Here is a 288,358-nt window from a genome sequence, read left to right as displayed (position 1 = left end):
AATCACAAAAATTCAATAATTGAAATTAATCCAAAGTAAAAATTAAAAACAATTTTTGTACTAGGACAATTTAAAGGATTTTTAATTTGTTTTACTTAAAACTGTAATGTGATACTGAACACAAGTACAGGATCCCACCACTGCACACCAAAAAATGTTGGAAAATGGGTTATTGGTAAGGGCAGGTAAATACCTACACTTAGCAATAGGCCACTAACCTCCACCTAGGTCCAAATAGATCTCAGTAAATTAAACCCAGCTCAAACCTTGGTAGCTTGGCAACGAGCGACAAGGCTTAATTTAGGAGACAGAGTGGAAAGCATTCAAATATCACAAAACAGTAATCAAATGAAACACAGGAAACACAAGAAACAGTTTAAACATCCAAAACCAATTCGTAAAAATAGATTATATTTTTATCTTTAAAATGAAACAAAAACGAATGAAATCGGATAAGGGGGAACCGGAGATATGAATTTTTAAAGAATGATTGTTTTCTAGCGCCTAGAAACAAAAAGCGCCAATCTGGTCATCTGGTCGCACCTCGACAGGGGCAAAGTTTGAGGCCGACCGCGATGGAGCCCGGCTCGGCTACAGGCCGCGGGAGGCCTCGCTCAAAAGTTTACCTTCGCACTTAGTAGTTTTTCTGAAGATTTTCTTCAACGGGACGAACCTGCCAGTTTAATCTGACCTCCTGGAACTCTTCTCCGGATATGCATCGCGGGAGCCCTCGGTGGAGATTATTACCTTTGGACTTAGTCATTTTTTCGAGGTGAAAATCCTTCAACTGGGGTAAACCTGGATCTTGATCAGACGTCCTTGGAGCCCTCCTCGGATATGCCGGCTGGGAGGTCCCGGTCAACTTTCTACGTTCGGACTTAGGGGGTCATTACAACATTGCCGGTAAAAGCCGCTTACCGCCGTGCAGAAGACCACCAACACACCGCCACGGCTGGGGAAATCCACCACAGCTATTATGACCCACAGCTCGGAATCCCCTAAAATTCAGACACCCACACAAGTCCGCCACACCAAAGTTCAGTGATAAACTGGTGAAAACAAAACCTCCACCGTCACGCCAACAGAAATACGTCCACATTATCACGACCTACGAATCCACGCGGTGGTCTTTCAACCACGGTATTCCATTGGCGGTACCCACCACCGCGCTCAAAATACACACACATTTACAAAACACAGCCACATTGGACAATTCGAAATACACACACCTGATACACATACACACACCACTCCCACACACCCAATACAATATAAAACACACACCCACATCACCCACAAACCCCTATGACCAAAATCCCGAAAGAAGGCCAGAGAGAAACACCACAATCTATAACTAGGCATCCACAGGCACACAACACCATCACCCACATAACATCCACGCACCCCACACAACACACCACTAAATATCACCCCACATATCATAACACACACCACCGCACACATCACCCACACCACCCCATGGCACGGCAAAGACACCCCAGGTTCTCTGAGGAGGAGCTCAGGGTCATGGTGGAGGAAATCATCCGGGCACAGCTATTCGGATCACAGGTGCAGCACACCTCCATAGCTAGGAAGGTGGAGCTATGGCGCAGAATAGTGGCCAGGGTCAACGCAGTGGGACAGCACCCAAGAAATAGGGATGACATCAGGAAGAGGTGGAACGACCTACGGGGGAAGGTGCATTACGTGGTATCCAGACACCACCTTGCGGTACAGAGGACTGGCGGCTGACCCCCACCTCCTCCTCCACAACTGACAACATGGGAGGAGCAAGTCTTGGCGATTCTGCATCCTGAGGGCCTCGAAGGAGTAGCTAGAGGAATGGACTCTGGTAAGTCAAACTTTAACTATTACAACCCCCACCCTACCTGCATGCCATCACATACCCCCACCTTCGCCCTCACCCCCATCACTCCAACTCCTCACACATGTCCCACTATCACAAACCACACATCCCAACACAAAGCCCTGCATGCAACACCAAAGCATGGACACCCATCCCCAATGCATGGCCAGTGCACATACCCATACACTCCCCTAAACCATTACACAAGGTCCCACACAGGAATGCAAGCACTGGGGTACACAGTCACCCACCCATTGCACACCATGGTACACACAGATGCAATAATCATGCTTTTACACCCCTGCAGGACCCCTACCCAACGTCACCGCCCAGGAGGGTCCACACATGTCCACACCACCAACAGAAGAGGCCCACAGTGATGACAGCAGCTCTGTCCAACTGGATCTAAATGACCAGCCCGGCCCATCTGGGACCTCGGGACAGTCGGTTCCCCTCACACAGTCACAGGCCACCACAGAGCTTCCCCCCTCTGGAAACACCAGCACAGCACCCACCCAGGGGGCCCATACCTCTGTCCCCAGGACACATCAATCAGCAGTGTGTCCACCACTACAGGGAACCCAGGCTAACCCACCACCCTAACAACAACAGGGACCTGGGGCAGTGGCAGTGGGCACACCGTTCAGGGGACAGAGGCCCAGGGAAACAGGGGAACTGGGAGGGCTGCTGTGCGACAGGGGGAGGACAGGCCCAGGGAACCCACTTTCCACAAGGCCCTCTCCAACACCATGGGAGCGTACCACCATTCCCAGGAGACGATGGCAACGGTACTGGCCAAGTTTCAGGAGACCCAGCAGCTACAGGAGGAACAGTATTTGGGCTTCAGGGAGGAACTCAGATCCATCAACTCCACCATGGAAACCATTGTAGGGGTGCTGAAGGAAGTCTTCAACACCAGGAGGGACACTGTGCCACAACAAGGTGCCCCTGACACTAGCCTGGACAATGAACTGCCCACCACCTCGCCGGCGCTAGTGGATAGGAGGCACTGCCACAGGACCACCACACCAGCACCCCAACCCCTGCAGATGGAGAATTACCGTACAAACGGTCCCTGAGATCCAGGACAAAGACAGAGAACGATGCCAAGACCCCCGCCAAGAAATGAGACCAACCTGAATGTCATCCTTTTGTCCCACCTTGTCACCCTGTCCATCCTCAAACTGCCCCAGCTCCACTTCCTATGCCCCTTTGGACAATGCACCTGTGAGACTGATGGACTGGACTCTGCCATAGACACTCCTCCACCATCACCCCTCCCCATTTTACAGCACCCTCCAATATTGAGCACTTAAATAAACACCCTTATGGCACAAAACAATCTGGACTCTGTCTGTGATTTCGAAATAGTGTGTTAGCAATTTCAGTGACAAAATGCTCTTACAATTGTAATGTCAACATACCGATGTCACACAGCTCTAGTCCATGAGGAAACAAAGCAGATGTCACACAGTGGGACCAACATCTGTGAAATCGTAAGGGAAAGAGAAAACTCAGTGACCATACACTGGGTGAAAAGGACCGACAGTAGAGAGGTAGTAGTGTTCCATTACATGTAGTAGGCAGGTTTGTCTTCTTACCTGTGTCTCACTGGAAGTATTGCAGGATAACCGAGTTCCTGTTGTCGATGTCCTCTTCTTCTGCTTCCTCGTCTTCACTGTCCACAGGCTCCAAAGCTGCCACAACACCTCCATCTGGACCATCCTCCTGCAGAAAAGGCACCTGTCGTCGCAAAGCTAAGTTGTGAAGCATACAGCAGTCCACAATGATCTGGCACACCTTCTTTGGTGAGTAGAATAGGGAACCACCTGTCATATGGAGGCACCGGAACCTGGCCTTCAGGAGGCCGAAGGTCCGCTCTATAATCCTCCTAGTTCGCCTCATTGTAGCGTTCCTCTGCCCTTGTCCTGGGATTCCTCACTGGGGTCAGTAGCCATGACAGGTTGGGGTAACCAGAGTCACCTGCAAATTTCTGAGGACAACTGTTAGACACACACTAACCTGTAGGGATATCCCCACACAACTATTCCCACTGATTTGGTTCCATGGGCTCACCTTATAGCCACACCCGGTGCCCCTGGAGTTGCCCCATCACATAAGGGATGCTGCTATTCCGCAGGATGTAAGCGTCATGCACTGAGCCAGGGAATTTGGCATTCACATGGGAGATGTACTCGTTGGCCAAACACACCATCTGCACATTCATCGAATGATAACTCTTCCGGTTTCTGTACACCTGTTCACTCCTGCGGGGGGACCAAGGCCACATGTTTCCCATCAATGGCACCTATGATGTTGGGGATATGTCCCAGGGCATAGAAGTCACCTTTCACTGTAGGCAAACTCCCCCACCTGAGGGAAAACGATGTAGCTCCGCATGTGTTTCAGCAGGGCAGACAACACTCTGGACAACACGTTGGATAACATAGGCTGGGACATCCCTGATGCTAATGCCACTGTTGTTTGAAATGACCCACTTGCAAGGAAATGGAGTACTGACAGCACCTGCACTTGAGGGGGGATTCCTGTGGGATGGCGGATAGCTGACATCAGGTCTGGCTCCAACTGGGCACACAGTTCCAGGATTGTGGCACGATCTAGCCTGTATGTGATGATTACATGTCTTTCCTCCATTGTCGACAGGTCCACCAGCGGTCTGTACACCGGAGGATGCCGCCATCTCCTCACAAGAGACCGCAGCGCAATTCTGCATTGGTTAACATTGGACCCTATGGGTCCCAGGAGCCAATGACGATGTACGCCGGTGGTGACGGTACACACCGCCGCGGACTTGACCGCCATTTTCTATCTTTACAATCACTCGATACCTGATCTTCGACAGGAGAGGACCTACACTGCAAGTGCTGCTGTGACCTCAGTCTGGAAGAGACAATGGCTCGTGCGTCTGGGGAAACGGCCCCTGCCTTCACATCGGAGGAGTTGGAGAAACTGGTGGATTGGGTCCTCCCCCAGTACATGCTACTCTACGGTCCTCCAGACAAACAGGTAAGCACGCTGGGAGAATGCTGTATGGGCTATGCCTGTGTGGAGTGGGGTGGATGAAAGATCGGGGTGGAGAATGAGGCGTGCATGAAACTATGCTGAGTGCATGTGCCACATGGCAAGGGTAGGGATGTGGGCCAATGACTGTGACGGTGCAGTTGGAAATAACTTCTCTTTTTCCCCTGTACAATTCCTGTAGGTCAGCGCCCACCAGAAGAAGGATATTTGGCGTGCCATCGCCAAGTACGTCCGGACCCTGGGGTCTATCAGAGACGGACACCCACTGCCGTAAGAGATGGGAGGACATTTGCCGCTGGAGCAAGAAGACGGCAGATGCCCAGCTGGGGATGGCCCCCCAACGTGGGAGTGGTGCCCGTCGCACCATGACCCCCCTGATGTTCAGGATCCTGGTGGTGGCATAACCGGAGTTGGATGGGCGCTTGAGGGCATCACAGCAGCAACAAGGGGGTGAGTACACTCTCATTCTGCTGATTGCTAAGTGGATGCTAGCAATTATGTATTGGGAGCCACTTTGCTGCAGAGAGTGAAATCTGAGGAGGATGTGGTATTGTATGCTCCTCATACATTAAAAGAGTCTGAAAGAAATAGAGAAAGAGTTATTTGCATGCACTTGGGCAGCAGACCATTTAAGGCAGTTCTTGTGGAGAACAAGAGTTGTATTAGGAACAGATCATAAACCAATAGTTTACATCCTTTCTTCAGGAGGGGGCAAAAATTTGACTGTAGACTGGCATGATTGGCTGCTAAGATGGAATCATAACAATATAGTATTGAACATGTACCTGGAAGATTGAATGTTCACATAGATTTCCTTTTACAATTACCTTTAGATGTGAAATCAGATGACGTGGATAAAGGAGATGATTGTGAAGTAGCATATACCATGGAAGACATCAATGGGTGGGATCACTTAAGTGAAGAATTAGAAGTGATTTCGAAAGAGATATGGGAAGAACAATTTAAAAAAGATGTTGAAATGATTCTGGTTTGTGAATGCATGGAAAAGGGCTGGCCAGAAGAACAAAAGTTGAGTGGGAAAGCAGCAGTATTTTTCAAAATACAGAATGAATTAATGTATGGTGGGTTTTGTTTGTTTTGTGGAGATAAAGTTGCTTCACCACTGGGATTGAGGAAGAAAGTCTTTCAGATGGGACATGAACACTTAAGTATGTCTACAACTAGTAAGCGCATTCAGGAATTTTATTGGTGGCCTAGAATGGACGGCTTGGTGGAAGAGTTGATAAGAGAGTGTAATTTGTGTAGTTCATGTGCAAAAAGTGATAATAGGGAAACCATATGTTACTGAATTTTCCCCTTTTGAATGTGCCCCAGGTCCATGGAGAACGTTGGGGGTGGACATTTTAGGTCTATTCTGTGCAGTTCCCAGGAAGGAAGCATTTGCCATAGTCTTAACTGATTATTTTCCAAAATGGGCAGAAGTGAAAATGACTGAGAAAGAAACTTCAGAGGTTATTATTAAGTTTGTTCTGCAGGGAGCGATTTCCAGAAGAGCTGGTCTCCAACAATGGACCACAATTTGTTCGTACACTTTTGAGAACTATCTATTAAGACATGGAGTGAAGCATATAATTACTATCCCCTATCTAATAGTCAAACTGAAAGGTTCAACTGCATAGTTAGGGAATCCATTCAATTAGCTTGCAAAGGGGATTTGCTGGAGAAGGAAGCTTTGCAAGCAACTTTATTTTCATATCGCACCATGTCTAATTCGGTTACAGGGTATTCTCCATTTGAGCTACTGCGTGGTCAAAAGTCAGGTTCTAAGCTTAATCCATGGTGGTTGAAAAAAATAGTGGAGATTTGGAGAAGAGTATTGTCTACAGAGAAATCAGGGAGCATATGGAAAGGTATCAAAGTAAAATGAAAAACGTTGTGAATAAAGCCAGAAGAAAAATCATCTACCATCAAGGTTTTGTCTGGTGACTGGGTGTGGATTAGAAAACCCTTAGTAAGTGGAAAGGAATTACCTAAGTTGTCAGATCTCATTAGGGTATGACAAAACTATAAACATTCAAGGAGGGAAAATTTGGAATTTCAATCAGGTTTCTGTCCCTGGTGAGCAAGGATGGAAAGCATTAAGCAGATGCCTAGTGATTAGGATGAAAGTAATGTTTTCATGGATGTGAAAATTAGTGAAGTAACACCATGTGAAGTGCCATGTGAAGTGGGCAATGCTCCTGGGAATGGAGAGAATAATAAAAGAGTTGAGGACGTATTAAGAAGTTAAAGAAACATATTCCATTCAAATTTTCTGAAGATGTTAACTATTAGTTACTAGTACCTTGAGCACTCCTCACTTGTCGACATTCTAGAGGATGCTCTAGATATGTATATACATTTTCTTTATAAGCAGTATATGAATTTAATCCAAATGTTGTTTTACTTTTGCTGTTCCTCAAGGTTACAGTGTTATTACTAGTACATTGTATTAAAGTTACAGTGTTATTAGTACATTGTTTTATTTGTTAAAGAGGTAAGGTGTGTTGTATTTACATTTCGTGTCTTGGATCCTGGTGTGGGTTGAATGTGTGGCGGTAATAGATTGCAGAATGTTGCAGGGTTCGGAGAGGTATAGTTGAAAGAGAGGGAATTGAAGTGAAAATGTTTGTGGTTTCTCCTGCATAAATAAAATGTATCTTTTACTTTAATCATACCATTCAGTTGGAGAAGCATTACTATAGTAACCATGCCCTAGTCTCCACAACGTATGAAATGCTCAACACAATTGCTTTATCTAAAGCCATAAGCAATAATTCACGGGCTTCTTTAAACACAGAGAACAACAATGCTCTCATCCTTAAAAATATCTTCTACATGACAATATATTTCTCACATCAATTTATGTTTTGGAGAGACCATATGATATATTAACCCACCTACGTTTTTCAAAAATATTAGATCATTTCAAGAAATTGCAGTAAATAAATTCAAATGGCCTATTAAGCATTTCAATTATATAAAAGATTCTAAAAAAGAAAAAGCTGTATGTTATGGTATACAGGAACAAAGGTTGAAAAAATCAGGGCAATAAAAGTAGATCTTGTGTCTTGGGATATCAAGATTAAGACGCCTGCTAAATCCAGGTACCCCTATATGTTATAGACTAAATTACAGAAACAAACCAAAGTTAAAGTGTCTATGTCAAATATACCTCACTTCAAGGGTCCTCCTAATTAAAAAAAATATATTGTTTGTCACGTTAAAATCTCAAACCACAACTTAACAGGACATATTTCTACAGTTCCAGGTTCTCACTGCCTCACTCCATACTTAGTAAAAGGTTGACAGAGAATAATGATATATATGAAGAAGTAATACTATTTTCATAGAACATTGCGGCTATAGCACAGCAATTGAAAACATCTGGAAATACTTTATTGACCTTCCTAGAAAACTTTCAAATCATCTGCTTGCAAGAATATTAGAATCTGCAATCATTCACCCTGGAAAACTGTTATGTATATCTAATCATTGCCAAAAAGAACACCATGAGCCACTTAAGTGGCAGCCTAATAACAATGATTCACAATAGCATGCCTGTAAAAACCTATACTATCCCCTCAAACTCTTTTTTAAAACGTATTTTTATTGAACAAAGAGGGTACAAAATCATCGTGGAACAATTAATTGCATACAGTACACTTCATCTCATAGACCCTTAGGCAGGTGTCACCATTTCCTACCCACCGGTCGCAGTGGCGCTTGTACGGCCAAGGCACTATACATAATAACCCTACAAGCCTGGCCTTCTTCCCCTCCCCTCCCATACCATCATGATGTGTCCACCAAGTCCGAGCCTCTGTAGGCCATCCATGCCCCCCAAATCTTTAGTGCAACCCATCTCTTTATATATCACCCATTCTGCCCTCTGGCACCAATCTAAATCCCCTACTCAATCCGACAGTCCAGGAACCTCCTGCTTGCCCTAGCCTTTGCGATATTATGCTTTGCAATTCCCAAGGCTAGTTTCAACCAAATTCCTCAATACCTTGGCCACAGGAGATCCCCCTGAACCCTCAACAGTGATGTCTTACCTTCTAGGGGAAATCTCTAATACCACGACCCAGGTCATCACCTGCATTAGTTTGGACCAGTATCCTTGTATTAAGGGGCAGTTTGAAAAAAATGCCCCCTTCAGCACAGACCCTCAGGCACAATGATGAGTCTGCTCTCCCTATTTTATGTAGAAGGGTCCGAGTATAGTATGATCTATGGAGTATTCAAAGTTGTATCAGTCGAAAGTGCCCCTTATTGCAATTTCCAAGGTTCCCCTAAAAGGGTCTTCCCATTCCTCATCTTCTAGAGCCCCCAGATCTGCGGACCATGCCTCCCTCAAACCCCCAGTAAGTCTGGACATTGTGGACCAATTTCTTATAGATCACTGAGATCTCCTTTTCCAGGATGGACTCTGTGAGCACCCTGTCTTCCAGCGGTGAAAATTCCGGCAATTGATCAGATTCTGCCATATGTTTCTGAAATGCATGGCCGAACAGAAGATACTTAAAGTGTTCAGTCTCCCTGAGGCCAAAATCCCTATGGAGCTCCTCAAATGTAGCAATGGCAGATCCCCGTCACACTTCTCCCAGGTGCTCAATACCTATCAGTTCCCACTGTTTGAACCCCGTCAGGGCCCTCATTTCTAACCACAAATCAAAGTGCCAAAGTGAGGTAAGCGCAGTTAGCTTCCCCCCTCCAGCCTAGAAATGCATTTGCCTCTTCCACATTTGGACCACTACCAATGTGTGTAGCGGGAGGAGTCTCTCTCGCAGTGCATCGCACAGCAGGGCCTTACGTCCACCCCTACCTATTGTACTCCTGTCCAATCAGTAGGCTGGATCTCGTTGATCCACAAAAATCCAGTCATTAATTATCAAAAGGTTTGCAGTCAAATAGTATTTTCTAACGTCCGGAATCTCTAAGCCTCTATCACAAACACTGTTTTGTAGCTTAGCCAGGGAATCCTAGGTGATCCCCATTCCAAAGAAGGCAGAGGACCTTTTTTTCTCTATGCTCCAAAAGACCTCTCTAGAGACCTTGTAGGGCTTATTCTACAAAACATACAGGAGCCTGGGCAGACTAATTATTTTGTACAGCACAGCTCTCCCCATTAATGTTAAGGGGAGTCCCCGCTAGTGAGTCACATCATTCTGAAGTCTCTCTACCTGGGGAGTATATTTTTGCACTGGAATTCCCTGGAGTCTCGCATTATATATTCTCACATACTTGAAACCCTTAGTGGACACCCGCTCCGCACATTCCCGAGGCATTGTGGGTCCTTCCCCCGAAAGAGGATACACAACAGATTTGGACCAGTTGATGGTGTATCCAGAATGACCCCCAAAAATCTCAAAAATCTGCATAAGCCTGTCAATTGTTATGGAGGACTGCATCACATACAGAAGAAAATTATCAGCATATAGGGATATGCGCTCCTCCCAACCATCTGGGTCCCGAATCCCCTGCACCAGTGGATCACAACGAATGCTGCTAACGGCTTCAGTGCTATGGCAAAGAGCATCAGGGACAGCGGATAGCCTTTCTGGGTCCCTCTCTGCAGCCTGAATTCCTGGGATACTACTCCATTCACCCGTACTCTCCCAGAATCTGGGACCAAACCCTAGCCGCTTCAGTGTGGTCAACAGATAGTTCCACTCAAGGGAATCAAAGGCCATTCTGGCATCTAGCGCCATTAAGACCGCCTGATCCACAGATGAGTCTGCTGTCATATGGAGCACAATGTAGAGGTGGCGAAGATTGAGCCTAGTGCTTCTATGGGGCATAAAGCCCCCCTGGCCGGTGTGGACAAGCGTGGTAATCACCCCTCTGAGTCTGGACACCAGTGCCCTAGCCAAAACTTTGACCTCCAGATTCAACAGGGAGATCGGTCTGTAGGAGCCACACTCCATCGGCGGCTTAACCTCCTTGTGCAGCACTACTATCATTCTTTGATCATCTGACAGGCTTCCTTTATCATAAGATTCTCTCAACATGTCCAACATTGGCTTAACAATAACACTGGCTAACCCCTTGTACATCTCAATCATGAGACCGTTAGGACCTGGAACTTTTCCTGATTGTATGCCTTGCAGGGCCCCTAGCAATTCCTCTTCTATTAGGTTGTCCACTAGCATGTCCCTTTCCTCCTCAGTGAGCTGCCGTAAAGGAACGTCTTTTAGAAAGTCTGCACAGTCCTGTCCCGACATTCTCATATTGGATGCATCTATGCCCTCGTAATATGTTGCAAATGTTTCTGCAATATCCACGCTCGTTGTCTGCAGTGCCCCATCCTCCGAGTGCACACTGAGCACCCAAGACCACTCCCTGTCCCTCTGTTCCAGCCAGGTCAATAATTTGTTAGCCTTCTCCCCCACATCATATAGCCTACGTTGCGTCGCAAGGGCATGTTTGAAACTCCTGATTCTCTGCTACCGCTCTCAACTCCTGCTGATGCAACCTTAATTTATGGTGTTCTGCCGGCTTCCCTGAATCTCAGAACTCCTCCTCCAGTCGGGCTACATCCCTTTCTAAGACAGTACAATATAGATGAGTTTCTTTTCTTCATGCTCCAATTACAGCTTGTGTCTGCCCCCTTATAACTGACTTAAAGGCCTCTCATACAACTGCTAATGAGGAGACTGAGCCCAGATTTTCTTTAAAATAAAGTTATGTTCTTCCCTAAGTTTTCCCTGAACCTCCCTGTCTCTCAGGCTCCGCGCATCCAATCGAGGGGGCAACCTGATGGACCCCTTAGCTAGACTTCAACCGGGGAATGATCAGAAATCCCCCTCGCATGATGGGTTGCTGGTCCAAACCGCAAAGCCTGGGCACCCTGGGTAAAAATATAATCAATGCGAGAGAAACTTCCATGTGCCGCTGAATAGTAAGTATAATAATGCATTTGAGGGTTGCATTCTCTCCATAGGTCCACCTGTACAAAGACTCTTGCAAAGTTGAGTAACAGACCCTCCCCCTTTCTTCCATTAGGTCACCCGGATGTATCAAGCACCACGTCCATAAGTGAATTCATGTCACCTCCAATACCAGAGTGCCTGTAGGGAAGCTCACCAGAAGATCCCCACATCTGGAAAAATGACATCCAGGAGTTGTGGTGGGACATACAATGAGCAGAGGTTCAGTGTTGTGCCCTTCCAAGAGCTGGACAGTGCCACATAGCGCCCTGCTATATTCTGCCAAACCTGATTCGGGGTAAAGGCCACCGATTTCTTAATAAGGATTCCCACCCCCCTCGAGTCCGTAGTGTAGCCAGCATGTGCTCTTAATATGTAACCAAACCTATCTAAGGCCTTATTATAGTTCCTTTTGAGATGGGTTTCCTGCATGAGTATAATGTCTGGGCCGTGATGCTTCTAGTATTGTAGGACCAGTGTGCGCTACACTGCGCTATCAAGGCTTTTGGCATTCCATGACCAGATAGTTAGGTTTGTGTTCATGGTCAAAGGCACTCATTTTGGTCCATGCCCGTGACAGGATATCTGGTTCATTGTGTGGCTCCTCTCACCCCACTGCGGCCTAATGTGCTGAGTCTCAATGCCATGCAATTCCTGTCCAATCTCAAAAATATGCAAAGCAAAAACATAAAAGCATTAAACCAGCTTGAAAAAACAGTTCCCCAAACCGCCCCCCTCCCTGCTACCTTGCTGGGTGAGTTAAAACATTCCCACCCCCCAAACTTGCAGAGATCCTGTCGCCCCAAAATAACCATTATATATTGAGAGTGAGACATCACCTGCTCAATACACAACGGATATTAGAGCGTATAATATTAAAGTCTATTCCCCTTGAAATCAAGAACACCATCCTCTTCACATTTGATCACTGGGCCCATTATCTCTGGCCCATCTGGCCCATCTGTCTCTCAGTCTGGAGGCATGTCCCCAGTGCACACTGTCCACTTTTCCTCTGGAACCAAGTCGCCCCTCACGGGTCCCTTGTGTTGTGTTTTATCTGGTGCTTCCACAGGAGGGCAGTGGGATCCCCATTCACCCTTTCAGCAGGCCCAGGTCGAATGCTTTCTCCATTTTGTTCCTGCCCTCAATCCTCCACCTCACAAGCCAGTCCCATGCCTCCTCTTGTGACGCAAAATGCCACGTCTTCCTACCTGCCACCACTCGCAACCTTGCTGGTGTGTATTGCCATGACGTGTTCATACTGGTTGCCATCTTACAATAGGATAACCCACTCTATAAAATAATAACTCGCTTGGCTTGTATGCCAGCGGAAAACAAACACTACCTCCATAAGGGTCAAAAAAGAAAGGAAACAAAGTTTGGAGGTAAAAAATATATATATATTCCTTAAAAGGTTATGGAATATAGAGTCATTATGCTCGTCTCGCGGAGCGATATCATTATGAGATTAATGGAGGCCTAAAAAAAGAGAGGGAGAACGAACAAAAGCAAACAGTCGCCATCTTGGAAGGGAGCTTGGACCCTACTCCTGATATGTAACAGATAGGGCCATAAGGTGCAAATCGACACCGAATGAAAGTGGACCTGGCGAACCAATTACCAATAAGGAAAGATATAGAAGGAACCAACAAGGTCCCCAACCTCTAGGCTAAGGAAATACAACTGGGACTCCATAAGGGCAAAGGTAAGACATACACAACCATTGTGCTAGGTTGAAGGCATATTAAGTAAAAATACCTTCTTCATTCTACAGATGATTTTAGATTCTCATACCTTCTAGATGTTATTTTCGTTCAGCCAATCGCATTTTCCCATGGGATTTATTCATTAAGACCCCTTTTAGACCTATGTGTCTAGAGTAAAAATCCAGTATACCTCTCGATTTTTCCTGACTTTGCTTTCTTCAATTCCCCAAGGCTTCCTAATCTTTTCCAAGATTGTCCATGTCACTTCCTCTATTTTATGTCCCATATTTTGCCGATGTTGAACCAAGGGAGCTCCCTCCCTATTGTTACGTATATTGGACACATGTTCCAAAATTCTCACTCTCAGTCTCGTCCCATTTCTCCTACATATCCCAAAGGACAGGGGCAACAAATCAAATACACACAATTCACTGTTCTGCAATTGGTCATATCTGTGAGTCTAAATTCTTTCTGTTTTAATTGTAATATATCACCTACAATCACTGTGGGACAGGCTTTACATGTTCCACATTTATGATTACCTTTAATCTGTTGCTGTCCCATAATCGACTTTTGACAAAAGCCTCTATCTTTAGGTATACTTGATCTAACCAGTCTATTACAGATGTTCTGATTTTTCCTAAAAGCGAGGAGAAGTTGTTCAAGGGGAGATAATTATTTTTCAGATTTTCTCATTCAAATTGGAATGCTGTATGACACACACCATTTGTTGCTTAGTGTCTTTATTTTGCTTTTCAAACAAACTCTCCCTATTGTGTTACTTTGCTCTCTTGTTGGACACAACAGGCTGACCGTGATGAAGCACGGGCCTGCTACAAGGTTCTACTTGGGCCCGCTGAAGACAGCACCTTAAATCCTGGGGCACCGTTTATGGGGTGTTGCTTTGCGAGTCTTTGCGTTGTCTGGTGTCGGTTCTGAGAAGCTGTGCAGCGAGGCTTTGCAGGGCTTGGTGTCACTCTGAATTGGTCCTGGGGAGGTGTGTGGAGAGGCTTTGTGGGGTTTGGCATCACTTTGCATCGATCCTGGGGAGGTATGTGGAGAGGATTTGCAGGGCTTGGCAACACTGTGCGTCAGTTCCGATGGACTAGCACCTGCGCGGCGAAGCTTTGCAGGGTTTCATGCCGCCCACTGTTGAGTCTGTTGAGGCTGCCAGCTGCACAAAAGGCTTTGTGTTGCTTCCCGGCAGTTTTGATGAACACCATAGAAGGTAGAGCACGTTACGCCCACTTCCAAGGAAGGGCAGACTCACAGCTTATGGAGCCCAGGTGCAAATGGTTCAAGTCTTCGTTGTCTCTGAGTCTTGGGAACAGCAGGAAAGCTAACAAGCTCTTGGAGATCACTTCTGGTGGGAAGGCAGCAGGGCACAAGCAGAAAAGCAGTCCTTCCAGAAAAGCAGTCCAGCTGAGTCCTTCAAGCAGCATCGCAGTCCTTCTGACAGAGGCCAGTTGTAGGTCCAGAAGTGCCTGATTTTAGGGGGTCAGAGACCCAGTACTTATACCCAAATGTGCCTTTGAAGTGGGAAGACTTCAATGAGTGGTTTTGAAGGGCACCAGGTCCCCTTTCAGCCCAGAGAAATGTCTACTTTCTAAAAGTGGCAGTTCTAAAATGGTAATGTTAAAACCAACTTTACCAGTAAGCAGGATTTCTCACTATCATTTCAAACATATCAAACACGACCACGCCACGCCACTCCTTTCAGAACAGAAATTACCACTTAAATGTATATAATGGAATTCCGAATGCTGGCCTGTGAGAGGAGCAGGCTTCACAATTGTGAAAACAACTTTGGAAGTTTTTCATTACTAGGACATGTAAAACTTACAAGTACATGTCCTGCCTTTTAGATACAGTGAACCCTGCCCTGTGAGTCACACAGGGCCTACCTTAGGAGTGACTGATATGAAATAAAAGGGGAGTTTAAGGCTTGGTATAGTTGAGGTGGCAGTAAAACTACACACACATGCCTTGAAATGAAAGGCTTGAGACATGGTTAAGGGGCTATTTATGTGGGTGGCACAAGCAGTGCTGCAGGCCTACTAGTAGCATTTAATTTATAGGCCCTGAGCATACATAGTGCATTGCACTAGGGACGTACAGGTAAATTAAATATGCCAACTGGGTCGGAGCAAATGCAACAATGTTTAGGGGAGAGAGCACAATCACTTTAGCACTGGTCAGCAATAGTAAAGTGAGAAGAGTCCTAAAACCAGTGAAAACAAGATCAGAAAAATGGAGGGAGGCAGGTAAAAAGTTGAGGAAGGATTACACTAAGGCTGTCAGGTCTAACAATCTTCTATCCACAGTACATCAGCGATCCATAAAATGGAACAGAAATTACCCACTGAAAATATATCAGTTGGGTTGGCAAGACTTTACTGTAAGATCTAAAAATCTATCCCTCAATGAAGGCTACTTCTCTGGCATTTTGAATGAATAGGAACAACCGTTAAGGTAGACTTTTAATTTTATTTTCACTAAAATCACCAAAATGGTCTCTCTCATACTCAATTGTAAAGAAAGCTTGATAAGATCAACAAAAGCTAAATACTTAAGGTAATTAAGATCTCTCCTGAAAAGGGTATAGTCTTACCGTCAGAACGTTTTAATCAAAAATGAAAAAAAGAAAAAAAAAAACTAAAAGAAATATGATGGAATACACAGGAAACAATTTAGATTGAACTGTACACTGCAGTCGGGGAAAGTAACTCTAAGATATTTTGCCACCTAATGGGCCATGGCACAGGGTCTTATAGGAGTGCAACTGACCGTTTTATACAATTTGAATCATGGCATACACATCTTAGCTATCTTTATGGAAAAAAATGTTTCTCCACCTTTGTTCTTCTGGATTATATTAACACGTCATTTCAAATTACAGAAGATGAAATTGAGGGCCTGATTTAGAGTTTGGTAGACGGTTACTCCATTACAATCATGACGGCTATGTCGTCCTCCATATTACGATCTCCATAGGCTATAATGGGATTGTAATATGGGGGATGGGATATCTGTCACATGTGTGACAGAGTAACAACCTCTTCCAAAGTCTAAATCAGTCCCTGTGTTATTAATTAAACAATTTCACTCTTCAAAGGCAGGCAGGCCCCAACAGAATCCCGACTGATGAAATAAAGTCAAACATTGACTTATGGACTTCTCTTCTGCATAACACATTTGGAACTGGCTGAATACCTTCATCTTTCAGAAAATCTACAAAAAGGGGACAAAGTAATGCAAAGAACTATTGAATCATAGCCTTGAAAGACTCTGAGGGCAAACTATTTGGAAAGTAATTGAATGTTTCACACAAGTGGATGATGGAAGCTAATCTTCTGCTATTACATCAGTCAGGATAGAGATCAAATAATTACACAATAGATTACATCATCAGACCACTCAATTCAATAGTGATAATGCAGAAAATGAGGACAAACTATTGATGCATAGACCATTTTATCCAAAATCCTAACCCTAATATTGTGTGGGTTCAGAAACGTAGTCAGTATGACATAACTTCTGGAGAAGTTCTCATCAGGAGAGTTGTGGTGCCATGGAGCCACATAGAAGTTAGAGTTCAAGAGAGGTATCTAAGTAAGGTCTGCTCTCAGCTAAGGGAAGATGGAATCTGAAGCTTACCGCTAATTAAATCACATTTAAATCCTGATTCTTCCAAGAGTGATCTCACAGGTAAATACCTTTCCCAGTTGAAAAACATAGTCACAAATTATAAGTTGCTAGCCATCTGACGTTTTGGCGTCAACCTTGGTACACCCGCGTGCTTTGAAATGTCACAAGAGTACAGCTGCCAGCCTAGGATACTCCACGTCCTCGACAAGCATGCCACCTGGCTTTTCTTATCATCTCAAACAATAGGCTCCCTATTAACTTGGTCTCATGAAACCTGCCACTTTAGAAAAACATTTAAAAAGCAGACTTCACATTTAGGTTAGAACATAAGAAAAATATATGGGTCTTTACTCTGGCCAAATTAATTAAGCACAAATACACTTTCAGGTTAAATAAATTCTATGCATCGTATGTGAAGTACATCATGATTATAAAGAATAATATTTCTAAAACACTGTAACGTAAACAGCCTTTCAGATGATGATAAAATATGGCATACATGAGACATTGCATTCATCTGTGCACTTTGCTCATATATTTCACCCTGTTCCATGTTTAAATGAAAGCATTTCTTTTGTTGAGCAGAAGAACACCCATCCTTTCTTTTTATGTGTTAAGAGGCATAACCGCCAAGCCAGGTTACGCTTTCTCAACTTTCCCTCTATTGACTTTTAGAGTCATCATAAATCCCTTTCAGCCTTGAATGAGACTCTCTAGAACCTGGTTGACTCCTCCAAACACTTTATATCATCATAATATTTACTCTGACTATCTTCCAATTCAACCTCTGCTCTCTGTCTTTTCTGACCTCTCCGGACCTTCCTTTTCTGGAAAATTTTGTATCCAACCAACAAAACTATTCCCACAATTGAAGTAATCAACAATTGTCTCAACACAAATCCTACAATTCCACTTCTCAAATTCCCAAACCACTCGTCTATAGCAAAAGATCCATCTCCAATTGCTTCCCATGCACCAGTCACTTCCAACTCCTTCAAAACCTTTGTCACCCCTCAAATGTTCCGAATATGCTTCTCGAAATCATTACTTTTTATCCGGAATAAAGGTACAACATTGTTGAACCTTCATTATCTGACAGACTCTGCCCACTTTTGCGAGCAACAAAACTAGCACAAGACAATTTTTTAAACCATTGAACTTATCACAATCATCTCAACGTTTACCAACAACAATGGATTCGCTGTGCTGGTAGCCAGTTTATCCACTATGGTTGACAGCATTTTAATCTTCAAATTGTTCAAAATCACTCCCACTGATGGAATCCATGCACCAAAGATATCTCCCACTATTTCTGCAGCACTCCTCGTCTAATACTGGGTTTCACCTTCCACACAGAAACTTCAAGATGTTCCACATGATAGATCTTTGGAAATACTATTGCTAGACAACACGTACCATCCCATCCTTTTGGCAACTTGAAATATTGTTACTGTCCACAAACAAAATGCACTCCAGGAATAACAGGATCCTTTCCATCCAAAAAGAATTCACTCTTTCCTCTGACATCAAACACATGCTTACAATCACTGTTCCCTATGAACAACGGATCTATATAGCTCTTATCAATGTGTATGCACAATCTCCCTTTATGTTGCCAGTCTAATGTTAGAGCCGGTAAATTCTCTTGCACTTGGTGTTCTATTCCATTCTTCTTTCATCTGTGTTGTGTTGCAAGATTTTTATTTAGTTTCAATTTAGTTTCTAATTCCTTTCTTCATTCTTCCACTTAATTCAAAAATGTGTTTTCTATTTCAGTCATTGAACAGGTCAAATTGTGTCAATGTGCATAAGCAGTGTCCAAAGGGTTTAATGATCCAAAATAATTTCCTGCAATCTCTGCACCTTTGAAATATGGGTTCTTATTCAGGTGTTTAAACAAAGGAACTTCTAACAACACTAATGCCTGTTTTAGATATTGGTGGATGGGTATCTCGGACACAACAGTGACGGATATCCCTCCGCTGAAATCTAAATCTCATTGGATATAATGTGATTTAGATTTTATTGGACAGGATTTCCTTCACAATTGTGAAGGAGTAACCCGTCCACCAATATCTAAATCAGACCCTAAGTCATGATTAGAAAAGGGATATTGATAGCTCTCTTATTGTAAAATATACTCAATAGCAAACTATAAGAGAAACCATATGTCAATGCAATGTGATGATATCTGGTGCCTTCTGGCACAGAAGGAGGTAACTACATACAGACATAGCAGTCTCTAGCATTCATTGTATTTCCATACTCACAACAGCTTAAAATATATGTTATCTGAATAATCTTCTCTAGACTCTTTTAAGTGTAATGATTTATTATCTAATATATAAACATTATTATCCTTGGGACTAAGAATTTGTTGGAGAACACTAGGAAATAGCGTCTTCTTTTCAAAATGTGTTAAGGAAAACACTTTGATTAGCAACATTACTAATACTACAAGGGAAATGAACAATGAGGCACCTATTATGTGTCTACTCTTATTTTTCTTATTTGGCTCCATAACGTCTTTAGAATCAGATATATTATCAAAGTAAATACTGCAGCAGCAAAATATATCTTTGGTGGTTTCACCAATGTGAACAGCAACAGAGTTCTAAGTTCATTGAGCAACAAAGTGTACATCTTTGTGAGGCTTCCCTAACCCTACTCTGTGTTCTTCTAAATGACAACCCTCCTTCTTCTACTGGTGTCTAGGAACAAGTCAGGTTCATTGAGGGCAGCAAAAATTCAAAATACAATTCAACCAAAATGTTCAGTTAATGGAAGTTCAGCCGAACCAGTATGTTTATTCCAACATTCCCAGAACTCTTTATCTGTGACTGTGCCATTTGCGAAGTCCACTCTGGCAAAGAATACTTACGGCTATGTACTCTTGTTCTCTTTAATCTTCTTAGTGCCACACATTTGTCGTCACTCACTCAGATTGGAACTTTCAGTTTCTGATTTGCTCTTTCTGGTTCAGTTTAGTCACCGATAACCTGTCTTTCCTGCTCTTGTCGTCGTTCTCGCACCACTGATTCTTCTGAAACAGGCACTGTTGTGTTAAGGGGACACTCAACTCTGTGAGTGTGGGAAGTATGTATCCAGTGGGGGAGACCTCCACACTTTACAGCAGTCGTCATCGCTAGGATCACCTAGTAAGGCCCACGCCAGTGAGGCTCTAAACACTTCTTTCTGACATTTTTCTTCAACAGGATCCAATCGGCTGGATTAAGGTCATGGTATTGTTCTTGATGCAGGAGTGTTGTAGCAGCTTCAACCTGAAGAGACACAGAGCACACATTAATTAGTCCTTTGCAATACTTGAGGACCATATCATTAGTAATATTCACAAGTGCATTTGCAGGAATCACTGCCAGTCTCATGACTCTCCCCATTATGATCTCATGGGGCGATAGTCCAGTTTTTCGATCGGGTGCACTTTGTAAACTCATTAGCATAAGAGGCAGAGCATCAAGACATTGAAACACAAACTTTTGCCAGTCTGGATTTCAGCATGCCATTCACCTGCTACACAAGACCCAAAGCCTCAGGTCTGAAACTGCAATTTAATTGATGCTCCATTTGCAAAGCTGCACGCAACAATTTAAAGACCTCATTGTTGAAATAAGCTCATTAATCTAATTCCAAAGGGGTTGGGATACCAAACCTAGGAATGAGTTCCCTCAGTAAGTTTGTCTACAGTGAGACTATCATTTCACCCAGTTGGGTAAGCCACGACCCAAAGGGAAACGACACACCCTAAAACCAAATCACATCTCAATCCATTGCACATAGGAATCACAATGAAAACCGTTTGTATCCTGTTAAAATGCCCCCTTGACCTTCCTATGTGGCTCCTTGTAACTGGAGTTATTTTCAAAACATTGTTCTGTTGACATACAACACATCTGTGACACAACACTTCAGCCATCAACCTGAATTTAGGGTTGAACCCGGTCTGTCTAAACAATCTCACCATGGCATTCTTTCCAATATGAGCTGGACCATGGAACTATCTAGCCATAGGAGATAACCCACTATTTGGCAAGACCTGTCATCCATTCACTAAAACCCAAATGTCATCATTTCTCTTGATACAACCTGCTCTGACCCAGCTTTGCTGTTCCTCCTCAGACACTTCCTCCTGAAACCTCTTCACTTAATCAACTATTGTCAGCAAGAGGTTAAAGTTAGTCTCATTCCTTCATTTGTGAATTCACCATTGAAAGTACAAATATTGTGTGCACAGCATTTGGCAAACTCGTCAGTGCACCTATTGCCCAAAGTCACATAATCATCCCCAGAACGATATGCAGAGCACTTAGCCACTGCCTTTTGCGTGGGCAATTTTAGTGTGTTGAGGAGGGTTCTCACTTGCTCACTGTTTCGGATCTAAGATCTATAAAATGTCATAATGGTTTGCGGGGACCAGAATTGTCTGAAGTCATTAATAACACTAAGGCCGTGCCAACTATTGGTAAAGACTGTCACTTTCAGTTGATCAGAAATACAACATGCTCAAGTAAGAGCAATCAATTTGGCTACTTGGGCAGAGAATATTTCTTGAAGCCAGGAAGCTTCAATAAATTTAGAAGGTCTACACACAGTATAAGCGGTCCTCAGACTTCCTCCACTGTCTCTAAAGCATTACCCATCAATACAAAGGACATAATCAGATTCATGTAATGATTTATCTTGGATGTCTGGTCTTGGTATGGTCACAGCTCAATAATATCAAGAGAGTTGTGGTCTCCTTCACAGTCTTTAGCAATTTCCTGCTTTGATATTGGCAACAAAGTGACAGGATTTAAAATCCCACAACGTTAGATAGTGACATTTTCTGTAGCTAATATCACTTGCTCATATTATCTTGTTCTAGTGAACCAAAGCTCTACGGAGTGTGGGACGTTCACTGTTAATGGGTGACCCGCAACAATATTTTCACACCTCTCTATACTTGTGCTGACTGCGGCTACCAATTTAAGGCAGCCGGTTAAAGCAGAAGCAACAGGATCTAATGTGGCAAAAAATAGGCCACAGGTCTCTTAGCATTTCCATGCATTTGAGTTATCACTGAGAGAGCACAGCCCTCCCTCTCACTTCAGAAAAGTGCAACAGATATGTTATAATCGGGCATCCCCGGAGCCGAGGCATGACAGAAACATTCTCTCAGCTGTAGAAATGCCACAAGACAGTTGTTATCCAATGGAACAGCATCAGACACATCCTTGTGTGTCAGCCTCAGTAATGGCTTAGCCAACAGGGAAAAGTTGGATATCCACTATCTACAGTAGCCCACTATTCCCAAAAACATTGTGATTTTCCTCTGAGTAGTTGGCGTTCTCCTTTTCAGTATGACTGAAATCCTCCCTTGTGACACTTTCCTCACTCCCTTTTAAATGGGGTATACAAGCTATGTGAATGTTTTTTGACAATTTTGTAACATTCTTAGTGACACCTTAGGTCCATTCTCAGCTAGGTGGTTTAGCAATGCAATAGTGTGTTGTTTACAAGCTTCTTGGGTATTTGATGCCACCATTAGGTCATTGATGTATTTGATCAAGACCGAGTTAAAAGGCATGACCAAATATTCCAAATTTTTCTTTAAAATCTTGTTAAAAATAGATGGATATTCAGTATACCCTTTTGGGTCACGACACCACATTAAAACCTTGTTTCCGAACTGTATTGCAAAAAGGAACTGACTGTCCTCGTGCCCCAGTATCGAAAAGAAGGCCTGATACAAATCAATTACAGTGAACCACTCAGCCTCACTTGGATTCAGGAACACTATTACAGCTGGATTTGGTACCATGGGGCAAAAAGGAACTGCAACATTACTTTTTTTCTTCAGGTGCTGTACAATCCTATATTTGCCACTTGGTTTCTGAAGACCCATAATGGGAGAGTTGCAATTACTTTCTATTATCTCTTTTAGAATTCCCTGTTGTATCACGGATTCAATCACAAGAGTTACCCCCGCAATCGTTTTGGTGTCAAATGGAATTGTTGGGTTCTTGGGAATTCAGCACTAGGCTTAACAGAAATCAACAGAAACAAGCTAGCCTGCCTGTTGAGGGGTGAAACCCCGAAACCGGTCCCAGGATGCTTGTTTCCAGTCCAGGGAAGACCTGGCCTAGCAGTTTGGGCTGGACTGTTCCCATGGGGAACAGGGTCAAGACTGATTTGCATATGGCTGGGTCCAAACTGGAATGGCATGGGCAGCAAAAAAAACGATGAATTTAGGCCCAGATCAATGTACTGGGGGAGAATGTTTGTCAATGTTCAGCATTCCGTCCATCACTTGTTGTTTTTGCAATTGTCGCCCTAAGTGGGAAGGATATGCCCACACGTGGGTCCTGTGCTTCCCATGCCACTGGATTCAAGCTAGCCTGGCTGATGAGGGGTGAAACCCTGAAACCGCTCCCAGGATGCTTGTTTCCAGTCCAGGGAAGACCTGGCCTATCAGTTCGGGCTGGACTGTTTCCATGGGGAACAGGGTCAAGACTGATTTGCACATGGCTGGGTCCAAACTGGAATGGCATGGGCAGCAAAAAAACGATTGATTTTGGCCCAGATCACTGTACTGGGGGTGAATGTTTGACAATGTTCAGCATTCCGTCCATCACTTGTTGTTTTTGAATTTGTCACCCTAAGTGGGAAGGGTATGCCCAGACGTGGGTCCCGTGCTTCCCGTGCCACTGGATTCAAGCTAGCCTGGCTGATGAGGGGTGAAACCCCGAAACCGGTCCCAGGATGCTTGTTTCCAGTCCAGGGAAGACCTGGCCTAGCAGTTCAGGCTGGACTGTTCCCATGGGGAACAGGGTCAAGACTGATTTGCATGTGGCTGGGTCCAAACTGGAATGGCATGGGCAGCAAAAAAACAATGGATTTAGGCCCAGATCACTGTACTGGGGGTGAATGTTTGACAATGTTCGGCATTCCGTCCATCACTTGTTGTTTTTGCATTTGTCGCCCTAAGTGGGAAGGATATGCCCAGACGTTGGTCCCGTGCTTCCCATGCCACTGGATTCAAGCTTGCCTGGCTGATGAGGGGTGAAACCCTGAAACCGCTCCCAGGATGCTTGTTTCCAGTCCAGGGAAGACCTGGCCTAGCAGTTCGGGCTGGACTGTTTCCATGGGGAACAGGGTCAAGACTGATTTGCACATGGCTAGGTCCAAACTGGAATGGCATGGGCAGCAAAAAAACGATTGATTTAGGCCCAGATCACTGTACTGGGGGTGAATCTTTGACAATGTTCAGCATTCCGTCCATCACTTGTTGTTTTTGCAATTAACAGAAATCCAGACAGGTTCTACACTTTTAATCAGTCCGATACCCTTCCCCATAAAATCCCACACCCCATTTCAGTTTCTCTCCAATCTGAGGGCAAATCATAAAGTGTTAGCAATGTCAGCACCATGCAGCACAGTTAATTTTTCATTAGCTTAAAGACAGCATCCTTATCGTGGGTTTGCAATTCTATTCCTGGTGGAGTGCAAAACATAACCCAATTTAGTTTTGTAAGTACATCTCTTCCCAAGAGATTTATTGGACTGCAATCACATATTATAAACTTGTGTTTATCCTCAAAAGATCCTATTTTCACTTTAACTGGGGAAGCTTTTTGCACAGTCATTTGTTTATTCTCTACACCAACAACTTGAATTGTTTTTCTGGAGAGGGGTAGGTGTGGAACTTCTAATGTTCTCAAAGGAGAATGAGTATATAAGTATCGACCAAGAATGACACAGGACGGCCATCCACTTCACTGTCTATAAATGGCCCACTCTGGTCCACCTCTAAGGCTGTGCCAAGTACGTAGTCTTCCTCCCCCTCAGGCAAGGTCAGGCTGACTGATCGGAGCCATTTCCTTCATTCAAATTTGAACAGGGAAAATTGTTGAAATGGATTTTTATCCTGCGTTGGATTCGTATTCATTCTCAAAATCTGATTTATACTTTGACGTGACCCAACAATGTTTTGCTCTAGCATCGGTAGTTGAGGAACTTGTATGATTTGAGCTTGGGGAACATTAAAAGTTCTGGGTCTTTGCACACCCTGTATCTGATTGGAATTATTACTCTGAGAAAGTACAAATCTGGCATTTTGGATTTGATTAGCTGGATTTAAACAGCATTCCTGCTTCTAATGTCCCACTCTATTGCAGATGCAGCACAGTGTTGATCTTTTTAGACTATTTACATCCATACCTGCATCCGGATCTGTAGGAACTACTTGACCTTTACCTTGCATGGGATCTTGTGGTTGATGAGATACACCTTGAATTGTGCCCACATTATTTACAGCCAGAGGCGTCTGGCTAGTTCTTTGAGCAGCTTTCATTTGAACAACCATCACTTTTTCCGTAAGCTTTTTCTGCTTCATCTCTACCTCATCATGGCAGTATTTTGTATAACACAAAATTTCATCAATGGACTTATTCTGCCAGCAAATCGAATGTTGCTGGATCATCATACTTATTTCTGGCCTCAACCCTGTCACAAACCTTAACACAAAATGTCCCATATCCTTTGATTATAACATTTCCATACCACTGTATTGTTTGAATGCCTGCAACAACCTCTCATGGTAAGCATGAATCGACTCCTTTGGTTCTTGAGTTGCTCTGTCAATTTTGACCTAATCAACTTCCTGAGAAGGCACTTTCCTTTTCAGGAATGTCATGACCACCTGTTATGTTTTCATTACCAATGGTGAAGGACCCTTTGTCAATGTATTTCTAGTCGGTTCTACCTCAAGCCATCGAACAGATATCTGTCAGCGAGACCGGATCCTCGGGGTTTGCACCTGTTCCAAATATGTCCACCTCTTGGCAGCTCCAAACTCTACTAGCCGTTATAGCACAGAGTTAAAGAATGGCCAAGCGGGGATGGGGTTTAGGCTGGGAACAGTGGGGAAGGAGACCTGTGGAAGCAAGAGTTAAGAACACAATAGCAAGGTCATTTACATTAATCTTCATGAACTTTGTTTTAAGTCTTTATGCTCGAATAACTTGAGAGTTCTAGAACTTTTCAATAACGTGACCTTTTTATAATCATATACTCTGAACATTGAACTTTCACAAGTTAATCCTTAGAATAAAAATTAGATCACAACAAGAGTCAATGAGTACATTCCTTCCCAAAGAATTAACTGCTATAGGATTCATGAATTATACTGTGGAATAGGCAAACTGACTTAACTTGTTTTGTCTAGAAAGATCACACTCTTTTTGATCTAAGTTTCAAGATTCAATTGCCCAGAAATTATTGCGCACCTTATTGCCAGACTGCGCATCAAGACTCAAGTATCTGGAATGATCGCGAGCTCTGCCGATCTGAACTGCAAGGGCTAATTGCCAAGAATGATTCAAACACACTGTTGTCAATTCAATCATCAAGATTCAAATGCCTTGAAATGATCGCGCACTCTGCCGATCTGAACTGCAAGGGTTAATTGCCAAAAATGAATCGCGCTCACTGTTGCAGATTTAACCATCAAGATTCAAATGCCTTGAAATGATCGCGCACTCTGCTGATCCGAACTGCAAGGGTTAAGTGCCAAGAGTAAATCGCACATGCAGTAAATCACAAAGCCAAAAAAGTCAAATGTTTCTAGAAAACGGAGTTGAGGTCTATTCCGAACTCTGCCTTACCGCCCTGCTTGAAGATCAGCAAGATAATGAGGACAGGGCCAGGAAATGTCCAAGTAGGCCTCTGGAACAGGAGCCCTGGAAAATGCTGCTGCTCTGCACCGGGACCTCTGAATAATGAGCACGTGGAGCTGGGCTGTGTTCCTTAAATAAACCCAAGCCCCGCCCACCTGCCACACCCAGCCACACCCAGCCAGGCTGCAGGAAAGGCTTGAAAATGAACAATACATTGCAAACCGTATTAAAGACAAATCAAGATAAATACCTGCAATGCAAAAAGTTTCTCTTGCAATTTCAACAAATCATTGTTTATTACAAGATCACTCCTGCTCCATGTCACCTGCACATAACCTCCACCAGACACTCCTCTCAAAGGGAAGTTTGCAACAACACCCTCTGCTACTACCAGAGGTTGTTTACCTGAAGGTTTCTTTACCTCCTTTTTTGCCCATTAAGTCTCCCATTTATCCAATGAATTCCATTTCCTAATATTCTGAATAGTTCTTTAATCTGAGTTTTCAAATCTGAAGTTCTCATATCAGCAATGTCTTTTTCACTGAAGCACACTCAATAGCTCCTCTGCAAAGCCTTAGTTTATAAATCAATCTCATATTTCTGAGCCAATTCGATCAATTTATCATGAACTTGACCCGCTCGCTTAGTGATGTCCCTACACATAAATGCAAGCTTATCCTCTTGGTAAGTCACCAATTGTTCTAAGCGAAGATTTCCAACAATCATTATGGTCAATTTTCCTGTCAATTTTGCTACATCCAGTCTACTTTCTCTCTGTGTCGATGGAATTGTTCTCTGACTTACTTCGGTACTTATGCTCTTTTCAGATGGAGTACCTCTGTTAAAATACTGCACCCATTCGTCTACCTCCTTTGCACTAATAGATCGAGTTACTACAGGAATCTTAGTTGTGGAATTGTTTCCCTGAGCACAAATCCACAGATTCAAAGGCGGTTCCCATCCAGGAGCAGTATGAGGGGGCCTTATCTGATATTAGCCTATTGAAGTGCATTGTGACATATTTAAAGGTGTATCTGCACCTGCTGCACATGGAGTGCTTGTATGTGTAGGAATCAAAGGATTAAATTTACTAGTACCTGAATTATTTGGAATATTCGTTGATCCCGCAAAAACTATTGGGAACTGTTAGATTGTACGTGTTTCTCCCAGAGCCTTCTGATTTATACATAGGAACTACTGGGTCAATAGTAACTGCTGCTGTGAGAGCATCAATGATACAGTAGTGTTAGAAATGGGGTCTTTGGTTGGCAGTCAGTTTACCCCCTGTCCAAGCAAGGACCCTTACTCTAGTCATGGTAAAAGAGAATCACCCTCAGCTAACCCCTGCCTGCCTCCTTGGTAGCTTGGAACAGCAGTAGGCTTAACTTCAGAGTGCTATGTGTAAAGTATTTGTACCAACACACACAGTGACTTAATGAAAACACTACAAAATGATACAACACATGTTTAGAAAAATAGAGAATATTTATCTAAACAAAACAAGACAAAAATGACAAAAATCCACAATACACAAGTCAAGTTAACAATTAAAAAGCAAAAAGAGTCTTCATGTAGTTTTAAACAAACACTAACACTGTTAGCGTGAAAATGTACCCTGGGTGCGTCAAAAATTACCTCGCACGGGAAAGTCTGCGTCAAAAAGGGCTTGTGATGCGTTGATTTCTCTCATGAGCGAGACCTTGCGTTGTTTCTCCTTTCGTCGGGTCGGGGCGCGTTGTTTCTTCACTCTGCAGGAGAGCGATGCGTCGATCCAGTCTGCACTCTCGGGTCCGGGCAGGCCTTGCGTTGTTTTTACATGCCCAGCGGTACTTGCATCGGAAATCCAGCCACACGATGAGCTGAAAACCTCGTTTCTCCAGCTCCATGTGTCAATTTTCCGGTTGCGTTGCAGACGAGCGTCGATTTTCAGCCACAAAGCCGGCAGTGTGTCGATTTTTCAGCTGCAAATCGGAGTTGCGTCAATCTTTTCCCCACATGGCATTCTGTGCGTGGATTTCTTCCACTTAGCCTTCCAGATTCTTCTTTCAGGATCCCAGGAACTGGATGGGCACCACTTGGCAGAGTAGGAGTCTCTCCAGAGCCTTTGCTGTCCCTGAGACTTCAAAAAACAGGAGGCAAGCTCTAAATCAAGCCATCGGAGATCTTCACAAGATGGAAGGCACACAAAGTCCAGTCTTTGCCCTCTTACTCTGGCAGAAGTAGCAACTGCAGGATAGCTCCACAAAGCACAGTCACAGGCAGGGCAGCTCTTCTTCCTCAGCTCTTCAGCTCTTCTCCAGGCAGAGGTTCCTCTTGGTTTCCAGAAGTGTTTTAAAGTCTGTGGTTTTGGGTGCCCCTCTTATACCCAATTTCTCCTTTGAAGTAGGCCTGAAATCCTGCCTTGCCCAGGCCAGGCCCCAGATACTCACCAGGGGGTTGGAGACTGCATTGTGTAAGGATAGGCACAGCCCTTTCAGGTGTAAGTGGCCACTTCTCCCCTCCCTCCTAGCACAGATGCCTCATCAGAAAATGTAGACTACACCCCAGATCCCTTTGTGTCACTGTCTAGTGTGAGATGCAACCAGCCCAACTGTCAAACTGACCCAGAAAGGGAATCCACAAACAGGCAGAGTCACTGAAATGGTATAAGCAAGAAAATGGGCACTTTCTAAAAGGGGCATTTTTCAAACCCACAATCTTAAAATCAACTTTACTAAAAGATGTATTTTTTAATTGTGAGCTCAGAGACCCCAAACTCCACATGTCCATCCGCTCCCAAAGAGAATCTACACTTTATTCAGATTTAAAGGTAGCCCCCATGTTAACCTATGAGAGGGACAGGCCTTGCAACAGTGAAAAATGAATTTAGCAATATTTCACTGTAAGGACGTATTAACCATATGTTCTACCTTAACCATACACTGCACCCTGTCCTTGGGGCTATCTAGGGCCTACCTTAGGGGTGTCTGACATGTGAGAAAAGGGAAGGTTTAGGCCTGGCAAATGGGTCCACTTGCCAAGTCGAATTTATAGTTAAAACTGCAAACACAGACACTGCAGTGGCAGGTCTGACACATGATTACAGAGCTACTTATGTGGGTGGCACAACCAGTGCTGCAGGCCCAGTAGTAGCATTTGATTTACAGGCCCTGGGAACCTCTAGTGCACTGTACTAGGAACTTACTAATAAATCAAATATGCCAATCAGGGATAAGCCAATTACATACACATTTTGTAAAGGAGCACTTGCACTTTAGCACTGGTTAGCAGTGGTAAGGTGCCCAGAGTAACAAAAACAGCAAAATCAGAGTCCAACACACATCAACAACCCGGGAAACAGAGGCAAGAAGTTAAGAGAGACCAAGCCAAGGATGAGAAGTCTAGCAGGTGAGGTCAACTGGGACAGATTTTCTCAGACCCTCACTTCTCCCTGAACTTCTCACTTCACATGGAACGCTAGTAGAAATAGGTCCCACAGCACCAAAATCCTTCCTATCAATGGAAGTGGGAAAGATAAGTAGGCCACTGCCTCCAGTACCATTGTTCCTAACCTCACCTCTAGCTTCATTATACGGGGGTGGACGTTCAGATAATATCACATCCAAAAGACTATCTCCAGAATCGTCATCACTGTCTATGCTCATGTCATCGTGCTCTTTTTGCTTTCTCTCCTTTCGTTTTCTGACCGTCTTTCTTTTCTCTTCTTCCTCAGTCACATCTGTGGTCAAAGCCAGATACAGCTTAACCCCTTCTAGCATGTTTGTTCTCCACTTTTTCTGCGTGGCATCCCATCTCGTGTCTGCATAAGAACGCATAGCTTTCTGTGCTCTGCCTTGATATCTCGCCCTTTCCTTCACATGAGCAGAGTCCCAACCATTAAGTGCTTCATATTGTGCAGGTCTATGAGGTGGCTTCATTTCGTACAGCGCTCTCCTCAAATTTTCAATACTTGTCAAATTAAGTGTCCCGAACTGTAGGAATCTCAAGGGCCATTGTTTTCTGTGATCTTGTACTACTGACCATTCCAAACACGTGCGAAGCCCTACATTAATCGCCATATAATGACCACAAGCACCTTCAGGAGGGACCATATCACCCTCTCTTCTAGGAATATAAGAATCATCTCTGAACAGGTCTCGCAAAACTTTAACACGTTTCATTTGTCAACAATTTTCACAAGACTTCAATTCAATAAGACAATATTGTATCCACAGTTCCTTGCTTCAATGCAACCACCATTCGCAGCGCATCACTACACCAACTGACCTATACCAGCACATTACATTGTGATGTAGACCTCGCTCCTTATGGCAGTCCCCTCCTTTACAATCTGCACACATGCTCGCTCTGCAATATCACAGTCACACAGAAAATTAAAAACTTTTGTCTGTTCTGCTAAAATGAATAGTTTCAAACACACAATACATTTTACAATCACTTCTGATGAACCCTTGACCTTCGGGGCATCATCGGGACCAGTGTAGCTTCACTCTGCACATCAAGATCCACTATACCAATTGTCTCACATGCACGCAAAGTAAGTCCCTATCTTAACTATGCCATTGACATCATCTCACAATTATACAACCCCTGAGAAGACAATTCAATGTGGTGTCTTCTACACTTTTAAACTCTCCAACGATCTCAGGCCACGTCAGGCCAATGTCTTAATAAATCATCGCACTCACAGAACATGCAAAAACATATCTGCAAGACACCATCATCACAACTAAATGCAAGTGCTGCAGTCTGCAACCCCATTAATACTCATCCACTGCCAGTTCAACTGTCTTCCAAATCACCATGAATCCGCCAATCTTCCAAGTCTGGATTCAAGCATCTAAATTGGACACTGGGCACTAACTGTTCCAGATCCTAATTCCGTTTTCCTTCATTCCAGACAGAGAACGATCCTCGTCGCTACCATCTGTCCCAAAAGTGGGCCCCATTTCTAAATTTTGGGGTCTGATGTTTTTTAATTCTCTGTACCAAATGGTGAGGAGACTGCATCAAATTATTCAAATTTAATTACAGTGTAACTCAATGGTCACACATTCAATTCCAGAGACCGACTTATAGTTCAAATGGATTAATTTAGACTCAAAGTCAAACTTACATATATGGATCTCACAATCATAGCATACATGTACAGAGTAACCAAAGGTGAATCAAAACGTCGTCCAATATGAAATTTAACTAACACTTAAAAGAGCACTAATTCAACAGTGATAATGCAGAAAATGAGAAAAAACAATTGATGCATAGAGTTAAAATCCAAGTTTTCTTAACTAACCATTTGATCTAAAATCCTAACTATGTTTATATTCAATGGGTTCAGGAAAATAGACAGCACAATAGAACTTCTGGAGAAGTTCTCATCAAGAGAGGTATACAGTCATGAAGCCACATAGAAGTTAGAGTTCAAGAGAGGTATCTAAGTAGGGTGCGCTCTCAGCTAAAGGCAGAGGAAATCTGAAGCTTACCGGTAACTAAACAACATTTAAATCTTGATTCTTCCAAGGATGATCTCATAGGAAAATACTTTTCTCAGTTCAAAAACATAGTCACAATTATAAGTTGCTAATTGACACTTTAGCGTTCTGAGGTTTCAGTGTCAACCTTGGAACACCCTCACACTTTGGAATTTCACAAGAGTTACAGCTGCCAACCCAGGACACTCCTCACGTCTTCGATAATCATTCGACTGGGCTTTTCTTATCATCTCAAATAATGAGCTCCCTATTAACTCAATCTCCTGATACCTGCAGCTTTAGAAAAACATTCAGAAAACAAACCTCACATTGAAGGTTTGACCACAAGAAAAATATATGGGCCTTCACTCAGGCCAAACTAATTAAGCGTGAATACACTTTCAGTGTAAACGTCTCATGTCAAATATATATTAATTATAAAGAATAATATTTCTAAAGTACTGTAACATAAACATTCTTTCAAAGGATGATAAAATATGGCATACAAGAAACATTGCATCCATCTGTGCACTTTGCTTGTATATTTCACTATTAAAATGAAAACATTCCGTAAGCAGAAAAACAATCACCCTTTCATTTAATGTTTAAAGAGTGGCATTGGCATAGCCAGGTTCGCCCTCTCTCAACATTATCTTGCTCTCCATAATAACAGCTGGACTACAAAACCACTGAACAAATCTGGCAGAATTTAATTTTTAGAACGATTTATGGATAAACTTGGAGACAACAAAAGTAATGACATTTGGGAAGACCAGGAATGGTCTGAAATGGTTCATTGATGATTGTCCATATAGAAGAAGTGAAGTCACATGGGTATTTGGGGGTAATTGTTAAAAATAATCTAATCTGGTCTCACCATATAGCAAAAAGAAAGCAAATACCATCACCAGATCAGTAAAGATATTTTACAGTATATAGGGAGAGCATGAATTCCTCATTCACTTGAAATAATTAATTTAAAACTGGTACCAACCTTTTTATACGATCTGTTATCTTCAAGGATCATACTATAAACAAACTAAATAAAATATATATCAACAAGATAAAATCCCTGCAAATTCTACATAGCTTGAGCCCTGAGGTGAAACTGTGATTTGAAATAACATTACTGTCACTGATCTAGTTGCATCACATGGCTCAATGAAATTATATATGTTACTGTATTTCGGCCATATTTGAGTCCTTAAAATGGCTAATTGGAAAAACACTCAGAACCACAGGAAGTCCAAATTCTATACTGACCTTCAATCACAAAAACAAGCATTTGCAATGCAGTGGATCTCGCATTTGCTTGAGTTAGAGCTTTTAGTGTTGTAAACTCCTAACCGGACTTTTCTCGAACACATAAACTGAAAATGAAAACAGTTTCACATAAGCGAGCCGACAGCCGCCATGAGCGTGAAGAAGACACACAAACGAAAGAGAAGTTCGCTTGCAGTCAAACGTATCTGCAAATGTGCAATTGTCCATGTAACCAGCAAAAGTGCAACTATCCATGTAACAGGGTCGATGTCATGCAAAGCGTCGACTACTGCCAAGCGAGAACGTGTTACATAGGGGAAAAAAAAGAAAAAGTCATCCAGAAGCCATTTGGAAAACATGGAGACTTGTATAATTTTTGTAGTTTACCGGTGCGCTCGAGGAGGGCTAAACACTGGAAAAGGCTTAACGTATGCATGCCTTTCACTAATGAAATCAAGTGAATTTTAAAAGACATCCCATGAACCAGCCAAACTTATGGGCGTGACATGGTGGTGATTAAAAGCCCACAGAAAGATAACAGGGACAAAGCGCTTCCGCGCTCAACTCTAATTATACCAAAAATGAATCTACAGTCTTTAGCAATTTTAGCAAATAACCTAGTCAGCAGATGATTCTAAAAATGTTGACAACTCACACAAGACTGCCCAATTCGAACACTTTAGTAAAATGTAAACATGTAAATTGGAACAAAGATGTAAAGTCTCATAACACTCAAGGATAAATATCTTCCACTCTGCTGCGTGCCTGTGAAAATAAGTATTTGCGATTTCGTCTTTTTTACATTCCATCTGCACGGTTTCGAAGGTGCCTGGAACATTAAGGGCCAGATGTACCAAAGGATTTTACCCATTCTGTGTCTATGGGAAAAAGCTTTCATACATATGGCCCTAACTGTATATCTTCAAAAGCCTGCGACTCTGAGGATTCACGGAGGAACACACTGAACTCGTCATATGTATATGTCGTGCCCCTCTGGATATGAGGAAAAATATTTGAAGATGATATTGCAGCAAACCCGTGTAAAATTAAAGAATCAGTGACATACAGCTTCACCGCATAATATTGGCAACTTATAGGAAGATTACCTAAATGTCAGATCTACTTTTCTCTGTTTTCAAACAGGATGCTAGTGTTAGTGATGGATAGCCGTGTTAACCGTGATTTTTTTAAATTTCATTGTAAGATTTATTGTACTGATATGTTATTATTTCTTATACAATAAACTTTCAATTGTAACTAGTTTCTGCCTACCTATGCACCTGAATCTGTTGCTCTCTGCAATGTGTCATGTTAATGACTTTTTACCATCAAGCAAGATATTTCCGTTTCTTTTGGGTGAACCTTTTTCTGAAAGTGTAACTATCATTCACTATTTTGTGGCACTATTCATGCTTGAAATATTAGAAAGTGTTAAGAAAATTCAAAGTAGTACAGAACAAGGGCCCCAATGGTGTAAGGTATCTAGGCAGCACACAGTGTGTCAGCAAAAAATGAGGACAGGAATGCACAGTATAATGTTGAATATGGCGCATTCACATCTTCTCGCTGTCATAAAATGCAGCTCAGCTAGGTGTCTTGCTGCTCTGAGTGACATTTTGATAAATCTGCCCCTGAGTGTAAGGCATTCCTGAGGGCAGTGAAACTTCAATGTGCTTTCTTTCTGTTTCCACACGTGTGTGGTTTACCTGACTCTGCTTTTCATGTGTCACCACAAGAATATGTAAGGCTTCTTCAGAACATTTGTCGAAGCCAGATGTCGAAGCCAAGTCGGAGTATTTCAGATTCAGACAATTCAGGAAACAAACCGAGACCAGCCGCTCTTCCTTAGATTACTTTTAATAAGAACTAATAAGACACAATAAGAAATACATGTGCATGGAGACTGAGCGGGCAAAATCCAGCTTGAACAGTCTGCCCAAGGAAGTAATGCATGATCTTTTATAGCATTAAACCGCAGACACATTAACACATTTCATTGGTTCTTGATATTGTCGTATGATTAACTTTTTTCTATATAGCACACGTGATGCTCCATATAAGGGTTAGAATCATGGACAAGAAGCTTGCACAATGTCCTCTGAATCAAATGTCTTGTGATACATCTATATGTGGAGAAAGAGGAACCATAAGTGCATACGTTAGTACTTTTAGCAGTGAGGATTTCGCAAGCTAGCATGCGGTGGTGTCTTGTGATGGCCATCAGTTTAGCAAGCCTTGCAACATAATGCGTTTCAAGCACAATAGACATTTCTTCAAGGCATAGTTAATTCAACATTGTAATGTGTTCAACAGAAACAGGCCTGTATTTTCATTGTGTATCACAGGGTCTACTAGGTCCAAATGGATCCAGGAGAACGTGATTCCACATTCCGCCCTCTGATACCCAATGAAAACACTCATTGACAGTTTAATCATCCTGATGGACAGGTGTCATTTCAATAGCATCATCTTCCCTGGCCTCATCCTCATGCCTTCTCTTACGATGGTGCTCAGTGTCCTTATGACACATTTTCTTCATTAACATGTTCAAACAGGAAGGACACACCCTTATCAACACACATAATGTTATAAATCCTACTATTCCCACCACCAGTACTTCTATCAGCCAGGATCCCCAACCACGGAACCATGCTGCAATGTCCTTTAGTATTCCTCCTATTTCCGTCACATCCGCCACTTTCCTTGCTCCTTCTTCTACCACCTCTATTTTCCCTATTGCCATCCTCACATTTCCACTGTTGTCCGGTATAAAAACACAGCATTCCTGATGGATCACGTTACATACACCACCGGCTCTTGCTAAAATGATGTCTAATGCAACTCTGTTCTGTATTACAACAGCTCTTAAGTCTGTAAGTTCTTCAGTAATGTTACCTAAGGCTGCTGCAGTAGAACTTGCTAATGTTTCTACCAATACTGCCAATCTGTGTATTTGATATTCTGAATGCGCTATCCCTAATGGCATCACAAATATTCCTTCCACTCCTATGAACCTATCCAACCCTCTAGGTGCCCTTCTTCTTCGTACCCTATCGGGTGCCCCTTGTGTTTGATTGGTCAAATTTGTTATTTGCAACATTCGGGGTAGTACGAACGCCAGGTAGCAGGAGCCCTGCCACCCTGCAGGCAGTCTAAAATATGCAGATGTCCTGCATACTATGTATATTCCCCTTGGAGCTGAGAGACCTATAGACAAACCTTCTGGGCCCTTCCGTATGTTATCCAAATCAGAGTATTTGGAGCAGGTGCTTTCTCCTACCTTTATGCTGCTATTATTATGTATAGAAAGGGACATTTGTGATATATCTATGTTCTTCTCCCCCTGTACATAACCCTCATCTCTTCCTATGTTGAATGCTTCCAGCAGCTCTGTTTCACCTTTTTCCGGTACGAGTTGTCCACACACACCCATCCTACCTCCTCCTTTACTTTCTCTCCCCCCCCACTGTTTCCCTGCTTTAATCTCCCTTTTCCAACCTTCCTCTTTCTTTTAGGTGGCCTTCTCTTTATAGTCCCATTTACTTCCTTTGCAAACATGCTGTTTAGTATGTGACATGAGGCATACTGAGGAAGAGGAATCTGGGCGTAATCTGTCCTTCCCTGGGCAGTTGTGGGTAAATGTGTACAAATATAGCAATCAGACACATTTGCCAATTCCTTATAAAATTTCACCATTTGCACAAATGCATTATCCCTGTAATTGTTCCCATCTTCCTTCCATTTGGTATATTTTATCCACTGTGTCCTGTTACCCACCCTTTCCACCACACTAGAGTTCTCCCCTTGTTCTTGTTTCACTGCAATGGCAATCCCTATTTTATTTACACTGTTATTTATATACTGTTCTTGGTCCAGATATGGGATTCATATTTCTTCATGATATATAATAATCATTATGGTGATAATTATTGCTGGAACAGGGGTACATATGGCAGTTAGTACCATAGGCCACTTTTCTCCTTTCTTCTTCTTCTAGGCATTATTCTACTCCAGGTGTCACAAATTGCACTGTTTAGTCCTTGTCTGTTAATCTCTTATTCTCTGTATCTTCTTGTTGGCACATCACAGAGTGGTGTCAGAGGTGACTAGCACTTGAAACCACTTGCATGATATACGTAGACTCGCTTGCACCCATCCCTCTCCTGAGGTGTGCAGCACGAGCAGTCTATGAAGAACTCTTTGATGGACCCGCTTGCGTCTCCTGACTCCTGTAGGAGCGCAGCACGAGCAGCCCTGTAGTCTCACCGCAGGACCCGCTTGCACCTCCTGACTCCTCTAGGAGTGCAATACGAGCAGCCCTGTAGTCTCACCGCAGGACCCGCTTGCACCTCCTTACTCCTGTAGGAGTGCAGCACGAGCAGCCCTGTCAGTGTTGTCTGGTGTTGCTTGTTGATCGAAGGTTGTACCCCTGCGGTGCAGGTGTGATCTTTATGGGTACCGCAGGTGGGGGCTGGATGACCTCAGGTTCAATTGCTCTCTTGGTGTGTGAGCTCTGGATCCAATATTTTAGACCCTCACACTTGACCGCTGTGGCTGTTGTCAGTAGGACTTGGTAAGGCCCTTTCCACCATGGTTGAAGGCAATGGCGTCTAGTGTGGGCCTTGACCCAAACCCAGTTGCCAGGCAGTAGTCCGTGTTCTGGTGGCATTCCTCCTTCTGGCAGGGCCTGCAGTACCTGGCAGTGAAGACAGCGTAACGTCTCTGTTATCTTCCTGCAATATTGTAACAAAACATCATCTGTTATTGCCAATGGGGCAACTGACATGTAGCCTGGAATATTCATGGGGCGCCCAAATAGCACCTCATGGGGACTTAATTTTGTGACTCTATCATGGGTACTTCTCATAGCGAGGAGCGCTAATGGTAATGCATCAATCCAAGATAGTTCAGTCACTGCGCATATCTTCCCTATTCTGTTTTTCAACACCCCATTTTTTCTCTCTAATGCCCCTGCTGCAGGTGGATGGTATGCGCAATGCAACTTTTGTGTTATTCCCAGCCCTTTGCAAAGGCCCTGAATAACATGTGAAATTAATCCTGGTCCATTGTCTGAACTTAAAAGAATCGGCACCCCAAAACGTGGTATTAACTCTTTTAAAAGGCACTTAGCCACAGTTTGTGCATCACAGTTCCTGGTGGGGTATGCCTCAGTCCATTTGCTGAACATACAAACTATTACCAAAACATATTTTAGCTTGTATACCGGGGCATCTCAAATGAAGTCCATTTGGAGGCTTTCAAAGGGTCCATGTGGCGGTGGGAAATGGCCTGAAGCGGTTGGTGTACCTTTTCCCGTGTTGTACTGTGCACAAACCGTGCATCTCTTACATAAATGTTCTGCATATTGCCGAAATTTGGTATTAAACCAACATTGTGAAAACATTCGTATCATTCCATCCCTACCCACATGTGAGGGGCCATGGAAAAGGCGTGCCATAGAGTACAGTAACTGCTGCCTGGGCACTTTTAATCTTTGGTAGCCTTCCTCCTTCAAGTAGTCTTTTGGCCGTCCCCACAGCATAGGCTGCTTGTAGCATCCCTGTGTGGTCCCTAATGCATGAACCATCCACAAACAAATCACCCTCGGCCTCAGGGAATGGGGTGTCTCCGAGATCTGGCCTCACCTTGGTGTGTGTGTCGACTGCCATAATACAATCGTGGAAAGAATTATCTATGGTGGGATCATCGTGATCCATTTCGTAGGCAACAGGCAGGAGGGATTCAATGTTGTGCATCTCTTTATCCTTATATGTGGTGCCAATAGTGTCAACTCATAGCATTTGTCAGGTGCTGGGTCTTAGTGGTTTTTAGTAATGTGTCAATTGCGTGTGGGACATGTAACACCAAAGTATGAGCCAGGACAATGTTTTCTGATTGTTCCACTGCTAAGGCGGCCGCTGCAGCTGCCTTCAGACACGGGGGAAGACCTGCTGCTACTGGGTCCAGGGTAACCGAATAGTAAGCCACCGGGCGGTAGAAGGTGCTGTGTTTTTGTGCCAAAACCCTTAAGGAGCAACCACCTTTTTCATGGCAAAATAAATAGAAATCTTTGGTGTAATCTGGGAGGCCTAATGCTGGTGCCGCACACAATGCGAACTTTCATTTCTGAAAAAGCCTCTTCCCAGTTTTCTGACCATGGTACTTTGTCTGGCACATCCTTGTGTGTTAAATTCAAAAGTGGTCGTGCAATCAGGGAGAAATTCGGTATCCAATGCCTGCAGTAACCTGCCACCCCAAGGAAAGCCCTCACCTCCTTCTGTGTTTGTGGTCTGGGGTGCTGAGTTATTGTTGCTATCCTATCTGGCAACAATCTCCTGGACCCTGGTGACAGTTCGTGCCCTAGGTACTTCACCTTTGATTGGCAAAACTGCAACTTCTTTGGGGAGACCTTATGTCCTTTTATGGCAAGGTGACAGAGTAGGGCCACGGTGTCCTGGACACACTCTTCCCGTGATGGGGAGGCTAGCAACAAATCATCAATATATTGTATCAAAGTTGATCCTCCCGCAAAGTGCAATGATGCCAAGTCTGCTCTTAAAGCGTCTGAGAATAATGTTGGACTGTCTACAAACCCCTGAGGGAGACAAGTATATGTTAACTTTCTATTTTTGTAGGTAAAACAGAATAGACCCTGAGACTCCCTATGAAGAGGCACTGAAAAAAATGCATTACTGTGATCCAGGACTGTGAAGTGCGTAGCTGTACTGGGAATGTTTGATGTGATGGTGGCTGGGTTGGGAACCACAGGGAATGATGGTATAACTGCCTTGTTCAGTTCCCAAAGATCTTGAGTAAATCGGTATACTGGGGACCCATCTGGTCCTTTCGCTGCCTTTTTCACGGGGAAAATAGGAGTGTTGCATGGGCTGTGTCGTACCTCCCGCAGTATCCCCTTCTTTAGAAGCTCTTCTTTTACTGGAGCTATCCCCTCCTCTCCCTCTTTGGCTATTTTGTATTGTGGCACCTGTGGCAGAGGGGCTCCAGGGAGCAGTGTCACTCGCACTGGGGGGCAATCTAATATTCTTCCCACATCATTTGGCCTCTTTGCCCACACTTCACTGGGGACCAAGTCTTGTAACTCTTGTGGGAGACTTTGTTCTTGTCCCTTGCCTCCGGAGTCCCATCCCATGAAAGCCTTTAATGCTATCCCATTCTCCTTGCTTTCCAGGAAGATCCCTTCAGGTGAGCAGCTGATGGTGCACTGTAATTTACATAGGAGATCCCTTCCTAGCAAATTTACTGGACAGTGTCTCCCAAAAATAAATTGGTGATTTACAGTAATAGGGCCTACTTTGAATTTCAATGGTTGTGTTAAGTATTCACTCATAGGTTGTCCTGTCAAACCTACGGCTGTTATTTGAGTTGCTGATAATGGTGCGTTGGGTACATCAGAGGCCTTTAGCATTGACATAGTGGCCCCAGTGTCAACTAAAAAGGGTACAGTTCTGCTTAGCACTGTTCCATCTACATATGGACCTTCTTGATCAACTGACAGTACTGGGCCTGTGAAATGTGTCTCCACAGGAGGTGGGTATAGAAACCCATGTCCCCCCTGAGGTGCCTGTGGTATGTCTTGATATGTACTCCACCCCGCACAAGCCGGTTCATTTACAGTGGTAGCATCATATGCATTGTTAGTATAAGGTGGGGGTAGTAACTGTTGTGTCCCGTGTTGTATACTGCCCTGTTGTTGTCTCTGCTGACCTCTACCTCTTTGTCCCCTGGCTAAAAAAGGGCAATCTGCCTTCCAGTGTCCCTGTTGGTTACAGTGGAAACAGGTGGTACCTGGCGGGGCGTGAAAGGTACCCGTTCACCCTGTCCTCTGCCCCTGCCCCTTCCCCTACCCCTGCTTTGATTATTATTGTAAAATCGTTCTTGTGCCACCATTAGTTTTACCTTATCCTTTTTCAATTACTCATCATCTGCCCTTTGGATATTTGTTTGATAGTCTGCGCAATACCTGGCTGCAGCTAACACTTTGTCAATGGGTTCTTGTTACCAACACACAAAAGACGTTTGTAAATGAGTTTGTGTAGGCTGCTGTAATCCATATACAAAGTTGGTCACAAACGCAGGCATCGCCTCACCCAGTGGGTTCCTCATTCCACTACTCTTCTGGTAGACCTGTAGAAGGCGGTCATAGTAACTTGTCACACTTTCATTCTTCTCCTGTTTTGTATGTATTATTTTAGACCAATCAACCTTTTCCTCTGGTACTTTTTCTCGTATGTATTTCATCACCTTGTCTCTTGCTGTCTCTAACTCTTGTCCCGGTGCCCCCCCTTTTCCCCTCACCGGTTCCTCTGCCGGCCATCCTACCACCTTCTTACAATCCTCCCATAAATCTTGTGGTATTGTTATACTGAATAACATGTTCAAATCCTTCCACAGCATTTCTCCCATTCCCACTATTCTATTCAATTCTGTGTACCATTTGTGTGGTTGATCGCGTAATTTTGGTAAGTCTTTGGTGAAGGAAAACAGGTCAGCTCTATGCCAAGGTACATAGACATATGTTGGGGTATGGCCATCCTCCCCTAAGGAGGACGGAGGTACTTCTCTCAGAGGTATCATCTTTGTCTGTACCTGTTCTGTCCCTTCCTTATTTTTCTCTAGGCTCTGGAGGACCTGAGCTGCTTTTAACCCTTCTTTCAATTCTTTCCATTTCTGTAATTTTAATATAGCGTATTCCAGTTTTTCAGACAATTTGTCGTTACTCCAGGATGGCACGTCTGCATCTGTGAAACTCATTTGAGAAGTGTCCCAACTGTATTCTGTTGGCAGGGGACTTGTGCTGTTAGTGTAGCGAGCATATATCTGGTGTATCTCAGGGCCTAGGGCCATCAGTTCTGATCGCGCCATGGCCAAAAGTTCCTCTCTGTATTCCCTATTGTTATCTCTTTCTACCTCCGCAAATGTCTGTCTTCTATCAATGAGATCTGTGAGTATGGCACGACAATTTTTTCTGTCTGATTTCATGAATTTAGGGGGTCATTCTGACCCTGGCGGCCGGTGACCGCCAGGGTCACCGACCACGGGAGCACCGCCAACAGGCTGGCGGTGCTCCCGAGGGCATTCTGACCGCGGCGGTTCAGCCGCGTTCAGAAAGGGTAAACCGGCGGTCTCCCGCCGGTTTACCACTGCCCCAGTGAATCCTCCATGGCGGCGGAGCGCGCTCCGCCGCCATGAGGATTCAGACACCCCCTACCGCCATCCTGTTCATGGCGGGAAACCCGCCATGAACAGGATGGCGGTAGGGGGTGCCGCGGGGCCCCCGTAAGAGGGCCCCAAAAAGTATTTCAGTGTATGCTTTGCAGACACTGAAATACGCGATGGGTGCAACTGCACCCGTCGCACCCCTGCAACTACGCCGGCTCAATTCTGAGCCGGCGTCCTCGTTGCAGGGGCATTTCCTCTGGGCCGGCGGGCGCTCTTTTGGAGAGCGCCCGCCGGCCCAGAGGAAATGTTTGAATGGCCGCCGCGGTCTTTTGACCGCGGTGCGGTCATTTGGCGGCGGTACCTTGGCGGACAGCCTCTGCCGTCCGCCAAGGTTAAAATCACCCCCTTAGTCTTTCTTAGTGTGCTGGGAGAAGGACTCGGTGTACCGTATGGTGAATTTCCTTTCGTCTGTGTTCCTGTGAAGCTGTTCCTCCTTTCAAATAGACTTCCGTCTAAAAACCTTGTCAAAATATCAATGTTATGCTTCGTGTGGTGTATGAAAATACATATCTCCCATATTATCTCATGCAATCCCTTTGTCCCTTCACTACTGTCCCTGGGCGCGTCTTGGAACTGCTGTTTCCAATGTGTATTCAACAATTTTGGTCCATTTACTTTCTTTGTAGCCTGCGCCAACAAACTGTCACTTTCCTTGTTCGTTTTCTGAGCATTGTGGGCCACTTCCTCTCTGACTTCCTGCAGCATTTTAAAGTCTTTCAATCGTTCATAGTTCATTTTTGTTAGTTCCTCTTTTATTAAAACATGTGCGAGCTCACGGGCTGCAGTTTTCTGAGCCAGAGATAGCTCAGGAGGCTCTGTGCCTGTCACTAAGTGCTCAACGTGCACTTTTTCCTCCGAACTCACTGTTTTGTTCTCATTACCTAACCTCCCCATCAGTATGTCTTCTATGAGTGCGTCCTCAGTCTCTTCCTTTGTCGTTCCCTGCATACTGTGTTCCTGTGATGGTGCACCTACCACAGGAAGACATGGGAATGTTCCTACCATATCGAGCATTTTATCCCTCCACTCCTCCCTCTTCTCATTCCTCTGTCTTTCAGAATAAAATCCGTCTTTCAACACCACCAATTCCTTGCACACTTTATCTTTTATGTCGTTGGTATGTCTGAGGTCTCATGGGCAATAGTCCCATGAGTAGAAAGAGTCCCATTCAAGGTTATGAATCTTACGTCCCTATAGAATCAGCATTTGTCTCAAGTATGACAACTTGCTCATGTCATATGTGCCATTACTTGGAAACTGTAAGTCGGGTCGCCTTGCCGTCATCCTGTGCCATTTGTCAAGAAACATTAATGCATGTAGTCCTTGCTTAACGGCTACTTGGTAGGCAGGACTATCCCTAGGGGGTGTGATTTGATGTGTGTTCAAATGTTCCTTGCTAAAGGGGTTCCCCATAGCTAAATAAAAGGTCACCGCTTTCCCTTACCACTTCACGTAAACAGTTCGGTAACACCAGGAAACACCAGGGAGTTGGCTATTTCTGCCGGTCATATCAAATGACACATGAGGAAAACCCGCACTCAAATCAGCACTGCCAACTGCATTTGTTATTAGTGAAGCGGAGAGTTTGTCTGCAATCACACAACAGTACACGCAGCCTTGTTCACCGCAAGCATGCACAAGTTTGGAATGAAATAAACAGTGCCAAGGTGCTGGTGACGGCGTACACTGGCGTCCTTTTAGCGAATAAAAGATGACAGGAAGGTCAAGAGAGAAAAGCAAAGATCCCACACCCTTGCTTTCCTGCCCTGAGGCAGGGTGCAGCTGTATGGGATTAGAACTCGGACCAGATCCGCGGCAGGTGACACACAGGTAATGCAACAATGGTGAACAGTGCACTCAATCACACATAGGACAATACGATAACAATATAACAAAAACAGGTACTTGCCCTACGTGATGGTCATGCCTCCCACCCTTTGTGCTGGTGCGTGGTGACAGTAGAGTGTGGTGCACAGAAGGACCCTGTCAGTTGTAGTAATCAGTCACTGTAACGGTATTGGCGGGCGTAATGCTCCTGAGTTCTGGTACAATCGCAGCTTGAGTCAGTCAGTTAATACACATGTCCTTCCTCACTATATTCTCACTACTATCCTAACACATCATTCATCCACCCGTCTATCTCTCCAACACCTTTTTCCTACACCTCATTTTCCTCTCACTCAACGCTCCATTTAACCAGCAGGAGAGAGAGAAAGAGGAGAAAGAAGAAAGAAAAAAAAAATCTATACGACCCCCACAGAGCACAAAACTGCAACGCCATCAGCGCAGAGAGAAAATAAATAAATAAATATGCGAGAACACGGCACTGCCTGCCTCCTCCACTGGAGTGGACAACTACCACTCGATAAATCACCGGGCACAACCTGCCCTTCCTGCTGGGGTGGACAATCACCACCCCCTCCGGCCAGAGTATTCCTCCCCAGCCCCTCCGGCTGGGAAATGCTGCACCAACCCTTTCCGGTTGGGAGCTGTGGCCACACAGCGCCTCCCACTGTGTACCGAGACCATACCATTAACAGTCTCACACATGTAGCATCGCTGGATAAACAGAAACCCTTGGCTAATATTTACAGCAACTACTGAACCATGAATTCGTTAGGCACTGAGAACAAAAGAGGGAAGGAAATGGCGCAATAAGGCAGAAATGACAATATCAACACAAAACTCCAGCACGCGGCCATCTGACGGCCATCATCTGAATGCCTGAACGAGGTACTCTAGAAGAGCCTGGAATAATGAGGACAGGAACATCCGCATGCCACTGTAAACAAAGAACAAACATAACAAGAAAGAACAGTCGGAATAGCTTATAGTACAATTATCCACAACTCCATTTAGAAATGCGAACATAAATCACCCCGCCACCTCCCCCCTATACAACACCCTCTGCTAACAGAGGGAGAGAGAGAGAGAGGAGAAGAGAAAAAAAAAAATTAAAACATAAACAGATGGGACCGAGGAAATGACAGATACTCACGACAGCACCAGCACCCTGCCCCGGAGGGGACCCGACCAGCCCAAAACGCCGTTGCCCCCCTCCGCAGAGAGACAGGAGCTGTGCCGGCGAAATCGTAAATCCAACCGCAATCCTCCACCAGATGTCGAAGCCAGATATCGAAGCCAAGTCGGAGTATTTCAGATCCAGACAATTCAGGAAACAAACCGAGACCAGCCGCTCTTCCTTAGATTACTTTTAATAAGAACTAATAAGACACAATAAGAAATACATGTACATGGAGACTGAGCGGGCAAAATCCAGCTCGAGCAGTCTGCACAAGGAAGTAATGCATGATCTTTTATAGCATTAAACCGCAGACACATGAACACATTTCATTGGTTCTTGATATTGCCGTATGATTAACTTTTTTCTATATAGCACACGTGATGCTCCATATAAGGGTTAGAATCATGGACAAGAAGCTTGCACAATGTCCTCTGAATCAAATGTCTTGTGATACATCTATATGTGGAGAAAGAGGAACCATAAGTGCATACGTTAGTACTTTTAGCAGTGAGGATTTCGCAAGCTAGCATGCAGTGGTGTCTTGTGATGGCCGTCAGTTTAGCAAGCCTTGAAACATAATGCGTTTCAAGCACAATAGACATTTCTTCAAGGCCTAGTTAATTCAACATTGTAATGTGTTCAACAGAAACAGGCCTGTATTTTCATTGTGTATCACAGGGTCTACTAGGTCCAAATGGATCCAGGAGAACGTGATTCCACACATTTGTCTTCTAACACTTACATCATGGCCCTTCCTCCTACACGTATTAGAGTCAAACCCAATCTGTAGACAACACCTAACACTGGAAGGTGTGCTGCACTACCACACTTATAACATTCACTCAAGTTCTTCTTCTGAACCATTTATTTCCCATCTTTTATCTTAAAGAAACGATTGTCACTTTTGCCATCTCAAATTTGTTGTTATTTTGGTTAAGCCAGATATGCCTTGATCCATTCAATGACATTATCTGAGGTAGTCATCTTTTCGAATGTGGCGCCTCAATAAATTATAGACTCCTTTGAATTTTACGAGTAGGGCTTTGCTCCATTATTTGACCCTATAAAATGTCTGTTAGAAGGTTTTCAAAATTGCACGAAACAGTTCGCTTTTGTAACACTTATACAAATTCATCTATTGCTTCCAATTACTTTTGTTTTCTAAAATAAAATGGTTGTTTCTCTAACACTACAATTATTGTTTGTTTGCCTTCTAGCCTAGGCAGCGTTGTTTCAGAATCTCTACAGTCCTCTTCTACCAACCTAGCTTTTAACTTTAGCTTTTATGGGGCAAGAAAATGTAGCAAAAATAAAAAATTCCTCTCCACAATTAATATAAAGACATAATTTAAGTATGTGCATTATAGATTCCTCCTTGTGTATCTTCAATGGAACAAGCAGCTCACAAATGTCTTGGGGTCCCACTATTGTATTTTTTAACTACTCTGGACTCAAAAACTGTGACTGCGGTCCGGAAAGTTTGTGGCACAACTCAGCAGTGTTCACTGAACTTGCTTCGTTTTCATCCAATTTGTTGCTGAAGAAAGCCCAGTCATTGAACACAGCAATCTCATAGAAGGTAGGTCAATTGTATAACCCATCAGCATTCACCTACACTTGGCACATGGCTTGTCACTATATCCACAATATGATACTCATTTAATACTTTACTATTTTGCAGGCTGCCTCGTACTTTCACAAATCTTACACCGTAGATGCAGTGTCTCACTGGATTTCCTGAATACCCATTGTCACCTACATCCTCATTTGCATGGTCCTGGATGATGTACATATCACCCCTTGTACATACCCCCAGCTTGCCTTTCCTGTGCATGAATTCTCAGTCTGCATCACTCATATGCAACCAGCACAGTCTCTCCAGTCAGCATGTTCAAGAATCTGTGGTGATCCCTGTCCTACAATCAGTAATAAAAGTAGTGTAGGAAGGCCAGATTAATGCTAGATTAGTGAGCCTAGTTATGACACAGTGCTGGAACAACTATTTTGGTGTAAAAATTATGAAATTAAATGCAGCTGGCCAGACAAGTATTGACAAAGAAAATAGTTTCCACCTACTCGAGATATTGGCTTTACAAATCTTTTAAGTCATGTTGCTCAGCAGTGCGGCTACTGTGCAGCATGGCTGAAACTTTTTAAAAAAGTATTATGACTTGGCAGCATCATAACACGTTTTCTTTTATTGTGGCTGGTGGGAGAAAGGCAACATGGAGATCCGAGTGTGTGTGGGGAAAAACACTGTGATGCGATTAGCGGTGTCTGTGTCATAGAGCTTTTTTGTGTTATGGCAGGTATGGGGGCCAACACAGATAATGGTGTGAGGGAAAGTCAGGGCAGGATGGACAGTTAACTGAAGGAGGGAGGTTAAGATGGAGGAAGGCAAGCCAACACAGACAACAAATGGGGGAGGTAGGTTGGGAACAAGCCAACACAGACAACAAATTGAGGGAGGGGAGCAAGCCAATATGGGCAATGAACGAATGTGGGAGAGCTAACATAGACAACAAACAGAGGGGGGTTGCTGGGGGCTACCCAAAAAGGACAAGAAATGGAGGGAAGGTGAGAGCAAGCCAACAAGGACAAGAATCGGAGAGAGGGACAAGGGATAGGGGCAAGCCAAGATGAAGAAGAGAGGGCAGGAGGGGGCATCCACATGAACAGGGGAAGAACATGAAGAAGGGAGAGGTGGATCAGGGAGCCACCTGAAAAAGACACACTGTGGTAGAGCACATTAATCTACAAAAAAGTAAGGCCTAACATAATTAGCAGTTTCAGCACACAAATAATGCATCCATGCTCCAGGCGAGAAACAAACACACGGAGAGGATGGAAGCCTATGGCAGCTGACAAATAAGAAGCAAGCAAATGAGAGTGACAATTAGGTCAACCAATGGTAAGTATGGGCAGTTCACTAATAGAAAACAAAGGGGCATATTTAGGAAAAATGGCGCTGTACACACTGCAGCACCACTTTTCTTGTGCCCCTTAGTGCCCCCCTAACGCCACCATGTGTGCGCCATATTTAAAATACGTCTCACCATGGTGGTAGTAAGGGGACTAGCATTAAAATGTTTGATGCTGGTCTGGCGCTTTGCAGGATTAGCATCAAAAATTCTGTTGCTAATCCCGCAAAGCACCGAGAGGCCCATTGTAAGCAATGGAAGCCTCATTTTAACGCCTGCTCTGAACAGGCGTTAAAAGTGCCACACAAATGGCACAAGGAAATCTCTTTTATTTCCTTGTGCCATTTTTTTGGCCCCCTAACGGAGGTACTCCCCCTTAGCATTATGCCTGGCGCAGGCATAATGTAGCACAAAGAGTTACAAGGTGATGCAATGCATGCATTTTGCCACTTTGTAAATAGTGCGCAGTGTTTTTGGCCTAACGCCACATTAGCATCATAAAGATTACGCTAATGTGGCATTAGAATGACGCTAGGGGCTTTTAAATATGCCCCATAATGTTTTGTAGAGGCAGCTCTTGAGCTGTGTAGGCAATACCTAAAAAAGCCAAACAATTTTCAAGCAGTGGATTCCCTTTGAATGCATTCATATAAGAAGTGAATTGAAAACTCAATAATAATTCACATCTCACGAACGGCCATCAGCTTTCAAGATTTGTAATGGTAGCCTGTCAATGCTCTTAACAGCTCAAATCAGGTAAGATGTCAAATCTTTAAATGAGGGTTGAATGCTGATTTTAATATTATGCTGGCTGGCTATAGGTGCACATGAATGAACTTTTTACAGTAACCGAGACTTTATATATATTGGAGAGCAGGCATGAGATGAAACTGTATTCAAGCAATAACATAACTAAAATACATCACTTCTCAAAAGTTGGTGCCTAGCTGCTTTTCGCTTAGCATTCTACTTAAACTACCAGGCCTTCAGAGACCTTCATAAAAGTGCGATGAAGCAGCCTTGCAATTAAGTGGAGTGATCCACTTAGGGATGAAACAGTGAAAGCACTTTGTAATTGTAAACAGATTTGATTGAAAGCCAGACTAGACTACTTAAAATAGCTTAAATTGATTTTTGCTTAACCTTTCTAACGTAAAGAGGATACATTGAGTGTACTCTACATGTTTTGGTATTAAAGCTTAAACCTCTGCATTTAGAAATTCAACCTAACTTGAATCCACCAACGTAGTAAAAAGGCATTTTCTTGACATTTAAAATTAAGGTCTGCAACTTGAACTTGTGTAATAACGCAGGTGTCCTACATTGGAATAATTGTGAAAGGTTGAACTAAACGGCCTCATTGAGCGTGTGTAGTTATTTGTGGTTAGTGTAAATATAAGCGCAAATACAATTATCGCATGTAAGTATCGCATTCTCTAATTGTGAGAAATAGCAAATAAAGCATGCGGTATTGGTGCTTACCTTAGTTGCCCTTGCCTTGTTAGTTCATGCGGCGAGAGACCTCTGGCAGCACAACATACCAGCATAAACAACATCATCTGATTGTATCAAGGGGAAGGCATTAAAAACATACGGAAATCGCCCCCAAAAACACCTCCACCCAAAACCTGGATCAAACTCATGATCAGTGTCAGCAAATTCTAAGAAAACCCTGTTGATTGCATTCGAATGGCCCACGCAGCATCCAAGTATAACATAATGTAAAAAGAGCTTTATTTTTCCACATTCTTTTTTTAAAACTTTTTCTTAAGGTTTATTTATTGTACAAGAAATGTAATAATCGATGTAATCATATAGTGTACAATTCAAGCAGAGTATACCCCAGCATGGACTCATTAACGACCATCATTTGAGTGGAGACTTCATGTAATGGAGAGACCTCGACCCACCACATGTAAAGTACATAGGTATTAGGTTCCACCCCCTATGCCCACCCCTGCAGTCTCAGTAGCTTCGGTAAGTATGCCAACTACTCATTTCTGTGGGCAATCCCTGCTCTAGTAGACACCCTTTTATGCCTGCTGGCAGCAATCCATGTCAGACTCCCAGTCTGTTATCTGGGGGCTCCACTGTGCCCCAGGTGCGCGTTATTTTACATTTAGCCACCCCCGTGTTCACCACCTGCCAGATTTTCTGGCATCTAGGCGATGTGACCTGTGATGTTTAGTAGGAGCCATTTCTCATCTACAAGAATCACTAGGGTGAGCACCCAAACCATTACTTGTACCACTCCTATCAAACAGCGCTGTATGATCGGGCAGTCCCAGATTATATAGAATAGGGTGCCCACCTGTCCACAACCCCTCAAACAGAGTGCAGAGTTACCCCTTCCCATACTGTGCAGCAGCACTTGAGAATAGTATGATCTTTGCAAGATCCCTAATTGTTCCAGTCTGAAGCGGGCCCGTATTGCCACCTCCCTCAGGCTTTGTAACGCATTCTCCCTCTCATCATCCTGCTATCCCTTTGCCAGGCTTCTCTCAAAGATTTCAGCGGATCTGGGGAGCTATTCATTATTTTTTATATATCATGGAAATGGCCTTGACTGTCAGTGGGTCGAGGAGGAGGTGGTCCTCCAATGGCGCTGCCTCAGGTATATGTTACCGATCAATAATGTGCTGCCTGAGGCATGTCTGATCTGTAGGTACCTAAAGTGCTCATTCACCTCAAATTCCAGTTATAGGACATCACATGTCACCAGTGACTGTCTCCTACACAGGTCACCCAGTTGCTTTATACCAATCACGGCCCATCGCGAGAAACCTTCCAGACCTGCCACCTCCTTCAGTGGGTCATTATCCCAGGGTGGTATTGCTCTATCCTAAATACGATCCTTTCACATTTTTGTACACCCTTCTAATCATCATGGAACACATCACCTCAGTGTACTAGGGTCATGGCATATTTTTTACAGCTATTCTTTTCTTGCCAAATTACATATTTTAAAGAGAAATGCACAGAGAAGGTTTTAGCATATGCAAAATGACCACATCTGGCATGGTTAGACCAAATACATGTGATATACCCCTATGGAAATCTGTCAAGATATGGGAATTTGCTCTCGCATGGTGGTGCTGATGGCAAACGTCCATTGAGCAGTTATTCTTTTGAAAAAAATGAATAGAATGAATTACAAAGGAGATCCGTGGTAGTGCTATTTTTCAGTCTCTGGTATTTCGTTTACTGATGTCTGGCTCTGTACCTTTGCTCCATTTCATTTATTAATGATAAATACTGTTTCATGGCAAACAATGTTCATAATGTTCAATGTAGATTTCATTTTTTCTGTCTCAAAAGAGAAGTGTACAACCTGCTAACTCACAATGCGTCACTCTGTTTGACTTGATGTTGGCTTTCTTCATATGTCCAGTGCTTTAAATGGGCCGGTACTCGCCTGTACTAACATTCACTGTCTTCTCCTCCTGAGTACTGGAAGTTCTCCTTTGCCAAGGAGAGTATCAGTACTCATAGTGGAAGCCAAGCAGGCTTTAATATTTTAATATGCACATTGAAAGTGCAACTGATGTTGAGGCTGTGGGAGAGGAGAATGCCTGCGCTTCATGCCATCCTGTACTTTATCTTTTGGACTTCTTTCCTTCTACAGGGTCATCTCCAATATTTTTGCCTCCTGCCTCTTATTTTTCTGACCTGTTGTTGTTGTCTATTTAAGTCTGAGCACTTTACCACTGCTAACCAGTGCTAAAGTGCATAGGCTCTCTGTGCAAATGTTATTGTTGATTGGTTTATCCATGATTGGCATATTTGATTTACTAGTAAGTCCCTATTAAAGTGCACTAGAGGTGCCCAGGGCCTGTAAATCAAATGTACTAGTGGGCCTGCAGCACTGGTTGTGACATCCACCTTAGTAGCCCTGTAAACATGGCTCAGACCTGCCACTGCAGTGTCTGTGTGTGAAGTCTTAAATTGCCAATTCGACTTGGCAAGTGTACCCACTTGCCAGGCCTAAACCTTCCCTTTTCTTACATGTAAGACACCCCTAAGGTAGGCCCTAGGTAGCCCCATGGGCAGGGTGCAGTGTATGTTTAAGGTAGGACATGTACTAATGTGTTTTATATGTCCTGACAGTGAAATACTGCCAAATTAGTTTTTTTCTGTTGCAAGGCCTATTTATCTTAAAGGTTAACATTGGGGCTGCCTTTAAATAAGATTAAAATGTAGATTTCCTTTGGGAGCAGATAGACAAGTGGAGTTTGGGGTCTCTGAGCTCACAATTTAAAAACACATCTTTTAATAAAGTTAGTTTTGAGATTGTGCGTTTGAAAATGCCAATTTTAGAAAATAGGCATTTCCTTGCTTAAACAATTCTGTGACTCTGCCTGTTTGTGGATTCCCTATCTGGGTTAGTTTGAAAGTTGGGCTGTTTGCACCTCTCTCTAGACAGTGACACAAAGGGAGCTGGGGTGTAACCTGCATATCCTGATGAGCCATCTGTGCTGGGAGGGAGGGGATGAGTGGTCACTTACACCTGAAAGGGCAATGCCTGCCCTCACACAATGCAGTCCCCAACACCCTGGTGTGTGTCTGGGGCCTGGCCTGGTAAAGGCAGTATTTCACAAACAAGAGAGACTTTTCTTTGAAGTAGGCCTACTTCAAAGGCCAAAATGGGTATAAGAAGAGTACCCAAACCCCTGGAAAATTAGATCACTTCTGGAAATCAAGAGGAACCTCTGCCTGGAGAAGAGCTGAAAAGCTGAGAAGTGCTGCCCTGCCTGTGACTGTGCTTTGTGGAGCTATCCTGCAGTTGCTGCTTCTGCCTGTGCAAGGGGACCAAGAATGGACTTTGTCGTGCCTTCCTGCTTTTGAAGAAATCTCCAAGGACTTGTCCTGAGTTTGTCTCCTGTTGTTGAAGTCTCAGGGCCATCAAACACTTTCACTGCCAGCACCTAGACTCTCTGCTGAGACTCCTGCCCTACCAAGTGGTGCCCTATCCAGTTCCTGGGGCCTTGAAGGGTGAAGCTGGCAGATCAAGACTGAAAATCCACGCACAGACCACTGTGAAGGGAAATTTTGGACGCACCTTCCGAGACGCGGCTGACAAACGACGCGCCGCCGGCTTTGCGGCTGAAATCTACGCTCCACCTGCATCGCGGCTGGAAGATCGATGCACACGGCTGGAGAAACTACGCGCAACACCCGCTGATGGAGGCTGATAACGTCGAAACCCACATAGCGTGGTTTTTCTGATACCGTGCTGCAGGATTTTCAATGCAAACCTCACTGGGTGCCAAAAAACAACGCAAAGCCTGCCCGGATCCGAGGTGCTTGTCCAGATCGACACATCGCTCTCCTGCAGAGAGAAGAAACAACGCACGCCGACCGGAGGAGGAACGATGCATGGTCTCGCTTATGGGTGAGAAATCTCTGCCCTTTTTCAACACACACTTCTCCTGTGCGGTGTTATTTTGATGGTACCCAGGTACTTTTGAATGCTAACAGTGTTATTACTGTTTTCTAAGGATTTAAGACTCTTTTTGCTTTTTAGTTCATAACTTGACTTGAGTATGGTGGTCGTTTTGGTCTTGTTTTGTTTAGATAAATATTTCCTATTGTTCTCAACCTGTATTGTGTCATTGTGTAGTGTTTTCACTGAGTTACTGTGTGTGTGTGTGTGTTGATACAAATACTTTACACCTACACTCTGAAGTTAAGCCTGCCTGCTAGTGCCAAGCTACCAAAGTGGTGAGCGGGGTTTGCTGAAGGTGATTCTCCTTTACCCTGACAAGAGTGAGGGTCCTTGCTTGGAGAGGGGGTAACCTGACTGCCAACCAAAAACCCTATTTCTAACATTATCCATGTGCTGAGATGTTGCATAAAGGTACTGATGTGCATTATCTCATGTCTAGGGCGGTGGTGGGGGAGTTAGGGGCTGGAAGGGTTAGACATGCACTCTAATCAACCACACAGGTTCCAATTCTCGCATGATACACTGAGAATCGAAATCATTATTCTGTAGTTCCAATAGCCATTATTGCTAGCAAGAAAGCTTAGGTGGTTTGTGCACCTGCTGAGCAGAGTTTGCAGTTAGCCATTTGGTTGGAGTTCTGAGAGGGTATTTCTAATTTGTCAGAATTTGGTAAGATTTTCATCATTAAGATTACTTGTAATAAACTGTTAGGCCATTAACAGTGCTGCAGAGCTGCAGGAAGCTCTTTTGTTACACAGTGGTTGTCAGATACTTTATGATGTGGTTTGCTATAACTGAGGAAAATGTTTTTTTAAGAAAAGAAAAAGTTCTTTAAAATACAAATGGAAATTGGTGATGTCTTTCTCTCTAATCACAGTGTGTGGACTGGATACATGTGCACATCAATTTTCAGAGTATTGATATTGTTTCTGTATAGCATTCTGGCTAGAAAGACTGCTACTTCTCAGCATGTTAATAAGAGATGTTAGTTGCCATTAAACAAGTCAGTTAATATTTATCAGCCTTAAGAGGATGAAAGGCTCAATCTCTTATTCCATCTACTACAGATTGTACACAAAATCTCTGGAACATGTAGTCTGCTTAAGCTGCCCTTCCTCAGAAGCCTAATGCTGTAAAGCACCACAGTCAAGGTTTCAGATATGGTTGTGGTGCATTCATTGCAACATTTACCAAATTATGGGTGTCCAGCTCTCAGTTAATTGTCAGTAATGTATCTACACCATCATGAAAACTTTTTGTGCAGACTTGCAGCTCGCTTGCCACTCTGCAGTGCAGGGCGGGCTTTAGGGCGGGGTGACTGGTTCAGCCGCACCTTGAACTTACTTTGTTGGGTGCCTTTTTGTTTAAATATAAATTAGCTTAAAAGCACTTGAACGTCCTTGTGCATCCAGCAGTTTTCAAGCAACAATAAAAATGTCAAGATAACTCTGGTGATTAATGTTCTTACAGGTTAGAGATCTGAATTTTGTCTAGTGACAGTTTACTTTCATCATAAACTAGCACTTAGGGTTAATGTGCCTACTGCAAAGAATGAGTGCCATGCAGATCACAGAACTTAGTGTGAGTGAACTATGAGTAGCGCTATAAAAAATTTATATTTGTCAGAGAGAGGCTATAGAGGGATAAGGTGCACTGTTGGAGAAGGAGGTCTTGAGGGAGCACCAAAAAAGACTAACGCACTGGGAGCAATCAGTGCTAAAGCCTGCCTTGCTGCAGTGATTTGCTCCACCCCAATTGTCATGAAGAGCACTAAATGTGGTTTCACTATGTTAACTAGAACACATTATTTTGATTTATTTAAAAAACAATGCGATCTAAGTCTTCAAAGCTATTAATTGGAGCACTTGCATTTACTGTGGGGGACCCTGGACTACCTCTACTTCTCTCAGTAGTGAACCAGAATGGGGTATAGAAATATATCTTAGTATAAAAGCATACAATATCAATCATGCAGCTTTAGCAAATACAAAAAACATAAAAAAGCACTCTAAATGCAACAGCCAAGGTACATTTTAAACATACATAAGCGGCAGTTACTCATAAAGTAGTAGCATTGGCAGAGAGCTGGTGGGTGTACTAAGAGGCTGACATGCCATTGACCATGTGACTCTTAGGGGCATATTTATACTCTGTTTGCACCAAATTATTGTCATTTTTTAAGCTCTAATTCGGTGCAAAACTAACTCCATATGTATACTTTGGCGCTAGACCTATGTAGCGCCAAATTTATGGAGTTAAAGTAATTTTTGGGACATGGAAACCTATCTTCCCCTAATGAGATGCAAGGTAGGCGTTCCCGTGCAAAAAATGACTCTGTGGCCTTAACGCCATATTTATACTTTCGTGCAAAAATGGTGCAAGGGAGGGAGGAGGGGTCAAAAAATGGAGCAAAGCTTGCTTTGCCCCATTTTTTAACACCTTGGTCAGGGCAGGCGTTAGGGGATCTGTGGGCCTATTTCCATGGTAGAACACCATGGAATAAGACCACAGGTGCCGTCCCCAGGCCCCAGGGACACCTCCACCCACACCAGAGGGACAGCGGAGGATGGGGGACCCCATCCCAGGTAAGTACAGGTAAGTATTTTATTTTTTAAAATGGGCCCCATACATGGCCCCAGGTAAGTACTTTATTTTTTAAAATGCCATAGGGGAGCCTGAAATGGGCCCCCATTCATGGCACAGGGTGCAATGGGCATTCTCAGGGGACCCTGGTCCCCTGTGCTGGCCACTGGAGTGGTGGGCATGACTCCTGTCTTTTCTAAGACAGGAGTCATGAGGTATGGATGGTTTTGCATCAGAAAATGACTCTAGGCAGGTTAGAGTCATTATTTTTACTCTAACCTGCCTAACGTCATTTTTTGGTGCAAAACCACATTCTCCCATACCGCCAGCCCCACCCGACTAACGTCATTTATTTTTTTACACTAGCCTATCCTTTGCACCGGCTTGCACCCTTCCATAAATATGGTGCCCTGCTGGTGCACAGAAATGGTGCAAGCTGGTGCTAAACTTGGTGCGTTAGTGCAGTTTTGCACCAAAAAGTAAAAATCAGGGCCTTAGTACTTAATGCAGTCTACTTCCTACCAACATCAGTTGAGGCAGACAAGGGAGCTAGCATAGTAGGAGATAACATGACTTGGCTAGCAGCACAAATATTGGTACAGTGAGACAACAGGGATGAGAATGTGGGTTTGCTAGTTAAACAGATTACATGTTATCCACAAAAATAAATTCACATTCCCAGCGCAATGCTACATCTTTCACATTTTGTTGTGCTATAAAGTATTTATATGATTCCCTTTCAGAACGAATGGTTTCTTTGCAAATTTATGAGAAAATTATGTTGGGAAATGCACTATTAAGCTTTAAGATCACCAGCTTCTGGTGGATAGCAAGATTCTTCTGATGTTAATAAATGCCTAAGTCGTGGCCAAGCCCCTACCCACCTCTTACTCAATTTAGTGAGTACCTGCACTTCTTTTTTCCCATTAAAAGCACTGCATATACCCTGTGGGGAAAAAACAAAGGTAAGCCCAATCATCTAGGAAAGGGACATGGGGCAGTAGTGTATATCAAACAACAATGGTTCACTGTAGGCCTAAACAACTGGTGGATGTACATACTATCCAGTAATAAAATGTAAGTCAAGATTAAGTATTAAAATAATGTCAACCAGAATTCAGACCAGCCATTGTAAAACAGTATACAATACAGTTTATTCACAAGATAAATTATATAGTGCAACTAAAGCGCTCAAATGGTAAGGAAGGTGTGGAATGAGTAGAAAACGACATGCTGTCTTAATAATTAACTTATATTTATCAACCAGGTCTGCAGGACAAGATTGTCTTTCCTGCCCTCATGCATTTTGTGCTGCTCCTTGAATTACATCCTATGAGTTAATGCTTATAGTTATGGAACCAGGGGCGTGTCTAGGAAGCCACCTAGGATGGCCACCTAGACGCAGTGCACCGTGCCTCACTGGAACTTTGCGAGGTTTCTGCTGCATTCCTTCATTATGTAACATCGCTCCAACGAGTGGTTATTAAGGAGGAAGGTGCCTGGAGCGGATTATGATAATTTTAAAGTCTTTCTAAGGTACTTCTAAGCATAAATACTGCAACTTTGCTGACTGGATTACTGCGGCCGCCATTTTGGTTTTTTTTCATCGCTCTGCTTCTTCCTCTTTCAGCGCCTCATGGACCAGCATTTCACTCATATAAGTCAGCTTTTTTGATCCTCCTCCTATATTTTCTGTATTAGCAATGACATTTGAAGGCTGGATATTTGTTTTTTTAGATTTTTCCTAATTTTACATTGTTAATTCTATGAAGACCCATTATTTTCTGTGAACTTCAGTTATTTTCTCTAAGAGCTGAGTTTGCGGCCTTGTTATCTTGTTTCACACACCACTTTATTCAGATTTTTCTTCAAATTTGGCATATATAGGAAAAAGCAGGAAACCTTTACAGTCTACTAAAGCTTCTTCAAATATCATCTTTGATCCTGATCAGTCTTTCGTGATTCCTTTGATGGAAGCTTCACTTTCTTCTTTCAACAAGGCTCAAACTAGTTCCTCTTGTCCAACGACTGCTACGCTTCCACCCAAGAAGCCGCCATTATCATCCTTGGCAAATAAAAGACATAAACAGGACCTTCGTTCTCCTTAAATCTACATCTCCTATTCCTCTGGAAACTGTAATATAGGAGATTAGAGCCATGAGACCATTTATTGAAGAAACTAACACCTGTATTCAAAATCTTGATGATCAATAATCCTCTATGGAATCTAAAATGACTTTTGTTTAACAAAATGTCAGTATCAAACAGGAGCCTTGCCCTAAAATCTCAGTTTTGGGGAAGGACGTTTTAATGCTGAAGAAACAAGCTGAAGATCTTTAAAACAGGCAGGGACGCAATAACCAGAATTTATATTGTCTTCTAGAGGGCATTGAGGGAGGAGATCTGGTTTTTTTCATCACGTCTTTTGTATCAAAATTGTTGGATTTGCCTTTAACCTATAACTTAAATATTTAATGAGCCCATAGATTGGGACCCTGACTTACTTAATCATCTGCGCCAACAAAACCCTGTGGTGTAATTATTTTCTCTAAAGTTCATGGCTGTTTTACAAGTTTTAAATGCAGCCAAAACCAAAAAACAACTTATATGGTCTGGTGCCAAACTGCTCTTGACACAAGATGTTTCTACAGTTACTGCTAAACGAAGAAAGGACTTCCTTGAGATTCATCCTGTATTAGGTTCTCTAGGTGCAAAATATGGTTTGTTTCATCGATGCTCATTTAAAGTTACATTTCAGAACAACACATCTTCTTTTGAAGATCCTGCAGACCCCTGAAAATGTATCCAATCCGATTCGACGGATTTGATGGACATTGCTGGCCCTTCCTCTTCAGGATGAATTAATACTGATTCCAAATGTCTTTACTTTTGTTCGTTCGTCATAGATTGGTAATTATAAAATGTTTATTGCTTGTTTAACCCACATCTCTTTAATCGTTTTAAAAAACATCGTAACCTCCCATGTACCTGTTTCCCATTTGTTCTCATATGGAGCTCCAGTGTGGCATGTTCCTTCCTGTTGGTTGTACTGTCTCCTGTGTGTTGCCATTCCCTGTTTCTCCCCTATTCCCTTAAAAGGTATATTGATCAGTCATCGTTTGACATGTACTGCCATCTCTAACTGCATTTGATTTATTGTGTTTTTCATTTTCCCTTTTTTCTTTTATTCTTGTCTCTTCTGTTTTTCTTTTTTTCTTTCCAGTTTTTATCTGTTTATCCTCTTGCTTTTACTTTCAATTTTGACATTATTGTTGATCATGTAGTTTTCTATTCATTTATTGTTGATTACATTCAGGTTAATTTCTTGGAATATCAAAGGTTTTGTCAAAAGAGAAACAATATTATCTCATCTTGCCTCATATAATCCAGGTTTAGTACTCTAACAAGAAACTCATCTCAGAATGACAGAGGCATTAAAATTTAAATGAAATTGGGTGGGATCAGTTTCTGTTTCTCCTCCCTCTACTAAGAAAAATTGAGTTGTTGTTCTTTGTCATAAAAAATTGAATTGAATTGTATTGTATCTCAAGAAAATGATTCTGAAGGTAAATGGTTTATGGTAAAGTTACTTATAGATGAGGTTCTGTTAACTGTTTTTAATGTATATGATCTGACTCAACCAGATTTGTTTATAGTGGCCTAATATTACTAAGTAATGACTTCAATATAAAGATGAGTTCTTTATTTTAGGGCGTGATTGTAATGAGATTATGGATCCTTTTATTGATTGACAATCTCACAAGCAATTTCACTCCACTATTTCCCAAAATCCTTTGGTGATATTATGTAATCTCACTGCTAAAGAATATTCTTTCTATTACCCTCCACACGGTTTGCTCTCACGCTTAGATCATATTTTTCTCAGTAAATCGCCAACACAAAACCTTATCTCTTCCACTATTAAGCCCATTGTTATATCTGATCATGCCCCATTTGTTGTAGATTCGGATCTGGTCCTGTCACATCCCAAATCAGCTAGATGGAGAATTTATAATACTCTTTTGTTGGATCAAAACTTTTCCACCTCCTTTACCTCTTTTATTAATGAATTCTTCTTGTTCAATACTACTTCAGCTACAACTCCCCAATTGTTATGGGACTCATTTAAGGCTTCAGCACGTGGCTTCATTATAGATTTTGTTTCTAAAAAGAAGAAATATTTTTTCTCATCGGCAGAAACTCTTGTTATCTAATCTCAAATGTTTAGAACATACATTTTACTCCTCATCGTCAGACTCCTCTCTACATGAACTTGTAAAAGCCAAATTACATTTTAATAAAAAATCAACTGATCGAGCCTCCTCCATATTATTATAGGAGTGCTCGTTACTATGGTGGTCGTAAGAAATCAAGGAAATTCTTAGCCAATCGTTTAAAAATCTGAAAAGAGGGCTCTCTTATTGATTCCATTCATTCATCTGACGGAAAACATGTATTTAAAGATAGTGTTATTTTGGATACATTTATGAAATTTTATGAAAATGTATATACTCTGAAACATCCAATTTACTCTAGTCTTATTGAGACGTACCTTAATACTATTATGCCTCCTGTTCGTAATTCATTAGATTTCAATCCTCTTGAATGTGATTTAATGATTACAGAGTTAATCAAAGCACTTAATACACTTAAAAAAGGGAAATCATAGGGTCCAGATGGTTTTACAGTAGAATTTGTTTTACATTTCTCCAATATTTTGCTCTCTAAACTCCTGCATTTCTTTGTTATCTGAAAGGTTGGAGGTACTTTTCAAGAAGCTACTTTTTGCCTAATTTATAAAGATGGGCGGGATTCTACACAATGTAAAAATTATTGTCTCATGTCCCTTGTAAGTGTAGATTCTACGTCTTGAACCGCTTTTACCCAAATTAATAGGTAAAGAGCAATGTAGATTTGTTAAAGGTATATTACCATCAGATAACTCTAGACTATTTTTTAATGTATTAAATAAAGCTTCTTCTTTTTCTTATCCCCGAGAAGCTATTCCCATAGATACTGAAAAAGCCTTTGACAGAGTGAGTTGGTCTTTATTTTTTTTCCAAGTGCTGAACTGGTATGGGTTTGATCTCAAAATTATTTCACTCATTTCTCTGCTCTATAAAGAACCGCAAGTTGCAATATTAGTTAATGGACATATTTCCCACTACTTTTCCTTGCAGGAAGGTGTTTGTCAAGGTTGTCAGGTTGTCCTTTATCCCCTCTTTTATTTGCCTCAGCTCTTAAACCCCTCCTTTCTCGTATATGTAAAAATAATCTTATATCAGGCTTTCAATATGGTGATAAACATTTAAAATTATCTACCAATGCGGATGATGTGTTTTTTTTCTCCCCAATCCTGATATATCCCTCCCCGCTATGCTTAAGGAGATTACAGATTTTTCATCTGTCTCTGGTTATAAAGTCAATTCAGAGAAAACAGAAATTTTACCTCTTACTAGATTTTGCACCAAACATTAATTTGACTCTTCTGGATTTCATTGGCATAATTCTAAAATCAAATACTTAGGCATTTGGTTTACTAATTCAGTTATAGAGTCAGTTAAAATTAATATGAAGGAATGTTTCAATAGAACGCCCATTTTATTATACATTCTGTCCATGATCCCAGTTAATATACCTGATATGTACTTTAAAAAAATTGATTCACTTCCTTCCAAATTTCTTGGGAATAAGAAAAAGTCATGAATTTCCCTCTCACTTCTTAAGAAACCTAAGGCTAGTGGAGGTTCAAATTTTCCAGATTTTTGAATGTATCATAAAGCTTTTGCCTGAAACAGGCTGCCAGATGGTTATCTTCTATCCTTTCCCTCTTTGCACCCTGGTGTCTCGATATTGAACTTTCCTTACTTGCACCTTTCTCTACTAAAGAAGCTTTAACATTATTCTAAAAAAATAATATAATTTCTTCCCCGCTCTTTAATCATATTTGTTTTTGTTGAAACCTTATTACCAAATACAAATTTCATCTAGAGCCTCTTTTTTACACTCCATCCTTTGGAATAACCATCTTATCACTATGAAAAATAGAACCTTATATTGGAGAACTTGGAGACACAGCGGGGTTGTTTGGATTCAAGATCTATTTGATGACCTAAACCCTCTCTCCTTTCCTCAATTTCAAGCTGTTTATGATCGCCCTTGATCTTTTTGGAACAATTTTTTTATTCTTATGGAGACTATTTTGGATATTTTTTGTTAGTTTGCACCAGATTCCATGCCTCATTTCCCTTCTTCCATCGATTCACTTTTAAAATTATTGTCATTGAATCATAAAGCTTCTTCTGTATACAAATATGTTTGAGCTCCAGATGCTTCTCGACCTAAAACCAAGGTAGAACTTACTTGGGAAATGGATTTGGGATGTGATTGGACAATTTCTTTCTGAAACAAAATATGGTCTAGAATGCTTAAAATTTTAAGAACAGCCACTACACCTCAATCTGTGAATTCTCTTTGTCACAGATTGTATCATACACCAGCATCCCTGGTCATATTTGGTAATACGACTAGCCCTGCTTGTTGATCATGTGGATGTTCGCATGGAAATTTACTTCATGTTCTCTTTTTATGCCCCCCCCTACTGCTGCTTTTTGGCAGAAAATGTGGTCCCAACTTACTTGCTATACTATTGCATTACAAGCTTATGAAAAAGGGTTGTTTGGTCTCATGTTGGCCTTAGCTTTTCAGCAAGTTACAATTACCTGGAAATCTTCCTCTACCATATTATGTACAGCTTGGTGGAATAATGTATGCCATTATCATTGATTAGATACTATTTTTGCTTCTACATGCAGACCACTTGTTAATAGAGATTTATATGGGTCTCCATTAATGTCAGTCAGTCAAGTCAGTCAGTCAAAATAACTTTATTCGGCGTTTTGCCATAAAAGTGCACATGCATACATAAAAATCATCATAAAATACAGTACTTATTGCATACGTCAAAAGCAAATCTATTAAATCTAAGTTTACAGCCCAAGCTTACTAAAACAGTATAAGATAATAAATACTTATAAAAACATATATAATAATAGGACAATATAGTAATAAGACAATGCCTGGTTTCTCTTAATAAATGGTCACATTACCAGTTCATATCGGTTTCTAACAGTGATAGAAGATTTAATAAAACTAAGAATAGAAATGCACATTTGTTTGGATGAGAGGCTTTGGATGCCAATCAATCCGTCTTTGTAGGAAAAAGTGTGCAAGTTACGCAAAATGGGTAATAGAAAGGATTTCCTGGGAACTGAGTAAAGTTTACAAAATAAAATAAAATGGCAAGTACTTTGTTTCGAAAAATTATCGCAAGGGCATGGCGGTAGTGTTTTTTCCCACGCGCATTTTATCGGGAACGCCACTCTAAAATGAATCATATTAAATCTAAAAAGTACGAGTAAAGAGTATAAATAAGGGGTCGGGAACCAAACAAAATAAGGTTCTAACAAGTCTGATGATAGAATTTGTATGTATGAATTAAAAGAACTCAATTTCTCTGCCACTTGGTATCTAAGATTCATAACATGCTCCTTATGTCGAAGTTTAACAATTTCTTTCGCATTGGCTGGCAGGAGCTCTGGTTTAAAATACATGTACTCCAAGTCCAAGTTTCGGAAGCCATTGTGAACAAAATTTAGCCATGGAATTTTGTTACAGTTTGTTAATGAAATACAGTCTTTTACGCAATCGTGTGTTAAAGTAGCCGCCGGATTTTACCATACTTTTATCCATAGCAAAAGTGGGGCAATATCTATCAAATCTGTAATGTAGCGGATTCCCAGTTCCTCATGGCATAAAATGTTTGCTATGTTCTTAGGTACCATAAGTAACCGATGAAGGAATTTGTTCTCTGCAAGCTGTAGAATGCTTGGACTGATATATCCCCAAAGGCCACCCCCATATATCGCTGCCGAAACACATTTGGAGTTGTAGAGCGTGATGATCTGGTGGACCGGTCTGTGCCCTAATCTGCGGGCAAAATGAAAGATTGCCTCAACATTTCTTGCCAGTTGTTGGAACTTAAAATTCAAATGGAATTTCCAAGACAAAGTGGAACTTAGATACAGACCTAGGTAGCAAAAGTCTTTAACCTTTGTCAAGGTGTTCCCCCCCATTCTAAAACATTTGGTGCGAGTGAATTTAGAACCGCAGGTCATAACGTATGATTTTTTAAAATTGACTTTCAAATCGAGCTCTTGTGTATGTGTTAAAAAAAGATCCAGGAGGGTCTGTAGACTATTGGCCGTGCGGGCAATTAAAACAGCATCATCGGCATATAATAAAATTGGCAATTGTCTAAAACTCATCCTGGGGAAATCCTTACCATTTTGGACCAAACAATTGTACAAGCCGTTTATGTACAGTAGAAACAGAAAAGGTGCCAGTGTGCAGCCCTGTCTAACACCTCGATTGGAAGCAAGGGGATGAGACCTTTCACCATGTTGTCCAAACTGAATTAAAATAGAGAGGTCAGAGTATAAACGTTTGATCAAATCCAGCAAATCCTGCTCGATCCCCATTGTATCCATTATGTCCCACAGTTTTGCTCTGTTCACCATATCAAATGCACTGGACAGGTCTATAAATGCTAAGTGGATAGGTTCCTTTTTGGCAATAACATATTTACTGAGGATAAGATGTAAATTTAGGGCCTGATCCACTGTGCCTAATCCAGGCCTAAACCCATATTGAATTGGCGATAAAATGTTTGTCCTTGCAACCCAATCCTCAAGCCGGGACAGAATAACACTCCCCAATATCTTTGCCGTGGAGTCTATTAAAGAGATGGGTCTGTAGCAAGAAGGGTCAAGCCTATTACCCTTTTTGAAGATCGGGACGATTATTGCCATTAACCATGAGGAGGGGATAGTACTTTGAATAGCGTTGTTCAGAACATTTGTGATTAATGGAACCCACAGATCAGGTAAAGATTTAAATAGGTCCTCCGGTATCCCATCGTTGCCAGGGGCTTTCCTTAATTTCATTTTAGTTATTGCTGTACTGACCTCGTGTGCCTCAAATAAAATGCCGCTCTTAAATGGAATTAGAGTATCCGAACATGGGAGGTCACGTACCTCCCCTCCATCATTAGGATTATTCGCAGATTGAAATACAGTAGAAAAATGGTCTACCCAAACCCCCTCTGGTATCAGACAGTCATCATCCCTATTTTCCTTTCCTGAGAAATATGGGTGATTAACCACCTTCCAAAATTGAGAGGGATCCCGTAGTTCTGTCGCTGCCATAAGGTCTCCCCAAGCGCTAGTGCGTATTTCGTTCTTTCTTTCTTCAAGGGCTGATTTGTATCGCCCCTGGTCTGTTTAACTAAATCCCGATTACAAGGAATAGTTTTAATCGCTGACTTTAGATCTCTATGAGCGGCCGTACAGGCAGAATTGAACCACCATTGAGGTTTTTCGCCTTTGGGATATTGGGCACACGTCAGAGCCTCAGAAATAGCACAGCTTAAAGATTCAAAGGCAGTTATAAGGTGGAATGGAGTGGATTGCAGGGACAAGCAGGTATTGATGTCAGCCTTATTATGAGTTATAAGGTTCATGTGAAGAGTGTTAGGGTTTACTCTCTCCCACCTCATGCGAGGGCCAGAATTTCTTTTAAGCACCTCTTTCCCTTTATTTACAATCCTAGGTAAGATTACTCTAGTTTTAAAAGATAATTTTATACTCAAAGGGTTATGGTCACTGGCACAGTGAGATTTAATTTTAAAATCCACTATTGAACTTGAAAGTGAGGAATTAATAAGAATAAAGTCAATAATGCTACCATTAGTACTCCCTGTATAGGTGGGTATTTCTCTTATCCGACTGGTTGCCATATCCCTTGCAAAGGCAAGATCAAATTTATAAATGAGGGTATTCAAGGCATTTCCTAAATTAGAGTGAATGAAATGAGTAAGTGATTCTCTGGCTTCTGTAGCAACACCACATAAGTGGGGTAATTCATACTTGCATGACTGAACATTAAAATCTCCAACCCAGATCATATCAAATTCCCTGTACTGGAGTTTCCCGGCAGAGTCTAGCAGGTCTGTAAGCTCTTCGAGACTTCCTAGCAGGGCACCACTTGGAATGTTATTGTAAAAGTTTAAGAGTAGAATATCTTTCCGTCCAGATATTGATAATAAAACTACCAAAAAAAAAGCAGAAGACCAAATCAATGAAACCTCAATTTTGGGGAGTAGTAATGACACAAGTACCAGAAGACCTCCACTTGCTCTGCCTGCTCTAGATGGGGTAGCTGGCTGAGACACGGAGAAGTAGCCATTTAAATGGAAGGGTGCTGTAAGCCAAGTTTCTTGAAAACAAATGATATCAAATGTGGAAATAAACTCCAGCCATTCTGAATTTTCAGCTTTAGAATGAAGCCCAGCAATATTCCAACTAATTAAAGATAACAATGCATTACTTTGCTGGGGCATTTTCCCAGATTACTCAATTATGGCTGTATCTGTTATAAGATGTGGAAAGCTAGCTAGCTCATCAGACCCTATGGATGTTTCCAAAAGTGTATGCACTCCCATCAGCTCTAATTCCTGTAAACAATCATTTGGGAGCCCCAAACTCTCCAATTGTCAATCAATTGCATCAAGGGAAGAGTAATTTTGGGTACCCCCAGGGTCAAGGGTGGGATTCTGTAAAGGTGCCTTTGTCAAAAAGATTTTACCATGGGAGGCCCTCTTAGAAGGAAGTGATGAAGTGGGCGGCCTGTAGAAGAAGCTTGATGGATAGACTTTGATCCCACCTTCCCCTTTTGGACTCGATGGTAGAGACGCCAACAAATAATTAACACAATGAGAATTTGCAAAATTGATCACTATACAATCGCCTTCATATACTTTTTTAGACAAACCTAACCACTTCACCATTCTAGCCATAATTATTCTTTTATTTAGATCATCTTGATGTCTACGTTTTTGGCTCATCCAATGTGCACATTTCCTTATTAACGCATGAGTATCTTCCTTCTGGGTACAATCAAGAGGAGGAACATTTGCTAAGACTAAAACATGTGGCAAGCTATCCGGAGGAAGCTGTAGAACCTCCTTTGTACTAGTGGAAGATCTAGGTTTAAGAGCAGTTTCAGGCTTCAGTAAGGCAGTCGCACCACCGGCCAAAGTAGACAGAGGATCAGTTAATGAATCATCATGGGAATTGCGGGTAAGCATGCGATGGGACGGGAATTGGTTACAATTCGTCAAACAGTTAGCCTGCTGAGAGGCATTAGGATCAGACACCAGTTTCGGAGTAGAGGAAGGGGAATTTGTACTAGTTTTTAAAGTGGACTGCTGAGGCAGATATTTAAGAATAGTTTCTTGTAGATGCTCAAATTTGGAGTTAATAAGTAATGTTAGCTTCTCCTCTAAAGCCGAAAAAAGAGGTTTAAGGATTGAGTCTAAGTTGGTCAAATGATTGTCTTTTAGAATCCTGCAATCTGAGCCTGGATCACCCAATGATGGAGTTTTTTTTGGAAAAGTGTCGGGCAGGGTATCCAGTGGTGTAGAAATACATTCCTTGGCCTTCGTTGGATATTTAGGTAACTTATTACACTTACGGAGTCCTCCAGCTTTCCTTTTTTGGGGGGAGGGGGAGTGTCAACTGAATGATCGGTGTTGGCTGCATTAAAGAGCTGTAAGGAATGCAGGGCATTAACGTCATCTTCAGGCAGAGGCGAATTGAGCTTGCGGGGAGTAATTGAAGAGGCTGCAGACTGTATGTAAGTCGTGGGTTCTAAAGAGATTCTTTGAGTCAAGTTATTTGCCACCCCAATTCTTTCTTCTACTTGGACAATTTCAGTTTCAATGGCCCCAATAACTGAAGATAAGTAGCTGGTTATTGATGATTGGACGGGCATGGCGTGTGCTCCATCGGCCCCAAGTGTGGTGATCTTTCTTTTACCCATCGTCTTACAAATGATAGTGGGGCAGAACACCAATCTAAGCAGATATGAGTGATATGCAGGGAAGCTGTGGCAGTGTGAGAATAGAAAATAAATAAGTGGAACTGCTCTATTAGCAGATCTTACTTAGATGCCAGTTACTTAGGACCTCCTAAGCCGTGAAACCCAAAGGGGGCTTATGGAAGAACAAACACAGGAGAGAAAAATGTAGTACCTCTTAGAAGTCCAATGAGCCTGATCCTGAGTTCCCAAGGAAGTTCTCAGGGGGATGGCCCAGCCCAACCTCTTCCGGGCGCTGACGGGCGAAGGACGGGCCCGCCCTTGGCCCGGGCTTTGCCCGGGCGCCGCCCGCGCGCATCCCGCGACAGCAGTAGCGCGAAGTATAGTTAAAGGGCTCCTGCCCTATGGACTGCCTCCTGCTGCTGCCGCCGCCTCCAATGCGCTTCCCGCGACAGCGGGAGCGCAAAGTATAGTTAAAGGGCTCCTGCCCTATGGACTGCCTCCTGCTGCTGCCGCCGCCTCCAATGCGCTTCCCATTAATGAATTTTCTAAATAACAATGCTAATCTCACTATTTACCTGTTATTTATGTATTACTGAATCTTTCTATCTGATCTCCAAATTGAGATTTTTATTTTTCCTCCCCTTTTTCTTTTTGGTTTCTCTCTTTGAATGCTCCCGTTCTTTTACCGTTTGCATCCTAACATTTTAAACTGCTTTTATTATGTATAACTATTAACGGTTCTGTAGTTTTATTGCATATATTTGTTAAGTTGATTATTGATTACATCTTATCTATTCTACAATAAAGCTGATTAAACCTTAAAAAATAGTTATGGAACCAGATTGTCATGCAATCCTACTTTCTCCAACTTTATGAGAATTCAAAAACTACATGAAAAAGTATTCTCTTGGTCAAGCTTTCCTACATTCTTAATATAATTTTTCTTTTAATTAAAATCATACATATTCAAATAGGTAAATGTGATAGCCTTGATGCTTACTCTTGTTCAGTCATCTAACAACATGACCTCCAAGTTATTCCTTCATTCGTTCTCATGGAGCAGAGTCTGGTAACAATGAGTCCTTTGATTAATTATAGACTGATTTATGCATACACTTTGTGTGCAGGTTCCCAAGGCTACTAGCTAAAACAGTTGCAAACTAGTCAAATGCAGCTGTTAGAATGATTTTGGTTTCTTTAATCATATGCTGCTATTGTGACATTTATTCTATACATAGATCTTGACAGGTTGTCCATGTTAAATATACGTCATACATACCTCGAGGGATCCTGGCGGTTTTACTACACATGTGCCTGCCCCCTTGGCAGACAAATGCCTGACAGGTGCCCAGGCACCTAAGACAGGCAAAAGCCAAGGAACAAAAACCATGGCTGAAAGCTTTCGGTTTCTGCTTCAGATTTCTGCAGAAACCCATCTGAGAGAGCAATGGGTTTCCCTTACCCTGTTTGAGCCTTTAATTTCGGTTAGACACTGACAGTGAGAGCAGAGATCTGCTGCTTTCTGAAATAGATTGTGTGGGGCCAAGGAAGGAGCCAAAATTGTTTTTAAAAATAGTGGGGCAGATAGATAGAGAATCTGACATATTTAGTTGCATAGGGAAAGATAAATATAAAAAAAGAAAAAAACACGTTGGAGCAATGAAGGAGCCAGAAATGTTTTTAAAAAAGTGGTGGTAGAACAAATAGATAAGGGAATCTGACATATTTAGTTGGGTAGGAACTGAGAAAAAAAGAAAAAAAGATTGAGGGGGGAAAAAGGGGGTCTGCGTGAGATAGGGACAGTTAAGCAGCAGCTGTGACACACTTTCTCTTTCTCTACATTTGACACACTTTCTCTTTCTATCCATTTCTCTCTCACTCTGTTTTCTCTCTATCCCCCTCTAGAGATGGGCAAGCCACTGAAACCTCAAGCCTGAATCTTGGCTCCAGCTCAGCTTGAGGCTCTTTTGGAAACAAAACCGAACCAAGCTTTCATGTGGCTTCTGCCTGCCTCCCTCCCTCTGCCTAGGAGGTGCTGCTAGGGCCAGAGCTGCAGATTGTGGAATTGGGGAACCAGGTTCAAGTCTCGACATCCAATCATCATCCTGTAATTATGGGCAAATCAATTAATTTCCCCATGGCTATATACAATGCATGTCACCTTGTGTGATGTAACTGGTGTGCATTTTAGGCGAATAAATACCATTGAGTCGAGTTTGCGCTAAATTAAATAAGAGGTAAAAACAAAACCTTAACATAAGGGAAGATTAATAGATGCCCATTCACTGGCTGATATGTGCAAAAAGAAACCAGAAAACCTGGGTAAATTGCAGCTTCCCGCTTACATCATATGATTTTAGGATTTCGCCAAAATTATTTTTTCTTCATTATCACATATCAAAACGCCCTTTCAAATGTGTGAGCTCAGACTACCGGTTGTACAAAACTGTCATTTTCAATAAGGCCTTCTCACTGCAGTGCCATAATGTGCCCTAATAATGTGAAAGTTTCCACATAATAATGAAAATGCATTTATTTTTAATTTTTAAGAGACTTTATCGTATCCTATGTGATGTTTTTTGTATGATTTACATAGGAAATAGTTTCAGGGCTCAACTCTTCAACAGGCTCGAAGGTGACAGCCAGACCCTTGGCTCAGCTCTGGCTTAGCTCTCCCTGTTAATTTGTTGGCTCTCCCACCTCTAATACACGTTCCTCTTTATGCAGCCAGGCGGAGCCTTAGAACAGCCAGCCTCAATGTCAGACCAACCAGTTTGGGACTTGTTCATCTTCCAACATCACTACATATCTTAACCCCCTACCAGATTAACAAAGGACTACATACATTAAAGCCCATCATTCCTCCATTCAATACAGCTATTGTGCATTACTCAAAGTACAACATTTTAAATCAATCTTATTCTTTCAAGCGATTTCGGTGACACTCTTCATGAGTAAACAGTAACCCAGACAAATGTGTATGCAGAAAAAAATTTCCACCAACATTCTGGTTTATGTGTATGATCATACTCATGGTTCTCACTAATGTGGATGAAATAAAAACAATGGAGTATCAAGCAACTCATACTGGTCAAATCACTCTGTCCTTTCCAATCCTTTGTTTCATTGTGTAATCAGTAGGAATCAGTATCAATTTCTCCTGTGATTCCTTCATTTCAATGACAACATCAAGTCCCTTCCAAAAGAATATCCTGAAAATGATTGGTTGCACAAATTAGACCTCTAGTTGACCATCTGACCACACATTTCCCTGAGCTGAATACTGAGAGCATCCTAGTGGATGTCTCCCTTGACCTACAATAGTAGGCTTCCATTCAAGCAATATATGCCTCTGAAACCATGTCTGTATAGCGTGAAGATACACAAACTTTGTGACTCTACAAATGATTATACTAGTTATACATAATACTTTAAAGTATACGCCCAGGAAGGATAACAAGTTGGTCACTACACAGAGTCCCTCTTCACAGAACCTCATAGAGAAAATTTGTTGACCCTGAAATACCCTAAGATATACCCTCAGTTGGTCCCTATACAATGTCTCCCATTACTGAAGGTGCTGGCAAAAATGTTGGGAACTTCTTGCACCCATATTACATTGGGGCAACCGTTTTCGAGTGAACAATATTTATAGTGGCCTGTCATCATTCAAGGCGCTTTATGCAAACAGCACTTTGTACCAGACTCAGGGTTCAATTACAGAGGTTGTCAGGATTTTAATATTGCTCCACTTTATCCACCTTGTTCTCTCAGAAAGCTAGTATAAGCCAATCCAAGCACATGGGGAAAAATAATTAGGAAAAGACACATATGCTGTGTAGCACCCTTGTCTCGAACTGGTATGTATGTGTCTCTTATCCAGTGGTTTAAATATAGCTGGTCTTACAAGAATTGAACAAAGGCAATATTAACCTAGCAATTTTACGGTATCAACTATCTTTAGAATGTTGAATTATGATACACTTTTAGAGTTGGACAATTCTGTTGTAATATGTTAAATATCATTACCATATATCCACTGACAGCTCCTCCAGAGGGGCTGCCAGGGTGTTGACCCAACACCCTTCTTTGCCACTAATTGCTTTACCTTTTACATCTTTAACATAAAAACAGATGATGACATGGATCTCTTTTTTGTGACAGCTATAATATCTGGTAGGCAGCAGAAGAGGGCTCCACTGACTGTAGTGTGCATGTGTCAGATTAGGGCAGTTACAGCCCAGCCTCATACAGTCACAGTACCTATATGACATGGTGCACTAACATCAGGCTTCAGCATGTCAGAAAATGGAGATTCAGGGCTTGCCAATCATGTGTCTTTTATCCTTATCAGAAGCTGTAATAGAGAAAAAGGCTCTACCTCTAGCTTTAGCCTTACTTTGGATAGGTTAGAAGCTTGTGGAATTGGCTCTGGTAAGCTCCTGGAGGTGGGAAACAGGAGAAGTGGGAATCCTAAGGCTTGCAATTAAAGAGTATGCAAGCTTTTATCGAAGAGGGCTGCCCCAATACAATTTATTTTCTCCACCTATTAGACCTGTCATCTTTAGGAAGGTCATCCACCAAACATTTTGCCTGCTTCCCTAATATTGATGCTGATTCTTTTTGTTGGCCTTAGAACTCTGAGCATTTTATCACTGATGACCAGTGCTAAAGTGCATGTGCTTCTTCCTTGAGCAAGGTAATATTTTTGTATACACAATTGGCACGTTTAATTTACCTGTAAGTACCTTGTAAAGTGGTATCCCATATACCCAGGGCCTGAAACTTAAAACCCAGAGTGACTTCAAGGGTTTGTTGGCATGCCCCTTGTTCTTCAGCAGTCTCAGGAACAGCAAAGACTGCCAGAAACCAGAACCTAGACTTTGTTTGCTGTGAGTCCTACTCTGCCAAGTGGTGCCAATCTAGTCCTGAGCCCTTGGAGGAGAGTATCTGTGCTGCAAATCAGGAAAAAACAATACATCAATGACGTTGTGCTGATTGGAACTGGAATATTTCCACTCAACACCAACACATCACCACTGCCCCCTGAGTCACGGACACCGCATTGCAGACTGCATGACACATCTTCCCCAGACTCTGATGCATCTTCAACTTAGGGTGGCTCAGCACTGGTGCATCACTTCATGTTGAATGCATCGTCTCCAGCCCAGCAGTTCAATGACAATGCATCGCCTCAATGCCCATCACTACCTGATCTTCGACCCATTCTTGATGGTGCACAGCTCTGAACTGAAGCATCGCCTACATCTCTTTGATTGACAGTGACGCCTATCCTCCTCTGCTCCACCCACGGAGTCCTCGTCATTGCCCCTTCTTCCATCTAAGGTACTTTTTCAGTGGGTCCTGAGTGGGTCCTGTAGGCGGCCTGCCCTCCACCATGAGCGGCCTGAACTTTGGATATGCCCCGATCTAGCACAACCTCAAGTCACCCCTAAGGGATATTGACTTCTAAGCCTTGCTTTTGATTTATTATTCTAAAATTCATACCTCCGGGTCTACTTATTGGGTTTTGCATTTTCATGCTGTTTTACTCTAAAAAGTATAATCTATTGTTCTAACCCTGTGTAAAGTATTGTTGTGATGTTTTCATTGTGTTAGTGTGTGTATGTGTGTTGCACAACTACATTACACATTGCCTGTTTAGATAAGCCTGTCTGCTCTGTGCCACGCTACCGGAGAGTGAGCACAGGTTATCTCTAAGTGTGTATCTAGCCCACCCTGACTAGAGTGGTGGTTCATGCTTGTAAAGGGTACAAATTGTGACAACCAGAAACCCTAGTTCTAACATTGGTGATCAGCGGTTAAGATAGGGCTTGGATTTGTGCAATACCATGCAGTAACGGAGGGCCCAATTCAAAAAGGTAAAGTTAGACCAAAGGTTTAACTTAGACTAAAAGTCTAACTTGCAGAGCTTAAGGCTCTAATATTGGTACTGGAACACATGGATATGGAACTTTCTACTTTAGTTGTGTGCGATGTGTACTACTGTGTCCAGTCCTTCAATGAATACTTATACTACTGGTACTACTAAGTACTTCAGAGACTCAAAAGGAACACCATTAAACACAAATTCTTGTGGGGGAAGGTAGCAGATCTGAAAGACAAGCTACCAAGTGCTCATGTGGTACATACGTTGGGTCATCAGCGTGTTGGAATACATGTTGTACGAAACAATTTGGCTGACAAAGCTGCCAAATCTGCAGTAGTTACTCGGATTGGATTTGTCATTGTTTTCTTTCTGCTGATTCATGGTCATTATCTTACTGAAAGCTCTTCTGTGTAATTGGTGGATGCGGTTTTGAAACCTTACCTATCCTCACATAAGGACCAAAGAGACTTGTCCCTTGTGATCATTTCAGCTGTACCAGTTCCTGATGGGATTGTTTGGGATAAAGTACCTTTCGATATCTTTGTCCCTATTGAAGTGATTCAAATTCCATATGTATTTAAAGTATCTATGAATGATATTATTACACTGGGGGTTGTTTCTGATGACTGGGATGTAAAAACAGTTGATTCTATGCTTTCTGAGCTTGAATATCATACTGTACTTGAAAGTGAAGATGTTTATATGACAACAGAAGATTATGGAGAAATGTTTTGTTATCACCATTGTGGACATCATTTTCTGCAGCGAGCTAGTACCCAAAGAATAGTTTATAAATATATACAATGGGAACATTGTCCAACTCTACCCGTCGGGAGTTCAAAAACATATGTAGAAACATTTTCTTGTTTTACTGGCATGATGTTAAAAATGCTCAGTCTTATTATTTTATATTGCCACCCTCAAAAGCAAGAAAAATATTGCTAAGAGACAATTCAGATTTCTTTGTTTCCGACTTGGCTTCAGAAGGCTATGAAGATAGGATGAAGTTGATTGACTTAAAGAGTGTTTGGGGAACAACAGATTAACACATACAGGGTAGGGAAGCTTTAATTAGAACATGCTTTATTCCATTACAAATTGTATTTATTAATGACACCATACAACAAATGAGTTGTTTAGGTTTGGCAAAAATAAAAGAAATGAATGTGCCCATTATTCCCTCACCAGCTAAATTTGATATTTGGCAGATGATGTTAAATATTACTAAAGAACAGTTCAATGGTTGGGTTCAGAATGGCACCTTTAATTCAACACTCTCAGGTCTCATAGGGTGGGGTTTGTGGCCAGTAGAAACAAATGGTTGTCATGTGTGTTTTGTTAACTCCACACAGGGTTTTAAAGTAAGCAGACCCGACCCTCACAACACATACAGTGTGGACAAACTTTGTCAACTATGGTTTAAATCTTCTACATTAACAGCTGTCAAAGAACACCTCAATCTCCTTTCAGAAGATGTAGACTTACAAGATTTCTTGTTAGATCCCAGAAAACCACACTCAAGGTGTTTGTTACATACAATATATATTGACATTTTGAAGCTTTCCCAAAAGGACGCTGCAACTCAGTTAAGACAAAAAGATCAGGTTAATTTGGAGAAAGCTCTATCCATTGTTGACAATGGTATGAACACATTGTCCAAATGTATTTACACACTAAACAACATTGTGCCTTCTGCAATTAACATTAATCAAAATGCAATGTCACTTTTACATCATGGACAGAGTCAACTTAGCTCCATTATGCAGTTGATTGGATGTTAAAAGTTCTTAAAAATGGCCCATGCCCTGGGAGCACGTTAACTACAAAGAGTTGTTTGCTGCATTTAGTTTGACCAGGAAACAACAGTGATGGCTAAGAAAGAAGCTTGTTACATCATGCTTAACATTGAAAAGTTAGAAACATTGCCCTTTACATTGGCAGAATTTTGATCGTCAGTGTGGTTAATACATGGAGTGATTAATCTGACCATTTCAACATTCAAATGCACTTTGTGTTAAAAACATTTGCCTTTAGGCAGATTTGAACAGCTAGAGGGCAGTTACATCCATGAGGTGTGGGTGCTACCCTATGATTGCCGATGTTTCAATGGCATGGAAGAGGTCTTCCTTAGTGGTAGTGAATGTGAGACTTCTGTAAGCCATTTGATGATGTGTAAACAGATGTCCTTGCACAGAGCATGCAAAGCTTCGATTATGAAGTTGTTTTCCATTGGGAGTTACTTGATTCTGAGCAATCAAAGCTGAAATGAGACCAGGCGTTCCCTATGTAACTTACTTCGGTCTCTCAAATTGTGACTTGTTGCGGTAACATGCTTCCCCCCCCACACAAGAGATACAAGTAGCAGCCATATGGTCTCATATTAATACTTATAATGTAAATTTTGACAAACTGAGGGGAATGAAAGCTCTTTTGTTTAAAAAACAGGTTGCTCTTATATCAACCCGAGAAATGTATGACCTCCAATTAGTAAGTAGTATCGCCTGTAGAGATACAGTCCATGTTAAATACCAACTTTCCTAAACATTTCGGTGAATTAATAAATCACATCCTGAATGCGTCTAACACCTCTGGGATTGTACACTTTGTGTTAAGGCTGTTGGTTCTGGGTTTGCAGCACTTTCAATACTGTATTTGGAGCTATACCTTCAGCCATTCATTCTCACTTTTCGAGTGTTTTGGGGGGATTCCAAATAACTTTGACATCAGGTGGTGTATCCTGCTATTGCTATTTTTGATTCACAATGGCTGCACCATCTCAAAAACGAGAAATGATGGAGCACCCACCAGCCAACCTGTGTCCTGATTGCATGATGCAGTACTTTGGAGCATCACTCTTGGAAGAACTGGATATGAACTGCTCACTGTTATTTCGACCAGTTCGTCATTGTGTGCAGCCTGTCTTTCGCTGCTTGTGGTGCCCTTTTGAAACTACATTAGCGGTTTGTCTTGCCTTACAACATGTACCAGATATGGACGTAAATCTGATAAGGTTCTCAATGAGGGCTCATTGCCAGACTTGTCCACTGAGAATGCGGTTGTTGCGGGATGCCTTCTATCAGCCACCCTTTGTAGATTTAGTGGCTCTTGGTTCTACGACACCTGGCACTGCATGAAATGCTGCCTCCTCGACCGACCTGTGGTTAAGGCACCAGAACATGTATGCTCCTTCCATCTTTTGTCTGATGTGCTGGTCAACTTATTGCCTGCCGAAGTGGGATGTTTCCTTGACTCCATCACTATTGATGACATCAGAAATTTCCTGTGGGACCACATTTATTGTTAGATAAGGCATGTGGCATTTGTATTCAAATTCTAAATTGCCCCTTCAACTTGGCAAGTCTTTAAATAGTAGTTTTAGTATAGGTTTTGTTAGGTCTTGGACCCTGCATTCTTTTAATGACTATGGGGAGGGTGTTGTGGGTTTATTTTAGCACCTAGATTGGGTACATTTAGTGTAGCTCCCGGCCTTGCAACCTGTGCCCTTTTACCCAGATACATACTTTGCTTCATTTATTCATTTTATTACAATTTTCACATGGCTTGCTTTTAGCAGGGATGTTTAATTTCTTAATCCGCTGCTTTTGTGCGAAAGCATTGTTGTTAGTTCCTTTGCACAACATTTCGCTCTCTGCCTCTGCTCTAGGATGTACATTATATTTTACTTACTATTGCTGACCCAAAAGTACAGAGCCAACTTCCAGATCCAGACATATTATCATGTCAGGTCTGCTATCAGAACACAACATGTTTTCTTATAAAAACACCACACACAGGCTGAAATAGGTTAGAGGCACAGTCCAACCAACCATGCTGTGTGCCACTTTGTTGCACCTTTGATGATCGTGGCCCTGTCTCCAGCCAACCAAGTAGACTGCCAGGCAGACACTTGTGTTCAGATATGGGGTGGGTCTCCTTAATGGACTAGTCCGGGAAGAAGGGCTATCACTGTTATGCTCTCACGCTAGATGCTGGTAGTGTAGGTAGGAATTTAAGACTAATGATTATTCCAGAATGCTGGGACTGGTATATGTTTCACTCTAAAGGTCACAATCATTGTTATTGTATTAATTGCAGCTCATGCCTTTTATCATAGAATGAAGTCCTTTTGACAACTGTATTAAAACTCATCTTGCATTCCTTGTCTGTCTTCGCATGTAAGAGGCTTGTGCAAATAAGAGAAAAAGTTAAGATCTGTTCCACCATGCTTCCCTGCGAAGTCAGAGTGTCATGTGTCAGGCTGCCACAAATCACCTTTACTTTCTAGGTTTGGGAGAGGTGCTGCTAGCTAGCAGAGAAGGTTAGGTCATCAGCTTCCAGTCGGCGTGTGACTTACTCGGTCACCCCCAATGGTGGTGCTGCTGCCCAAAACCAAGCAGTCTTACCACAATGCTAAGAGTCCTATGACAGCACCACAGTGTCCAAGAAGGCATGGGGGGACTCGTAAACGGTGGTTAGGGTTCCCACCAGAAGAAGGAGGTGGAGATAAAAGACAAAGGGCCTAATTTAGAGTTTGGCAGAGGGATTATTCTATCACTATTGGGACTGATATCCCATCCGCCAAAAGATAAATCCCATTATATCCTATGGGATCTATATTTTGGTGGACGGGATATCCATTACCGTTGTGATGGAGTAATCCCTCTGCCAAACTCAAAATCAGGCCCAGTGTTCTCTAACAGCCTCATTCTTATTCCCAACATGGCCACCAGAAGAAAAACTACCCTGACAAGGGTAGCAGCCTAAAACTCCCAAGTGCTGTGAGTGCTTCGGGTATGGACACTACAAAGGACTTATCGAGGATCCAAAAAGAACACCGCTTCCCACTGGAAGAAAGACTACAGGGGTGGCTAGTTTAGTGCTGGGAAAGTAGTTTGTCCTAGTTAATAGGGGAAGTTTAGTAGGGTTACCTTAGTGTCCCTGGGTGACAGTGAGATGGTGCCTTAGATTCATATTACCTCAAATACTGCACAGTATAGGCAATGCATCAACATCAGTGGGAATGGTGTTGAGCCTCTGATCGATACAGATGCCAGCACAACTATGGTAAGGAGTCAGTTGGTGTGGTGTCCCCAGAGCAGGTGATTCCTAATGCATTCCATCAGGTTTGGTGGCTGACAACAAAGAGGGTCACTATCCTGTGGCCCTTGTTCCATTTGAGTGAGGGGGCTTTAAGGACTTCTGAAGGTTGATGTAAGCCCTGCCATGCCTGTCGACTGCTTGTTTGGCAATGACCTTGATCATACTAACTGGAATGAAGTGGAACCCAAGGCTCATGTGGAGATGTTGGGGTTACCTTATTGGATCTGTGCTACGACAAGGTCCATGGCTGCCTGGGAGGGAAGTAAGAAAGGGCTGGAGCCTGGAACAATGACGTAGCCAGCTGCTTAGAAGGGGAAAGGCAGAGGCATGAGAAACCAGCCCCGGAATGTACCCTGAATGAGATAGATGGGGCACTTGCAGAGGCTGCCCTGGAGTACACTGAGGAGGACATTGCTTCTTTTAGTGATCTGTCCACACTTGCTGGATGTCATGAAGGAGGCCCCTCCAAGGAAGAGTTCTGTAGGGCACAAAGGGAGTGCCCAACCATTAATGGCATGAGGCAACAGGCTGAAGCCCAAGCAATAGGTGATGTGTCTGGGAGCTATCACATTTACTGGGAAGGCAACCTCCTTTACAGTGAGCCTAAGTCTCCTGTGCATGGTACAACAAGGGCCCAGGTGGTCCCCCAATGCTACAGGGCCTTCCTACCGGAGCTAGTGCGTGAACTTCCCCTGGCAGGACACTCGGGCCCAGACAAGATGTTTGCAAAGCTTGCCCCCCACTTTTATTGATCCAAGATCAAGACATCCTTAGATGCATTCTATGGGACTTGTAGCACCTGCCAGGCTAGTGAGAAAACAGGGCAGCAGCTGAAATCCCCCCCTTGTCTCCTTGCCTGTCATTGGCACACCCTTTGAGCGTGTGTGTATTGACATTGCTAGGCCTATGGATCCCCAGACGACATCAGGCAACTGGTTTACCCTGGTTCTGTTGGACAATGCCACTAGGTACCCAGATGCCATCACTCTGAGGACAATGACTGCACCTGCAGTGGCAAAGGCCCTGAAGGGGGATTTTTAGCCGAGTGGGTTTCCCCAAGGAAGTTGTGTCTGACAGGGGCACAAACATAAACCCATATTTATACTTTTTTAGCTCTGCATTTTCTCCACTTTTTGACGCAAAAGCGGCGCAAAGTTACAGAATGCAATCGTATTTTATAACTTTGCGCCTCTTTTGCGTAAAAAAATGACGCAAATGTGGTGCTAAAAAGTATAAATATGGGCCATAATGTCTGGGTACATGCAGTAAATGTGGAAGGAGTGTGGGGAAACCTACAAGTTCTCCACTTCTTAACACCCACAAAGGGACTTGTTGAGAGATTTAACAAGACCCGGAAAGGCATGATCGGAGGCCTACCTAAAGTCTTGAGGAAAAAGTGGGACATCCTCTTGCCATGCCTGCTGTCTGCCTACAGGGAGGTACCACAGAAGGGAGTGGGCTTCAGCCCCTTTTAGTTTCTGTATGGGCACTCTGTCAGAGGACCCCTGAGTTTGGTTAAGGAAGGATGGGCGCAACCTTCCAGGAAGATTCCCCAGGGTGTAGTGAGCTACATGCTGGCCTTCAGGAGTCAAATGGCTAAGTTGTGGAAGCAAGCTTCCGAGAATCTACAAGCCAGCCAGGCTATTATGAAAGAGTGGTATGACCAAAAGGCTACCACTGTGGAATAACAGCCCAGGCAGAAAGTGTGGATTATGAAACCTATGGAACCTACAGCCCTCCAAGACCGTTGAACTGGGCCCTATGACGTGATTGAGAAAAAGGGTAAGGACACCTACCCAGTGGACCTTAAGTCTCCTAGTAACCCACAAGGTGCTCCACATCAATAGCCTCAAACCCCACTTTGCGAGGTCTGGGTTCACCAAGCTGTTGGGGACAGTTGGAGAGAGGAGGAGAAGAGTGACCCTCTCCCTGGCCTCTTAGAGTCCAATGAGAAAGATAAGTCTGTGGATTGTAGAGGGCTAAACTCAGTGACAAAAACAGATGCTCATCCCATTCCACGGGCTGATGAGCTGGTTGAATGGTGAGGAGCTGCCCAATACTTTGGTACCTTTGATCTTGCATCAGAGTGCTGGCAAGATGCCCTAACAGAAGGTACCAAGGAGAGGTCAGCCTTCTCCACTCCAGAGTGCCACTACCAATTTTGTGTGATGCCCTTTGGACTCAAGAATGCCTCTGCCACCTTCCAGAGATTGGTGAACTAAGTCCTTGCTGGTATCAAGACCTTGTCAGCTGCCCATCTGGATTACATAGCTGTCTTCAGCAGCAGCTGGAAGTACCACATTTGTCACCTCAAGAAAGTGCTTCAGGCTCTGCAGCAGGCATGCTTGACTATCAAGGCCAGTAAGTGTCAGATAGGGCAGGGGTCTGTGGTGTACTTGGGACAACTGGTGGGCACGGGTAAGGTGTAGCCATCCAGGCCAAGATACAGATTATCATGGCCTGGAAGCCTCCCAAAATCCAGACTGAGGTCAGAGCATTCTTGGGCCTCACTGGGTACTACAGGAGGTTTGTCAAGGGATATGGCACCATTGTTGCCACTTTGACAGAGCTCATTTCTTAGAAGCAACCCAGAAATGTAATTTGGACAGTGGCTTGACAAAAGGAATTTGATTCCCTGAAGCAGGGCATGTGCACAGCACCTGTGCTCAGGGTCCCTGACTTCTTCAAAGAGTTTGCCGTTCAAACAGATACCTCAGAACATGGTAAAGGGGCAGTTTCATAACAGCTAAATGAAGAGGCCTGGACCAACCTGTAGCCTTCATCTCCAGGAGATTACTCCCCAGGGAATAGAGGTGGAGTGCTATAGAGAGAGAAGCTTTTGCTGTGGTTTGGGCACTGAAGTTGGGACCATACCTGTTTGCCACTTGCTTCCTGATTCAGACTGACCACAGTCCCCTCTGGTACCTCATGCACAAGAGGAGTGAGAATCCAAAACTGTTAAGGCGCCTACAGAGTATGGGCTTCAGGGTACACCGCGCCAGTGCTAATGGTCTATCCAGGTTCTTCGACCTTAGTGATGAGAACTCCCTAGAGGATTGGTAGATCTCCCCACTTTCAGCTGGGTGTAACCCTATCATACTTAGGGTGATCTTCCTCCAAACTGTTTGCCTGCTTGCCTCATATTTTTGCTGATTCTTTTCGTTGGCCTTAGGACTCTGAGCACTTTACCACTGCTTACCAGTGCTAACTTTCATGTCCTTGACCCTAAACATGGTAACACTAGTGTATACATAATTGACATTTTATATTTACTTGTAAGTCCCTTGTAAAGTGGTATACTATATATTCAGAGCCTGTAAATTAAATGCTATTAGTATGCATGCAGAACTGACTGTGCCACCCACTTAAGTAGCCCTTTGAAGTAAACCTTTCAGGCCTGCCACTGCAGAGTCGGTGTGTGCAGTTTTTCTGCCACTTCGACTTGACATTTAAAACCCCTTGCCCAGCCTTGAACTGCCTGTTACATAATTCACCCCTAAGGTAAGCCCTAGGTTGCCCATAGGGCAGGGTGTTATGTAAGTGAAAGGTAGGACATGTACATTTTAGTTTTACATGTCCTGGTAATGAAAAACTCCCAAAGTCATTTTTCACTACTGTGAGGCCCACTCCTGATCGGAAAGGAGTAGCTGCATCTTGTTTCATATCTTTGTAATGGTAATTGTTGAAAAATGGGCTATTGGTATGGGCGGTAGGTACCTACACTTAGCAATAGGCCACTAACCTCAACTTAGGTCCAGTTAGGTCTCAGTAAATTAAACCCAGCTCAACCCTTGGTAGCTTGGCAACGAGCGACAAGGCTTAACTTAGGAGACAGAGGGGGTCATTCTGACCCCGGCGGTCAGAGACCGCCGGGGCCAGGGTCGGCGGGAGCACCGCGGTCAGAATGCGGAAAACCGGCGGTCTCCCGCCGGTTTTCCGCTACCCTTGTGAATCCCCCATGGCGGCGGAGCGCGCTCTGCCGCCATGGGGATTCTGACACCCCCTACCGCCATCCTGTTGCGGTAGGGGGTGCCGCGGGGCCCCTGGGGGCCCCGGCAGTGCCCATGCCAATGGCATGGGCACTGCTGGGGCCCCCGTAAGAGGGCCCCACTTTGTATTTCAGTGTCTGCTTTGCAGACACTGAAATACGCGACGGGTGCCACTGCACCCGTCGCACCTTCCCACTCCGCCGGCTCAATTCTGAGCCGGCGTCCTCGTGGGAAGGTTGATTTGCCCTGGGCTGGCGGGCGGCCTTTTGGCTGTCGCCCGCCAGCCCAGGGCAAATCCCAAAATACCCTCAGCGGTCTTTCGACCGCGGAGCGGTATTTTGGTGGGGCAAGTCTGGCGGGCGGCCTCCGCCGCCCGCCAGACTCAGAATCACCCCCAGAGTGTAAAGCATTCAAATATCACAAAACAGTAATCAAATTAAACACAGGAAACAATTTAAAAATCCAATTCATAGACATAGATCATATTTTTATCTTTACAAAGACACAAAAACTAATAAAATCGGATAAGGGGAACCGGAGATATGAATTTGTAAAGAATGAATGCTTTCTAGCGCATAGAAGCAACTAGCTCTCAAAGAGTTAAAAAAGGTCACACTGGAAAGGAACAAAGTCCAGAGTTCAGGCCACCCACGAGGTAACACTGTCACACTTACTTTCAGAAGTGTTTGATTCAGGAAAGTGGTCCACAGCACCAGCCAAAGGTTCAGAGGCTCTGGTGTCTGGGACTACAACTCCCACAATGCACCTCTTCAACTCATGGAGTTGCTCCAAACATCTCCAAACTTCTGGATGTTCTTTCCTTTCGTGTTGCAGACTGCATGTATATGTTTTTGTAAGTGTGCTTGGAACTGTGGTTTGTGTGTTTGTATGTATGGGAGCATCTTTAGGAGTATGCTTGTGTAAGTATGGTGGCATCCTTGTTGTGTTGGCTCTTGCATCTCTGTAGAACTATATCTAGTTTTGCAGACTGCTAGCTGTTGTGCCAGGTTGCCACCTTTCCCACATAAAAGCTACCAGCCATTTGCTTTAAAATTCTGCAAAGGCATGGTCATGAATCATTAATGTACCTTCATGTAAAGTTGACTGTTTTCATATTTAATGTGGCATTTTTGTTCTTGTTTCATTTTCAAGAGGCAGGTCTAGAACAAATTTTAAACGGCTTCCTTCTTATATTTCCTGTTTTACATGTGTACTGTTAAGGGGAATCAATACCCTTTCTGGGTGATTTTACTATTTGTTGTACCGACTGTGACATTCAAATTTTGGTCATGCTGGAACAAAACCCACAAGATGTCAAAACCTATGTGAGTATAGGATCCACGTCAGAGTAGGCAGTAAGTGCTTAATGGAAAAAGTTGCTGCTTACAGACTGTATCGTTATGACCCCCTCTTGCATCCCCTGTACTGTGGGTTTGGAGCATAGGGCTCAGGTTGTGTTTCCTTTGTGGCACTTCATGGCATGCTACGACAACAGGACATACATCTCCTAGGGCTCATGGTTCCACTCCACTTAACCCCTTTGCAGGCTTCCTCCCAGAGCACAGGAACCCATTGAACCCCATCTACTGCTGTTAATATAGTTGTTTCGATCTGCACACTTGTGAAGAAGAGCCACGTGTTTCCAGGTTTATTGGCTTCAACTGCCATGGCAACCAGATAATGTTAATTGATTCCACCTGCTAATGCTTATTGGTTCCACCTGCCATGGTTTATTGGCCCCAACTGCCTTGACCTATTGACTGCACTTATTAATGCTTATTGGTTCCAAACATCATTTGCACCTACCTTCAGTAAAGGTTAAAACAAAAATGCTGACCTGTTCTCTCCCAGGGTTCATTTGGAACTTTCCTGTCTCCCATGTCAGCCATGTGCCTTTCAGGAATCAGTCTCGCCCATCGAGTATTTAAACTGTGCTCATACCGGAGCATATGCTTGGCTTTGTTTTTGCTCTGAACAAGCATCATCCCTGCACTCACCTCCTGAATCGGTATCCTCCAGTGATCTATGCTTCCTCAGCCCAAGTCTCCCTGGTGATCCCGTGATCCTGATGCATTCAATGTTTCCTTTGTCTTCATGTTCAGTGTGACATTTCCACTTCCTCTTTGGCTCCATGCACTACAGCCACAAAGTCTTCCTCTGGATTCCAGTTGAAGGATTAAAGACAGGTCTAAGACCTTGATCACAGGTTAGTATGCACTGATATATAGATTAAGCATAAGACTGAAGACAATATTGAGTTCTTTGAAAGAGAAAAAATCTTTCAGGAATCAGACATTATTTTTGTTCTCAACGTTTCTATGGTGTTTGTGCTCCCAACACATTTACAGAGTCGGCGCTTTGAACTTTAATTGCATCCGAATTGAAAACTCTAACATCAGTATTTCTTGACAAGTTGTCGTAACAAGTGAGGACTTTATAGCTATATATTTATTCGAAATTCAACTGAAACCTAAATGTTAACCGGTTCTTAGGAGTGCCAAAAACTCCAGCTTTACTTTTGAATTGTACCTGCTCTCATGCACTGTATGTGGTGAAACCTGTATGTGTATACTACTATAAATAACTACTTAGCCACTATATGCTGAGAATTGTCTGTAAACTATTCTTCTTGTTTTTCCCAGTGCACTTCATTCGCACCAATCCCAAAAGGTCCAGGGAATGTAGACCCTCTTACGCAGTGTTGCATTGCAGAAGAGCAGACCCTGTGCCGTAAGTCCATCTTTTCTTATTTACCCCATCCCTTCTTCCCCTCAGAGGCAATGTGTGAATTAAAGGTTTGGATACGTGTTTCATTCACTGCCCCAGGGGGGATAAGAGGTCCAACATCGTCTCTTCAGTCAGAACCTGGTGAGTGCGTGACAGAAGGCCAAGCCTCATACGTCTCCACCCCTTGGACGATATGGATAACCAATTACATGTTCAAGATCTAGCTCAGGCCCTGTCAGAGGACATTTCACGTGTGTTGGAATTAGCAAGGGCACTATCTGATGTACAGAAGAAGTTCAATCCTTGGAACAGGAAAATCGCTCTGTCTGAAGTAGTTCGATATTGCCCCGCCATTCACCCTGGTTACCTGATGTAGGGGCAAGGACGACTCCCAAGGGTACACTTCCCTTTCTCCAACCTGCATCTATTGGTGATATAGAAAACCCGAGTACTTCCTCCATTGAAACTGTTAATCTGGGTCGTATCACTATAACCACTCCAGCCCTTGTGCCCCTGGCTCTTTTTGAAGTTTCTTTGTGGATAGTAATACATTTGATTGATTCTGGAGTCAGTGACAGTTGCAATTTCTTGTAAAACTAGGAGCCTTTCCTTCAGATACAGCTAAAATTTCCTTTATCATATCCTATCACTGGGGCACAGATGCTAATTGGGTTATTCCACTCACTGTAAATATTGACGTGGTCTAACATGATTTAGTGAGGCTTAAAGAGGTGATGCCCTATCTTTTCTGCTAACCACAACTTTGTACACACTAGAGATAATCAGTTATTACACTTACAACAAAGCAATAAGGATCTCCTGACATAAACCCAGTGGCCAGAAGAGAATAAAACCTCTATCTTTTATAGAGGGCTAAAGGATGACTAAAAAGATTCCTTGACATATATTAGAATCTGGGTCTCTAGTTGTCAGAGGTGTGCACCCTGTCCAAGCAGAGATACAATCTTTGTCAGGGTAAGCCAGATACACACTTTAAATTAACCTGTGCTCAGTCAATGGTAGCTTGGCACAAAGCAGCCAGGCTTAACTTAACCCCTTCGCTGCCAGGCCTTTTCCCCTCCTGTGCCGAGCCTTTTTTTGGCTATTTGGGGCAGTTCACGTTTAGGCCCTCTTGACTTTTTCTCCACATAAGCTACCCTTGCCAAATTTGCGTCCTTTTTTTCCAACATCCTAGGGATTCTAGAGGTACCCAGACTTTGTGGGTTCCCCTAAAGGAGACCAAGAAATTAGCCAAAATACAGCAAAAAATTTGTTTTTTTTAAAGAAATGGGAAAAAGGGCTGCAGAAGAAGGTTTATGTTTTTTTCCCTCTAAATGGCATCCACAAAAGGTTTGCGGTGGTAAAATCACCATCTTCCCAGCTTTCAGGAACAGGCAGACTTGAATTGGTAAACCCCATTGTGCAACACAATTTTGACATTTTACTGGGACATACCCCATTTGTACTATTTTTTGTGCTTTCAGCCTCCTTCCAGTTAGTGACAGGAATGGGTGAGAAACCAATGCTGGATCCCAAAATGCTAAACATTTCTGGAAAGTTGGCACAATTCTGAATTCAGCAAGGGGTAACTTGTGTAGATCCTGCAAGTGTTTCCTACAGAAAATAACAGCTGAAATAATGAATATTGAAATTGAGGTGAAAAAAACAGCAATTTTTCTCCACTTTTTCCTGCGATGTCAGATTTTTTAAAGCAACATAGCGTTACGTCTGCTGGACTCTTCTGGTTAAGGAGATATGGGGCTTGTAGGGTCATCAAGAACCCTAGGTACCCAGAGCCAATAAATGAGCTGCACCTTGCAATAGGTTTTCATTCTATACCGGGTATACAGCAATTAATTTGCTGAAATATAAAAAAGTGAAAAATGGGTATCAAGAAAACCTTTGCATTTCCAAAATGGCCACAAGTTAAGGTGTTGAAAAGCAGTGGTTATTTGCACATCTCTGAATTCCGAGGTGCCCATACTAGCATGTGAATTACAGGGCATTTCTCAAATAGATGTCTTTTTTACACACTGTCTTACATTTGGATGAAAAAAATGTAGAGAAAGACAAGGGGCAATAACACATGTTTTGCTATTCTGTGTTTCCCTAAGTCTCCCAATAAAAATGGTACCTCACTTGTGTGGGTAGGCCCAGGAGGACAGGAAACACAAAATGGACACATCACATTTTTACATTGAAATCTGCCATGTTCTTTGCAAAGTGCCTAGCTGTAGATTTTAGCCTCTAGCTCAGCCGGCACCTAGGGAAACCTAGCAGATTGCTCTGAATTACTTGACTTAGTTGCCTGGCTCGATCATATGTTAATTAGATGCAAGGGAGAACATCCTGGGGGGCACAACATTTTAGTAGTACATCCCGAGCGAAAAGATATAGAATTCGAGAATCAGGATCAACAGAGCCTCTGACGCGGTCCTCTGACTGCCAAGGAAAAGGAACGTCGAAAAAAGTTAAACCTATGTTGTATTGTGGTATGACAGGGCACTTTGATCGAGAGTGTACCTTCAAACCAAAAGGAATTCAAAAGAATGTTGCTGTGATGTCTGATTCAGTGCAGAAAAATATTGAGAATCTGGCTGACACAGGGGTATGGGGTATGGTCCTAGAACAAATCCCACAATACAACCTTACATAAGATTCCACAACAGTATACAATACTAGCACCCTTTTACTTTAGTCCCAACAGCGGAAGGTTTTACTTATACTCCTAGACCCTGGGGCTTCTGAGACCTAGCCTTGACCAGTTCCTTACATATTCCATGTGTTAATAAAAGTGATCCTGAACAGGTTAATGCTGTAAATGGCTCTGAGCTCTCTTCCTGGATGATCACATATCAAACTGCCCGAATACTCTTCTATGTGAGAATGGGCATAGTTAGACCTTCACTTTTGATCTCAATGATACACCCACCTTTGGCCCAATATTAGGAGTCCCTTTGCTTCAGCTTAACAATCTTATCATTGATTGGCCCCTCCGCCTTGTCACCCTGGGTTCCCACAACTGTTGAACCCATTGTTATAAAGAGCCACCGGAAGTTCGATCTCCCTTGACATTTGTGGCCCCAAAACAAGAATCTATCATGCAACTTCCTTGCCAATATTAGGATTTTTGAGACATCTTTGATGATAAAAAAACTACAAAATGACATCCCCATAGGGAATAAGATTGCCACTTTGACCTAATTCTTGGCACAGCACTCCCTTGCAGTTGTGTCTACACTTTCCCTGAATCTGAGACAAACACCTAAAGACACACCTAAATGAGCTGCTATCCCTAGGGTTCATTCATCACTCCACCTTCCATGCATTATCGTCACTCTTCTTCATTCGGAAGAAGAATGACGAGTTATGGGCATGTATTGACTATAGGGCGTTAAAGTTAGTATGAAGAACAGATATCCATTTCCTCTAGTCCTGGTCATGCTCAATTGGGTTCAGAAGTCCACTGTGTACACTAAATTAGACCTGCGTGAGGTTTCCCATCTCATTTATGCAAAAGAGGGTGTCAACTGGAAAAACGGTCTTCCGAACTAGGGGTCTCATTTACAAGCGGTCTGGGGCACCAGGTGTCACTTTTCTTGATGTACTGGTGGTGCAGGCTGCAGGGCCATATCTACAAGACCATGCAAAGCCACTTTGCGTAACTTTACATGGCCTTGTAGAAATGCCCCCCTTTTATACATTACTTTACATGAAACAAGTTTCATGGAGGTTGCCATGGAATCTGACCCATTCCCAAATTTACAAGGTTCGTAAACCTGGGAATGCATCAGTTTCCTACACCACCACAGGGGTGGAGTAAGGGTGGTGCAACAGGGAGAAGTAACATTATTTCTCCCCGTTATGTGTGCTGCATTCTGCACCACACATAGAAGGAGAAAATCACCTCTAGTAATTGTTTTTGTGCTGGAAAGTGTCCCTTCCTGAATGAAAAATCATTCCCGCCACACAGGCATTCTTGCACCATAGTGCAAGAGTGCCTTTGTTGCCGCACAGCAGCAATTTGTGTGCCAGCACAGGAGACAAGGACATATATATTCAGCGCATTCCTGTCCTTTTGTTTTCACAGCAGAAAGTCTTGTGACACTGCCCTGCACCAAAACTTTGTAAATGAGGCCCTAAGTTTGAACTATTTGAATACACACTCATGCCATTTGGGTTTTGTAATGCCCCTGCAGTATTCCAGTACTTTATAAATTATGTTCTGTGAGATCTACTGGAAGTTTACGTTTTTCTATACATTGATGCCAACCTTATTTATTCACAAGCCATGACAGAACAGATAGGTCATGTCTGGAAAGTCTTACAAAGACTCTGGGAACATGCTGTTTTGCTAAATTTAATAAAATGAATGTTTCAAACTCAATCTGTTCAATTCCTAGAGTACATTTTGTCTCCAGAGGGCGTAGCCAGGGATCAGAAAAAGGTTCAGGTGATATTAAATTGGCCAGCACCAACTACAGTGAAAGAGGTACACAGTTTCGTGGGATTTTCAAACTTTACCAGAGGATTTATCACTCATTTTTCTGACATTGTAAGTCCAATTACTAGACTTTTATGAAAGAGGGTACCTTTGGTTTGATCCTAGAAAGCCAATGATGGCTTTAATATACTTAAGAAAAGATTTTCCATGGCCCCTGTACTCAGACATCCAGTCCCCAAGCAACCTTACTTTATGGAGGCAGGCACTTATCAGGTAGCAGTGGGAGGCATTCTGTTGCAACGCCACAGCCCCATTGGACACATGCACCCAGTTGTCTTATTTTCCAAGAAATTATTGCCAGCTGAGCAGAACTATACAGTTGCCAAACAAGAATTATTGGAAATTAAATTATGGTGGTCATTACAACCCTGGCGGCCGGTGTTAAAGCGGCGGTAAAACCGCCTACAGGCCGGCGGTAAAACAAATTCAATCACAACTGTGGCGGAAACCACCAACATAGACAGCCACTTTAACACTCCGACTGCCAAGGCGGTACAAACAAACACCGCGGCGGTAACTGCCAACAGACAGGCGGAGGACAATGTACCACCCACAGAATTACAACAGGCCAATCCGCCACCTTTACCGGGGCGGATTCACCGCAAACAAAAACACGTCGGAAACAGGACTTGGAAGGGAAAACGCTCACCTTTACACACCCCACGAGAAACCAGGATGCCATGGAACCGGCCTTTAACTTCCTGCTCCTCTACCAGGAGCATGAACACCGGCAGCGAAGACCACTGTGAGTACTGCACCTACTCACACAGGGTAGGGGGGAGGGAAAAGAGAGTGACACACACACTCAACACCCCCACCCACGACAACACACACACTAATACATCATCATACATTACAGTTACACCCCCCAATGCCCCCTGGAAGAATGCAAGGACAAAAGAAAATGAGTCGAATGATTGTAATATATTCAAATACATGAATCAAAAATATATAAATATATATAAAGATGTTCACACTATAAACAAATATATACACCAAGAATACAAGTCTAAGGGATTCCACCATCATAGTCCGCGGACCACTAGGCCCAAAATGCATGGGCGAGGCCCACACTAAATACCCGAACAAGACGGAGAGAATACCGCTGGGGCATCAGATAGAAATAAAACAGGCACCTCAGGGGGAAGGGAAGGGTGGGCACCTCAGCTGGATGAGTGAACGACGACAGATCCACGATGGGGCTCCATGCCCACTGCCTTATCCTGTGGAGTGCAAAGCCACAGTCTCTCAAGTCTCTCCAGTGGCTGGTTTGCCCACTGCTTTATCCTGGGGAGTGCAAAGTCACAGTCTCTCAAGTATCTCCAATGGGTGGGTTGCCCACTGCTTTATCCTTGGGAGTGCAAAGCCACAGTCTCTCAAGTCTCTCCAGTGGGTGGTTTGCTCACTGCTTTATCCTGGGGAGTGCAAAGCCACAGTCTCTCAAGTCTCTCCAGTGGCTGGTTTGCCCACTGCTTTATCCTGGAGAGTGCAAAGTCACAGTCTCTCAAGTATCTCCAATGGGTGGGTTGCCCACTCCTTTATCCTTGGGAGTGCAAAGCCACAGTCTCTCAAGTCTCTCCGGTGGGTGTGTTGCCCACTGCTTTAGCCTGGGGAGTGCAAAGCCACAGTCTCTCAAGCCTCTCCAGTGGGTGGGTTGCCCACTGTTTAATCCTGGGGAGTACAAAGCCACAGTCTCTCAAGTGGATAACAGTCTCCACTGGTTCTGGAGGGGGCTTTGGGCCAGATGTAGCAAAGGTTTTTACCCATTCTGTGTCTATGGGAAAAAGTGTTCGTACATATGGCCCTTTGTGCCCAGAGTGCTTCATCCTGCCAAGGACAAAGGTAGTGGATGTCATTCTCCACTGGTTGTGGAGGGGGCTTTGTGCCCAGAGTGCTTCATCCTGCCAAGGGCAGAGGTAGTGGATGTCATTCTCCACTGGTTCTGGAGGGGGTTTTGTGCCCAGAGTGCTTCATCCTGCCAAGGACAGAGGTGGTGGATGTCATTTTCCACTTGTTCTGGATGGGGCTTTGTGCCCAGAGTGCTTCATCCTGCTCGTGGTGGCCTCAGTATCGTCAGAATCTTTGGCTCTCACTGGCCTGCGGTGCTGGTGGTGGCGGTGTCCTGGGCAGCAGTGCTGGTGGGGGCGGTGTCCTGGGCAGCGGTGCTGGTGGCGGCGGTGTCCTGGGCAGGGGTTCTGGTGGCAGCGGTATCCTTGGCAGCAGTGCTGGTGGCGGTGGTGTCCTGGGCAGTGGTGCTGGTGGTGTCCTGGGCAGCAGTGCTGGTGGCGGCGGTGTCCTTGGCAGCGGTGCTGGTGGCGGCGGTGTCCTGGACAGCGGTGCTGGTGGCGGGGGTATCCTGGGCAGCAGTGCTGGTGGTGGCAGTGTCCTTGGCAGTGGTGCTGGTGGCGGTCTTGTCCGCTGTGCAGGTTTTCCCAGACTTGATGGTTTTACTGTGCCCCTTCCCCACCTTGGATGGTGTCGCAGCTGTCTCCACACTCCCAACTGTACCCCTGGGAGCGGCTTTGGTGGCAGATTTATTTCCTCTCTCCCGCCGGGCACTGGCCAACTTTTTGTGTTTTTGAGGTGGGGGACTGTCCGTGCTCTGGCTCCTTGCCACACTGGCTGCCCTGCTGCCTGGCGCACTCCAGAAGCCAGTTACTGCTGGCACCACTGTTCCCGCAAATGTTGTGGCTGAGGTACTGGGTTGGGACCTGGAGAGGCGGGCCCGAGGAGACTGAAGGAGTGGGGGAGGTGAGGGAAAGAGGTAAAGGTTGGACAGGAAAAGTTTGAGGGGCACACCGGGATGGGTAGATGGAGGGGGTTTGGGAGTGGAGGAAGAGGTAGTGATTGTAGGAGGTGTATGTTTGCTGACTTTGGATGAAGGTGCATGGGCTGGAGGCTGTCGTGTGGTGGATGGCTGGTGGGTGGGTGCGTGGCTGCGTTTGTGTACTTTGGGAGGAGGGCTCACAAACACACTGGGAGAGGACACAGGTGATGTGTGAATGGTAGTGGGGGTGGTGACTGCACGTGAGCAGGGTGTGATGGTGGGTGTGCTGGTGATGGAGGTAGTGGCTGAGGATGTAGTGCATGCAGGAGTGAGTGGAGACGAGACTGGGGGGAGGAGAGAGACGAGGAGGAGGGGGATACAGTGGAGGCAGTGGCTGTTGCTATGTCTGCATGTGTGTGATGCTTGCGTGAGTGCCTGTGGGATGTGTGGTGCTTATGTTTGCCTGAGCTTCCCTTGTGTGTTGAGGTGTGTGCATTCTGGTCTGATGGTGTGCTTGGGATAGGCTGAGGTAAAGGGGTTTAGGTCTGGGTGGAGGAAGTTGGAGGGGAGAGGCTAGAGACAGTGACAATGGCTGCCATCAGTGCTGAGGCCAGAGTCTGAAAAGCTTGGTGTTGGGCTTCCTGACCAGAATGAATGCCCTCAAGGTATGCATTGTTTTGTTGTAACTGCCTCTCTACACCCTGGATGGCATTCAAAATGGTAGACTGGCCAACAGTGAGGGACCTGAGAACGTCAATGGCCTCCTCACTGAGGGCAGCAGGGGTGACAGGGGCCGGGGCTGAGGTGCCTGGGGCAAAGGAGATGCCCACACTCCTGGGTGAGCGGGCACGGGGCAAACGCTGAGGTGCTGCTGGGAGGGCGGTGCTGGTAGGGGGGTAGTGGCTGTACCTGTAGATGCGGGGGGCACAGAGGGGCCCGCCACCGCAAGGGAGCTCCCATCAGAGGAGGAGTCCGTATCGCTGATCTCAGCTCCTGTCCCGGCCGTGGAGCTCCCCTCGCCCTTCGTCCCACTGGTGAATTCAGACTCCGTAGTGTCGCCCTCAAGGGCCATGGGGGATGCAGCTCCCTCCTGCTCCGGTGCCACTGCTCCTCCGCCTGATGATGCTAATGCACACAAGAACAGGGAGACCACAAAAAGGGAGGGGAGACAGAAGAAGGACATGTTCAGTGCATGTAATACCACTTCTGTTGGCGGGCACTACAGACAAAGGGGGTTATTCTAACTTTGGAGGAGTGTTAATCCGTCCCAAAAGTGACGGTAAAGTGACGCATATACCACCACCCGTATTACGAGTTCCATAGGATATAATGGACTCGTAATACTGCTGGTGGTAAATCCGTCACTTTTCCGTCACTTTTGGGACGGATTAACACCTCCTCCAAAGTTAGGATAACCCCCAAAGAAGCCCTCTGCACTACGCCGTGCACTTGGATTTCCCAATCAATCACAGGGACATGGGTTACAAGGCTATGCCCAATTGCTGCACACATGGATGTCACAGGAGGCAGGCTAGGGGTAGTTGGCTCTGTACACAGGTAGGGTGGGGTGCCACAGGACCTGCCTTAAGAAGGGTCCTTGCCTACTGAACTCACCCCCCCTGGCCTAGGGGAACCCACAGCCCACCTCCTCCACCCAGACACCTACAATGCATGCTGAATCAGCTGAATGAGAGTGTACTCACCCCCTTGTGGCTGCTGTGATGCCCTCAAGCGCCCATCCAACTCCGGGTATGCCACCGCCAGGATCCGGAACATCAGGGGGGTCATGGTGCGGCTGGCACCCCTCCCACGTTGGGAGGCCATCCCCAGCTGGGCCTCCGCCGTCTTCTTGCTCCAGCGGCGAATGTCCTCCTATCTTTTCCGGCAGTGGGTGCTCCGTCTGTGGTAGACCCCCAGGGTCAGGACTTTCTTGGCAATGGCATGCCAAATATCCTTCTTCTGGTGGGCGCTGACCTACAGGAATAGTACAGGAGGAAAGGAGAATATATAACCATCTGCACCGTCACTGTCATTGGCCCGCATCCCTACCCTTGCCATGACGCACATGCACTCACCGTCGTTTCATGCACGCCTCATTCTCCCCCCCTATCTTTCATCCAAACCACTCCAAACAGGCATTTCTCATACAGCATGCTCACAGTGTACTTACCTGTTTGTCTGGAGGACCGCAGAGTAGCGTGTACTGGGGGAGGACCCCATCCACTAGTTTCTCCAACTCCTCCATGCTGAAGGCAGGGGCCCTTTCCCCAGACACACAAGCAATTGTCTCTTCCAGACTGAGGTCACAGCAGCACTTGCAGTGTAGGTCCTCTCCTGTCGAAGATCAGGTATCAAGTGAGTGAACAGAGAGAAAATGGCAGTCACGTCCGCAGCGGTGCGTACCGTCAACGCCGGCGTACATCGTCATTGGCTCCTGGGACCCATAGGGTCCAATGTGAACCAATGCAGGATTGCGCCGCGGTCTTCGACCGCCTACCGCGACGGTGTACAGCGCCAGCGCAGTTACCTCACATCCCCTTGTCCCACTTTACAGGTCAGGCAGCTGCCATTTCAGGGGGCCACATGGCATTATTTTGAACTGCGTCACACATATCTAGGCCTTGCTTAAACACTCATACAGCCATATGTCGATTTGCAAATATTTTCCGATTAAGTTGTGTTTACGTACCTCAGAGTTGGTTGACTCTCTGCTCGCTGTTCTCCTCCATAGGCAATGTCCGCTGGGGCAGGTAAGGAGATGGCGGCATCCTCCGGTGTACAGACCGCTGGTGGACCTGTCAACAATGGAGGAGCAACATGTGATCATCACCTACAGACTTGATCGTACCACAATCCTGGAACTGTGTGTCCAGTTGGAGCCAGACCTGATGTCAGCTATCCACCATCCCACAGGAATCCCCCCTCAAGTGCAAGTGCTGTCAGTACTCCATTTCCTAGCAAGTGTGTCTTTTCAAACAACAGTGGCCATAGCATCAGGGATGTCTCAGCCTATTTTTTCCCTATGAGTTAGTGTGTGTCTAACAGTTGTCCCTCGCCATTTGCAGGTGACTCTGGTTACCCCAACTTGTCATGGCTACTGACCCCTGTGAGGAATCCCAGGACAAGGACAGAGGAACGCTACAATGAGGCCCATGGGCGAACTAGGAGGATTATAGAAAGAACCTTTGGCCTCCTGAAGGCCAGGTTCCGGTGCCTCCATATGACAGGTGGTTCCCTATTCTACTCACCAAAGAAGGTGTGCCAGATCATCGTGGCCTGCTGTATGCTTCACAACTTGGCTTTGCGATGACAGGTGCCTTTTCTGCAGGAGGATGGTCCAGATGGAGGTCTTGTGGCAGCTGTGGAGCCTGTGGACAGTGAAGACAAGGAAGCAGAAGAAGAGGACATAGACAACAGGAACACAGTGATCCAGCAATACTTCCAGTGAGACACATGTAAGAAGACAACACTGCCTGCTACATCTGATTTAATTCTACTACCTCTCATCTGTCTGTCATTTTCACCCAGTGTATGGTCACTGAGTTGTCACTTTCCCTTTCGATTTCACAGATGTGGGTCCAACTGTGTGACATCTGCTTTGTTTCCGCATGGACTAGAGCTGTGTGACATAGGTATGTTGACATTACATTGGATATAGCATTTTGCCACTGTCATTGCTAATACACATTTTCGTAAGCACAGACTGACTCCAGATTGTTCTGTGATTTAAGGGTGTTTATTTAAATGCTAAATAGTGGAGGGGGTTGTAAAATGGTCTGGGGTGATGGTGGAGGAATGTCCATGGCAGAGTCCAGTCTATTAGTCTCACAGGTGCATTGTCCAAAGGGGCATAGGTAGTGGACCTGGGGCAGTTTAAGGATGGACAGGGTGACAAAGTGGACAGAAGGATGACAATCAGGGTGGTCTAATTTTTGGGCGGGGTCTTGGCATTGTTCTCTGTCTTTGTACTGGATCTCAGGGACCGCTTGCGGGGTGGTTCTCCATCTGTAGGGGGTGGGGTGCTGGTGTTGTGGTCCTGTGGCGGTGCCTCCTGTCCACTAGCGCCGGCCGAGTTGGTGGGCAGTTCATCGTCCAGGCTAGTGTCAGGGGCTCCTTGTTGTGCCACAGTGTCCCTCCTGGTGTTGACGAGTTCCTTTAGCACCTCTACAATGTTGCCCAGGGTGGAATTGATGGATTTGAGTTCCTCCCTGAACCCCAAATACTGTTCCTCCTGCAGCCGCTGGGTCTCCTGAAACTTGGCCAGTACCGTTGCCATAGTCTCCTGGAAATGGTGGTAGGCTCCCATGATGTTAGAGAGGGCCTCGTGGAGAGTGGGTTCCCTGGACCTGTCCTCCCCCTGTCGCACAGCCGTCCTCCCAGTTCCCCTGTGTTCCTGTGCCTCTGTCCCCTGAACTGTGTGCCCACTGCCACTGCCCCCAGGTCCCTGGTGTTGTTGGGGTGGTGGGTTAGTCTGGGTTCCCTGTAGTGGTGGACACACTGCTGCTTGATGTGTCCTGGGGACATAGGTATGGGCTCGCTGGGTGGGTGCTGTGCTGGTGTTTCCAGAAGGGGGAAGCTCTGTAGTTGCCTGTGCCAGTGTGAGGGGAACCCACTGTCCCAAGGTCCCAGATGGGCTGGGCTCGTCATCTAGATCTAGTTGGACAGAGCTGCTGTCATCACTGTGGGCCTCTTCTGTGGGTGGAGTGGACATGTCTGGACTCTACTGTCTGGTGGCGTTGGGTAGGGGTCCTGCAGAGGTGTAAAGGCATGATTATTGCATCTGTGTGTGCCATGGTGTGCAATGGGTAGGTGACCCTGTACCCCAGTGCTTGCATTCCTATGTAGGACCTTTTGTAATAATGGTTTAGGGGGGTGTATGGGTATGTGCAGTGGACATGCTTTGGTGATGGGTGTCCATGCTTTGGTGTTACATGCAGGGCTTGGGTTTGGGATGTGTGGTTTGTGATATTGGGACATACGTGAGGAGTTGGAGTGATGGGGGTGAGGGCGAAGGTGAGGGTGGGGGTATGTGATGGCATGCAGGTAGGGTGGGGGATATAATAGTTAAGACTTGAGTTACCAGAGTCCATTCCTCCTGCTACTTCTGCAAGGCTCTCAGGATGCAGTATAGCCAAGACTTGTTCCTCCCATGTTGTTAGTTGTGGGGGAGGAGCTGGGTGTCTGCCGCCAGTCCGCTGTACCACGATGTGGTGTCTTGAGACCACGGAACGCACCTTCCCCCGTAGGTCGTTCCACCTCTTCCTGATGTCATCCCTAGTTCTTTGGTGCTGTCTCACTGCGTTGACCCTGTCCACTATTCTGCACCATAGCTCCATCTTCCTAGCCATGGTTGTGTGCTGCACCTGTGATCCAAATAGCTGTGGCTCTTCCCGGATGATTTCCTCCACCATGACCCTGAGCTCCTCCTCAGAGAACCTGGGGTGTCTTTGTGGTGCCATGGGGTGGTGTGGGTGATGTGTGGGGTGGTGTGTGTTGTGATGTGTGGGGTGATATTTAGAGGTGTGTTGTGTGAGGTGCTTGGATGTTGTGTGAGTCATGGTGTAGGGTGTCTGTGAATGCTATTGTTCTTTCTGGTGGTGTCTCTCTCTGGCCTTCTGTCGCAATTGTTGACATATGGGTTTGTGGGTGATGTGGGTGTGTGTTTTATATTGTATTGGATGTGTGGGAATGGTGTGTGTATGTGTATCAGGTGTGTGTATTTGGAATTGTCCAATGTAGTTGTGTTTTGTAAGTGTGTGTGTATTTTGAGCGCAGCGGTGTGTACCGCCAATGGAATACCGTGGTTGAAAGACTGCCAAGTGGATTCGTGGGTCGTGATATTGTGGGCGTGTTCCTGTTGGAGTGACGGTGGAGGTTTTGTTATCGCCAGTTTATCACTGACCTTTGGTGTGGCGGGCTTGTGGGGTGTCCAGATTTTTAGCGGATTCCGAGCTGTGGGTCATAGTGACCGTGGCGGAATTCCGCGGCCGCAGCAGTGTGTTGGCGGTCTTCTGCATGGCGGTAAGCGGCTTTTACCGCCAGTGTTGTAATGAGGGCCTATGTTTCCAAGATTGGCAGCAATATCTACTAGGGGCTCAGCACATCATAACTATTTACACTGATCATAACAATCTCTAGTTCTTACTGTCATTAAAAGCACTGATACCGAAACAAGTAAGGTGGCCATTGTTTTTCAGTGAACACAATTTCATCATCACCTATCATCCAGGCATACAACAGACTAAGGCTGATATGTAATCTAAGACGGGTCACACAAGTCAGGACTCTCAGGAAAAGACACCTCCAAATATCATAGCTCCAGCACATATTGTAGGTTTTGGAGACCAAGAATCATTCCTAAACAGAGTTAGGCAGAGCAGAGTCAAGAAGACATGGCCTCTTGGGAGACTGGCAAGGATAACCATACACATAACAGTCTTCCTTACTATGTAACTACCTTATATGTCCCCACAAAGGAACTGAGACAAGAAGCATTAGCCTGGAGTCATGATACCCCACTAGCTGGGCACCCTGTAATTCACAAAACTCTAGCTAACTGCCAGCACTGTCCAAGGATGTGTATGATTACATCCAGACCTGCCTCATATGTCCACAAAACAAGGCATCTCATACTGCCCCTGTGGGTTACTTACGAACCTTGCCTTTACCCCCTCATCCCTGGCATACTATCAGTATGAACATTATCACAGACCTACCCAACTCCAATAGCTATAATACTGTTTGGGTAGTAGTTGACCTTATTTCCAAAATGGCACATTTTTGTGCCTTTAAATAGATACTTCCCAAGACTCCACATATTATTTGTCCAACAAATAATGCAATTACATGGCCTTCCTTCAGTCATCATTTTATACAAAGGCCTGCAATTCATTTCCCGGTTTTGGCATTGTTTTTGCACATCCTTGAACATTGATGACCAACTCTTGTCCGCTTATCACCCACAAACTGATGGCCAGACAGAACATGTGAATCAGCTATTGAAACAGACGCTGCAATGCCTTCTAACATCTACTCCAAAAGGGCGGGAGTCCTTGTTACCTTTTGCTAAATTTGTGTACAATAACTCACAGCATTTGGCCACTGTGGTATCCCCTTTCTATTGTGTAACAGGCACATAGCCACGTATGTTACCAGAAAATGGTGTCATCCCTTCTGAAGATGTACCTGCAAACTCACAGCAACAGGTGTTAACACACTTACATCAAGCTCAATCAAGTATGGAGAAAAATGCTAACAGATACCGACAACAACCGCCGGCCTACAAAATTGGAGATCAGGTTTGGCTGGTCACTAAACAAATGCATCTACAGGGTCCACGTAAATTACAACCCAGATATTCAGGGCCTTTATTAACAGAAAATATCATTAACCTAGTAGCAGTGAAGTTACAGCTGCCAGAAGATTTGTCCATTCGCCCAATGTTTTGTGTATCCCTACTAAAACCCTATGATGCCCAAACCTGATTACGCTCCACCTCCACCTCCACCACTTATAACACAGGATGGTCATTTGAAATTTGAGGTACAAAGAATTCATGACTCAAAATGTGTTAATAGTAGTTTGTTTTATTTCATGAATTGGAACGGATGTGGTTTAGATGAACAGTCTTGGGAACCAGCCAGCATCATTCATGCCCCTTGCATGGTTCATTCCTTCCATGCTTCCATGCTCATCACCCAGACAAACCACATCCCACAGGTGGTTCCTTGCGGGGGCGGAACAACCCCCTCTTGTGCCCTCTGTACTGTGGGATACATACCTCAGAGCCCATGTTCACACTTTACTTAACCCCTTTGCAGGCTTCCTCCCAGAGCACATGAACCCATTTAACCTCAGGTATCATTGTTCACATAGTTGTTTTGATTTGCACACTTGTGAAGGAAAGACACATGTTTACTGGCTCCAACTGACATGGCCTATTGACTCCACCATTTAATGTTAATTGATTGCACCTGCTAATACTTATAGGTTCCACCTGCCATAGTTTATTGGCTCCAAGTGGCATGACATATTAACTCCACTTGTTAATGTTTATTGGTGCCCATTGTCATTTGCATCTGCCTTCAGTAAATGTAAAAACTATTTTGCTGACGTGTTTTGTGGGCTCCTTTAAAACTTTCCTGTCCCCCATGTGAGCCACGTGCCTTTCAGGAATCAGCCTCAACCATCAAGTATTTAAACCATGCCCAAACCTGAGTCGGTGCTTGGCCTCGTTCCTGTCCTGAGAAAGCATTATCTTTGCACTCACCTTCTGAGTCGGACTCCTCCGGTGCTCTGGTTTTCTTCAGCCCAAGTCTCCCTGCTGATCCTGTGATCCTGATGCCGTTGACGTTTCCTTTGTCTTTATGATCAGTGCAATAATTCCTCTTCCTCTTTGGCTCCCTGCACTACAGCCACACAATCTACCTGTGGATTCCAGTTGCAAGATAAAAGAAATGCTAAGTACTTGATCATAGGTTATCTATAGATTAAGCTTGAGAATAAACACAATACTGAGTTCTTTGAAAGAGAACCCATCTTTCGAAAATCAGACATTATTTTTGTTCTCAAAGTTTCTATAGTCTTAGCGCTCTGGACACATTTACAGAGTGGGTACTCCAAACTTTAATTGCATCAGAACTGAAAACCCTCACATCAGTATTTCTTGACAAGTTTTTGTAACAAGAACAAGAGAAGACTTTAGAGCGCACTATATATGTATTCGATATGCAACTGAAAACTGAATGTTAACCCATTCTAGAAATTCAAGCTTTATGTGTGAATTGCACCTGCTCTCATGAAGTGTTTGTGATGAAGCCTGAAAGTTTATACTATTGTAAATAACTATTTGGTCACTATTTGCTGAGAATTGTTGGTGAACTATTTTTCTTGTTGTTCCCAGTGCACTGCTTCCACACCAACACCAAAGGGTCCAGGGAGTGCTGTGTTACAAGGCAGCAGAGCAGCCACTCTGCAGCAGGTCTATCTTTTCTTATTTTATCCCAACCCCCATTCCCCTTGGGGGAGTGTGTGAAGTAAGGTTTTGGTTACTTATTTCTTTCAATACCCCAGGCCGGATACGAGGCCCAGCATAGTATTCACGGCCAGGTCTAGGAGAGTGCATGACTCATATGGCCCTGTCCAGTTCCTACCTTGGTGATTGTAGTGCATGCAAAATAAACAATACATCATGCACTTCTAAGATGCATTGGCCTGCTTTGATTACATAACCTGACTATGTAGAAGTACATCTGGCAGGCAAGGGCACATTCTAACAGCAATAGCAGTTGGGCTAAGACCAAGAATAAATGGCACCAACTGTAACAATTCGTATTTTCAGTCCTCGTGTTCATGCTATAGGCTGGCCATGATTATTGTGTGTGGTTCCTCTCTGCAGGGACTATATGTAGCTTGTGCCTGCACAGGACATCCATTGTATGGTACTGCTCACTGATACATGAAGAAAGTCTTATGAGCATATTTATAAGCCCCTTGCATCCCCTTGTGCCACACTAGTGTAATTTTTTCTGCTAATGTGGCATTAAGTAGGCAATTTCCCGGTGCCATATTTACAAAGTGGCGCAATGTATGCATGATGATGATGTGATAAAATAAAGCTGAAACTTTCTGTTCACATGCAAATGCAAATACTTTGTAGTTAGCCATTTGGCGTCCCCTGGCTGATAAACCATGTTGTTTATTTTATCAGCGTACTTTTTGTACAATTGAATAATATTAACTAACATTGTTTTAACTTTCTTATGTTGATAAGTAAATGCATGGAGACACTCTTCCACTGAAGGCACAGATGTCGTACCTTGGTCAAGATAGAAAAGGAATTAAGAATGATAATCCTGATGACCGTATAATGGGCTATAACCATTGAAGCATGGACTGAATCCTTATGATAGAACACTGCTAACCAAAGATGTTCTACCCAAGATGCTTGTTCTTATAAATCTTAAATCATTTGCTCAGTTTCACCATCAGACTGTGGATAATATGCAGATGAAATTCAAACTTGTGTAATGAAATTAAATCCTCAATCTGAGATTATTAATGGAGGTAATCCATGTATTCAAATTACATTTTAAAAGAACAATTTACTAGTTTCTGTGGGATCTCTCTCTTGACAGGAATAACATGTGCCATTCTGGTTAATGAATCAGCTGCGACCATGATAGTAGTGAATCACTGTCAGCTTGTAATTCTACAATTAAATCAGTTTATACAATATACCAAGGATATGATGAATGTGAATATGCCATTGATTTAATTTTCTCATTACTTGCATTTATATAGGTTTCACCAAGTACTTATATACTGTGTACATCCTTTCTTAAATCTCCCCACAAGAAATATATTTCAGTCATTTTTTATTGATAACATAATGGCCAGCAAGGGGTGAGTCGTGAAGTTCATGACGGGTTTGTTTCGAAATTCAACTGTAGTTATATACACTTCCTGCTTGATCAAGTTAACATCATCAAGTCTCTTTGTACATCTTCTGATTACCACCAATTAATTAATTAAGCTGCCAATTTTCTTTATTTGATATATGATGTTTGCATTTATGTCTGTGCTATTTGCTCCAATTATCTTGCCAGTTGGAATGCAGAAGGTTCAACCTATGTGAAAAAAAACAAGAACCTGATTTCTCGATAATGCATCTGCTTTATATTTCGAATATCATATTCTGGAAACTATGGGCCTAATCTACAGCTTGGTATGTTTGTTACTCCATCAGAAATGTGACAAGCATCCCAGCCGCCATAGCACAAGTGCATTATATCCTATGGCACTTTCAATAATGTGTACAGGATATTTGTGACATGGTGATAGATTAAGCCATTCACCACACTGTAAATCATGCCTCGTAACACAATCATACTTAGCAAAGACCATCCCAACTGGTGCACAATAAACGCTTTAGGAGACTTAAGAAATGTAAGATTTTGATGCTGTGTATATACTCAGTGACTGAAGCTGTTGCTCCTAAAACATAATGCACCCATTCATCAAAAGCTGTTGTAATACCTAAGAGTTCCTTATTTGAAATTGTGTTATTTATTTTTGCTGGTGTAAATTTTCTGGACTAAAAGGATGTAACTGGCTTGATTTTAAATGATGTTGTCACAGGATTCCTCCAATACTGAATCTGAAGTGTCAGCTTCTGCAAAATATGGTTGTTGCAATAGAGGTGCTGTTGTGAAGCATTCTTCAAGAGCCTGAACGGCTTCGTTGGCCTTTTCGGACCACTGAACCTGAATCCCTCTTTTTAATAAACTGTCTAATGGAGTAATACATTTTGGTGAAGCAAGGAAGAAAACAATGATAGAAATTGACAAATCCCAAGAGGCACTGAGGTGCTGGCCAATACCAACTTTAAGGTGGTACAATACAAGGAACATCTCTCAAATTTGCCACACAGGTAATATTCACTCCATTTCTGTAAAACTAGTCAAACATGATGGATAAGATTGTGCTTATTACCAGAGAATATATGGTATTTTTAATGTACACTATTACAGAAATGTTGATGTAGTCCTGAAGGATTTCATTGGCAAATTATTGAAACACAGCAAGAGCATTGCAGAATACAAATGGCGTGAACTGGTATTCAAAGAGCTCATATTTTTCATGAAAGGCGTCTTCCAGTCATCGCCTTCCGTTACTAAAATCAGATGGTATCAATTTTAGTGCAACTGTTCTCTTTCTTGATTTTATCAAGCATAACAGAAATTAAAGGCAAAGGATACCTATTCTTGATATTGATTCGATTCAATGCCCTATAGTCTATGCAAGTGTATAATTCTCCTTTCTACGGCATGAAGGATTGAAAGAAATCTTTGGGGCATTGTGATAGAATAATGAACCATTTTGGCAAATATTCACTGGATTTTCTGCATATGTGTTCTGTCTCTTGTTCTTTTTTTGCATAGCTTCTACTGCATTGTATAGCAGCCCCCGATTCAAATTCAGTGCAGCAATCAAAAGGATGATGTGGTGGTAGTCTTACATCCTTTTTGTGCTAAACATTCACAAATTGCACAACTAACAAGGTGATGTTTGTTCTCGTTAAAGATGTAAAATCTCCCACCGATTCAGCCACCACCGTGGATTAGTAAAATGGCTTTAAACATAGCATCCTCCATCCTGGTTGGAAACATAGAATGGTATTCTTGCTGCATTCAGAAGTAGAAACATTAATTCAAGACAAACATTAAAGATGGAAATATTCTAGGAAGGCATGGTATTGAGGATGCATATATTATTCCATGACATCAACCTAATGTGCATTTTGCCACATCTACTTTTACAGGCCGCTGCAGTAAGTCCCCTCATGTGATGACAGCAGATGAGACACTCTGTTTAATGTTCTTGACACACTCTGGCATGCACCAAAGCACAAAACAACAATATAGAAAGGGTTTTTCAGTTCAGTTGGAGCCTTGAGAAAAAGGATGGGATGACTCTGTTTAATGTTCTTGACACACTCTGGCATGTTCCAACGCACAAAACAACAACATAGAAAGTTTTTTTTTCAGTTCAGTTGAAAGCATGAAAAAAAGAATGGGGTGACACTTTGGTAATGAGATTTATAGTTCGCCTAGCTGTGAAGGTCACTATTAAAAGGATGTGGATCTGTTGACTGCCATCAATGATAATCAACAATGGAAGTTACTGTGTGCTTTCAGGTTCATGGGTGGAGGTGACAGATCAAATGACACATTCATACACTATCACAAGAAATTCTATAGCATGGTATGAGAACTGCCCCTGTAGCACGTGCATATAAGTCTGCACAATTCATTTGCAAGAGTGCATCAACGAGACACAATATGACATTTTTCAAGTTCCACTTTGCTATTGTCTCTGGTCTGCTTTTTGGCCAGCTTATTGTTACAGAAGCAGAAAGGTGCAAGAATGTCATATGCCATTCACAGAGACGTCAGTATTATGTCTTCTACTTCAAAGAAGGCAATCATACAAAAATGCTACACGGTGTGCTGGAAGAAGGGAGTTAGTAAAGGCTTCTGATTCTGTCCTTCTCATTGCTCGTCAAAGCCTGACATCTGTATTGACATATATTTTGACTTATATTGTACAAAACTGGAGTACTTGGTGGAAAATTACATTTTATAAGAGATGGTCATGTTAGACATTCATATCAATATATGCAATACCGTTTATAAAAAAAATTAAAGTCATTCAAACAATTCAGGCCGTTACATTAGGTTTTCAGATTTAGCAACCATGATTGTCTAGTGTTGTATGACTATTGTGTTCAAGTACCAAAGCCAGGCTTAGACCCATAACCATACACCAGATCAAAATACCTTAACCTTGTGAGAGAAGCCAAGAAACAGTTGCTTTACAGCAATAGCAAAAAACACAGGCTCTGCCTATTCAAAATGGCTTTACATGATTGTGGTTTGTGTATCAGGATCATATACGCCCAACTAAACATGTTAACTATTTTGCCACTCAGGTCACCCAGTGGAAAGAAAGTATGCATACACCATACTAACATACCTCAACATGGGCAAAGGAAGCCCAAGAGAAACAATCAGTTTATAGAAGTCATGGTAACAATCACAGAACCCATATGTGGCTTCCCGGCCAGTCAGACAGGGCAAAGGATGTCTTGACTCCAAGAGTTCAAAACCTTAGGATGTGTAGATGTGAAAAACATTTTGTTGTGATATGTTTCCATTGAGAGCAGAGGTGATACTTGTGTCCAAAAGACTAGTAGCCAAAAGAAGCATTTCACTTGCACTTGGTTTCCAAATTTCCAAAATGCACTTCACCCAGTTTATCTCCCATAGGCATCCTGAAAATGGGAACCCCATACATGTCTGGTACTCCCTTGCTCAGGAAACCAGTGCAACAAAGCTGTGTGCCACTCTTTGCCATGTATGTGTTCTTACTCGAGGAAGACTGAAGGAAATTACCATGTTTTGGAAAACAATGCAGATCTGACAAACATAATGTTCTGAAGTACTGGGTTTTTCAGAACCCAGTGGTGCCAGGGAACACACCCTAAGACTTCGAGTCCTTCCTGTTTCAGACTACAGAAACACAGAGTCTTCTTGGTGAAGTCAAAGATCTTGTTTATTGGCTGCAGCCAGTAACAGGTATCCTAGAAGTACAACACGGTGTATATTCTCAGGAGACTGCTCTTCTTGCAAAGCTAACCTTCTCTTTTATACAAAATATTATGCTTTGGGCAAACATTCCTTATTTTACAGTTGACCATTCACATATTTTCACTACAAAGAAATAGCAGGGTTATGATGACAAGCCCATATTTCAGTTTGTCCAGCCCTCAATCAATTACCCGGCAAGGCTCAGTACTTTCATCAGATATCAACGGACCCCCAATATAAACAGGCACCTCCTCCTTGTAAAGCAAGTCATAAAGAAAGAAACAGGGACAGGTGTGTGTAAGATTAGGCATGGTTTGTGTGTGATGAAAGGTTTTATGATGTGTTGTGCCTGGATACTAATCTCATTCGGCCACTGGGAAAGAAACTGGCCGAACAGGTTTGGCTTCAGGCAGTGGAGTCAGCTTGCCCAGGTCACAGAGGAGTCAGCAAAGATGTACGTGTCCTTCAGACTCGTTTACAGCATTAGTCATTGGCCTGTGTGAGGGCAATCACAAAATGGCTGTCGTTTAAATGGAACACGAGGGTTCAGGACGGAAACTCTGATATTCGGGTGATTTCGTCACCCGAATATGAATACAATGCTTGTGCATACTATTCTAATCATTCTCGGTCTGCTGATACCAAAATCGTTGTGATACGACGATGTTTATAACACGGGTCCAGAATTTTCAGTACCACAGACCCTCCTTTTGCCCTTACATAGGCAATAACCTGTACTCACGCTAATCTGAGTCCAGGTCTATATTCATAAAGTCGTTGAGATGTTGCTGTAGCATCATCCTATTACCTAGCTCGTCCCTTGATACAGGTTTCATTACACACGATGTAGCACAGAGGCCACATATTGCAGGAGCACACTGTACACACAGACAGGACAGGAAAAGAATGGCTAAGATCATCCAACCAGCCAGCCAGGGCAAGAGAGTGATGGTTTACATCTATAGATTCCTTATGTCATACAGAATTACAAAACATATATTTTACATTGGTTGACTCCAGGATTCCAGGACACGATTTCCTTTCTTAGTGTTCTGGGTTTTATGTTTGTTTATTTATGTTTGTCTATCTAAGAAATGCAGTCAAATGTTGAAGACATTTGCAATATTAAATGAAAATATTTCCACGTTTTTCATTACCTTTTCAGGCTGCAAGGGTATATTAATGCAGGGATTTCACCAATACTTTGCCCTGAATGTGTTGGAAAAAGACATTTAGTTTGAATTGTTCCATAGAGACCAAAGGTATACATGTGTTTGAAGAGCTAACATCGAATTTTTGAAAACGTCTCCACCACAAAGCTGTGCAAACATTCCGGTAGTGAAAGGGTTACGTGCACAGTCTCCGTCCTATGCAGCGACTTCCTATAAAGCAAACAATAGTTTGTGCCTGGCTTATAAATGCCATGCAGGTTTTAAAATAGCTTACAGATAAAGTCATGCACTACAACCCTACAAGAAAAACTCTGCCCTCTAGCTGTAAATGAAGGGGTGTTAGACCTTTTCCATGTCTCAAAGTGTAGTTTTTGTAGTTTATTATTGGCTTATTGCAATAAGCTTGTGTTACTTATTACATGTGTATGTATATTATAGAATTCCATGTTACAGCCTAATGTTGACCAGGAAACAACCTTTGTTGGAAACAATGAAAGGCATGAAGAAAACCTTATTGGCTAAATCAAAACTTAACACTAAACAATAACATGCATACATGAACATAACAACTCAAGCAAAACATAACAAGGCAACAGAAAAAAAAGAGACCAAACGGATTGTAAAACAACCATCACTGTGGAGCACAACAACACATTGCAATAAGGTAGCACAAAGCACAACAATTCGAAAAAAACAAACCATATCACCAACACAACACAGTGCCACATAACATATATGAAGAAACATTCTTTCTATAAATTAGCCCCTCCAAAAACCTGATTTCATAATAAGTACTGTGTTAGCACCATGCACCTCAAGGTCAAATGGGCCTATAGGGCAATCAGGATGTGATGAGGGACTGGTGTGGCAGGTCAGTGGCAGGGTTGGTGTTTTGTCTGTTTATGGGCCTCCTTTATGATCTTGTGGGCTGTTGTTTAGTGTTCATTTCCCTGAAAATAAAACAAACATTGCCTATAGCAAGCTCAAATCAATTCAATCTTGCAAAGCACTTATACAGCGTTTCTTTACATGTTCAAAACTGACCCAATTTGCAAACAGGGGCCCGTGTTTTTTTTAAACTATCTGATTTCCTAATTTAGGCCATTTTTTTATTTTGGTGCACAGTCTTATTTTTTTGTCCCAGTCCGATCATGATGCACGTCCTAAAATTACCAGACATGAAATAGCATCATTCAAAAATGATTTGCAATAATACCGGTGCAAATTAGCACCTCAGTTTATGTGAAAGTGCCCGTATGTGTCCTATGTCTGCTATTTTAAATTCCAGGGGTGTTTGCGCCCACTTTGAGTGCACCCGGTGCACTTTGGTATTACAGAAAGGGCCGCAGACGCTTGTGTGTCCCCTTTTGTAATACCGATAGCGCTGGCGCACATAAAGCGCCAGCGCTATCTTCAGAAGGCGTTATCTCATTTGCATGGGGGCTGGGCCCCATGCAAATGAGGGAATCGCTTGTAGGCTCAGAGGTAAAGAAGCTGTCAGGAGATGCACTGACAGAGATGGCAGCCCTCTGGAAAGGGAAGGTGGTCCATGGACCCCTCAGATAACCTCTTGCAGGCGGGTGCAATCACTCACTTCACCTGCCTGCAAGGGGATTTCTAATCCCCCCTAAAAATGCAGGCGGACTGTAAAACATGGAGCGCCTTTAAAGTAGACGCTCCGTTTTCCACATGAATGCTCTCCGTTTTCCACATGAATTCGCTGTCCCAAGCGCAGCGCGAGCTCGTGCCTGTCGTGGGGGCAGCACATTCATCATAATACAACGCATTTTCCTAGTTAGAACCTTGTAAAAGGTGCATCCGACTCAAACAAGAAAAATGTGCTGTGTCTGTGATACGGCCCCAGATGTGTGCTGCTTCCAGCTACCGTTCTGTTAACAATCACAAAAAACCAAGGTAACAAACATTTAGTAAATTTATTTTCCCCAGCTTACTTCAGATTTTCACGGTACTTCATTAAAAGGTCACTAGTAAAGGTCAGAATCAGTGAATAAGCAGTCTGTGACTCATATGTGTGTCCTTGCCCACAGGAACCAGAAAACATTGCACGCAGTTGTCACACAGATTCTGCAGGTACAGTATGAAGTGTTCTTTTTACAACGAAGCAGCGCTGAAAACATTCATTGCATTTATTCATATTTATTTCACCCTCTTTCTTAAATTCAGGGACAGGATTTGCATAAATGACAGAATAACGCAAGGTGAAAATTAAAAGAAAATGTCCTTTACATCGCTTTAAAGTAAAGGTACTTTAGCAACCCAATCTGCTTCCTTGCCCAATCGTGTGGGCCGGAATTCAGTTAAAGAATCCTACGTCATTTGTTCCAGATTCGATATGAGTGGCTGAATGAAGGCAACTGAGTTCTGTTGTTTTGTGTGTTCCTATGGATGTATGCTTTATTATCGCAATATGATTTTTTGTGCTGTGCTGCTGTTGTGCTGCAGTTGTTAGGCTGTTCTCTGTTTTGAGTGGCTGGCTCTTATTTACAATAGGGGTTCGGAAGGGGGAGACAGTAACCCCTTCGCTGCCAGGCCTTTTCCCCCTCCTGTGCCGAGCCTTTTTTTGGCTATTTGGGGCAGTTCTTGCTTAGGTCCTCATAACTTTTTGTTCACATAAACTATCCACGCCAAATTTGCGTCCTTTTTTTCCAACATCCTAGGGATTCTAGAGGTAACCAGACTTTGTGGGTTCCCCAGAAGGAGGCCAAGAAATTAGCCAAAATACGGTGAAAATTTCGTTTTTTAAAAACAAAATTGGAAAAAGGGGCTGCAGAAGAGGCTTGTGGTTTTTTCCCTGAAAATGGCATCAACAAGGGGTTTGCTGTGCTAAAATCACCAGCTTCCCAGCTTTCAGGAACAGGCAGACTTGAATCAGACAACCCAATTTTTCAACACAATTTTGCCATTTTACTGGGACATACCCCATTTTTATGATTTTTTGTGCTTTCAGCCTCCTTCCAGTCAGAGACAGAAATGTGCATGAAACCAATGCTGGATCCCAGAAACCGAAACATTTCTGAAAAGTAGACAACATTCTGAATTCAGCAAGGGGTAATTTGTGTAAATCCTACAAGGGTTTCCTACAGAAAATAACAACTGAAAAAAAAAATTGAAATTGAGGTGAAAAAATCTGCAATTCTTCTCTACGTTTTACTCTGTAACTTTTTCCTGCAATGTCAGATTTTTTAAAGCAATATACCGTTACGTCTGCTGGACTCTTCTGGTTGCAGGGATATATAGGGCTTGTAGGTTCATCAAGAACTCTAGGTACCCAGAGCCAATAAATGACCTGCACCCTGCCTTGGGTTTTCATTCTATACCGGGTATACAGCAATTAATTTGCTGAAATATAAAGAGTAAAAAATAGCTACCAAGAAGACCTTTGTATTTCCAAAATGGGCACAAGATAAGGTGTTGAGCAGCAGTGGTTATTTGCACATCTCTGTATTCAGGGGTGCCCATACTAGCATGTGAATTACAGTGCATTTCTCTAATAGACGTCTTTTTTACACACTCTCTTATATTTGGAAGGTAAAAATGTAGAGAAAGACAAGGGGCAATAATACTTGTTTTGCTATTCTATGTTCCCCCAAGTCTCCTGATAAAAATGATACCTCACTTGTGTGGGTAGGCCTAGCGCCCGCGACAGGAAATGCCCCAAAACACAACGTGGACACATCCCATTTTTTGTCAGAAAACAGAGGTGTTTTTTGCAAAGTGCTTACCTGTAGATTTTGGCCTCTAGCTCAGCCGGAACCAAGGGAAACCTACCAAACCTGTGCATTTCTGAAAACTAGAGACCTAGAGGAATCCAAGATGGGGTGACTTGTGGGGCTCTGACCAGGTTCTGTTACCCAGACTCCTTTGCAAACCTCAAAATTTGGCAAAAAAACACATTTTCTCACATTTCGGTGACAGAAAGTTCTGGAATCTGAAAGGAGCCACAAATTTTCTTCTGCCCAACCTTCCCCCAAGTCTCCCGATAAAAATGGTACCTCACTTGTGTGGGTAGGCCATTGCGCCCACGAAAGGAAATGGCCCAAAACACAACGTGGACACATCCCATTTTTTGACAGAAAACAGAGGTGGTTTTTGCAAAGTGCCTACCTGTAGATTTTGGCCTCTAGCTCAGCCGGCACCAAGGGAAACCTACCAAACTTGTGCATTTTTGAAAACTAGAGACCTAGGGGAATCCAAGATGGGGTGACTTGTGGGGCTCTGACCAGGTTCTGTTACCCAGAATCCTTTGCAAACCTCAAAATTTGGTTAAAAAAAAACACATTTTCCTCACATTTCGCTGACAGAAAGTTCTGGAATCTGAAAGGAGCCACAAATGTCCTTCCACCCAGCGTTCCCCCAAGTCCCCAGATAAAAATGGTACCTCACTTGTGTCGGTGGGCCTAGCCCCCACGAAAGGAAATGGCCCAAAACACAACGTGGACACATCACATTTTTTTCACAGAAAACAGAGGTGTTTTTTGTAAAGTGCCTACCTGTGGATTTTGGCCTCTAGCTCAGCCGGCCCCGGGGGGGCAGAAATGGCCTAAAACAAATTCCCACCCCCACCCTCTCCCTGGGGCGCAAAAAAAAAGATCCCCAGTGCCTAGTGGTTTCTGCCCCCCCTTGGGGGCAAATTCACCTAAAATCGGCCGATTTGCCCCAAAGGGGGGCAGAAATGGCCTAAATACAATTTGCCCCTCCAGGGGAGCGACCCTTGCCTAAGGGGACGCTCCCCATCTGTAAAACAACAACAACAACAAAAATCCCCGGTGCCTAGTGGTTTCTGTCCCCCTTGGGGGCCGATCGGCCTAATTAAAATAGGCTGATCTGCCCCTCTGGGGGGCAGAAATGGCCTAAAATAAATTTGCCCCCCAGGGGAACGACCCTTGCCTTACGTGAAATTCACAAACAAAAAAAAACCTCCCTGTTGTCTAGTGGTTTCTGTCCCCCTTGGGGGCAGATTGGGCTCATAAAAATATGCCAATCTGCCCCCAAGGGGGGCAGAAATGGCCTAAATATAATTTGCCCCCTATGGGAGCGACCCTTGCCTAAGGGGTCGCTCCCCACCTCTAAAACAAAAAAACAAAACAAAAAAAAATTTTTTTTTTTTTATCCCTGGTGCCCAGAGGTTTCTTCCCCCGGGGGGGGCAGAAAAGGCCTTAAAAAAAATGCCCCCCCCGGGAGCGACCCTTGCCCAAGAGGTCGCTCCCTTATGTCAATTTCATTTTTAAAAAGACATCCCTGGTGTCTAGTGGGCGTTTTGACAGCCAGATTGCTTTCAATCCGGCTGCCAAAACGCAGAGAGAGACTTCGAAGGGAAGGAAATAACTTTCCTTCCCTTTGAAGCCTCTCTCGGCCTCCCCCACGTGATCGGAAGAGAAATGCTTTGCATTTCTCTTCCGACCGCGCTGGAAGCTGAGCTTCCAGCGCGATGGGGGAGGCTCTCTAACAATCAGCGTGCGCTCGCGTGCTGACGTCACGGGGGTGGGGGGGTCAGGGGTGGAAGGGCTTCACTTCCATTCCTGACTTGGTGGGGTGGGGGGGAACCCTACAGATGGAGAGCTAGCGCTCCCTCTGGGCTGTGTGCCCAGGGCGTAATGGTTACATCCTGGGCACAGCAGCACTGTGCCGCAGGACGTAACCATTACGTCCGCGGCACAGAAGGGGTTAATAGTAAAAGAAGAAAGGGAAAAAACGGCACTAACCTTAGGATGGACGTCCTCTTCTGGACGTCTCTTTCTCTCCTGTGTCCAACGTGCGACAGGACCCAGGAAACTGCACTTGCCAAAGCTGGCACTCCTTTCATGCTGCTAACCAGCATGAAAGCAGCTTTAGGACTAGTGGTAGTGGGTTCTCTCAGTGCTCACCAGAGTGCTGGTGCCTTCTCTAACCCAGCTGTCTTGAGACAACTGGGTTAGAGAAGTTTAAAGTATGCATGTCAGGCTGGCCGTTGCAAGCTGGCCAAAGGGACATGCGCACTTCAAATACGTGCACAGCTCCCTAATGCCACTCGGCAGCAATTGCCCTGTCCCATCCTGACACACGGTTAAAGACAGGATGCTGAAAAATAAAATGGTAATAGACAAAGTTTATTACCATTTTATTTTTCTGTACTGGGGCCATTTTTCTTAGCGGGCAATGCTCCTCTGCTGTCATGGAGGGGCTGCCCCTGGATGTGCCCTGAAAAGTTTTATTAGTTTTGTTATGTCATTTAGTGTATGCTACGGGGTTATGTTCTGTTGTTTACTTTAGAAATGTCAACAAATGCTGCAACATTTTCAACTAAAAACAGCACATGCCTTGCAAGATCTCATACAATGAATGATTTACTACTGTCAAAGTTAGTAAAATTGTACTGCTCCTGCTCTTTAACTACTTAAGACACCAGCCATCCCATAGCTGTAACAGAGACTCAAGGCATATTTATCAAAGTGTTGCATCACCATTGCACGCGAAACCTATAATGATATTTACCAATCCACACAAGGCCACCTTGCATGGCCCTGCATGGCTTGGTAAATCTGGAGTAACGCAAGGAAGCACAAGTCACTGCCTTGCATTACTCTGCCCCAGGGTGGCACTCCATGGGTGTTGCCACATTGGTGTTGCCACATTTTCAGTTTTACTAAGACTGGTAAACCTGTGAATGCATCAAAATGCCACACCTTGGCAGGAGGACATAACAAGAGATATATCATTATTTCTATTCTTTATTTCCTCTTTCTGTGTGCTGCATTTTGCAGCACACATAGAAAGAAGAAAAAGCAACAGAGGATTGTTTCTGTGCAGGAAGGTCTCCCTTCCTGCACAAGAACAATCCTGTCTGAAACACAGGCATCATTGCAAGGGTGTCTACGTTGGTAATAGGCAGCGGTTTGTGCACCAACACAGGCATAGAGCAGGAATGAGCCATATCCTGATAGATATGACTCATTCTGCCCTCCCCTTTTCATGCAGTGCAGCAAGGTGTCTTGCTGTGTTGCAGAAATAATGATAAATATGGCCCTGAGTTGAATAAATAATGATAAATATTGTCCTCAGTCTGAACTCAGAGCCTGCTATGCACAACCAAATGCTCTGTTCAATGGGTTTGCAGAGTAATCTGGGCCCTACACCCTTTGGCCACTGAACACTGCTGAAAACAAGTTACAGTGGGACTTGGGCATAAGTGAACAAAATCTAGGTTAAATGCAGGGCCTGGCCAATTGCACGTGGTCCAGCAGCCATCTTCTGAAGTGGTCTCTTTCCTCGGTGCTCCTTCTCTTTCCCTTCATCAATGCTGAATTTCACTCCCTAAACCAACTGTCAGTTGTGTCCATTCTTAGATTCTACCTAACGGACTGTTTGCACAATGTCCCTGATTGAATTAATTGATGCCAGTAATAATGTTAGTAGTGATATGATTTGTGACGTCACAGAAAGGCCATTGGCAGTACATGGGGGGATTTGTGATTAGGTTGTATAGCTAACTTAACTGGTTAATTTCCATGTTTGTTAGCTATGTATCATAGACATAGTTATATACCAGACTATCCTTGACAAAAATATTGTCTGACATGCATACTGTGTCCTAAATATATGATACAAAGCTGTTGACCCATGCAATGCAGATTTTCTATTGTTAACTCAAATGGGATGATATATGTGCAAATGCTATTTAGGACACAATATTTCTGTCATCTGATAGTGATGGTTTTTAAGCCATGATATGTTGGTGCCATATTACATACATTACACCACAACAACTCAGACTTTGTTAGATAATGTCATCAGCTGCTTCTAACACAACCTTAACTTAGTCATGTCACGTAGGCTCTCATTATTCTAATGAGACTACTGGATTTTGAGCAGCAGAATCGTCTGCGGTGTGTGAGTCTAACCCACTGCGGGAGACACCTGTCGCTCTAATCCGGGTTTTGCTCCGGCCAACTAGCAGTGCCTCATCCCTACCACAGGATAGTGATGATTGGGCAGCTGAGCGCATGACAATACTAGACTTCTCAGGGAAGTTGTGGTCACTCAGGTCGCATCCGGTTCTCTCTCATTTACAACTTAGTCTCATATATAAATGACAAACAGAAGCAGTGTATGTTTCAATTATTAGTTTAATAAAATGACTGCATCTTAGATAGCAAAGCATGAGCTGCAATAACCAGGACGACACAACATAACAATATTAAAACTGTGACGAGAAGAGTGAAGCATAAAAACAACGCTATCATATTGGCACTATAATCGAAGGACTATTTCTTATCTAAGTTATAATTTGAGCACAGCATGTTAAGCTCTAATTCTGCCTTTCAGGTCCCCCTGAGAAGACATCAACCCCCATACCTGACCAAAGGTCTGTGGTCTGCATCAGCAATCAGCATACAGTCGTGGTTCCCTGGCTGGAATCTCCCCCTAACATGTAAGGGACAAGGAAGTGTTTATATTATAACACAGCTGATGTTCTGAGAAAATGTCCCTCCGTAAGGATGTGTATTTTCTACGAATGTTGGAGACTAAGGGGGTCATTACGACCTCGGCGGTCTTTCCAAAAGACCGCAGAGGCCGCGGGAGATAGAATACCGCCATTGCCGGCGGTATTTCTGTCTCCCTATTATGACATTTCCGCTGGGCCAGCGGACGGTAACAGTGTTACCGTCCACTGGCCCAGCAGAAATGTCACATCAACATTGCAGCCGGCTCGTAATAGAGCCGGCGGCAATGCTGATGTGCAGCGGGTGCAGTAGCACCCGTCGCGCATTTCACTGCTCGAAATGCACAATGGGGCTATGCCTGGGGGCCCCTGCACCGCCCATGCCAAGTGCATGGGCAGTGCAGGGGCCCCCAGGGGCACCCCAAGTCCCCTTACCGCCGGCCACACCGCCATGGACAGGCCGGCGGTCGGGGACTCATAATCCCCAGGGCAGCGGTGCATGCACCGCTGCCCTGGGGATTATGACCGCCAGGCGGAATCCTGGCGGCAAAGTGGAGGGGCCGGCGGTATGGCCGTGGCTTTTCCGCCACGGTCATAATTGCTGTCGGAACACCGCCAGCCTGTTGGCGGTGTTACCGCCAACATACCGCCGGCCGCCAGGGTCGTAATGACCCCCTAAGTTTTTACCACGTTCATCGGCAATGTACTGAACTGCAACCTTAAATGAAGCACAGAGTGATCAAGAATGTCTTGTTTAAGAAGAGTGCTGGTCTAGGCAAAAACAGTTAGATAGGTGAAAATAAACAAGACTGTAAAAATGGTTATTGTAATAATAATAAAGCGAAGCTGAATGAAATATATCTAGGTTAAAGTGCACAGCGGCCTAGTGTGTTAAAATAACATGCATGGAGCTATAACTAAAATGGCTTCACAACACCCTCCCCTTGTCGGTTGAAAGTGGTTCAAAGCCAAAGCTAAAATCCTATCGCTAGAGGCCAACCTAAGATATATGTATAAAAGCAAAGCCAATTCGGACAAGTTGAAGGGACACATAAGCATCCTACATGACAATTTAAAACAAGAGCATGTGGCATAAAACCAAATTCGAAGGGCATGTCAATTTAGAAAGTTCCAATCTAATTCTAAGTTATGGAGAATAGGAGATGTTCCTCTTCGGCCGATGTTAAAATCTGAAAGTCCTCGCCACGAAGGATCAAGGAGCAGATGTGTTCCGTAGCCCCAGTCTCAACCAAGGCAGCATCCTGTGGTGTGCCCAGTGAAGAGTCGTGAACAACTTCTTCCAGGAAGGGTAACTCATAAGTAGCTTCACGCAGCAAACGCAACCTTAATGCGCATGTTCGGTAATGCACCCTCAGTGAGAACATCAACAGATCAGCGTCCACTGCAGGCAAGCGCTGCTGCGAAAGACAGATTTCCAGTGCATGTTGGAAAGAGCACCAGAGGCACCAAAACACGTGCTGCACACAACGCAAAACCGGTCTGAATGACAAAGACCAGCCACACTCCAATTGCTCCAGGAGTGTTGCTCCAAAATACTGCATCATAATTTCACGACACAACTGCGCTGATGGGAGCGCTGTCATTTCTCCTCGTTGTGGTGGGACAGCCATTGCGCATAACAAACAGCAACAGCAGGTTGCCAGCTAACAAAGCCAAAGTTATCGGAAATCCCCCGAAAATACTAGAGAAAGTTGAGTGGATAGCTGAAGGTATCAAACCGAATACAGAGGAGAAGGTGTGAATGAAACCAGAACCAACAGCTTTGAAAAAATGTGCGATTCCAGTTGTACTGGACGCATTAAATATTCGTCCCACGAGTTCACCAAAGTGTCTCAGAAAGTTTGTAATTAACAGGGACTGTATTTCTGCCGATGACCTTGCCACCTGAAGTGCCTAGGTCCTGCATGCAGATGTAAGGGCCACATGCTTTTGAAACAGTAAAGCCTTGAGTCTGCTTTACGTGTCAAAATTCACGTTTGAAGTAGCAATGTGAGGCCAAATATCAGCTACCTCCTTAATTTTAGTGGGGGGAAACAGTACTTTCCCGCAGCATGTAACGACCTCAGAGAACGAAACAACGTAAACTATTCCGGCCCTGCATGCCACAACAATCTTCATCATTGAGGAGGACGTAGCTGCTGTTTGAAAGCACCTGGAACGTAGGTCTAATCAAGGGGACTTGAACTCCCTTCAGATATCAAGCCAAGTTCGCAGCAAAGGCGTTACACGCCCCATACAAGGACAGCTGTTTCCAAACCATTGAATGGCTGACTGAAGTCTCGCATTCTCTACCGCTAAGAACGACTTCTTTCATGCCATTGAAGCATTTGCATGAGAAGGGGAGCTCCCACACCTCATGGATGTAACTATCTCCTAGCTTTTCATATCTGCCTACCGAAATGTGTTTAAGACAGGAGGTGAATTGAAGTGTTGAAATAGGCAAATTAATGATCCCATGTATTAACCATTCAGCAGATGGTATTTCGGACAGAGTAAAAGGCAACTTTTCTAATTTCTCGATGTTAAGCATGACATAAGTTGCTTCCTTCTTAGCCATTAGTTGTTGTTGTCGCGTTAGCTTAAAGGGAAAAAAACTTCCCTTGCACTGACATACTTCCAGGGAACGCGACCCGCCTTCAATGTTTGAAGCGTCCAGCCCAACTGCATAATGGACCTGATCTGACTCTGTCCATGGTGTAAAGAAGACATATCTGATTGTATAATGTCTATAGCAGAAGAGACAATATTAATTATGGTATATATCCGGTCGGACAAGGTGTTAATCCCATTATTCCAAATTTCATGATATACTGCATATAAGAAACGCTTCCTACGTGGTGTTCTGGGGCCTAACAGGAAGTCTTGTAAATCAGTGGTGTTAGACAGGAGACTCAGGTGTTCTTTAATGCATTTAGTGAGGATGATTTTAACCATTGTCGTCCTAAAGCCCCCCGAGGAGTTAATAAAACGTGATGACACCCATTTGTATCTATTGGCCACAATAACCACCCGCCAGAACGGGTCAGTGATGCATTAAACGTACCATTCTGGACCCATTCATCGAGCTGATTTTCAGTTGCATTTATATATTTTTGCCATTTATAAAACTTTGCGGGGGAAGGTATATTGGGCATGTTTAATTCCTTAATTCTAGCTAATCCCAAACAACTTGTCTGTTGTACTGTTTCATTTAAAAAGATCATTTGTACAGGAATAAGGCATGCTTTAAACAAAGCTTCCTTTCCCTTAATTTGCCAATTTCTTGTTCCCCACACACTTTTCAGATCAATCGTTTTCAGCCAATATTCATAGAGTTCTATAGATAACCAGGAAACAAAGGATTCTGAATATATAAATTTCGTATTGGTCATTAATATATGTGTATCCTTAGTAGGTGGTACTTTAAAATAGTATGACTCAGCATTTTTCACATTGTGCCCAGAAAAATGTGCGGAGTCGGGCAATGTTCCCATTGAGTGTAATTTAAAACAGTTCTTGGGCTGCCCGCTCTATGTATGAAATAGTGCCCATAATAATTATAGCAAAACATATCACCATAATTTTCTTTAAATTGGTAAACATCTTGGTTTTCAAAGACATTATAATATTGCAATTCAGTCATCATAGAATCAACAATTTTCACATCCCAATCATCAGAAACAATGCCTGATATTACTATATAATTCATTGATAGTTTAAACACATACGGTATTTGAATAACTTCTGTGGTACCATACATATCAAACATTGCTTTGTCCCAAACAATCCCATCAGGAATTGATACTGTGGAAATGTTCACAAAGGATAAGTCTCTTCAGACTTTATGTGATGAAAGATGTGGCTTTAAAACCTCCTCCACCAGTTCAACTGTTGATCTTTCAGGAAGAAAGTGACCATGTATTAATAAGAAAAAGGTGATGACAAAACCAATCCAAAGTAGAAAGGCTGAGACAGTCAAAGAGAGCCATAGATAGTTCCAGGGAGAGATAAAATATGTTTCTTTAAGCCAGTTTTTTAGCTTACGTGCACTTGACAAGTCAGCTGTCGAAGAGGCAAATGAGTCTGAGAAGTCATCGTTGAAGTCAGCAAAATATCCAGAGGCAGTTTGTGCAAATGGTGGAGCCGTTGTCAGTGGTGGAGTTGGTGTTTCCTGTGGTGGCACACTATAGATAGCACCATCCGTCTGTGTTGGAGTTGAGTCAACTTGGTCAAAGATTTCTAAATTATTTGACGTTAGTGGAACTAATGCAAGACCATCTTCCACCCTCCCCAAGCTCGGAGAGGTGTCAGTGTTAGTGTATACAACTTGTAGAGGAACTACTTTGCCAGTAGTGCGAGGGATTCGGGAACTACTGGATGTTCCTCTTAGTCGGCTGTGCAGAATCAGCCACATGGTGTAGTTTGACATTGTCGATGGAGACAAAACGATTTTCTTTGGCACCTGCCAATAGTGGTAGAATTACAGTTTTGGTACCGTGTATCCCTAGTACTGGGACTGGTGATCGATAAGAAGGGCCAAATTACTTTTTCACATCAACTTTCTCACGTACAAGATCCCCAAGTTTGGGAATCTAGCCGGTAGATGTTACAGGCACATCCTTAATTCCTGTGGAGGCGGCACTGTTAGAAGAATTATCATCACAGAACTGTTGCAATTCCTGTAAGACAGTGACACGTTCATTTATGTCAAAAAGGTGTTTCTGCTGCCTCCACGCCAGGACCATCAAGAGCCGAAACATACATTTGAGTTCCGTACAGGCACTCATATGAAATACGACCACCAAGGGACCTTCTCGGCAAATTATTTAGTGCTCTCTGGACTCCATATAGGTGATTAAGCCAACTACAACCCGTACCTAAGACTCTGGCTGTTAAGGATTGCTTTAAATCACGGTTTAATCACTCCACAACACTATTTCCCTCGGGATGAAATGGAGACGAGTACTGGAGTTGGACCCCCCAACGAAGCCATGGCATCCCTGAATGCCCATGAGGCTAAAGCAGGGCCCTGGTCTTATGTCTTTGTTGGGAATGTCCCTTATGCCTACACCTGGTATTCTAACTTCAGCGTTCATACGATCTCCCACTCGGTAGGAATATTTATTAGGAAATCCTTTAGGATAGGGCTTACCATCAGCCGTAGCTATCACGGCAGCCCAAATGTCTGCGTCCGGTTTGGAACTCAAACAAGTCACTGCAGCTACAGTGGCCACTGCCACTGCTGACTTTGCTGCTTCATCAGCCAATGTATTTCCAGCAACGTGTATCCCAACACGCTGGTGTCCAAGTGTGTGTACAACATGGACATTTGGTAGCGTCTCTTTCAGATCTGCTACTTTCCCCCACAGGAGTCTGTGTTTAATGGTGTTGCCTTTGGAATCTCTGAACCCATTCTGGTCCCAATAATGCAGGTATTCATTAAAGGATTGGACACAATAATACAAACCACAAACAATCAACGTAAGCTGTGCAGGATCCGTGTGTTCCAGTGCCATCAGCAGAGCTTTTAGTTTTGCCAATTGTGCTGTGCAATCCCCTAGGGTTTGCATAAAGGTATGTAGAAGACAAAATCTATCGCCCTCCATGTAGCCACTTACGACTGGGCAAGCAGCAGAATGTTGATGCTTAGTTCCAATTGCAGGTTGTGCTGAGCCATCAGTGTACATGACTCTATGATATTGTTCAATAGGCAATGTATTTGCTGGAACTAGGTATTCTATTTCGTATTGTAAAAATTCTTGAGTTTGTAACTTTGGGTCAAAAATGTAGTCTACATCAGTGTCTGTCAGAGACGTAGCCCATTGTATCCAACGTGGATGTAATGCTTTTGCGTTTTGGAATGTTGGCTTTTGGAACAGCCTCTAGGGCTGGGATCGGAGAAACAACAATAATGTGTTTTCCTTGGGCAAGAGATCTTTCTTTAATGACAGCCATCTGCTCAGTGGGAGCAAAGCGTTGTTCCGCCGTCAAATAGAAGTGTGATTTGTATGCAATCGGGACTGTCTCACCTTCATTGAATGTCACATATGTGAAACCGATGGCCCCAGCTATTACTCTGATGACCAAATGTGTTTTGTTGTCCCTCGTGTGTAGGTGTTGTACTGCAAGCATGTCTGTTTGCTACTCTTGAAGAATGCATGTATGTTCAACTGTCTATAATTTACTTGAAAAATCGGGACGTATTAGATTGTGTAAAGGTTTTATGCGTGTAGCATAATCTGGAATGTAAATTCTGCCAAAATTTAGGAAACCTAATAGAGATTGGAGTTTTTAATCGTATTTGGTGGTTGTAACTGTGCGCATTTCTCTAAGAATTGTGGGGCTAGTCTCTTTCCTTCACTTGACAGCTCATATCCTGGGAACAGGACATTGAGGAAGGCGATTTTTGTTTTTTTAAGTTGAATTTGTCAAATTCAGCAAATCCAACAGCAATGCAGCCTACCCGTCTTAAATGTTGTAGCAATTCAACATCCGTAAGATAGATATCATCTACGTAGGACAATGCTTCAGGGTCAATCTCGTGCAAAATTGTCCTGGGCTGTTCTTATACCCCTGAGGTAAACAACAGATTTTTTTCTGGGAGCCTAGTGCACTGAAACTTGTTAAGTCTCTACTCTTAGGTAATATATATTCTGGCAGAAAAACCCATTGGAAATGTCCAGTGTTGTTTTGTATTTTTTACGCACTATATTGTTCATTAGTGCTGTGCTATACCAGTTTTAGATAGCATAAGTGCGTGTATGACTGTTTAAATGTCTGTTGTCTAAGACTATTCTATATGAATGGTCTGTTTTAGCTACTGGGAATAATGGATTATTCATTGGCGAGACACTGGGTTCAATTACGCACTGGTACTCTAATTGCGTGAGTATTTCTCTCACCAGTGCTTTTGCTTCGTGTTTAGGATACTGTGGTTGCGGTTGAGGTTCACTTTTAATTGGAATTACATGGTAGGGAGATTCTTTGTCCCATCCTACATGATTTCTGTATAATGCAGGTGGTTGTGCCAAAGCCCATTCAATGGAATAGGATTCGTCGAGTTCCTCTGGAACAAGGGGCAAGAAGGAAGGCTTAATGACTTCTTCTCCATATGGGCAGGTACGGACAAATTCAGGTGGCCAATCTTGTTCGGCCAACAAGACATCATATATGTTTACTACGCGATCCCAAAAGATTGCGTCTATTATGCGTTCAATGTCTCCTTCCAACTGTAGCGTTATTTTATACACCCTATCAGACGTGGAGACACGCATGTTCGCAGTCTCTACTTGTATAAAGTCATCAGTTGCTTTCACCTCCGGATGCTCTAGAAGATTCCGGTGAACTACTGTGAACTCTACCACGCTGTCTAGCAGTGCTAGAGCCCATTTCTTGTTCCACAAAAAGACACTCTTCCTGAGTGGCATGTCGGACTGTGACTGCTGCCACTTTTTTCTTTTTGAATTGTGGTTTTTGTTGGGCGGGTTTCTCTTCCTTTTTAACAGAAACTTCCAAAGAGCGTTGTGATTCCTGTCTCGGTTTTACGTACCCTGTCCTTCACTCTGATCGCCCACCTCTCTCATTTTGTTTTTCTGATGAGTCCTGAAAGGAACGAGATTGGCGTGTATCACTATATTGATATCTATCAGGTGTTTTTCTATTGTCTCTGTTTCTGAGATTATATCTATTCTGTGGGGTCTCCGTACGCAGAGATTCTCCCATCTCTTTTTAGGAGTTTGTTGCTTTTTATCCCAGCATTTCTTATTACCCTCAGGTGCTTGCTTAGGGGAATCTTTACTCGACTTACCCTGAAATTGTGGTTTTTGTGGTCTGGCTCATAGACTATCTCGACCAATACTTGAATAGGTCTCTGTGATTATTTTAGACAGCTCTCTGTCCTGATCCTGTTGCGGAACGTCATAGAGCCGCATGCGCACTGCAAGTGCCACCGCTTCCCCTTTAAGATTACTCAAAATGATTGAGGATACTGTGGCAAAATTGCCCATCAATTGCATCCCAAAATCTAGGGCCGGGGCAGCCCCGTATTCATCCTGAATTTGTTTCAACACCTCCGGTAAATTGGCAAGTGTCGGTGTTCCATGTGTGGTTGTATAGAGCTTGGTAAACACCGTGCCCCAGGTATTACAGTTATCTACTGTAGGGACCATCCCAAAGGGCAAGCACATTGTTAATATCCTATGTTTATCCTGAGGTCCCGTATGGGGGAATACTGTCTCCAGCGCATTAATCTTTTGTGCTAACCAAAACGGAGTTTCCTCTCGTTTGGCGGGTACTTTACCCGTAATACAATGTACAGTCACAGGATTTATACCTGGCGTTGCTGCATGTGGATGTGCTGGAGCAGCACATGCTCGGTTTGTATTTAATGTTTGCATTACAAATTGTACTAATCGTCTATATATCGCTCTTAGTTCAGTATATAAACGATGAACCTCAGCTACTGCTAAATTTGCAACCGCAGGATATGGTGTATAAGAGGCCAATAAAGGCCAGGTAGGACCATCATTACTTAGAGGACCTAACCTTACTGGTAATATTGTATGGGGTAGGGCGCCATCAAGCCAATTATTATGTTCTTGATAAGATAGAGGTATTTCTAAATATGCGTATGCTCTGTATTGTCCAGGCGCATTTGCAGGTGTATATTGGTGAAATGTATTCATGTTCCCATCAACTGCTGAAAATGTGACTCAAGAATACAAAAGTTCTGTTCTATAAGCTGCATGGGCATCCACTACATATGTGACTGGACACCCCTGGGCTGTTAGGCCATTCGCTAATAAATGTGTGGTTAGAGGTTGTCTCACATTAACCGCTATTTGTACCTGTTGTGGATTTGCCATTGCAGTAACACTATAAGTTCAGAGAAGGCACACCAAATAGGGCTTTCCTTTTAAGGTTCAAGCTTGAACAACCTCCAGCTGCAAATGGGATAGCCTACGCAGCTGGGGTGGAAATCCTCAGTACCATGGATGTCTCCGTATACGATATTGAGGCGTCATTATATATAGTAAGAAAGAGATCCTCCGGAGGACCCGAAAATTAGAGCCCGACCAAACGTTGGCGGCACCATGTCGCGTAGGCTCTCAATATTCTAATTAGACTACTGGATTTTGAGCAGCAGAATCGTCTGCGGTGTGGGAGACTGAGTCTAACCCACTGCAGGTGACACCTATCGCTCTGATCTGGGTTTTGCTCCGGCCAACTAGCAGTGCCTCATCCCTACCACAGGATAGTGATGATTGGGCAGCCGAGCGCACGACATACTAGGCTTCTCAGGGAAGTCGTGGTCACTCAGGTCACATCCGGTTCTCTCTCATTTACAACTTAATCTCATAAATAAATGACAAACAGAAGCAGTATATGTTTCAATGATTAGTTTAATAAAAACGACTGCATCTTAGATAGCAAAGCATGAGCTGCAATAACCATGACGACACAACATAACAATATTAAAATTGTGACGAGAAGAGTGAAGCATAAAAACAACGCTATCATATTGGCACTCTAATCGAAGGACTATTTCCTATCTAAGTTATAATTTGAGCACAGCATGTTAAGCTCTAATTCTGCCTTTCAGGTTCCCCTGGGAAGACATCAACCCCCATACCTGACCAAAGGCCTGTGGTCTGTGTTATCATCTGTAGTGAAGCATTCAGCAATCAGCATACAGTCGTGGTTCCCTGGCTGGAATTTCCCTCTAACAGCTGATGTTCTGAGAAAATGTCCCTACGTAAGGATGTGTATTTTCTACAAATGTTGGAGACTAAACTTTTACCACGTTCACCAGCAATGTACCGAACTACAGCCTTGAATTAAGCACAGAGTGATCAAGAATGTCTTGTTTAAGAACAGAGTGCTGGCCTAGGCAAAAACAGTTAGATAGGTGAAAATAAACAAGACCATAAAAATGGTTATTGTAATAATAATAAAGCGAAGCTGAATAAAAATATATCCAGGTTAAAGTGCACAGTGGCCTTGTGTGTTAAAATAACGTGCATGGAGCTATAACTAAAATGGCTACACGACAGTCATAACTAAGGTTTTGGCCTATCAAGAACACTGCACTCACTCAGTGTGCACTACTGTGCAGATGCTTTGGCAATATGTGGCAGAGACTCTTCACAGAGAATGAGCTTTGCAACTTCTGTGCATGTAGTCCTTGCACCCCCACATCAGAGACACACAGCTTTTTGCCAGTCGACCCTAGCAGTGGCTGTAGGCAGATTACAAAGTGTTATCCTTGTGTCCGTGAAGTCACTGTACTCAATATTTGTATTGCTCAATGGCCAGTGAGAGCGGAACCTGGCTTTGGTTGTGCACCCAGTCCCTTCCTCGTACCCCAAATTCATGCACATGCCCTATCATCATGCACTGCAAGCACTGATAACACTGCTCCAAAATACTGTGCCCTCAAACTCACTGCATATGGTGAGTGGCTGCTGGGCACAGGAAATGGTCTTTAGATGCCTCTGCACCCAGGCATTACCTCCAAGCACACTAAACTTGGTTTTTGATCATGTACAGGAAACACGGAGGGTAAGGTGTGGCCATTAATATACATTGCATCCCTTCTTAAGTCTCTCAACCAACCATACACATCTATTCTGGAAACATATTGGTAATGAAGTCCACGACATGCAAACTGACATGGATCATACGATGTACATTGTGCACACAACCTGTGCCCAGGCCTCTTGGCCCTACATCTACAGTGCGCAGCACATAACTGTGCATACCAGATATCAAAGGCAGAGCATGGCCTACCGCCATGCCGTGCATCCTGTACTTAGAACCTAAACTTAATGCAAACTCACATTACCCATGTGAAGCAGGACAGGGTACAGGAGATGGCCTTCGGCCTGACAGTACTTGCTGTTTACAAGTCCTGAACCCTACTTGCAAGGTGTGAACAGTCTAGGGGTCTCGTGCAATCACCGGTCTCGTGCAATCACCAACTGCTCTTAGCCTTAGTGCATGAATAATGGCTACTGTGTGTAGAGTACAGTCTTTTTCCATGACCAGTGTCCAATATTCCTGCCCCTTCATCTATCCAATGGCATGTGCAGCAGGCACAAGGACAATTGCATTTACCTATTCATTTATCTGTCAGGCTCCAAAAATTATATTTCCAGTCCTTTTGCACCCGAACACACTTCACACATTTCCTCAGTGTGCAAATGGTACTAGGAGCACAGCATATTCTTGTACTATCACCTCCATCCAGGACGTATGCCCCTAGAACCTACTATGCAGGGCATTCAGTCAGGTTCAAAAGATGATTTTGCCTCACCATGTTTTCATTTCCTATTTCCATCAGCTCACCATGTATGGCTTGCAATTGAGTACAGCTGCCAATGTGGGCAGGGCACTTCCTGTGCACTTAACTAATGCCTTCCAGAGCAACCCTGAATGGTATTGAGCCACCACTCTCTGTGGCTCCTGAGCACATCCTTGCCCATGTAAAGGATGGACTTCAAGTGCCACTACATATGAGCCCAAACATACTGTGTCCCATCTTTGGCCATGGACATCAGGTATTGAGCGTAGCATGCATTCTTTGTTCATGCCTAGAGCTCATCCTTTGTGACTCTGAATCCACATTAGTTGGATTTGGACCATGCAGTGTGGGCATTATGCCCTCCTCAAAAGTTGCTCAATGCAATCTGCGGCCATTTGGAGTTGATTGCAAGCTGTAATTGTGATACTGCTTTAATTTGAATCTTAGGGGGTTATTCTAACTTTGGAGGAGTGTTAATCCGTCCCAAAAGTGACGGATATACCACCAGCCGTATTACGAGTTCCATAGGATATAATGGACTCGTAATACGGCTGGTGGTAAATCCGTCACTTTTCCGTCACTTTTGGGACGGATTAACACCTCCTCCAAAGTTAGAATAACCCCCTTAGTCTTTTGTCTTTTTTCTTCCTTATTTTAAGTCTCTCCAAGTGATCCAAAACTCTCTGAAGAGACCTTTCAAAGAAAAACAAAAGCCTCTATGACTAATACTTTGGGATTTTGTAAGTTCCTTTTTATTTTGTGAATGAAGAAGTCCTGATATTGAGTTCATATGGGACCACTAACTGATAGTACGAGCCCTTACATGAATGTGTAGCATCTATTACTTATTCCTCCTTAATCCTAGGACTTTCTAGTTCCACTGATTGCCAGCAGTAATACTGATATCCTTACTCGCAGAGAATATTGACCATCACTTATAACAATTTTTGCTGACCATTTACTCTGACAATGGTTCAGTCAGTAATACGAAAGTATTATTAGAAACGCAAATAGGTACAAAGAGTTAATAAACAGTCTCATTGGTTAATAAACATATTACAACACTTAGATCAGTCAGATAAATGAATAGTAGAGAATGAAATGCAGGTGCCTCATCTTTAGCATCCTGTTGAGTGAAGCAATTATTGCTTAGAAGTGTCAGGCTCATTTGTCCTCTGTAGTTTTGAAGATATTTTTTAATGAACATCCACAAAAAGATGTGTTTAATTTGGTGGTATGCCTAGAAATTTAAAGTTCAAACTCAGAAGTCCAAAAGCATCTGTTTGTCATCAAAGGAATTCCGGAAGGTTTTTATGTTTCCATCACCTAGAAATTGCTGGTAAAGGTTTTGCCACTGAAAAACAAACAAGCATCTGAAACTTCTTATTGTTAATCTCAGAGTTTTTCCTCAGGTGATTGAGAGAAAACTGGAATTGTGCTTCACCTGTCAATGGGTGGTGGAGTTCTGAGTCAGAACTCTTTCCCCCTTGCATTAGCAGATGGTTTCCATGTGCTGGGAGCATTGTTGTGATATGTTTTGCAAGAAATGTCTAAGTTAATTTAAAAATGTTAATGACTATATAAATGTTAATAAATATATACAGTATATAAACAATTTACATTTTACATATTATTTCAAACATGGTAAAAGCATACATATTATGTCATTTGCTGCTATGATTGTTGACCATGTGTGGTTCTTTGATTACTCCTAAGCTTGGCTGAGTACATTTGAGTCTCTTGAGACTGGTAGCAGAATTAGAAGTGTATTTTATAAATATTAGTTGTCTTACTTTTTGTGGGTGTGGTTTTGTATTTCATGTCCCTTCCTAAACCTCTCCATTAACATCTCTGGTTCTCCACTCATTTTGTAGTAACAATCCCCATTTCCCATCCACTCGCTTTTGTCCCTCATGCATTAACTACAAAAACATATACCTACATGCATTGAGAGCTCTGCACATGTGGGAAAGATCTCCGTACAGAGGTGGAGCCAGAAATGTCTGGCCAGAGGTTTGTGAATTACATTCAGAAGTAAGTAAATAGTTTTACTGGAGTACTACATTATGTACTTCAAAATTCAGTTTGTGCACCAGTTCCAATAAGTTTCATGAATGCCCTAATTTAAATACGCAAGTGCAAGCCAAAGCCTTGACCACCCTTGACCTGTAAAGACCTTGCTGACAATAAACCCACAGACAGGAAAGAAAATGGAAGAAAAATGCAACTCCTAGTGACCTCTAGATACTGGAGGCCACTTTGCACAACATGCAGACAGCTCATCACATCAGCCACAGCAAAAACACTATACCAACCCCATCAATGAAGCCACCAGCAGAAGCAGAACTCTTTTTAAGACAATCAAGCAATACATCAACCTACTGCCAGACCCACCTCTTCTTGGCTCCACAGAAAAGTGCAATGTCACTTTCTATTTGAGTGAAAAACTATATACCATCCAATGAAACATCAACAACATCAAGCCTGCTTTATCCCTTTACACCCAACCCCTCCATGCAAAATCCAACCTTCTAATCCCTATCTTTTGCATCTCTTGCTGACATGCTCAACACCCTCAAAGCCACTTCTATGCAGATGATGTCTTACATGCGTTCTTCATCAAAGCTGTCACTGTGGATGCTTTCTTGCTATTACTTATCATTGTTAATACCTCCCTCTCTCAAGGCATCTTCCGCAAAGCCCTCAAGACAAGCCAGAGCCTCCCACTCCTAAAAGAAACCTACTCTAGACCCTGGTGGCATACCCAACTACTGGCCAACAACCTACCATTCAGCAGCACAATCTTTGAGAAAACAATCTATGTTCACCTTTAAGGTGACATCAGTTCTAGCCATCTCCAGTATGACTACCCACCTTACACATCGTAGATAATGCCTTCTTATTCACAGATGAAGAATTAATCTTGTCTCCTGATATTGTTGGACCACTCAGCTGCCCACAACATGGTGGACCAGCAAATCCTCATACGCTCCATGAAGTCTCAAATGGGATTACCTGACAATGTCCTTTACTAGTTCTTTCCTCCCTTTTACATTTCCAGCCAGCACTAATGTGTTCACTTGGGCGCCTAGAGGTCACAAAAGTTCCCTAAAAACTTTCAGAGTCCTCCAGGGTTCCATACTGCCTCTGTCATATTCAACTTTTACATGGAGCCACCTGGTGCTCTACACACAGACAACAGCATCAAAATTCAACAATATGCAGATGATATACAACTCTACTTGAAAGGCTCCTCTGCTTTAGACATTGAATACCTCAAACACTGCCTGCATAACATCCACACCTGGATGATTAGAGTCTACGAAAGCTCAATTAAACCAAGACAGAATTTCTGTTATTTGCCAAGGACAACAAGTAAGAAGAAGATCAATCATGGCTGAATGAGATGAACCTTGACAACTTCAAATCCCAACTTTCGCCAAATGTCAAGTCTCTTGGATTAACCCTGTCCACCAACTTTACCCTCAAGGAACAAAGTCCCAGTATCCCAGCATGCAATGATAAAAAAATGTACTTGAGAATATATTAATAAGTAATTCAACAGCCAAAAATATAAGTAAATCTACATTGACCACACTACATACATCAAAACGAAATGCATTTACTAACAACATTCAAAATAAAATACACTAATTAACCATAAAAAGAACCATGTTCACCAATATGACAAATGTATCGTACATTTAAAATATTGAAAACAGCATTAGTCTATACATATGCATCATACATAAACATTAACATCACAATTTTAAACACAGAACATTAAATACAGTAGACACCAAATCCTTTTTGAACCAAGCAACATTATTTACAATAAAAGAAATAATAAATCATAAGATAAAAATCCATCACTGGTACAGAAATTCCAAGATATAACGTCCCAACAAATGTAAAACTAAAGGTGTCCAAAAACCCTGCCCAAGTAGAAGGTTCATATCAAATCCATTGAATTCCTTTTAAACCCAGAAAATAAGAATTTTAAAAATAGAAGTCCATACATCAATATGATTTAAAAAAATGCAAATGCAGAAAATCCAACAAATTTTCTTAAAACAATAAAATTAAGGGATGAATACAACACCCAGACCTACATAGTAAACTATAATATATACCTAAATCTGCACAACATCGTTCCCAAACTAGCATTCTCAGAACACATTACCCTACACATGTTCAACACATTTTTATTAGTAACATTTGAACATTTACGTTTTCCAACCTGATCCTTAGAATCAGGAATCTGCTGCCCTCAATATATGATTGACTAAAGATTGTACAATGAGCTTCACTTACAAACAACATTGTGGTGAATTAAAATAAAAAACACTATAATTGCAATTATGTTGAAGTCAATTTAAATTTAAATATATGTTAAAGACTTGGCAATGATGCAAACTATTATAATAAGTTCACAAAGCCAAACTGTGTACGATGCCCAGACCCTGAGGTGGTGTATTGTAACACTGGTAGCATCTCCCAGTGTAATAAGTTGTACAAACACTATGTAACTATTAACATATACAAAAAGTTGTTGATTTGAAAAAAGAATTAAGCGAATCAATAACTTTCCTCTACAATTTTATTATTAAACTAAACTATTAAACAATGTCCTGCCTTCTCTTTATTATTCATTAAAGTTATCTAGCTATAAGAAAAGCTTTTAATTTTGAAATATATCTGATTCATATTTTTCATACTTAAACATGTATAAAATTGTGAAGTAATAACTTTGTGTTAAATTATCAGTTAATGCATTTATTTATTTTCCTCTTTGTATAAAATTAAAATATGTTTAATGATTTCTATACATCTAAAAGCTATGTTTTTTGTCATATAAATAAATGGTTACATCGTTATTGAAAACATAAGTATTTTTGTTAGTTACAAATGTTATTTATTTTTTATTATAATTATGACTACATTTTATCTAAAATTAATAAACATCAATTTCATTTCAATTGTGTTCTCTTTGTTAAAAATATTAGTTGTTAATATTAACGGTTATAAACATTATTTACCTATTTTCATATATTGCTGAACAATTAATTTAGGGTCTGTTTTGAATGTGCTTTTAGGTTGGGTTCCAAACCCATCAAACCTATGTCAGATAAATATAATAGCAAGTGTATTTTGATCACTTGTTAAGTGGCAGGTATTAGTGGGTATGCCATACAAATGAAGCAAATGTCAGTTGGCGCTACTAAAAAATAGCTAGGCTTACATCTGTCATGAAGAGCTTGGTCAACCCCTCCTGAATGACATCATCAAACTTCACCTCAAACATCCTTTTGGTTTCCATATTAGGTAAATTGGAAACCTATTTTAATAGGACAATCATCACTGGCTGTGTGTCAATTGAAGGAGTCAATAGTATACTTTGATTAAAGTACAGCAAAACTTAGGGCCTGATTCCAACCCTGGCGGGCGGCGGTAGTGGCATGGGCAGTGTAGGGGCCCCCAGGGGCCCCAGGACACCCCTTACCGCCAGCCTCTTCCTGGCGGTGAAAACCGCCAGAAGCAAGCTGGCGGAAAAGGGGTCAGAATCCCCAGGGCAGCGCTGCTTGCAGCGCTGCCCTGGCGGATTCGCCCAGCCGGGGCAAAAACGGTGGGAAACCGCCGGCCCCGGTTTTCTGACCGCAGCTTTACCGCTGCGGTCAGAATGGGCTTGGAAGCACCACCAGCCTGTTGGCGGTGCTTCCGTCATTCGTGGCCCTGGCGGTCTTGGACCGCCAGGGTCAGAATGACCCCCTATGTGTTACAAACTCTGCTGGAATTAAATACAAACCTTGTTTCCATAGTAAAGCCAGACTTATGATGGGATAAAATTGCATCCCTGTCCTAGTGGCGCATGTCGAGGGAGGAAAGTAAACTGTTAAAAGCTACAGTAGGATCCCACATTCGTATTGAAACTGTTCTGCATAGTGAGGCTGATCCTAACTTTGCATAAACTGCTTTCCAGGGTACCTACTTACTCATTTTAGGCAAGACACGGTCCACTACAACTTTTGTTACCCCCGAGACTGAGCTTTTTACAACGAATTGCCACCCTGCCCATGCAACTTTACTTCTGTACAAGAAACAATGTTCTGTATTTTGTTCTGTACATTTTTCAGGATGGAAACGTCCTCCACGTGGTAATGGATTTTCCCCCCTGCCCTGAGTGCCCAACTATACTTTGCTGTGGTAGATAAACACAGATCATGTATGTATGCCATGACATAGGCCTGTCTCAAGGACTGTGACATGGAGGTGCAGCCACAGGACTACCCTCCTCATGGTAAGAGACTATTGCCTTCACCAGGAGTTAAGCAGCACAAGCACAGTAGTGGCAGCATATTGTGTAGAGATTAGTAGGAGTGAACAGGTCCTTTTAACCTTTGTCACTGGAGTGAGGCCTACAGGCTCATTCATTTTTAAAGTTAAACTGCTGTGATTGACTCACATTCGGCCTACATCATTTTGTTGTGAAATGCTGCTCCATGCTGGAGTACATGTTTTGGGCATGTGTGTACCTGTGGATGGTACAGCATATAAAGGATGTACTGCTGTGCAGTGCGTACATGGTCAATACATGTGCTGGATGTATGTGTACCTCTGAATGGTGCAATAGATGAAGGTTACAGGTCTATTCAGAGTATGCATGTTAAATTTATGTGCTGTATGTATTTCTGCCTATGAGTGGTACAGTACATGACAGGATACTTTGCTGTGCAGTGTGTGTAGGTTATATGCATGCACTGGCGCTGTACATGTAGGACCATGGGTTCCATTTTGGGAGACCCAGGCATGCATGGTGAATCATGGAGAGGAGGCAGAGAAAACACCGCAGACAGATTTGTGTATTGCTGCATTCATGTAGGCTGAGTGGGGCACACACTGGGTCAGGGAGAGCCAGGCTTCCCCTGCACACTTTAAAGGGTGTACTTTGATTCAGTGAGAGGTTACAAGGAATGGTACTGGGTACATCTCAGGAAGGAGACGGGTCTGATAAGAGAATCATAAGGAATAGAGCTGGGGCCTGGGGCTAACCTATTGATGCATATATCACTATAGCTGTAATTCAGATGTGAACTCTAGTCACTTCTGTGGCCTGTGTTGTGGGGCTTGGATAGAGTGACCACTTCAATACAAATAGACAACCAGTATACATTTCAAATACTTAAACTGGAAAGAAGGGAAGGATGAGACTCCAAAAATTGTCATCTGCTAAGAAGCCAGAAGGAACTGTGTGAGGATGGGAAGCTCTGCAAGACTTCTTCCTGTGACAAGGACTGAGGTTCAAAGCCTGCTAGTCTCCCTTCTTGGTGGAGCTACGTCACCAAGGGAATCCAAGACCATCTGCCCTGGAGCCTGTAACACCAGCGCCAACCTTCTTGCCAACACCAGTGCACCCTGTTCAATAAGAGGGGGAATTTGAGGGAGCAAGGTCTAGTGTGGAGCCTTGTTGAGTGGACTCAACACTCAACTTCTATTACTAACTTTTAGAGCATACAGGTCCACTGGACCGGGATATTTATAAGCCAGATGTACCCACTACATGACTACTAGGGCCTTGAGATCTTCTGAGGCAAATCTTCTCAAGCCTGCCTCCTATAGACTTCAGACATGAGGTGCTAAATCTATTTCAGTCCTTAGCCCCTAGGGCCTGGAACAAACCTCCTGTAGCCCTAAGATTTACTGATAGGGAAGCAATTTTCAAAAAGAAACAGAAGACCTGACTTTTTACTGCATCTGATTCACTCTGCTATTCTTTGATCCTTTGACCTGATGATTTATGATTTCAGTCCTGCATTAAAATGGAGTGGTTTCTTAGCATAGCTCCAGGATGCTACTTGGCGAGTGGCAGTCGTGCTATATAAGAACCCAATTCACTCATTCATTAACTCCCTCTGTGAGGTATGAGGATATGGCTGCTGCACCAATTGGGTTATTGCACATGTACAGATCGAAGTCCGCCAACCTCCTATGTCTGAGGAGGGCTGTGGTGAATTGAGCCATGTGCATTGTTGCGCTGTTTGGGCTGGAGCCCTGCAGAGTGGTGGGAGAGGGGTGACCCAGTAAACCATGGCGGTCAATGGCAAGGACTTCACTGTGCCAATCAGGCCAAAGTCCATGAACTGGGAGGAAACAGTGACCCCTGTGTGCCAGAGGGGATTACCGGGACCAGTAAGTCATGTGACCTGGCTGTATTCAACACTGAGAGGAGTAAGGCCTCTGTGGTTCCTGCACACCTGAGAGGGATGAAGGATTAATACCAAGAGTTACGTATCATCACCGCCCCCATCGCAGGAAGAACCAGAGACTAACCTGGTGAAGAGAAGCCATCCAGAACCTCTTGGCGCTGCAGAGACGCAACCACAAGCAAAGTTTTGCCAATCACTGAGTGGAACCGGCTTGGGGCTGTGTGCAGCTAACTCACCTGAATCGGATGCTGCTTACCATGAGTCAAGTGCAAAAGGGGTACTTTGCCCAGTTTCACAGGATCCATAGTATGCTGAACCCCTGGACATTAGGAGAAAAAGGCCTCAAACGCCACAGTTGGACTCAGTAACCTCTACTTGCCCCATGGCCTTCTGAAAAGGGTTCTGACAACTTTTTTTTGTTTTGCTTGAAGGCACGGCTTCATTCTTTTTTTCTCAAATCTCTGAATTTTAAATAAGCCTGGCCAGTTTGTGCATATTTGCAAATGATGCTTGATGAATTAGCATAGATGCTAAAAATTAGGGCCCATATTTATACTTTTTGACGCAAAACTGCACTGGCGCAGTTTTGCGTCAAAAATATTACCGCCGGCTAACGCCATTTTGGTTCGCAGTGCGGGCGTCATATTTATACTTTGACGCACGGCGGCGCAAACAACAGGTGGGAGTCATTATTTTTGACGCACACCGCAGCGTCAACTCGTAAAGGAAAATGACGTTAACGCAGCGGAAATGACTGTGGGTCAATTTACGACACCGCAAACCGGATTTGCGCCGTTTTTTGACGCAATAGCGTAAAAAAAAAATACGAACACTGCCAGTTCACCAGAGGAGAGCCAAAATGGATCCCAGATGCCACTACAGACCCTAGGAAGATGACAGCAGACCAGGAACCAGCCAGGAGGATCCACACAAGAACCAGGACAGAGAGAAGAAGAAAAGAAAGTGTCGCTTCAGTGCAGAGGAGCAGGAAATCCTGGTTAAAGAGGTGACAGAACACCAGCACCCACTGTTTGTCACCTCAAAGTTGTCAATCAGTTGGAGAGAGGCTATATGGCAACAAATTGTCGACAAGATTAACAGTGTGGCTGAAGTACGCAGAACAGTCATCGAGTGCAAGACACGCTGGCATGACTGCAAGCGCAGGACCAAGGAAAAGATGGCCTGGAACAGGAAGGCAGCACTGCAGACTGGAGGTGGGAGTCCATCACACCAGGAGCCCCTGGACCACATGGAGGAGATGGTCACAGCCGTCATCCCTGAGGAGATCGTCACAGGGATCAAGGACAGGACAGCGCAGACTATCACGAGACAACGCACATGCAGGGTAAGTCGCATGGGGAATTGAAATGCACTAATGTCAACTGCAACCGGGGGGGGGGAAATACCTACTACACATTGCATGTAAGTCATCATATACATGGAGTGGCATGGGTACAGGGGCACGGCATGGGGGCATGGCCTGCACAAACATAAGCTGGGGCACACCATTACACTACACCAACAACAGTCCGATGGGGGCATGCTGTCATGCCAACGATGGAGCAAAGGGAAAGCCACGACAGGAGGGAAGGCCACTACGTCAAACTGACATCCTGGCACTCGTCAGCCAACATACCTCCTACATTAACTAGGGCCCTATTAGCAATCCTCTAGCCAAACCGACAACTGCAATGTAACTGCAACAACAGTTGCCACTACCACCTCTGATCTGTGTGCAGCTCAAGTAGCCAATGGCAGTAACCTCCCCAGGGAACATACATACCTAAATTAGGGGGTGAGGATGACATCTGCAACAATCTCCTGAAACAAGACAAAGGCCCCAGTACACTCAAATGTCAATGCCCATAGTTGTCACAAACATCAGCCAATGTAAACAACAATAGGAACGACACAGCACTAAGGACACACCCATGCTGCATACGTCAGGGTCCATCCTGTGCCTGGGTAACAAGGCAACATCCCAAATGTCATAGTGCTCAGACAACAGCATTGAGGAGGGGACACATGTAACTGGTCACTGAAATACACCTGCACAGTCAGAGGACGAAATAGGACACTGATACGACTATCAGGGCAATCCAATGTAACACACATTACCCAACATCAGCAGGACACATTAACAATGTCAACATCCATATCACATCATAACATTGCCATGCATAGGATATGCAACATGTCAATTACAATTAAGTTGATGTGAACGATCAGGGATTGGGGCAGGTCCTGATAGTTAAGTGTGCTGCCAGGGCCATCAGAACACCCACAGCCAGTGAAAGGTCTCACCATGAGAATGGATATACACGGAGGGTCGAGGAGGACAAAAAGGTGGCTATTCTCTATTTGGCATAAAGCAACACCTAGAGGCAATGAGGCTGCAAGTCTGATAACTCAATAACATACATGTAAAACACAGATGGGCCATAGGCCTGAAACAATGCCCATCTGAAGGACTGCAGATATTAATACAAAACAAGATCACAAAGTGAATTCATCAAAAGGCAGGCACGTCCGTCAAAATTGTCACAACACAGACACACTAATTGTACCCTGCTTCATTGCAGAGGAGATGGATCTCCTGCCGATATGCCTGTCCCAGATTTCCCTGATGACATGGATGACGAGCCGATAAACATTCCCCAGGAGACCATCCAAAAGGTCCTTGAAACCCTCCAGACCCCACCTTCAGTCACAAGGAGGAGCACAGAACAAGCAGCCATCGCAGAAGAACCACCCACCACGCCAATTGTAAGACCTGCTAGCTCCAATACAGCTGAGGACTCAGACAACACTGGCACCAGCTTTGAGAGAACTGTAGTTGGAGTACAGTGGGAGCTGGCCAAGGAGGTGCGGGTGGGGATGCAAAATATGGCAGCCAGCCTTGAGGGGGTGTGTTCGTGCATGATGTCATCTGCAGATCAGGCAGCAGCTATGCAAGCCCTAACATCTATCTTGCAGGAACTGCAGAAAACACACAGCACAGCTGTAATACAGTTGACTCAACACCTACAATAGCAATCCTTTCAACGCGTGCACGAATGCAACATTGAACCCCTCAGGGCCGACCTGGCTGCCTACCATCGTGATGTGGCTGCTATTCTCAAGAACCAGCAGATCCTCCTTGCTGCAGTACTGCCCATAAGACCTTCACAGGGAGCAGCGACCGGGATGTCTGACTCCACGTCTTCTAACACTGAGGTGTGTGTTGCCCCTTCACAACCAACAACAACAAGGACAAAGCAGGCAACACACACATCAGAAGAAGAAGACATGGAACAGATCACATTCACAAGGAAAAGTACCCAGAAGCACTAGTCCCTGCCACATGGCCGACATTTACCAAGGTCCTGTGCTTTGTAACTTGCCAGTCTTGCAACAACTGTACTCAAGCACTGTTTTGCAAACCACTGTATATCTTGTCACCCAGCCCAGTGATTGTCTCTCTCCTACTCATTGCCAAATCCTGTCTCTCTGCACTGTCTGAAACAGCAAACCCAGCATGACAAAAGCATTTTGGTAAACCCTTGTGTTGGATCCCAATTTAAAATGCCACTATAATGGACTCACAGTCATGGACAATGTACATATAGCACTACAGCACTTTTCAATAAATAGCACTTACACCACAAATCTGTCTCTGGGTAATGTGACATATCAACTGCGCAGTAGATAATTGGAATGTCCCTACTGTCAAATAACGTAGCTTCTCAATACAACTGTCCAGATATTATGTAGTTAGAGAAATCTGCACAGTGACCATGATTGCATCATACTCTGCCCATCCTGAGGGAATAATCTGATGAAGTGAGAAACCATAGACCACCATGCTGTGTTGGACAGAAGAATGCTTCCTCAGGGGATAACTAAGTCATCAAATAGTGCCCGCTAAATGTTGTCAACATGCAAAAATAACACAATAAACATGCCACACTAATCTAAGTAAACACTAAAAAAACTGCACAAATGAAGGTGTCTGAGTTAACGTACAAATAGGTAATCATGCTGAACTGTGTCACAAATGATGTATGAGGGTCATGAAGATAAGATTACAAGATGGCCGACGAGAACTCATCTTAGAAGGGTATGCATGATCATCACACTGCAGTCAGACCTAAAACTGTTTCCCCAATATCAAGTCTGGAAGCACTGTTAGTGACTTTGAAAACACACTTATACAGAAACACATTGTTATCCATATTAACTGTGATTGGTGGTTGCAACAAAGGGTAGACACTTTGCAAGGTAGCTCTGGGTTAGCTGCCAATCGTACAGCTCAGTTGGGATTTGTTTGTAGCATAGGACACATATGTTATAGTACAAAAGAGATGTACACGGAATCCAAACCCCCGATCAAGTACTATTCAACACATACTATTAAGGGGTAACCAAATATTTATTAAAAGCTAACCATAGATGAGGAAACTGAGGGAAAAATCTTACCTACCCTAATCTACCCTGACTACTCATTACCCACAACTGTCCCTAACTAACCTAAGCTACACTTACTTATCACATGTAACGAAACGTTCTAAACATCTACCCCCCAACCCCCTTATGAGACGGGACACATTGAGGACAACACATACTAACCTAAACACATACTATACTATCCTATACAAATATAATTTTTTTTTGGTAAATTGTTGTTTTATGTTTTTTTTTTTATTTATTTCTTTTTTTCACACAAGAACACCAACATAGCCCCCCACCCACCCACCCACACATGTAATAAGTCAAAAAAGAAACAAGCAGGACCCCTTACCCCCACCCACTAACACTAACTAAACCAACAGCCTATACTAACCTAACACTAAGCCCCCTAAGCCCACTAAGTATAAGAACAAGGAAAGAGGAGGGATGGGAGGGTATCATGTCCATCTAATCAACTGTCTAGAGGTTGGCCCTCCGGAGGGTCCTCTTGATATCCTTCACCCGCCGTTTAATGTGCCGCACGTCCCAGCTCAGGTGGCTCACCTTGCGCAGCACTTTGTCCATCTTGTTTTCTAGTCTATTGGAGGCGGCAGGGTCAACAGCTGGAGCAGTGGCAGTCTGGGTACCGGTGGAGGAGGTCTGTGTGGGCTGTCTTTCACCGGTGGCAATGCTGGGGCCAGGAAGTCCAGCAGATGTAGATGCAACAGAGACAGCTGTGGGTGGGGCCACCTGGCTCTCATTGGTGGTTGTTTCTGTGTTGGCTGTGGTGGGCACAGGAGGCCCACCCTGTGGAAAGGCTTGCCATGCTCCGGAGGCGCGTTCATGGCGATATCGCTGGGCCATCCTCCGGAACCCCGACTCCACCAGCAGGATGTGCTGGTATCGCATGGCCCGGCGCTGAAATTCACGGAACTGGTCTGGAGTCATGTTAGCTGCTGTGAAGACAAATGCAGATATGCCACATTAGTAACTGCATTGTGTGAAACAGCACAGCAACTTAATCAGACAATACATCTACTGTACTTCTAACAGCTCATATCACGATACAGAGCATCGAATGTCCCTGAGGAAGTACATGGCAGGCCAGACAACAAAGGTCACATCACACAAAGCACATTCATAACCCACAAGATGGGTAACAACTGGCTTTGACATGCAATCTGAGTTCTGACAGTTATCAGCTAAGAATCATGCTGCATATCCTCCACCAAGAGCTGGGCTACAAATGTCAGTGTACGGAAAGCAAAACTAAAGCCACATGGTCTGCAAGTTGTAACTGGAATTTCCAGTATGGTACCAAGTGCCAAACCTGTGTGTGTATCCTAGTATGCAACCAAAACGTCACTTCTTCACAGGTATGTGTAACATACTGGTAGCATCAATACTAGGTACCCCATTCACAAACCCATGGCCGGTGTTTGAAGGGGGGCGGTGGATATACAACTATAATTTGCCAACAACATGTACACCGAGGAGTGTATAGGCTAATCCACACATGTTTGTCTCTACAGACATACCACAGGTAAGGTCTATCTACATTTTGGAGTCCGCAAATCCCTAGAGCACTCATAGGGTCAGACATGTCAGGAAAATCAGAACTTAGTACACAACATATACTTCCAGTGAGGCCTGACTTACATCAGACACAGAGTTGCTAGAACACCCATGAGCATGAATTGCATGCACACCTAGGCCATTACACTCAGACTTGATGCACTACATGTGGAAGTACATGATGCTAGGAGGTTCTACCTACTGTTTCAAAATTACGTATGTAAATAGTGAAGCAGATGTCTATTGGGAAGCTAATAGCTCCACCAATCTTGGAGACTGTGGGTCTGACAGGCTGACTAAATAGGGGCTGACTTCCATTGCGACTCTTGGTGATACAAGTGTCAGACACATGACTATCCCCTGTACTCACAGTGGGGCCTACAGGGATGTCCTACAAACCCTACATGATACCATTGGATACGCATTGGCTAACTCCAAACATGTGAAAACTGCATTCCCACTCATGGAACAAGTGAAAAACTTGACCCCTGCATCACACCTTGGTATGCGTCCAACTCACACGAGTCCATAACCAGCAAACACAACACATAACAGACATATCAACACTTACTGTAGTGGTCGGGGTCCTCAAATGTCACCACCTCTCCCACAGTGTAGGGCGCCGGTCCACCTGTAAGGTATGGAAGGAAGAAATGTGCTCAAAATCTGTGCACAGTGCAACATTCTCAGTATCATTTACAATGTGTAGGCTGAATAAGTAAATGGCAGCGATTCAGACATGATGGTACTGCATCTGATATTTCACGGCCAACTTGTACATAGCATGGGTCTCCTGTGACAGTTACACACATATGTGCACACATACATTGGCCCTAACTATCATGTGGTTGTAAACTTGCCCCATAATTGGTGAGTGTAATCGTCTCATCATGTGTATCCAAGAGAAACATCCAACGCCTGGTTACTGGCTTACCAGTCAAACATGCCTTGTGGCCATGACACATTTATTGCACATAGGCCCAATGTACAGAAGGAGGGGCAGGGACTCATGTAAACCATCCTGTTGTTACAGTAGAGTCAATTGATGTGGCCCAGCTATGGTCATTTGCACCAACCATGGAGATGTAAAGCCATGTGCATACACTTGGTCTGCCATCCATATCTGGATTGTGGCTCAACCAATTCCAACAAACATCTTACGATGTTAGCTGAGGGCACCTTACACCTTTACACGATGTATTCAAATCATGAACTGACATTTATCCTAAAAGATTAAGAAACACAATAATCCCACACATTCATAGTACTTCTGTGAACGCTTTCCTTCCACACTCACCAGACTCACATGAGACCAATGTTTGAGCCACTTTGCTATTATAAATTGTTGTGAAGGCAGCACTCATTTTCAGCATCATGTAGTGATTCTAAAGTCAGTCTAGCAATTGCGTCAACATAGTTGGCCTAAATGTTGGTACATCTGTACTTCTCTGTCAATAGTACCCTATATAGATATGATTGGCTCCTGTTTTGTTAGCTGTGCTGACAGAAAGGCCGCACCAATTTCCTTCATGGTAAAGTTACCTGTAAGTTTGCTGAGCACGTGCTACCTGACACCTAGCAATTGTGATCCTTGCCATAGTGCATCAATGATCCCCTCATATGTCCCCAAAATTACACACAGTCATCAAGTTAGGTGGCAGACATTGCACTAATCCACTGATGTCACAACAGAGCATTCATTTTTGCACAATAACAATAGTCGTACTCACCAAAAGTGCTACCAATCATGATTCCCAGGTGGTCCAAGAGATCCTGCTCCCTGGTGATGAGGTCAGCCCACCCGTGCTTCAGCTGGTGGTCACTCCTCTAGCTGGCATACACACGCTGCAGGTGATGCAGCACCTTTCCCCACCGGATTCTGCGCGCCTCCGTCGGGTAGCCCTGTATGACCCTGCCTGGATCATGAGCGGCAAGAAATGTGTAACCAGCCAGATGAAGCCCTCCAACTCCTCTTCCCCCATCCTGCCAAGACGTGGCCTACCAGACATACTTATAGAAGAAGATAAGGAATAGGGGTAAAAGAAAAAGAAAGGGGAAATGGGTGAAAGTAGGGGTAAAAAGACAGAAAAAAGGTAAACCTAAACACTAAAAGAGACCAACTATCCCCAAATTAACACTACCCACAACAGAATCCCACAAACGAGAAATACACAAAATAAATGGACAAATGTAGACAAAAAACAGTACTACAGTATACACAAACAAAATGTATTTCACAAAAGGACTTTACAGATAGCACACAGGACAAAAACAGCACAAAATCTCTGAACAACACTCTCTACACAGCCACACAGTCTAGAAGGATCATAGAATGCAAAGTGAAAGTGAAAGTACACCCACTGTACATGATCTGTAAACAGGATATCTTATTACATCACTTCCTGAATGAAAAGTCCCACCTTTTTCACGTTATGCGTAATTTTTTGTTGCACAAAACTGTTTTGCGTCATTTTTTTTGACGCACAGACGTGAATATTAACCCGCATCCATATAATGATACGTGGACTGTACAAATATCTGAATGCGGGCTATATTTCACTCCTGACGCAAAACAGTTTTGTGCAACAAAAAATGACGCACACCGCTAGGGACGTCAAAATCACAGTGCATTAACTGGTTGGGGCATTTTTACATTTTTTTGGGTTATTTTACTTTTGGAACACATCAGAGATTGGCTAATTGAAGACAGTATGGTGTTGACGGTGTATGTTCACATGTGTGACATCATACTGCAGCGGAACATCATCCACTACTCCCTTCACAGTATGTTTACAGTTGGCTGATGTCATAGATGGTCATATGTGTGGCCCACATATATGTATGGCACAAATTGTGCATGTTTGCCATAAGGATAGGATAGCAATGTGACGCACATATGTACAATACCTAATTGCCTTTGGCTCAAAGTGTGTGCTTTGACAACTAATTTGTTGGTTGACTAGGTGTGGGTGTACATCACATGACGCATTATTGTACATTTGGTTGTATGAATGTGACGTCCATGTGTCCAACCCTAAGATGCAAGTAAATATTGGAATGAGCAAGGGCATGTGTTAGTCATACATGTAACAACACCGCAAAGTATACTTCCAAGTTTTAGGGCCACGTAGACACCACATGTGACATAGCATGCACCAGATGGATGGCAGACACATGTTCATGTCAAAGGTCCACAATTTCTACATCCTATGTCCTAGAGTATTGGTAAGAGCTTCCTAGGCACTAGTTGATGAATCCCACAGTGAGTCATATACATGCATTGATGAAGTGGGTACCATGTTGTTTGCACAGACAGACAAGGGTCAAGCTCATATGTATGATGACACCACAGTTGAGGCCATAGAAGTAAGCCCCAACTATAAAGTGGCTGTGGTGGACCAGCATACAAGACAGCACATGTCCACATATTTCCAGTGATCAATTGCACATAGGTGGTCTTGTTCATGTGTGTGGTCCAATGATGATCCTGTAGATTTTTTGGGATGTAATTTGTCACAGTTCGGACCAGGACTCATCATATGTCAGTGGCAGCTATTCCTGTAACTACTGAGTATCCTTTGTTGATCAATGTGAGTAGAGTAGATGTGGACATGTGAACCAACATGTGGATGGTCGCACCCTGTCACTAAAGACGTGTAATGAGACAGTAAACAGGGCAACCTTGGTGTGCTGAGTGAGATAATGTCTCAATTGTCATGTTCCGGCAGGTGTCAATACAAAATTTGTACACAGGTTGGCCTCTGCACTTCCCACTGCATCTGGGAACATCATAGCCTCTCTGCTGTTTATTCTCGCAGCTATTCAGCACACACGGCCCATCACTATGTTGTGCGCACTGTGATGCTCTGTGTGAACTGTCATGGTCCTGACATTTGTGTATTAGTCATGTACATTATCAGAGGTTGCTGGTTGTGCTGAAAGCCCCATACCCAAGCCCTGCCTATGATCCTGGGACACTGTCACACTTTGACATTCATGCGTAAATGCAACCCAGAAAAGGGATGGGCCATGAATTTCGCATTTCCAAGATGATTGAACTCAAATGGTACAGTTAAAAGGCAGATGATGCTATACAATGTATTTGTGTATGCATGGTAGAAGCCCATGCCCAATGCCCCCTGATGAATGGCAGGTTTGACAACGCAAGTGTGGTACATATGTAGACACAGGGATATTTTAGTGTGACACACTGACAGTTGCCAGTCAGGCTGACAGAATGCAAGATGATTCAGGAGCCAGCTACTGGACAAGTTACATAATCAGTGGTCTGACTGAGACTGTTTGGAGGACAAACTAGACAGTTGACATGTCCATCTGTGTATGTCCTGTGTTTTTGAAGGTGACAAATGAACCCAAGGGCTGTGTTACATGGCTTAATTACTATAAATGGTTGACGATGTATTTGACATCAAGGCTACTTCTATGCTGTTCCAGGCATCATCAGGGACACACTGACAGTTGCCAGTCAGGCTGACAGAATGCAAGATGATTCAGGAGCCAGCTACTGGACAAGTTACATAATCAGTGGTCTGACTGAGACTGTTTGGAGGACAAACTAGACAGTTGACATGTCCATCTGTGTATGTCCTGTGTTTTTGAAGGTGACAAATGAACCCAAGGGCTGTGTTACATGGCTTAATTACTATAAATGGTTGACGATGTATTCGACATCATGGCTACTACTATGCTGTTCCAGGCATCATCAGGGGCAGTGCTTTTTGTAATGGGTGGTGTGCAGGGAGGTATTCACAGGTGTGGGCTGCATCTATTTCTCACCAGTCCTGCAGGTGAGACTTGCATTCTAAGGGTCAACAGACATTTTCACAAGGGGAAGCAATCTACATGTGCTAACAGGGCTTTGAAACTAGTAGACAGTGTATAAATTGACCTGACGTCCATGCAGTCAGATGTTCTTTGACAATGGCATACCTTAGGAAAGGGTGTAGCACACTGGTTTGCTAATCTTGGTCTGTGTTTGTAGAGGAGGTATTATCAGGGTACACATCTTAGTATTCCAGGGACCTCTTCCGACAGGTGGGTTGTGACCAGGTGCCTGGGTGTGTCAGGAGTTAGGAAATGGGCTGACATGTACATGGAATGTCATGTGCGCAATGCATGTCATATGTGTGGCACTTGTGCTGTCTATGTTCTGCTTCTATGGAACTCTAGTCACAGATATTCCTTGCAAATATTGGATGCAGTTGGACTAACTGCTGTCAAGGGTCTTGTCAGACATTCCTGTTAGTGATGCCAAAGCACATTCACTGCCTCATGTATGAGGCTTGTATTCCCCTTATTGAATGATGGTGTCATAGTTGTGTGCCATATGCTGCGTTGGACCTTGCTTTCAACATGTATGTGTGAAATAGTTGTGGTCCTCTGCTATAGGCCTTCAAAGGAGATATGTACATGATATATGTCATTAAGAGTGTGTGTGTATGTGACCATTGTATGTTAGGCATCACATAAGCTCTGGGATGTTCCGTGTCCTACTCAGTATCTCAGCAATGCTCCATGAGGCAACACTCTTATTCTGATAAGTAGAGATGAAGCTGTGTAAAAAGGAATAGCCAGACCATGATATGGTGATTATAATAGGTGTTTATTTACATTAGTTAACTAAAGTGGTGAAGGTGATCATATTCAGAAGAAATTATTTACAATCTGTTGCCGCCTGCGTATACCAGCAGCTGTGTTCTATAGTTCCCCCTCCTGTTGCATGCCATCATCCTCCTCTTCCTCCTCTTCAGGCATGTGTGGCTCTGGTTCCAGGAGGGGAATGTTTCTTCTGACACAAATGTTGTGCAATATTGCACATGTGAGGATGACCCTACAGACCATCTCGGGGGAATAGAGGAGGCTACCACCAGTGATGTCGAGGCAGCAGAACCTTGACTTGAGGATGCCGAAGGCCTGCTCGACAATGCTGCGTGTCCTCCTGTGGGCCTCGTTGTATGCACGCTCTGCAGCTGTACTCGGGTTGCCAAATGGTGTCATAATCCATGGCTGGATGCCATACCCCTGATCAGCTGCAATAGAAAATGAATGGGATCATGTTGATGTAGCTGGCACTATTGAAAATACCTTTAATGGCAGTAGTTGTCTTGTGTTGTCTGTGTCTCTTTTGTGTACTAATGTGACATCCTATGCTTGTAGGCTATACCATCTGCATTGTGTTGTTTCCTTGGCTGAACAAGTGTTTGTCTGCTAACCGTCTGTCAGCAATATGTTTTGGGATTTTCAGTACAGTGTGCCCTCCCTAGCATTGTGACTTATGATACAGGTGTCCGTGTGCCTTCACTGGGGGTGAGATGATAGTTCCATGCAGAGTTACAATTGAAAGTGTTGTTAGCACGTTCATATGAAAGTACCCTGGACATCCCATACCTTTAGACTTAAGCAATGTATTAATGTAAAGGTCATTGGGACACTTACAATTTGCAAGGTGACATTTAGGCAACCACACTCATTGACTTCTTCACATTGGGCTGTACTGTAATTTCCGATGTGTGACACGTTCAATGGTGACTTAAGAAACATGGCTAGCGATGTCACAACCTCAGTGTGTTCCTGTTGACATGTTGTTGTTGTGGTGTATGTGTTGTGTGTCCTAGTGGGTTGCTGTGCAGTGGATATATATGTAGGTTTTTGTACTTACCAACAAGTAGACCATTGCCATACCGTCCATCCTGGAAGTGTTGATTGATGGCCCAGTGACAGAAGATGTATGAGTCATGTACACTCCCAGGATATTTAGCCACGATGTTGGTGATCAATCCCTGGTGATTGACAATGGCCTGCACGTTGCTGGAATGTGTGTGCTTCCTGTTGCGGTAGAGGTGTTCAGTTGCAGCAGGTGGCACAAGGCGTACATGTGTGCAGTCAATTGCACCACGGACGTGTGGGAAGCCACTGATTGCGTAGAACCCCTGTTTAGTTTCCTGCTGCTTCGGGAAGCAGATGTGGCGGGGTGTCAGTCGAATGATGGCATCCAGTACTTTGGGCAAAAAGGCGGAGAATGATGGTTGTGATATTCCGCCTTCCAGGGCACCAGTTGTTTGAAAAGAGCCACTTGCCAGCATATGAAGTACGGCAAACAGCTTGGTTTCTGTTGGGATGGTGCGGGGTGTCACCAAAGTGGGGGCCAGCTGCTGTTCAATGTTTCGCAGCAGCTGCTGAATGGCCTGCCAGTTCAACCGGTACCTCTGTATGATGTCGTGTTCCCTGAGGCCCTGAAGGATTCTTCTTGGGCGGAATATCCTCTCCTGCCTTCTGCGCTGCCTTTGGGGTCCCTGCTGGTGTTGTAGCTGCTGTTGTTGTTGCTGGGCTCTGCGTCTGCGTGCATGCTGGATTAGAATGACCTCCATGGCTCCCTGTTGCTGCTCTGCTGTTTGTTCTGTGTTCTTATTAAATACAGGTGTGTTTGCCCCATTTTAACGCCTGCCCTGTCCCAGGCGTTAATTTTTTGACTCAAATCGGGCTGTGCGTCATTTTCTGGCTCTGCCTCCCGGCCGTGTGTCATTTTTGCCCAAAAGCATAAATACGACCCACGGCCGTTTAAGCCATTTTTTGGATGGGAACGCCTACCTTGCATATGATTAACGCAAGGCGGGTTGCCGCATCCAAAAAATGACGCACACGGCGGAATTTTGTCGTCCGCGGACTCGGGCGTCAAAGTTTAAATATGGGGCAATGTTTGCGCTGATTGTGCGCCAAAAGTTTTGACGCACAATCGGCGCAGACGGAGTATAAAAATGTCCCTAGCTTTCTTAAAGATGCACTTACTTTCCAAAATAGCAATTCTTGCTAATTGTATTTTAAGCTCATTATAGCAACTTGTATTTTCCATGTTAATTAAATTTCTTATGTGTTTTAACAATTGTATGTCCTTATGCCTGTTTTTATGCTCATAATTCATTTTTTGTAGTGTAATTTTTATCTATATGGCATAAAATGGCAGAATGAAGATACTTATCACTGACTGACTTGCTAAGTGATTAATGTACTTTCATTAAAATATGATAACCTAATGTGCTATCAAGCAGACATTTTTAAATATATGAATACAGGGTGCAAAATTTACTAATATAACTGTACACCCAAGCACATTGGAAAAAGTGCATAAACAGTGGTGCATATTTGCAATTTTAATTCCAATACACAAAGTGTGGAAAATTCATAAATGTGCTATTCTATCTATAATCGCACAAATGTAAATGAAAGTACATATACTGGGGGACAGGTTTCTAATTCAATCCGACAAACATAATGTGGGATGGTCAGATGTGCAGCAATTTTTCTAACTCAAATCCGACCAATAAGCATTGAGGAAAGTTCATATATTGCAGGGAAAGGGCTTAGCTAATTTGTTTATTTTAACTTCAAACCTAGCAACATTGGAGAGATTGGATATATTGGTCCAGGCTTGATTTACTTTCCTAACTCCAATCCCACAAAACATTTAGAAATGTGTTCATGTTGAAGAGGCTGAAAATACTATTCTCACTCCAGTCCAATAAACATTACGAAAGGTATGTTTATTGAAGGGGGTATGTTAACTATTCTAAATCTATTCCAACAAACACAGGGGAAAGTGCATCTGTTGGAGGGGCAGATTTACTATTATAAATTCTACAAACATTGGACGTTGGACAGACTGCTTACATTGGGAGGTTTAGATTCCATATTTTAACTCTCATTACACAAATATTGGGAAAATAAATATATTTATCATCTGTTTATTTATAAATCTAAATAAAAGTCCAAGGATATTATGGTAAGTAAATGTATTGATGGGATCAAATTAAATGTTTTAACTGTAATGTAACAGTCAGTATTGAACACAATGTATAATAAATACTTCAAATGATTAATTGATTAAATAAATTAAAAAAATATTCTGTGGTTTTTGTGAAATAAATATATCATCTACCAGCCAAAATTAATGTTATTTTCTAATTTTATTTGGCGTTCACAAAAAACAATATAATACGTATAAATCACAAAATAACTACATAGTCATATATATGTGTTCCAAAATATATTTATCCCACTACATTTGTTAATACATTTTAAATCAGTAGTGCAATACAAACAACTAAACAATGAACCCCTATATTTTATTAATGTTTTTAAAACAATTTTACAAAAAAACTTCAGCTACACAGTACTATTAATTTAATCACACAATTTTTTTTAAAAATAATCATCCTGTTATCAAAAAAAAAGTCTGCCAAATCCCATAATAAACCCCACAATACATCTTGGGTAGAAAGTTTTCCACAAGCAGTATCTTTATGAGTGGGGAGTATCCACACATAAAAAATCTATCTTTTTATGTGCGGTGATGCCACACTTGTAAAGAAACTACTTGTAAACCTCGTTGTGAATAGCAGAGAATCATAAAATTACACAAAAGTGTAAGTTTACCTTTGTGAATCAGGACCTGATTGTTTTTCAACTCTTTACCGACTGTTGCCTATTAACATTATTAAAGCTATGCTAGTTATCAGGTTTAACCAGTTTTGTAACCAAACACTCCCCGCGGATATACCTATCTTTAGAATCCTCGTATTCGAGCTGAGCCTCAAAGAGTGCTGTCTCTTCTGCCAGTCGTAGTGAACTTGTGCAGCTCCAGCGCTTTGAATACATGGTCGTCAGTTCACCAAAATGCCAGGGGTAGCGGAAGTGATATCACACACCCTTTGACCTTCACTTTCACCTGCACACACATTCACACACACTCTCTCTCACATAAACAACATGTCACCTGTAAACACGTATACAGCATCCATGTAAATGTTTTTTTTTACTTATCTCAGTTGACAGGGAAAGTCCTATTTTAGCTCCGTTTTTAATAATATAATAGTGAAACATGTATTTTTCTTCGCTATTAGCATAATAAAAACGTCATAGAAAACAAGGAGAATTGCATCGCAATGGACATCCATACGTGGGAGCTATGGATGATTTGCTGCTCTATTCCAGGCACTGACCTTGCCCCTTGAGGCCAGGGTGGCAAAAGCAGTGCCAGGAGTTGCAAGCGGTAAACCAGGGGTGCAGCTCTGACCCCTGGCAACCCCTAAGTGACTTCCATGTTTGAAGGCGGTGTCCACCTAACTGAATCAAAGGCTGAAGTTACCCTGGCTGAAGCAAGAAGACATGGTAATATTCACCCAATGTGCATATGTTGTAAGATCTATGGATACTTTCCAATTTTTAGTGTCCAAAACAACGCTCCACCTCTCACATACTTCTGCTTCTCCAGTGTCTCAGGTCACAGTGTCTAGTTAACTTGGTAGAAGATGGCAGGCTGTTCGGTACGTGAGGGATTATGCCAGCACTGAACCTTTGGAATACTCATGAGGATTGCTGAAATATTGATCAAATGTAATTATGATGTACCTTATTGTACAGGACTCAGTATTATTTTTCCAGTTTCCCCCGGCATGGCTTTTTCGCTTCCCTTTTCTCTATTTCATTGTTCGTTACAGTGGCTGCAACTGCCGATACGGTGTACATGAGAGATGAGGACACCAAATTTGGACAACGGCAGTATGGCCCTCATTACAAACCTGGCGGTCAGCGGTAATTTGGAGAAAGCTACTGCCAACAGGCTGGCGGTACCTTTTCCCATATTATGACATTGGCGGTTTGGCACAAGCCAAACCGTCAATGTACTACTCCGTCCGCCAGGGTGGTAATGGCCGCTGGGCTGGAGACTTCGGACTCCAGCCAGGCGGTCTTCACAATCCCACCCTTGGGATTATGACCCCACCTACCGCCATGGTTTTCGTGGCAAGCATACTGCCAAGAAAACCATGGCGGTAGGCACTATCAGTGCCAGGGAATTCCTTCCCTGGCACTGATAGGGATCTCCTCTCCCCCTCCCCAGAGCCCTCCCCCACACTCCCCATTCAACTCCTTCCCCCGCACATTTACACATCCACACACGCACACATACACACTCATACACACATGCATACCCACGTCCACCAATGCATGCACACATAAATACCCACACACCACAACACACCACATCATAAATTGTCGCACACACGCATTCACAACACACAACATACACGTACACTCACATTCAGTCATTCACTCACTCATTCAACGCAACCCAACCCACATGTACGCATACAAAAACAGACACACACACCCCCCCACACACACACACAACACCCCCACACACCACCCTGCACCCCCCTCTCTTGTCAGAGAACCCGACGTACCTGCTTGCAGGGGGTCCTCCAGCAGGAGACGGGACGCAGCGTCTGCCAGCAAAGCGGTCGGCGGTGTTTTGCTGGCGTGGCACTGCCACTGACAGCAGCGCCACCTTACTGCCGTCAGCCGTCATGACAGTCAACGGTATTCTGCCCGCCTTCTGGCGGAATTTCATCTACGGTCATAATGTGGGTGGGCTACTGGTAGCCATGGCGACAGTATGTTGGCTGCCATTGCCGTGACGGTAATACCGTAAAATGTTGTAATGAGGGCTTATGACTTTTTATTTATTTCCTTACTTTTTAAACTAAATTCTGTTGGAGGAAACTCCCTTTCTGTATTAGTTGAAAAGGATGTCATGCAACGGTTGTGTTTTTCTCTGATTTTAGCTTTTGGGTGATGTGTTCAGCACAGGAAGCACCAGACCATCATTCTCACAGAGAAAGTGATGGGAGAAAAAGCACCAGTGAAGCTGGCAATGGCCTCGTGCCCCATTTGTAATAATCAGATTAATAGGCTGCTAGGCCTATATTTGTTCATAATAGGCATAGCTACTGCACAACAGCAGAAGGCATGTTAGTTATTCTACTTTTGGTCTGACTAATCTGACACAAGATAGCTGTAGTATATTCTTTTTCTCTAGAGAAGGTGACAGTTGCCACTTTCTTGTAGGACTGTGGCCGCTTTTAACTGTGCCATTGTACTGAGACATGTGCTGTCAAGCTCTGGTTTCCCATCCTGAAGATAGGAGGTGGGAAAGGGAGATCACATGGATTCACAGGTCCATGGGAAGGCTGGGGTGCTTTGTGGCCTTACCCAGTGAGATGGTGGTAGGGGACACTGCAGTCATTCCTCTATAGCCTTTGAGCAAGTCTAGAGAGGATTCCAAATTACTTCTCCATGATCCTTGTGCAGGGCTGGGGGGCGAAGGAGTTACATATTCTCCACCGACGCTGAAGCTTGGTGTTAGGTGAAGGTCACGAAGTCGAGCCCCGCAATGTCAACTCTCTTTTAGTTTACGAGGTCGAGTGACTGGGTTTCATTGAGCACAAAATTGGTAATAGCATCACCCGTTACATAGGGTTACCTGATGCAGTGACGCAGTGACGTAGTGAAGTTACTCAGAGAAAGCAGAGAAAGCCCAGAGACATTTTGACTTATCTGGACACCCCATGACTCGTCATCGGACCATATGAGCCACAGGAGCCAGGAGTGCAGATAAGCGGTCCATCCAGTGGGCTACTGGTAAGCTTCCCTTCTTTTGTTGGGGGCCGCCCCATCACCTGGCCACTACCTTCCATTCTGCAGCAGGCTCCCGCGAGGCTCCTGCAAGGGGGGACAGTGGCCTTTGTGTGCGGCAAGCTTCCACTCCATTGGCTTTGCCTTGCCTTGATGGGGGGCCTTCTCCCCACGCTGTGCTGCCCATAGTTTTAAAGATGACCGTGAAGAAGCTCCATTCTGACCGCCTGCTCCCAGGAAGATCCTGATTAAAAACCAAATCCAACCCCATACGGAACAAGGCTAATCCTGTACTCCTGCTGAAGGGTCAGTCGCAAACGCAACTATTTACCTTCTGGGGAAAAGAGAACACCTTATTTCAGGAAACATATGATGAAGCCATTTCCAAATCAACCCCGGCTACAAAGTCCTCTAAAGGGCCTTTAAGGGAACTTTGAAAGGAATCATATCAGGGGGAAGTAAGCCAGAAAAGAGGAGTTAAGGTCCTGGAACAGGGTCTTTCGATGTCCCTTGCGGAGACTGTAGAGAATGTTTGACCTGCTCGGAGTCTTCTGGGGCTACAGTCCTGTCCCCCTTCCTATTCCACATCCGCCCGGTCAGTTAGTCCTCTCTGTTTAGCTGATATGGCCCCTAAAAGCTCCCAGGAAAGTTGTGCCATTTTATTAACAGCGTCTGCAGCTATTGGGCCCTGTGACTTACGCTGCCGGATCTGGATGCAGAACTACTTCAGAAATATGGCTCCCAAGCTAATGATCTCTGGCCTCCGCCTGTGGCCCCTAGGTCCAAATGTTTACCGACATCAACTGGCCTGCAGTTGTTTAATGGTACACCCTCATTACAGGGTTCATCATAACTTCATTCTCATTTGTCAGGGACGCCGGCCTTAGAAGTAAGTGGAATCCAGCCCATTGAACTTCAGGAATCTGAGGCTAGGCTTTCAGCCTCTTTGTTCAGTTTGGAAAATCTTCTTCCATCAATCTTAAATCACTTGGAGAAATTTGTATGTGGCTCAGATTGTATTCTTGACTCTGTAACAGCAATTTTTATGGAATTTACTAAAGATAGAAGGGGAGCCGAAATCTTAGATCCTATTCAGACTAATGCAGCCTCTATGAAACTTTTTAAAGATCAGAGATCTTCTTGTATGACCCAAGGGCACCCCTAAGGGAGCGTCAGCATGTGGATGTGAGTACTCAAGCTGGTAGAGCCTATTGCAACCGCCCCAGCGAGGCAAAAACATCTTCAGTTAGTCCTGTGGATTTTATTCAATTAATCTTTGATACTCCTCCGCCGAAGGGTAATTAATCTGTTCAGATCAACCAGCCCCCATTGAAGGTATTCCCCATCTTTGAAAGAACTGCCATTCAAAAGAATGGGCCCATAGTTTCTCCTCCTACACATCCCTTGGAAGACAAATCAAAGAAGGGAAATAATGTTAAAGGTGGGAAAAAATCTAAGAGATCGAAGAAATTAAATTGACAGATTAGCAGGAAAAACAGAAGGAAAGTACTTTTCCCCGGCATGATAACTGAGGTGACATCTTACCCCACTGAACACACACAGAGCTACACATGAAGCAATCTTGTTTGCCTTCATCATGAAAGCCTAGTGTTTAAAGAAGGGGGCTTGAAAGTGAGCATAATACTGACTTCTCTACCACTTCTGTCTTGAATCCTATTACCTCACCTTTCTCGTCTCCCAAACAGGAGGCTGCCCCTAACGATTCATCTACTTTTTTGGCTAAGGAAGGCCTACCTACAACAGGTTATGATGTGAACTCACGGATAGTAGACTTTTTACCTATCTTTGATGCAGATTTACTTTTGAATAGATCCACTCTGTTAAGATGCTTCTTGGAATCTAGTTCTTTGAAACACATTTCTAGTTATGACATTGATCTTGTTTCCCTAATGACGATTAATGGTGGTCTTAGGGTTAGGGTCGCCTTTCGCTCCTCGCGCTTGGTGAACCTGGTCCTCTCACACACAGATTTTTTGCAGTGTCAGGGGATTGGCGTGGTTTTGTTTCTGTCTCACACTGTTGCTTGGGGGTATAAGGCTATGATTAAGGACCCTACTAGGACTCTATCTCCTGACCATTTTACAGGTACTGACCGTACTGTGTATAGATCTAGAGTAGATCTACAGGCTCTTAAAGTCTCCCTAACAGGGAATAATAGGCAGGTGTTACTGCAGGAGTTACGATCTGTACCTAATCATCTAGCCAGTCATGTCCAGGAAGACTGGGGTTGGCTTCCTGGTCCCCTTTCTCAAGAGCAGGAGCCCAGGGTTTTGCACCATCCCTCTTCCCAATAAAGGATTAAAAATTATTTCCAGGAATGCAGCTGGGGTACAATTTAGCAGGGAAAAATTATCTTACCTTAACATGCTTAAGCCGGATTTAATTTGCTTACAGGAGACTTGGTCAGACATGGATCTATTATGGGACCACTATTTTGTCATTGATTGTAAGGCCTCTTTGTCGTGAAGGGGTCATGCTAAAGGGGGGGTAGCTTGCCTACTGTCTAATTCACTTAAATGGGATTATACCGGTTATAAAGACCCAATACCTCTTCATGGCCTTCACCATTCAATTGCACAACACTGCACGAGGACCCACATCATTGTTATTAAATAATGTTTATGTCCCCCCTGAGGCTGCATATGATTCTCTGTTACAAAGAGTTTTCACTTATCTTGAGGACGCCTTAGACACTGAGCTCCTCATATTGATAGCACTAATAAGAGACTTAAACTGTAAAATTTCCAACTTTGCCTTATGTCAAATGCGTGAGGCAGAGAGAAAAATAGCGCTTCGAATTCCAGCCTGAGTTTTTCCCTCTTTAATTAAAACTAACAAAAGAGGAGAACTTCTCCTCAGCCTTCTTAAGAAAAATGATTGCATTATTGCCAATGGTAGGTCCTTGTCCGATTCTCCCGCTTCCTTCACACATATATCTCCAGGGGGGAAGGCCATTTTAGATTACTTAGTACTTGGATTTTCTTCCTATTATTTACTGGAAGATTTTAGGATTATAAGTACCCCCTACAGTGACCATAATTTGCTTATCACTCTAAAAAAGATTATCTCATCACTAGATTCTTGGAAGTTTAGCAGGTTTTACCCAGAGTTTTGCTAAAAAGTCAGGGAGGACCCAGTGGAATTTGAAGAGGGTAGCAGGTGTATCGGCGATGTTAGGACCCGTGGTTGCTGACTTGATTAGTTGGGAGGGGATGGAACTGCAAAATGTCTCTAATTTCATAAAGCAGTTGTTGGTTAACACCTTGTCCAGAGAGCAAAAAGTAGCCTGGAAAACTATGTCCCGTACACTGCTCGATTTACATAGAGATATAAACAATTTGGTCAGGGCCCAGTATTTGATTTATTCTGAGGATAGGAAAGTAAGGGTTACCCTAATAAAAAGGAGAAGGAAGCAGTTGAGAGCCCACCTCACAAAAGAATCAGGGGATAGGCTTTGGATCCAACTCCGGGAAGCTGCTACAAAGGGCCAGGCAAGGCGTTTTTGGGCAGTTGTAGGTGAAGGGTGCAGGTTGAGAATCCCCCCCCCTGCCGCCATCGTTGAAGCCTGCTGGATTGAATTTATTTCCTTCTTGTATGCTTCAAATGGGGTCGAGTCTTTTCGATCGCCTGAAAGTTCAGGAATATATACTTTTTTTCCCTCCGTCAATAAAAGAGATTGACTGTGTTATTAACTCTATGCGCTCCTCTGCCGCAATGGGCCCTGATGAACTTCCCTTATCAGTAATAAAACAAGACAAGAGTTCTTGGAGTAAGATCTTGTATGTAGTTTTTAGAAGATGCTGCCTTTCAAGATGCATTCCTACCTCTTGGGTCGGTAGTATCATTGTAACTTTATTTTGAAAGGGTGACCAAAATTGTCCTGCAACTCTAAGATTGCCCTTCTGGATGCAGTGGGCACATTTTTCACCAAATGTCTGCTTTCCAGACTAACGTCTTGGGCAGAGGAGAATAACATCATCCCCCTGAAACAATCCAGATTTAGGCGCAATCATAGCACTCTGAATAATATCGCTGTGCTACAAGTTATCTTGGAAATATATGTACAATTGAGAGGCTGGGTGGTATATGTCACCAAAGTAATAGCGAAAATGTCCCAAGGATGGTATATGCCGCCTTCATTGATTTTTCCACTGCTTTTGATAAAGTAGATAGAGATCTACTATGGGCTAAGCTATTCAGTTTGGGGATACCTCTATTCCTCCTCGATTTAAATATAGCTCTTCACTCTTACTCCTGGTGTAGAATCCTTTTGGGGTGTGATATCCCATAAGATATCTACTCTTAATGGGTTAAAACAGGGTTGCCTATTGGCTTCCTTGCTTTTTTATCCTCAACATTTCAGATCTTCCCTCCTCTCTGGCCAAGGGCAAGGGTTTCGTCCCGCTATTAAGTGGGCTCCCAATTTGCTGTCTGATATATGATGACAACATTTTAATTTTTGATTTAACCCCTGAAGGTCTACAGAATCGTCTATTGCTTTTATCAAAATATTCTGACTTACACTATTTAAAGATCAATGTTTCAAAAAGTAAAGTTCTCTGCTTTCAGGGGAAAAAAAGATGATTTTTCACAATTAACACTGGACGTTCGGAAAGCAAATTCTAGAAATAGTGAAATCATATTCCTTTTTAGGGAAAATAGTTAGCGGGAACCTTAGTGACGTTGCCCACATTGCCTCAAATAAATCTAAGGCTGAATGTCAGGCAAGAGGCTTAGGGCCCCTATACACAGCCACAGGGAGAAGGCATTTTTTATACCTTTTATCTGCTTTTCAATTCAAAATTCCTACATCCCTGTTATATGGGTGGAACTTATTGATACTTCTACATGGGGGTTCCTGAATCAGTCAAAAGGAAAAATTCTTAGAAAACTAAGGGGCATATTTATACTCTGTTTGCGCCGGATTTGCGTCGTTGTTTTTTACGCAAAGCTAACTCCATATTTATACTTTGGCGTTAGACCCGTCTAGCGCCAAAGATCTTGGAGTTTGCGTCATTTTTTAGCGTGGACACCTACCTTGCGTTAATGATATGCAAGGTAGGCGTTCCCTTATAAAAAATGACTCTAAGGCATGTGCGCCTTATTTAAACTACCGTGCAAAAATGACCCACAGGAGTGGGTGGGCCTGAAAAAATGACGTCCAGCCGTTTTTGCGTCATTTTTTAACGCCTGGTCAGGGCAGGCGTTAAGGGACCTGTGGGCTCGGAAGGAGCCCAGAGGTGCCCTCCCATGCCCCCAGGGACACCCCCTGCCACCCTTGCCCACCCCAGGAGGACACCCAAGGATGGAGGGACCCATCCCAGGGAACTTAAGGTAAGTTTAGGTAAGTATTTTTTTATTTTCTTTTGTGGCATAGGGGGGCCTGATTTGTGCCCCCCTACATGCCACTATGCCCAATGACCATGCCCAGGGGACATAAGTCCCCTGGGCATGGCCATTGGGCAAGGGGGCATGACTCCTGTCTGTGCTAAGACAGGAGTCATTTCAATGGGGGTTGGGAGTCAAAATAAATGGCGCAAATCGGTTTGAGGCCAATATTTTGCCTTAGACCTGACTTGCCGCATTTTTTGACGCCCAAGCTCCATTGTCCCCTACGCCGGCGCTGCCTGGTGTGGGTCATTTTTTTTGACGCACACCAGTCAGCTGCGCCGGCTAACGTCATTCAATAAATAAGGTGCCCACATGGTGCTTTGGAATGGCGTTAGCCGGCGTTAAAATTTTTGACGCACAACTGCGTTGGCGCAGTTGTGCGTCAAAAAGTATAAATATGGCCCTAATATCTGTTAATTCACCCGCCTCAGTGGCGGTCTTAAGGTTAGAATTGGGGCTTAGAACTGCGTATGTCCAAGGATTAACAGGGGTTATTCACTACCCCAGTCCTTAGCAGGCTGAAGCACTCTAGGCACCAAGCCCCCTCCAAAACTAGTGGAGAACAGCATCCACAACCCCAGTCCTTGGCAGGATGAAGCACTCTTGGCACCAGGTCCCCTCCAGAACCAGTGGAGAACAGCATCCACTAACCCAGTCCTTGGCAGGATGAAGCACTCTGGGCACCTGGCCCCCTCCAGAACCAGTGGAGAATAGCATCCACTACCCCAGTCCTTAGCAGGATGAAGCACTCTAGGCACCAAGCGCCCTCCAGAACCAGTGGAGAACAGCATCCACTGGAGAGACTGTGGCCTTGCACTCCCCAGGACCAATCAGTGGGCAACCGACCCACTTTAGAGACTTGTGAGACCGTGGCTTTGCACTCCCCAGGACAAATCAGTGGGTAAACCATCCACTTAGGAGACTTGTGAGACTGTGGCTTTGCACTCCCCAAGACCAATCAGTGGGCAACCCACCCACTTGAGAGACTTGTGAGACTGTGGCTTTGCACTCCCCAGGAGCAAACAGTGGGCATGGAGTCCCCTCGTGGAGCAGTTGCATCATCCCATCATCCAGCTGAGGTGCCCCCACTCCCCTTCCCCCTGAGATGCCTCTGTTTTTTTTTACCTAATGCCCCAACAGTGTTCTCTCCGTTTTGAGGCAGGTATCATGTGTGGGCTTCACCCATGCATTTTGGGACAACAGGTCCACGGACAATGAATGGAACACTATCCGGACTTGTGTAGTTGCTGTACATATTTGTATATAATGATCTGTTACAGACCTGTTTCCCTATCTGAATTTTCGATGATTACACTTGTTACAATCATTTCATTTTGTGCTTGCGTTCTTCCAGAGGGTTACGGGGTGTACATGTAATGGTGATGCATGTGTTTGTGTGTATGGTGTTCTGGGTGAGGGTGGTGGTGGAGGTGTTGCGTGTGTGTGTCACTCTCTTTTTCCTCCGTCCCTCCCCTGTGTGCTAGGTGCAGTACTCACTGTGGTCGTCGCTGCCGTCTTTGATTTTCCATGGCGTCCTGGTTCCTCGTTGGGTGTCGAGAGGTGAGTGGTTTCCGTTCCAAAGACTGTTTCTGCCGTGCTTTTGATGGTGTTGGTACCGCCCCGGAAAAGCTGGAGGATTGGTGCCTTGTAATACAGTGGACAGGACATTGTCTTCCACCTGTCTGTTGGCGGTTACCGCCGCAGTGTTTGTTTCTACCGCTGTGGCGGTTGGAGTGTTAAAGTGGCTGTCTGTGTTGGCGGTTTCCGCCATGGTCGTGATTCCCTTTTTTTTCCGCCAGCATGTTGGCGGTATTACCACCGCTTTAACACCGACCGCTAGGGTTGTAATGAGGGCCATAATGTCAAAACGTACATAATATCTATACACTTTGTGTGAAATTCTGGTGTTGTCATTCTTTGCATCCACGCACAATTAACTGTTAAAAGGTACAGAGATCCTTAGCCTTAATCACATCCTGTAGAGTTGCCCACTGCTGTGGTATCCAAGGCATTTTTTATCCTTCAATAATTTCTTCTAAGCTTCAAATGAGGTAATATGTCCTTTATGGATGTTTCTTTACCATACTCAACATTTCTTTTTAAAATAGTCTGCATCTTGTAGCATGCAATAAGCAAATACCCTTAACTAATTGCAACAACACAGCTTTGTGACAAAATGTGTTATGACTGCGATCAACTCATGACGTGAAGAGATATAGGTCCTGATTTAGAGTTTGGCGGAGGGATTACTCCATCAAAAATGTGACAGATATCCCGTCCGCTGTATTACAAGTTCCATAGGCTATAATGGAATTGTAATACACTAGACAGGATATCCGTCACGTTGTGATAGAGTAACCCCCTCCACAAAACCCTAAATCAGGCCCATAAACATTCAGTTTACGATGTCATCAAGAAATGAGTTAAGAATTGGAAGAGGACGGAGGTGAATGGATCCTGTATGGTGTGAGTATGTCAGTTGGCATAAAATCTGCATATCCCAGTTATTAATGCTCTAATTAAAGAGTTAGAGAGTTGATGCACCAGATCTGGGCTGTCCGAGTCTTCATAAGCCCTAGTGAGTTATCCTAAGACTAAGCCCTGGGATAATGAAAAAAAACCTTCAAAAGAAAAGAATTCAAAGTGAAAACCATAAACGTTTCTTCAAAATTTAGATGATTATACTGTAGATGGGAAACAGGTCGTTAGTCAACTCATGGGAAATCTGAATAATAAGTCAAGATCAAGCAAAGTACGAGAATCAACATAAGGTAAAAACTCAAAAGAAAGCAAACAGCCAGAATTAAGTGTAGTTTACCAGGGAGACTGACACACAGTCTGCCTCCAAAGAGTGTGGAAAAAGCTCTAAGTATAAATCAAATAACAGACTAGCGCAGAGTGTATACAATTTAAAAGTGCAAAGAAAGTTTAAGAATACATTTTAAGACAGGCTACCATACAGTTTGCTATTTAAACAAGTGCAAAAAGCTCTAAGCATAAAGTGAAAAAGCAGATTAGTGTAAGATTCTGTTCCCCTAAAAGGTCTGAAAAGCCTTGAACATTGTCAAAATAGAGCATGTTTTATAGGGTTTCAGGAAGAAAAACCACACGCTGCCACATACACTCCCTAGACAAACTTGGAAACTTTAACCACTTCCGATGTTTGCTGTAGAGAACTGCACACGTGACAAGTCAGAAAGGTTAGGAGAAATAAAATAATCTGTCCTTTTTAATACCTGCTAACTATTCTTAGTAGATAGAGTTGTGCACAAAAAAGAGTGATTGCATAATAATGCCTATGTACCAGCCATGAAATACCAATATGTATTGGTGAGTAAATCTGATTAGCATGTAATATTGACGTGATAGTTGAAGTGAAAGTCATCATGAGCCATTCATTCATCACTTAGGTTTAACATTGGTTTACGCACCTTGATGCATCACAAGGGCACACATGCAGATGTATCAAACAAAATAAAGCTGAAATCATAGAACATCGCTTCTGAGAATCTGTTGCCTCTCACCCTATACAAAAGAGTTCTTCTCCCCTGAATCTTGAGAATAACTCCTTTTACCAGTGGAAAATAAAATCAATTTAAGTTGTCAAAAAACCGCTCGTAGAATTGATATTTGCACTTGGAGAATACATTAATCTCAAAACTCTCTACGATGATTAAGAGATATGCAACTCCACTTTAATAAATGGTCCTTTATTTTTTCTTGAATTCCATGGCATTTCCCAGGATAAAGCTTAATCTTTGGCCACCAATTTTGTTTCCTCATTTTGCAAATTACCTTTGTACCTCTAGATTAGTAGGGTAGTATTCGGAAGAACTCCTTCCCATCACATATGGCATTCATAAATAGTTCCTTTCGGGTAGAGTGTGTCTTTGATTCTATTAATCCCTCTGAAATGAAACAGTTTATAGACCCTGCCATATTCAGGAACCTTTACCCCATATGAAACATATCCACTTTTAGTAGAGGTTTTGGTGATGATGCATGCAGTGAATTGTAAGTGCTTCTCAAGAATCTCAACATCCTAAGAGACAGACGTTTGGTTTCCATTCGCAGAGAGAGATAGAGATATGCACATTATGGACAGAGAAGACTTGGTGATGCTGTGTTGATCCCTGGTCATTTTTGACATGATTGGCCACCTACTGATGTCTAGCATTAGAGAGTTAGTGGACATTTCAAAAGCTGGAGGAAGCTGTGTTCCATAAAACCTACAGGGCGACCAAGTATTACAATTGCTCAATTATTGCACAGTTCGGGTACAGGTGCAACTAGAGGACGCTCTTAGTGCTGTGCATTTTTTCAGTATACCCTTTCAATTTATAACTGCAACAGCTAGTTCACAGTTTCCTGAGGACCACAGGGTTTTTGTTTTCCCCATTTATTTTTAACATTTATGTAGAACCACTCCACCAGTTGCTATACACACTAATTGGTCAGCTTTCATAACTATGGTAATGCACAATTGTCTTGATCAAGATTTCTCCTTATCCAGCCGGTACTCTGGAAGCAAGAAATCTGGAAAAATATAAATTCAATAAAAATGAATTTATGCTAACTGCACCAAAACTAAACCACAGAAAAGAAAGCCAAGTTTAAAAGATTCACTATGGACTATGCTAATATGCTGATGTACAGGAAGGCAGCACAATTAACTCTGGAAGTTCTCACCTGCTCCCAGTCACCAAAAAACATATCCCCAAGCTATAATAACACAGAATGATGATGCCCTGCAATACTCAGCATCCAATCTAGAGAAAGCACATGTTATATGTTCAGTTTACATTGTCCCTAATCTATGATGAGTATGCGCAATAAAATCCATGGAAAGATACTGACATTCAGGAGTGCTAAGGTTGTTTGAAAGTAGCAGAAGAAGACCAAACAGTCTTAAATCTGGAAAGAAACACAAAACTCAATCCTTGTAGACTGCTCTTTAAAGTCAGCCCATACACAGTAGTTAGACATGATCATCAGACAATGAATGATATTTATTGGTATTGGGGACACTAAGGTTAGATGCTATCAACATACAATGTATTTCCTTGCTACACATGGAAGCAACAAGAATAAATAAGAACAAAACATACTGTTAAGGTGGGGTATCTGTAGAAGCACAACCCAAGACTAACCTTAGACTCTTACATTTTTGCACTGGCAACATGGACTTTGGCTTGCTTGATCAGCAAGGCATTCATAGACAAAAGAAAATAAAGTTAACAACAGATTGCTCACATGTCACACCCCTCTGGTGACATGCTCCTGTATAGATCTGAGCAAGTGTGTGCATATTTCAAACCTGGAGCAAATTTGTGAATTAGTCATGGTTTAGCATTGCATATAAATGTTCTCAAGTGCAGACAAGGAAGCACTATAAATGTTGCCACCCACATTGCCCTCAGCTCCTTCCCTTTGGAACGGCCTACTGGTAACACTGCACAACTTAGAGGTTTACAAACAGTGTGTTGAGGCTCATATCCAGGTTGGAAACGTTGGTGGTATATTCACTGGGGGATGGATGCAGCTCCTGCAAAGGTATTTGCCCTACTGTGGCCATTCAATGACATAGGTGAGCGTGTGCTTGGGAAAACTCTTCAGCTTATGCATTGGTCAATGTAGGAAAGTACCCTCTTTTTGGCATGTTACCCCCAATTTCTGCCTCATGTCAGTGTGCTTTTGACTGTGTCACTGGGATCCTGCTAGCCAGGACCCCAGTGCTTATAGTTTATGGCCTGCTTGTAAGCATTTTTCACTGTTTTCTAAATTGTCACTGGAGTCCTGCTAATCAGAACTCCAATGCTCATGCTCTCTCTGTTTCGAAATTTGTCACTACATACTAGTGACTGTATTTCACTCAAGATTTGCATACTGGACCCCCCTTATGAGCCCCTAGTATATGATATATACATACCAGGGGCATTGGGGTTCCGGTGAATCCTTATGGGCTGCAGCATTTCTTTTGCCACCCACAAGGAGACCATACAAAGACCTCTGCTGGACTGCCATTGCAGCTTGTGTGAAATAGTGCATACACTATTTCACAGCCATTTTCACTGCACCAGGTCACTTATAAGTCACATATATGTCTAACCTTCAGATCCTGAAGGCTAGGTGCATAGTACCTGTGTGTGGGGGCACTCCGCACTAGCAGAGGTGCCTCTATGTTGTCAAGGCCCATTTTCCCAGACTTCGTGAGTGCGGGAACACCATTATGAGTGTGTACTATATATAAGTCAATACCTATATATAGCTTCACAGTGGTAACTCCTAATATGGCCATGTAAGGTGTCTAACAACTGGGAATTGTACCCCAATACTGATTCCAGTATTGGTTGCACAATCCCATGCACTCTGGGGGCTACACCATGGCCCTCCAGTACGGCCATACTAGCCTTCCGAGGTTTTCACTGCAGCCCCAGCTGCTGCCACCTCACAGACAGGCTTCTGCCCTCCTGGAGCTTGAGCAGCTCAATCCAAAGAAGGGAGAACAATGCATTTTCTTTAGAAGAGGGGTGTTACACCCTCCCCTTTTGTTACAGGCATGGGAAGGGTATCCTCTCAGAGCCTCTGGAAATGCTTTGAAGGGCACAGATGGTGCCCTCCTTGCATTATCGAGTCTACACCAGTTCAGGGACCCCCAGTCCCTGCTCTGATGCAAAACTGGACAAAGGAAAGGGGAGTGACCACTCCCCTGTCCATCACCACCCCAGAGCTCCTCCAGAATGTCCCTGGGATCTGCCATCTTTTTTTCAGAGTGGTCAGGAAACTCTGGGAGCATCTGGGTGGCCAGTGCCAGCAGGTGACATCAGAAACCCCCGCCTGATAGCTGCTTACCTGGTTAGGTGACCAATACCCCTCTCATGACTATTTAGGGTCTCTCCTCTGTGCGTTTCTTCAGATTCGGATTGCAAGACTCCAGCAGGAATCCTCTGCATCCCTTACTTCATCTTCTACCGACGGATCAACCGCTAACTGCTCCAGGAACTCTACAAAACTGCAACAAAGAAGCTAAGATGACTTCTGCAACATTGTATCTTCAGCTCCTGCCAGCAACTGCAACAATTTCCAGGTCGTGTATCTACGAGGACTGCCTGTCTTCAGCCAGCACCAGAAGAACCAAAAGAATCTCCCGTGGAGTGATGGAGTCACTTCCCTGCTTCAGTAGGCACCTCCCTGCATCCATGACTGGTGGCTTGGGTCCCCTCTCCAGATGATAGGTGTGGATCCAGCGACACAGGTGGTGGACTAAAGTGACTCCTGCAGTTCCAACGTCCAGCTGTCCAACTTTGGTGGAGGTAAGAGCTTGCCTCCCCATGCAAGACAGTACCCCCGAGCACCTCGTGGCTTGCAGTTGCTAAGGCTTGTGTGGGACCTTCCAAGAAGTTCTTCATGCCCAGCACGGCTTAGGCCCCCAGCACTCCATCCTGCATCGCACAGCTTCCTGAGTGGTTCTCTGGCAGCGTGGGAATCGTTTGTGTTGTGCTGCATGGGCCTCCATTTGCACCTTCTTTGTCCCTGTGCTGTGGGACTCCTATGCACACTTCCTGGTCTTCTGAGGGCTCTCTGAGTTGTTGAGAGCCCCCTTGGTCTCCCCCTCCTGGGTAGAGGCCACCAGGTCCCTCCTGGTCCTGGGCAGCGTCATTTTCCGCTAACTGCGAGCTTTGTGTTCACCAAGGCTTGTTGGCAGAATCCAGCGACACAAACCAGACTGCATTCATCCATCCAGCGTGGGATATCTTCTGCACCAACCAGGAACCTGCATCTGTCTTCTTAGGTGCAATATTGACTTTGTCTTCTCACCTGTGGTTCTCCTTTTGCACCTTCATCTGGGTTAGCAGGGGCTCCTGTTCTCCCTGGACTATTCTGTACTTTTTGGACTTGTTCCCCTTCTTCCACTGGACTTCAGGTCCAGGAATCACTTGTTAGTGTCTTGCAGTCTTTTCTGGTTCTTGCATTATCTTCTATCACAACCTCTAGTGCATTTTAGGAAACTCCTGCTTTCCTGGGCTTTGGGGTAGGGTACATTACTTACATTTGGTGATTTCTTACATTCCCAGTGCCCCTCTACACACTACACTTGCCTAGGTGAGAAACCGACTTTCGCATTCCACTATTTTAGTATATGGTTTGTGTTCCCCCTAGGCCCATTGCAACCTATTGTGATTTTCACTATTTGCACTGTTTTCCTACTGTTACTTACCTGTTTCTGGTTACTAGTGTATATATTGTGTGATTTACTTACCTCCTAAGGGAGTATAGCCTACAAAGTATTTTTGGCATTGTGTGACTAAAATAAAGTACCTTTATTTTTGTAACACTGAGCATTGTCTTTCATGTGTGTAAGTACTGTGTGACTACAATGGTATTGCAAGAGCTTTGCAGGTCTCCTTGTTCGGCCTTGGCTGCTCTGCCTACAGCTACCTCTAGACAGCCTGGCTTCTGGACACTGACTACATTTCACTAATAAAAGATAACTGGATCTGGTATAAGGTGTGAGTACCTTTGGTACCTGCTACAAACTAGGCCAGCCTCCTACAGTCAAGAATCAGAAGAGCAGGGAAATTAAATGACTCTGTTTAGCGCCACAATATCATGAGACACTATGAGCCAGATTTACTAAGGTTTTACGTTGTCCTTGTATGGCACAAATCACCACAAGGCAACAAAAGCCTTTTTCTGGGACTTACTAAACCATGCAAAGCCACTTTGTGTGGTTTAGTAAATTCAAAGTAACACAGCACAGTGCATAGCTCTGCTATGTGTTACTTTTCATAGGATACGTATTACATGGGCGTTGCCATGCATCCACCCATGTATTTGACACAAACCCAGATTTACAAAGACTTGTAAACCTAGGTTTGTGCCAAAATAGTACGTCTACCCTGCAGAGGCATAACTTGAAGAAATATCTTTATTTCTCTTTGTTTATTCCTCTTCCTACATGGGCTGCATTCTGCAGCCCACATAGAAAGAGGAAGATAACTCTGAGTATTGTTTTTGTGCAGGAAGGTAACCCTTCCTGTAAAAAAACAACCCTGATTGTAAAGCAGCCTCCCTTGTGCCTGAATTGGGGCTAGGCAACACAAAGTGCTGCACTGCAAGGAGAGAGCAGAAATGCTCCATACCTTTGTAAATATGGAGAGTTTCTGCCCTCTTCATTTAACTCAAGGCAGCACAGGAAGTTGCATTGCTGCACTGCGTTGCATGAAAATATGGTAAATCTACCCCAAATCTGCAAATTCTAACAAACATGAAGTGTTTATTCAGTCATGCTAGAGTGTTTCACAAATTATTACATTGAAACCTTGTTTACTAGAAAGGCCATCACTAAGTATGACAGAGTGTGAGTTTAAACTGCACTGTACAAATATTACAAACTGTAAGAAATGAGGTTACTAGTTGAGGGAGGTCAAACCCTTCTCAACAGGCAACCACATTTCTTTTAAGGGCGAAGTCACAACCAAACCCCAAATTAACCTGTTTTCAACCCTTGAGTAGCTTGCACAGAGCAGTTGGGCTTAACTCAGAGGCAATGTGTAAAGTATTTGTGCAAGACTTCACACAGTAGCACAGTAAAAACACACCACAAAAGGGGCCCATAACAGAGTTAGAAAAATAGAGTAGTTTTTAATAAATAAAACAAGAACAAAATGACAACAATCCAACCAGTAGAACATTCACTTTTAAAGATTTTAGTTAAAACAGTGTCAAAAGGTTTAAGCTGCCAGCTGTGGGAATCTGGTAGCCCCGGACTTGGACAAAGTCAGTGTTCAGGCCAACTGTGATTAAGCCCATCCCCAATGCATGGACCCAGTTAGGCTCACTGAACAAAGTACCTTCAATCCCGGTTTGTGGAGCATTGCGAGGATTCACATCAAAGATGTGCCACACAGCTAAACCAATGAGTCAGTTCTGAGATGCGGCAAGGCTGAAGTTGTAGGCCTTTCTGCATTGTTGTTGAAAATCCCATTGACGAGGGCTTGCAATGCAAAGTCCAGAGTTAGGGCAATGCATAAGTTCCGAAGAGCTGTGAAGCTGCTATGCAGAACCTGGTGTCGTTGTTGAGGCTAATGTTGACATGGACCTGTGCCAAGGATGCGTCATGCAGCAGTAGTTCAGAATGCAATGGCGGCTGTGTCGGCGATAAGAGTCTTCGCAACAAGTCTAATCCACGAAGCAGCAGAAATGCATCTGTTCGGCTCGGGGTTGCACTGCGCAGCAGAGGAGATGCCTCAGTTGTGCTGGATCCACTATGTCCGGCAAAGCACCTTAAGCCCTCTTCTAGGGTCCAGGACTGGGGTGCACCACTTGGGAGGATAGACTCATAGATGGCAGAGTCCAGATGCAGGTGCAAGGTAGTTGCAGCCCCTGATGCTCAAGTCAGGAGGCCAACCAACTAGCCCTTGGAATCACTCTGGGGTTCTCGGTTCAAGAGATGCAGTTCCAGTCCTTACCACCTAGGCAGGAGGGCAGGAGGGCAGCAGGCAGAAGGTCAGCACAGCAAATCAGCAGCATAGCAATCCTTCTTCCTGGCGGGGTATCCACACTGCTTCTAGAGGTTTCTTTCTGAAGTCCCCAGACATCCTGCCTTCTCTGCCCTGGCTCCAGACTAACTACAGGGGCAATCAGCGCCCTTTGTGTGGAGGCAAGATACAGCCTACTAAAAAGTAAGGATTGCTGTGCCCAGCTCCTCCTTCCCATCCTACCAATGATGGCTCATCAAAGCATATCTAAGCTCCCTATTGTGTGTGGGTGTCTAGGAGGAATACACAAAGCTCCACTGTCAGCTGCACCCAGTCATTTCTCCAGAGTCAAGCTAAAGGCACTAAAGGCCCTCATTACAACCCTGGTGGTCGGTGATAGAGTGGCGGTAATACCGCCAACAGGCCGGCGGTAATAACTGCGAAATTATGACCATGGCGGGAACAGCTCAGACAGACAGACACTTTAACACACCGACAGCCAGGCACCACAGCGGTAGCCGCTTACAGCCAGGCGAAATACAATGTTTCACCCACTGTATTATGACACACCAATCCGCCACCTTTTCTAGGGCGGTACCAACGACATCAAAAGCCTGGCGGAAACACTGCACAGAAGGGAAACGACTCACCTGTGTAGACTCTGGGAAGAACCACGTCGCCATGGAGCCTGAGTTGCATGTCCTCCCCATGCTCTTCTACGAGCTGCTCCACTACGAACACCAACGACATCGTAGACGACCACGGTGAGTACTGCCGCCTAGCACACAGTGGAGGGGGGAAAAAGAGAGTGACACACACACATGTAACACCCCCACCCCCATACACACAAGCAGATGCAGTAACATAACATATTTATCCTGTAACCCTCAGGGATAATGCAAGGACAATTACAATAGAGTAAACAGAGTGCAATAAGATAAATATAGCAGTAATATATGCATCCAAATCAAAAAGTACATACATATTACAAATCAAGGGACACTGCCCAGTCCTCAATGTTCGTGGGCCACAGGGCCACATCACAAAGTCCAAGGCCCCACCTCACTCCTGCAACAACACGGAGAGAACACTGCAGGGGCATCAGTTCGAAAATAGCCTGGCACTTCAGGGGGACAGGGAACGGGGGGCACCTCATCCGGAAGATGGTACAACGCCACTGGTCCTGGAGGGGGTAACATGCCCATTAATCTGTCCTGGGGAATGAAAGGTCACAGTCTCTCAAGTGGGTGACTTGCCCACTGCTTGGTCCTGGGGAGTGCAAGGCCACAGTTTCTCAAGTGGGTGACTTGCCCACTGACCTGGTCCTGGGTAGTGCAAGGCCACAGTCTCTCAAGTGGTTGACTTGCCCACTTCTTGGTCCTGGGGAGTGCAAGGCCACAGTCTCTCAAGTGGGTGAATTGCCCAATGGTTCTGGAGGGGGCATTGTGCCCAGTGAGCTTCATCCTGGGGAGGATGGGGTGAGTGGATGGCTTCTCCACTGGTTCTGGAGGGGTCATTGTGCCCAATGAGCTTCATCCTGGAGAGGATGGGGTGAGTGGATGGCTTCTCCACTGGTTCTGAAGGGGGATTCGTGCCCAGTGAGCTTCATCCTGGGGAGGATGGGGTGAGTGGATGGATTCTCCACCGGTTCTGGAGGGGGCTTCATGCCCTGTGATGCAGATCTTGGGAAGTGCAAGTTCACAGTCTCTCAGCTGGGTGTCATACCCACAGGATTTGCAGGGGCCAGGATGCATAACAGTCCATGGACGCAGGACTACACACTGTCCGCCGGCGGTGATGGCCCTTCAGTGGTGGCAGTGGTGGTGCTGCTGCTGCTGCTGGTAGTGGTTGGGGGAGGCTCCAGCCCATCCCCTGCAGCCTCGGATGGCTACCCACTGGGGCAGATGGCAGTGCTGGTAGTGGTGGGGGGAGGCTCCAGCCCATCACCTGCAGCCTCTGATGGCTGCCCAGTGGGGCAGGTGGCAGTGGTGGTGGTGCTGGTGGAGCTGGTAGTGGTGGGGGGAGGCTCCAGCCCATCCCCTGCAGCCTCAGACGGCTGCACCACCATGGTTGGTGGTGGGGCTCCGACTGAGTCCCAGCACCAGGCCCCTTGTCTCTACTGTCTGCTGTTGCAGGCCCCTTGCCCTTCCTTCCTGCAGCTGCGGCTGGCTCCTTGCCCTTCCTTCCTGCTTCTTGGGCTGGCTCCTTGCCCTTCCTTCCTGCAGCTGGGGATGGCTCCTTGCCCTTCCATGAAGCACTTGGGGCCCACACCCTTTTCGTCTGGCTGGCTGCTGGCTGGGATCCATTCCCACCTGAAGTTGCTGGGGACACTACTGTGCCGTGGAAGAGGAAGTTTGAGGGGGGAGGGGAGAAACAGGGACAATGGCTGCCATCAGAGAGGAGGCCAGAGCCTGTTTTGATCTCTGTTGGGCCGCCAAGCCAGTGTGAATGCCCTCCAGAAATGCATTGGACTGTTGCATTTGGGCTGCCAGCCCCTGGATGGCATTCACAATGGTTGACTGTCCAACAGAGATGGATCGCAGGAGGTCAATAGCCTCCTCACTCAGGGCAGCAGGGCTAACTGGGGCGGGGCCTGAGGTGCCTGGGGCGAAGGAGATACCCACCCTCCTGGGTAAGCGGGCACGGGAAACTCGCTGAGGGGCTGCTGGGAGGGCAGTGCTGGTACGGGGGATGGCAGCTGTACCTGTAGCAGGGGTGGACACAGAGGTGTCCTCCACCACCAGGGAGCTCCCATTGGAGGAGGTATCCATGTCAGAACTGTCCCCTCCAGTCTCCGCTGTGGTGCTCCCCTCGCCCTCCGTCCCACTGGTGCCCTCACCGTCAATGGATTTGGCCTCCTGGGTCCTGTGGGATGCACTTCCTCCGTCGCTGGTGCCTCTGCTCCTCTGCCAGATGATGCTAATGCACATAAGGACAGGGAGTCAAAACAAAAAAGGGGGGAAGAGACAAAGGCTACACTTGTTCAATGGCGGCACCAACACCACCGTTGGTTTACACGACGCACTCACACACAGGAAACAGCCATGCATTAGGCAATGCACTACTAGTCACAATTCTAGTCACCAGCCCATGGATAGGGACACCTAACGCAAAGTGCAGCATACCTGAGACCCACAGACCACTGCCCAGTAGTGGATGCCTAATAGCTTGGTTGAAGGACTTTCACATCAGAAACCTGCCCAACATGGGACCTACTCTGCAATGCCAGGCATGGCCTAGAGGCACCCACAGGGATCACACCCTCCACCAGGTTACCAACCCACCAGACGTAAGTTGTAATGTAGGGCTCTGTACCCACCCCCTTGTTGCTGCTGTGATGCCCCCAAGTGCCCATCCAGCTCCGGATAGGCCACCGCCAGTATGCGGGCCAACAGGGGGGTGAGGGTTCGACGGGCACCCCCCTCCCTCATTGGGAGGCCATCTCTAGCTGGGCCTCCGCCATCTTCCGTTCCCAGCGTCTCAGGTCCTCCCACCGTTTGTGACAGTGGGTGCTCCGCTTGCCGTAGACCCCGAGGGTCCACACGTCCTTGGAGATGGCACGCCATATACCCTTCTTTTGATGGGCGCTGACCTGCAGGGAAATAGACACAGGGAAAGGTATTAGTCCGACCGTCCTGGCTGTTCCACTGATGGCCCACCATGCCCCTTCCTATCCCCATTAGCACAGACATGGCCCAGCATACATGCTGCACGCTGCCCAGGGCTCATCCACCAACTCCCCCTACATGAGGCCTTCACACACAGCACTCCATGCATTCACGCCCCATGCATCGTACTCACCTGTTGGTCTGGAGGCCCATACAGCAGTTGGTACTGGGGTAGGACCCCATCCACCAGTCACTTCAACTCTGCGGAGGTGAAGGTAGGGGCCCTTTCCCCAGTAACACGAGTGATGGTCGGTTCCAGACACAGGTCACAGCAGCACATGCAGTGTGGGTCCTTTCCTGTTGAAGGTCAGGTAGTAAGTGAGTGAACAGATAGAAAATGGCAGTCACGTCCGCGCCGGTGCGTACCGTCACTGCCAGCATACATCACCATTGGCCACTGTACCCCGTAGGGCCCAAAGATAACCAATGAGGAGTTGCACGGTGGTTCTCGACCACCTCCCGCAACGGCGCAAAACGTCAGCGGAATTACCTCATTTCCACCTGTCCCTCCATACAGGACAGGCGGACCCCATTTCTGGGAGGGTTGCAGGCCATGGATCCTAACTGAGTCACAGTACACAAATATACATTTTGGACATATCCCACCAAAATAATGTTACAGTCCCAACATGCATTGAACTGTAGTGGTTAGAGTGTACAGATAATGACCAGCTGCTCACTCTTTTGCCCCATAGATTGCAATCGCTGCGGATGAACTGGAGATGGAGACATCCCCCTGTGTACAGCCCCTGGTGGACTTGGCAACAATGGAGGACCGACACATTATCCTCCCCTATAAACTTGACAGGGCCACAATCACTGAGCTGTGTGCCCAATTGGAGCCTGACCTAATATCTGCTATCCGTCACCGCACCGGAATCCCCCCTATTGTGCTAGTCCTATCAGTATTCCATTTCCAGGCAACTGGTTCTTTCCAAGTGACAGTGGGCTTGGCAGCAAGAATGTCACAGCCAATCTTCTCAATAGTGCTGACCAGAGTGTTGGCTGCCTGATTGAACACATGTGCAGCTACATCGTTTTCCCCCAGGTGGAGGATTTGGCCACATTGAAAGCTGACTTCTATGCAATGGGCCATATCCCCAACATCAATGGGGCAATAGATGGACCACATATTGCTTTTGCCCCCCCGTCAAAATGAACAGGTATTTAGAAATCAAAAGAGTTTTCACTCCATGAATGCCCAGGTGGTGTGCCTGGCAGACCAGTACATCTCCCACATCAATGTCAAGTATCCTGGCTCGTGCATGAGGCGTTTATCCTGAGGAATAGCAGCATCCCTAATGTGATGGCCCAACTCCAGAGGCACAGGGTGTGGCTAATAGGTGAGCCCTGGTTCCCACCAAGAGGATGTTGGTGTATGGGTATGTTGTGGGCCCTAAGGGTGAGTGTGCGACTAACAGTGGTCCCTCGATATTTGAAGGTGACTCTGGTTATCCCAACCTCTCATGGCTACTGACCCCTGTGAGGAATGCCAGGACAACGGCAGAGGAACCTTACAATGAGGCACATGGGCGAACAAGACAGATTATAGAGAGGACATTTGGCCTCCTGAAAGCCAGATTTCGTTGCCTCCATCAAACAGGTGGATCCCTGTGCTACTCACCCAAGAAGGTCTGCCAGATCATCGTGGCATGCTGTATGTTGAACAACCTTGCCTTGCGCCGCCATGTGCCTTTTCTGCAGAGGGAGGAGGCTGGAGATGGCCGTGTGGCAGCAGTGGACCCTGTGGACAATGAAGATGAGGAGGCAGAGGATGAGGATGAGGACAACAGAAGTGCAGTTATTCGTCAATACTTCCAATGAGACTCAGGTAAGACAGTGTTATTTTACATATAGTTGACAGTTTGATATGTGACATTCCTACGTCTATGCCCACTCACTGTACCCTTTGGCATCTCTTTTTGCAGATGTTGGTGCCCCACTATTGCTCCTGGTGTGTTCAGTGCAGCCAACCTCAGGTCTTTCCTAGGTAAACATTACTGTACAGTTGAATTGCTGGTTAAACCAATACATTATGAAAACATTTGACATACACCATACTTGTAGTTTATCAAAATGTGTTTATTGCATTGCTCTGAAGAAGAGGGGGTAGTGCAATGGGCTAGGGTGATGATGGAGGAACGTCCAGGTCTATTTGTATCACAGGTGCAGTGTCCATGGGGGCATAGGAAGGCGAGCAATGGCAGTTCAAGGTGGACAGGGTGACAGAGTGGGACACAAGGGTGACAATTAGGAGAGTCTTAGTTCCTGGCGGGGGTCTTGGCAATAGTCTCTGGCTTCTGCCTGGATCACAGGGAACATTTGCGGGGTGGTTCTCCTTCTACAGGGGAGGGGTGCTGGTGGCCTGTTGGTTGTGTGGCGGGGCCTCCTGTCCACTAGCGGCAGCGGAGGTGGAGGGCTGTTCAGTAGTCAGGCTAGTGTCAGGGGCCTGGTGGTGTGCCACTGCCTCCCTCATACTGTTGGCCATGTCTTCCAGCACCCCTGCAATGGAGACCAGGTTTGTGTTAATGTCCTTCAAGTCCTCCCTGATCCCCATGTACTGTCCCTCCTGCAGCCGCATGTTTTCCTGCATCTTGTCCAAGATCTGGCCCAGCGTATCCTGGGAATGTTGGTATGCTCAAAGGATCGCGGTGAGTGCCTCCTAGAATGTCGGTTCCCTGGGCCTGTCCTCCCCCTGTCGCACAGCAGTCCTCCCAACTTCCCTGTTGTCCTGTGCCTCTGTCCCCTGAACCGTGTGCCCACTGACTGCAGATCCCTGATTGTCCTGTGTTTGTGAGGTGGCCTGGGGTCCCTATAGTGGTGGACACACTGCTGATTGACATGTCCTGGGGACAGAGGTATGGGCACGCTGGGCGGGTGATGTGGTGGTGTTTCTTGAGGGGGAGGATCTGTGGTGATGTGAGACTGTGGCTGGGTAACTGACTGTCAGGAGGTCCCTGATGGGCCAGGTTGGTCATCCAGATCCAGGCGAGCAGAGCTGCTGTCATCACTATGGGCCTTTTCTGGGGGGGTGGGCTGGATGTTGCTGGCACCTCTTCGCCGGTGACATTGGCTGGGGTACCTGTGGGGATGTAAATGCAGTGTTATTATTTCTGCTTGTGACATATTGTGCATGGGTGTGTTGCCCTCTATGGTTGTTATTGCCCTGGCAGATTTGCCTTGTGTGAGTTGTTATTTGGTGGGTTTGGTGATTCTCTCTAGTGTGCATGCTGTGGTGATAGGTGTCCATGCAGGTCTGTGAGTGGTGCCCATGCATTGGTAGAGCATGCAGGGCTTGGCACTGGGATGAGTGGGTTGTGATGGTGGGATGTGTGAGAGGTGGTGGAGTGATGAGAGTGAGGTTGAGGGTAGGGGTCTGTGATGGCATGCAGGTGGGGGGTGATAGAAATAGAGAGTTGACTTACCAGAGTCCAGTCCTCCTGCTACTCCTGCCAGGCCCTCAGGATGCATGATTGCCAAGACTTGCTCCTCCCATGTTGTTAGTTGTGGGGGAGGAGGTGAGGGTCCTCTGTACAGCGAGTTGGTGTCTTGGTGAAATGGAACACACCTTCCCACGTAGGTCGTTCCACCTCTTCCTGATGTCATCCCTTGTTCTGGGGCGCTGTCCCACAGCGTTGACCCTGTCCACGATTCTCCACCATAGCTCCATCTTCCTAGCAATGGATATCTGCTGCACTTGTGATCCAAATAGCTGTGGCTCTACCCGGATGATTTCCTCCACCATGACCCTTAGCTCCTCCTCAGAGAACCTGGGGTGTCGTTGTGGTGCCATGAGTGTGGTGTGAGTGGTGTGAGTGAGGGTGTGTATGGTGATGTGTTGGGGTGTGTGATGTGGGGTGCGTGGGTGGGTAGTGTATAGAAGTAGGTAGTGTATGGCTCTGGTCTTGTCTGTGGTCGTGGTGTCTGTCTCATGCCATTGGTTTGTATTCGTAAAGGGTTGTGGGTGATGGGTGTGTGTTTTACTGAGGTGTGTGTGTGTGTGTGGTTGTGGTGTGTGTATGTGTGTCAGATGTGTGTAGTTTGAATTGTCCAGTGTGATGTTGTTTTGTTAGTGTGTGTGTATTTGCAGCGCGGCGGGATGTACCACCAGTGGTTTACCGCCATTGAATGTCCACTGTGGTGATTCGTGGGTCATAATGTTGTGGGCGTTGTTCTGTTGGCATACCGGTATGGGTTTTGATACTGCCACTTTATCACTGACCTTTGGGCTGGTGGACTTGTGTGTGTGGCTATATAGTGACGGATTGGTATATGTGTGTCATAATATGGTTGGCGGATATCCGTCACGGCGGCGGTATGTTGGTGGCAGTCAGCATGGGGGTAAGTGGGATTTACCGCCAATGTCATGATGAGGGCCTAAATGGCTAAGGTAGGAAAATGGCAACTTTCTGTATGTGGCAATTTCAAATTGCGATCAAAAACCCGACTTGACCACTAAAAAGGCATTTTCACTCCAATTCCAAAGACACCAAACATGAATTGATCATCTCTTCTCATTTGTAAATTACACATATAAAATATAATAAGTTTACTCCAATGTTATCCAAAAGGAGATATAGGCCTTGCAGTAGTGAAAAACAAATTTAAGAGTTTTTCAATACCAGACATGTAAAATTTAAAAGCACATGTCCTACCTTTTAAATACATTGCACCTTGTCCTCTAGGCTGTCCAAGGCCTATCCTTGGGGTTACATATGTATTAAAAAGAAAAGTTTGGGCCTGGCAAAAGGTTTATTTTGCCAGGTCACAATGGCAGTTTAAAGTGCACACATAGGCTCTGCGATGGCAAGCCTGAGACATGTTTAAAGGGCTACTTAAGTGGGTGCACAAGTAGCATTCAATTTACAGGTCCTGGGCACACGTAGTGCCACTTTACAAGGGACTTACAGGTAAATAAAATATGCCATTTGGGTATAAGCCAATGTTACCATGTCTTAGGCAAAGAGCACAAGCACTTGGCACTGGTTAACAGTGTAAAGAGTGCAGAGTCTTAAGGCCAACAAAAATGAATTTCAGCATAGAATAGGAGGAGGAAGGCAAAATGGGGATGACCCTGCAGAAAGGGTCAAGTCCAACACAAACTAAATATGCTGATATTTAATAGTCACATTTTTCTTTTCTTCTGACTTGGTTTTTGATCTTGATTTTATGTAACAGAGACACAATAGGGTGTTACCCATGCTGACTATTCTAGATGATTTATAGTGCAACTAAGAATGCAATAGAGTGAATAGTTTGAAATATATCACAGTAAAAGAGGGTGATTTTGATATCAATCGTTGAATCAATTAGAGCATATTCAGAACCGCTGAAGGGAAAAGATTTATCCTGAGGGGTAACTTACTATTATCACCCATTATTAAAAATCAGTTTGCGGTGTCTCATGAATTGGATTTGTTAATCACAAATCGAACATAAGGTGAAGGAAGCAATGCTTGCAAATAGTCTAAACCACTGGCAATCATTCTCCTTAGCATTGCAACCCATCATTTTTTGCCTACTGTGCCATTCTAGACAGAGGTCCGCCTTATGTAAATCAGTACAGCCATGCTCCTTTTGTGAACAGTTCATTCTGAAGTGCCAGGAGTGGCCCCCTTCCATCAGGTTTTGTGTGTTTCATGTAACATCCTTGGTGGTAAGGTGTATGTCCAGTCGTGGATCCCTTCACTGTGTCACACGATCTAAGCTGTACCTCAAATATGAGGCTTAACAAGGCCAAAACAAGTCTGTGGTTGCTTTTAATCCCTTCTGGGGAAGGGGTCTCTCCTGGCAGTTCTCACCTGGTGAGCTAATGATTCTGAGAAACATAAAGGCTAGGATTCCTCGAGATGAAGTAGACCATCAAAAATCACGTGAAGTAAGGTTTTGGGATGCAGAGAAAAGATGAGAACATGTGCCATCAGGCGACAGTAAACAAAAGCATCTCATCTGCGCCAAGGAGATGTAGCACTGGTAAAAAATTGAGAAAACAGCAGGGATTATCTGAACTATGATCTCCAGCCATGCATGTCTTGAAGAGGTGATCATGTCATCACAAAAATGTAATCTTATATTTAGACTCTTTAAGGTGAGTGCAGTGACTACTTTCAGCTGATGAACGTTGAGATTCCAACATAGCATTTGAAGCAGAATATGAATGTTAGAAAAGGCGTCTCTAGATGGCAGAGGTAGACACCCTTGTCCAAGTAGGGACAACAATCCTAGTCAGGGCAAGTCACACAGAATCCAAGTTATCCTGTGCCCACCCTCTGGTAGCTTATCACTGAGCAGTCAGGCTTAACTTAGAAGGCAATGTGTAAAGTACTTGTGGAATAAATCATACAGTAACACAGTGAAAACACCACAAAAATACACCACACAGGTTTAAAAAATATAAGATATTTATCTGGTTAAAATAAGGTCAAAATGAGAAAGATTTAATAATCACAAGTTGAGAAATCACTTTTGCAAGATAAAAAAGAGTCTTTAATCTTAGAAATCAACAGTTGTCTCTTGATTACACAAAGTACCTGGTTTGTGTCAAAAATAACACGCAGGGAGACCCCAGAGGAGGAGATGCATGGAAAAATAAGCTGTGCGTTGGTTTTTCTGCCGCAACACAGATGATGTGTCATTTCTGTTGTATTGCATAATAGAACTTAGGAATTTAGAATGTTAATGGTTACCTTAGCAATGAGGGTGGAATGTAAACGCTTGGAATGACAATGCTGGCAGTTGGTGGTACGGCTTTGCCAGGGTTGGATGCATGTACCTGGATATCATGATGTTGGTGAAATAAAACTAGGAAGAAAGAAGAGGAAGCAGTGTCATCTTTTCAGTGGCGACGAGGATGGCTAGCCAACCCAGGCGATATTTGGATGCCAACATTTCTTATAAGAACGAAGGAGTTTGTTTCTTGGAGTATCAGGAACCCCATGCGGAGCAAGGACGCATTCGTATTAAGTAGGCATTTACCTCCGTTCATTTGCCGTTTGCTCGTCCCGCGCTCATGTGTTCTTTTCTTTAAGTACACAAGCTTTTGCATGCACGAGAACCGTTGAAGTATGTGCCGTGCAGTAGTGACGTGTACTGCTGCTATTTGAGGGTTGCTTAGCAACACTTCGTGAAGCGCACAAGCCTTTGCTTGCGCGCCACAAGTGAAGAGCGTGCCGTGCCTTGCATTGTGCTACTTAGCAACTTTTTGTGAGGCGCCTGTGAATTTAATGAACGTGACTGACATCATTGATCACAAAATGACATGGAGCGGTTTGAGGAAGGCGTCACGGATCACCTGTGGGAACTAGGCGAAGTTTATTTATAGAACAACTAGTGCACGTTTTGTGCTGATACTGAGATTTTAATAGGAGTGTGGAAAATTTTGTTTTCTGTCGTTTTTCTGCATTAGCCATGGAAAAGTAATCTGTGTCAGCTGTGAATAAATGATTTAACAAGAACATCGTTGGTATACGAATATTGGAACTGTACAAGAACATCGCTGGAGTATGAATATTGGAACTGTACTTAGATTGACGTGCGACATCGGTGACTACTTTTTATATTTTAGCTTGTTGTTTTCATTGACTTATTCAAATTGCTTAGTGTGGCAGGGCTTTGGGTGAATTATTTGAGTACAACATTCAATCAATAGTACCTCTCCCAATTTTTTTGGCAATGCCTGGGGAACCAAGCATGACATGGGAGGATTGGTGTGATGCTTTTGAGACGTACCTGGAAGCATTAGGAGGAGCTATTTTTACAGCAAAAAGGAAGTTGGCTCTTCTGAAACATAATTTGGGGGTAGAGGGAAGGAACGTATTGAAAACTTTACCACAAGTGAGTAGTTTAGGAGAAGGGGAAGGTGCCTCAGATGAAGAGAACGATGGTGATGATGTATATACAAGGGCGATGGGGGCGTTGGAATCTCATTATTGTAAGAGAACTAGTATTGTGGTAGAACGTCATAGGTTCTTTTTGAGAGTGCACACTCCTGATGAGTCAATTGATCAATTTGTATGTGCATTGCGTACTTTAGTGAACACATGTAAATTCAGGGAATTGCACAAAGAGATTATCAGGTATCAGTTGATAAATCGTACAAAAAATCTAAAAATTCAAAAAAAGCTATTGAGTTTGAAAGATCCCTCGTAGGATGAAACAGTTGCAGTTGCAAAGCGTGTTGAAGACACGTTCTGTTACGTTGAAGAGTTGGAAAAGAAGGACCTGGGGAATGTGTCTGTTCAGGTGATGGACAAAGAGAAAGGTAACAAGGAGTTTGCAAAGGGAAAACTCTTGAAGAGATGGTATAGGTGGGGGAGTACAAGGCATCTGGCGTCTTCTATAAATTGTCCGGCTATAGAAGCCAAATGTTTTAAATACGATAGGAGGGGGCCATTTTTCTAAAGTATGCAACCAAAAAGGAATACAAAAAAAGAAGAAAAGTGTAACTTTCATTCACCAGGATGACAAGGGGATAGAGCAGAGTGATGAGGAAGAGAATAGTCAGATAGAAGTATTTAGGCTGAATGATTTTGCAGTGAATGTAACTGAAAAAACATTTTGGTGCTGGGGGATGCTCAGTATAGACCACCAAAATGCATGGTACAAATAATGGTGTGTTGGTCAACATGTGGGCAGATTCCTGTTCTCCATACACGTTGATCGATAAAGAGACTTGGCACAGTTTGGGCCAAAGTAGTTTATCCAAGGCGGAAGTCAAACTGGTGGCTTACAGTGGGAATTATATACCTATTTTAGGGTGTATTCATTGTACGTTGGTGTTTAAACACAGAGAAATTGCATGTTGGGTGTACGTGGTACAGAGGGGTCGATGTTTGTTGGGGTGGAATGAGCAGAGAAAATTTAAGGTGTTGTTGGACCCTAACTCAGTAGAACAAGTTTTGTCTCAGGTTTTGACTGTGTCCTATGGTCAAGATGCTGTTTAATGGAAAGGAGAGTTTCCTAATTTGTTTGGAGAGGGTTTAGGCTGTTTGAAGAAATTTCAACACAAAATCATTTTGAGAAAGGGTGCAACACCAAAAGTACACAAAGTGAGGAGTGTACCCATGGTATTGAAAGCGGCATTAAAGGCTGAATTAGAGAGATTGTTGAAGCTGGATGTAATAGAGGAGATTGAGTCATCAGAGTGGTTGAGTCCGGTTGTGTTGGCTCGGAAACCCAATGATAGCATCAGAATGTGTGTGGATTTGAGAGATTTGAATGACAATATTTGGATTGATAGGCATCCTTTACCAAACATTAATGAACTATTAGCCAGAGTTCAAGGGTGTAGAGTGTTCTTGACATTGTGGTCCATTTGAATTTGGTGGCAGTGGGAAGTGTTATACTATAGTGATGATGGATTATCATTTTAAGTGGCTGGAGGTGAGTGTGGTTAAAGATGGTAAATCAGGAGCTGCCCTTGAGTTTTGTGAAGAGGTGTGGAGAAGGGAGGGGTATCCCGAGGTCCTAATCACAGATAATGGTCCTCAATTCACGTTGAGGGAGTTTAGTAGCTATTTAGAAAGTTGTAGTGTCAAGCATGTTAAGACGGTTGTAGCTCATCCCAGGGAAAATGGTCTTGGAGAAAGGTTTAACAGAGTGCTAAATGAAAATTTATAGTTGTCACTTCAAAGTGGTTTGGATTGGAGCAAGGAAATAAAAAATGTACTGTGGAGTTATCGTACCACCCTGCATTCCCTTACGATGGAAACTCCTTTCATGTTGTACCATTTCAGTTCCAGGATGGATGGGAAGAGCTGGTAAAGGAAAGATTGACAAGAAGAAGTTATCAGATCGAGTAAAAAGGGTGCAAGAGAAGTATGATGGAAGTTTATGGAGTGAGGTAAAGAGAGGCCGGTTTGTGCAAGGAGACTGGGTGCGAACTAGAATATGTGATGGTAACAGGAAAGGTTTATCGAAGTGGTCACTTCCTAAACAGGTGATTGGCGTGAGGAGGTATAGTGTGATTTTGGATGATGGAAAGAGGTGGAGTACAGAGGGTATGGTGAAGTGTAATAAAGGAGAGTTGCAGAAAAGTGATGATGGCGGTGATAGAAGTGTGGTGAAGGTTGATGAGAATGTACGGATGGAGAAGAGATTGAGAAGGAAGCTAAGTTATTTAGAAGGAAATTATACTGACTGAGTACATTATTTTTGTTTCTGAAAAGCTCATTTACTTGTGAGAGTATCATACTGACTAGTTTCATGTATATATGTTTTGTTAATTATGGTAGTGTTATGTACTTTTAAGAAGGGGGAAATGTTGTATTGCATAATAGAACTTAGGAATTTAGAATGTTAATGGTTACCTTAGCAATGAGGGTGGAATGAAAACTCTTGGAATGACAATGTTGGCAGTTGGTGGTACGGCTTTGTCAGGGTTGGATGCATGTACCTGGATATTGTGATGTTGGTGAAATAAAACTAGGAAGAAAAAAGAGGAAGCAGTGTCATCTTTTCCCTTTCCACCCTGCAAGGGGCTTGCGTCGTTTTTTTGCCACAAAGTCTTTGTTCCTTACTGCAATGCATGGATCTTTTTGATGCCCAGGGACAATACGGGGAAACCCTGGACGTACTGGAAGAATTCACAGGCGTTGCATCAATCCAGTAGGGCGATGCGTTGAATTTTCTGTTGCACGGCAAGCGCTGCATCAATTTTCCACTTGGGGAATAGGCTGCATCATTCCACATCGGCTGTGTGTCGATCCAGTAGGGCTGTGCATTGAATTTTCTGTTGCAAGGCAGGTGCTGCGTCAAATCTTCACTCGGGAAGTCGGGCTCCATCGTTCCAGTTCGGCTGTGCAGTGATTCCTCAGTCGCAAAACGGCTGTGCATTGTTTCTGGAAGGCTGTGCATCGATTTTCACTGAAAAAGGAGTTTCCTGAAGAGATGAAGGGGGTTATTACAACTTTGGAGGAGGTGTTAATCTGTCCCAAATGTGACAGATTTACTACCAGCTGTATTACGAGTTCCATAGGATATAATGGACTCGTAATACGACTGGTGGTATTTCCGTCACTGTACCGTCACTTTTGGGACGGATTACCACCTCCTCCAAAGTTGTAATAACCCCCGAAGTCTTTTTGGCCCTGATATTTCAGAAAACAGGAGGGAAGCTCAATCCAAGCCCTTGGAAAGCACTTCTCAGCAAAGTCAGAGGTCAGCAGGGCAGTAGGGCAACAGCAAGGCAGCAGTCCTTCTCAGCAAAGCAGTCCAGATGAGTCCTTTGGGCAGCCAGGCAGTTCCTCTTGACAGGTTGCATGTTCAGGTCCAGAAGTGTCTGAGTTGGTGGGGTCAGGGACCCAGTTTATATACCCAAAAATGCCTTTGAAGTGGGGGAGACTTCAAAGAGTGGTTGTGAAGTGCACATGTTCCCCTTTCAGTACAGGTCTGTCTGCCTGGGTCCCAGAAGGGGGTTTGGCAGTCCATTGTGTGAGGGCAGGCCTCTAGCCTTTGAAATGTGTCAGGCCCTCCACCCTTCCAGCCCAGGAATACCCATTCAGTATGCAGATGAGTGTAGGTGTGACTGAGTGTCCTGTGTTTGTGGTTGTCTGGGTGAAATGCACAAGGAAGCTGTCAACCAGCCCAGCCCAGACGTTGATTGGAGACAGGCTGTAAGGCACAGATGGATTTTAAGTGCAGAGAAATACACCCTAAAAAGTGGCATTTCTAAAATAGTAATGTAAAATCCAACCTCACCAATAAGCAGGATTTTTTATTATCATTCTGGCCGTACTAAATATGAACCTGTTTACCCCTTTCTGATCAGAATCTACCACTCAAACAGTATATGAGGGCAGTCCTAATGCTAGCCTATGAAAGGAGCAGGCCTCACAGTAGTGGAAAACGAAATTAGGAGTTTTCCACTACCAGGATACCTAAAACACACATGTACATGTCGTGCCCTTTACCCACATAGCACCCTGCCCTATGGGTTACCTAGGGCCTACCTTAGGGGTGACTTATATGTAGGAAAAGGGGAGTTTAAGGCTGTGAAACTGCACACACAAGCTTTGCAATGGCAGGCCTGAGACATGGTTAAGGGGCTACGTATGTGGGTGGCACAATCAGTGCTGCAGGCCCACTAGTAGCATTCAATTTACAGGCCCTGGGCACATGTAGAGCACTTTGCTAGGGACTTACAGGTAAATCAAAAATGCCAATTGGTAATGGACTAATGTTAGCATGTTTGAGGGAGAGAGCATATGGTCTTTAGCACTGGTTAGCAGTGGTAAAGTGTGCAGAGTCCTAAAACCAGCATAAACAGTGTCAGAAGAGTGGAGGGAGGCAGGCAAAAAGTTGGGGGATGACCACCCTAAGGCTGTCAGCTCTAACAATGAAGATAGCCCACACCACTCTGACAAAGCTAAATTCAACCTTGATAGTCCTATGGTGAACTGTGAAAGGAATCAGGATACCTTTGCTATGGTTTCAGTTACTTCTGATTTTCAATCTTCTCCTCTGCAGTTTCACCCTCTTCTTTATCTGTTCTTCTACCTGCTTATACCGGAGTAAATGTTGAAAACCGGAATGATTAATCAACGATGTGGGATTAATTATGTATTTATGTATGCTGCAGGGGGCTGCGGTACCCTGCAATCTGCCTGACCCGCGTGTCAGCTCCTGAGCACAGTTCAGTGTTCACCCTGCACTTACGAAGACACATGTGGGCCTGATAAGTAAACAGCGGGGACAGAAAAAAGGTGCAATGGCAATGGCACAATTAATGGTAGATCTCCTCCTTACGTGCAGCTGAGTAAATCCTGCTACCCACCCTGAGAGAAAATGCTCATACTCTTTCTTGTTTGATAGCTTGAAATGATACTGAAGAATATAGGCTTCAGGAGGCACAAATATTTGCAAGTGCTAGTTTATTCAGTAAAGTAGCAGTCCTTACACTAAGAATTTTCAAAAGACGAATGGGAGTTACACATATCTCTACAGAGGAGTGACCTATGGAGAATTTCCATTTATGTTTACATCTTCCTCTTCCTCTCATGTAGTGTCGTGTTTAATTGTTTTTAGTTTTGTTGTTACTTTTTTGTTATTGTTTGTTGATTTACTTGATTATTTTAGATGATTGTGTTGTTCTCAAAGCGGCACTGGGTTTCATTGGGACCCCTGTTACTCTGGAAACTATGGCGAAAAGTATTCAACTTGCACTTAAGTGTGTTTGGAGGTGAAAAATATTATTTTGCAAGACAAGAAAACAAGGCGTGTTCCCCCACAAATTAGGCCATAAAGGGAGAAACATGTATGGGTCCAACCGTGAGTGAAGTGGACGGGAGGATGAAGGTGATGCAAGTGACATTTTGTCGTGTCATGGAAAATTGAAAAATTATTTTGGATCAGCCATGGTATAATAGAGCAACACAGAAATGTTTTGCCAGAAAAAGAGAAAAAGAGTTGTGAATTACGTGGCATCAGTGAGGTGTCTCACATTGATGTATGAATTTAGCAATCCTTCATCTGGTACCAACTTGTTCCATGTGTGTGAATACCAGATTATTGCTGACGTTTAAAAACAAATCATTATGTATATGTAGAAATAAAATATAAAACGTTATCTGGCGCTTCAGACTGTATGCAACCTGACACAATATACGAGTAACCTGGATGACTCATCATACAGGGCTTCTGTAGGCGGCTCTATGACTCAAACAATATTTTAAAAATCGTTAATCACTGCCATATAATCACATTTAATGTGCAGGAGCATTACATATAATTCATCATTAAGTGCTTCCAGTAGACAGAACCTTGATACAAAATCTAAAACTCATTAGAGTGAAGAGCAGCTTTGCATAAGTTCAGTGGGAAACAGGTTATCAAGACGCGTAGCCATGAAGAGGCTGTTAGTCTTTCAGCTTTCATCCTTAATCGCAAACAGTCACTATCCAGAAATGTCCCAATTTTACAGCAGCCCTGACTCGTTTGACCCCTCAAATACAGCTAGTGGCTCCTGTACCATTCAGACTCTATGTTCCTTAGAAAAAATGCCTAAATTAAGCTCTTCTCTGCCCCCTTACGCAAAAACCGGGTGCAACAATATGGCACCCCTGGCATGTGTTCACAGTAGTGAGCGTCATGCCATTTAACATTAAGCGGCAACCTAGTGCAGCTCCTAGTCTTAACTATTAAATATTGTGGTTGGAAATGATCCTAGTACCACGGTAAGGCATTAGATAATTTGTGTGCTGATTTCCCCTTAACTGGTCGCGTGTGTGACTGGTATTAGGCATCTTCTCATGCACTTTGTGAAAACTGAACACCTTCCGAGGAGACTACTCCCCCCACCACACCACGCCAAAAATCTTTATGCCAATATATCATTAAAAAAAACCTCCACAAATTCAACATAAGGGATTCAAATGTGCTCTCATCAATGGTTAATTTATGCTGTACTGTAGACTTTTACATACAGTTCCCACTAAAAACCACATTATTTGATTTCCTTCCTTCTGTAGCACATCAATTTCACTTGAAACAAACACAAATCTACATGATATTCCAAAATGGGAAAAGTCATTATATGTGTGCATTTACCCTCTAATCTCTGTCCTATTTATTTGCCTCAATGCTGCTTAGCCAATGTCTTTCACGAAAAATATACTGCAATGAAATCCATGCCAATGTTTGCGTTCAAAACAGATGTGACTAGTAGATAAAAAAAAATGAAAAATGGCTTTAAATCTAATGGCTAAGTGTACATGTTTCACATCAAAGTGGTCTTATGGTACAGTCTGTGGAGTAAAGACTCAGGGGGTCATTACGAGTGTGGTGGTCTCAGGACCGCCAGATTGGCAGTGGCGGTTGTACTGCCAACAGGCTGGGGGAGAAGACTGCCAAATTTTGACCATGGCGGTCTTCCCAACAGAATACAGCCAAAGCACTACCGGCATGACCAGAGCGGTTAAGTTGCCACGGACAATGGTAGCCACCTTCAGACCGGCGGAGACCATGTTTCCGCCAGACGTATTACGAGGCTGCACATCACCAAGCTTTCCGCCGCGGTCGCACCACCACAGAAACCGTGGCAGAGACCAACTCTATAAAAGGAGAGACACTCCTCCAGGAACACATATTCATCCGAGCCCCCATGAAACCAGAACTACAGGTTTTCCCACTGCTCCTGCTCGCCCAACGTTTTCAGAACCAGCAACCACAACAACAACACCAACCGTGAGTGCACGCACATACAACTACTCACACTATGCCCATCACACACACACACATACACACACACACACAAGCAAAAAACACACAACAACACCCAGATACACAGCAGCGGCACACTCACACACAATGCACAACACCACCAAATGACACAACAACACCAGTATATCAACAATACAAAAGCACCCTTAAGAACACACAATACACACCTCGATGCCACAATTCAATTATACAACACAACATTACAAATCTAGAGACAAGTACACACAATCAGACATCCAAACAACAAGCCATAACACATACCCCGTAAACTCACATCACAACAGTTCAGACATAGCAATCCCCACACACACACACACGTACACAATACAACCACACAAAGTAACACAGCACCGCAAATTGCACGTGTCAACACAAACACCACACAATACCAACACAGTTACATGTCCCCAACATACACATGCCCATTACACAACACACCCATCACTGGGGGACAAATGCCATGCACACAATCACACATGCAGGCCAGACACAACTGGCAGCACAAATGCTTACACACAAACAATATCAGCCAATAACAAAACTGCCTTAAGAAAAGAAATGCAATGCAAAGATGTTACCTTTAAACCAAAAACAGGTTGGCCCTGATAATGATTAAAATATATAAATATATATAAAAATGTGTACAAAGGCCATAGGCCAGTCCAAAATGTCAGAGTGCTAAATGCACTAAATGCACATATCTGTGCCCCAACTTGACTTCTGACTGCCATGTAACCTCCACTGGTTGGGGCATCAAGTGGGCAGGCTGGCACCTCAGGGATTGCGGGGGTGGAGGGGAAGGTTTGGGCTTAGGTTTGGGAGATGACTCCTTTGGTTTGGGTTGGAGAGGAGAGCTTTGGTTGAGGCTTGGGGAGGGTTGGGAACTCTTAGGAGGGGTCGATTTCTTGGTGGGGGATGGGCATGGGAACTTGTAGGGGGGGCAGGGGAGGTATTGGAGCTGGAAAGGCTGGACTTGGGGAGAGACACTGATCATTTGGGGGTATCACGGGTGGGAGAGGAGTAGGGAAAAGGAAAAACTCACACGGAGACGGTCATGGCTAAAGGAAGAGGTAGTGCTTGTAAGAGGTGTCTTGGTGGATGTTTTGGGTGCATGTGTGAGCAAGGTATGCTTGTGGGTGGTGGGTGTCTGTTGGGTGGGTAAGTGTGGGCATTTATCGAGGAGGGGTGGAGGTGCAGGGAGATGCCATGGTGGATGGGTGATTGTCTGTTGGGGTGGACAGGCATGCTGAATGTACTGCATGTAGGTGTGTCAGTAGCTGTGGTGACTGCAGATGTGGTGACTGCGGTAGATGTCTGAGGGTCTGCTATTGTGCTGACTGTGGGTAGGATAGGAGTTGTGGCTGGATCAGTAAATGTGGGTATGGTGACTGCAGGCATGTCAGCTGTAGTGTCTGAGGTGCTGGGGATGGTAGGGATGTCAGTTCAGGAAGTGACTGCTGCTGTGTCTGCAGGTGGGTGTCATGTGCATGCTGGTTGTAGGTCTTGTGGTGCTTGCGTTTTTCTGAGATACCTTTGGATGTTTAGGTGGATGCATGCTGGTCTGTCTGTGTGCTTTGGCTGAGTTTGGGAAGTGGGGTTTGGGAAGAGGAATGCGGAGGGGGGACGGATGACAAAGGGTGACTGGCTGCCTTCATTGTGGAGGTCAGAACCTGAAAGAGTCTCTGTAGGCCTACCAGTTCACCATGAATGCCCTCCAGGAATGCATTTCTCTGCTGGACTTCAGTTGCCAGTCCCTGGATGGCATTCACAGTGCTCGACTGACCCACAGAGATTGACCTCAGGAGGTCAATAGCCTCCTCTCTGAGAGCAGCAGGGCTTACTGGGGCAGAGGTGCCTGCGGCAAAGGAGACTCCCACCATCTTGGGTGAGCAGGCACAGACAGCTGGGTGGGGAGCTATTGAAGGGTGGTGGTAGAAGGGGAGTGGCGGACAATGATGGTGCTGGGGTAGACCCAGAAGGGTCCACCGCTGTCACTGAGTGTCCACTGGAAGAGGATTCCAAAGATGATGATGATGTTCCAGTCTGTCCCGTGGCACTCCCCTCGCCCTCCGGGCCACTGGGTCCCTCGCTGTCGGTGGCCTCAGCACTCTGTGTCCCGGCAGCTTCCCCACTCACCTGTGCCCTGTCTCCTTTGCATGCTGGTGCTGATGCACACAAATAGAGAGAGGGAGGGAGTGGGAGAGAGAGAGAGAAAGGGAGAGAGAGGGTCATCACATTCTTCACCTACACAGATAACAACTTTCATAACTATAGGTAGACATCTCATGGCCAGGGAATCCCATATGGAATACAAAAACCGTACTATAAAAAAAGTAGGGGACGGGGAGATTATTGGTCCAGTGTACACTCTCCCAAACATAACTAATGAAAATTACAAAGTACACTGTTCCAAGAATGAAAGTGCTAAAAAAGACACAGGGCTATTGATGATCAGGAACTGGAGAGCCCTCACACACCCCAAAGGATGTCAAGCTTCATCACTGGGCAAGCTCCTCGTCAGACCGGAGCTGCAATGTCTGACCGGCCACCCCTTGTAAAGGTGGTGGTTCTAAACCAAAGATCTTATGCCAATAATGGTCAGATCTATGATGAACACAGACTATAGGTGTGTGCAGGAGAGAGAAAAGAATACAATTGGCTCAGAATCATCGCCATCATATTTAATAATTCAGAAGTAGGTTAAGGCCAAAATTAAAAAATGCAAAAGGGGAGTGCTTATGGAGATAATGCTCAGCTGCACTCCTGTCGAGGATAATGGGTCATGCCCCAAATCCTATGGTACTAGGTCAACATGTTTCACGTCTAGATGGTCACAAATGATTCAGTGACGCTTCTTCAGGACCACTATTAATACGTCTCCTATAATAATACTAAAGCCTGAATAGGGTATGTGAAAGTAAGTACTGGTCGGTCACTTACTATTATGAGCTGCACGTCATGGTCAGTCTAGTCAGCAAGTTGCCTTGTGAAAAATGAGAACAGTTATCCATGTTTTCTGAAAATATAATGCACAGTGAGGTAAAAACCATAGTGACAAAAACTACAATGTTCGTGGCTGATCCCAAGTGAGGCAGACAAGTAATCAATTGGCTTACCATCCCATCACAAGGTACGGGCTTCCTAGGAGTACACATGCCACAAAACCAAGAGTGTGGTACTTGACATGAAAATTTAGAGGAAAAAAAGAACACGTCTTCCGGATGAACATTGAAGTCACCAAAAACATTATATATTAGTGAGATGCCACAACTATTTATAAGGTCCAAAAATGATCAACCAAGGTTTGTATTGATTTAAATATAACGATGTAAAAATTATACCATATCAAATGGTAATGTATGGAGTGTAGAGAGGCTAGGCATCAAAACAAAATAGACCTAGTAGTCAGGAAAAAGAAAGAAATGGCAACCCAAGCGCCCAGTCAGGTAAAAATACAAGTAATTGTCTAGATCAGGTCCTGTATCAGACAAAGGCTTTTCGGTCCCTAAAGACCGATACAACCGATGGTAGCAGTAAATGTACTTACACGTACACGTCCTGGAGTGAGCCGGGAACCTACCCGGGGCAGTGCTGCCGCAGATAATAATGGAGCACGGTCACCGCATCTTTAAAGGGATTCAAGGCGGTAGGACGTGTGGAACCCGGAAGTGGTTCCCACGTTCCAATTGGCCATACGTCAGCATGTGATCATAGGAAGGGGGAATAAAAATGAAAGGACAAAATGCGCCGGGGAAAACTACCGGCAGATAATGGTGGCCATCTTGGAAAGTTTATGAAGATGGATCGAGACCAGAAAAAAAATAAGTAATGATAAAAAACAACAACTCCTAGTAAAGTAGTAAGATCCAAAACGAAAAAAACAACAAATTGTCAAAATAATAATCGTATGGACATAGAATGTGTAGATAGCCATTAAAAAGTGATGGCTAAATAAGTAGAGTGCCCAATTGGTATAAAACTATTTTTCAGTTAGCAAAAAAATGTGTTTTCAAGTGGAAATAAAGAAGGTACTCATATGGTACACCATCCTTATTGTATCATCTGGAACCTTGTCTTCTCAACTAATTACAAGGGGCCAGAACGGAGGGAAAAACTGGTTGGACATCATAAAGCTGAAAACAATTTATATAGATGTTTAAGGCAAAAGCCTAAATCAATTCAGGACAAAGATGTATCATGTGCCCTGAATATGGAAACCTCAAGTAAAGGTAAAGGCAGGTCCAAATATGAATAAAGTGGGGGACCAGTGGTATGAGAAGATGTTGTAGCTCTGTTGTAGGGTCAAAATTAGCACATCTCGGGGCTTGCAAGACTACCCACCATAAATCATCAGGACCATGTTGTACTTCAAGGAAATTGGCACTCAATTTTGTGGTTACACAGCCACGCCTAATGTTACTTCGATGTTCATTAATCCTATGTTTTACCGGCCTAGTGGTCATACCAATGTACCGTAGGCACACAGGCAAGTAATCATATAGGTACAGCTTTGTGTGTTACAATTGGTGTGCCTATTGAGGTGCTATGTCCCAATAGGTTCAGGATCCAGTTTGTCTAGGTGTTTTGTGAGGGGGCAGACATTACATGTACCACAAGGGTGGTGGCCAATAACCGGGGGGAGGTTCCATAGGGTAGTCTGCTAGAACAGATCTTATTTTTGACAGGGTAGAGGTATGGACCACCAAATCCCTAATATTGGTAGTTCTTTTAAATGTGAACAGGGGCTTTTGTATCTGTGCGCCGCCACTCAGTAGATTAGTCCATCGCTTATTGATCAATTTTTTCACAGTATTGGACAGAGGGGTATATGTGGATACACATGTCAAGCGGGTGTCTGGTTCTTTGACTGTCGGTACCAATAGTGCATCTTTGTGGTTGTTACGGGCCCTCTTGTAGGCAAGAATAATAACACCTTGAGGGTAGTGTCTCTTGTAGAGTTTTGCCTTGAGGTCACTCGATTGAGTCTCAAAAGATTGTATTGAGCTACAATTGCGGCGTAATCTAAGGAACTGGCCAAAAGGAAGGTTGTCACGTAAGGCCTTGGGATGATGACTGTCATAAAGTAAAAGGCTGTTGCGGTCGGTACTCTTCTGGTAAGTGTCAGAGGTTAGTTTACTGTTGTCAATCTTGATCAAGAGGTCCAAAAAGGAGACCTGGTTCACTGAGGTATGGGCAGAGAATCTAAGAAAAGGTTCTAGAGTATTAACCCATTCAGTAAAGGTGTCCACATCTTCAAGAGTACCCTGCCATACAATCAGGATATCATCAATATATCTCCGCCATAGTTTGATCTTGTCATAAAAGGGATTGGTGATGAGTAGAATGAACCTTTGTTCAAACTCATGCATATAAAGACAGGCTAAGCTAGGTGCAAAGGTGCCACCCATAGACCTACCCCGGATTTGGTGGTAGAGAGAATCCTCAAACCGAAAAAAAGAAATTGTCATGGCTAGTGTAGCACACTGCATAATAAACTGCACTGGGGTTGGTGAGGTCCAGGGTCATTGGAGAAGAGCAGTCTCCACTACTCGTAGAGTAGCCTCCTGGGGAATATTAGTGTATAAGGCCTCTACGTCCAAAGTGATCAAAGCATGGACCTCTACAGTGGAATTGATAGTTTCAATCAAATTGAGGATGCCTTTGGTGTCTTTTAGAAATGTGCTAGAGTTTTTCACCAAAGGTTGGAGAAAATGGTCACAAAAAATAGAAAGAGGTTCTAAGATAGAACCAATACCGGACACTATAGGGCATTCTGGGGGTCACAAAAAATAGAAAGAGGTTCTAAGATAGAACCAATACCGGACACTATAGGGCATTCTAGGGGTGGGTGGGCTTGCCCTTGTGTATCTTAGGAAGACAATAAAAGTAAGGAGTCCGGGGGTGGCTAGTGTCAAGGAAGTCGGCTTCCCTGGGTGGAATCCATGCATTGCTACGGGCTTCCTCGATCACACTCCTAATCTGGGTTTGTAGACTTTCAGTCGGGTCACGGAGAAGGGGAGCATAGGATGTAGTGTCGCTCAGGAGGCGGAGACATTCCTGTCTATAGTCAATGGCATTCATGATGACTATAGCCCTGCCCATGTCAGCCGGTTTGATCACTATTGATTGATCAGCTGCTAAATTTCTTAGGGTTTTCCTTTCAGGCGTGGGTATATTAATGAATAAGTGTTTAGGACGAATCTTGTCGAGGTCAGATAGAACGGCTTTCTCAAAAGCGAGGAATTTGCAGGGTAAAGATTGAGGTGGAGGGACAAAAGAGGATGGTTTCTTTAAACCAGAATCGTCAGTGTGGTAGACCAATGGTTTGTCCTTAAAGAAAAAATGTAAGCAGATTTTTCTAAAAAACTGGGAAAGTTCACAATTCAACCGGAAAAAATCTTCAGTTGGTGTGGGAACAAAGCATAGGCCTCTATTGAGGGCCTTTGATTCATGTAGGGTGAGTGGTCTGTGAGATAGATTGACCACTAGGTCCTTGGTGGAGGATTCTTGCCCTGACTCCGGGTGATCTTTGAGGTTCCTCCCTGACCCAGTGAACCCTTCTGCCTCTTTCTCTCCTTCTGCCTCTTCCTCTGCCCCGGCCGCGGCCTAAAAAAGGCACATAGGGCAGCATTGGGCAAGGTTGAAAGAAGGGATATGAAGGTTGCCAAAACAATGGTTGATTGGTCAGGTATTGTAGGGGATTAAAATAAGTGTGTGGCATATTGTTATCCGTACTCCACCCATCGGATGAGGAGCTACTACTGTAGTTCTGTGTTTTTTTGTATGAAGAAGTGGAGTCATCCGAGGACCGAGACTGGGCATCAGCTTCAAAGTCCTCTTTGATATAGGGATAAACATTCTCTCTCTCAAACTTCTTAATATCCTTCTGTAGTTTGGTGATCTTCTGTTGGGTTAGGAATTCCTTAGTCTCGTTTAGTTCGGAATTGATCTCAAGGAGACGACTCTTAAATGTTGCTAAAGTAACTGTTGTCATGATGGTATTCTCAACAATGTTGATCTGGACGGTGATAGACTCAGCTAGTCGTTTAGATGTGTTAATAATAAGAACTAGCCAGTCCCTAGTACATTTCCACACAATCTGGGCCCAGTCCTTCCTAAAAGTAAGGTCCTGTAGGAAGATCCTGGGTATATTGGATACCAGTAGCCCATTTGGGGCAATATTGGCTCTCAGATATTCAGTCATAATAGTGCCATGCATGATGGTCTTAATCAAATCCCGTTTTAGGGAAGATAATCTGTCCCAGTCTTCCTTGAGACTGCCTAAGGGACCAGATCCATCACTGTTAAGGATGGAGGGGGCCTGTAGAATAGCAGACACTACCTCATCATCGTAACTAAGACCTTGGAAATCGTCCATGGTCAAAGAATAGATAAAGAAATATATTTTCTCCAATTTGGAGACAAGGAAAGTCCCACAGCGAAGCTGCTGTACTAGATAACTATAATAAAGGAGGGAAGGGGGAGATTATTGGTTCAGTGCACACTCTCCCAAATATAACTAATGAAAATTACAAAGTACACTTTTCCAAGAATGAAAGTGCTGAAAAAGACACAGGGCTATTGATGATCAGGAGCTGGAGAGCCCTCATACACTCCATAGAATGTCAAGCTTCATCACTGGGCAAGCTCCTCGTCAGACCGGCGCTGCAATGTCTGATGGGCCACCCCTTGTAAAGGTGGTGGTTCTTAACCAAAGATCTTATGCCAATAATGGTCAGATCTATGATGAACACATACTATAGGTGTGTGCAAGAGAGAGAAAAGAAAAAATAATAAAATTGGCTCAGAACCATCGCCATCATATTTAATAATTCAGAAGTAGGTTCAGGCCAAAATTAAAAAAAGCAAAAGGGGAGTGCTTATGGAGATAATGCTCAGCTGCACTCCGGTAGAGGATAATGGGTCGTGCCCCAAATCCTATGGTACTAGGTCAACATGTTTCACGTATAGATGGTCACAAATGATTCAGTGACTCTTCTTCAGGACCACTATTAATAGTTCTCCTATAATAATACTAAAGCCCGAATAGGGTATGTGAAAGTAAGTACTGGTTGGTCACTTACTCATATGCGCTGCACGTCATGGTCAGTCTAGTCAGCAAGTCGCCCTGTGAAAAATGAGAACAGTTATCCATTTTTTCTGAAAATCTAATGCACAGTGAGGTAAAAACCATAGTGACAAAAACTACAATGTTCGTGTCTGATCCCAAGTGAGGCTGACAAGTAATCAATTGGCTTACCATCCCAACACAAGGTACTGGCTTCCTAGGAGTACACAGGCCACAAAACCAAGAGTGTGGTACTGGACATAAAAATATAGAGGAAACAAAGAACACTTGTCTTCCGTTTGAACATTGAAATCACCAAAAACATTATATATTAGTGAGATGCCACAGTTATTTATAAGGTCCAAAAACAATCAACCAAGGTTTATATTGAATTAAATATAACAATGTAAAAAATATACATATAAATTGGTAATGTATGGAGTATAAAGAGGCTAGGCATCAAAACAAAATAGACCTAGTAGTCTGGAAAAGGAAAGAAATGACAACACAATCACCTAGTCAGGTAAAAATACAAGTAATTGTCTAGATCAGGTCCTGTATCGGACAAAGTCTTTTTGTTCCCTAAAGACCGATACAACCGATGGTAGCAGTAAATGTACTTACACGTACACGTCCTGGAGTGAGCCGGGAACCTACTCGGGCCCGTTCTCCCGCAGATAATAATGGAGCGCGGTCACCGTGTCTTTAAAGGGATTCAAGGTGGTAGGACGCGTGGAACCCGGAAATGGTTCCGGCGTTCCAATTGGTCATACTTCAGCATGTGATCATAGGAAGGAGGAATACAAATAAAAGAAGGACAAAATGCGCCGGGGAAAACTACCGGCAGATAATGGTGGCCATCTTGGAAGAATCGCCATCGGCCCATGTCTGCTAAAAGCAGCAATGTTATCCAATGCCAAATTGCACGGTGGTTGCGACCGCTTACCTTCATTATCACTTCTGCCGGCGGACTCAGCTCACTTCCACCTGTCCAGTAGAGTAGGACAGGCGCCTGCCATATTAGGCATGTTTCTTCAATGGATGTGTTCACTTATCTGCATCGTATACCTATTCCACCCCAAGAGCAGTATTCATGTTTGTAGTGCCATCATGTGTGTGCAACACTATGGTCATATATTCACTTGATGATGTGATTAGGGAGTATATATAGTGATAACTATTTATAGCGACTCTGAGATACATAGACCATGGGTAGATATAGGTAGTTTACAATACTTATGTGTGAATAGTGCAGGACAGCTAAGTGTTACACAATTGTATACTAACATTAGACTCATTTCTACATTCCCATTTGCTTGTAAGACAATGTGCAGCAATGAGCCAGGAATCAGTGAATATCTATGGGCTGTACTGTATATGTCAGAAGTTCTACGCATCCTCTACATATACATATGTTAGGTGTCAGGTGATATGCAATGTGTAGTAGATGTGTGCATACAGCATACCTCATTGTACACTCCCTTGTCTCAACATAGTAATGCTGCCATGATGAGAGTGAAACACCCACTAGTGTACCATCCACTAGTAAACCTGGAAACCATGGAGGACAGGCATGTCATACAGACATATCGTCTGAATTGTCAGACCATCATGGAACTTTGTACTCAGTTGGAGCCAGATCTTATGCCTGCCATTCACAATCCCTATGGCAAACCTACCATCGTTCATGTCTTGCCAGTGCTACACTTCCTGGCCACTGAGTCCTTTCAGAATTCAGTGGCTTTATCAGCTGGGATGTCTCAGCCCATGTTCAGTCTGGTGTTGAAGGATGTATTGTGTGCATTGTTGAAACAACTAAACAGCTATATCAGGTTCCCCCATCGAGAGGATTTGTCCTATGTGAAGGCAAATTCTAATGAGATGGGACACATTCCTCATGTGGTTGGAGCCATTGATGGCACCCATGTAGCCCTGGTACCTCCGAGTGCCAATGAACAGGTGTATAGGAACAGGAAGAACTACCACTTAATCAACATACAGGTGGTGTGTCTGGCAGACCAGCACATCTCACAAGTCACAGCCAATGGTCACAGCCATCTCACAAGTCAAAGCCAGGTTTTCTTGATCTATGCATGATTCTTACATTATACGGAACAGCAATGTCCCACATCTGATGGCACAACTGAAAACAGAGAGGGCCTGGCTGCTTGGTAAGTCAGCATTGTTGTGTGTATCTGTGAGTTGTGTCACCTGTCATCACAATCTACCCAGTCACACATACAACATTGGAGTTGTTGTCCCATTGCGTACACAGGTATCCAAATCATCCTTGGCTGTTGACACCAGTGAGATACCCAGCCATGCCACGGGAACTCCGTTACAATGAGACCCACAGGAGGACAAGGCATATAATCGAATGAACATTTGGGCTTCTGAAGGCAAGATTCCGGTGCCTGGACCTATTTAGAGGAGCCCTCCTCTACTCACCCCCAAAAGTATGCCAAATGATCATTGCCTACTGCATGCTCCACAATCCTGTCCTGTAAGATACCATTGATAGCTGATGAGGGGGAGGCAGCTGGACCTGTGGCTGGATATGGCAAGTGATGAAGAGGCTGAGGAAAAAGGAGCTGGTGACTCTAGGGCAGACCAGTACTTCAACTGACATACAGGTATGTGAAGTGGAGCATATGATGTGTTGATTGAGCACAACTTGTAGTAGATAGCTGCCTTTACACCTCCCTTCTAGCTTAATCAGTGGTGGTGTCATGTGCTCCAATGTCTATGCATGAGTTGTGGATGCAGACTGATAGTAAAGTGTACAGTACAATATGTTCAGCTGTTTTGTGTATAGTTACATCAGATCCTGACATACACTTCTGTAATGGTCCGATCAGTATTGAAGTATGTTTCTTGGTTTCTCCTACCCTCCTTTCCTGCCACTCACTGATGTAGCCATGTGCTGTTTGGCTCTGCAACCTGTGCTTGAGGTATTCATTGTCATTAGGCACTGGTAATTGCTGACAGACATGAAAGTAGAACTAGCCAGCTAGCTGATAATATGCACGTAGGTACAGTGTGTTGTACCTTGTTAGTACTTCCTTCATACAAGTGGGGTTGTGACTGCTTTATCCCTTATTATTACCAGTGGGGGTAGGAGAATGTGCAGTGGTGTATTATGTGTCAGTTGTAGTAAATGGCCCATGTGTGCTGTTAGCATCATGCCCTGTGGCTTCACAATGGGTGGGGTACCTAGTGATGAATTTGGTACCTAGCTGTGTTTGTATACTGATGTTGCTGTCCAAGTTACAGGTCACTGTATAGTGACAGAGGTGAGTGACAACCCTAAAGTTATGGTATCTATTTTAGTATATGGTTTCAGTATTGTGTTCCTCAGTGATGTTCTTTGTGTGTTCCATGGGATAAGTGAATATGTAGCTATGGTATGGCAATGTGAAGATCCTGTACCTGATGATGCATAGTTCCTATCAGGCTGACCCTGCCTGGTAGGTAGTCTACCATGACTTTTATTACCTGTAAGTGTGCTCAGTATGTCACCATGCCTTCCATACTGATGATACTCTGTGCCATGCTCTATATGCAAATTGTAATACTGACTATACCCTGGTGTTACTCTGGATTTCACACTCACTTACATCTGCCTGTGACATTTCTGTAGTACTGTGTCTCCTGCTGAGGGTGTCTCCCTCTGATGTCCTTTACACTGGCTGTTCGATGCAGGGGGGCATGCCCAGACCACATTTGGCAAGCATGATATTTGTTGATGTTGTATTAAAGACACATATACAGTATCTGTGTACAATGGTGATTTATTGTGCATATCATAAAAATGATAGTCAAAATAAAGGTGCATAGAATAACAAAAAGGTAATGAGTGAGGTCATGGTAGGTGGATTCATCAGGGTAACTGCTACAGCAGTTGGTTGCACAGGTCCAGTGTCCATGGGAAAATGGAGTAATGACTCAGAACAGTCAACAGGGTGTATCAGTGGCACATAAGGGAAACAAATCAGATGAGGTTCACTTCCTGCCAGTAGGTTTGGTCTTGGCATCTGCTCCAGCTGGATGTCTAGATGGACATCCACCTTTGCGGAGGGGGTTCTTCACCTACAAAGGGAAGGGTGTCTGAGGCCTGTGGCTCCCCTGGCAAGGCCTCCATTCCACTAGCTGCCGCAGATGTAGATGGACCAGATGTTAGGGTGCTAGTGGTAGGGGCCTGATGCTGTCTGGACAGACCAATAAGGGTGGTGTTAATGTCCCTCAGCACCCCTGCAATGGAAGCCATATCGGCATTTTGAGCTTGCCACTGCTGCATGACTTCCTGGTTGTATTCCCTCTGCAGTCTTTGATTTACCCCCAGCATGGTAATTATTCGACCCATCCTGTCCTGGGAAGATTGGTATCCCTGGACTTGGGAGATGGTTTCCTGGTCACTGGAGTCCCTTTAAGGCCCCATCCTCTGGCCCACAGCTTCCCTCCCACGCACCCTACCCCTGGTGCCTGTGCCCCTTGCACGGTGTGCCCACTCACAGTTTTAGCAGGCCCATCATTGTCTGGGGGGTCAAGGTTAGACTCAGGTCCCTGTACTGTGGGGCACACAATTGATTGAGCAGTCCTTGGGACATAGGTTTGGGGGCGATTGGTTGGCTGTTATGTGAATGCCTCAGCAGGGTTGATGTGGGCAGGATAAGGCTGGAACTCGTTACCTGACCAGGTATCCCAGATGCGCCAGGTTGGTCGTCACTGTCCAGACATCCTGGCATGTTGTCCAAACTGGGACCATCATCCTGATGAGGAGAGCAGTCTCTGATATTCCCTCCATGGTGGCTATGGCAGGGTTACCTGTGCAGGAAGTGAGACACAGAGGGCCTGATTACAACTTTGGAGGAGGTGTTAATCCATCACAAATGTGACGGATATACCACCAGCCGTATTACGAGTTCCATAGGATATAATGGACTTGTAATACGCTGGTGGTATATCCGTCACTTTACCGTCACTTTTGGGACGGATTAACACCTCCTCCAAAGTTGTAATCAGGCCCAGAGTCCAGTTAGATTTTGTGTTTGGTTACAACTTTATGAGATGCAGACAATGGCTTAACTTGATTTCCTTCAATGACATTGACAGCTGCTGCACAGCATACCTTTGTTGTACATACTACTCAGTGACTTGGTTTCCATTGTCTATGTTGGGAGCTGTCATACAGGTTTGGTATAGTTTGCACTGCAGATGGGTTCTTGTTTATTCTGATATTTGACATGACTGTTCAGCTCTGTTGAGTGGAGGTGTGGCATGCAGGAGAGGGGCATTAGGTGAATAGGTGGGAGGGATAGTAGGACATGTAGTTAAATGGGGAGTATTTGGGTGGTGAAGAAGCATGCAGGACAAGACAATTGAGTAACATGTGTAACATGTCTGTTGTGGGTACTTACCAGACTCCAGTCCCCTAGGAATTCAAGTCAGGCCCTCCAGATGAAGTTTATCCAAGACCCTCTCCTCCCAAGATATGTACTGTGGGGGAGGAGGTGGCGGCCCACTGCCAGTCTTCTGCACAGCGATTTGGTGGCTTGATGCCATGGAACGGACCTTCCCCTGCAGGTCGTTTCACCTCTTCCTGATGTCCTCCCTTTTGTGTGGATGGCTTCTCATTGAATTGACCCTGTCAATTATCCTTTGCCACAACTCCATTTTCCTGGCAATTGATGTTAGCTGGACCTGTGCTCCAAACAGTTGTGGCTCTACCCTGAGAATTTCATCCACCATGACCCTCAACTCTTTGGCATTGAATCATGGATGTTTTTGTGGGGACATGGTAGTGGTTGTGTAGAAGATGTGTTGGGGTGTTGTGAGTGTTAGGGTGCAGTGCTGTGTACTTGGTTAAGTGCGGGTGCTGCATTGTGAGGGTGAGATGGTTGCCACGGGTTGTGTGTGCCAGTGATGTGTGTATTGTGTTGGTTGCGCAGTTGTGTGGTGTATGATGAGTGAGATGTGTATATGTGCCTATTGTGTAAAGGGCCTTTCTCTCAAATATTTCCTGCTCTCGGTGTATGTGAATGGGGTTTTTGTTGCAAAGGATTTTGGGTTGTGTAGGGGGTGTGTTATATGGCTCAGTGAGTGTGTGTCAGGAGTTTGGATGTGTGCCAGGTCTGGGCATTCAAACTATCCAATGTGGTGTTGTGTTCTGACAGTAGTGATTTTTGACCGCGGTGGTTCATACCACCAATTGTTTTCTATCATGAAAGAACCACTGTGGTGATTTGTGGGTTGTAATCTGGTGGGTGGAATTTTGTTGGGCTGGCGGTGCTGGTGGTGGGACAGCCTCTTTCCCACTCTCCAGTGTCCTGGCGGTGTGGACATTTTGGCTGTTTTTTGGTGGCCTTCACAGTGTGATTCTTAAAAAGCCGGTCGGATTACTGCCAACATGATGGCTTTTTGGCGGCCCCCACCTTGGCGGTCTTCGAGAAAGACTGCCAAAGTCATAATGAGGCCCTCAGTCCAGCAGCTTTTCTGAAGCATTTCCAACTCGTGCATTGAATGCTGTATGCAATGGATGGACACTAGGCATTCCTTGGGGGAGAAGGTATGGGTCAATCAGTAATTTGCGCACTGTTAAACCTCTGCTGAATTTTATCCCCAACTTCTCCACTTAATTGGTTTGTGTAAATATGGGCATGTCACATTATATTCTAGTTCTGCCCCGATCCTCTGTTGAAAAAGAGAGGACCTGGAAGAAATTCAGTTTCACATGTAAGCTCTATACAATAATATATTTGTTTTCAATGCAAAAATGTAGATCTAGAAATGCCTGCTGTGGTGTTAACCTTCAGTGGAAATGTGTACCTGTACACGGCGCACGCACACACACACACAAAATGTTCCTCAGTGCCAATTAACCCCTTTGCTGCCAGGCCTTTTCCCCCTCAGGTGCCAAGCCTTTTTTTGGCTATTTGGGGCAGTTCGCGCTTAGGCCCTCATAACGTTTTGTTCACATAAGCTACCCACGCCAAATTTGCGTCCTTTTTTTCCAACATCCTAGGGATTCTAGAGGTACCCAGACTTTGTGGGTTCCAAAGAAGGAGGCCAAGAAATTAGCCAAAATACAGTTAAAAATTCGTTTTTTTCAAATAAATGGGAAAAAAGGGGCTGCAGAAGAAGGCTTGTGGTTTTTTCCCTGAAAATGGCATCAACAAAGGGTTTGCGGTGCTAAAATCACCAGCTTCCCGAACAGGCAGACTTGAATCATAAAACCCAATTTTTCAACACCATTTTGCCATTTTACTGGGACATATCCCATTTTAACGATTTTTTGCGCTTTCAGCCTCCTTCCAGTCAGTGACAGAAATGGGCATTAAACCAATGCTGGATCCCAGAAACCAAAACATTTCTGAAAAGTAGATACAATTCTGAATTCAGCAAGGGGTAATTTGTGTAGATCCTACAAGGGTTTCCTACTGAAAATAACAACTGAAAAAAAAATATAGAAATTGAGGTGAAAAATTCTGCAATTTTTCTCTACGTTTTACTCTGTAACTTTTTCGTGCAATGTCAGACTTTTTAAAGCAATATACTGTTACGTCTGCTGGACTCTTTTGGTTGCAGGGATATATAGGGCTTGTAGGTTCATCAAGAACTCTAGGTACCCAGAGCCAATAAATGACCTGCACCCTGCCTTGGGTTTTCATTCTATACCAGGTATACAGCAATTCATTTGCTGAAATATAAAGAGTAAAAAATAGATATCAATAAAACCCTCTTATGTTTGGAAGGAGAAAATGTAGAGAAAGACAAGGGGCAATAACACTTGTTTTGCTATTCTATGTTCCCCCAAGTCTCCCGATAAAAATGATACCTCACTTGTGTGGGTAGGCCTAGCACCCGCGACAGGAAATGCCCCAAAACACAACGTGGACACATCCCATTTTTTTACAGAAAACAGAGGTGTTTTTTGCAAAGTGCCTTCCTGTAGATTTTGGCCTCTAGCTCAGCCTGCACCTAGGGAAACCTACCAAACCTGTGCCTTTTTAAAAACTAGAGACCTAGGGGAATCCAAGATGGGGAGACTTGTGGGGCTCTGACCAGGTTCTGTTACCCAGAATCCTTTGCAAACCTCAGAATTTGGCTAAAAAAACAAATTTTCCTCATATTTCGGTGACAGAAAGTTCTGGAAGCTGAGAGGAGCCATGAATTTCCTTCCACCCAGCATTCCCCCAAGTCTCCCGATAAAAATGATACCTCACTTGTGTGGGTAGGCCTAGCACCCGCGACAGGAAATGCCCCAAAACACAACGTGGACACATCCCATTTTTTTACAGAAAACAGAGGTGTTTTTTGCAAAGTGCCTACCTGTAGATTTTGGCCCCTAGCTCACCCGGCACCTAGGGAAACCTACCAAACCTGTGCATTTTTTTAAACTAGAGACCTAGGGGAATCCAAGATGGGGTGACTTGTGGGGCTCTGACCAGGTTCTGTTACTCAGAATCCTTTGCAAACCTCAATATTTGGCAAAAAAAACACATTTTCCTCACATTTCGGTGACAGAAAGTTCTGGAATCTGAGAGGAGCCACAAATTTCCTTTCACCCAGCGTTCCCCCAAGTCTCCAGATAAAAATGGTACCTCACTTGTGTGGGTAGGCCTAGCGCCCACGAAAGGAAATGGCCCATAACACAACGTGGACACATGCCATTTTTTTACAGAAAACAGAGGTGTTTTTTGCAAAGTGCCTACCTGTAGATTTTGGCCCCTAGGTCAGCCAGCACCTAGGGAAACCTACCAAACCAGCACATTTCTGAAAACTAGAGACCTAGGGGAATCCAAGATGGGGTGGCTTGTTGGGCTCTGACCTGGTTCTGTTACCCAGAATCCTTTGCAAACCTCAACATTTGGCTAAAAAAAACATATTTTCCTCACATTTCGGTGACAGAAAGTTCTGGAATCTGAGAGGAGCCACAAATTTCCTTCCATCCAGCGTTCCCCCAAGTCTCCCGATAAAAATGGTGCCTCACTTGGGTTGGTAGGCCTAGCACCCACGAAAGGAAATGGCCCAAAACACAACGTGGACACATCACATTTTTTTTTACAGAAAACAGAGGTGTTTTTTGCAAAGTGCCTACCTGTAGATTTTGGCCACTAGCTCACCCGGCACCTAGGGAAACCTACCAAACCTGTGCATTTTTTAAAACTAGAGACCTAGGGGAATCCAAGATGGGGTGACTTGTGGGGCTCTGACCAGGTTCCGTTACCCAGAATCCTTTGCAAACCTCAAAATTTGGCTAAAAAAACACATTTTCCTTACATTTCGGTGACAGAAAGTTCTGGAATCTGAGAGGAGCCACAAATTTCCTTTCACCCAGCGTTCCCCCAAGTCTCCAGATAAAAATGGTACCTCACTTGTGTGGGTAGGCCTAGCGCCCACGAAAGGAAATGGCCCATAACACAACGTGGACACATGCCATTTTTTTACAGAAAACAGAGGTGTTTTTTGCAAAGTGCCTACCTGTAGATTTTGGCCCCTAGCTCAGCCGGCACCTAGGGAAACCTACCAAACCAGCACATTTCTGAAAACTAGAGACCTAGGGGAATCAAAGATGGGGTGACTTATGGGGCTCTGACCAGGTTCTGTTACCCAGAATCCTTTGCAAACCTCAAAATGTGGCTAAAAACACACATTTTCCTCAATTTTCAGTGACAGAAAGTTCTTGAATCTGAGAGGAGCCACAAATTTCCTTCCACCCAGCGTTCCCCCAAGTCTCCCGATAAAAATGGTACCTCACTTGGGTTGGTAGGCCTAGCGCCCACGAAAGGAAATGGCCCAAAACACAACGTGGACACATCACATTTTTTTTTACAGAAAACAGAGGTGTTTTTTGCAAAGTGCCTACCTGTAGATTTTGGCCCCTAGCTCACCCGGCACCTAGGGAAACCTACCAAACCTGTGCATTTTTTAAAACTAGAGACCTAGGGGAATCCAAGATGGAGTGACTTGTGGGGCTCTGACCAGGTTCTGTTACTCAGAATCCTTGGCAAACCTCAAAATTTGGCTAAAAAAACACATTTTCCTCACATTTCGGTGACAGAAAGTTCTGGAATCTGAGAGGAGCCACAAATTTCCTTTCACCCAGCGTTCCCCCAAGTCTCCAGATAAAAATGGTACCTCACTTGTGTGGGTAGGCCTAGCGCCCACGAAAGGAAATGGCCCATAACACAACGTGGACACATGCCATTTTTTTAAAGAAAACAGAGGTGTTTTTTGCAAAGTGCCTACCTGTAGATTTTGGCCCCTAGCTCAGCCGGCACCTAGGGAAACCTACCAAACCAGCACATTACTGAAAACTAGAGACCTAGGAGAATCCAAGATGGGGTGGCTTGTTGGGCTCTGACCTGGTTCTGTTACCCAGAATCCTTTGCAAACCTCAAAATTTGGCTAAAAAAAACATATTTTCCTCACATTTCGGTGACAGAAAGTTCTGGAATCTGAGAGGAGCCACAAATTTCCTTCCATCCAGCGTTCCCCCAAGTCTCCCGATAAAAATGGTGCCTCACTTGGGTTGGTAGGCCTAGCGCCCACGAAAGGAAATGGCCCAAAACACAACGTGGACACATCACATTTTTTTTTACAGAAAACAGAGGTGTTTTTTGCAAAGAGCCTACCTGTAGATTTTGGCCCCTAGCTCACCCGGCACCTAGGGAAACCTACCAAACCTGTGCATTTTTTAAAACTAGAGACCTAGGGGAATCCAAGATGGGGTGACTTGTGGGGCTCTGACCAGGTTCTGTTACCCACAATCCTTTGCAAACCTCAAAATTTGGCTAAAAAAACACATTTTCCTCACATTTCGGTGACAGAAAGTTCTGGAATCTGAGAGGACCCACAAATTTCCTTTCACCCAGCGTTCCCCCAAGTCTCCAGATAAAAATGGTACCTCACTTGTGTGGGTAGGCCTAGCGCCCACGAAAGGAAATGGCCCATAACACAACGTGGACACATGCCATTTTTTTACAGAAAACAGAGGTGTTTTTTGCAAAGTGCCTACCTGTAGATTTTGGCCCCTAGGTCAGCCGGCACCTAGGGAAACCTACCAAACCAGCACATTTCTGAAAACTAGAGACCTAGGGTAATCCAAGATGGGGTGGCTTGTTGGGCTCTGACCAGGTTCTGTTACCCAGAATCCTTTGCAAACCTCAAAATTTGGCTAAAAAAAACATATTTTCCTCACATTTCGGTGACAGAAAGTTCTGGAATCTGAGAGGAGCCAAAAATTTCCTTCCATCCAGCGTTCCGCCAAGTCTCCCGATAAAAATGGTGCCTCACTTGTGTGGGTAGGCCTAGCGCCCATGAAAGGAAATGGCCCAAAACACAACGTGGACACATCCCAATTTTTTAACAGAAAACAGAGGTGTTTTTTGCAAAGTGCCTACCTGTAGATTTTGGCCCCTAGCTCAGCCGGCACCTAGGGAAACCTACCAAACCTGTGCATTTTTTTAAAACAAGAGACCTAGGGGAATCCAAGATGGGGTGACTTGTGGGGCTCTGACCAGGTTCTGTTACCCAGAATCCTTTGCAAACCTCAATATTTGGCTAAAAAAACATATTTTCCTCATATTTCGGTGACAGAAAGTTCTGGAATCTGAGAGGAGCCACAAATTTCCTTCCACCCAGCGTTCCCCCAAGTCTCCTGATAAAAATGGTATCTCACTTGTGTGGGTAGGCCTAGCGCCCATGAAAGGAAATGGCCCAAAACACAACGTGGACACATCCCAATTTTTTTACAGAAAACAGAGGTGTTTTTTGCAAAGTGCCTACCTGTAGATTTTGGCCCCTAGCTCAGCCGGCACCTAGGGAAACCTACCAAACCTGTGCATTTTTTAAAACAAGAGACCTAGGGGAATCCAAGATGGTGTGACTTGTGGGGCTCTGACCAGGTTCTGGTACCCAGAATCCTTTGCAAACATCAAAATGTGGCTAAAAAAACATATTTTCCTCATATTTCGGTGACAGAAAGTTCTGGAATCTGAGAGGAGCCATGAATTTCCTTCCAACCAGCATTCTCCCAAGTCTCCCGATAAAAATGGTACCTCACTTGTGTGGGTAGGCCTAGCGCCCACGAAAGGAAATGGCCCAAAACACAACGTGGACACATCAATTATTTTTTACAGAAAACAGAGGTGCTTTTTGCAAAGTGCCTACCTGTAGATTTTGGGCCCTAGCTCAGCCGGCACCTAGGGAAACCTACCAAACCTGTGCATTTTTTAAAACTAGAGACCTAGGGGAATCCAGGATGGGGTGAATTCTGGGGCTCTGACCAGGTTCTGTTACCCAGAATCCTTTGCAAAAGTCAAAATGTGGCTAAACAAAACACATTTTCCTCACATTTCGGTGACAGAAAGTTCAGGAATCTGAGAGGAGACACAAATTTCCTTCCACCCAGCGTTCCCCCAAGTCTCCCAATAAAAATGGTACCTCACTTGTGTGGGTAGGCATAGCGCCCACGAAAGGAAATGGCCCAAAACACAACGTGGACGCGTCCCATTTGTTTTACAGAAAACAGAGGTGTTTTTTGCAAAGTGCCTACCTGTAGATTTTGGCCCCTAGCTCAGCCGGCACCTAGGGAAACCTACCAAACCAGCACATTTTTGAAAAACTAGAGACCTAGGGGAATCCAAGATGGGGTGACTTGTGGGTCTCTGACCAGGTTCTGTTACCCAGAATCCTTTTCAAACCTCTAAATTTGGCTAAAAACACACATTTTTCTCAATTTTCGGTGACAGAAAGTTCTGGAATCTGAGAGGAGCCACAAATTTCCTTCCACCCAGCGTTCCCCCAAGTCTCCCGATAAAAATGGTACCTCACTTGTGTGGGTAGGCCTAGCGCCCACAAAAGGAAATGGCCCAAAACACAACGTGGACGCATCCCATTTTTTTACAGAAAACAGAGGTGTTTTTTGCAAAGTGACAACCTGTAGATTTTGGCCCCTAGCTCACCCGGCACCTAGGGAAACCTTCCAATCCAGGACATTTGTGAAAACTAGAGACCTAGGGGAATCCAAGATGGGGTGACTTATGGGGCTCTGACCGGGTTCTGTTACCCAGAATCCTTTGCAAACCTCAAAATGTGGATAAAAACACACATTTTCCTCAATTTTTGGTGACAGAAAGTTCTGGAATCTGAGAGGAGCCACAAATTTCCTTCCACCCAGCATTCCCCCAAGTCTCCTGATAAAAATGGTATCTCACTTGTGTGAGTAGGCCTAGCGCCCATGAAAGGAAATGGCCCAAAACACAACGTGGACACATCCCAATTTTTTTACAGAAAACAGAGGTGTTTTTTGCAATGTGCCTAACTGTAGATTTTGGCCCCTAGCTCAGCCGGCACCTAGGGAAACCTACCAAACCTGTGCATTTTTTAAAACAAGAGACCTAGGGGAATCCAAGATGGTGTGACTTGTGGGGCTCTGACCAGGTTCTGGTACCCAGAATCCTTTGCAAACCTCAAAATGTGGCTAAAAAAACATATTTTCCTCATATTTCGGTGACAGAAAGTTCTGGAATCTGAGAGGAGCCATGAATTTCCTTCCACCCAGCATTCTCCCAAGTCTCCCGATAAAAATGGTACCTCACTTGTGTTGGTAGGCCTAGCGCCCACGAAAGGAAATGGCCCAAAACACAACGTGGACACATCACATTTTTTTTACAGAAAACAGAGGTGCTTTTTGCAAAGTGCCTACCTGTAGATTTTGGGCCCTAGCTCAGCCGGCACCTAGGGAAACCTACCAAACCTGTGCATTTTTTAAAACTAGAGACCTAGGGGAATCCAAGATGGGGTGATCTGTGGGGCTCTGACCAGGTTCTGTTACCCAGAATCCTTTGCAAACGTCAAAATGTGGCTAAACAAAACACATTTTCCTCACATTTCGGTGACAGAAAGTTCTGGAATCTGAGAGGAGCCACAAATTTCCTTCCACCCAGCGTTCCCCCAAGTCTCCCGATAAAAATGGTTCCTCACTTGTGTGGGTAGGCCTAGCGCCCACGAAAGGAAATGGCCCAAAACACAACGTGGACGCATCCCATTTTTTTTACAGAAAACAGAGGTGTTTTTTGCAAAGTGCCTACCTGTAGATTTTGGCCCCTAGCTCATCCGGCACCTACGGAAACCTACCAAACCAGCACATTTTTGAAAAACTAGAGACCTAGGGGAATCCAAGATGGGGTGACTTGTGGGGCTCTGACCAGGTTCTGTTACCCAGAATCCTTTTCAAACCTCAAAATTTGGCTAAAAACACACATTTTCCTCAATTTTCGGTGACAGAAAGTTCTGGAATCTGAGAGGAGCCACAAATTTCCTTCCACCCAGCGTTCCCCCAAGTCTCCCGATAAAAATGGTACCTCACTTGTGTGGGTAGGCCTAGCGCCCACAAAAGGAAATGGCCCAAAACACAACGTGGACGCATCCCATTTTTTTACAGAAAACAGAGGTGTTTTTTGCAAAGTGCCTACCTGTAGATTTTGGCCCCTAGCTCACCCGGCACCTAGGGAAACCTACCAATCCAGGACATTTGTGAAAACTAGAGACGTAGGGGAATCCAAGATGGGGTGACTTATGGGGCTCTGACCGGGTTCTGTTACCCAGAATCCTTTGCAAACCTCAAAATGTGGATAAAAACACACATTTTCCTCAATTTTTGGTGACAGAAAGTTCTGGAATCTGAGAGGAGCCATAAATTTCCTTCCACCCAGCGTTCCCCCAAGTCTCCCGATAAAAATGGTACCTCACTTGTGTGGGTAGGCATAGCGCCCACAAAAGGAAATGGCCCAAAACACAACGTGGACGCATCCCATTTTTTTACAGAAAACAGAGGTGTTTTTTGCAAAGTGCCTACCTGTAGATTTTGGCCCCTAGCTCATCCGGCACCTAGGGAAACCTACCAAACCAGGACATTTGTGAAAACTAGAGACCGAGGGGAATCCAAGATGGGGTGACTTATGGGGCTCTGACCAGGTTCTGTTACCCAGAATCCTTTGCAAACCTCAAAATGTGGATAAAAACACACATTTTCCTCAATTTTTGGTGACAGTAAGTTCTGGAATCTGAGAGGAGCCACAAATTTCCTTCCACCCAGCGTTCCCGCAAGTCTCCCGATAAAACTGGTACCTCACTTGGGTGGGTAGGCCTAGCGCCCACGAAAGGAAATGGCCCAAAACACAACGTGGACACATCACATTTTTTTTTACAGAAAACAGAGGTGTTTTTTGCAAAGTGCCTACCTGTAGATTTTGGCCCCTAGCTCACCCGGCTCCTAGGGAAACCTACCAAACCTGTGCATTTTTTAAAACTAGAGACCTAGGGGAATCCAAGATGGGGTGACTTGTGGGGCTCTGACCAGGTTCTGTTACACAGAATCCTTTTCAAACCTCAAAATGTGACTAAAAACACACATTTTCCTCAATTTTCGGTGATAGAAAGTTCTGGAATCTGAGAGGAGCCACAAATTTCCTTCCACCCAGCGTTCCCCCAAGTCTCCCGATAAAAATGGTACCTCACTTGTGTGGGTAGGCCTAGCGCCCACAAAAGGAAATGGCCCAAAACACAACGTGGACGCATCCCATTTTTTTACAGAAAACAGAGGTGTTTTTTGCAAAGTGCCTACCTGTAGATTTTGGCCCCTAGCTCAGCCGGCACCTAGGGAAACCTACCAAACCAGGACATTTGTGAAAACTAGAGACCTAGGGGAATCCAAGATGGGGTGACTTATGGGGCTCTGACCAGGTTCTGTTACCCAGAATCCTTTTCAAACCTCAAAATGTGGATAAAAACACACATTTTCCTCAATTTTTGGTGACAGAAAGTTCTGGAATCTGAGAGGAGCCACAAATTTCCTTCCACCCAGCGTTCCCCCAAGTCTCCTGATAAAAATGGTATCTCACTTGTGTGGGTAGGCCTAGCGCCCATGAAAGGAAATGGCCCAAAACACAACGTGGACACATCCCAATTTTTTTACAGAAAACAGAGGTGTTTTTTGCAAAGTGCCTACCTGTAGATTTTGGCCCCTAGCTCAGCCGGCACCTAGGGAAACCTATAAAACCTGTGCATTTTTTAAAACAAGTGACCTAGGGGAATCAAAGATGGGGTGACTTGTGGAGCTCTGACCAGGTTCTGTTACCCAGAATCGTTTGCAAACCTCAAAATTTGGCTAAAAAAAATATTTTCCTCATATTTCGGTGACAGAAAGTTCTGGAATCTGAGAGGTGCCACAAATTTCCTTCCACCCAGCGTTCCCCCAAGTCTCCCGATAAAAATGGTACCTCACTTGTGTGGGTAGGCCTAGCGCCCACGAAAGGAAATGGCCCAAAACACAAGGTGGACGCATCCCATTTTTTTTACAGAAAACAGAGGTGTTTTTTGTAAAGTGCCTACCTGTAGATTTTGGCCCCTAGCTCAGCAGGCACCTAGGGAAACCTACCAAACCAGCACATTTTTGAAAACTAGAGACCTAGGGGAATCCAAGATGGGGTGACTTGTGGGGCTCTGAAGAGGTTCTGTTACCCAGAATCCTTTTCAAACCTCAAAATTTGGCTAAAAACACAAATTTTCCTAAATTTTCGGTGACAGAAAGTTCTGGAATCTGAGCGGAGCCACAAATGTCCTTCCACCCAGTGTTCCCCCAAGTCTCCTGATAAAAATGGTACCTCACTTGTGTGGGTGGGCCTAGCGCCCACGAAAGGAAATGGCCCAAAACACAACGTGGACACATCAAATTTTTTCACAGAAAACAGAGGTGTTTTTTGCAAAGTGTCTACCTGTGGATTTTGGCCTCTAGCTCAGCAGGCCCCAGGGGGTGGCAGGAATGGCCTAAAATAAATTTGCCCCCCCACCCCCTACCGGGGAGCGACCCTTGCCTACGGGGTCGCTCCCCTTGCGTGAGGGCGCAAAAAAAAGATTCCTAGTGCCTCGTGGTTTCTGCCCTCCTTGGGGGTTTCTGTCCCCCTTGAGGGCAGATTCATCTCAAATCGGCCGATTTGCCCCCAAGGGGGGCAGAAATGGTCTAAATACAATTTACCCCTCCAGGGGACCAACCCTTGCCTAAGGGGTCGCTCCCCATCTCTGAATAAAAACAAAAAAAACACAATTTTTTTTTAGCCCTGGCACCTAGAGGTTTCTACCCCCGGGGGCAGATCGCCTAATAACAATAGGCTGTTCTGCCCCCAGGGGGGCAGAAATGGCCTAAAATAAATTTGCTCCCCCCACCCCCCTGGGGAACGACCCTTGCCTATGGGGTCGCTCCCATTGCGTGAAGGCGCAAAAAAAAGATCCCTGGTGCCTAGTGGTTTCTGCCCCCCTTGGGGGCAGATTGACCTAAAATCGGCCGATCTGCCCCCAAAGCGGCCAGAAATGGCCTAAATACAATTTGCCCCTCCAGGGGAGCGACCCTTGCCTAAGGGGTCACGCCCCATCTCTAAAAAAACAAACAAAACAAAAACAAAAAAATAATTAGCCCTGGCGCCTAGAGGTTTCTGCCCCCCCTGGGGGCAAATCGGCTTAATACCAATAGGCCAATCTGCCCCCAGGGGGGGCAGAAATGGCCTAAAATAAATTCCCCCCCCCCACCCTTGCCTACTGGGTCGCTTCCCTTGCGTGACATCGCAAAAAAATAGATCCCTGTTGCCTAGCGGTTTCTGCCCCCCTTGGGGGAAGATTGACCTAAAATCGGCCGATCTGCCCCCAAAGCGGGCACAAATGGCCTAAATACAATTTGCCCCCCCCCCCAAGGGAGCGACCCTTGCCTACGGTGTCGCTCCCCTTGCCTGACGGCGCAAAAAAAGATCCCTGGTGCCTAGTGGTTTCTGCCCCCCTTGGGGGCAGATTGACCTGAAATCGGCTGATCTGCCCCCAAAGCGGGCAGAAATGGCCTAAATACAATTTGCCCCTCCAGGGGAGCGACCCTTGCCTAAGGGGTCACTCCCCATCTGTAAAACAACAACAAAAACAAAAATCCCGGTGCCTAATGGTTTCTGCCCCCCTTGGGGGCAGATCGGGCTAATTAAAATAGGCTGATCTGCCCCACTTGGGGGCAGAAATGGCCTAAAATAAATTTGCCCCCAAGGGGAACGACCCTTGCCTAAGGGGTCGCTCCCCACACCTAAAACAAAAAACTCAACAAAAACAAAAAAATAATTATCCCTGGTGCCTAGAGGCTTCTGCCCCCCCCGGGGGCAGATCGGCCTAATAATCGGCCGATCTGCCCCCGGGGGGGGCAGAAAAGGCCTTAAAAAAAAATGCCCCCCCGGGAGAGACCCTTGCCCAAGGGGTCGCTCCCTTATGCCAATTTCATTCATAAAAAAAAAGACATCCCTGGTGTCTTGTGGGCGTTTTGACAGAGAGAGACTTCAAAGGGAAGGAAATACATTTCCTTCCCTTTGAAGCCTCTCTCGGCCTCCCTCATGTGATCGGAAGAGAAATGCAAAGCATTTCTCTTCCGATCGCGCTGGAAGCTGAGCTTCCAGCGCGATGGGGGAGGCTCTGTGATTGTCAGCGCGCGCTGATGTCACGGGGGTGGGGGGGTCTGGGGTGGAAGGGGAAGGATTTCCCATTTCAGCCGTGGCCTGGGGGGTGGAGGGGTGGCCCTCGGGGGGAGCGCTAGCGCTTCCCCCGAGGGCCGGTCGCAGGACGTAATGGTTACGTCCATGGCGCCACACGGGCGCGTCCATGGCGCCACACGGGCGCTGCCATGGACGTAACCATTACGTCCATGGCGACAAAGGGGTTAAGGGTAGCTCCACATGTTTATTGGTGGCCCCTTGGTTGCCCTCTTCCCCAAAAAACATTTCTAGAAATACCACTGAATGGGTTCAATTATGGATATGTCCTCTGAGGTTATAGGTGTCTGAGAGAGGGTTCTACAAATTATTCACATAAAAGGGGCCTGCACAACAAATAATCAAATCTGATTTCAAAAGAGCTTCAGATATTCAATAAGGTACCCATGTTCAGGAAATTCTACCAACTAGTTACTTCATGAACAATGGAGGATTGCCACAATTTCTTTGCTTTTACCAACCTCTCTTGGTGATGTGACTGTTGAAGATGTCTTGTTTAAACTAGATTTACACTTGACCCAGGCAAAGTTTAAGTTACACAACTGTAAGTTGCATAATTTTGGGAACTTTGCTTTACCCTTGTTATGTGAACTTTCCACAATTATGCTATTAGGCTATGTCAGAGGCAAGTCCATCTGTGCCCGTCCGTGCCTGGACCGCGTCCAGCGCCCGTCCCCCTGGTCCACGCACCTCCGCCGTCCCCATGTGCCTCTACTCCACCAAAGAGCTCCACATTCTCAACCCCGGCCGGCACACCGCCTGCGCTCAGGCCGTCCCTAGACACACCCACGGACATTTAGCATGTCACTCATGCCACTTCTCCTGCACTCAAGCCAACAAACACCACAACAACACGAAACACCCCAATCACCTCAGCTCAACTCGATTGCCCTGCTGCACAACCTCGCAAACCTCGGCCTCAAGCAACTGGTCACATCATCCACCCACTCAGCCGGACACACGCTTGACGCCATATCCAGCAGCCACATCGCATTCACTCACACCACTGAACTCCATTGGACTGACCACCACTGCGTCTACTTCTCCTTCCTGAAGCCCACTACTCACCACCACCAACATCCTATCCCTCACCGCAAGTGGAACAAGATCTCCAAGGAACAACTGCCTCCAACCTCTCCCAATCTACACCACCCATTACCAACGACCCCAACGCCGCCGCCCTCAACCTCAAACGATGGCTCGACGAGTGCGCTAACTCCCTCGACCCACTAAAAAAAAACAGCAACACCAACATCAACAAGACAGCTCCCTGGTTCACTGCAGAACTTCAGACCTCCAAACAAGAATGCCAAAAACCTGAGCGAGCGTGGCGCCAAGAATCATCAGTGAGCAACTTCTCCGCCCACAAATCAGCCATGCGCAAACACCACCAGCTCATCTGGACCACCAAACGATCCCTCTACAAAGAACGTATAGACAACAATGCACACAACAGCAAGGAACTTTTTTCCATCATCAAAGAACTCACCGAACCCAAATCCTGCGCCATCGACCCTCCGCACTCGCAAGACCGCTGCAACTCCCTCTCCAGCTACTTCCACCGCAAGATCGCAGACATACACGAAAGCTTCATAACGTCGCCACCCACCATCACCACCACCGATGCAGCCAACCCCACAGCTCCCTGTCGCACCAATGTACTGAGCACCTGGACCCCCACCAACGATGAAGAAACCAGCAAAGCTATGAGCTCCATCCACTCAGGCTCCCCAACAGACCCCTGCCCCCACCACGTCTTCAACAAGGCCAGCCAAATTATCGCTCCCCAGCTCCGGTCCGTCATCAACAGCCCCTTCGAGACCGCCACCTTCCCAGATATTTGAAAACATGCCGAAGTCAAAGCCTTGCTCAAAAAACCCAAAGCAGACCCCAAAGACCTCACAAACTACCGACCAATCTGTCTTCTCCCCTTCCCCGTGAACGTCATAGAGAAGATAGTCAACAAACAACTGTCCCACTTCCTGGAGGACAACAACATACTCAACGTCTCCCAGTCTGGATTCCTCAAAAACCACAGCCCTGAGACCGCCCTCATCGCCTGCACTGACGACATCAGGAGCAGACTTGACAAAGGCGAAACCGTTGCCCTCATTCTTCAAGACCTCTCTGCAGCCTTTGACACCATATGCCACCAAACCCTACGCACACGCCTCTTCGACGCCGGAATTCGCCACAAAGCCCTGGACTGGCTCACCTCCTTCCTCTCCAAAAGAACCCAAAGAGTTTGCCTCCCTCCATTCCGGTCTAAAGCCACCAAGAACATACGTGGAGTCCCCCAAGGATCCTCACTCAGCCCCTCCCTCTTCAATATCTACATGGCTCCGCTTGCCAGCATCGTCCTCCCCCACGGCCTCAACATCATTTCCTACGCCAACGACACCCAGCTCATCCTCTCCCTCACAAGAAACCCATCTACCGCCAAGAACAACCTCCACGCCGGACTCCTAGCTATCGCTAATTGGATAGCAAGCCACCCCAAACTGAACTCAGGAAAAACTGAGATCATCATCTTCGGACCCAACTAGACAGCATGGAACGACTCATGGTGGCCTGCCACCCTAGGACCACCTATGACACCCACCACCCACGCACGCAATCTCAGCTTCATACTAGACTCGTCTCTCTGCATTACTCAGCAAGTCAACGCCATATCATCCTCCTGCTTCAACACCCTCTGCATGCTATGCAAGACCTTCAAGTGGATTCCGAAAGAAACCAAAAGAACGGTCACCCACGCCCCCTCGTCAGCAGCAGACTGGACTACAACAATGCCCTCTACGCAGGGACCACAGCCAAGCTTCAGAGAAAACTCCAGCGCATCCAGAACGCTGCCACACACCTCATCCTCAACCTCCCTCGCCACAAGCACATCTCCGCCCACCTCAGATCCCTTCACTGGCTGCCCATCAACAAAGGGATCGTCTTCAGAATCCTAATCCACGCTCACAAAACCCTCCACGACACCGAACCAGCCTACCTCAATTAACAACTTAACTTCCACAAACCGATCCGCCAGCTCCGCTCCACCGACCTCGCCCTTGCAACAGTCCCCCGCATCCAACGCACCACCTCCGGCGGCAGATCCTTCTCCCACCTCGCCACCAAAACCTGGAACTCCCTCCCCACCAACCTACGCAAGACCCGGGACCTCCTAGCCTTCAGAAAGTGCCTCAAAACATGGTTCTTTGAGCAGTAACACCCCTCCCCTTGACCCCCAGCGCCTTGAGACCCTACCGGGTGAGTAGCACACTTAAGAAATTATTGATTGATTGTCATGTAATTATGTGCCATTTGTGACAACATTTTAGTATGACCGTGCAATAACCCGTGGGCAGCTGTTGCTCAAGCCACTTGTGTTTTTCAGTCTATTTGTTTTAACCAAGAAATACGTTGTTACATTGACTCAATGGTGCATTTCGTGTTAAATAAAGCTCTGAGTGACGGTCATCGCAAAATTGTTCCTGAAGTTTCAAGTAATTACGCAAAAGCATATTATAAGAACTTCTCACTTCTCACACACTTATTTTACACCACTGGGACAAATGGTCCCTGTCAAGGTGACTGCCAATTTCAGAAGCGATCACCCAATCAAAAAGGGGCCCATTCACTAAAGTATACTCAAGGATAATCTTTGTACCATTTCTAGCTATGTGTTTGTAGGGTCAGCTGTGGAATTATTATTTAAATGCCCAATAGATTGTGAAATTCCATAGCTAGCAATTACTCACATTACCATTTGCCCTGAATCGTTTTGCCTGGCTAAATTGGAGATTCAATACTCTACAGCTCATGTTGCAAAACAAAAATCACTAAGCTCATTAGAAATGTGATAAGAGTTTGGGTTGCCTGTGATGAATTTTTATTTTTATCTTCCCAGGTTCCTTAACCACCACTCTTGCCACTGTTTTGATTAAGCTCCTCAAGATCAAGCTTATCTGGAGATAGGTAAGCAGCAAGAAGCATGTCAATCAACTATTACGCTGGGGCAGTCTAACCCTATGATTAGTTTGTTTGTAAAATTGTTACTAGGGTACCTTGATATGAAGGAAGCTATTGTCACAGGAGAAATAGTGGAGGACAAGGCAGTTCAAGTGAATGATATTAATGTAGATGGTAGTGTGGGTTTGATTTGTAAGATAAAGAACTGGAAGAAGGATCAAGGATGCGAAATGCAGAAAAGTGTAAATGATTACAAACTGGGCATATGAGTGATACCATAGTGAGGTGTTATAGGTGTGGTTATTAGGGGCACATCTACAGTGATGTGACGTTCTGGGCAAGAAGCTCTATTTGAAGTACATGAAAAAGAAAAGGTCATTATGCCCTGAAAATAGAAAAATAATTCTGAGGGTGGGGAGCTCTGGGTTGAATGAAGTGGACATACTGTTCACTGGAGGTTAGGTGGCAGTACTTGATGACAATTAAATCCATATACATTGTTCAGTGAAAAAACTTTCATGGAGAATTTATGAGAGCAGCATGAGTAAATGGAGAAAACAGATGTCGATATTTGTAGCTATGAAAAAACAATATTGACCTAGTAGGCTTGCTTCAAATCAGTATAGTGCTTATGGGCAGTGGTCCAATTGCCAAGGGATATATAGAAAAGAAAAATAATATATTTGGGTGGAAACACCAAAGGGATTTGGGCATAGAGCTGAATCTGGATGGTCAATAAAATGTTTTTATGGCTTCTAGATCTATTAAAGGAGCCCAGGCACCCTTGCACCATGGGTGCCTGTGTTGGCGTAAGGCTGCCAAAAGGGCACCAGTGCAGTGGGAAAAGTCAGGAATGCCCCATATGCCCTAAATAGGGGACATTCCTGCCCTTTCCCTGTATTGCAGTGCAGCGCAGCATGGTGACTTTCTGCACTGCACTGCAACACAATCCCATAAATGTGCCCTTAAATCTTTGGCGTGGGTCCACGAGGCGCGGGTCCACGAGGGGGGTGGGCAATGGGTTGGGGGATTGAGTGGTCCTTCAAATGGGTGTGGATCTCAGAGACCTAAATAAAACATATTGATTGACATACATCAATTTCTGCATATATGCAGAGCAGTAGTACTTTTGGGTCAAGCAAGTAAATGTGCATTGTATTATGGACGAACCATCTGTGCCCTGTTAGGCGAGCATTGATGAAGAGACCAACAATCCTAAAATGGTTAAGTGAGAAGAGGTATCATTCAGAAGAGGGAAAATTGTCAATGTCGAGTGACACTATCTACAAGAAAGGGGTCAATCCAAAAATGAATCTAGAATAAAGGGTCAAATGAGGCTACACCCGGTGGATAAAGAACAAGTGAGGCCTGACCTAGAGCTTGTTGAAAGCTGTTTGAAATGTGTACGGGATTGTACCAGGCTAGTGAACTTGATGATGAAATTGATAGAAAAATATCTAAGAGTTAAGTGAATAAAGAGTAGAAGGTACCTTTTGACAGGATCAAGGAACTGATTTTCAAAGCATTATCAACGCGAAATGTTGACTTGAGTTGAAAAGCCATCTTGACAACAGATAGTAGGGGGAAGGTATTGATGCATTGTTATAGTCTCTGGGGGGAAACTATGCGCCCACGGTTCCTTGGGGAAACCAATGCCGAGGAGATTAACCACCTAGACAGCACAGGATGGCCTGCAGGAACCTCAATCAGTGGTGGATTATTGGATCTGAGTTGAGCCAACATATCACACACGATGTCAACATTTAAGGCTATATTCACTAAAAACGCATGCAACCCAGCACAGCAACCTAAGTTGCTGTACTGTGTTTCATAAGAGAGAGAGTTCAGGAAAGCATCTTATTACAAAGATATGGCCCTTCCTGCTCGATCCCTAGCACTGGTGCACAATTAGGCTACCTAGGGCCACATACACACCTTTGCACTGTAGTGAAAAGCTGTCCGTGTGACGTCTAGAATAGAATTTGTACTGGAAGGGTATTCTTCCACTTAACAATACTATTCCTATAAAAACTTTAATACTTTTTCCCCTGTGGATGTGTGGGGTTCACATGGAAATTTGCAAAAGTTGGAAAAAGAAAAGCATTTCTCCAAGTTAACAGCACTCTAAAAAAAACAGCCTACTATTGTTAGTAGACATGGCATTGTGTCAAAACGCAGTGGTTGTTGCATGGGAAAGCCCATGTATCAGCCATGGAATTCCCCTGCAGCAAAGTAATGCAAAGCCCTGCAAGGTTTTGCTTTGTGTTACGCTTGGGAATTTTCCAGCAAAGTAAATTCAAAATAAACAATGTGCGCTAGTTTGCATCACTTATGTGATGCAACCCCACCACAAAATGTTAGTAAATGTGACTCCAGTGTCACATGCCACTTTACCTAACCATGCACAGTTTGGTTAGATCTCAGAAGATCGAGTGTGCCATTGAAGGGAAAGAATGAAGAGTGTCATGTGGCCGGTCAGATGAGATGCCATCAGCAGCTCAGCAGATTCCCCTGGCCCAGAATCACAACCATAACCCTGTCTTCCTTTTAGGCAGTTGTTGCCCGGGATCTATTTGAGAATATACACATTTAAAATAGACCATAAAATGTGCACACATTTTTGCCTTGTGAATACTAAACAATAGTTGTTACTTGTGAGGTACGACTCTCATGGATAAGTTTAAAAATGGACTGTCACATTAATACAACCCTAGCAGTGTACTGATGCTATCCTAATACTCCTATGCCATAGTCACTACCAAAATAATAGTCCTGGGACCCATCATCGGAAAACATGAATGTCTCATACCCAGGAGCCATGATGTACACAAAGTGTGAGATATTATTACAGGGTTGTCTTCTGGCTACACATTCATACTGTATTATTGCAGTTGTGATAACTATCTTGCACTGCACCTAGACCTGCTCCAAGTATGCCTACAGAGATAAGTTAATTGAGATGCGCCTTTTCCTGTCGGCTGATGTCATTGTGCACTGATTGCTACAGACGTGGGCTTTATCTCTTTGAGTGAGCCCACCAGCCCACGTAATTACCCAGCGAACCCAGCCTGGAATTAGTGGTTAGCACAGTAATCAGTCTGAGCCTCAAAAACGTTATCATCGTACAATAAAGTTCCATTTTAGTATCGTCTACAACAGAAGATTGTAGGTATTAAAGAGAGTTAATCTGAGAGGCATGAGTGCACAGCAATTCAAGGAACAGTGTAAGCCTTTGTGGGAACACAGCAATCTTAGTGGAATCTTTGTGGAGTACCAAGTTGTGCACAGATGGACAAGGTCTCCTGATTCTGAAGCAGTTTCTGGCCCTCTAATATTCACATTTAGATGACGTCTTCCAGTCCCGTCATCACATCTAGTCCTGTAGCCCCATCCACTCCTGTACTTACAAGACTCTCAGAAGATATCCAACCCAAGAATAGGATACGAGACCTGGAATTTGCAAAGGAACTACTGTCAGAGCCAAACAGAGGTGGGTTCCAGAGGGAAACATTGTGCTCCGGAAATGAAAGAAAAGATAGAATTGAAAAAAATCTAAAGAAAGAAGATAAAGAGAGAGTGCACCAAAGAGAGACAAATGCAAGGAAAGGGCCCATGTACTCAAAGTAAAGCACATCAAGGAAGATGCCCTTAAAACTAACCCTACTACTGTGGCGTCTGTGTTTACACAATCCATGGCACATTCCTGACCTCCTCACATCTTGTTGCAATGTAGTCTCTAGGCAAGGATGTGCTTGCAAAAGTTGCTTCTTGCTTCCAGTGTACACATAGGGGCAAGAGCTGCAGGTTTACTCAGCTGACTGCCTAAGCAGCTGTTCCGAGCAGGTTGCTAGGCTAGCAAAGAATTACCCTCTAAGTCAGCCAAGAAAGATTACATCAGCTGGAACGGCGGGACAAGACCCACAAGCATGGTCACTTAAAGTGCACTGCTAAGTCTCTAAAAATCCAGACTGCCAACCTGGTTTTTGATGTAAGCCAGGCTCCAATGGGTGGCAACAGAAATTGTGATGATCTCTTTGTAGGGCCGGGAAGAAAATTGTGCTCCTTTTTCCAACATTCCACCAAGTTCTTGCCAATTTCTGCAGTGTGCTCATTGATGGCAAAAGAGCGCCTGACCATTGAGATTTTGAAGATAGCTTCACCATGATGGATGATCAGTGTCTTGCACCTGAAAAGATAAAGGAAGCTCAGTATCGATGCTGCCGACCAGGCATCAACATGAAGTACAGGGTCACAAACAAATGCTACTTTTCAACAAAATACAGATGGAAAAGAACACTTCCAGGGCAAATGAAGAGAAAGACAATCTGACTATAAAATACCTTTTGGAGAATTATCTTATGACTTTGAAGTTGCTTGAGGGTCAAATGGCATGCATAGGTCCACAGGTGCGTTTCATAGATCCCAAGCCACAGAGCATATGTCCAAGTAAGCCAGGATGAACGTTTCCTGTAACACTGTACTATGAAGTCCACTGGCGAACACTCTAACCAACTAACATCATCAAAGGAGAGCACTGAGAAAGCAAGAGTTGCCCCTGTATTTAAAGAACATCCATGAATTGCATGAACTGTTGCTGGAGGGGCTGAAAGAGATAATGTTCTTTGTGCACAGGAAGAGTTCCCTACCATTGTCAATCTGTACACTCAAGCCTGGGGGTAGCCTCTGCAATTCCAACTCTTGGAGCCATCCAGTTGCTAGGTTATGTACCGTGATTCATCCACTCCCCAATCAGATATAATCCAGAAGCTGGTGGTGCCAGATTGCGACAGGAATGTAAGGCTGAAACCCACATATTTAGCCCCACATACAAAGGGGCATATTTACAAAATAATGAAGCAGCCCGGTGCTGCAAGCAATCTTGCAGTGCCAAGCAGTACCATTAGGAAAGTGAAGGGATGAGTCGTGTTTACAGCAGTATGATGGATGCCTGTACTTTCCTCAGCACTGGCTCACAATTGGCAGCCTAGCGCCAATGCAGTAACCCTTGCACCATGATGCAAGGGCACCTGCATTGCAGGGGTAATTGTTACTGTGCAGGAAGGAACACCTTCCTGCACATAAACAATCATTAATGGTGTTTTCCCCCTTCTATGTGTGATGCAGATACAGCACAAATAGAAAGATGAAAAAACAAGGAGAAATAAATGTATTTCTCTTGTTGCACCACTTTTATGCCACCCAAGGGGTGACGTAGGAAACTGACAGATTCCCAGGTTTATGAAAACTTGTAAATCTGGGAATGCATCAGATTCCAAGGGTGTTGCATGGGAACACCCACAGCAACAACCATGGAACACCTGTTTCACACCGAGTAATGCGAGAAAGGTGGCTGTATTTACAAGCCCATGAAAAGCTACACGAGGTGACTTTGCGTTGCATTGTAAATATGGGCCAGCGCACTGTGCCACCAGAGCATAAAAAAAGTGATGCTCCGGTGGTGCTAGGGGCTTGTAAGTATGCCCCAAAGTACTCAGGTTGGAGATTAGTGAGAGGCAGGTCATGTGCTTCTGTTGCCCTAGAATGGACATGAATGTGGAGAAGTTCTGCTGAAGGTGTCCAATTTGTCAAAATTCTGGCTAGTGTCTTCCACAGAGAGCAAGGTAGGGGGCACGATAGGCTAGCAAAGTTTCAGCAAGACCAAAGACTTAGGGCTTGAGTTTGGCGGACAGGGTTACTCCGTCACAAATGTGACGCATATCCCGTCCACCATATTACAAATCTATTATATCCTATGGAAATCATAATACGGCAGACAGGATATCTGTCATGCTTGTGACAGAGTAACCCATCCACCAGACTCTAAATCAATGCCCTTAAGTCCTGTGAGGAGGAGCAGTGAAGTGTGCCTGCTTCACATCCTGGAGTTGCACCTTCAACCAGATGACCCTCACTGGTCATTAGTTGAAACAATTTTATTTGTGTCCAGGAAAGCTCCAATTTATCTTCCCAGAGCTGGGGAGTTCAGCAGATACATGCTGCCAGTGTCTAGTGTATCTTAAACAATTTGGAGGTCCAGCTAAGTGGACTGAATCAGTCTTACACTCTTCATAGAATAGTCTGACATAGCGAAAGGTCTGCCTTTGTGGTGGGGTTCTCTTGAATCCTTTAAGGGCTCCTCTTCTCTGGTGGAGAATTAGGTTTATTCTCATTAGACAGACTAAAGACAAGAAGAAGGAAGAAGTGGGAGTGGGATTGACTTGTGTAGTAGGTCTCATCCTCCATCTTACAACCACCAAACCTAAAATTAATGTTCAGGGTACTTAGTAGGTTACCGTAAAGATAAGTGTGCTAGTGATGTCTGTGAAACCTTTTACTTCACTTGGATTAATATTGTGAATATTTACACTACCGATGAATAGTTTGCGAGCACCGTTTTGAAAACTCTGAACTAACATGGGCGGGTCACAATAACAGTTGTCCCACCCTATTGAAGGCAGGACTGCATTCACTCCATTTCCTTACTTATGTCCTTCATGTGAGTGATGTTGGACATGGGCAGGAAAAATACATAATGACCTCCACATACAGGAAGAAAAGTCCATCTACATCGAATCCATTCATTTTTTGTTCAGCTAAAAGAAACTTCCACTTGGAAAGTTGAGTTCTCTGAACAAAAAAAGTTTGACAAGCAGGCACTTTAAACATAGTGCCTGCACGACAAACGTCAGTGCTGTATAAGGAGTTTCTGTTGCTGTAGTTCCCTTTACAGCACAGAGATTAATGCCAGGCATGCTGGGATCTCTAAATCAGGCTGATTGCCCTATGCCAGTGTGGCGGAGGTTATACCCTCCACCTCCCTGGTGAACTAGAAGATCTTTTAACACTGTCTAAAAAGGGCTTAAGTGATTGTTCCTTCTTCCTTTTAAATTATAAGGATTTTTCATGATGGGTCTTTCCATCCCCTGTTTCTTTACCAATCATCATGTACTTAGCCACATTTATCCGAATGTGCATTCTGCAGGTAATATGCATATGGTATTTTTAAAGCGCAAACCTAGCCAAAAGGCAGCAGAGAGCTGAACATAGTCAAAGACAGGCAGAAAGTAAACCAATAAGAAGAAGCTGAGTTGTGGATGGTTAATGCATTGTGATGTAGTGTTCTTTAAAGATGTGAGTCTTCAAATCTTTCCTGGATTGCAGCAGCATTGGAGGTCCATATAGATAAGGGGATGTTGTTTCAGGTCCTGGATGCATAGATGGAAAAGGTGTGCTGTCTTCTTTTACATTTGTTATACAGCGTATGTGTAGTGAAGACATCTTCTGCATTTTTGACCTTCAGTTTTAGTGTTGTAAAATTGTTTACCTATGAAATAGTATTAATAAAATAAACATGTTAATGTGTTACAGGAACCATGGATTCTACTTATAAGGTGACTGCTAGACAGCTGCACCCACCCAGCCACCAATTAACGTAAACCTAACCTGCTTCCCTCATAAAACTGGACTAAATGACTAAACCAATAAGTAGAAGTTGAGATATGAATTTTTATAGATTAAATGTGAAAATAGTGCTTGGAAGACACTAGCGGCCAAAAGGCTGCTTGAGGTTGCAAGGGACTGGTGCAAAGCCAAAATCCAGGCTGACCCCAATGAAGGTCAGAAAGGCCAGGGAACCCACACAATACCTTTGGAGGAGCAAGGCATAGTCAGCGAGGACACAATGCATCAGTTTTCCTTCTGCGCTTGGCGCACTGCGTCATCAGCAGGCTCTTGGAAAGTGAATGTGAAGTATCATCAGCGGGCCGCACAGACCATTGTTGTTGGGCTGTGCACCCTGTGGAACTGCTGTCGCCAGGCAGCAGCTAAGACACAGGCAGAGATGTGATGTGCTGTTTTTTCTACCTCATCAGGGCGATGCGTTGCTTTTTGAAGATTGTAGCTGCAAAAACCACTTCTGAGGCCCAGGTCTGGAGAAGGCACTTCAGGCAAGGTTAGGACTCACAGATGGTAGAGTCTAGCAGCACCAGGAGTGTGCAAGCAGTCTTTGATGTCCCTGAGACTGCAGAAAAAACATGGGGAAAACCAGCAAGCCCTTGGAAACACTCGGGTACAGCAGGATGGGCCCAGTCCTTGTCCTCAGCAGAACAGAGATCAGCAGGCAGCACAGCAGCTCAGCAATGCAGAGAAGCAGTTTGTTGGAACAGTTAGTCCAGGCAGAGGGGCAATCCTTACATCACAGCAGTCTTTATATCAGCAGAGGTCTTCCCAAGTCCAGTAGTGATCTGATTTTAGGGGGCCAGACCAGAGACCCAGTACTTGTGCCCAAAAGTGGCTTTGATGTGAGGGATGACTTCAAAAGATCTCTCTGAAGTGCACAGGCCCCCCTTTTAACTCAGCCCTGGCTCCAGACTATTAGTGGGTGGAGGGGTAATCAGCCCATTTGTGTGGGCTCAGGCCATTACCCTTTGAAGTGTAAGTGTGAGCCCTTCCCAACTTCCTCCCCAGGAAGACCCATCAGTATGCAGATGAATGCAGATGCAGTTGAGTATCCTGTGTTGTAGGTGTCTGTAGGGAATGCACAAATGTAGCTGTCACCCAGCCCAGGCCAGACGTGTATTAGAGACAGGCTGTCAGGCACACACAGAGGAATGCCCACTTTCAAAAAGTGCCATTTCTAAAATATTAATAATAAATCTGACTTTACCAGTAAAGAGGATTTAGCATTAGAATTCCAATTATCCGAAACATGATACAGCTACCCCTTACTGATCAGGAATTACAGCTTAAAAGTAAATTAAGGACTTCCCAATGCTTGGCTATGAGAGGAGCTGGCCTCACACTAATGATTAACGGCTTTTGGAGTTCTGCATTACCAGGACATGTAAAACTTAAAAGTACATGTCCTGCCTTTTGTGTACATGGCACCCTGTCCTATGGGCTTCCTAGGGCCTACCTTAGGGGTGGCCTATATGTAAGAAAGGGAGAGTTGGAGGCTTGGCAAGAGGTTTAAAATGCCAAGTCAAATTGGGAGTGAAACTGCACACACAGGCCCTGCAGTGGCAGGCCTGTGACATGTTTGCAGGACTATGTAAGTGAGCGGCCCAATCAGTGCTGCAGGCCCTCTAGTAGCATTTATTTTGCAGACCCTGGGTATATGGTATAACACTTTACAAGGGACTTACAAGTAAATTAAATATGCCAATTGTGGATACACCAATGTTACTATGTTTAGAGGAGAAGCACCTGCACATTAGGATGGTAAAGTGTCCATACTGCTCATAGTCCTAAACTGAACAAAAAGATGCAGCCAAAACCAGAAGGTGAAAGGCAAAAAGTCTGGGGTAAGACCACCCTAAGGATGCCAGCTCTAACAGCCCGCCACCCCCCAAAAAATAGCAAGCATTATCAAAGTCAAATGTTTGGCTTTATTATAGGACCCAGACAGACAGGCTAAATTGCAGATCACAAATAGTGGCCTTACATATGGGCAAATATGCAAGCACAGGCTTAAGCAAAAAAAAGAAAACTATACATGCTTTCTCATGCAACACTCTAGGCACATATGGGCTGACACACAACATCACCAAATGATTATTTTTTTGAGGAGCATACCTTACAAATCAACTATAGAAACTAAAGGAGATTAAATTAAGCATGATGGTTTATCCTGAACATAGGATGTATGGATGTATGGATGTATGAAGGAATAGGGGCAAATTGATTAGCGAATTCAAAAACAGTAACATCGAAACGTATTAAACCTAAAACAAATTGAGGGTTCGCAGATTCTCTATAGTGAATTTTATAAATACTGATTCGTAAAAAAGTCACATGAAATAGTGATCACGAAAGAGCAACTATTGGAATTCGCAAGTTGGATGCATGATACTTTTAATCTTTTTGCAAAACTGATTTTGGCACTCGCAAATTACCACTGAAAGGAAGTGGTATGTAGGTGCAAACTTTAGAAGACGGGCCAGGTAGCTAATAGGTTTTATTAAAAAAAGGCTGCATATTATGCCATGCAAAGCAGAATGAGGGTTTTTGAAGCATAGGACTCAGAGGAGATAGAAAATAATTTTGGGGGGTCAAGGTAAAAAGTTTTGATCAAAGAAATACAGACACATATATCAAATATAGGTTAATTTGATAAGTCATTCATGACTTCTAGGGCTTCAAGTGGGATGAAAATACTGGGGGCTCGTCCAAGGGGTTGTGTCTGATGTAATGAAGGGCGAGTCTTAAAAACACGTAAGCTAAAAATCTGGGTTTAGCATAGTGTGTTGCCCTACTGGTATTTTGCTGCTTCTTTCTGTCATTGAATCCAGCTGTATAATACAACCAGTAACATTAAACCTACAACAAGCCAGGACTATTGGCTTTGTCAATGGTTATTAGTGGCATAAGATAAATAAGCAACAACAATGACAATACTTCAGTTCTGAAATTATGAGAATAACAAACCTCTTAGAAGTTACATCAAAGACAGCACAGGATGGGACTGCTGCTGAGTGAAGATTTTTTTTTCACCCTGAGGGTGAGGGCAAAAATGTAGAGCCCGAAAGAGATCCATCTCAGCAGCTGCTCTTTAGAACCACCTGTGCTGAGCACCAACAGGACCTGGCCCACTTAAACCCCTGATGACTTCATGGCAGATTTGGATCCTGTACTTCTAAGGGAGGTAGACATAATTGATGCCATTCTTACATATGTGCAGTTCCAATGTTCCCAGGCAGTAACTCAAGAATTGTTGACACAGCAGATGGGATTGCCTTAACCTGTTTTTCCATAATTCTCCTATTTCTCTGTCATTAAAGTTCCACACAAACATGGCATTCCCCAACACGGCTCAGAATTTAATTCACACCAAATCAGAATTTTATAGCATAGCTCAATTTCTTCAGGTGTTAGGATGCATAAATGGATACATGTCTTCTTTATCTGTCCTCCTGCAGCAACAACATTTTTGTACCATAGACATAAAGAACAACATTCATTAAAATTCAGGTTGTATGCAATGCCAACACCTGGTGGCACGTTACCCAGAGAGGATGTATGACTCGCACAAGTTCATTCTCCTCTACAATTGTTTGTCATGGGGAGATTTTGGAAAAGGCGTTATATTAGGTAAATCATATTTCTTGTAATATTGTTGCACAACACAGATTGCATTGTACACAAAATGAGCAACATTTTGTTGAAACTGATGGTACATATTTGTGCTTTTGGGGTGGGGGAGATACAACATAGCACATTTACAAATGAAGTCTGAGGTAGAACTGACATTCAGATGTTTAAGAAGAAGACTCAGGTGCCACAGTGGGGGAGTCCACTGTAGAACGCCCCTGGAACATGAGGCAAAATTATCACTTGTGCATTGCTACATGATATAACTGCCTGAAAAGGCCTTTCTATTGTCCCAAATGACCAGTACTGAAGTAATGGCAAGGACCCTCCTCGGCCCCCACCTTGGACAAGCTGCAGCAAGGGCAGCTGAAGACAGACGATGCTGGGCACACAAAACAACCAACTGCTTCGAAGGTAAAAGCATGCATAACCTAAACTAAAAAATATATTACTGGTTTAACAAATTATTGGTTTCTGCTTATTTACAGAAGATACATTTGAAATTGAAAAACTACTGCAGTATGATGTGCATGTAGTCAAAGAAGACAGTATCTGGATATTGCTGGAAAACAAGAATTAAAAATGAATAGGATTAAAAAAGTGTGTATTCAATATGTATTCTTCCTCTAGTTAGTGTGAGCCTGTCAGTGGAGGATCCTGCTCTTGCACTTTAATTGTCTTCATTGTGACTCCATCTGAAGACTACTATCTGTATGACAAACGAAAGGGTGCCCAAATAACCCTCGAGAGCATCTGCTATCAAATCAAAAAAGAAAAGAAGCTCTTTTGGTACTCTGGGCACTTTACCACAGCTGACTAGTGCTAAAGTGCAAGTGCTCCCTGTGTAAATTGTGATTATTATTCGTTATCCCTGTCTGGCATATTTCATTTACTAGTAAGTTCCTTGTAGAGTGCACTAGAGGTCCAAACTTTCACTTTTACTACATGTAAGTCCCCCGTAAGGAAGGCCCTAGGTAACCCCATGGGCAAGGTGCAGTGTATTTAAAAGGTAGGACATGTACTGGTGTGTTTTACATACCGTGATAGTAAAATACTGCCAAATCCGTTTTTCAGTATTGCAAAACATACCTCTCCCATAGGTTAACATGGGGATTGCCTTTAAATATCTTTTTAAGTATCCTTTAAGGGCAGTTTCCCATTGGGAGCAGATGGAGATGTGGATTTTGGGGTCTTTGAACTCACAATCGGTGATCAGTGGTGAGGGTGAGACTTGGATTTGTACTTGACATATAGTGACTGGTGTAAACTACTTTTCCAGGGCAGACATTATACAACCACTGTTAGAAATGGGGTCTCTTGTTGGCAGTCAGTTTGTACTCTGTCCAAGCAGGGACCCTCACTATAGTCAGGGTAATGTAGATATACCCCTGCTCACCCCCTTGGTAGTGTGGCACGAGCAGGAAGGCTTATCTCAAAGGCAATGTGTAAAGTATTTGTACCAACACACACAGTAATACAGTGAAATAACTAAAAAATGGACACCACACCACCTTAGAAAAATATCCAAAATTCATCTAAATCAAACAAGACCAAAACAACAAAAATCCAACATACACAAGTAAAGTAATTAATTTTCAAAAATAAAGAGTCTTACACCATAGCAAACAATGGAAGTGTTGTTACACAAAGTACCTGGTTTGCATCAAAAATAAAGCTGCACGGGCAAACGTGCGTCAGAAAAGTCAGCAATGTGTTGATTCCTTACTTGCAAGTGAGGCCGTGCGTAATTTCTTCTCCGGTCGGGTAAGTGATGCGCAGGAGAACGATGCCTTGAGTCTGGGCAGGTTTGCATCTATTTTCACACCCAGCGATGATGCATGTGAAATCCGGTCACATAATGATTAGGATCTGCGCTGCATGGTGTTTGCGTCATTTTCAGCAACTGTAAGCGGGTTTTGCATTGTTTCTCCAGCAAGGATTGCAGGTGTTGTGTTAATTTCCCAGCTGCAATGCAGGTGGTGCGTTGATTTTTCAGCCACAATGCAGATAGTGCATTGTTTTTACAGCCGCGTTGCTGGTGGTGTGTCGAAAAGTTCCCCACATGGCTCCTGTGCATGGATTTCAGTCTTGGTTCCACCAGCTTCACCTCTTAAGGGCCCAGGGACTGGATAGGCCACCACGTGGCAGGGTACGAGTCTCATTAAGAGAGTCCAAGTGCTGGTAGACGAAGTCTTCGATGACCCTGAGACTTCAAAACAGGAGGCAAGCTCAGTTCAAGCCCTTGGAGACACTTCACAAGCAGGAATATACCACAAAGTCCAGTCTTTATCCTCTTTCAGGCAGAAGCAGCAACTGCAGGCCAATACTGCAACGCACAGTCACAGGCAAAGTGGCAGCACTCCTCCTTCAGCTCTTCTCCTTGGCAGAGGGTTTTCTTGAATCCAGAAGTAATCTAAAAATCTAGGGTTTTGGGTCCACTACTTATAGCCCTTTCTGCCTTTGAAGTTGGCAAACTTCAAAGGAAAGTCTCTGTTGTTCACAAAATCCTGCCTTGCCCCGGTCTGGCCCCAGACTCATACCAGTGGGTTGGAGACAGCATTGTGTGAGGTCAGGCACAGCCTTTTCAGGTTGAAGTGACCACTCCTCCCTCCACTCTAGCCCAGATGGCACATCAGTTTATGAAGGCTACACCCCAGCTCCGTTTGTGTCACTGTCTAGTGGAGATTCAAAAATAGCCCAACTGTCAGTCTGACCCAGACAGGGAATACACAAGCAGGCAGATTCACAGAATGGTTTAAACAAGAAAATGCACTCTTTCTAAAAGTGGCATTTTCAAACTGACAATGTAAAAACCAACTTCACCAAAAGATGTATTTTTTAATTGTGAGTTCAGAGACCCCAAACTCTAAACCTCTATCTGCTCCCACAGGAAAACTGCACTTAAAAGTTATTTAAAGGCAGTCCCCATGTTAACATATAAGAGATATAGGCCATGCAACAGTGAAAACCGAATTCACTGTCAAGACAAGTAAAAACACATCAGTCCATGACCTAACTTTAATATACACTGCACCCTGCCCATGGGGTTACCTAGAGACTACCTTAGGGGTGCCCTGGCCAGGTCGAATTGGCAGTTTTAAAGCTGCTCACACAGACACTGCAGTTGCAGGTCTGAGCCATGTTTACAGGGCTACTAATATGGGTGGCACAACCAGTGCTACAGGCCCACTAGTAGCATTTGATTTTTAGGGCCTGGGCACCTCCAGTGCTCTTTACCAGGGGCTTACTAGTAAATCATATAGGCCAATCATGGAAAAGCCAATTACACATACAATTTAGACAGAAAGCACTTGCACTTTCGCACTGGTCTACAGTGGTAAGGTGCCCAGAGTACCAAAACCAGCAAAAACAAAGTCCAGCACACAGTCAAAAACACAGGAAGCAGAGGCAAAAAGACGAAGGAAACCACGCAAGGATGCCAGATCTAACAACCGCATACTCGTTTATCTCTTGGTCACAGTGTAAACTGACTGCCAACTAGAGACCCCATTTCTGACATTGGTGATTTTCACTTTTCTTTTTTGGTTTTGGATTTCCCTTGACTTCTGAAACTTTGCACCTTTGTTGAGCCTTATCCACAAGCATGTCTCAATCTGGGGAGCCATCACCAGTTGCTACAAATGTGGTGTTTGACGTGGAGAAGTTGGAGGATTACACAATAGCCCACTTCAAGCAGTTTTGCAAGGAGTTCAAGTGTCCAATCAAAAGCTCGTCAAGAAGGAGGAGCTGCAAAAGGCGCCGAGGGCCTGGTTCAATCAATCAATTAATCAATCAGGAATTTGTAAAGTGCACTACTCACCCGTGAGGGTCTCAAGGCGCTGGTTAGCAGTAAAATAGGCTGTGGATCACACAGCAGATGAGGCTTTGGCTGTGGATGAGGAGGTGCAGAGCATACATGATGTTTTGATGGATAACCAGGACCTGCCTGGAGGGAGGGCCTCCAGGGCACACAACAGTGTTTCTTCCAAAGCCCTGGCCCAGGAGAAACTGGAGGACAGGTGGGAAAACAGAAGGCATCAACTAGAAATGGAGAAGCTCAGACTCCAGCATGTGAGGGAGATGCAGCTGGCTAGAATAAGAAGGGAAGAAAAAAAAGACAAACGTGACATGGAGGAGAAGAAACTAATATTTGCTCAAGCCTTGTTTGAAGGAGCTGGATCTGAAGGGCAGGTCCAGGTTGAAACGTTCAACCTTACCCTGAAAGGCACACTTATGGGTCTGTCAGAACCCATGAGGCATAAGTGGGACATCCTCTTCCCATGCCTTCTCTTTGCATACAGGGAGGTACCGCAGAATGGACCTGGTTTTAGCCCCTTTGAGTTGCTGTATGGGCACCCAATGAGAGGACCTCTGAGTCAAGTGAAAAACAGCTAGGAGGAAGCTCCCAGTAGGCCCACCCTCAGGACGTATTTAGCTACGTGCTGCCCTTCAGAAACCAGACTGCACACTTCAGGGAACTCGCTCAGGCATACCGAGAAGCAAGCCAGGAGGATATGAAATGATGGTATGACCAGAATACCACTTTGGTTGAGTTTCAGCCTAATGAGAAAGTGTGGGTCATGGCCCCATTGGAGCCTCGCGATCTCCAGAACAAGTGACTGGGCCTTTTGAGGTGGTGGAGCGCAAGAGTAATGTCAACTATCTGGTGAACTTGCAGATTCCCAGGAACCCTTCGAGGGTCCTACATGTGAACCGCCTCAAGCCACATTTTGAGAGGTCTAAACTGACTATGAACTTGGCAACAGATGATGGGATGGAGGAGGAGAAGAAGCTTTTGCTGTGGTCTGGGAACTGAAGAAGCTAAGACCCTACTTGTTTGGGACTCACTTTTGGGTTCAGACAGACCACAGGCCCCTCAGATGGTTAATGCAGATGAAGGGTGAGAACCCAAAACTGTTGAGGTGGTCCATCTCCCTAAAGGGAATCAAGAGAAACCTCTGCCAAGGAGAAGAGCTGAAGAGCTGTAAGGAGGAGTACTGCCCCTTTGCTGTGTGTGCTTTGCTGGATTGGCCTGCAGTTGCTGATTCTGCATGAGAGAGGACAAAGTCTGGACTTTGTTGTGTATCCTGTATTTGAAGTTTCTCCAAGGGCTTGGACTGAGCGTGCCTCCTGTTAAGAAGTCTCAGGGTCATCAAAGACGTCATCTGCAGCACCTGAGCTCTCTTGCTGAGACCCCTGACCTGCCAAGTGGTGCCACATCGAGTCCCTGGGCCCCCGGAAGGAGAAGCTGGCAGAACTTGAGAGAAAATCTATGCACCAGAGCCAAGCAGCAGAAAAAAACAGACGCAGCACCTGCACCACGGCTGAAAAATAGATGAAGCGCCAGTGAAATTGACGCATCACCAGCTCAGTGTGGTTTCATTGCTGCTGTGCATCTGGATTTTCCACGCATCATCCCTGGGCGTCAAACGCTTCAGCATCACCTCACAGATCCTAAGGCTGCTTGTCCGGAAACCGATGCATCCCTTCCCTGTGAGGAAAGAATCAATGCATTGCTTACCCGGCCGAGAAGGAATAGATGCATGGCCTCACTAGCGAGTAAGGAATCAATGCATTGCTTGCTTTTCCGCCACACACTTGCCCGTGCAGCTTTATTTTTGGCACATACCAGGTACTATGGGGGTCATTCTGACCTCGGCGGTAAAAGGTGCTTACCGCCGGTCAGAAGACCGCCATAACACCGCTGCGGCCGCGGGAAACCGCCACGGTCATTCTGACCCGCAACAGGCAAACCGCCAAAAACCCGACATCCACAAAAGTCCGCCACACCAACGGCCAGCGAAAAACTGGCGATGACTAAACCTCCACCGTCACGCCAACAGAAATACGCCCATTCCATTACGACCCACGAATCCACGCGGCGGTCTTTCAACCGCGGTATTCCATTGGCGGTACACACCGCTGCGGTCAAAATACACACACAGCTCCAAAACACTGCCACATTGGTCATTTTGAAACACACACACCTGATACACATACAAACACCACTCCCACACACCCAACACAATATAAAACACACACCCACATCACCCACAAACCCCTACGACCACCATTTATTGACTAAGGCCAGAGAGAGACACCACCAGCTAGTACAGAGCATTGACAGGCACATAACACCATCACTCACACAACATCCACGCACAAAACACCACACACCACCACACTCATCACCACAAACGCTACCCCACACCTCATCCACACAACCCCATGGCACCCCAAAGACACCCCAGGTTTTCAGACGCTGAACTCATGGTGGAGGAAATAGTTCGGGTAGATCCCCAGCTCTTCGGGGCACAGGTGCAGCACACCACCATTGCCAGGAAGATGGAGCTATGGCAAAGAATAGTGGACAGGGTCAACGCTGTGGGACAGCCTCCACAAAATCGGGACGACATCAGGAAGCGGTGGAACGACCTACGGGGGAAGGTGCGTTCCATGGTATCCAGACACAACATCGCGGTGCAGAAGACTGGCGGAGGACCCCCACCTCAACCCCCAGAATTTACAACATGGGAGGAACAGGTCTTGGCGATCCTGCATCCTGAGGGCATCGCAGGAGTAGGCGGAGGAATGGACTCTGGTAAGTCTAATCTCAACTACTTCATCCCCCCCCACCCTCCGGCATGCCAAATCATACCCTCACCCTCCCCCATCCCCCATCACACATCCTCCTTGCTAATGTCTCACCATCACAACCCACCCATCCCAACACCAAGCCCTGCATGCGACCACAAACCATGGACACCCATCACCTGAGCATGCCCATTGCACATACCCATCCCCCCCAAACCACCGTCACAACAGCCCCCACAAGGGAATGCCAGCACTGGGGTACACGGGCACCCACCCATTGCACGCTATGGCACACACAGAAGCAATAACCATACTCTTATACCCCTGCAGGACCCGAACGCCACGACACCGCCCAGGAGGGTCCAGAAATGTCCATTCCACCCCCAGAAGAGGCCCACAGTGATGACAGCAGCTCTGTCTCCCTGGACCCAGTTGACCAGCCCGGCCCATCGGGGACCTCGGGACAGTCGGTTCCCCTCAGACAGCCACAGGCCACAGCAGACCTACCCCCCTCTGGGAACACCAGCACAGCACCCACCCAGCGGGCAAATGCCTCTGTCTCCAGGACACGTCAATCAGCGGTGTGTCCACCACTACAGGGCACCCAGGTTAACCCACCACCCAAACAACAACAGGGACCTGGGGGCAGTGGTAGTGGGCACACGGTCCAGGGGACAGAGACCCAGGGAAACAGGGCAACTGGGAGGGCTACTGTGCGACAGGGGGGGGACAGGCCCAGGGAACCCACTCTCCACGAGGCCCTATCCTCCATCATGGGAGCATACCACCGCTCCCAGGAGACGATGGCGACGGTCCTGGCCAGGTTCCAGGAGATCCAGGTACTGCAGGAGGAACAGTTTATGGGGTTCAGGGAAGAACTCAGAAATATCAGTTCCGCAATGGGCACCATTGTTGTGGCTCTCAATCAGATTGTCAGCACATTGCGGGACCATGTGGCACCACAAAGGGCCCCTGTCACTAGCATGGACCAAGAACAGGCTACCACCTCCGCCGGCACTAGTGGACAGGAGGCCCCGACACAAGAACAACAGGCCACCAGAACCCCACCCCTTGCAGAAGGAGAACCACCCTGCAAGCGGTGCCTGAGATCTAGGAAGAAGACAGAGTAGGATGCCAAGACCCCCGCCAGGAAAGGATACCACCTGATTGTCATCCCACTGTCCCACATTGTCACCCTGTCCAACCTTAAACTGCCCCTGCTCCACCTTCCACAGGCATATGGACAATGGACCTGTGAGACTGAAAATCTGGACTCTGCCATGGACATTCCTCCACCATCACCCATCACCGAATTGCAACCATTACCCAAAATTGAGCACTTTAATAAACACACTTATTGCACAAAAATAATCTGGAGTCTGCCTGTATTTTTCAACAAATGTATTACACAGAACTGTGCCAAAATGTCCAGTTACATTGTGATGACAACATACCACTGTCACACAGCTGTAGTCCATGGGGAAACAAAGCAGGGGTCACGGAGTGGGGCCCACATCTCTGAAATTGGAAGGGAAAGTCACAACTCAGTTAACATACACTGGGGGGAAACTCAGACAGTACAGAGGCAGGAGACTTTAAGTAAATGTAAAATGCCGGTGTTGATTCTTACCTGTATGTCATTGAAAATACTGCTGAATCACTGTGTCCCTGTTGTCTGTGTCGTCCTCTTCGTCTTCCTCCTCTTCACTCTCCGCAGGCTCCACAGCTGCCACAACACCACCATCTGGACCATCCTCCTGCAGGAAAGGCACCTGGCGTCGCAAAGCCAGGTTGTGAAGCATACAGCAGGCCACGATGATCTGGCACACCTTCTTTGGTGAGTACATTAGGGATCCACCTGTCACATGGAGGCACCTAAACCTGGCCTTCAGGAGGCCGAAGGTCCGCTCAATCACCCTCCTAGTACGCCCATGGGCCTCATTGTACCGTTCCTCTGCCCTTGTCCTGGGATTCCTCACTGGGGTCAGTAGCCAGGACAGGTTGGGGTAACCAGAGTCAACAATTAGCCACACACGGTGTCTCTGAAGTAGTCCCATCACGTAAGGGATGCTGCTATTTCGCATGATGTACGCGTCATGCACTGACCCAGGGAACTTGGCATTTAAATGGGAGATGTACTGGTCAGCCAAACAGACCACCTGGACATTCATGGAATGATAACTTTTCCTGTTCCTTTACACCTGTTCACTTTCTCTGGGGGGTACCAAAGCCACATGGGTCCCATCAATGGCACCTATGATGTTGGGGATATGTCCAAGGGCATAGAAGTCACCCTTCACTGTAGGCAAATCCCCCACCTCAGGGAAAACGATGTAGCTCCGCATGTGTTTGAGCAGGGCAGACAACACTCTGGACAACACCTTGGAAAACATAGGCTGAGACATCCCTGATGAAATGGCCACTGTTGTTTGAAATGACCCACTTGCCAAAAAATGGAGTACTGACATCACCTGCACTAGAGGGGGGATCCCTGTGGGTTGGCGGATGGGTGACATCAGGTCTGGCTCCGGCTGGGCACACAGTTCCTGTATAGTGGCTCTGTCAAGCCTGTATGTCAGTATGACATGTCTTTCTTCCATTGTTGACAGGTCCACCAGCGGTCTGTACACAGGAAGATTCCTCCATCTCCTCGCAAGTCCCAGCGGACGGTGCCTAGGAAGGACAACATGGAGCACAGAGTCAATCAACCCACAGGTACGTTCCCACAGCTTGCACAGTACACGATTCTCAATGCATTGAATGGCTTGTATGAGTGTTGATGCAAGGCCTAGGTATGTGTGACGCAGTAGAAATTAAGGTATGGGGGCCCTTGAAATGGTGGCTGCCTGACCTGTGAAGTGCGACAGTGGGATGTGAGGTCAATGCGCTGGCGTGGCACACCGTGGCGGTAGGCGGTCGAAGACCGCGGCGCAAAGCCGCATTGGTTAACATTGAACCCTATGGGTTTCAGGAGCCAATGAGGATGTGTGCCGGCGGTCGCGGTACGCACCGCCACGGGACGCACCGCCGCGGGCGTGACCGCCATTTTCTATCTGCTTAATCACTTGATACCTGATCATCCACAGGAGAGGACCTATACTGCAAGTGCTGCTGTGACCTAGGTCTGGAAGAGACAATGGCTTCTGCGACTGGGGAAAGGGCCCCTGCCTTCACTTCTGAAGAATTGGGTCCTCCCCCAGTATGCGCTACTCTACGGTCCTCCAGACCAACAGGTAAGTACACTGGTACCATAGTTTGTGGCCAATGCCTGGGTTGAGTGGGGTGAATGAAAGATGGTGGGGAGTGGAGCGAATGAGGCATGCATCAAACGAAAGATGAGAGCATGTGCCACATGGCAAGGGTGGGGATGGGGGGCCACTCACATCGAGCATGCAGAAGGTGATGTTTGTTTCATTTTCTCCCCCTGCCCATGTCACATAGGTCAGCGCCCATCAGAAAATCGACATTTGGCGTGCCATCGCCAAGGACGTCCGGACCCTGGGGGTCCACAACAGACGGGGCACCCACTGCCGGAAGAGGTGGGAGGACATCCGCCGCCGGAGCAGGAAGACTGCGGAGGCTCTGCTGGGGATGGCCTCCCAATGTAGGAGGGGTGCCAGTCGTGCTTTGACCCCCCTGATGTCCCGGATCCTGGCGGTGGCCTACCCCGATTTGGATGGGCGCGTGAGGACATCACAGCAGACACAAGGGGGTGAGTACAAGCACATTCTGCTGATTTTGCGCACATTGGAGGTGTCTGGGTAGGGGAGGAGGGCTGTGGGTATCCCTAGGCCATGGCGTTTTCTGTAGGCTAGGCCCCTCCGTTAGGCATGGCCCTGTACCCCCGCCCCCCACCTCTGTAGGTTGCCTAGTACAGCTAATCATGGCCCTGTGTCACCTATGTGTGGAGTAGTCGTCCATAGGCTTGTAGGCCATGTCCCACGGATTGAGTAGAGTACCCCAAGTGCGCGGCGTAGTGCAGGGGGCTTCTGTGTCTGTCCTCTCCGCCAACGGTAGCGGTAATCCATGCACTCAACATGTCTTTCTTTCTCCCCCTCCCCTTTTTTGTGGTCTTCCTGTTCATGTGTGCATTAGCATCATCAGGCGGAGGAGAAGTGGCATCGGAGCACGAGGGAGCTGCATCTCACATGGCCATGGAGGGCCATGCAACTCACTCTGATTTCACCAGTGAGACGGAGGGCGAGGGGAGCTCCACAGCGGGGACACGTGGTGAAACCAGCGACACAGACACGTCCTCGGAAGGGAGCTCCCTTGTGGTGGCGGCAACATCCGTGCCCACCGCAACAACAGGTACAGCCGCCACCCAGCGCACCAGCTCTGCCCTCCCAGCAGCCCCTCAGCCTTCGCCCCGTGCCCGCTCACCCAGGAAGGTGGGCATCTCCTTCGTCCCAGGCACCTCAGGCCCTGCCCCAGTTACCCCTGCTGACTTTAGTGAGGAGGTCATTGACCTCCTGAGGACGCTCATTGTTGGGCAGTCTACCCTTTTGAATGCCATCCAGGGTGTAGAAAGGGAGGTGCACCGGAGTAATGCATACCTGGAGGGCATTCATTTGGGTCAGGCTGCCCATCAGCGATCGTTCAACGCTCTGGCTTCAGCACTGACGGCAGCCATTGTCCCTGTCTCCTGCCTCCCTCCTCTAACTTCCTCATCCCAGTCCCACTCCCCTGTACCTCTGCCTATCCCAGACACACCTACAGACCAGCCTGCACACACCTCAACACCCAAGGGAAGCTCATCCAGACATAAGCACCACACATCACACAAGCATTCACACAAGCAACATCCACATGCAGACATGCCAACAGCCACTGCCTCCTCTGTGTCCACCTCCTCCTCGTCTCCCTCCTCCCTCCCTGTGACATCTCCACTCACACTTGCATGCACAACATCTTCAGCCACTACGTCCATCACCAGCACACCCACCAGAACACTCCGCACACGTGCAGTCACCACCCCCACTACCATTTACACATCCCCTGTGTCCTCTCCCAGTGTGTCTGTCACCCCCTCTTCCAAATCACACAAACGCAGGCAGCCACCCACCCAACAGCCATCCACCTCACGACAGCCTCCAGCACAAGCACCTGCACCCAAAGACACCAGACTTCACTCTCCTACAACCACATCCTCTTCCTCCACTCCCATACCCACTACAACTACCCGTCCCTGTCTTACTAAATTGCTTTTCCTTTCCAACCTTGACCTCTTCCCATCAACTGACCCACCCCCTCCATCTCATAAGGCTCCAATCAGCACCTCAGCCACCACAAAACCTGGACCTACAAAGACAATAGTCCAAGGATTGTGGAGTCCACCACCTTCAAGCCCAGCTACTTCGGCTAGGAGTAAAGAGACGGCCAGCCCACCCCCTGCAAAAAAAGCCAAGAAAGCCAGTGCCCGGCGCAAGAGGCCAAAGACAGCAGGCTCCAAAAGCACTACCCTGGCACCGTCTGGGAGTGGGGTGCCACCTGGCACACCGGCAAAGGGAGGAAAGGGCCACAGACGAGCAGGGAAGGGTGGCAAGGGCAGCACGCCCGACAAGTCCAGCCACAGCCCAGCTGCCCAGGAGTGCCCCGCCAGCCACAGCCCAGCTGCCCAGGAGGGCCCCGCCAGCCACAGCCCAGCTGCCCAGGAGGGCCCCGCCAGCCACAGCCCAGCTGCCCAGGAGGGCCCCCCCAGCCACAGCCCAGCTGCCCAGGAGGGCCCCGCCAGCCACAGCCCAGCTGCACATGAGGGCCCCGCCAGCCACAGCCCAGCTGCCCAGGAGGGCCCCGCCAGCCACAGCCCAGCTGCACAGGAGGGCCCCGCCAGCCACAGCCCAGCTGCCCAGGAGGGCCCCGCCAGCCACAGCCCAGCTGGGCAATGAAGGAGCGCCAGCCACAGCCCAGCTGGGCAATGAAGGAGCGCCAACTCCAGCAACGCTGAACATGGCAAGGACTGCCAAGGCAAGCACCGCTGAACAGGGCCCTTCAAGTCAAGAACCGCTGAACAGGGCCCTTCAAGTCAAGAACCACTGAACAGGGCACCGCAATCTCAAGAACCGCTGAACAGGGCCCTTCAAGTCAAGTACCGCTGAACAGGGCCCTTCAAGTCAAGAACCGCTGAACAGGGCCCTTAAAGTGAAGTACCGCTGAACAGGGCACCGCCATCTCAAGAACCGCTGAACAGGGCCCTTCAAGTCAAGTACCGCTGAACAGGGCTTTTCAAGTCAAGAACCGCTGAACAGGGCACCGCCATCTCAAGAACCGCTGAACAGGGCACCGCCATCTCACGAACCGCTGAACAGGGCCCTTCAAGTCAAGAACCGCTGAACAGGGCCCTTCAAGTCAAGAACCGCTGAACAGGGCCCTTCAAGTCAAGAACCGCTGAACAGGGCACCGCCATCTCAAGAACCGCTGAACAGGGCCCTTTAAGTCAAGTACCGCTGAACAGGGCCCTTCAAGTCAAGTACCGCTGAACAGGGCCCTTCAAGTCAAGAACCGCTGAACAGGGCACCGCCATCTCAAGAACCGCTGAACAGGGCACCGCCATCTCAAGAACCGCTGAACAGGGCACCGCCATCTCAAGAACCGCTGAACAGGGCCCTTCAACTCAAGCACTGCTCCGCTGGGCCCCGCCGTCTCTGCACCGCTCCGCTGGGCCCTTCATCTCAAGCACCGCTCCGCTGGGCCCTTCATCTCAAGCACCACTCCGCTGGGCCCTTCATCTCAAGCACCGCTCCGCTGGGCCCTTCATCTCATGCACCGCTCCGCTGGGCCCTTCATCTCAAGCACCGCTCCGCTGGGCACCTCCATCTCAAACACCGCTCCGCTGGGCCCTTCATCTCAAGCACCGCTCCGCTGGGCCCTTCATCTCAAGCACCGCTCCGCTGGGCACCGCCGTCTCAAGCACCGCTCCGGTGGGCCCCTCATCTCAAGCACCGCTCCGCTGGGCCCTTCATCTCAAGCACAGCTCCGCTGGGCCCTTCATCTCAAGCACCGCTCCGCTGGGCCCTTCATCTCAAGCACCGCTCTGCTGGGCCCTTCATCTCAAGCACCGCTCCGCTGGGCCCCGCCGTCTCTGCACCGCTCCGCTGGGCCCTTCATCTCAAGCACTGCTCCGCTGGGCCCTTCATCTCAAGCACCGCTCCGCTGGGCACCGCCGTCTCAAGCACGGCTCCGCTGGGCACCGCTGTCTCAAGCACCGCTGGCCCATTGGCAGAAGGGGCAGGCCCGCATCTGTGTCGGGCAGGGCTGCACGAAGCACTCTGGGCACCATGCCTCCTCCGGAACCAGTGGAGTCAGTAATCCACTTCTGAGACTGTGGCTTTGCACTCCCCAGGATGGCACAGTGGGCAATCCACCCACTGTAGAGACTTGTGAGACTGTGGCTTTGCACTCCCCAGGATGGCACAGTGGGCAACCCACCCACTGTAGAGACTTGTGAGACTGTGGCTTTGCACTCCCCAGGATGGCACAGTGGGCAACCCTCCCACTGTAGAGACTTGTGAGTCTGTGGCTTTGCACTCCCCAGGATGGCACAGTGGGCAATCCACCCACTGTAGAGACTTGAGAGACTGTGGCTTTGCACTCCCCAGGATTGAACAGTGGCCATGGAGGCCCCTCGTGGATCTGGCGTCGTGGACTCATCTGGCTGAGGTGCCCCCCCTTCCCTTCCCCCTGAGGTGCCTATAGTTTTGCTATCTGATGCCCCTGCAGTGTTCTCTCCATTGGAGCTGGGTATCCTGTGTGGGCTTTGCCCATGTGTTTAGGCCCATTGGCCCACGAACAATGGCTGATACCCAATTTGGACTGGACAATTTACATATGTATATATAGTTATAGATGTTTGATATATTTTTTAACTTAGCCGTACAATATACTTCAAATTTCATGATCATTTTTTTTTGTCTTTGCATTCTTCAAGGGGGTTTGGGGGTGTCACTCTGAGTTGTTGCTCTGCATTGATGTGTATGTAGTTGTGGGTGAGGGTGGGTGTGTCGCGTATGTGTGTCCCCGTAATCTTTTTGCCTCCCCCTCCCTGTGTCGTAGGTGCAGTACTCACCGTTGTCTTCTGCGCCGGCGTTCGTGCTCCTGGTAGAGGAGCAGGAAGACAATAGCTGGTAGGATGTGTAGTTCGGGTTCCATGCTGTCCAGATTCCTCGTGGCGTGTGTAGAGGTGAGCGTTTTCCGTTCGTAATGTCTGTTTCCGCCGTGTTTTTATCGGCGGGGCTACCGCCCCGGAAAGGGTGGCGGATTGGTGGGTTGTGATAGGGTGGGCGGTACATTGTCTCCCGCCTGTCTGTTGGCGGTCACCGCCGCGCTGTTTGTTTGTCCCGCCGTGGCGGTCGGAGTGTTAAAGTGGCGGTCTCTGTTGGCGGTTTCCGCCAGGGTCAGAATTCCATTTTTTTTACCACCTGCCTGTTGGCGGGTTGGCCGCCGCTTTAACACCGACCGCCAGGGTTGGAATTACCCCCTATGTGCTAAAACAACACATCAATTGATTTCTATGGATTAAGACTTTTTTACTTTAAAAATTAAGAACTTTTCTTGTGTATATTGGATTTTTGTTGTTTTGGATTTGTTTGATTTAGATAAATATTGGTTATTTTTTTAAACTGGTGTTGAGTCCTTTAGTGGTGTTTTCACTGAATTACTGTGTGTGTTTGTACAAATACTTTACACACTGCCTCTGAGGTAAGCCTGGCTGCTTGTGCCAAGCTACCAAGCAGGGGTTATCTTATGTGTGTGAGTCCCTTATCCTGACTAAGGGTCCCTACTTGGACAAGGTGTAAACTGACTGCCAACTAAAGACCCCATTTCTAACAATCACTTAGATACTTATGTATAGTGTAGATACCTCCCTCTGAGAACCTCATGAAACCAAAATATCTCATGTATACACAGAGCATGCTTTCAAAGCAATTTATTTAGCAATAACGTATGAATCAAAAAGTTCCAAAGTCTTTAGTAAAATAAGTACATCATCTTTGTATATAGTGCGGAACTGTATCATGAGACTGTACCATGAGACAACCATTATGAAATTCCCCGAATGTGATCCGTCTAAATATAGTCCACTATGACTTGGACCGTCGTGTTTATCCATGTGTAAAACACCAAACTAGGTTTAGGCACCGGTCCACAAATGAATTATCCTTTTAAGTCTTTAGAGTTCACTTCTCATAGTGTGTGATCTGTACCTCTAGAACTTCTTTTCTTTTTGAGTACTATCTAGATGTCTGGGACAAAAACACTACTGCGTCTAGAAACCTCTTCACTTTCGTATGAAGCTTGAACATGTTCCCCAGTACATGCTTGGAAAGTCGTCAGGGATACAGGGGCTGCAGTGATTTGCACAAAACCTATGCCACATTCTGGCAACACAAGACTTTTTATTTTCTATATTAAATGTTCGTCTAGATAGTACACTCGTGGAATTTGCCTGTTTATCTATTGACCTCACATGGTGGTCTATCCTAGCAAGAATATGGTGGTAACGCCAATTTTTACCACTTTTGATCATAAGAATCATTATGAACCACAGAGCACAATGCTGTAACAGGTCCTTTTAGGCTTTCTAAACCTTGTGTGGAAGATTGGAAATCCCACTGAGTGTACATATGCCCAACAGTTCTATTTTAACAACTAGGTCAAATGGCTTCAGCTTTCTGTTGCTAAACTAAGAACATTGATTGCTCACACCATAGCTGGGAACGTTATTATTGTTGGTGCACCTTCACCCCACACATCATGTACAGACATGGGCCTAGGGGTCTATTAGAATGTCTGTGACCTTTCAGTATGCTGGGGTTGCAATCCATAAACTTCCATCACTACATTTACTTTTGCATTGATGTACTTTGCACCGTTTCACAGCTGATTCTACATCTTCAGAGTAAGTGTATGTTACATTGTAATGTGTATATTTTACATCATGCCTGAAGGTGTTCTTTCTTACATGTAGAGAGAGGGATGGGTGAGTGTGCAGCATGAAAAAATTGTATATACACACTCAAACTTGTAAACATTTGTGACCATGTATGATGTAAATCCCAGAATGCATTACATTGGTAACTGTGAAATGTATTATTGATGTTTGGGATCAAGTGGTGATGTTTCCCAGAATGTTAATCTATGGTTTACTACCCCTCCCCAGCTTCTTGTTCTTGATCATACATCTGATAAAGGTAGAATATTATCACTAACTTGACATGGGCTGTGAGGTCAAAGTTGTCTCTCTGTTAAAGACTTGTGAAAGTGCTTCAGGTACAAAATTACTTTCAATAGTCTACATCTCAGTGAGAGGTAGCTCCTTCAGTGTCACTTGCTTCTTTTCTCCAGACAGCCATCTTTCCTCTAGTTTGGAAGCATAACTCACACCACCTTCTTCTGAGTTAATCTATGACCCTGGAGTTGACACCCATATCATTGATGCACTCCTGGATTCCTAGGTCCAAAGTCCCCTCTTTGTGGGCTCTAGAAAAGTAAGTGAAGACTTATTGAAAAGCTAGCAGTTGCGTGCGCCACACACTCTTCACCTGAAATGGAGAGCTCCTGATCATTACCACCCTTCCTCATTGGATGTAAGACATTGTAACATATGCTTTTCTTATTTTCCCACGTATGCCTTTTCCTTGCATTGTTTACTATGCAGATGCGTGTGTGTGTGTTTGTGTGTCTATGCATATATATATATATATATATATATATATATATATATATATATATATATATATATATAGTATTTATATAGCGCTTAGTACCCCTGAAGAGGCATCAAACTGCTTTTCGGCGAGTAGCACACTACTCCAGAACCTAAAAGGATTTGTGGTGGATTATTATAGGGAAATATGAGTTAATTTGATAATTTGAGTGGTGGACATCTGAGTCTGTTATTTGGATCCAATAAAATATTGGAGGGATAGAAGAGGGAAGAATCTAGAAATTGCTAATTTCGGAGATCATAGTAGTAAAACATGGTTTAGGATGAATGAAAGGAAAGACACAGGAGGGAAGAATTTTGTAGGGTTGTTTGAGAGGTCATATTAGTACACTGAGGTTTGTGGTGAGCCAGAAGGGATAGAGGAGGGAAGAGTCTAGCAAGGGTTATTTGGAAATCATAGTAATGGAATGAGGTTTGAGATGCACCAGAGAGTGGAGACAGAGGATAGATTGAGAGAGAAATACGGAGAAACAGTAGTGCAATGGAGAGAGTGATTTGTTTTTTGTAGAGTAGGAGTGTTAGAAATGGGGTCTCTGGTTGGCAGTCAGGTTACCCCCTGTCCAAGTAAGGACCCTCACTCTAGTAAGGGTAAATCACACACAATCCAAATTATCCTGTGCCCACTCTCTGGTAGTTTGGCACTGAGCAGCCAGGCTTAACTTAGAAGGCAATGTGTCAAGTAATTGTGCAATAAATCATACAATACCACCATATGGCACCACAAAAATACACCACACAGTGTTTAGAAAAATATATATTATTTATCTGGATAAATGCAGGTCAAATCGATCAAAGATGCAATAAGTAAATGGTGAGATATCACTGAAAAGTGATATAAAGTGTCATAAGTCTTTTAAAAGCAAACACATGGGGTCATTACGACCCTGGCGGACGGCGGAGAAGCGGCGGTAAGACCGCCAACAGACTGGCGGTCAATTTTGGGGAATTATGACCATGGCGGTTACCGCCATGGTCATCCGCCGCTTCTCCGTTCCGCCCGCTGGGCTGGAGACCTGGGTCTCCAGCCCGGCAGTCGTCACTGTACCGCCGCCGGTATTGGGACCCGGCTTACCGCCATGGATTTCATGCGGTTGGAACCGCCATGAAATCCATGGCGGTAAGCACTATCAGTGCCAGGGAATTCCTTCCCTGGCACTGATAGGGGTCTCCCACCTCCCCCACCCCCACCCCGACTCCCTCCCCTACACCCCCCACCACCCCTGCCACCCCCCAAAGGTGGCAGGACCCTCTTCCCCACCCGACCCCCAACACGCATGCAGGTACCACAAACACACATACACGCACACACACCAACATACATGCCAACATCCACACACACAGTCAGACAAGCACACCCATATTCAAACATACACGCACACAACCATACAGACATACCTACAGACATACACGCACTCATTCCCATACTCACAACACCCCCGCAAGCATACAGGCACTCACACATCCCCACTACATACACACACGCACACCCCCATGCACGCACACAACAACCCCCCACCCTCCTCCCCTAACGGACGATCGACTTACCTGGTCCGACGATCCTCCAGGAGGGGACGGGAGCCATGGGGGCTGCTCCGCCAACACCACACCGTCAAGAGAACACCGCCATGCGGTGTTTTGTTGACGTAGCGGTGGAGGTGGAGCAACCTCCACTTCCCCGCCGCCTGCCAGTATGGCTGTTGGCGGCTCTCCGTCCGAAAAAGGACAGAGAGCTGCCAACAGTCATAATATTCCAAGCGGAAAACCGCCACCACTGGCGGTCTTCAGCACAGCAGTCCCTCGGTGGTCTTGACAAAAGACCGCCGAGGTCAAAATGACCCTCACAGTCTCTTTCAAGCACAAAGTACCTGGTTTGCATGAAAAATCTCCGCAAAGAACTGCAGAGGAGGAGAAGCGTGGAAACAAAGGTGTGTACATCGATTTCTCGTGCCACACACGACGCTGCGTTGTTTCGTTTCTACTCTATAAGCATAAGACAGGCTGCTCTTGCAGGAGCTAGGCGTATACCAGCTTCACCTATATGTATAACATTTGATGCTAGTCAGTTTTTGGGGTAGTAACCATATGCTGTACAAAAACACATGTGTTACATTTACAACACAAAGATTTTTCTAAATATATGTATTTTTTGCACAATCCTAAATGAAGCTGACAGCAATACAGCCAGACATAAGCACAGAGACGCTGTGTGACAAAAAGAAGAATCTGAACTCTGTCCCTTCAGTTGTTTTTTTTTTTTTAACCTATCAGTAGGCATCCAGTTTCAAGTCTTGAGGAGACCCTCCAAATAGTTAGGGTCAAAGCACATTGATAGTTACACTGAGGCAAATCATGGGCATTTCAATCTAGGATCAGGAAATCAGACTATCGAGAATTAAACGTAGGACTTGTGGCTTTTCCTGAAACATATGCCTACTCAGCCTCTCTTGGTTTCTTAGACAGAGAATTGAAAAGGTTTCTTGCTATAAGTAATAACTAATACTATGTTGTGAAAAAACATTTTGGGAAACTCGTATGCACAAAAACATTGTGGAACTGACCCACTCTAAAGTTTTAAAATTGCACACATTTATTCAGGTGTCTTTTCACCTGCACAATGAAATGCTTTATCTCTTATGTTTGTTCTGTGTGTTAGTGTAATAGGAGATTGTAAATCTTTTTGGAGTTGAATAATTCAATTTATGTTGGTTCTGATCAACCGATTAAAATGTTCCTTTGATCAGTGCTGTTAAAAAAAAATCAAAGTGCTTTCCATGTCAGGTTTTTGAATTTGTGTTGGTATTGTAACTGTGGCCCAACCTCCATGAGTAAACAGTCCATCTTCTACCTTTCACAAAGATTTATTTTGTTGCATGCTTGAGGCCATAAAACCTCCCACCCCCAGGCAAATTACTCCAAAAGAGGCTCCGCTAGACAGTGGATGGTCTTCCCTTTTTCAAATGTAGACTTGTGGTTCTACTTACCCAAGAGGCTTTCTTATGGTTGTTGCTTGAAATTAGATTTTACCATGAAAAACAAAAGACAAGAGGCATCTGGCAGAGCAGGAAACAGTTTGTTTAATCAAACATCATGACCGGCAGAGCAGTTACAGTATCAGGTCTGAGGACTGTCTCTCGGAATGCATCCGTCTGGACCACATTTTAAGCTATTCTTGAGGACCATAAAACTATAACATACGAACAGTTGTCATAGAGTCATGAATATAAATTACAGAGAGAGAATGTAGGTGGGCCTTGACCTGGAATGGACACAATTTGGGCCAGCGAGGTCTCGTCTTGATATCCGGCCTGAGGGGTCACCTCATGTGCTGTGTGTGTTGCGTCCCGACTGGCTAGTTGAACCTAATTACACATGGTATCTAACATTATGGTGTACTGGAATGGCCGTGTCCCTCGGCCATGTGTGCTTTACTGGGGCCAAGCTCCTGGAACTATTGAAGTGCAGCTGCCTACCTGTGGGATCCTAATCTAAGTTGTCCTGTGTATGTGTTTGGCTGTCAGCTAAATGTTATCCCACCTGTGACCCTTCAGGTCTGGGTCGCAGAGCCTGCCTGGCCAAAATCCTTCGTGCTCGGGTTGACAGAGAGTTCACGCTGTGGGAATCTAACAGTGGCAATGCAATTTCGTTTGAGTCTGAAAATGTATCATTTATACATAAAGATACCTTATTATCGTGCACATCAATATTCCCCCTCTAGTTGAATCTTCAACCACACTCTCAGATCCGCACGTCATGGCATTCACAGTGTCTGTTCCCTGCTGTCCCACCTCCCTATTTACCTGTATTTTGCCAAATTTGGGTACTGTGTTTTTACAGCAGGAAACCCCCAACTGTAGGAAACCACATAAAAACAGTAACACAATGAAAACAGAAAACAATGACGTGCACAAACCAGTTAGCCACAGCAGGAGCCAGGAATACCGGTTGAGGAACCACTCCTGCTCAGGGGTATCGCCCTATTATTCACGCATGTCTTTCTACAGTTGGTGCAGTGCTTGAATGACAAGTGTCAAAGTTCCATTGTCCATGTCAGTGCAAGGCACGAACGTGCAGTAAGAGGCACCAATCTTGGTGCACAACCCACCCTCCATTGCGGTCATCAAGGTCAAGACGTACAGATGTTGCATCACCATGAGGGCGATGGCTCTAAGATCCTCCTTTATTGCATTAAGGCTGAGCTTGGTATTGTTCATCATTTTAAGCCTATCCCACTGAGTTATTTACCACCAGCGAGCATTAGCTCTCTTCTGCAAGGTAAAGAAGGGTATAGACCCTCCTGCCAATACTTTGGCATCGGTGGACCGTCTGAACTCCTCTGGAATGTCCTTGTACTGAGCACAGCCAAAATAGTCAGCAGCTCTTCTTTTGAGCCTGATGCAACTATATTTTTTGTTTTACTCAGTCGGTGTTGATACAATTTAGACAGATCTTCTCCAGGGATAACTAGGGTTGGGGTGTGGATAGTGAAAAGGGAGCAAAGGCCGTGCCATCAAGGAAGGAGCTGGTTGTAAATGAACTTGCAGCACTGCCAATAGGTATCCATCAGTTTGAAGGTGCCCTATTGCATGTCCAGGATGTGCAGTATTGTGCCACAATTCTCATTTGTGCCCAGTGGGATGGTTCCTTTGCCTCTAAAACATAAGAAATATATCATAAGTTTCCTTACAACTAGGGGATGTCCCTTCCCATCTATCCATGTGTACCTGTCTATCTCAGTGTCCCAGATCTCCTGACACAGGATATCTGTGCTATTGGTTAACTCTCCCCTATGAAACCCATTTCTCTTCACATCTTTGAGATGGATGGCCCTGCACTGAAACTCCATGTCCTGGGTCCATTTGTTATTGATTGAAACAGCCACAGACATGCTAAGGGCCACCGTAGGACCACCAATGGAAGTTGCAGCAGACGTGTTTGTGTGCTGTTAGGTGGTTTAGCTGCCTCCAAGAATCTCTTCTTATGAAAGTCTCGGGCCAAGCAGTAACCCCCCCATAGCTCCACTTCTGTACATCCTGTCTAGCTCTGATGTCACGAGGTTTGGTAAAAAGGTACAGTGCCTTGGATTGGTCTCATAGCGGGTGAGGTTCGCCACTCTACTCGGTTGCAACTTGGCCCTAATTCTACACAGGATGGAGGAGGCATTTTGCTTTATCAGGGGCCACCTATTGGGATGTGTAAAGTCTATCTGCTCCTACTGCATGTAATATCAGTGAACAGACATTACATGACCCAGCTGATGTCTTAGAGCCCACAGCAGTCATATGCTGGTACCACATGTTTTGTAAAAGTGCACTGTGTACTGCATGGGGGATGGTGGTGTTGGGTGCAGTGTAATTAAAGGTGACCTGCAAGAGGTCCCTGTGCAAATGTGGTGACAATTTCTGAATAGACTCCATTAAACTGGACTGCTTTTTAGAGATTGAAGGATGTGGTAGCATTTCTATCACACACAGAAGGTAAAATGCATAATTGTACATAAGTTAGGAAATATCTTGGGATTGAAAGTGGTTCCAATGAAAAGATGACCATGATCTTCTTTATGATAAAATAACTTGTATTCTTCATGACAAATTGATTGGGGAAAGTTCAAAAAGGTATTTGGGGCAGGTGTTGTATGAGATCCCATTGGGGGTGTGGATGGGGAGAGTCCTTGGGGTGTGTCGTAGCTCTTAATGCAAGAGTTTTTTGGTGAAAAAGTCTTTTGTTCTCGATCCTGCTGGGGTTCTGGTGCAGCCATTGAGAGAGCAGTGGTCCACTGTATATGTGTTGCACTTTTAGTGGCTCAACGGAAACCTGTTGGGCAGGATATTATAATAGAAGAGAACATTGCAGTTTGTATGTTGCAAAATTATTCTATGAGCATTTCTGCATGTTCCTCACACTTGGCGAGGCACCAGAGGGTGGCCTTAATCGAGATACCTGGTTTTGGAGGACAAGAGGGTTATTTTTATAGACTTTTTTTTTTATACATCATACTTTTTTTTACTCTACACATCGTCGGGTTTCCTTCCCCTTTTCTCTGTACCTGAACAAATGCAAGTTTGGAGGGGTATGTGTTACGGGGTGATCGGGTACTTTCTACCTTTAACTAGTGCTCTGCTGGCATTGCCAGCCTTTCGGTGCCTAGTGTGTGCATAGGGGTTATTATAGGAGAGGGGCGGTGTGCCTGTTTGCACATGTGAGGGGAATGTGAAAGAGGAAGCATGTCATACTGAGTGCAAATCAACAATCACAACGTGTCCTGAGGTCACATGCACACCCATCTGGTTCCTGCATGCAGCAAACTATCCAACCCTCCCAGGTCGTGCCAAATATCTTGACTACACCCCTTTCTCTATGTTTCCTTCAGGCTAGTTTTGGGCTGCTTCATTGGGTTCTTTGGCATTTTTCCAGACCTCTTGATCTATACGGCTATTACATAGAGGGGGTTGGAAAGTTGCTCCGAGGCCCCGCATGTCTGTGCTTCGGTGGTGTAGTTCATGGTAGTTGTGCTATGGAAGACTTTAGCTGCATATTAGAACAGTGGACCCATGCATCTCTCCCTTCCACCTTGAGGGTGGTAGGCATGGTGAATATTAGCCAGTAGGGTCCTTCAAATTTGGCTTGCTTCCACTTTCTGGCAAAATTCCAAATATAAACTTCCTGACCAGGTTGGGGTATATGATACTGTAGATTGGTGGTGGTGCACTTGGCACTTCGATGAGTGACCTGTTTAGACAAGAACTGGGCCATTTTTTTTTAGTTTTGAGAGGTACACATGCATCTCGTCCCCTAGAGCTTGAAAGCCAGCCTCAGCGCTCAATTTGGACCGAGTTTTGTGGATAGGTGTCCTCATCAGTCTACCAGTAAATATTTGATGTGGGCTGAGATGATGATGATCACTGCTGGGTGTGCTCCTCAGCATGAATAAAGCTAGGGGCAAGCAGTGGAGCTACTTCTTGTTGAGGCTGGTGCTAATTTTACTTATTTTTCTTTTAAACAGACCATTGAGCCTCGCAGTGATACTGTTGCTCTAGGGTTGGTAAACGGAGGTTAGTTTATGTGTGATCCATCATAGTGTACATACATGGTCAAACATAAAGTTAACAAAGTGCTTTCCCTTTGTCTGACTGGGTGACGTCTGGCATCCCAACCTTGGTATTACCTCTCTGACCAGTGGTTGCAGTGCATGCTGGGTCCAGCTTCAATCCACCTAGAGCAAGGGCAGACCACTACAATCAGGTACCGATAGTTAGCACACCGACCAATGATATCAATGAAGTTGATGTGTACCGCCCTCAAAGCCCCCTTGGGCCTAGGGATGGCCGATGACATGACCATGAGAATAGGTTTTGGGGAATGCAGTTGGCAGGTGGTGCATCCAATCAAGTACATTGTTATGGTTTCGGAAAGGTTGAGAATGAACCAGTTGCTTTGAAGTTCTGCAATCCTGTTGTTTTTGGCTGTGTGTGTAGGAAAGTGAAATTGGTGCAGAGCTATGCTGACCAGACTCTGTGGCATAACGGGCTTCCCAGTTAGTGTGTGTCTGTATATGAGGTTCGGTGCTGTCTGGGTGCGACCCCTAGCTCCTCATCAAGCTCTTGCTTCAGGCAATGCAGTCTCCTGCAAATCTCTCAGGTACAAGCTTGTGGTTTCTGTGTCAGGAGAGGTTCCGCTGTATGGGGAGTACCATAGCCTCCTCAATGACACCATATGCTGCCTTCTTCAAAGTTTGGTCAGCCAGTGCATTTCCCCAGGATACAAAATATGTGCCCCCAGTATGGGCAGCGCAGTTTTCCACGCATTTAGGCAGTGTCAGCGCATTTCTGAGTAGCTCCAGGAGCTCTTGGTGTGCAAGAGGTGTGCCGTCTGACTACAGAAACCCTCTCCTTCTCCATCTTCCTATCTTTGAGTGCACCATGGTGGTGACATAGGCTTAGTCAGAATACGTTGTTACTGCCTCACCCGTGCTTTGGGAGAGGGCTTCAATTAGTGCTGTCAGTTCTGCCACCTGAGTTGAGAGGTGGGGGAGGAGATTTAGCTGAGCGATGGCCTGAAGCTTTTCAGAGGGTGCAAGGCTATGGACCATGACTACTGCTGCCCCTGTATGCCTCTCCCCTGTCTCTTGATTGATCGTGGAGAAGCTATTGATGAATAATGCCTGGCTATTTGGGATGGAGTCCTCCTTTGCCTGGCTGATCCCCTCGGGTATACTTCACACAGTCATGGATCTCCTCCCCCTTCTGAACCTCGTGGGCTAGGAAGGTGGCCGGGTTCACTAGGTGTCACCATACTACCTTCAGCGCAGGCCTGGAAAGAATCAACGTGTAGCCGGAAACCCGTTGTGTAGTTAGCATGCTCTTGCTTTTTTGAATAACTGCAAACATTGAGTGTTCTGCATATATCATCAGCAAAGCCCCCATTATGTTGATTGTGCTTTTGTCCACAGCAAAGGCTATGGCCACCAGCGCCTGCTTGCAGGGAAAGTGTCCCAGCATGAAGGAGTCTAAGAGCCCGCTGTAATACGCAAAGGGCTTGTGTCCCAGGGGATATTTTTGAGACAGGACTTGTGACATTATTCGCCCATCACTATGGCCTAACAAAAATAATTCCTTACTTTAATCAGGCATTCCCAACACGGGGCCATGCATGATCTCCATCTTGAGCTTGCCAAAGGTGATATGAATTTCAGGTGTCCAGGCTAATTCCTCATGCCTAATTTTTCATCTTTTTTCACGACAACTAAGGAGGCAACAAGTGTGCTGTAATCGAAGACCCACTACCGGTCATAGTTCCACAATCCTTAAAACCTCTGCTTGCCCTTTGTCTTTGGTGGTGGTATAGCTTTGATGGAGTCCATGCTTTCTGTTGTGATCCGTCGACCTGCAGCTGATATCAGCTGACCTAGATATCTAACATCCTGCTGTGTGTATTGTATCTTCCCTTTCTCTGCAAGTGCAGCCAGGAGGGCTATCCTATCTTGACAACAAAGGTCCTTGGAGGAACTGCATATCAAGAAGTCATCAGCATACTGTGTCCGCATGCTATTCGATTGGGAGTTGGCAAGGTCTCTCCTCAATATCCTATTGAAGATACTGGGGCATTCACAGTGCCCTTGCAATAGCCTTTGGTATTTCAGCTGAACCCCTCGGAAGGTGAACGCAGTCAGATATTGACTGTCAGGGTGCAGCAGAAAGCTGATGAATACATTTTTGATGTTGCCCACAGAGAAATAGGAAGCCTTGGTTGGTATGTTGGACAATATAATGGAGGGGTCTGGCATCACAGGAAATTCCTGGACCATGGCATCATAGAGAGGGTGCAAGACTTGCACCAGGCGCAAGGTTCCTCCCTTTCTCTTCTTGAAGGGGAAGATTGGAGTATTGCAGGTGGGTTATCCCTTTGTGGAGGACCCCCTGGTCAATTAGTGCTTGTATTGTGGGTGCTATACCCTCATCCGCTTCTTTGGAGAGAAGATACTGATGCACCTGGGGTAGGATGGCCGCTTCCCTACGTGATCTTTACTGGCTCAGCGATATTGATGAGCCCTATGTCATAGGGACCCTCCACCCACAGCTCTAGAGGCACCACCAACAAGTCTTGCTCTTGCCCCATTGCCTATACATCCATGGGCAATGGGGCTCCACTCCGCAGCTCAACCCTGACCTTAACCAAGTTGGTGAAAACAATCTCTGAGGCTTCTGGACATTCGCTAAACAGTTGTTCATCGGTTATCTCATCGGTTATCTCCCATACACCAAGTACACCAAGTACAAGTGTGAGGAAGATGATGCATGCATACATGGCATCTATTTGGTCCATGGCCAGCAGGACCCTGTACTCAGGATGTACTTCAACAGCAATGCTTCCTCCTCAGGTGCTGTGCCAAGGTGACCTTCCCGGCAAAACATGAATTTGTGGGGTAGCTGCATCTTATGGCCTAGCAGTTCTGGTGCGTTAGCAACTATTGTGAGGACTGCGTTGGTAAAGACCGTCAGGTCGACGGGTGTCACTCTTTTCAACCGGTCTGTGTAGCATGGGTGAGTTAGAGACATTAGTCTAAAGGCAGTATCCCCAGGGGTCAAGCAGGTGATCGTCCCGTCGTCCGAGAAAAGAATAGTCATATTTAGTTTGGCCATTAAATCTCTTCCGTATGAGATTAGTTGGGGATGAGGGATGATACAGCAGCCATCTCTTCACCTAACTGCCTCCCATTTCTATCTCCAGGAGCTTCATGAAGGGGACCCTCATGACCGCGCCTGAAACTGAAAACCCCTTTATGTCCATGGAGTCTCTGGATAAGGGCACGATCCCTCCTTTGAGACAAGATTTTGTTGCACCTGTATCTATCAGGAAGTGATAGAGTATGTTGTTTATTAGTACTGTCATGGTGGGCTCCTCCACGGAGCATCGAGTTACTGACAATACAGGACATTTGAAAGCGGGTGGGTGTGCATCGTTCACCGGGCACAAGGCTGACCCATGTTGGTCACGCTGCTTGTCTGGTCCTGAGAGTGGAAGAAGGGTTATGCCCCAGTCCTGGTCTTGGGTGTCCCTTGTATGACATCCTCAAATCCTGCTGCTACATGCTTCGTCTTCCTTGGACCTCTGAAGTGGTACCCTCATTGGTGCTGCCACCTTCTGAACCATTGTGGCCATAGCCACTCTGATCAGAACCGTCTGCTTCCGGGTCAGGGATTTTGCAGTTACAACCTGGTTCCATCCTAACCACTTCTTGTCCTTTTCTTGTTCCCTTCTTGTCTTAACTTACCTTCTCTCCCATCTTACGAGGCACTCCTGCATGTAGGGGAAATTCAAATCGGGATTTCCCATACCTGATTCATTCCTCGGCCATGGCCATGTCCTCTGGCTCAAACGACCGTCCCTTAGACTAGGACCAGTCAAATTTGTTCTTCCACCTAGTCCAGTTCGCCAGTAAGTCACAGAATGAGCATGCAAAGTATTCCCCATCTTTTATCACTACTACATCTCAACGGGTCATTCTGCAATTGTCATGCACCCAGGCCCGATGACACCCACTCTTGTCGGTGGATCCTGGAGAGTCGGGGTCCCCTCCCTCGTCGACACTAACCATGACTGCCAGGGCCTCACTGTCACTCGCATAAGCGCCCCGGTGCCAGTGGCCTTGGTTGTTACCCAGGTAGCTGAGGTTTTGTTTACTGACTGTGACGGATGGGGGGTTGAGCTTCGGGGTGCTCTAGTGCTGTCCTGGGGTGGTGCAGGTAGTGTCAGGGTTTGTCTGCCCATTGGTGCGCAATGACTAGATCTGGTCACCTTTTGTCCAGTGGGGGCCCCTTGGACTCCCTCAATGGGCAGATTAGTGCATCCCAATGCGGGGATGGCAGGCATCGGCAAAAGCATCTCCATGCTTACATAAGGCAGGTGAGGTGAGGATGCCTTGTTTGCTGAAAGTGGGTCGAGGTTAACGCCTGGTCTTCCTCAAAGAAGGCACATAGTTCAAATAATGCTTCCCATTTGTCCTTCTTCTGTCCTGCATACTTTGTTTGTATGTAGGTTTCAATGTGCTCAACTATGTTGGGGTCTCTTAAGGCAAGGGTATGTGTGTGCCTTGGTATGTGTGTACAACTCATGACAGAACTTACTCTTCATGTGCTCTAGAGGGGTCTCCATGGTAGGAGTTGGGTAGTCTCTTTTTCTTTAGATGTTCTGGTACTCTTCCACTTTTACATCTTTAAGGAACTAGCTACCCATGTTCTATCCTTCTATGTTTATAAGATTTCTTTCTTCTAAATAGTTAGCGTTTCTAATTTTATAGACTTTTTTTTTAATTCTCTGGAGGTGGGGAATATGTACAAGCATTGCTCAATCTACTCCAGTAGTGGGGAACATTTACAAGGGTTTTTACCAACTCCAATCTGGTGGGGAAGGATAAATTCATACAGGGATTAACTGAGCTCAATACTATGAATGTTATGGACTGGTGCATCAAAATAAACATTTAACAAACAAACACGTGAAGGTTCACAATCTAAGGAAAACTGCAATAGTTAATTCAATTTTGGGTGAATTATCAAAACCTCTTCATTACACATAAAACATCGACAACAACACAATAATCAACATTTAGGACAAACACAGTCACATTGATCTACCAGCACCACAATATAAAAACAACACCATTCTAACTTGCAGAGGGGTTAGTGGACTAGGCCCATAAAAAAGAAATCAGGGGAATGGCCTGTCTGCTAAGCTTTGGCCCTGCCAACTCCTGCCGCGCATTATCCCATGACTAAAGGAAGCTCTGCGTTTTGTGATAATCTAGTCGATACCGGCTTGGGGAAAGTATTATAATAATTTGCGTGGAGAAAGAAGAGACTTACTTTACTGATTATATTCCCTTTCTTAGCAAAAACATAAGCTATGCCTACTCTCTTGGATTCCACTCATTCTAGGTCCCTAATACACCCTTTGTCACACCCAGGGGTCCTGTGTACTGTCTACGTAACACCCAGTGGTCCAAGAGAACATACCTCTCACTTCTTTTAGACACCAGCAGTGCTAAGAAACCAATATTGCTTAAATAACACCCAGTCGTCCAAGAGAACATACCTCTCACTTCTTTCAGACACCAGCAGTGCTAAGAAACCAATATTGCTTAAATAAACTCCACAGCCTAAATAATTGAGATGTGGGCCCTATATTACACCCAAAGCCTATGGGTATTGACTGCGTGATGCCCAGTGGTCTAAGCGAACATACCTCTTCACTTCTTTCAGACCGTAGCCGTGTTAAGAAACCGATAGTGCTGAGAAAACCAACTTAGCCCAAGATTGAGATGTGGGCCCTATGTTACACCCACAGCCTATTTGTACCAGCGGCATGACGCCCAGCGGTCCAAGCAATCACCTTGTTTAGCCTACTTTAGCATACTCAGATGATAAGTGTACCACGTGTATAGCCAGCAGTCTAGCGAATAGACACCTCTTAAAACATATGTCACACCCAGAGCCTATGTGTACCTCTGCATCATGCCCAGCTGTCCAAGTGGTCAGCAACCAATACAATATAAAACAACTCAAACAATAACACATTTTTCACCCTTCCTTATACTATTCTCGAGGACCATAATACTATAAAACATGAACAATTGTCATGGAGTCATGAATTTAACTTCCAGAGAAAGAATCCATGTGGACATTGACCTGGTGTGGACACAATGTGGGTCAGCGGGTTCTTGTCTAGATGTCCAGCCTGAAGGGTGCATGGTCACCTCATGTGCTGTGTGTGTTGTGTTCTGATTGGCTAGGTGTACCTAACTACATGTGGCATCTACCTTTATAGTGTTTTGGAATGGCCATGTACCTCTGCCATGTGTGCTCTATTGGTGCCAATCTCCTGGAACTTTTGTAGTTTAGCTTCCTATCTGTGGGATCTTAATCTAAGTTGTCCTGTGTACGTGTTTGTCGGCTAAATGTTATCCCACCTGTCACCTGTCAGTTAATAACCTTCGGGCCTGGGTCGCAGAACCTGCCTGACCAAATAAATTCATGCTGGGGTCGACAGAGATTTCACACTAGGGAAAATCTAACAGTGGCGATGCGATTTCGTTTGAGTATGGAAATGTATTGTTCATATACAAAGATGCCTTATTATCATGCAAATGAACATGGCCCTAGATAAGGACTATAAATAAACAAAATGAAGAATGCCATAAAAAAGAAAAAAAAGAAAAAAATATGTGGGCTATGAGTGTAGTCCTGTCTTCGAGGAATGGATATTGACTTGACAGTTACCGCTGGAAAGAGGAGTCTCTTCCGTTTTCTATGGTGCCAACCCCAAAGGGACTGCTTGTTAGCAACGCTTCCTGATTTGTTTTTTTAGTGGGCACACATAATAAAGAAGTCTAACTCCACACAAACAAAACTGAAAGCAACATATGAGCAGTCATTGTGAAGCACACACATGTTCAATGGCAGAAAACGAATTTATCTGTGCTTTACAAAAGGCGCAACTGTTGTGCTGCAAAAATTGGGTGCAAATCACATAGTTTTATAACTGCACCATTTGCAGCGTATTAAGGTTTATACATCCAGGAATGAGGAAATCACATGCAATTTGCTAATGATTCTATGCATTAGTGGATGTACAAAGGCCATTTTTCACACTTTGCTGTCATGATTTGTTTCAGGATTTTTCTGCTGCAAATCCTGGTTGCAAACCCCAGTGCCTGGCAAAATCTGCACCTCAGTCATCCCCTTTTGAACCTAAACCAGATTATGCACCCAAAATGGGTTTTCGGCCCAATGATAAACAGAACTCAAGTAACAATCACATTCACCCTTCTAATTCTGACGACATGACCATAATGCCCACTGCTCTAACTCTTCAACCATAAGGATTTGTAGGTCATGTTCTAGCATTGGGTACCTCCTTTTTGAGGCCCTAGCAGCACACTGCACCACCGAAGCGTCAATTTTTTTATGCTTCAGTGGCACAGTGTGCCAGCCCATATTTACAAGGCAATGCAAAAGCACCTTGCGCGGCTTTCCATGGCCTTGTAAATAACGACCCCTTCCACGCATAACACTGTAGGAAAGGGGCGTTTCATGGGTGTTGCTTGGGATCTTCTCACACAACATCCATGGAACCTAAAGGAATCTGATGCATTCTCAGACTTACAAGTCTGGGAATACGTCACATTCCTACGTCACCTCAGGGGTGGCATAAGAATAATGCAATGGGGAGAAATAACTTTATCTCTCCCCGTTTTGTCCTCTAGCTGTGTGCTGCATTCTGTAGGCACACAGAGAAAGAGGAAAATATCACTTGTGATTGTTTTTGTACAGGAAGGGACAGCTTCCTGCACAAAGACAATCATCTCCTCAGCGCAGGCACCCTTGCACAATGGTGCAAGGGTGCCTGCATTGGATCTAGACAGCAATATGTGCGCCAGTGCAGAGGGAGAGGATAGAAATGCCCTGTACCTTGTAGATACAGCACATTTCTGCTCTTTCTCAGTGGTGCAGCATTGCACAGCAAGGTACTGGGATTGAAGCAAAATTCCAATATCCAAGTTGGCATCCTTTTAGAAGAAAGGTAGTGGCTTTCCTGAGAAAATAAAGGCTTTGTAAAACTAGGCCCATATTTATACTTTTTTAGTGCCACATTTGGGTCATGTTTTGATGCTAAAGCGACATTAACTTACAAAATACAATTATATTTTGTAAGTTTGCGCCGCTTTTGCGACAAAAAATGACACAAATGTGGTGCTAAAAAAGTATAAATATGGGCCCTAGTCATCTAACATGAATCCTTCTTGTGGAGGTATAGAGAGCCCCCTTCCAATGCTGCTGATTATTTCGTCTGAGGTGCTGTAATCTTTGCTTCTGAAGAGCATCAATCTTTCCCTGGTGCTTGGTCACCCGAGCCACAGTGGTACAGAAGGAAGGACCAGTAACATTGAAAGGGGAGTTCCTCTTTTCAATGGCACACACTCAAAAGATTTTGCTGATTTGGCACTACGGCAAGACACCCAGTTGCCACAGTTCTTTATTCTCAATAGCTGGGTAAAAAGTCTGTTTGAAAATAGCTACTTTTCTTTCATGGGCTTGTCTGAACTGCTACTAGAATTTCTATCTAGCATTTGCCCAATACAATGGCATGCTATTCTCACATCTTAATTTGAAGCTGGTCATCAACATACAGGGTGAACACTTCAAATTCTGGTTTTGTATTCAAATTTTGATAGTTATACTTGCACAGTAGTAAAGTAAAAAGTAAAAATGGACAGCATGACTGAGGACAATTGAAGTAATTTGACACGGCATTTTGAGAGATTTTCAGGTGTAGTTTTGCTAGATGCTTCTTTTGGGATTTTTATACATTTAAATGCATTTCACTATGCTTTTTTCACATGCTTGTTTCAAATATAATTTTTCCCTGTGGACTGTTTCTTAGTACACACTGTTGTATTTGTCCCAGTCAAACTTTAGATTTTTTGCCTAGTTACTTGGCTGATACCCAGAGACTTGGTGATTGCTTTTGTTGACTTTTACTCCTATTTTTTCCTTTCACCCTCACTTGCACTGTTGAGTATTCACACTTTCAGATCACATCATTCTGACATTTCTGATTCACCCTCCATACACATTACTGCAATTTTCTCCCTACATAGCAGACAGTACTTGGGGTGGTAAAATTGGAAGACAATGGACATCAACTCTTACAATCTGACTGTCGCTGGTGCCATGAATCCATTAATGGAGGAGTGTTATGTGTCCGGATCAGGTCCTATTACAACATCCAAGGATGAGGGTCATGAATGAGATTCTGGAAGTGAATTTTCCATTTGTGAAATTAGATAACTCTAAGTGAACCTTAAGAACACAGCACAGCAAGACAGGTGATATGTCCATTCACAATCATAATGTGCAATTGAGATACAGTGGTGTCTAAGCACAATTCACAGCACATACAGGTGCTCTGCACACCAAGTATACTCACATGGCAACCCCTTGATAGTTTCTGGTGTATTTTCATCTGTTTACTATCATTGCTGGATGTAAGTCAATACTGCAAATTAGTTACACATTGACTTCTATCAACATGTTGTGGGAGACATGATCCTTGAAGAAACTGTGGCGCAAGCTAAAGAGCCTGGGGGAGCATGAATGTATTTTTACTCATTCCAGGGTACACCTGTGATCTTCCATGTCACTTAGTGGAGTTGAAAGCTGTCTAGGCCCTTCCATTACTCACACAAACACTACACAAGCATCTGTACACTATCACTGGTCTTGTACCATAATCTGAGGTACAGTCTGCTTCCCATCTTTCAAGGGCCTAGGTCATTTTTTTTATTCTGCAGTATATGCTGCAATACTGTAACTGCTGCATTGATATGGAACCACCCAATCATAAGGATTTGAGGTTTGAGGAGGAAAGGACAGGAGTTATGCAGGCCACATTCATCTCACAAGTCAAAAAGATTTTCATTGTCATAGTGCTTAATGTCATCATTATTGTCATTCACATCAATATCATCATCATGTTGAGGGACATATGTTTCTGGGTCCGAATGGTCACACTGGTGGAAGACATGTTTCATAATTCAGCAAAACTATTGGTTCTGCTTCTGGTGTCAGAGCTACCATCAGAGCTCAAACTTGCGGCATTGGTCATGGTGCCAAGGCTGATGTTGTTCGCTACACCGGAATAGCCTTTGGTGCCAAGCCTGAGGAAGGGACCAGCCCAGGATTCTTAGAGATCCAAACCTGTGTCAGAGAGACCCAGTGGGGAACCAGGCATGGTATTTAAGGCATGTTTCAACTCCTGAAGCTGTTGTGGTGTCGCTGTTGGCACAGGAAAGTTGGGATGCACTAGGATCAACACCAGACAGTGGGGCAACAACTCTGTAGCTGTTCTGTGTGAGGTACTCACCTGAATGCCTGGTGTTCCAATGGGGCAATGACAATTCACCAATGCCCGTGAGGACTAACGTGACCACGATTAAGAGTACATTGCCCTCTCGTAAGTCCTCAGGGGGGAGGGGATTTTGGGAAGAGAAAAAGAGAAAATATCAGCTTCCGCTTTATGGACTACAGAATCAGGCTGCTGGACCCTGGACAGCATGTCGTGTTGGGGGTCAGGACTTTTGATTTCTCAAAATACTGGGTTCCTGGTTTTTAGTACTCGGGCTGCAAAAGAATGACTTCATTAATACATTGAACTTGCATAAACTCTTGTACATTGCATAATGTAATTTAATGTTGACACATTGTGCATATGTTTCTACAAGGCTGAACAAGCCTCTTCCTCATTTTACAGTATTTTAAAAGTCTCTGAGGCAATGTCTAAACTCAAAAACAATCAACTTGACTAAAGGGCTTCTTTGTGTTTTGGAGTAATCTCTTGCCAAGAATACTTTTGATAAACTTGCTCTATTTCCAATTTCCTAATTCTCATGGCAGCGCTTCTTACAGGAAATGTGTCTTTCCTTAATGTCTGTGTAGCAATATCTTGGGTTCCCGCTCAAACAATAAATCACATTAGTTCTAATTGTCAGAAATTATTTCAAAGACAGAGCTCTGTTTTCTTTCATTTAAGCGAATAATCTTTCTTTACCTTGAAATAAAGTTACTTGCTTGAAAATGTCAGAAGATACCAAACTGGGTTTTTTCATCTTTATTATTTTCTCTCTTTTACAGGAAATATAGGATAGTTGGCAGAAGATGGAAGAGACGGGACTCTGCAGGAAGCTGACCAGAGGGCGAGGATCACCAGAACTCAACTGGAAGCTGTCAGGAGGACGAGAAATGCTGGAACTCGACTAGAAGCTGGTCGGAGAATGAGGAACACTGAAACTCGACTGGAAGCAGGCTGGAGAACAAGGAACTTGACTTGCACTGGAACTCAACTGGAGGCAGGCTGGAGGACAAGGAGCTTGACTTGACTGAAGACAGGTGAGCAGAGCAATAGGTACGAAGCCAAGCAAGGCCTGAGACTCGCAAGCATCCTTAAATAATCAGATATTCACATGTACCTTATGGCAGTTGATTGTTTGTTAAGGAAATTAGCAATTATCCTCCTGATTGTGGCACATGTTCAATACAGATCACATTGTAAAGATCTCATGTTTTGGCAGTTATAGTTGGAGCTGGTGGAAAGGCAGTTGGTTGCTTGTTAAGGAAATGAGCAATTATCTTCCTGATTGTGGCACATGTTCAGTACAGATCACATTGTGAAGAGCACATGTATTAGACAGCTGGAGCAGGTGGAATACAATGTGCATAATGAACAAGCATTGGTTATAATAAATGAGACATGTAATAAGCATTGGTTATTGCAAACCTGGTATTCAAGGATGTAATGAATATACCCAAATAAGTCTGAATGTTGCAAGCAACAGCATCTTACTGTAATCGAGATCTTGGATGTGCTAGTGTACCCACAATAGTGGCCTAGAGGTGCCCAGAGTGTCACACGACTCCAAGTCGCAGAACAATGGAGACACATGTTTACATTTTTGAACTTTTATAACCTTTGACACAGGAGCAGCCTTGAGAGGGAGAGAGCATCCATGCCCTCGACTTTGACTGGGACCATTTCTTTGACTTCTTCTTGAGTTACACGGTAAGTTTAGTTTCACAATCATGGACGGGTTTGCGATTTATCTTCATGCACCATTCGCACAAAGCAGAGTCATGTTTAGATCCAAGATACCACAGCCAAAAGTGATGGGTGTCAGTCACTGACATCTGTCAATGACAGTTTCACACTGTCTTTTTTAGGGGGTGACATGTCTGCACACTGTTGTAAGTTTCAGAGAAAATTTCTGGCAATTTAAGAGAATTCCAAAAGCTTAGGATCGATGTCAGTAGGGATGGCCAGACAGAAACTGATGCCAAAGCAGGGAGGTGGTGCATATATAAGGCTAAGACACCACATCTATGATGGGAAGGACCCGACACCGATGTATGAGGCAATTGCTAGTGAAAGCTTCGGGATCCAGTCTGGTGCCTAGGGAAACTCAGAAGGTGACGAATCTGTGATTAGAAGTTTCTATCAGAAAACAAGTGTTCAATTTTACCCTCTTTTCCTAGCAACAGCTATTCAATGAAATTAGCTCCTGTTTGACATGTTTTGCCGTTGTTCAATATGTTTTGTGCTCAAAAACATCTGCATTGGGCTAAGGCTGGAATTATTGTGCTGCTGCATTATGTGAACATCGTGGATGATGTTTTGTAGAGGCCAAGGAATCGCAGATGGTTGCAGACTGTGGCTAGTCAGAAAAGTCTTTGGCAGTCATAGCTCATTCATCTACAAAGATCATACATCTGCACCATAAGGACATCCCTACTGATGCACTGTTACGACTTTCTTAAAGAACTGGAACTCAATTTTTTCATGCTGACCATAATGGTTTTAAACAGAACCTCCAATATAACTTTTAGTGTTTTTAATTGGCAAGCATCAAATCTGTTTCACTATATGATGCTTCAGAATTGCTATTTTAAATTCCACCAAAAATCCCGTCCTCCAGAAGTTGCATTGCTTTTGTACATTTTATTTTGAAAGCAAACACTTATCAATCTTCCCTTCATACTTCAGGGAGCATTTTGTAAGCCATATCCTCAAATTAATACATTCTATAGACAGATGACATATTTTTATTTAGGAGCTACAGTCAGTGAAGCAAGCATATATCACAGCACTTACCCCAAAAATAAATAGTTTTGTATTAATCAATCACACATACAATTTGAAACAACTTCTACATATGGATTCAAAACATGCCATTTGTGCCAGATCCATATTGTGTCAACCAAAGAGTTTGTGCTAAAGGGAGTTGAACCTCTCTGTCCAGTGGACAAAATAAGCATATAAACCTGTTGCCCAATACCCACAGAAACAGATCCTGAGCATGGGGCAACAGGTATTCCATACACCCGAACAAAGAAATAAGGTTTCCTTTCAAAGAAGTATCATAAGCAATAACAGTTTTCCTCACTAACTGATTCAAGGAAATGTGTACAGTTTGGTACTTGTCACCTGCTTGCTAGCATTGTGCTTCATTTGGTTAAGTCTCCCTAAAAAAAATGCATTTTTTTGGATTTTAGGAACATTTGCCCAGTGGTCTCTACCTCAAAGTGCAAATATTCTCACAGCATGGGCCCCAGAGATATCCTCAACAACTTGCAACTTTCTATCACAGTTGAAAGAGTTTGATTTTGGCAAATGTTGACTGGATTTCGTGGCAGTCACAAGGCCAGACGTATGCCTAATTTACCCAAAGGAAGGCTTTTGCCAAGCACAGTGAGCATGCTAAAGGGACAAGAAAAACACAATCCTGCTTAGCCTGTTCAGGCCGACCTTTAGAGATATTAGTAAAGGTTCACATGCCCACTAACACAGTTTTATGGAAGGTGTAGTATTGAGATAAATGCAAGAACAGATAATCAAGAGCTTAGCCTAAACTTGTTAACAAAGAGATCATATTTGTAGGCAAAAGGAGGTTTGCCAAAGTGGGAGTTACACAACACGCCCAACTCTACTCACATGCCTTATTTTACAACCAAGCACTTCTCAATCACACTTAAAGGTCCGCCTGTAATCACTCCACACTAGCAACAGTTGTTTGCAGTATTAATGCTAGACAATGTATCAAAAAGAAGTCCCCCAGTGCTAGATGGGAGCACATGATGAAGCATCCAACACAAAGTAAGAGCCTACCTTCCTACATAACTTCTATCACACTGTCAAGAAAAGAAGACACAAAAATGGGGAATTCTGGCATGTACACCCTTAGTTGAATGTCTAAGTTTCTGTTCTGATGTTCAAATCACCTGCTGATGATAGTTTAGCCTTCCCATACTCTCCTATATTAAAATGATACATCACCAGTATGTGGCAAGGTCTGAAACTGAACCCATGTTTAATCAATCTTGACTTCACATATGATGCAGTTGCAGAATTTGGGTCCTTGTTCGGCCACCACCTAGTGTAGGCAACCATATGCAGACATTTCTGAAAATGAGATACTTGGGTAGAGTCTATGGTTGCTTGTGTGGACCCCACTAATTTTTCTTATTTAGAATGTCCTGTAAATGTCAAAACTATGTCTAAACAAAACCCAATTACCTTTCTTTTACCATGGAGGATGACTGCAGTATTTGGATTTCCAGTCTGGCAGCTCATAGGAAAACCGACAAACCACAGACATTTTTTAAAACAAAACACCCTGGGAGTCAAAGATGCTGAGGCATACATGGTTTGTTGCACATTTTATTACCCAGAAGGCCCTGCATATGTCAAGTATGGGTGTTTTTCTTTCTGTCACATTATGTGACAAAAACTCAGCAGCAAATAACAAATGGCAAGTCTTTCCATCGTGAAATTGCACACTTCTCCTGATTAAACATGCACACCACATCTGAAGGGTCAAGAATCAAAGTAGTAGAGAACTGCCAGGTCCAACGATATCCAACAGAATAATGAACAGATGTGAGAGTTGACTGATGACAAAGGTAGCAGAGCACCTGCCTAGGCCTTAACAGAAAGTAAAATAGTTCATATAGTTGTGGTAAATGCTGTGTGTGTAACAAATTCACACAAGGTGGAGCGAGACAGGTGAAAGAAGAATAGGACAAGTCAGTAGTGCAACTTTGCCATGATTTAATGCAATAAGATGAGTTCTGGATCACAGAATTTTGTGTTGCTGAAGAGCTGTAGTGCAGTGGTTCCCAACCTGTGGTCAGGGGGCCCTGAGGGGTCTGCAAAGCCTCCTCAGGGGGTCTGCGACTGATTAGAAATGTAACTAATATTAACAGATTAGGTCCTCAGCTGTCAGTAATGATTCAGTGGGGGGTCCCCGGATCCCAATAATGATTAAGTGGGGGTCCCTGGGCTCCAGTAATGATATAGTCATGGTCCACAAAAGTCAAAAGGTTGGGAACTGCTCCCGTAGAAGAATGGTAAATGAAAATATATTATCCTAGAAAAGCACAATTGACATACATCCAACATAGCCAAATATATATTTAATGCAGCAAACAGCACTTGTATCACCACATGGAAGCACAGAAACTTACCAGGCTATGTCCAGACCAACTGATCCGTTTCATAAGTTATCTGGTACAGTCACTGGCCTCTTACGTCAGACAATTTCTGGAATAGTCACAGAGGAGACAAATTATCATTCACTCAACTGCCCGCACATTTCTACCAACCTAATTGGACTCCAGCCTCTTTTGCAAACTTTGGTACCATCCAGGAAAAAACACTCCAACTACCAAGAAGTGTTGTTATACCGTACCAATGGCATATTATGTGCTACACAAATGCCAAATATAAAAATGAGCTACACATTGTAAAGAAGAAAGAAAACTCTGCAAACAATCGCATCAGTTGTACAGGCATTCAAACTAGTCTACATAAACATGCTAATGACTTTGGGCATGGTTTTAGATCTTGGCGGTCGCACCACCAAGCCTCATCAGCCTCAGACCTGAAAAGACCATCAAGTCGGACGGTCTTCCGCCCACTGCATTTAGATGTAATGCGGCTGAGCTGAAGACCGCCACGAAGTAGTCCACTCTGTTGCGTAAGCTGCATCCCGCAGCTGATGCAACGGACTCTAATGCTGACGCTTAGGCTCTCCATCGCAGTCTTGATGGCAGGATCCCACAGAGCCTATTTAGATCACGAGTTGTGCTGGCGGTGTTTCAGTGGTGGGCCCATAACGGCAGGAGTCCATCGAGGACTCATTCAGTATAGTACTATTGCTGTGACCATTGGTTGGATGCTAACAGCCCACACCTGTAGTGTAGTGCATTAGAAAAGTTTGAACGCACTATAAAACACACTCTATTTCAGACCATGATCCTTTGCCATTACACTGCAGAACACCATTTGGATGCAGGAATTGCCACACAGGAGCCAGTTTTGTTTTCTCTGTGTGTCTCTCCCTCTGTGTCTTTTTTCAATATTATATTTTGGGATTATCCTTCATTTTCTTGGGCACTAGTTGTTTTAAAAAGTATTCACTATAGCAGGGAGGCGAAATCCACATTTCACAGAGGGAGAGCTCTCTATCATTGGGGATGAAATCATTAGAGTAAAGCCACAATTGTTTGGTGCACAAGAACAAAATACAAACAAATCTAAAAAAAGGCAAAAGTGGTCCAGAATAGTTGAAAGAATGAATGCTGACAATATGCGCACACAGGGTGAAATTAGGAAGAGGTGGAATGACCTGCAGGGGAGAGGCTGTTCACTGGTTTTCATGCATCAATTTGCTGCCCAGAGGACTGGTGGTTGTTCCCCCAGCACCCCATTATAACTCTTTCCCTGGGAAAAGAAGGTCTTGTAGATCCTACATCCTAAAGGCTTGACTAGAATCCCTGGTTGGTAAGTTGCACTGGGTCCACACCTACACCTCTCACCCCAGCTGCAACACCATCTAAGCATGAGGACACCTCCACTTCCTGTGTGCCGAGTAGATACACACCGATTCTGTGCCCCCTAGTACTGACTGCTGTTGAGCCAACAACACTGGCTCCAGTTAAAGCCAGGACCCAGTGAAATGGGGCTTACTGCTTCAAGGCCACCGGGTAGTGGGGGTAGGGATCATGGTAGGGAATCTGTGGGCCAGAAAAGTTAGACCACTGGTGTCTTAGTTAGCCAGACCACCATTGACCAAGTCTTGGGAGAAGTACAACTGTCCCAAGATGTGATAAGCCAGGTTGTAACTGAGCTGGGGGAGAGCAAGGAAGTGCAGAGGAAGCTCATGTTGGAAATACTCAACCACAATGCAAATTTGAGCCCCCTGACTGGTGTGCTTTACGACGTGTACCACGATATGAGCAGGGCTTTTCCCATTTCATCTGCCCCTGTCTGTGTTTCCTCTACATCTGACCCAAGTACACCACTGCCAGCCACAGACAGGGAGGCCCTACCACATGAAGAGGCTGCTCTTACCACCCCAGTTCCAGCACCTGTGCACCCTTCGTCCCTGGAGGGGACAGTCATCTGGACCACCAGGAGATGATGGCAAGACCGCCACTGCCAAGAGACGCAGATCCTAATTTTCTCCAGCGTGTGTCTACAATTGACTCTGTGGACTATTTAAGGGACACATTTACCTTTTCTGAGGACAGTTGCATTTTGTACATTGGACTCCAAACTGTTTTTGGCTCTAACACCATACTTTTATGCACCCTGATAGATATTTTGTTAATTTTCTCCTATTCTGATTCACCATTCTGTTCTTTTGTGTAATGCAAATAAATGACATAGACACAAACTACACAACTCTTGTTGGATTTGTTGTGGCATTTCATTTCATTTCATTTAGCATGCCTGTCTACTACCATCATGTTTTCAAATCTTTTGAACATTTCTTTGTAAATGAAAATTAGACAAAGAGATAATGTGTTACCCTTTTCATTCCAACAAAACAAAAACAATTCATTATGTATTGGAAGCATACATATGTAGCTAGCAAGTTCTTGAAGAAATCAGAGCTGAGTTTCACAGACCATGCATAACCCCAATAGTCTGTGCCACCCAAGGATGGATGCTCCATGACCTTGGCTCCATGGAAGAAAGGGAAAATTGCATGGGATCAAATTAAATAGGCAAACTATCATTGATGCATGACCTCTGCTGGAGCCATACATCCTGCCATCACAATAGGAATCCTATATCAATAACACCAATAGTCTACATCATGGCAGTATCAAAATAGAGGCCACAAGACCATTACATAAAACTGTAGCGGTTTCTAGTGCAATTACATAACCTCCCTTCAATGGTGTGCTAACAAAAAATTCTATCAACTATGAGGAGAGACCTCAACTGCTACCTCCACGGCACACAAATTGAAGAGTTAACCAATGTGAAGGAGAACATACACATGTGGTTTGAGCAGTTTACGTGGGCCATATTGCCTAGATGGCACCATCATACAGAAAACAGGTCTGATACAATCTCTTGAACTTCCATTCTATCAGAGTGCAAGTTGTCTCTGTACAAGATCTTTCCATCCCAAGTGGGTGTCTGTTCCAGGATCAACACATGTTCACTTTGTACTTTCCAAAACCAACATATCACTGCATATGTCACAACTTTGAAATCTCCAAATGAAGATGACATGGCAAAGGACCCTGAAACAGAATTAATGATTTCACATATTAAGTTTGTCTCAAATGACAAATTAGGAGAACACACATACTTAACACAAGCAAAGTTAATCAATGTCAATAACTACATTTGAAGGGAAACTCTGATCCACTAACACATTTGCCTTGGACTTTCCTGCACTGACCTACCAAATTACCATTGTATACTGATATGTTCCCTATGTCACAAGTTGTTCTGACATTGGAGGTTACAATTGTAAAGGTAAACTGACACTCAGGTGAAGAAGTGGTCAATCACATCTTGACATACGTCAGCTCTATCTTCTTCAGCACTTTCATCTTCATCTTCACTGCGCATTTCAACATCCTCACACTGTGCCTCTTCATGGTCTCCCTACTCTGTGATAATAGGGATGTTCCGTTGTAGGGTGATGTTCTGGAGCATGTAACAGGCAACTGTGATCTGGCACACATTATTGGGTGTGTAGAGGAAGGCTCTACCAGTCTTGTCTATACACATAAACCTGGCCTTCAGAAGACTGAAAGCCCACTCACTGGCCTCTGTGTACTTCCATGGGCTTCATTGAAGCAGACTTCCCCTGGTGTTATTGGATTCCTCAGCAGTGCAAATAACCATGGTCAGTTAGGATACACTGAGTATCCTATAAGGAAGCAACACATCAACAGAATAATAACATATCAAATCTTTGTCCCTTCCTGAACTAGAATTCAGTCAAAAGGTCGGAAAGTCATGTTGTCCTTCCAACAAGGCCCTCTCTGATCCAAAATGTGACTTCAGCAAGGGTATGGTACTGTTTCGTAGTACAAATGGTTCAAGTGTTGACTCAGGAAAGCTGACACATACACTTGAGATGTATAAATCCGGTAAGCAGACAACTTGCACATCAATCGAATGGAAGTTCTTCCAATTGCAGTAGACCAGTTCACCTGCGGTTGTTGGAACCAAGGCAATATGCATGCCATCTATTGCTCCAACCACATGTAGTAGTCCACCCAAAGTATAACATTTTCCCTTCACTGTGGCCAAATCCTGCTGACATGGGAACTGGATGTATCTGTTGATGTGACTCATCAAGGAAGCAAGGGCGTCTTGTAGCACACCACTCAAAGTTGGTTGGGACATGCCCCTATATACGGCCACAGTGTATTGAAAATATCCAGTGGCCACAAAATGAAGTACTACCATGTGTTTCACTATTGGTGTTATTGCTGTTGTATTCCTATTGACACAAGTCAGGGATATTTAGCCTATTTAGCCAAATTCTTTTTAGCACATCCCTCTCCTCCATGGTGGGAAGGCCTGGAAAGTGCCGGAAAACCTGAGGCCGTCGTCTCCTACCCACAGCTGGATTCAAAGGTCTGTATGTATGAAAAAAGAAATATCAGTTTAAATGGTCATACTATACTTTTAACATACACACACATCTCAAGTCTTGGTAACATTAGGCATGTCATTGTGTTAACGTACACACATTGTTACCAAATGTTTGGAAATTCAAAACTATTTTTTTTATTATGTGAAAGAAATACATATGAATGCATTATTTGCACATAATTTGTATTTTTTTTCAAAATATCGTCAAAAGAGGTATGACTTCCCTTGCGGCATTATCAATATCAAACGCAGTCACGGTTCACATTTTATTATGTCATAACTTGCCAAGAACTGTGTTGTTCGTATCTGACATTTATAAATATACTAGCCTCCATTTTAAGTGATGGTGATGTACTAACAATTGAAAAATGCACAACTTAATACCATAAAATGGCGGATGCCTGACCCTTCAGCCAGGATAATGGCTACCCAACAGCCGTCGGCAGAAGTGGACCACGTAGAAAGGGGTACCCTCTTTGATGGTCCCTGCCATAGGCTAAAGTGTGTGACTGCTACACACGAAAGACAATGGCTGTGTCCATCATGGATCATGTCTGACATGTACTTGTATATAGCGTATTGACAAAAAACATGCTTGCCTCCTAACGCTGTAACCAACAATGCCTCTTCATTTTTTTGCAGCCGTTACTGACCTCTGGGAGCCAGGATGTCGGGCAAAGCAGGTGAAAGGGTCCCTGCTTTCAGCACAAACCTTCAGGAAGAACCTCAAAATGCGGCTTTCCAGATGAGACTCATCCCCTCCCCCCATCTCCTTGAGACCCTCACAGGTGAGTAGCCGCGCTTGACAAAAACTGATTGATTGATTGATTGATTGCACAAGGAGCTGGAGCTCCTTGCCACGGAGGTCCTGTCCCTGCACAGCTAGTTCTATGGGACTCCAGAGGAACAGGTACATCAATTATTGGGAAACGTTTGACTAGCCTACTTGTTTCTTTTTTGTACACAGGCTATTTTATCCCTTTGTGTTCATGGGTGAAGTGTTGTGATTGGAGTGGAGTGAACTGAAGGGCTTTGCTAGGGACAAAATATTGTTTGCCACTGTTGGATATGTCTGTGCATGAAAATGTAAAGTCACCTGAAAAGAGAAATTGTAATATCTGTCCATGTAACTCACAATTTCAGTTTCATCAGACAAACTGCAGGCCCCTGACTACCAGTGACCAGTACACAGTGTACCAGTAGTATGAGTGACAACATACATCCAATATCAAAATGATAGTGATGTGAAGTGGCAGAAAATATTTTAAAGTAGTGGAGTTTTCTAATGCTGTCCTGTCAAGTGGGATTACAGCCCATATTGCGGAACAGGATGCTCTGTGTGATTTCATACGTTATGGTGCCATATATAGAGTAACTTCTTTCCTGTGCTGCAAGTTCAAATGCCACAGGCTCTCAATCATGCACACAAGTATGTCCCATTCCTACACACACAGTTGTTCATACATCCACCAAATCCTTGCTCTCACTGACACATGGCTGCCCTTCCATCCTGCCCCGAAGCACTGTATGGGATGCAAACCATGGGTTCTGACCCTTAGGAGTTTAGGCCTGAAGACAATGTAGCTATTGGTGGCGTTATGTGCAAGGACTGTACAGGCTCTTTAGCCTGTAGTAGCTCATAATGATTGAAGAAAATCAGGAGTGAGTCTCACAACAGGAACTGTTTCATAGCCCTGACCTAGAACATGTTTTGGGCTTGAATTGGTAACATGGGGAGATAGACAGTGTTGAGGTGCTCAAACAAACACTGCAAATCAGTATTTCATAGGAACCTCTAAATGTCCTAAGAAAAGAAGGAGTTACTATTTGGTGAATGCATGTGAGCAGTGCAACAAAATTGTGTCACAGTACTACAGACAAAACAAATCACTCAGAACTTCATGTCTTGTTCTTTTCTGAAATCTATACAAGTCAATGCCAATCATAAGCGGGAAATATTGAAGGCCATTGCCAAGAAGTTGCGGACCCTGGGGTTCCATAAGTGGCAGAATCTGCACATCCTCGGAGTAGGCGGGAGGACCTGTGATGCTTGACCCGCAAGTCTGCAGAAGGCCAGCGCGGGCAGTCCTGCCAATGATCCAAGCGGGTGAGCTGCACCCTGACCCCCCCAATGGTCCGCATCCTTGCAGTTGCCTACCTGGACCTTGATGGGCAGTTGAGGACCCAACAGCAGCATCACAGGGATAAGTTGTCTGTAGATATTTTTGTTGTTTAACCTTTTTAATTTCCAGCAATGTTGTATGACGGTTGATACACATCCAATGCACATGAGGATTTCTGGAGGTGTAAGTTAATAAGAGAGTGTCTGAGGCTGTGTCTGGTGTATTGCTTTGTGCTGAAGGTTGCCACTAGACTGCTTATTACAAGCCAAGTACTGTTTTGAGCAGGCACATGGCTGCATGCGAACAAAGGGGTACCTGCATTTCCTCTGTCATGAGGGACAGATTGATCAAAGATGCCCCATTTAATGATTGGTTCATTTGGGACACTACATCATCAAAATGAGTAGGTCATGTAGGCTGTGTTACTTGGGACTTGGCAACTGCACTTGTATGATGCAGTTCGTGTATCAGACTTGACATTGGTAAGTTGGTGCTGTGACACAATGATTATGAGCATCTGTTCCAAAAGGACTGGAAACGTGTGCAGTGGCATCATTCCTAATCTGGAACATGTTTGAAACCTGTCTGTACAGTCAATTAGTTTTAAGTTCATGCAGACAGCGGCAGGTTTGCATGGTGCCTTAGTCCTTCACAAATGTGCAGTAAGGCATTATGTTAAACAAAGTGAAATTATATGCCAAATTGTATTGATTGCAAAAGACAAAAATGTGTCCACATTGGTGAGAGAGTTAAACGTCCCTCAAACAACATTTTGGTGTCCTTAGTTCTGTCTAGATGAGAAATCTATGATGGTGAGAAATGTGATACTTTAAAGGGAACATTGCAGATGGAAGTATTCCCATCTTGAGAAGTCAATGTCAAACCCAACACATGGCTCTTTTGGAAATGTGACTATATTTCAGCTCTGTACTGCAGTAGGTTAGAAATATCTCATGGCCTATGTTTACTCATGCTGTTGAAATCCTTTGTCATGTGGGGAACTACAAGTATATAAGAGACAAAGGCAGACATGATATATGAGCTAGTATGGGGAATTCTAGACTTTGAGCAAATGTTGTGTGATCAAAGTTCCTGTTCAGTTGCATTTGCACAGAAACTCTCAAACTGTTGTATTTGTCTTTTCAGCATTGTCTGGGCAAGGCAAAGGTGACACCGGCCATGTTGGTCGGGAAAAAGCTGGCCACTGGTGCTCCAGTGTGGACACCACAGACACTGAGGAAGCCAGAGGCACAGAGGGTGAGGGGACTGACAAATAGTATACCAGTGACTCACCATCTTCTTCAGAGGCCTCCAATGAAGACCAGTCCCTAGTGGTGGTGGACCCTGGAGCACCTGTTACACCTGTGTCCTCATCCTCATCCACCACCCATGTTTCTATCTCCACCCTCCCTCTTGCTTCCCTCCTAGTTGGCCATAGCCTCCCCCTAAAAGGGTGGGCATCACCTTTGCTGCTGGCACTTCTCCCTCACCCCAATGTCCCAGGATATCCTCAATCAGGAGGTTGTTGATCTTTTAAGGATGATAGCTGTAGGACAGACCACATTACTCAATGCCATCCAGGGGCTGGCCGACTAGAATACCCAGATGCTGGCTTACCTGGATGGCATTCACTGTCCCTGCCTGGCCTACAGCAGTCATTATAGGGTCTGTCGTCCTCTGTGAATGCAGCCTCCCACCCACCATAGCATCGTTCCTAGACTCCCACCCCATCCTAATCCCAAATCTCTCCACTCACCCCTATCCCAAGTACACTCAAATATTTGAACACACACACCAATGACCACAAGCAGCACATCCTCAACCCAACATAGCAACAATGCAGACACAGGCACATACATGCAGACAAAACACACCCTACCACCACAATCACAAGAAAAATACCCACAGTCAGCATACCCACCATGACACAAACACACCCACCCACCCACCACCAGCACACCTGCAGAAACCTCAGCCACCATAACACAGAGATCCACATTTACCACCAGCACACCCACCAAAACACCAATCTCCACATACACTACCAGCACACCAGCCACTACACCAACATCCACACACACACCATCAGACACCCACAATCAGCATACCCATCACTACACCAATACCCATACACACCAGCAGCACACCCACAGACACCACAACAACACAAAACACCTCCACAACAGACACATCCACACACAGACATACTGAACACAAACACCCACACTCACCCACCCAAAACACAATCAGTAAAACATACAAACTAAAACATACAGCACCCACACTAGACCCTCAGTCACCCATACCTTCAACAGGCCCATGCACAAAAGGCACAACCACTCCTTCTATCTTACAACCCGAATTCCCTGAAAACCGCCCTACCCATTTTTCAATGGGGAACCTGCTTTTTGCCCTGACCTGACACATTCCAGATCCAAAACCACCTTTCCCAAACATCTTTTCAGCACTTCTATATACCAAACCACCCCTTCCACATCCTAAACAACCCCTTCCACATCCCCCACCCTTCCTAAACATAAATCCAACCCTCCAAACATCTTTCTACGCCTTCTAAATTCCAAACCACCCCTTCCAATTCCCAAATAACCCCTTCCAAATCCCAACCCACCCCTACCAAAGCCAAATACATCTCTTCCAATCCCCAAACTACCCATCTGAAATCCAAAGGCCCCCCTCCCCTTGACATCATTAAGATGCCTGATCTCTGCCCATTAGGTGCCCCTTTCAGAGGAGGTTTATTTTGCCAGTGACATTAGCAGGGATGTTGTGAGCATGCACCCACACTGTAGACAGCAGTCTTACTGCCTTTTCTTTCTTGTGTGGAGTTTTTATAAATTATTTATGGGAGAATTATCTCATGTTTAATAAACATTTTTCTTTTAAGAATACCTTTGTCCTGGTTTTATGAATGTTACTAATAGATTACTGATAATGTAATTGCTGCTAATGTGTGTGCCTTGCACTTGCTCTCATTTGTGACAGTGACTAGCACAATTTCAGGATTTTAGTTATTTTTTAACAATTGCATACATTAGTGTTGCACATTTGTGATGGCCATGCTAACTTTGGTGCAAAACTTTAATGTTGTTACTACACTTACAGCAAAGTTAAATGTGTTTATGTTATTGTGACTGGAAAATGCATGTGTGTTTATTTTGACATGATGTGTGAATTATATGCACATACGCATTACATAGAGTACCTGGCACTTTCAGGTTAAGTGACATCCAATGTGTATGATATACTGCACACACCAGAGGATGAGACTTTCATACATCTCTGCCATGTTTGCAATTTGGAGGTAAGATTGATAGCACATTCTGTGTACACCCACTTGTAGCATGTTGTAGTGGAATTGCTACATTATCATGGAATTGTTTGGTTCCTATTGGGTTTACTGTTTCAGTTAATGCTTTTGATTTTATTGGGGAATTGTTGCACACATCTGTGCAGACACATTCCTCTTTTGTGATTGCTGTGATTTTTTGTGTAGTTGTCCTTTGCCATGAAGGCAGTTCCTACAAGATTGGTGGATGCTACTTATATCCCGAGGTGTGTTCTGATACATTTTCTAACTACAACATTCATCACATAAGCATTGTGTATCATTATGGTGTTGTTTGGCAAAAATATTTACACAGGCACGAGCCCAGTGTTACAGGTGTAACTGTGACTTACCTTCTATTCCGGTGATGACGGGGTTGATTTCCATTTTGGCTCTGGCCAAGGAGCAACAGCAGGAATGGTATGAGCGGGTTCATGGTGGCAGGAAATGTGGAAAGCATTAAAAGGTGAGTTTCATCCTTTTATCCTTCCCAAATTGCCAACTCAGGTGTGGAGGTTTAGCCACCATAGTTGCCTCAGCGGAAATGCACATTGTGATTGGCGCACCATCGAAGCGGGTGGTGATTCTTGTCGGTGACGGTGGACCATCGGCAGTCTTTTGCCCATGGTCCTCCTAACATCTAAAGAGGGCGGGTGGACCATCATGGCGGCAGAAGGATTTTCAGATGGAAAAGCAATGGTGACAGGATTACCACCAATATCTAAATCAGGCCCCTGATTTCCAAACACTCAACTTAGTGACCTTGATGGGGCACAATCTAGATGTGCTATGGTGCACGCAACACCAGTCTCAACATCTCATATGTCTGGGGTAATATGAATTGAATTAATCACTGAGAATGTTACAAATACTATACATAACCATAATTCTGCACAGTCATTGTTGTAAGAACAGAAGTCCTCTGCATGGCTTGGGAAAAGTTGTGCCACTATTCCAGTATGTTTTTCTATCCTGCTTTATATTTTACCTGTGTGGACTCTCCAATTTTCAGTCCACTAGAGGATCTCCACTTTTCAATAAGAGGTGCTCCAAAGAAAAGCCCTAGCCACACTGGCAGAGGGGTCCAATCCTCACTCTGAGGATTACTAATGCATCTTTTTACCAGTATGAGGCGACTGGCAGTGGCTTATAAAACAAAAATATTTTTAATAGTCTACTTGCAATTCCCTGTCAAGGTCTACCCAGTTCTCCATAAATGGGGTGATTGCCTTTCCATATACATATGGCGTGCACAGTTCATGTTATAATGGACAGGTATTCGTATGAGGACAGTGGTTTCCATTAGGGACTAAGATTACATGTTATACAAGATGGTGGTTCTCCTGCAAGTTCAGGGATGGGACATCCTGCTTGTTTCTTTATTAAGGAATCTCCACAAAACTGGAGCAATTTTTGGGATGAAGGGGGAATGATCATCACTTCTGGAGGAAGCGCAGTGAAGCCCGTTATACATTAAATTCTCTTCCAATCCTCTGACTCCTCCCAATACTCCACTCCTGTGTTGCATCGGCGTTCAGCTGGCCGCAAAGTTCTATGGTTTGACCAGCACCTTTTGGGTGCCCGTAATCCATCTTTACCAATGTCTTTTTCATACACAAACCACTGTTACTAGCTTTGACTAGAATAACCTACACTACTTCCACAAATATGCCTGCTATAACAGAACAAAGTCAATGGGCTTCCTTCTAATTGAAGGAAAATGTAACTTCAAACTAGCCTTGCAATTTCCTTAGTTGTGGCTCCCTGCCAGTGCCCACAAATTGTGATTAACACCGTCTTCCCCATCACCTGCCCCAGAGCCAGTAATCTGTATATGAGCTGGATAGGTTTTTGTACACAAGTGGGACAAAACATTTACCCAGCGGAAGGAACTTGCTGGTTGTGGTTTTCCTGTGAGGATTGGGCAGCACCTTTTTGAAGCATATACAGCCCCTGAAATCCCTTGTTTTTAATGTACTTTTAATCCCCATTTACCCCTACCCATCCTAAACCCTAAAAATATATGTTTATTCTTACTGTTTACCACTCCACACCCAAAAAACATAAAATTACCCCAACCATCTTTACCACTGCCCACCCTGAAAATCACCATCCAATCCCTTTACTACAGCCCACCACTAAATACTAAAACTACCATTACCTCCCTTTACCACTGCTTACCCCAAACCCTAAAATTACCCTTACCTCCCTTTTACCACTGCCCACGCCTAACCCCTAAAAATACCCTTACATCTCTTTACCACTGCCCACACCAAAACCCTAAAATTACCCCCTAACTTCCTTTACCACTACTCACCCATACCACCCATTAATACTACCCAACCCTAAACTCTAAAATTATATTTATTTCATCTTTACCATTACCAACACCTAAATCAATTTTTTTCAATAACATAATAGTTATGTTAGTTTAAAAAAATATGTACCTGCCTGGTAAAGGCATGCATGTCAAAGGTACAAATACTTACCTGTGTAGTACCTATCTGCATGATAAAGGCTGTATGGTAAAGGCATTGTGTGGTAAAGACTTTGGCACATAATTATACTTTTTTAGCGCCGCATTTGTGTTTTGTAAGTTTTCGCCGTCAAAATATGAAGCAAATACGTAGCTAAAAAAGTATAAATATGGACCTATATTTTGTATGTTTGTGCCGCTTTTGCATCAAAAAATGACTTCTCTTCCCCAGATTGTGGCTCTTGGGATGCGATTTCCAATAATATTGTAACTTCTCCGCCACTCAGGGCCTCTCCTCTGCATGGTTCTGTTCCCAGAAGTAGAAGTTATGATTCGCTTCCACACTGAGAGGTCATAAGTTGCAGCTGGACAAATGCAATTTATTGATTCGCAAAATGTGATACAGAGAATATTAGATACTAGTGTTTGCAAATGTTAATGAAAAAATATTTGAGATTTGGTAATGGCAAATTGTGATCATTTGTGAATCAGTAGTATCACTTTATACATCATGATTTGCAATACAGAATTTGCCAATCTTCAATTGCTGCAGTTTCCGAATCACAGTTCACAAGCTGATACCACAGGCTCATAGTTCTCTATTATAATGTCGGGTAGATGGGAGAAATAAAGAAAAGAGTGAACGTTCAATACACATCACAGCCTGCCACTCTGAAGAATGTGAAAAGATCTGAATCCACAAATACACCACACACATATTAATTTATTTCAGAATATCTGTTACTTATTTAGGCCTGCATTGTAAAACTGCTCTTCTAATTTCAATTACTCCTGAATTGCATCTTTCTAAACTGCTAAGATAGCCCAATGGGTTGAAGTACATACTATTAAGATATCTCTGTGAGCTGTACATCACAGCTTTAAATTTGCATGCTGCCAGACTCGTACAAAAATAAGAGTCCCAACAATAGACTGCTAAATGAGTCACATCTTAATGGCCTGCTTCATAACAGGTCACTCTATAACATGCAAATTATTAAAAAAAAGTTACATTTAAAAATATTACAGTGCACCTCAACTTCAGAGTAAACAAGGATAAGTGAATTGAGAAATGTGTTTTGGAGGGCATTCTCATCAGGTAAAAAATATTAGACATACTTTTCCTTTTATGTTGACATTTTGTTTACCTGCATCAGCAAACAGTTCCATAACAAAAAGAAACTCATGCAAACGTTTTTTACACAATTAACCAGACTGGATGATGTCATCAGTGATGTCATTTGAGAAATAATCTGTGATGTCACTGACCATGTCATGAGTGATGTAATATGCGAGGTCATAAGCAGTGCATTGTGGAGTTGTAAATTATAGTTAGGGCTGGTAAATATAACTGTTAAATTTCAATGGTTCTGTGTGAGTAAATTCAGCACCTTACTGAAACGTCCCTGCAACCTTTGTTTTTAAACGTCCCTGTAACCTATGTTTTTTTCAGTGAATTTCTAAGGTTTTTTTAAATTCTATTTCCAAACTATAATGTCCCTATAACCTTTGTTTTTTTCGGGAATTTCTATGTTTTTTTTTTTTAATGCATGGGGTGTTGTGCATGCCTGCTTCTTGCATCTCACTCATTCTCACTGCTTTTTACTTGCTTCCTCTACCCCCGTTGTATTCGTGCCTGCTCCTTGGCTTTCCCTCCTCACTGCTTTCTCCTTGCTCTAAGCCTCATTTTGTGATGCCTGCTGCTTGCCTTTCCCTCCTTCTCACTGCTTTCTCTGTTCTCTCAGCCCCATTTTGTGCGTGCCTCCTGCTTGCCTTTCCCTCCTTCTCACTGCTTTCTCCTTGTGCTCAGCCCAGTTTTGTGAGTGCCTGCTGCCTCTCCCTCCTTTTCACTGCTTTCTCCTTGCTCTCAGCCCAGCTTTGTAAGTGCCTACTATCCGTGTTTCTCGCATTTGAGATGTCATCAGTGATGCCATTTGTCATGTCACTGACCGTGTCATGTGTGACGTAATATGTGAGATCATAAGCAGTGTATTGCAGGGGCATAAGTTATAGTTAGCTCAGTTAACTATAAGTGCTGAATTTCAATAGTTTTGTATGAATAAAATCTGAGCCTAAATATAACGTCCCTGTAACCTTTGGTTTTCTAAGTGAATACACACACACACATGCTTTTGTAATCCTTCCAGGCAGAAAAACGCACTGATGGGGGACATCGTCATAAAATACTAAATACTTCAGTTCAGTTAAAAAGACTCAGTCCAAAACTTGCTGATCAATCCAACAACTGCAAAAGAGGAAGATAACTAGATATTTAATCACTTACAATAACCAAGCCATCAAGTTCAAATGTATTTTACAAAAACACTGGCACACATTAAGGACAGATTGCACACCAAAGCAGTACCTGGTTGATTATTCTACTTTCAGAAGAAGCAAATCATTGAGACACACTTAGCAAAAACATGATATCTGATCCCACTAATGAACCCTGTTTTCAGCAGATGAATGGTGTTTTTCATATGTAAAAGGTGTAAAGCTTGAAAACATAGTGATTATGTACAGAAATGTAAAATCCCCAATAGCAATAAAGAGTAGATCATCTTCAAAAATCTTGCATGCAACTCAGATAACTGTGTTTACAGCTTATGATGTCTTTTTAATAAATTATACATTGAAAGAACTAGCCACTCTATGAAAAGTAGATTCTGGAGTGCATTAAAGCCATCAATAGACATGACAAACAATGGCCCATAGCTAGTCATTTCCATGAAGACTGTAAAACAATGCAATTGTTTGCTTTTGACAGGGAATCCGCTAACATCAGCTAAAGTAACAAGACTCATGAACAGCATATGTTAGATCCATGAACATCATAGGTTTTAATGCTCTTGGGGGTCTAAACTTGAATGAAGTGTTGTTTGTACTTTTGGGTTAGTTGCTTTACCCCTGTTGGTTGAAGTACATATTTGCCCACATTTTTATCCCCTCTTTTCTCCTCCCTTTCCCCCTGCCTTTTTCCCTCTCTGCCCTCCTCCCTCTTTGCTCTCCCCTACTCCTTTTGTCTTAGATTGGAGTGATTCCTATTTTGTTTCTGATCATTTTTTATATTACACACAGGTGCACCAACTGTGACCAACTGTGACTCCAGATCAAGGACCTGGTTTTCCAGTTAAGAGTTTCTCTTGTTGTTGTAATTACAAAATACTATGATTTGATCTGATATATCCATATATTTTCACCACATCATGCCCTATATGGCTGATTATGATTTAGGATTGTAACATAATCCTCGATTGGAGGTGATGTTTGATCAAAGTATATCAATCATCACCTTTATTTTTCATATTTTCTGAATGTGAGATTCCACCTAACTCAGAATTTATGCCTATGACCACTGGCACACTTGGGCTCTAAACTGAAGTGCTACCTTATTTGGTCATCACTGAGTCATCTGTAGATGGTGCAAGGGTGCCTGGTTTGGAGCTAGGCTACCGAAACTGCAGTAGCACAGGCAGAAAGGACATGAATGCACCGTATAGCAGAAATATGATGCATTTCTGCCCTTTCACTTTTTCGTAGGGCAGTGCAGCAAGATGACATGAGGCGCTGACCTATGCCAAAACCCTGTAAATAAGGTCCATATTCATGAATGTAACATTTTGACTTGTTTTGATTGATCAAGCACAATTTTACAATCATGCATGCTGATAGGGTATTCATTTTTGATCAGGAGAACTTATGTGTTGTCTTGACTTTAGCAAAGTGCAAATGTAATAATATGATACATTGGTACTTTGTCCATCCAATATAGCATCACTGTACTGAACTTACCAGCTCTGTTTTATTTGTACGTTGTTTATGTTACTTGCACTTGAAAAAACTGTATGTTATGTTTGGTGACCTTGCTCTCACATCCATGTTCAAGGCAGAAACCAAAACTCAGTAGGACTTGTTATTAATGATGTCATAGAACATGTCATGAATAATGTAACATGGGAGGTAATAAGCATTACGTGGTGAGGGTCTGTTGCCAGGCCCTGCACCTAAACCCTGTTGCCACACACGGCTGACTGTGTGATGTAACAATATAAAGGGTGTCATTTTAAGTAAGGCAGATCAATTTGGTTTGTCAAAATACAAAACGCAGTGGGCCC

This window comes from Pleurodeles waltl, chromosome 5, assembly GCF_031143425.1.
Source record: "Pleurodeles waltl isolate 20211129_DDA chromosome 5, aPleWal1.hap1.20221129, whole genome shotgun sequence".
Lineage (NCBI taxonomy): Eukaryota > Metazoa > Chordata > Amphibia > Caudata > Salamandridae > Pleurodeles > Pleurodeles waltl.
This window is presented reverse-complemented; position numbering follows the sequence as displayed.